This window comes from Oncorhynchus mykiss, chromosome 5 (genome assembly GCF_057628025.1).
Source record: "Oncorhynchus mykiss isolate SJ-2025 chromosome 5, ASM5762802v1, whole genome shotgun sequence".
In the NCBI taxonomy this organism is placed as follows: Eukaryota; Metazoa; Chordata; class Actinopteri; order Salmoniformes; family Salmonidae; genus Oncorhynchus; species Oncorhynchus mykiss.
In genome coordinates, this window is record NC_143026.1 from 12,209,635 (window position 1) to 12,497,992 (window position 288,358).

Consider the following 288,358-nt stretch of genomic DNA (forward strand, 5'->3'; position numbering starts at 1 on the left):
GCCCTCAGGGCCCTACACTACCACATAGCTAAGCGTGTGCCCTCCACTACCGCATATCTACAACACAAAATCCATGTGTACGTTTACATATGTAATCATGTGTGTGTATGCATGTGTCTGTGTCTATGTTTTGTTGCTGAACAGTCCCTGCAGTTCCATAAGGTGTATTTGTATCTGTTTTTTAAATATAATTTTACTGCTTGCATGAGTTACTTTATGTGGAATAGAGTTCCATGTAGTCATGGATCTATGTAGTCCTGTGCTCCTCCCTTAGTCTGTTCTGGACTTGGGGACTGTGAAAATACCTCTGGTGACATGTCTTGTGGGGTATGCATGGGTGTCTGAGCTGTGTGGTAGTCGTTAAAACAGACAGCTCCGTGCTTTCAACATGTAACAACCTCTAACAAATACAAGTAGTGATGAAGTCAATCTCTCCACTTTAAGCCAGGAGAGATTGACATGCATATTATTAATGTTTGCTCTCTGTGTACATCCAAGGGCCAGCTGTGATGTCCTGTTCTGAGCCAATTTAAATTTTTCTAAGTCCCTCTTTGTGGCACCTGACCACACGACTGAACAGTAGTCTAGGTACGACAAAACTAAAGCCTGTAGGACCTGCCTTGTTGATAGTGCTGTTAAGAAGGTAGAGCTGCACTTTATTATGAACAGACTTCCCCCAATCTTAGCCATTGTTAAATCAATATGTTTTGACCATGACAGTTTACAATCCAGGGTTACTCCAAGCAATTTAGTCTGCCCAAATCGCTCAATTTCCACATTATTTATTACAAGATTTTGTTGAGGTTTAGGGTTGAGTGAATGTCCCAAATACAATGCTTTTAGTTTTAATAATATTTAGGACTAACTTATTCCTTGTCACCCATTCTGAAACGAACTGCAGGTCTTTGTTAAGTGTAGCAGTCATTTCAGTCGCTGTAGTAGCTGACGTGTATAGTGTTGAGTAATCCGCATACATAGACACACTGGCTTTACTCAAAGCCAGCGTTATGTCATTAGAAAAGATTGAAAAAAGTAAGGGGCCTAGACTGCTGCCCTGGGGAATTCCGGATTCTACATGGATTATGTTGGAGAGGCTTCCATTAAAGAACACCCTCTGTGTTCTGTTAGACAGGTAACTCTACCTTCAAACTCAGTGTCTGGTTGCTTGATATGGGAAAATCAAAAGAAATCAGTCAAGACCTCAGAAATAAAATTGTAGGCCTCCACAAGTGTGGTTCATCCTTGGGAACAATTTCCAAATGCCTGAAGGTACCACGTTCATCTGTACAAACAATAGTACGCAAGTATAAACACCATGGGACCACGCAGCCATCAAACCGCTCAGGAAGGAGACATGTTCTGTCTCCTAGAGATGAACGTACTTTGGTCCGAAAAGTGCAAATCAATCCCTGAACAACAGCAAAGGACCCTGTGAAGATGCTGGAGGAAACGGGTACAAAAGTAGCTATATCCACAGTAAAACAAGTCCTATATCGACATAACCTGAAAGGCCGCTCAACAAGGAAGAAGCCACTGCTCCAAAACCTCCATATAAAAGCCAGACTATGGTTTGCAACTGCACATGGGGACGAAAATCATACTTTTTGGTGAAATGTCCTCTGGTCTGATGAAACAAAAATAGAACTGTTTGGCCATAATGACCGTTGTTTTTGTTTGGAGGAAAAAGGGGGATGCTTGCAAGCCGAAGAACACCCTCCCAACCGTGAAGCACAGGCTGGCAGCATCATGTTGTGGGGGTGCTTTGCTGCAGTAGGGACTGGTGCACTTCACAAAATAGATGGCATCATGAGGTAGGAAAATGATGTGGATATATTGAGCAACATCTCAAGACATCAGTCAGGAAGTTAAAGCTTGGTCGCAAATGGGTCTTCCAAATGGACAATGACCCCAAGTATACTTCCAAAGTTGTGGCAAAATGGCTCAAGGACAACAAAGTCAAGGTATTGGAGTGGCCATCAGAAAGCCCTGACCTCAATCCCGTAGAAAATGTGTGGGCAGAACTGAAAAAGAGTGTGTGAGCAAGGAAGCCTACAAACCTGACTCAGTTACACCGGCTCTGTCAGGAGGAATGGGCCAGAATTCATCCAACTTATTGTGGGAAACTTGTGGAAGGCGACCCAAAACGTTTGACCCAAGTTAAACAATTTAAAGGCAAGCTACCAAATATTAATTGAGTGTATATAAACTTCTGACCCACGGGGAATGTGATGAAATAAATAAAAGCTGAAATACAGTGATTGCGAAAGTATTCGGCCCCCTTGAACTTTGCGACATTTCAGGCTTCAAACATAAAGATATAAAACTGTATTTTTTTGTGAAGAATCAACAACAAGTGGGACACAATCATGAAGTGGAACGACATTTATTGGATATTTCAAAATATTTAACAAATCAAAAACTGAAAAATTGGGCGTGCAAAATTATTCAGCCCCCTTAAGTTAATACTTTGTAGCGCCACCTTTTGCTGCGATTACAGCTGTAAGTCGCTTGGGGTATGTCTCTATCAGTTTTGCACATCGAGAGACTGACATTTTTTCCCATTCCTCCTTGCAAAACAGCTCGAGCTCAGTGAGGTTGGATGGAGAGCATTTGTGAACAGCAGTTTTCAGTTCTGGCAAAAGGTCGCAAAGTTCAAGGGGGCCGAATACTTTCGCAAGGCACTGTAAATCATTCTCTCTGCTACTATTCTGACATTTCACATTCTTAAAATAAAGTGGTGATCCTAAATGACCTAAGACAGGGAATTTTTACTAGAATTAAATGTCAAGAAGTGTGAAACTGAGTTTAAATGTATTCGGCTAAGGTGTATGTAAACTTCTGACTTCAACTGTTGTTTCTGCCCTCTGAGGAGGAGGGGGGGGGGCTGGATGTGCCAACAATTAGTTTTTTTAAATGAAAGGGTAACATGTTTATATGACGTGCTGAAGTTGAGGTCAGGGACTGGGACTGGACACATGCTGAAACTCTTAAGACAGGAACAGTAGCTTGTCTTATCAATAACACTTCCTGTATTATTTGTGTTATAGTCCAGATGGAATGTCATTTTTCTGTTGTGAGATTCTGAATTCTAATCTGTGTTTTCTGTTGCGTCTTCAGGTGCTTATCGTGTGTCTGTGAAGACAGGAGACTCCATCACCATCCCATGTCCCTATCATCATTATTATATCAAACATTCTAAATACTTATGTAAAGGAGATCATTTTGATAGTTGCTCCCATGTTGTACACGCTAAACCTCCTAAGGGCACAGCTAAGGCCTCAGTCTTTGATGACATCAACCAGCTAACCATGATCGTGACCATGACTGATCTGGAGCCAGGGGACTCTGCACGTTACTATTGTGCTGTGGAGGTCAATGGTGGAATAAATGTCAGGGCAGAATGGTTCCACCTATCTGTCATTCCAGGTAAGATCTCTGCAACTCTTCCATATGATCACATGACTGGTGTTCTGGTTTTATTTACTGGTATCACTATTATTGTTCAAGTTGACATGAGGAATGTTGGTATATGTCTACTTTCTGTTCTCTATCCATCATATCATCATTATGATATTTGTGGTCAGTTGTTACAAAACACACTTGATCACTCAGGAACTTTGGTGTCTGTACCTCTGTTCAGGTACTCCAGAACTCTATGTGGACCAACAGGAGGTGACAGGAGTTGAAAGAGGGAGTGTCATTGTAAATTGTTACTATAGTAACACTGAAAATAGGAAGGGGTGGTGCAGGATTGGTGGCAGTAGTGGCTGCTGTGTGGGGGTGGATTCTGGGACAATAAACGGAACATCAGTGACTCTACAGCAGGCCACCAGAAGAAACGTCTTAATGGTGACTATGAGTGGACTGAAGATGGAGAACACTGGCTGGTACAGGTGTGGAGTGGGAGACCTTATAATGCCTGTTCACATCACTGTCAGACAACAAACTACCACACACAGTACCACCACTATGACCAGTGAGTAGAGAACAATCAGATGCACAGAATTAAGTATTAACCTGGTTTTATCCAGTTTTGCCACTGAACAATCCTCTTTCTCTCCAGCTGCTGAGCCTGTTCAGACTGACAACACAGTCCAAGGACCTGAGGGGGGCAAGGAGAACGACTCCATGAGGTAATTATCACTCATTCAGCTGTATTTCACACTTACTCTTCCAAATGGATGACAATAGAAATAGGAAAAAAGTTAACATTTTCTGGTTTTGACACGAGCGTTTAGGTCACAAAAAGACCCTCCTTATATGTTTTCACACCGTGTATAGGCCAAGACACTGTTATAGACATTTACCACTTCCTCAGGTTTGTAGAACTAGCAGCATTCTATTATTGGATGTAAAAGGTGTGAAGGTGTGAAGGGCTGAACACATGTTTCCATGTTCTCTTAGCAGTAGAAAAAACATCATATAATTGTGTTCTAATCTATTTATCTTTGATGTTTTATGGACTGTATTTTACACTAAACATAGTCTTGCACCTTCATATATATATATTTAAAAAATCTGTTTCATGGACTGTACAATAAACACAGTATCACTATCAGTTCAATAGATCTAAATGTCCTACTGATTCATCTGGGCATGTTGGTGGTGGTGATAGCTGGGGTCCCAGTCACATGGAAGATAAACACAGTATCACTATCAGTTCCATAGATCTAAATGTCCTACTGATTCCTCTGGGCATGTTGGTGGTGGTGATAGCTGGGGTCCCAGTCACATGGAAGATGTGGAGAAAGTATAGTAAGTATTCATTCTATAATTACTATCATGAAAAAGTGATAAGTTTGATTCTGGAGATTTTTTCAACAACTGTATTAGCATATGTTATAACCAATATATCTTAACATAAGTGGAGGAGACTCAAAAGTATTACTCTATGATGAATGTATTCAGTATTATTCAAGTATATCTTAGGTCTCTAATACTGCATATGTCTTTATTCTAGAGGACAATAAGGCCATGGACCAGACAACAAACACCTCAGTGGTAGGCTACACTCATGTTCCTCTCATCTGACTCAAGGTCTTGTGAGAATAAAAGCCTCTCTATGGCCATAGAGAGGCTTTTATTCTCTCTTTTATTCTCTATTTTGGTTAGGCCAGGGTGTGATTAGGGTGGGCATTCTAGTTTCTTTATTTCTATGTTTTCTATTTCTTTGTGTTTGGCCGGGTGTGGTTCTCAATCAGAGGCAGCTGTCTATTGTTGTCTCTGATTGAGAATCATACTTAGGTAGCCTTTTTCCCCACCTGGGTTTGTGGGTAGTTGTTTTCTGTATAGTTTTAGTTACCTTACAGAACTGTTTGTTTCTTGCGTTGTTATTTTTTGTTCTAGTGGTCAGATTTAAATAAATATCATGAACACGCGCTGCGCTTTGGTCCTTCTTCATCAGACGAGCGTTACAGGACATGAACATCAGATGGACTTAAATCACACATTAGCTCTTCAGCTACAGCTTCATGTCCATTGTAACTGTACAATTTAAACATGTTATCTCTATTTTTACAGTCAATGCTACATACCGAGGACTGTTGAGACAGTGTGATGTCAGTTTGTCAAATTGGTTTGCAATGTAGAGATAATAATAGGATCTGTTGAACAGTCACTGGTTAAATTACCACTCCAGATATTTCTGAACTAATACAATTGAAAAAGGATAGTCCAAGCTTAAATACACATACTTAAAGTTTTAAAAAAACATGTTCTAAGTAAAATAGTATTTTGTATTAGTTTTCTGAACTGTTCTGAGGAAATAAACTTGTGCAGGACCCATTTCCTGCCAATGGTGATGATGTGACATACAGCACTGTTGTCCCCAAGAGGAGGAACCAGCTAAACGTACAGACCAAGGTAACGCTGCTATTCTGATCACTATGATGTTAATAGATGAAGTTGTAGCTGTGTTGTACTGTCGGCTATGTAGCAGACTGGTGCATGAGGATAAATTATAGATTAAGTCACATTTGTCAGACAATTTAAATGTCTTACACTGTAAACATTTTGGAGTTTTAATGTCTTTATCAAATCCAATTTTATAGGCCGCAAACATAATTAGCAGATGTAGCATAATGCTTGTGTTTCTAGCTCCAACAGTGCAGTGGAATCTAACAATTCACAACAATACACACAGATCTAAAAGTAAAATAATGGAATTAAGAAATATAAAAACATTAGGACGAGCAATGTTGGAATTCGGAGTATAAATACGTGTGTGTGTGATGTATAGACATTATGACTAGTATACTAAATATTCTATCCACATATCTGTAGGATAGAAGTGTGTGTGTGTGAGAGATATATATATTAGTTGAATAGGATGACATTGACTAGAATACAGCATATACATTTAAAATGAGTAAAACAGTAAGTAAACATTAAAGGGACCAGTGATTCTATGTTCATAGAGCAGCAGCCTTTAAGGTGCAGGGTTGAGTAACCGGGTTGTAGCCGCGAGTGACGGAAACTAAGTTCAGGGCACTGGGTGGATTTCACCCAGTGATGGCTATTTAAGAGTCTGACGGCCTTGTGTTCGAAGCTGTTTTTCAGTCTCTCCTTCTGGATGATAGCGGGGTGAACAGGCCATGGCTCGGGTGGTTGATGTCCTTTTATCGTTTTGGTCTTCCTATGACATCAGGTGCTGTAGGTGTCATGGAGGGCAGGCAGTGGTGTGCCCCCGGTGATGCGTTGGGCAGACTGAAACACCCTCTGGAGAGCCCTGCGCTTGCAGTTGCCATACCAGGTGCTGATACAGGATGCTCTCGAGGGTCTTAGGGGCCAAGCTAAATTTCTTCAGTGTCCTTAGGTTGAAGAGGCACTGTTGTGCCTTATTCACTACATCGTCTGTGTGGGTAGTACATATCAGATTGTCAGTGACGTGTACACCAAGGAATGAGAAGCTGTTAACTTTCTCCACTGCGGCCCTGTGGATGGGGGCATGCTCCCTCTGCAGTCTCCTGAAGTCCACAATCCGCTCCTTAGTTTTTTTTAAGGGAGAGGTTATCTACCTGGCATCACTTTGCCAGGGCCTTCACCTCCTCCCTGTAGACTGTCTCGTCTGCCATTTTTGGCAATCAGGCTACTATTGTTGTCATCTGCAAACTTGATGATTGAGTTGGAGGCGTGCGTGGCCACACAGTACTGGGTGAACAGAGAGTACAGGAGAGGGCTGAGCACACACTGTGGTGGGCCCCTGTGTTGAGGATCAGCTTAGTGGAGGTGTTTCCTACCTTCACCACCTGGGGGCGGCCCGTCAGGAAGTCCAGGACCCATTTGCACAGGGCGGAGTTTAGACCCAGAGCTAAATGATGAGCTTGGAGGGTACTATGGTGTTGAAGGCTGAGCTGTAGTCAATGAACAGCATTCTTACATTGGTATTCCTGTTGTCCAGATGGGTTAGGGCAGTGCTACGGCAATTGAGTTGTCTGTGGATCTATAGGGGCGGTATGAAATTGAGCTGGGTTTAGGGTGTCAGGTAAGGTGGTGATATGATCCTTAACTAGCCTCTCAAAGCATTTCATTATGAGAGAATTGCGTGCTACAGGGCAATGGTCATTTAGTTCTGTTTCCTTCGCTTTCTTGGGTACAGGAACAATGGTGGACAACTTGAAGCTAGTGGGGACAGCAGATAGGGGGAGATTGAATATGTCTGTAAACACCAGCCAGCTGATCTGCGCATGCTCTGAAGACGTGGCTAGGGATGCTGTGTGGGCCGGCAGCCTTGCGATTCTTTATGTCCCTATTCCAGTGTGTTTCCAAGCTGTAGTCTATATTCCATTGTCCCTCTTCACCTCTCTACCTGTGTGTGCCGCTCCTCTCTTATAGGCAGAACCAGATGATAATGTGGTCTACAGCTCTCTCATCCTACAGCTGAAGCCATTTCCTGCCAATGGTGATGATGTGACGTACAGCACTGTTGTCCCCAAGCGAAGGAACCAGCTAAATGTACAGACCAAGGTAACGTTGCTTTTCTGATCACTTTGATATTAATAGATGAAGTTGTATCTGTGTTGTACTGTCAGCTATGTGGCAGACAGGTGGGGTTATAGATGAAGTTGTATCTGTGTTGTACTGTCAGCTATGTGGCAGACCGGTGGGGTTATAGATGAAGTTGTACCTGTGTTGTGCTGTCAGCTATGTGGCTGACCGGTGGGGTTATGTGCTGTCAGCTATGTGGCAGACCGGTGGGGTTATAGATGAAGTTGTATCTGTGTTGTACTGTCAGCTATGTGGCTGACCGGTGGGGTTATAGATGAAGTTGTATCTGTGTTGTGCTGTCAGCTATGTGGCTGACCGTGGGGTTATAGATGAAGTTGTACCTGTGTTGTGCTGTCAGCTATGTGGCTGACCGTGGGGTTATATATGAAGTTGTATCTGTGTTGTGCTGTCAGCTATGTGGCAGACCGGTGGGGTTATAGATGAAGTCACATATCAGAATCAGGTTTATTGTCCGATAAGAGGAACATCAGGAAACAAACAGTCAGACATATATAGTACCTGTCACAAAAATTACCGAGGGTGACTCCCCTTCTGGTTCGGGTGGCGCTCGGCGCTCGTCGTCGCCGGTCTACTAGTTGCCACCGATCCATTGTTCTGTGTTCGTTTGGTTTTGTCTAATTGGTTTCACCTGTTTCTTGTTTGGTTGTTAGGGTGGGGTTATTTAAGTAAGTTCAGCCCGCTTCTGTTTGTGCAGGCTTGTTCATCTGTATTTGTTAGAGTGGTTTGTGTTTTGCATTTTCAGTTTTTTTTCACTGTCCTTTATTTTCTTCACATGTGGTGTTCGCCTGATTTTTGTTTGTGTGATTTTCTGGACATTAAAGCGTGTTTTTCCCGTATCCTTTGCTCTCTGCGCCTGACTCCACACCTATTCACTCATTTACCGTTACAGTACCACCCACCTGCCCATAGGAGGAAGATACAAGGAACTGTTTATAATTGTGATGGTCCCTGGGATGAAACTCCTCCTGAAGCCTGCAGTGAGATATTTAATAGTCTGATATCTCTGACCTGATGGGAGAAGATCAAAGCAGTGGTGTAGGGAGGTGGTCTGGACTGGAGATCATGTGGTGGGCTTTATGCTGGATAGCTCCTTCATTAAGGAACTGTTTTGGAGTGTAGAGTCCAATCCGTTTAGATGCCGTGTCGTGGATCCTTAATAGTTTATTGTGGTGTGAGACGGTGAGCATGTTGTGGTAGCGGATACGTTGCTGGGACTTCTGTGTTATTTCAGTGGTCTGTTGATCAAAAGTGAGCTTGTGGTCAACTGTAACTCAAACTCATTTAAATTAAGGAACCATTTCAACACCCTCTGAGGACAGGGACATCACAGGTGGGGTCTTTGGGAAAGTCCGTGTTTTTTTTGTTTTGTTTAGGAGAAGTTGAGATCCTGGTAATTATTGTAGCATCAGTCACTGAATTAGGAAATTGATTGATATTGCTGGGGGGTGGGGGGGTCGTCATCAGAATACTTGAAAAGGAGGGTTTTGTGGTCTGTGCTTTGTCAGTCATTGGTGTATAAGTTGAAGACACTGAAAATGTGTTATGCTGTAAACATTTCTGAGTTTTAATGTTTTTATGTGTCTCTTCCCTGTCAGCTATTCTGCAACAAATGGTTGAAGTGTTTCCAAGCAGTTGCCTAAATTGTCCCTCTTCTCCTCTCTACCTGTGTGTCCCTCCTCTCTTCTAGACAGAACCAGATGATAATGTGGTCTACAGCTCACTAGTCCCACACCGCAGGTCAGTGTTGACTTATCTTCTCTCTCAGATGATGCTAATCTCTTAACAAAGAAACAAACAGACAATACCATAAATTACTACTGTATGTGTACAATGCATCACTCTTTAGCCTCTCACTTTGTTATCCTTATCATATAGAGAAGCTGACTACATTGTTATCATTTCTGTAGCATGCCTGTATTGTGCACCAATCTACTTTCTGTCCAGCAGAGGGCAGCAACACAGCAGTGACTGACTGAGTGAAGATCTTGGTCCAAAAGAACCGTCATCCTGGAAGGATAGCCCACTCCCCTCCTGTGTCAAAACATGAGTCATGACCATCTACCTGCCTCCAATATGCTTCTGCCCACACCTTCTAACCCACCTGTCTCCTTGTTGTGTCCATAAACTACTGAAGACAGTCTGCTGTGCTTGTTTTGATTATCACCATATACACAATAGTATGTGGACACCCCTTCAAATTTCTGGATTTCAGCCACACCCGTTACTGACAGGTGTATAACATTGAGCACACAGCCATGCAATCTCATTACACAAACACTGGCAGTAGAATCGCCTGACCTCACTAATGGTTTTGTGGCTGAATGTTCCAGCATCTAGGTGAAAGCCTTCCCAGAAGAGTGGAGGCTGTTTATAGCAGCAAAGGGTGGACCAACTCCATATTAATGCCCATTATTTTAGAATGAGATGTTTGACGAGCAGGTGTCCACATACACTACATGACCTAAAGTATCTGTTATATTTGTCATGTCCCGCCCACCTACAGTACTCCAATGCCCTTGTCACTTTTTAATCTTACTGATATCATGTATCTAGTCAAATAACTGATTATGATCAAATATGTATATTAAATGAACAAAATAAAAGGCTAATGCTGAATGCAAAATGGATTGTTATTTGTATTAGTTTTTTAAAGGTTGTTAGCAATTACTATATAATGGGGACTAGTTATCTGCCACTGAGCGGGGCATATACAGTCAAACAGATGCAAGAAGAGAGAAGACAAACATGTCAGTGATTCTCTCATTAGCACAGGTGTGAGTGTTGACGAGGACAAGGCTGGAGATCACTCTGTCATGCTGATTGAGTTCGAATAACAGACTGGAAGCTTCAAAAGGAAAGGTGGTGCTTGGAATCATTGTTCTTCCTCCGTCATCCATCGTTATGTGCAAGGAAACACTTGCCATCATTGCTTTGCACAAAAAGGATATTGCTGCCAGTAAGATTGAACCTAAATCAACCATTTATCGGATCATCAAGAACTTCAAAGAGAACGGTTCAATTATTGTGAAGAAGGCTTCAGGGCGCCCAGCAAGTGCCAGGACCTAAAGTTGATTCAGCTGCGGGATCGGGGCACCACCAGTACAGAGCATGCTCAGGAATCGTAGCAGGCAGGTGTAAGTGCATCTGCATGCACAGTGAGGTGAAGACTTTTGGAGGATGGCCTGGTGTCAAGAAGGGTAGCAAAGAAGCCACTTCTCTCCAGGAAAAACATAAGGGACCGACTGATATTCTGCAAAGGGTACAGGGATTGGACTGCTGAGGACTGGGGTAAAGTAATTTTCTCTGATGAATCCCCTTTCCGATTGTTTGGGGCATCCGGAAAAAAAGCTTGTCCGGAAAAGACAAGGTGAGTGTTACCATCAGTCCTGTGTCATGCCAACAGTAAAGCATCCTGAGACCATTCATGTGTCAGGTTGTTTCTCAGCCAAGGGAGTGAGCTCACTCACAATTTTGCCTAAGAACACAGCCATGAATAAAGAATGGTACCAACATTCTTTATTCATCCTCCGAGAGCAACTTCTCCCAACCATCCAGGAACAGATTGGTGACGAACAATGCCTTTTCCAGCATGATGGAGCACCTTGCCATAAGGCAAAAGTGATAACTAAGTGGCTCGGGGAACAAAACATCTATATTTTCAGTCCATGGCCAGGAAACTCCCCAGACCTTTATCCCATTGAGAACTTGTGGTCAATCCTCAAGAGGTGGGTGGACAAACAAAAACACACAAATTCTGACAAACTCCAAGCATTGATTATGCAAGAATGGGCTGCCATCAGTCAGGATGTGGCCCAGAAGTTAATTGACAGCATGCCAGGGTGGATTGCAGAGGTCTTGAAAAAGAAGGGTCAACACTGCAAATATTGACTCTTTGTATCAACTTCATGTAATTGTCAATAAAAGCCTTTGACACCTTTGACACATGAAATGCTTGTAATTATACTTCAGTATTCCACAGTAACATCTGACAAAAATATCTAAAGACACTGAAGCAGCAAACTTTGTGAAAATTAATATTTGTGTAATTCTCAAAAGTTTTGGCCACGACTCTGGATAATAAAGTTGATGAGCTCAAGGCGAGAGTTGCTTTTCAGAGAGACACCAGGGATTGTAACATACTCTGCTTCATGGAAACATGGCTCTATCGAGATATACTGTCTGACTCTGTAAAGCCAGTTGGGTTCTCAGTATATCATGCCGACAGGAACAAACATCTCTCCGGGAAACAGAAGGTTGGAGGTATGTTTTATGATTAATGACTTATGGTGTAACTGTGATAACATACAGGAACTCAAGTTCTTCTGTTCACCGACCTAGAATATCTCACAAACAAATGCCGACCGTAATATCTTCAGAGATAATTTTCGTCAATAATAGCCACAGGGGTCTATGTCCCCCCTCAAGCTGATACCACGGCGGCCCTCAAAGACTCTTCACTGGACTTTATGCAAACTGGAAACCACATATCCTGAGGCAGCATTTACTGTCGCTGGGGATTTTAACAAAGCAAATTTGAGGAAAAGGGTCCTGAAATTCTATCAACATATTAATTGTTGTACTCGCGCTGCTAAAACTCTTGATCATTGTTATATTACCTTCCAGAATGCACATAAGGCCGTCCCCCACCCTCCATTCGGCAAATCGGACCACAATTCCATCTTGCTCCTCCCTTCCTATAGGCAGATACTCAAACAGGAAGAACCCGTGGTAAGGTCTAGTCAACGCTGATCTGACCAATCTGAATCCACGCTTCAAGATTGTTTTCACGTGTGATATGTTCAGAGTAGGATCAAAAATAATATTAACATATAAACCGACACGGTGAATGAGTTTATCAGGAAGTGCATAGGAGATGTTGCACCCACTGTGACTATTAAAACCTAACCAAACCAGTTACCGTGGATAGATTGGTCGCACAAAACAGAAATCGCAAGACACCGAATTTAACCAGGGCAAGAAGACCGGGAATATGTAAGAATACAAACAGTGTAGTTATTCGCTTTGAGGTTAATAGAGTGTTACTGACGCAGCCCGCTATCAAGGAATATGGGCTTTCCTTCTCTGTGGCCGAAATGAGTAAGACATTTAAGCATGTTAACCTTCGCAAGGCTGCCAGCCCAGATGGTATCCCTAGCAGCGTCCTCAGAGCATGCGCAAACCAGCTGGCTGGTGTATTTACAGATCTATTCAATCTCTCCCTATCCCAGTCTGTTGTCCCCACGTGCTTCAAGAAGGCCACCATTGTCCCTGAACCTAAGAAAGCAAAGGTAATTGAACTAAATAACTATAGCCCCGTGGCACTCACCTTTGTCATCATGAAGTGCTTTGAAAGACTAGTCAAGGATCATATCACCTCCAACTTACCTGCCACCCTAGACCCACTTCAATTTGCTTACCGACCCAATAGCTCCACAGACGATGCAATCGCCACCATACTGCACACTGCCCTATCCCATCTGAACAAGAGGCATACCTATGTCAGAATGCTGTTCATTGACTATATCTCAGCATTCAACACCATAGTACCCTCCAAGCTCATCATCAAGCTTGAGGCCCTGGGTCTGAACCCCGCCCTGTGCAACTGGTCCTGGACTCCCTAACGGGTTACCCCCAGGTGGAGAAGGTAGGAAACAACACCTCCTCTTCGCTGATACTCAACAAATAAAATCAAGTGAAATGCTTACTTACAAGCCCTTAACCAACAATGCAGTTTTAAGAAAATAGCAACAAAAAAAGTAAGAGATAGGAACTACAAATAATTAAAGAGCAGCAGTAAATAACAATAGCGGGGCTATATACAAGGGGTACCGGTACAGAGTCAATGGTCGGGGGAATCAGTGTCGAGGTAATTGAAGTAATATGTACATGTAGGCAGAGTTATTAAAGTGACTATGCATAGATAATAACAGAGAGTAGCAGCAGCATAGAAGTGGGGGTCAGTCTCCTGAGGGGGAATAGGTTTTGTCGTGCCCTCTTCACGACTGTCTTGGTGTGCTTGGACCATGTTAGTTTGTTGTTGATGTGGACGCCAAGGAACTTGAAGCTCTCAACCTGCTCCACTACAGCCCCGTCGTTGAGAATGGGGGCGTGCTTGGTTCTCCTTTTCCTGTAGTCAACAATAATCTCCTTTGTCTTGATTACATTAAGGGAGAGGTTGTTGTCCTTGCACCACAATGTCAGGTCTCTGACCTCCTTCCTATAGGCTGTCTTATCGTTGTCGGTGATCAGGCCTACAACTGTTCTGTCATCAACAAACTTAATGATGGTGTTGGAGTCGTGCCTGGCCATGCAGTCATGAGAGAACAGGGAGTACAGGAGGGGACAGAGCACGCACCCCTGACAGGACCCGTGTGGAGGATCAGCGTGGTGGATGTGTTGTTGCCTACCCTCACCACCTGGGGGCGGCCCACCAGGAAGTCCAGGATCAAGTTGCAGAGGGAGGTGTTTAGTCATTTAGGAAGTCATTTAGGCAGGTTACCTTAGTGTTCTTGTGACTATGCTGGTCTGCTTGAAACATGTTGGTATTACTGACTCAGACAGAGAGAGGTTGAAAATGTCAGTGAAAACCTTTGCCAGTTGCTCAGCTCATGCTTGGAGTACACATCCTGGTAATCCGTCTGGCCTTGTGGCCTTGTGAATGTTGACCTGCTTAAAGGTCTTACACACATCGGATGCGGAGAGCATGATCACACAGTCGTCCGGAACAGCTGATGCTCTCATGCATGTTTCAGTGTTACTTGCCTTGATGCGAGCATATAAGTTATTTAGCTCATCTGGTAGGCTCGTGTCACTGGGCACCTCTTGACTGTGCTTCCCTTTGTAGTCTGTAATAGTTTGCAAGCCCTGCCACATCTGATGAGCGTCGGAGCCGGTGTAGTATGATTCAATCTTAGTCCTGTATTGACACTCTGCTTGTTTGATGGTTCGTCGGAGGGCATAGCAGGATTTCTTATAAGCTTCCGGGTTAGAGTCCCACTCCTTGAAAGCGGCAGCCTTACCCTTTAGCTCAGTGCGAATGTTGCCTGTAATCCATGGTGTCTGGTTGGGGTATGTACGTACAGTCACTGTGGGGACGACGTCCTCACTTATTGATAACGGCAGTGACTGATGTGGTGTACTCCTCAATGCCATCAAAAGAATCCCAGAACATATTCCAGTCTGTGCTAGCAAAACAGTCCTGTAGTTTAGCATCTGCTTCATCTGACCACTTTTTTATTGATCTAGTCACTGGTGCTTTCTGATTTAATTTTTGTTGTAAGCAGGAATCAGGAGGATAGAATTTTGGTAAGATTTGCCAAATGGAGGGCGAGGGAGAGCTTTGTATGCATCTCTGTGTGTGGAGTGTAGGTGGTCCAGAGTTATTTTTCCTCTGGTTGCACATTTAACATGCTGATAGAAATGAGGTGGAACTGATTTAAGTTTCCCCGCATTAAACTTCCCGGCCACTAGGAGCACCGCCCCTGGATGAGCTTTGTCCTGTTTGCTTATGGCGGAATACAGCTCATTAAATTGTGAAAAAAACAAACAAAATAGCACAGTTTGTTGAAAGCCAATAAAACAGCAGCCCTCCACACCGGGTGCCATTTTTTTAAACACTGGAGTCCCATACGGGTGCATGCTCAGCCCCTCATGTTCTCCCAGTTCACCCGTGACTGCATGGCCAAGCACGCTTCCAACTCAATCATCAAGTTTGCAGGCGACACAACAGTAGTAGGCTTGATTACCAACAACGATAAGACAGCCTACAGGGAGAAGGTGAGGGCTCTGGGTATGTGGTGCCAGGAAAATAACCTCTCACTCAACATAAACAAAACTGAGGAGATGATTGTGGATTTCAGGAAACAGTAGAGGGAGCACCCCCCTATCCACATCGATGGGACCGCAGTGGAGAAGTTCCTCGGCGTACACATCATCGACAAACTGAAATGGTCCACCCACACAGACAATGTGGTGAAGAAGGCGCAGCAGCGCCTCTTCAACCTCAGGAGGCTAAAGAAATTTGACTTAACACCTAAAACCCTCACAAACTTTTATAGATGCACAATTGATGCACAATCACCGCCTGGTACGGCAACTGTACCGCCCACAACCTCAAAGCTCTCCAGAGAGTGGTGCGGTCTGCCCAAAGCATTATCGGGGGAAAACTTCCTGCCCTCCTGGACACCTACAGCACCCAATGCCATAGGAAGGCCAAAAAGATCATCAAGGGCATCAACCACCCGAGCCACTGCCTGTTCACCCCGCTATCATCTAGAAGGCAAGGTCAGTACAGGTGCATCAAAGCTGGGACCGAGAGATTGAAAAACAGCTTCTATCTCAAGGCCATCAGACTCTTCAACAGCCATCACTAGCACATCAGAGGCGGCTGCTTATAGACATAGATTAGGAATCACTGGCCACTTTAAGGAAATGAAACAGTAGCCACTTTAATAATGTCTCCGTATCTTGCATTACTCACCTCATCTGTGTAAACTGTACTCTATACTCTACGGTATCTCTGTACTCTACAGTATCTTAGTCACTTTAATTGTGTGTAAATATTGCATCATCCATCTCATATGTATGTACTGTATTCTATACTATGCCACTGTATCTTAGTCCAATGCCACTCTGACATATATGTATATTTTGTTAATCCATTCCTTACTTAGATTTACGTGTATTTTGGGATATTACTGCATACTTTGCAAGTATTTAGTATCTTAGCTAAACCTAACCTTACCCCTTTTATCTAAACATAAATCTCACCTTAACACTTTAACCTTAATCATAACCTAACCTTAACCACTAACCCTAACCCCTAGGCTAAATAAAGTTATTGCTAACGGTAACGAAATGTTGATTAATTTGCGCTGTCCCTCAACTCAAATGTTAGCCACCTAGCTGACATTAGCCTCAACAAATTGGAATTCGTAACACATTATACGTTTTACAAATTCATATCATATTGTACGATTTGTAATTCGTAACATATCATACGTAATGGTTGATGAACATCCACAAAATAATACATACCATACCATACTAAATGGAGTGTCTTGTATTTACTTACAGAATCATATGTATGAGGTATGTTATGCCAGCAGCATACCACGCAGCATACCACCCTGCATACCATTGCTGGCTTGCTTCTGAAGCTAAGCAGGGTTGGTACTGGTCAGTCCCTGGATGGGAGACCAGATGCTGCTGGAAGTTGTTTTGGAGGGCCAGTAGGAGGCACTCTTTCCTCTGGTCTAGAAACAAATGTATCCCAATGCCCCAGGGCAGGGATTGGGGACACTGCCCTGTGAAGGGTGCCTTCTTTTGAATGGGATGTTAAACGGGTGTCCTGACTCTCTGAGGTCATTAAAGATTCCATGGCACTTATCGTAAGAGTAGGGGTTTTAACCCCGGTGTCCTGGCTAAATTCCCAATCTGTCCCTCATACCATCACGGTCACCTAATAATCCCCAGTTTACAATTGGCTCATTCATCCCCCTCCTCTCCCCTGTAACTATTCCCCAGGTTGTTGCTGCAAATGAGAATGTGTTCTCAGTCAACTTACCTGGTAAAATAACGGATAAATAATATGAAATCATACAAAATGCTGACATGGTTGCATCTCTCCCTCATCTTCTCCAGACTCAGGTAAGTGCACCATGTTTCTATGATGGAATTCAGTCATGGTTCAGTTCACTGCTGTTTGAAGACAGGGTTTGGGTAAATGCTGAAACTCTGAAGACAGGACAGGATTATTGTCTGTTGTCATGTGTGTCCATTTATTTATTTTTTGTATCTTTGTATAATTTTTTGTGCTTTCTGGTTTTCAATCACATTTGTCCTTTAAACATTAAAAGTACCCTTTAGTCAATAGGGGGGACAAAAACACTGCAGGTGCAATGTGATTTCTCTGTATTGTGTATTTTCTTAAATTCCAGTCAATACTGTGTCTGTTTTTTGTGTCTGCAGGTACTGGTGGTCAAACTTGTGTGTCTGTACAGACAGGAGGCAACATCACCATCCTATGATAGTGATGGAGCTGGTCGAGAGTTTCAAGTTCCTTGGTGTCCACATCACCAACAAACTATCATGGTCCTAACACACCAAGACAGCTGTGAAGAAGGCACGACAACACCTTTTCTCCCTCAGGAGACTGAAAAGATTTGGCATCAAAAAGTTCTACAGCTGCACCAAGAACACCCTGACCGGTTGCTTCACCGCCTGGTGTGGCAACTGCTCTACATCCGATCGTACGGTGCTACAGAGGGTAGTGCGTATGGCCCAGAACATCACTGGGGCCAAGCTTCCTGCCATCCAGGATCAGTGTCAGATGAAGGCCCAAAAAATTGTCAAACACTCCAGTCACCCAAGTCATAGACTGTTCTCTCTGCTACCTCATGGCACGTGATACTGGAGTGCCAAGTTTTGGTCCAAAAGGCTCCTAAACAGCTTCTACCCCCAAGCCATAAGACTGCTGAACAATTAATAAATGGCCATACGGACTATTTACATTGACCCTCCACACTTTACCCTTACCTACATGTACAAATTACCTTGACTAACCTGTAACCCCACACATTGACTCGGTACCGGTACCGCCTGTATATAGCCTCGTTATTGTAATTTTATTGTGTTACTTTTTAGGTTCGTTTTTACTTTAGTTTATTTAGTAAATATTTTCTTAAAGCTATTTATTGTACTGCATCGTTGGTTAGGGGCTCATAAGTAAGCATATTTGGGCATGTCACAAATCAAATTTGATTTGATGTCCCTATCATCAGGATTACATAAAAAACGTGAAATACTTGTGTCAAGGATATTACCAGGATATGTGCTCTTATGTAGTGAGCACTGATCATCCCAAAAGCCCTGATAAGGCCTCAATCTCTCATGACATCAACCAGAGTACCTTCTCTGTTACCGTGAAGAGTCTACAACAAAGTGAGTTCATAGTTTATTCATATACCAAAAAGATGACCTGCACTTTTAAATAAATTATATATTTTTTGCACCTGAACCTCTGACTCCATCTCAACTGTTGCTGCTCAACACCAACTAAATAGGCTGCCGGGTCATCCATCTTTATTAACATTATAAGTGATTTTATTTGATGTAAAAATGTGCTAATAAAATACAAATATCAATTGTAGAGCCTTAGAGCCTTCTGTTACGACTAGTTGATATAATGTAATGGTGTTTATCTGCCACTGAGGGGGCATAGACACTCAAACAGAAGCAGGAAGAGAGTTAAAGACAGCTATAACTATTAGGAAGTTCAGTCATTCTCTTTGGTGTCTTGGTCCTTGACACACACATTGTACATTGGTACCATATAACATACAGAGACACACACCCAGAAATGGATTCTCATCTCTCCCTCTCCATCGTATTCCTCATCTTCTCCAGACTCTCAGGTAGGGGTAACAAGTTCTTTAGGGGAAAAATTATGTGGCGAGTGGCAGTGTGGTAGACTCATATAGCTTGTCCCATGAATTAATCGTAAAATTGAGAATTATCTGATAACTTGAAAACAAACATTCTGGATAATGTAGAGAACCTTCAACTATTTATTGATCAACACTTTGATCAACACATCGAAGCGAACAAGAGCAGAACTCTCCTTGAGTGAAACTGAAGGGAAGCCACCATCTAAGCTTCCAAATGTAACAATGGAAGAAGAGGTTTTTATAACAATGGATTACAGCAATAATGGATTTACAGCAATAAAACTATGGAAGAAATACGAGCTGAAAATAAGTTATTGAAAACCACCGTGGACTCTCTAAAAGCCACTACGGCAAGGATCATCAACTAGATCCAGCTGCGGGCTGATCTTTTCTTGAGTGGATGGTCAGGGGGCCGGAACATAATTACAAATAATTTATAGACTGCAAATTGACCGCAAGATGCCGAAACAGAGGACTAAAACATAATCACTTCAAACCTTGCTTACATGTGTGTACAATCATATATATCTCTATTATGCATGGTAATACTATTGAACAGATATCCAAAATTAAAAACACTTTGAGCTGATTTGCTGGTCTCTTTACAGTCTCTAAATACATTTTGTTCAAAAAAAATTGGGTGGCAAAATAAAATCAACTGCGGGTCAAATTTGGCTCGTAGGCCACCAGTTGCGGAACACTGCACTACGGAGAAGCAATGGTATGTTAATAACACAATTTAAAAAATAATGACTTAATCTGAAGTGTAGAAGTATGAAGACTAATATAGTAATACTGGCAATAAATGAGGATAAAAACGATTAGGCAACTGAGAAATAAGTCAAGGTTTTCATTAAACAATCTCAAGATGAAGGACGAACAGGTGGACACAAATTATTTTCAAAGGGCTCACAGTTTGGGTGGCAGAGGGGAGGGAAGGCACCGTCCTACTGTCAGATATTAGCTTGGCTAACTCAATACAAAATGAATAGGCTAACTCACTTCAAAATTAAGATTGCCTTGCTACAACTGGGTAGGGAGCTGAAGAACACACCGTTCTCTATTAATGAGAAATTTCCCCATGAAATAGTGGAGAGATGATGTGCCCTACCCACTCTCAAAAGGCTCCGAGCAGATACAATGCATTCGGAAAGTATTTTTCCACAATTTGTTACACTACAGTCCTATTCAAAAATGTATTAAATAAATACAAATCCTCATCAATCTACATACAATACCCCATAATGACAAAGTGAAAACAGGTTTTAAACATTTGTGTAAATGTATTGAAAACATAAAACAGAAATGCCTTATTTTCTTAAGTATTCAGACCGTTTGCTGTGAGACTCGAAATTGGCTGTTTTACTGTGCTGTCCTTTTGGCCGATGTGAATCGTAACAAATAGAATTTAAGATAAAATAATATTGACAGCTCTGTGGGACTACAGTAGGATAGGATAAAGTTTTGATAGAGGAAGAGGGTTAATAACCTGTCTAGATTCTCTACTGGAGTGGGATTATGTGATCCTATAACAATTTGTATCACTATCTTTTTAACACCATGTAAACAATAAATCTCAATCTCAAACATTCAAAGGAAATATTATTGTACCGATACACACCGGCAATTTGGGTTGGGTGTGTCAACGGGTTCTGTTAACTCTGCTAACGCACGGCTGGCTGGTTAACACTGCGTTAAATGTTACAGCCTTGTTCTAAAATGGATTCAATAAATGTTTTTCCTCATCAATCTTCACACAACATCCCATAATGACGAAGCAAAAACAGGTTCTTAGAAAATGTTGCAAATGTGTTAAAAATAAAAACATACGTTTGCTATGAGACTGGAAATTGAGCTCAGGTACATTCTGTTTCCATTGATCATCCTTGATGTTACTACAACTTGATTGGGGCCCACCAGTGACCAGTTCAATTGATTAGACATGATTTGGAAAGGCACAACTTCTGACGGTGAAATATATTTCTGGCATAGCAAAAGAAACTCACCAGGGGTGATGACATTAAATAATAACAATTTATTAAAACAGTCTTCAGCTTCAGTGTTGTTATCCAAAATCCATAGCACATTGAATTAAAAAGGTGTTGTTGGATATTATTCAATCTGATCAGACAGGTTTTTTACATTGACGATACATTGGAGATTGTATAAGAACAGTACTCGAAACAATAGAACACAAAATATAGGAAGCTTTTAATAGAGTATGACTAGAATTTATATTAACATGCCAGGACTATTTAAATGTTGGAGAATATGTTATACAATGGGTTAGAGTTATGTATAGTAAGTAACCTTAGGTGTAAAATAATAAATAATGGCTACTTCTCAAAAAGTATTAGGCTGTCAAGAGGACTTAAACAAGGTTGTCCACTGCTGGTGTATCTATTTATTATGGCCATCAAAATGTTAGCTATTAAAATCAGATCCAATAATAATATAGAGGGGCTAGTAATCCAGGGCTTAAAAACAAAGATGTCATTGTACGCTGATGACTCATGTTTCCTCTTCAATCTGCATTCTGGATCCCTGCACAGCCTCATAGAGAATATAGATAATTTTTCTAGCCTCTCTGGATTACAATGATAACTAAGCATTGGACCCCCCAAAAATAGTGCTTTTACATTACCGTGTAGTTTACCAATAACATTGTCTGACTTGAAGTTGACATACTCAGTATTCATATCCCTAAAGAAATACATTAAATCCCTAAAACAAATTTCAATATGAAGTTACAAAAAATAGACAAGATCTTGCTAGCATGGATAGGTAAATACCTGTATTTGTGGAACAATCACCCTGATTCATTATTTAGTCGTATCCCAGTTTATGAACCTGCCTATGCTGAATGATTTGTTTTTCAAATTATATGAGCAAAAAACATTTCACTATATTTGGAATGGCAAGCCATACAAATTTAAAATGGCAAATGGCAAATTATTATTTACAATGACGGCCTACCCGATAGGTGGGATGGACTGAGAGCAGCTGAGGGGTGGGATTAGAAGCCCATGATCTATAATAGTTCTTACTGAAAACACTATATATACAGTTGAAGTCAAAGTTTACATACACCGTAGCCAAATACATTTAAACTCAGTTTTTCACAATTCCTGACATTTTATCGTCGTAAAAATTCCCTGTCTTAGGTCATTTAGGATCACCACTTTGTTTTAAGAATGTGAAATGTCAGAATAATAGCAGAGAGAATGATTTATTTAATCTTTTATTTATTTCATCACATTCCCAGTGGGTCAGAAGTTTATATACACTCACTTAGCATTTGGTAGCATTGCTTTTAAATTGTTTAACTTGGGTCAAACGTTTTGGCCCATTCCTCCTGACAGAACTGGTGTAACTGAGTCAGGTTTGTAGGCCTCCTTGCTCGCACACGAGTTCTGCCCACACATTTTCTATAGGATTGAGGTCAGGGCTGTGTGATGGCCACTCCAATAATTTGACTTTGTTGTCCTTAAGCCATTTTGCCACAACTTTGGATGTATGCTTAGGGTCATTGTCCATTTGGAAGACCCATTTGCGACCAAGCTTTAACTTCCTGACTGATGTCTTGAGATGTTACTTCAATATATCCACATCATTTTCCTCCATCATGATGCCATCTATTTTGTTTAGTGCACCAGTCCCTACTGCAGCAAAGCACCCCCACAACATGATGCTGCCACCCAGTGCTTCACGGTTAGGATGGTGTTTATCGGCTTGCAAGCCTCCCCCTTTTTCCTCAAACATAATGATGGTCATTATGTCCAAACAATTATATTTTTGTTTCATCAGACCAGAGGACATCTCTCCAAAAACTACGATCTTTGTCCCCATGTGCAGTTGCAAACCCTAGTCTTGCTTTTTTATGGCGGTTTTGGAACAGTGGCTTCTTCCTTGCTGAGCGGCCTTTCAGGTTATGTTGATATAGGACTCGTTTTACTGTGGATATAGATATTTTTGCACCTATTTCCTCCAGCATCTTCACAAGGATCTTTGCTGTTGTTCTGGGCTTGATTTGCACTTTTCGCACCAAAGTACGTTCATCTCTAGGAGACAGAACGCGTCTCCTTCCTGAGCGGTATGACTGCTGCGTGGTCCCATGGTGTTTATACTTGCATACTATTTATTGTTAGTACAGATGAACGTGGTACCTTCAGGCGTTTGGAAATTGCTCCCAAAGATGAACCAAACTTGTGGAGGTCTCCAATTTTTTTTCTGAGGTCTTGGTTGATTTCTTTTGATTTTCCCATGATGTCAAGCAAAGAGGCACTGTGAAGGTAGGCCTTGAAATACATCCACAGGTCCAACTCCAATTGACTCAAATGATGTCAATTAACCTATCAGAAGCTTCTAAAGCCATGATATCATTTTCTGGAATTTTCCAAGCATTTTCCAAGGCACAGTCAACTTAGTGTATGTAAACTTCTGACCTACTGGAATTGTGATACAGTGAATTATAAGTGAAATAATCTGCCTGTAAACAATTGTTGTTAAAATGACTTGTGTCATGCACAAAGTAGATGTCCTAACCGACTTGCCAAAACTATAGTTTGTTAACAAGAAATTTGTGGAGTCAATGAAAAACAAGTTTTAATGACTCCAACCTAAGTGTATGTAAACTTCCAACTGTCACGCCCTGACCTTAGTTATCTTTGTTTTCTTTATTATTTTGGTTTGGTCAGGGTGCGACAAGGGGTGGTTTGTTGTGTTTTTTCCCTTTCTAGGGTTTTTGTTTGTTTATGGGGTTGTTTACTAGTCTAGGTGTTTTGTATGTCTATGGTTATCTAGATTGGTTCTCAATTAGAGGCAGCTGTTTATCGTTGTCTCTGATTGGGAACCATATTTAGACAGCCATATTCCTTGAGTATTTCGTGGGTGATTGTCTATGTTTAGTTCCCTGTGTCAGCACTATTATTATAATATAGCGTCACAGTGTTTTTTGTAAGGTTACGTTTCTTCATTTCATTAAAGATGTATTCTCATCGCTATAATGGACGTGACACCAACTTCAACTGTAGGTCTAGAATGTGAAAGTAACGGGAAAAAGCTGCACAACAAAGTTATTTTTGGATAGGCCAACAACAACAAATAACGTAACATGTTTCTATGAAGTGCTGAAGTTGATGTCAGGTACTGGGACTGGACACATGCTGAAACTCTGAAGACAAGACAAGCTACTGCTCCTATCAATAACACTTCCTGTATTATGTGTTCTAGATTACATATCATTATCATGCTGTGAGAATTTGCTTGAATTCCAATCTAAGGTGTTTTCTGTTGTCTACAGGTGCTTATCGTGTGTCTGTGAAGACAGGAGGCTCCATCACCATCCCATGTCGCTATGATCTGAGATACAAAACACATGTGAAATACTTGTGTGAAGTAGATTATTTTCAAAGATGCTCCCCTGATGTACATTCTAAGAGCATAAATAAGGCCTCAATATCTCATTACATCAACAAACAAACCTTCACTGTGACCATGACTGATCTGAGGACAGAGGACTCTGGACGTTACCGATGTGCTGTGGAGATCAATGGTGGATCAGATGTCATTATAAAAAGATTCCACCTATCTGTCACTCCAGGTAAGATGTCTGCAACTCTTCCATATGATCACATGACTGGTGTTCTGGTTTCATTTACTTGTATCACTATGAGGAATGTTGGTATGTCTACTTTCTATTCTTTAACCATCATATCATCATTATGATATTTGTGGTCAGTTGTTACAAAAAACACTTGATCACTCAGGACCTTCTTTGGTGTCTGTACCTCTGTGTTCAGGTACTCCAGAACTCTATGTGGACCAACAGGATGTGACTGGAGTTGAAGGAGGGAGTGTCATTGTAAATTGTTACTATAGTGACACTGTAAATATTAAGTGGTGCAGGATTGGTGTCAGTGTCTCCTGTATGGATGGGAATTCTGGGACTTTAAGTAAAACATCAGTGACTCTACAGCAGACCACTGATGCCACCAGAAGAAATGTCTTAACGGTGACTATGAGTGGACTGAAGACGGAGAACACTGGCTGGTACAGGTGTGGAGTGGGAGACCTTATGATGCCTGTTCACATCACTGTCAGACAACAAACTACCACACACAGTACCACCACTATGACCAGTGAGTAGAGAACAATCAGATACTGTAGAATTAAGTATTAACCTGGTTTATCCTGGCTTGTCATCTGAAACAAATTGGATTGCAACCTGATTTAAAACTTTTCGATGTACTTATTGGTGCTAATACTAAGTTAAAATCCACATATTGGGGTAAATGAAATAAGCTGGACAAGGTCATAGCTTAGCCACTGTCTTGTTACAGTTCAGTCTACCCTGTGTCTCTCTGGTACACCAGTCATAATGACATTGTTGTTTTTACCTCACAGCAACCCAAGCTCAAACTACTGAACGATCAGCTTTCTCTCCAACTGCTGAGCCTGTTCAGACTGACAACACAGTCCAAGGACCTGAGGGGGGCAAGGAGAAGGTCACCATGAGGTAATTATCACTCAGACAGCTGTATTTCACACTTACTCTTCCAAATGGATGACAATAGAAATATGCAGAAAGTTAACATGTTCTGTTTTTCACACTAGAATTTAGGTCACATAAGGCCAAGATTGTTAGATGCATATACCACTTCCTCCCACCTCTGTGGTTTGTAGAAGTAGCAGCCTTCTATTCTTGTATGGCCAAGTTTCACACATAAAAGGTGTGAAGAGCTGAAAAAATGTTTCCATTTTGTCATAGCAGGAGAAATATATATATATATATATATATATATATATATATATATATATATATATATATATATATATATATATATATAAACGGTTTCATGGACTGTACAATAAACACAGTATCACTATCAGTTCTATAGATCTAACAGTCCTACTGGTTCCTCTGGGCATGTTGGTGGTGGTGATAGCTGGGGTCCCAGTCACATGGAAGATGTGGAGAAAGTATAGTAAGTATTCATTCTATAATAACTGTAAAGAAAAAGTAATGTTTGATTTTGGAGATTTTTTCAGGAGACAAATATTTCCTTGATGACAACTGTTAGCCTATGTTATAAACAATGAATCTTGACATATGAGGAGACTAAAGTATAACTCTTCTATGGTGAATTTATTCAGTATTGTTCTAGTGTATCTCAGAGGTCTCTAATAATGTATATTTCTTTATTCCAGAGGACAATAAGGCCATAGACCAGACAACAAACACCTCAGTGGTAGGCTACACTCATGTTCCTCACATCTGTCTCAAGGCCTTGTGGGTAACCCACTGTCTGTGAAAAATGCAGGACATGACCATGGACAGGACAATAACATCAGATGGACTTAAATCACAAATTAGTTATTCAGCTATAGCTTCATGTCCATTGTAACTGTACAATCTATAAACGTTAACTCTATATTTACAGTCAAAAATACCAAGAACTGTAGAGACGGTGTGATTTGAGTTTCGCAAAGTAGATTGCAGTGTTGAGCTAATAATCTGATCTGTAGCGAGCAGCAGTTAAGGTGTTGTGATTTCCTGTTTGGCTTTGCAGACACAGTAGGCCTAAGTTGCTTCACTGTGCTGTTCCTATTTAACCTGACTGATACCGTGCTGTTCCTATTTAACCTGACTGACACGGTGCTGTTCCTATTTAATCTGACTGATACCGTGCTGTTCCTATTTGACCTGACTGACACGGTGCTGTTCCTATTTAACCTGACTGATACTGTGCTGTTCCTACTTGACCTGACTGATACGGTGCTGTGCCTATTTAACCTGACTGATACTGTGCTGTGCCTATTTGACCTGACTGACACGGTGCTGTGCCTATTTAACCTGACTGACACGGTGCTGTTCCTATTTAACCTGACTGATATATATATATTTCTCCTGCTATGACAATGGAAACATTTTTTCAGCTCTTCACACCTTTTATGTGTGAAACTTGGCCATACAAGAATAGAAGGCTGCTACTTCTACAAACCATGTCAGTCAGGTCAAGTAGGCACAGCACCGTGTCTGTCAGGTCAAGTAGGAACAGCACCGTGTGTTCCTACTTGACCTGACTGACACGGTGCTGTTCCTATTTAACCTGACTGACACGGTGCTGTTTGAGAGTAAGAAAGGTCATATCTCAATGTTGTTAAAACAAATACATGCTTTATATTGTGGATTATGTAAATGTACAAATATATCTCATACATGTAGACTGATGATGAGTTATCATCAACCCCCTTTGTCTGTCTCTACCAGCAGGACCCATTTCCTGACAGTGGTGATGATGTGACATACAGCACTGTTGTCCCCAAGAGGAGGAACCAGCTAAATGTACAGACCAAGGTAAGGCTGCAATTCTGATCATAGACTGTTCTCTCTACCTCTGCATGGCAAGCGGTACCAGAGCACCAAGTCTCGGACCAAAAGGCTTCTCAAAAGCTTTCACCCCCAAGCCATAAGACTCCTGAACAGGTAATAAAATGGCTACCCGGACTATCTGCATTGTGTTTGTGTCCCCCCCCAAACCCCTCTTTTACGCTGCTGTTACTCTGTTTATCATATCTGCTTTAACTTTAACCACTTTAACCATATCTACATGTACATACTACCTCAATTAGAACAACTAACTGGTGCCTTTTATATAGCCTCGCTACTGTTATTTTTCACTGTCTATTTACTGTTTTATTTCTTTACTTATCTATTCACCTAATACCTTTAAAAAAAAAAAAAAAAAAATTTACTTATAAATTGCAGTGTTGGTTATGGCCTGTAAGTAAGCATTTCACTAAGGTCGGCACCTGTTGTAATCGGCGCACGTAACAAACTTTGATTTGATGTTAATAAACTGAACAAGATTATAAATGCCTTATTTACAGTTCATATAAGGAAATCAGTCTCTAGGAAATGTGTACAGATCCTTGCGACATGGGGTTGTGCATTAACATGCTGAAACATGAGGTGACAGGTGAATGGCATGACAATGGGACTCGGGATCGCGTCGTATCTCTGTACATTCAAATTGCCATCGATAAAATGCAATTGCGTTTGATGTCCGTAGCTTATGCCTTCCCGTACCATAAACCCACCGCCACCATGGGGCACTCTGTTCACAACTCTGACATCAGCAAATCGCACGCCGCCATGCACATGGTCTGCGGTTGTGAGGCCGGTTGAACGTCCTGCCAAATTATTTAAAATGTAATTGGACGTGGCTTATAGTAGAGAAATTCAAGTATATGGAAAGAGCTCGGCTGGACATTCCTGCAGTCAGCATGCCAATTGCACACTCCCTCAAAATATGAGACATCTGTGGCATTGTGTTGTGACACAACTGCACATTTTAGAGTGACCGTTTATTATTCCCAGCACAAGGTGCTCTGAACTTTTTGTTGGTAAGAAACATTTCTGGGATCTTTTATATTAGCTCATGAAACATGGGACCAACACTTTAAATGTTGCATTTATATTTTTCTTCACTGGAGATTAAATTGTATCTGTCTCGTGCTTCTACACCTGCATTGCTTGCTGTTTGGGGTTTTAGGCTGGGTTTCTGTACAGCACTTTGAGATATCAGCTGATGTACGAAGGGCTATATAAATACATTTGATTTGTACTGTCAGCTATGTGGCTGACCGGTGGGGTTATAGATGAAGTCACATATCAGAATCAGGTTTATTGTCCGATAAGAGGAACATCAGGAAACAAACAACAGTCAGACATAAATAGTACCACCCACCTGCCCATAGGAGGAAGATACATGGAACTGTTTATAATTGTGATGGTCCCTGGGATGAAACTCCTCCTGAAGCCTGCAGTGAGATATTTAATAGTCTGATATCTCTGAGAAGATCAAAGCAGTGGTGTAGGGAGGTGGTCTGGACTGGAGATCATGTGGTGGGCTTTATGCTGGATAGCTCCTTCATTAAGGAACTTTGAGTGTAGAGTCCAATCCGTTTAGATGCTGTGTCGTGGATCCTTAATAGTTTATTGTGGTGTGAGCATGTGGTAGCAGACACATTGCAGACATTGCTGGGACGTCTGTGTTCTTTCAGTGGTGTGTTGATCAAAGGTGAGCTTGTGGTCGACTGTAATTCTGAGGTATTTAAATGAAGGAACCATTTCAACAGCCTCTGAGGACAGGGCCACAGGTGGGGTTTTTGGGAAAGTCTATGGTTATTTATTTGTTTAGGAGAAATTTAGATGACTTAAGGGTTTTGTGGTCCATGCTTTGTCAATCATTGGTGTATAGGTTTTATACACTGAAAATGTGTTATGCAGTAAACAGTGATAATGTCTTAATGTATCTCATTCCCATTTCAGCTATTCTGCAACAAATGGTTAGTGTTTCCAAGCTGTAGCCTACACTCCATCACATTGTCCTTCACCTCTCTGCCTGTGTCCCTCCTCTCTTCTAGGGAGAACCATATGATGTGGTCTACAGCTCACTAGTCCTACACCCCACAGGTCAGTGATGTATCTTCTCTCTCATTTACCTACACAGATGATGCTAATCTCTTACCAAAGAAACAGACAACACCATACATTACTACTGTATGTGTACAATGCATCACTCTTTAGTAACACTTTTTTTTAATCCTCATCATACAGAGAGGCTGACTACATTGTTATCATTATTTCTATAACATGCCTGTATTGTGCAACAAACTACTTTCTGTCCAGAGGGCAGCAACACAGCAGTGACTGACTGAGTGAAGATCTTGGTCCTAAAGAGCCCTTATCCTGGAAGGACAGACCACTCCCCTTCCTGTGTCATGACCATCTATCTGCCTCCAATATGCTACTGCCCACACCTCCTAACCCACCTGTCTCCTTGTGTCCATAATCTACTGAAGACAGTCTACTGTGCTCGTTTTGATGAGCCCTTTTCAATGCCCTTTTCCCTTGTAACTGATCATGATCAAATGTGTATATTAAATGTAGAAAATAAATAGCTGTTGCTGAATGCAAAATGGATTGAAGTTCGTATTGGTATGTTAAAAGTAGGCTTGAACAAGTCCATAAAATGTAATAGTTTCTATTTGTTATTGTATCTATTTTTATTTCACCTTTATTTAACCAAGTAGGTCAGTTAAGAACAAGTTCTCATTTACAACTGCGACCTGGCCAAGATGAAGCATAGCAGTGCGACAACAGAGTTACACATAAACAAACGTACAGTCAATAACACAAAGGAAAAGAAAAATGGAAAAATCTATGTACAGTGTGTGTAAATGTAGGGAGGTAGGCAATAAATAGGCCATAGAGGCAACATTTCAACTTAGCAGTAATACTGGAGTGATATATGTGCAAGTAGAGATACCGTGGTGCAAGAGGTAAGTAATATGGGGATGAGGTGTGCTTTTTACAGATTGGCTGTGTACAGTGATCGGGAAAGATGCTCTGACAGCTGACACTTAAATTTAGAGAGGGAGATATAAGACTCCAGCTTCAGAGATTTTTGCAATTTGTTCCTGTCATTGGCAGCAGAGAACTGGAAGGAAAGGCGGCCAAATGAAGTGTTGGCTTTGGGGATGACAAGTGCAATATATCTGCTGGAACGCGTGCTACGGGTGGGTGTTGCTATGGTGACCAGTGAACTGAGATAAAGCGGGGCTTACCTAGCAAAGACTTATAGATGACCTGGAGCTAGTGGGTTTGGCCAAGGATATATCGTGAGGGCCAGCCAATGAGAGCATAGAGGTCGCAGTGGTGGGTAGTATACAGGGCTTTGGTGATTAAATGGATGGCACTGTGATAGACTACATCCAGTTTGCTGAGTAGAGTTTTGGGGGCTATTTTGTAAATGACATCGCCAAAGTCCAGAATCGGTAGGATAGTCAGTTTTACGAGGGTATGTTTAGCGACGTGAGTGAAGGAGCCTTTGTTGCTTAATAGGAAGCCGATTCTAGATTTAATATTGGATTGGAGATGCTTAATGTGAGTCTGGAAGGAGAGTTTACACATATTCTAGGTCAGAACCGTCCAGAGTAGTGATGCTATTCGGGCAGGCGGGTAGCAATCGGTTGAAGAGCATGCACTTAGTTTTACTAGCATTTAAAAGCAGTTGGAGGCCCTGGAAGGAGTGTTGTATGGCGTTGAAGCTCATTTGGAGGTTTGTTAACAGTGTCCAAAGAAGGGCCAGATTTATACAGAATGGTGTCGTCTGCATAGAGGTGGATCAGAGAATCACCATCAGCAAGAGTGACATCATTGATATATACAGAGAAAAGAGTTGGCCTGAGAATTGAGCCCTGTGGCACCCCCATAGAGTCTGCCAGAGTTCTGGACAACAGGCCCTCCAATTTGACACACTGAACTCTATCTGAGAAGTAGTTGGTGAGGCAGTCATTTGAGAAACCAAGGCTATTGAGTCTGCTGATAAGAATGTGGTGATTGACAGAGTCGAAAGCCTTGGCCAGGTCGATGAAGATGGCTGCACCGTCTTTTATCGATGACGGTTATGATATCGTTTAGGACCTTGAGCGTGGCTGAGGTGCACCCATGACCAGCTCTGAAACTAGATTGCATAGTGGAGATGCTATGGTGGGATTCAAAATGGTCGGTGATCTGTTTTATTAACTTGGCTTTCAATGATTTTAGAATGGCAGGATGGATATAGGTCTACAACAGTTTGGGTCTAAGGTGTCTCCCCCTTTGAAGACAGGGATGACCGCGGCAGCATTTTGATCTTTGGGGATCTCAGATGATATGAGAGGTTGAATAGACTAATTTCATAAAGAGAGGGTCCAGATTGTCTTGCCCAGCTGATTTGAAGGGTGAAGGAGGGTGGGTGAAGGAGAAGCGGGGGAGGTTTGGTCAAGTTGCTGCAGGGGGGCTGAGGTGTTGGCCGGGGTAGGACTAGCCAGGTGGAAAGCATGGCCAGCCATGGACAAATGCTTCTTGAAATTATCGATTATCGTAGATTTATCAGTGGTGACAGTGTTTCCTATCCTCAGTGCAGTGGGCAGCTGGGAGAAGGTGCTCTTATTCTCCATGGACTTTACAGTGTCCCAAAACGTTTTGTAATTAGTGCAACAGGAAGCAAATTTCTGGTCAAGGGCAGTCAAGTCTGGGGTGAACCAAAGGCTATATCTGTTCTTAGTTCTACATTTTTTGAATGGGGCATCCTTATTTAAGATGGAAAGGAAAGCACTTTTGAAGAGCAACCAGGCATCCTCTACTGACGGGATGAGGTCAATATCCTTCCAGTATACCCGGGCCAGGTCGGCTAGAAAGGCCTGCTCATAGAAGTGTTATAGGGAGTGTTTTACAATGAGGAGGGGTGGTCGTTTGACCACGGACCCATGACACACGCAGGCAATGAGGCAGTGATTGCTGAGATCCTGGTTGAAAACAGCAGAGGTGTATTTAGAGGGCCAGTTGGTCAGGATGATATCTAAGAGGGTGCCCATGGTTACGGATTTGAGGTTGTACCTGGTAGGTTCCTTGATAATTTGTGTGAGATTGAGGGCATCAAGTTTAGATTGTACGACGGCCGGGGTGTAAAGCATATCCCAGTTTAGGTCACCTAACAGTATGAACTCTGAAGATAGATAGGGGGCAATCAATTCACATATGGTGTCCAGGGCACAGGTGGGGGCTGAAGGGGGTCTATAACAAGCTGCAACGTTAAGAGACTTGTTTCTGGAAAGTTGGATTTTTAAAAGAAGAAGTTTGAATTGTTTGGGCACAGACCTGGACAGTATGACAGGACTCTGAAGGCTGTCTCTGCAGTAAATTACAACTCCGCCTCCTTTGGCAGTTCTATCTTGTCGGAAAATGTTATAGTTAGGGATGGAAATGTCAGGATTTTTGGTGGCCTTCCTAAGCCAGGATTCAGACACGGCTAGGACATCCGAGTTGGTGTGCTAAAGTGTGCTAAAACTAAAGCAGTGAATAAAACAAACTTAGGGAGGAGGCTTCTAATGTTAACATGCATGGAACCAATGCTTTTACGGTTACAAAAGTCAACAAATGAGAGCGCCTGGGGAATGGGAATGATGCAGGGGGCTGCAGGGCCTGGGTTAACCTCTACATAACCAGAGGAACAAAGGAGGAGTAGGATAAGAGTACAGCTAAAGGCTTAAAGAACTGGTTGTCTAGTGCGTTCAGATCAGAGGGTATTGGGGGCAGGTTTCTGGGCACGGATGGATAGATTCAAGGCATAATGTACAGACAAGGGTATGGTAGGATGGGAGTACAGTGGAGGTAAGCCTAGGCATTGAGTGAGGTTTTGTCTCTAGAAGCACCATTTAAGCCAGGTGCGGTCACCAGATGTGTGGGGGGTGGAACAACAGGACTAGCTAAAGCATATTGAGCAGGGCTGGAGGCTCTACAGTGAAATAAGACAAACATTTCTAACAAAAACAGCAATAGACAAGACATTAGGGAGAGGCATGTGTGGCAGAGTAATCATAGGCTCCAGTGAGTAGCTAGGCAAGCTGGAGGCACGGATATTCAGACAGCTAGCAGGCCGGGGCTAGCAGATGCGCCTCATGGGGACGTCGCAACGCCTGTTGAAACTGCCTCGGACGGTTACATCAACAGACCAGTCGTGATGGATCGGTGGGGCTCCGTGTCGGCAGCAACGTGTCCAGGCCAATTGGCAAAGAGGTCATTGAAGCCCAGGAATTCTTGATAGATCTATCTATCTATCGCGCTGTGCAGGCTGGCAGGAGTTGACCGGGCTGAAGCTGGCAGATGTCCCAGTTAACGGTAATGGCCAACTAGCATTGGCTAACTGACTACTAGCTAGTAGCTGGCTAGCTTGAAGGGGGTTAAGATTCTAAAGTATAAAAAAATAGCAGATCCATACCGCATTGGGTGAGGCGGGTTGCAGGAGAGTATGTTCATTCCGTAGATGGAAAAATTAGATTACAAATATATACGAAGGAAGAAACAATATATACAAGGGACGGGACAAGACAATCAAAACATCTCACTGCTACGCCATCTTGGAATGCCTAGATTATTATAATTGGCGATGTATTCTCTCAGGTGAGACCTGATATTGGGAGGTCATTGTTTGCGGATGATGAAGTGCTGTGGAAGAGAGGGAGAAATATTACCCATACAGCCAGAAGAGTTCAAGAAGCGATTAGTGAAGTAGAGTAGTGGTCCCTCAGGTGGGGCTTCAAGTTTTCAGTTGAGAAAACACAGACTGTGTTTTTTTCTAGAGGGAAGGTTGGGGATGAAATATACTTGAAGTTGAATGGAAGGAATCTGGAGAGGGTGGGCGGGGTATAGGTTCCTGGGAGTCTGGTTTGTCACTCGAATGACATAGGTGGAGCATGGGTGGGCACGTCAGTCATCCGAACTTCCAAATACTGCCCCCTAGCCTGAAGATGTTAACAGAGGAGTTGTCAAAGGAAAGAAAATATTGAATGTGATTTGTTGCTTGTCAGGAATGGAGTGGGGGGCAGATAGAATGGTGTTGAAAAGTATATATATAGCGCTGTTAAGGTCATCAATGGATTATGGAAGTATAGCATATGGATCAGCAGCTCAGACATCTTTAAAAAAGCTAGATGTAATCCAGGCCCACGCCCCTAAGAACATATTATGGAGCATCATGGCCATATTATCGTATGGCCAAGTTTCACACATAAAAGGCGTAAAGAGTTGAACAAATATTTCCATTTAGTCATAGCAGCACAAAAAGGATCTTAAAAAATCTTTATATCTTAGATGTGTTATGGACAATATTTTACAATAAACAGTCTTTCACCGTCTGTTACAAAGATCTAACAGTCCTATTGATTCCTCTGGGCAGGTTGGTGGAGGTGATAGTTGGTGTCCTAGTCACACGGAAGATGCCTACACTACCACCTTCAATGATTCACACTCATTAAATACCTTGAGTGGTCAAAATCATCACCGCTGAAGCAAACTGTTAAATATTCAATTCCTCTAGATACAGAAAGAATTTCCTTTACAATTCCCTTTAAAAAAATGTAATTGTATTGCACCAATTTACAGAGGAACATGTTCTAAATGTTTTAATACTTCTACAGATGGGAGAAAACTTTCTTCTACCTGCCAAACATTGGTAAAGCAGTGCTCTTCATCCTATGCACCATTATTGATTTTGTGAAGTTCATGGCAAACTGACTCTGTGGTGAAATACAAAATGAGTAGAAACCAGACAGGTCTCTCTGGTGAGACCAAGACACAGATTTACTTCTTGCACCTGCTTTTTCAAGGATAAAACACAAAATAAGAAACTGTTCATCTGTGGTTCATTTGACCTATATGTCTTTGACCTAATTTGTAGCCACCATATGATTAGTTTCATAGTTGATCTTATTGTAATATTCCGTCTGCTTTATATGTTTAAAAAAAATGCATGCTTTGTTAATAAACTTTACAATCTATTAAGATATTCTTAGGAAGTTGTGTGTCTGCCCAAATACAATGTGTATGAGTTGTGTGTGCTTGTAAACACCATATATGTTTAACTGTTCATGATATAGAATAATAAGTGTCAACTAACAATTCAATACACATAATTTGGAAATTAGCGTGTGTTCAGCCCCTGCTAAAGGGTGGAGACCCTTCAGATGTGAATAACTATTGCCTATTTCGAAGCTACCTATCCTGGACAAAGTCTTTCAAGCCCTAATGAACTCTCAGCTAAATAAATTGCTATTTGAGAACAACTTCCTGTGTGTGGTTCAGTCTGGTTGTAGTTGACCACAATCTGTTGCTAGCCAGACTCAATAACGTTGGTCTCATTGAGGGGGCTGTCATATCTCACAGAGACAATACACAATGCATCTATGCTTAGAATCACGAGTCTATCTTCATTTTCATTTTAAATTACTAGAGCTGTACACCAGGGCTCAATTTTAGCTCCATTAAAAAGGTGTAATCTTACAAATACCTAGGTAAATGGTTGGGCAAGAAGCTGTAATACCAAGTTAATATGGATAATATTTTGAGGAAACTTAAACTGAAATTGGGTTTTAATTTATTTGCAACAAGGCTTTTCTTTCAGTAATTGATTATATTGACTTAATGTACATGCATGAAGCCTCCTCTGTGCTCCAGAGTCTCAGTCTATCATGCATCCTTGTGCTTTGTTACAAATGCCAAGTCACTCACCAACCATTGCACTTTGTATCAAATGGGGGGCTGGACCTTGCTTTAAATGCGCAGAGAGCTACATTGGTATGTGTTCATGTACAAAGCCCTTCTCGGTAAACTCCCCCACTACCTCTGTAGCCTGTTCTCCTTCACCACTAACAGTTACCAGACACGGTCTACTAGGTGGTTGCTACATAAAGTCCCCAGGGTCGTTACCCAGTTAGACAATACTGCCTTTTTCTATTGTGCACCAGAGACATGGAATAGTCTGCCAAAGTCTGGTTCACCTGGAGGTTCTAGTGCCCCTCAGTGAGTTTATAACTCTGTTCAGTAGTAGTGTAATTGTGTCCTGTAAGCAGTTTTGCTTTGGTCCTCGATTTGAGGTTATATTTAGCTATTGGCCAAGTAAGTGTATTATTTTTCAAAGTTAACAATTTTTCATAATTTTTGTAATCTATACATTTTTATAAATAAAACCTCTGGACCCTGTCTTCATCACCTGCGCTGTAAAATAAATATATATATATTTTTGAACCTGAACCTCTGACTCCAACCTCTGAACAGGTTGCTGGGTCATCCATCTTTTGAAATAAGATATACAAATGTGCTAATTAAATAAAGTAAGTTGTTTATTGGAACAGAAACACTAAACAAAATAACAAAGCGAGTGAAACGAAAAACGAAACAGTCCTGTAAGGTGCAGCAACACAAAACAACTACCCACCAATCATAGTGGGAAAACAGGCTGCCTAAGTATGGTTCTCAATCAGAGACAACGATTGACAGCTGCCTCTGATTGAGAACCATACCAGGCCAAACACATAGAAATATAAACACAAGAACAAAACATAGAATGCCCACCCCAACTCACGCCCTGACCAAACTAAAATAGAGACATAAAAAAGGAACCAAGGTCAGGATGTGACAATAAGAGAAACATCAGGAAACAAACAACAGTCAGACATAAATAGCACCACCCACCTGCCCATAGGAGGAAGATCCATGGAACTGTTTATAATTGTGATGGTCCCTGGGATGAAACTCCTCCTGAAGCTTGCAGTGAGCTATTTAATAGTCTGATATCTCTGACCTGATGGGAGAAGATCAAAGCAGTGGTGGAGTTGGTGGTCTGGACTGGAGATCATGTGGTGGGCTTTATGCTGGATAGCTCCTTCATTAAGGAACCGTTTTGGAGTGTAGAGTCCAATCAGTTTAGATGCTGTGTCGTGGATCCTTAATAGTTTATTGTGCTGTGAGACGGTGAGCATGTTGTGGTAGCAGGCCATTCAGGAGGAACAGAATGGCTGTGTCATCAGAATACTTGAAAAGGAGGGTTTTGTGGTCTGTGCTTTGTCAGTCATTGGTGTATAAGTTGTAGACACTGAAAATGTGTTATGCTGTAAACATTTCTGAGTTTTAATGTTTTTATGTGTCTCTTCCCTGTCGGCTATTCTGCAACAAATGGTTGAAGTGTTTCCTAGCAGTTGCCTAAATTCCATCATCACAAATTGTCCCTCTTCTCCTCTCTACCTCTGTGTCCCTGTAAACAAAAAAAAGAACTCAAAACTCAAATGTTAGGTACCCAACAAATTGTAATTCGTAACACATTATACGTGTTGCAAATTCATAACATATTGTACAATTTGTAATATGGACATCCACAAATGAATACATACCATACGAAGCATAACATATCATACTAAATGGAATGTCTCATATTTACCTACACAATCATACGACATCATACGAAATGCTGACAAGGTTGCATCTCTCCCTCATCTTCTCCAGACTCAGGTAAGGGCATCATGTTTCTATGATGGAATTCAATCATGGTTCAGTTCACTGCTGTTTGAAGTCAGGGTCTGAGTAAATGCTGAAACTCTGAACACAGGATTACTGTCTGTTTGTTGTCATGTGTGTCCTTTTTATTTATTTTTTGTATCTGTGTTTTGAGCGAGGACTTTCTGGTTTTCACTCACACACATCACTCACATTCTTCCTCTAAAAAAATAAAAAGTATTCTTTAATCATTTGGGGGGGGGGGGGGGGGGGACACTGTAGGTGCAATGGGATTTATCTGTTTTGTGTATTTTCTTAAATTCCAGTTAACAATATGTGTTTTATGTGTCTGCAGGTACTGGTGGTCTAACTCTGTGTCTGTACAGACAGGAGGCTCCATCACTGTCCCATGATAGGGATGGAGCTGGTCGAGAATTTCAAGTTAATTGGTGTCCACATCACCTACAAACTAACATGGTCCAAACACACCAAGATAGCCGTGAAGAGGGCACGACAACACCATTTCCCTCTCAGGAGACTGAAAAGATTTGGCATGGGTCTCCAGATCCTCAAAACATTCTTCAGCTGCATCTAAAGCATCTAAAGGTTGCTTCAGCGCCTGGTGTGGCAACTGCTAAGCATCCGACCATACGGAGCTACAGAGAGTAGTGCGTGTGGCCCAGTACATAACTGGGACCAAGTTTCCTGCCTTCCAGGACCTACATGCTAGCTGGTGTTAGAGGAAGGCCCAAAAAATGGTCAAAGACTGCAGCCACCCAAGTAATATACTGTTCTCTCTGCTACGGCATGCGTTACCGGAGTGCCAAGTCTAGGTCCAAAAGGCTCCTTAACAGCTTCTAAACTCAAGCCATAGACTGCTGAACAATTAATTAAATAACCACCCAGACTATTTACATTGACCCCCCGCACTTTCCATGTACAAATGACCTCGACTAACCTGTACCCCCACACATTGACTTGGTACCGGTACCTCCTGTATATAGCCTCCACATTGACTTGGTACCGGTACCTCCTGTATATAGCCTCCACATTGACTTGGTACCGGTACCTCCTGTATATAGCCTCCACATTGACTTGGTACCGGTACCTCCTGTATATAGTCTCCACACTGACTCTGTACCGGTACCCCCTGTATATAGCCTCCACATTGACTTGGTACCGGTACCTCCTGTATATAGCCTCCACATTGACTTGGTACCGGTACCTCCTGTATATAGTCTCCACACTGACTCTGTACCGGTACCCCCTGTATATAGCCTCCACATTGACTCGGTACCGGTACCTCCTGTATATAGCCTCCACATTGACTTGGTACCGGTACCTCCTGTATATAGTCTCCACATTGACTCGGTACCGGTACCTCCTGTATATAGCCTTCTTATTGACTTGGTACCGGTACCTCCTGTATATAGTCTCCACACTGACTCTGTACCGGTACCCCCTGTATATAGCCTCCACACTGACTTGGTACCGGTACCTCCTGTATATAGCCTCCACATTGACTTGGTACCGGTACCTCCTGTATATAGCCTCGTTATTGTTATTTTATTGTGCTCATCTTTAGTTTAGTTTTTACTTTCGTTTATTTGGTAAATATTTTCTTAACTCTTATTTCTTGAACTGCATTGTTGGTTAAAGGCTTGTAAGTAAGCATCTCACAGTAAGGTCTACTACACCTGTTGAATTCGGTGCATTTTACAAATCAAATTTGATTTGATGTCCCTATCATCAGGATTACATAAAAAACGTGAAATACTTGTGTCAAGGATATTACCAGGATATGTGCTCTTATGTAGTGGGCACTGATCATCCCAAGAGCCCTGATAAGGCCTCAATCTCTCATGACATCAACCAGAGTACCTTCTCTGTTACCGTGAAGAGTCTACAACAAAGTGAGTTCATAGTTTATTCTTATACCAAAAAGATGACCTGCACTTTTAAATAAATTATATATTTTTTGCACCTGAACCTCTGACTCCATCTCAACTGTTGCTGCTCAACACCAACTAAATAGGCTGCCGGGTCATCCATCTTTATTAACATTATAAGTGATTTTATTTGATGTAAAAATGTGCTAATAAAATACAAATATCAATTGTAGAGCCTTAGAGCCTTCTGTTACAACTAGTTGATATAATGTAATGGTGTTTATCTGCCACTGAGGGGGGCATAGACACTCAGAAGCAGGAAGAGAGTTAAAGACAGCTATAACTATTAGGAAGTTCAGTCATTCTCTTTGGTGTCTTGGTCCTTGACACACACATTGCACATTGGTAGCATATGACATACAGAGACACACACCCAGAAATGGATTCTCATCTCTCCCTCTCCCTCTCCCTCCTCCTCATCTTCTCCAGACTTTCAGGTTAGGGTAACATGTTTCTATGAAGTGCTGAAGTTGAGGTCAGGGACTGAGACTGGACACATGCTGAAACTCTGAAGACAGAAGCAGTAGCTTGTCTGACCAATAACACTTCCTGTATTATGTGTGTTAGAATTTGCTTGAATTCCAATCTAATGTGTTTTCTGTTGTTGTGTCTACAGGTGCTTATCGTGTGTCTGTACAGACAGGAGGCTCCACCACCATCCCATGTCACTATGGTCAGAAATACAAAACACGTGAAATACTGGTGTATAGGATATTATTTACATAGTTGCTCCCGTTATACGCACTGACTCTACTAAGAGCACAGATAAGGCCTCCATCTCTGATGACATCAACCAGCTAACCATCACTGTGACCATGACTGATCTGGGGACAGAGGACTCTGGACGTTACTGGTGTGCTGTGGAGATAAATGGTGGACCAGATGTCAGGACAGGATTGTTCCACCTATCTGTCACTCCAGGTAAGATCCCTGCAACTCTTCCATATGATTGGTGTTCTGGTTTCATTTACTGGTATCACTATTATTGTTCAAGTTGACATGAGGAATGTTGGTATAAGTCTACTTTCTGTTCTCTATCCATCATATCATCATTATGATATTTGTGGTCAGTTGTTCCAAAAAAACACTTGATCACTCAGGACCTTCCTTGGATGTTAGTTTTTAAATGTAATTTTTACTTTTATTTATTCATGGGAACCCATTGAGACCAGGGTCTCATTTACGATGGTGCCCCGAGGACAACAACTCAACAAATTAAAAATGATATCTAAAAATAAACTTCAAATGACAGAATCAACACCACAGGTTCAAACACCACAAATACAGTTATTTACATTCAATCTAAACATTTGCAATTCTCAAAAAATGAATTCAACATTAAAGTCCTAAACTGCCCTAGAGGCACCCGAGTCAAGTTGTAGGGAGTTCTGCAGGATATTCCCAAAATTAAAGGCACTAAAACTGAAGGCGGATTTACCTAGATTGGTGCGTACTAGTGGAACCTTGAGAGTTAACCATCTGTGTAAATGGTTTCTCATTTTAGAATATTTTAACAGTGAAGTGAGGTAGGTTGGACCCTTGTGTAGTAGATATTTGTAAACAAAATGGGAGTAGTGAAGTGATCTACAGGACCTTAATGAGGACCAGATAACCTTTTAATACAGGATGTGGTGATGCATATCTAAACTGTCACCTGTGACAAAGCGAAGGGAGCGAAGGTAGACGACATCCAAAGGTTGAAGAGTAGTGACTGCTGCATTCCGATAAATCGTGTCACCATAGTCAAGAACTGTCAGGAAGGTTGACTGTAGAATCTGCTTCCTGCTGTTTAGGGAGAGGCAAAATCTATTTCTGTAAACTTTAAATCTCAGCTTCTTAATAACTAGCTCATCAGTATGTTTTTAAAAATGTTAATTTATTGTCAATCTAAAAGCTCAGATTCATCTGTGTTCAGGTACTCCAGAACTTTATGTGGACCAACAGGAAGTGACTGGAGATGAAGGGGGGATTGTCATTGTAAATTGTTACTATAGTAACACTGGAAATATGAACTGGTGTAGGATTGGCAGTGTCTCCTGTGTGTGGACAATTTCTGGGACTCCAGATGGAACATCAGTGAACCTACAGCAGACCACTGATGTCACCAGAAGAAATGTCTTAACGGTGACTATGAGTGGACTGAAGACGGAGAACACTGGCTGGTACAGGTGTGGAGTGGGAGACCTTACAATGCCTGTTCACATCACTGTCAGACAACAAACTACCACACACAGTACCACCACTATGACCAGTGAGTAGAGAACAATCAGATACTGTCAAATTAAGTATTAAGTTGGTTTTATCCAGTCTTGCTGGTTTATCATCTAAAACAAATTGGACTGTAACCTTATTAAAAGCTTTTGGGAATAATTAGCGGTCCTACCATTGGTTTGAACTCAACAAAATAAAAAGTCAAAATTCATACATTGGGTAAATTAAATAAGCTGGACAAGAAGGTCTTAGCTTAGCCACAATGTGTTGTTACACCAGTCATAATACCACTGTTGTTTTCACCTCACAGTAACCCAAGCTCCAACCACTGAACAATCCTCTTTCTCTCCAACTGCTGAGCCTGTTCAGACTGACAACACAGTCCAAGGACCTGAGGGGGGCAAGGAGAAGGACACCATGAGGTAATTATCACTCATTCAGCTGTATTTAACACTTACTGTTCCAACTGGAAGACAATACAAATATGAAGGTAACATTTCACACTACAGTTTAGGGAGCAAAATAACCCTCCTTATATGTTTTCACACCGTGTATAGGCCAAGACACTTATAGAGACATTTACCACTTCCTCATATCTCTGTGGTTTGCTGAAGTAGCAGCATTATTGTCAAGTTTCACACATAAAAGGTGTGAAGAGCTGAACAAATGTTTCCATTTCGTCATAGCAGCACAAACAAATAAATGTATCTGTGATGTTGTCAGAGAATTCATTTGACATTATACAGACTTTCTGTCACGATGTTCATAATAATGATGGTCAGACCAAGGTGCAGTGTATGTTGAGTTCCACATAATTTTAATTAATAAAGTGAAACTTAAGCTAAGACAAAACAAATAAAGAATAAACAAACCATGACAACAATGCAGTGCTAACAGGCAACTAAATATAAACAATATCCTATAACCCACAGGTGGAAAAAATGCTACTTAAGTATGATCCCCAATTAGAGACAACGATAACCAGCTGCCTCTAATTGGGAATCATACAAATCACCAACAGAGAAAATGAACCTAGAACCCCACATAGAAAATATAAACTAGAACAACCCCCCAGTCACACCCTGACCTACTCTACCATAGAAAATAAACACTTTCTATGGTCAGGACGTGACACTTTCACTGTCTGTTCCATAGATCTAAAAGTCCTACTGATTCCTCGGAGCATGTTGGTGGTGGTGATAGCTGGTGTCCTACTGTTAAATATACACGGGGTGGTTTGAGCCTTGAATGTTGATTTGTTGACAGCCGTGGTATAGCAGACCGCATACCACTGGTATGACAAAACATTTATTTTTACTGCTCTGGTAACCAGTTTATAATAGCAATAAGGCACCTCAGGGGTTTGTGGTATATGGTTAATAATACCATGGCTAAGGGCTGTGTCCTAAGAACAGTCCTTAGCTGTGGTATATTGGCCATATGTCACACCCCCTCGGGCCTTATTGCCTAAATATATACTGCCTTTAGAAAAGGGAAATCTTCCCTTTACAATTCCCCTTAAAAAATATAATTATATTGTAGCAATTTACAGAGGAACATGTTCTAAATCTTTTAAATCTTCTACAGATGGGAAACAACATTTTTCTACCTGCCAAAAATTGGTAATGCTGTGCTTTTCCTCCTGTGTACCATCATTGCTGTTGTGAAGTTCAGAGTAAACTGAATCTGTGTTGAAACTAAAGATGAGTAGAAAACAGATAGGTCTCTTTGGTGAGACCAAGGGACAGATTTACTTTGTTTCATTGTTAATCTTACATACTGAATCATAGTCTTACTGTACTATTCTGTCTGTTTTATATGTTAAAATGCATGCGTTGTTAATAAACTATAAAAATCTATCAGGATATTGCTAGAAAGTTGTGTCTCTGCCCAACTACATTGTTTCTGTGTTGTGTGCTTGAAAACACCATATACGCTTCAACTGTTAATGATTGTTACGAATCCCTTTGGCCCTGCAGTCTAGAAACAAGACATAAATAAATAATGAATATCCAAAAAACCCTAAGCTATTCTAACCTGCTTCAAGCACAGCTAGCTAACTAACCAATAAAATACAGTGGGTGGTCTGCCCAGTTCTAACTAGGGTACTTAGACAAAGTCTTCCTACGGGTAACGTATGCCCAGGGGCGACTTGGCTTTGTACCCCCTTTTCCCACCAACAAACAAACAGTCATGAACCACAACAATACATAATCATATAATTACGGAGAGAGAGAGAGAGAGAGAGAGAGAGAGAGAGAGAGAGAGAGAGAGAGAGAGAGAGAGAGAGAGAGAGAGAGAGAGAGAGAGAGAGAGAGAATACTTAAATAAGACAGGAGAAATACTCCAGATGTAACAGACTGACTCTAGGCCCCGACACATAAACTACTGCAGCAGTCTTCAGTGGCGACTGATTGGCGACACCTGTGACTAGGGCAGAAGGAGAGAAAACAAATACACAGACAGGATACTTGTATCCGTAACACTCCCACCCTTTCGTTTTTGGCTAAAAACTGTTTGTTATTTTTCACGAAAATGTAACAAATGTCAGGCTAACTATGCAACCATCGAACAAGAAGCTATAGCTTTGTTGTTAGCTCTGCAATACTTTGAAGTATATATTGGTTCTAGTGCTCTACCAGTGATAGTATATAGTGACCATAACCCCTTAGTGTTTCTCCACTGTATGTACAACCAGAACTAGCGCCTTATGCGTTGGGCGCTTATTGTGGAGATCCGCCACAAAAAGGGTTCTGAAAATGTATTGGCAGATGCTTTGTCTCATGTTCAAAAATGTATGATTTTTGTATGCCTTGTTAGGTTGCCTTTGCTTGTTAAACTTGTTAGTATTCATTGTAAATACTTTGGTCGCAATCCTTATAGGGTTGCTCTTTTAACTTCTTGACGCTACCCATCCCTTAAGCGGGATAATTGTCATCAGAAACCGCTGAATAGCATAGCGCCACAGTCAAATAATATGACTAAAAATATTCATATTCATGAAATCACAAGTGCAATATTGCAAAACACAGCTTAGCCTTTCGTTAATCCACCTGTCGTCTCAGATTTTGAAATTATGCTTTACAGCGAAAGCAATCCAAGCGTTTGTGTAAGTTTATCGATTGCATGACAAAACATTAGTATCAGGTAGCTTGGTCACGAAAATCAGAAAAGCAACACGTTTGTGCGAGTAGGAACATCATTAAAGAGACATGGAAAACTGTGTGGTAGCCTCACAATATCGTCGTCCTGTCCGTCAGATAAATGAACCAGACTGGAGAGTCAGCAGCATTTCTGAGTTGGGGAATCTAACGCACTGCTGCTTAGTATTGCGCAACTCTAATCCATCTCTATCAACATCATTAATATGACAGCCCACTATCATAGCAGCAGAAGCAGAGGAGACAGCAGTACCTGCCTGTCAGAGTGTGCTCAAATGGTTGAAGGAAGTCAAGTGCAGGAGAGCAGAGATGAGTGAACAGGCACACTTTATTTAGGCAGAGGAAAACAGCCGGATGCAACTGCATCACAACACTCCGGCCCAAGGAAAAAAGCGAGCGCACAAATACACAAATAGGTACAAGTAACAAAACCACTGATTACAAACAATACCCGGCGCAAAACCAGCTTGTAGCAACACACATGTAACGAAACTAACAATACCACACACAGACATGGGGGGAACAGAGGATACTATACACGTAGAGTAATGAGGGGATGTAAACCAGGTGTGCGGAAAAACAAGACAAAACAAATGGAAAATGAAAGGTGGAGCGGCGATGGCTAGAAGACCGGTGACTTTGAGTGCTGAACGATGCCCGAACAAGGAGAGGGACCAACTTTGGCGGGAGTCGTGACACTGACGCTGTTTTTGAACTAACTTTTGATCTAACTGGGTGATGTTTCGGGTGTGGTATGCTTTCAACATGTTAATGTGGCACACACGAGATTGGCGTTTTCTATCAGGAGTTTAAAGCACATAATCAGTTTCACTTCATTTATTTTCCATTAAATAAGGACCAGAGAAACAAGCTGACAGTGAAGATCCTGGAACAGGCAATAACACCAATACTTGGTCACCTTGTAACGGAATTCCTCTTCTTCTTCAGAGGAGTAGCAAGGATCAGACCAATGTGCAGCGTGGTAAGTGTCCATAATGATATATTTGATAAATCAACAGAACACTGAACAAAATAACAAAAGTACAAACAAACAACCAAAACAGTATGGTGAAAACACTAACACAGGACACAACCACCCACAAAACACAATAGAAAACAGGCTACCTAAACATGGTTCTCAATCAGGGACAACGATTGACAGCTGCCTCTGATTGAGAACCATACCAGCCCAAACACAGAAAACCAAATCATAGAAAAACGAACATAGACAACCCACCCAACTCACGCCCTGACCATACTAAAACAAATACATAACAAAAGAACTAAGGTCAGAACGTGACACACCCGGCAGTAGTGGACGAGAAACAGCTTGTTTATCATTGTGTCTTTTCATACTCCTCTGTGAGGAAGACATAGCTTCCTTTGCGAGAGCACAGGCTTGGTGTAGGAGCTCACGAAAGCGACTAACGTAGTCCAACACATTCTCATCTCACAACTCTTGGGACAAAAACTGTTCTTTAAGGACTTTCATTGGTCCTCTCACTGTGTGACCAAACACTAGTTCAGCCGGGCTGAACCCTAGAGACTCCTGTACAGTTTCATGAGCAGCAAACAAAACTAGAGGAACTCCCTCATCCCAATCTTTCTCAGATTTCAAACAATATTTACGTAGCATAGACTTCAGTGTCTGATGCCAACTTTCAAGCACACCCTGAGACTCTGGGTGATATGCGCTTGCCACACGGTGCATAATTGACAAGGATTTTAACACCTGCTTGAAAAGCTTGGATAGGAAATTGGTACCCTGATCAGTTTGTACCACCTTAGGTAACCCAAATGTCTTGAAGAATTTAATCAAGGCTTTACTCACTACCGCAGCTGTAATCCTTCGCAGAGGAATGGCCTCGGGTATCTTGTTGCCATACACATAACCGTTAACAGAAACTGGTTACCCGATTATGTCTTCGGTAACGGTCCAACACAATCAACCACCTCATGTTCGAATGGTTCACCTATGACAGGTATTGGACAAAGAGGAGCGGGAGGAATAACCTGATTGGGTTTTCCATTTATCTGACATGTGTGGCAGAACCTACAGAACTGAGCCAAATCTTGTTTTAAACCTGGCCAAAAGAAATGTCGAAGGACCCAATCATAAGTCTTGGTGATTCCTAAATGACCGGACCACTGGTGATCATGGGCAAGGGATAACACATTTTGCCGAAAGGCTGTAGGAATCACAATTTGGTAAACAAATAGTGGGCCCTGTTATTAACCAGGTTCAATTTCACCATCTCCTACCGCCCAGGGTCCAAAAATGTGAATCTGGATGCCCTTTCCCGCATGTACAATTCCGCTGCCACACCCTCTGGATCAGAGACCATCCCTTCCTGCCTCATGTTTGGTAGCTTCGGTTGTCTGGGGTACTGAGGCTCCGGTCCGCAAAGCACAACGCTCCCAACCGGACCCTGGGGGGGCCCAGCTGACAGGATGTTTGTTATTGATTTGGCCCGGCCTCAAGTCCTGGAATGGGCTCACTGCTACAGGCTTACTTGTCATCCTGGTGCTCGTCGTACCATGGCTCCTTATGTCTCGGCCTTCATCGCCGGATGCATGGTGTGTGTAAAATATTACAAATTAGATCCATAATATCGACAGAAACATGGCAAACGTTTTTTATAATCAATCCTCAAGGTGTTTTTCAAATATCTATTCGATAATATATCAACTGGGACAGTTGGCTTCTTAGTAGGAGCGAGAGAAACAGTTCTGTTATACTCACAGACAATATTTTTACAGTTTTGGAAACTTTAGAGTGTTTTCCATCCTAAGCTGTCAATTATATGCATATTCTATCATCTTGTCCTGACAAAATAGCCTGTTTACTTTGGGAACATTATTTTTCCAAAAATGAAAATAGTGCCCGCTAGTTTCAAGAGATTAACCAGGTAGGCTAGTTGAGAACAAGTTCCCATTTACAACTGCGACCTGGCCAAGATAAAGCATAGCAGTGTGAACAGACAGCAACACAGAGTTACACACGGAGTAAACAATAAACAAGTCAATAACACAGTAGAAAAAAAGAAAAAATATACATTGTGTGCAAAAGGCGAGAGGAGGTAGGCGAATAAATACAATTTTAGCAGATTAACACTGGAGTGATAAATGATCAGATGGTCATGTGCAGGTAGAGATACTGGTGTGCAAAAGAGCAGAAAAGTAAATAAATAAAAACAGTATGGGGATGAGGTAGGTAAATTGGGTGGGCTATTTACCGATGGACTGTGTACAGCTGCAGCGATCAGTTAGCTGCTCAGATAGCAGATGTTTAAAGTTGGTGAGGGAGATAAAAGTCTCCAACTTCAACGATTTTTGCAATTCGTTCCAGTCACAGGCAGCAGAGAACTGGAAGGAAAGGCGGCCAAATGAGGTGTTGGCTTTAGGGATGATCAGTGAGATACACCTGCTGGAGCGCGTGCTACGGGTGGGTGTTGCCATCGTGACCAGTGAACTGAGATAAGGCGGAGCTTTACCTAGCATGGACTTGTAGATGACCTGGAGCCAGTGGGTCTGGCGACGAATATGTAGCGAGAGCCAGGTCGCAGTGGTGGGTGGTATACGGTGCTTTAGTAACAAAGCGGATGGCACTGTGATAAACTGCATCCAGTTTGCTGAGTAGAGTATTGGAAGCCATTTTGTAGATGACATCGCCAAAGTCAAGGATTGGTAGGATAGTCAGTTTTGCTAGGGTAAGTTTGGCGGCGTGAGTGAAGGAGGCTTTGTTGCGAAATAGAAAGCCGATTCTAGATTTGATTTTGGATTGGAGATGTTTGATATGAGTCTGGAAGGAGAGTTTACAGTCTAGCCAGACACCTAGGTACTTATAGATGTCCACATATTCTAGGTCGGAACCATCCAGGGTGGTGATGCTAATCGGGCGTGCGGATGCAGGCAGCGAACGGTTGAAAAGCATGCATTTGGTTTTACTAGCGTTTAAGAGCAGTTGGAGGCCACAGAAGGAGTGCTGTATGGCGTTGAAGCTCGTTTGGAGGTTAGATAGCACAGTGTCCAAGGAAGGGCCAGAAGTATACAGAATGGTGTCGTCTGCGTAGAGGTTGATCAGGGCATCACCCGCAGAAAGAGCAACATCATTGATATATACAGAGAAAAGAGTCGGCCCGAGAATTGAACCCTGTGGCACTCCCATAGAGACTGCCAGAGGACCGGACAACATGCCCTCCGATTTGACACACTGAACTCTGTCTGCAAAGTAGTTGGTGAACCAGGCAAGGCAGTCATTAGAAAAACCGAGGCTACTGAGTCTGCCGATAAGAATATGGTGATTGACAGAGTCGAAAGCCTTGGCCAGGTCGATGAAGACGGCTGCACATTACTGTCTTTTATCAATGGTGGTTATGATATCGTTTAGTACCTTAAGTGTGGCTGAGGTGCACCCGTGACCGGCTCGGAAACCAGATTGCACAGCGGAGAAGGTACGGTGGGATTCGAGATGGTCAGTGATCTCTTTTTTGACTTGGCTTTCGAAGATCTTAGATAGGCAGGGCAGGATGGATATAGGTCTGTAACAGTTTGGGTCCAGGGGGTCTCCCCCTTTGAAGAGGGGGATGACCGCGCAGCTTTCCAGTCCTTGGGGATCTCAGACGATATGAAAGAGAGGTTGAACAGGCTGGTAATAGGGGTTGCGACAATGGCGGCGGATAGTTTCAGAAATAGAGGGTCCAGATGGTCAAGCCCAGCTGATCTGTACGGGTCCAGGTGTGGCACTTTCAGAACATCTGCTATCTGGATTTGGGTAAAGGAGAAGCTGGGGAGGCTTGGGCGAGTAGTTGCGGGGGGGGGGGGGGGGCTGTTGGCCGAGGTTGGAGTAGCCAGGAGGAAGGCATGGCCAGCCGTTGAGAAATGCTCATTGAAGTTTTCAATTATTATGGATTTATCGGTGGTGACCGTATTACCTAGCCTCAGTGCAGTGGGCAGCTGGGAGGAGGTGCTCTTGTTCTCCATGGACTTTACAGTATCCCAGAACGTTTTGGAGCTAGAGCTGCAGGATGCAAATTTCTGCTTGAAAAAGCTGGTCTTTGTTTTCCTGGCGTGTATTGTTTCCAGACTTTCCTGAACAGCTGCATATCGCGGGGACTATTCGCGGGGACTATTCTGCCACAGAATGTTTTTGTGCTGGTCGAGGGCAGTCAGGTCTGGAGTGAACCAGGGGCTATATCTGTTCTTAGTTCTGCATTTTTTGAACGGAGCATGCTTATCTAAGATGGTGAGGAAGTTACTTTTAAAGAATTACCAGGCATCCTCAACTGATGGGATGAGGTCAATATCCTTCCAGGATACCCGGGCCAGGTCGATTAGAAAGGCCTGCTCGCAGAAGTGTTTTAGGGAGCGTTTGACAGTGATTAAGGGTGGTCGTTTGACTGCGGACCCGTAGAGGATACAGGCAATGAGGCAGTGATCGCTGAGATCCTGATTGAAGACAGCGGAGGTGTATTTGGAGGGCCAGTTGGTCAGGATAACGTCTATGAGGGTTCCCTTGTTTACAGATTTAGGGTTGTACCTGGTGGGTTCCTTAATGATTTGTGTGAGATTGAGGGTATCTAGCTTAGATTGTAGGACTGCCGGGGTGTTAAATTAAGCATATCCCAGTTAAGATCACCTAACAGAACAAACTCTGAAGTTAGATGGGGGGCGATCAATTCACAAATGGTGTCCAGGGCACAGCTGGGAGCTGAAAGGGGCGGTAGCTGGCGGCAACAGTGAGAGACTTAATGCTCCATGGTGTATCAGCCTCCGCTCTTCCCCGAGCAAGAAGTTGAGGTCAACATACCTTCAGCCCAGATGTTCGTCTGCCGCTGTCGGCGTACCTGGAAAAGAGCTCGGGCGGCACTTCTCAAGACCAGGTATTGTCAAGAAGATCACCACCGGACTCCGACTCCCCGCTATCATATCGGGCAGAGGGTATTGTTGTTCCTCGGGACCTGCCCCTCCAGGTGAAATCCCACAAACTCTCCTCCCATTTCATTGGTCCTTTCCCCATGGCGTGTCTTTGGCTATGCCGGATTAAGTGATATGACATGCTATTCTATAAAATAATTTCTCCGTAATTAATATTACCTGATTGAGCTAATCATGTAAATGTAATTAACTAGAGAGTCGGGGCACCACAAAATAATATTTATAGAGCTGTTATCTTCTGAATAAACTCTTAAAGACCTAGTAATATTTTACATCAATTGCAGTCAATATTAATCGTCATCTTAATTCAGTCTCATCTGAAAGTTGTAAATTCTTGGTTATCTGCACGAACCCTGGCTCACAAGTTGAATCAGCAATACAAAATTAGGTTTAATTATTCATTTACTAAATACCTAACTAATCACACAGAATTACACATACACATAATTAAATCATAACTTGATTACAAATTACGTCATAAAGGAAAACGTCCCTAGCGGGCGGAACAGATACGACAGCTTGTTACACAAAAGAAAAGGGTCTGGGTTTGAGTGAAAGAGTGGGAAGACTGAGGAACAATGGGAAGAAGCTGTGCTATCGTAAATACAGTATCTTATACATTCTAAATTACCGCCCATTTGGAAAAGGAAAATGCAATAAATATTTACTCTGAGCTGCGCTTCGGTAGGTTGGTGGTAGATGGAAGGCCGTGTTGCCCAACCGAGTCCTTTGAAGAATGTCTCTGCTGGTAAATTGGATACGTTGTAGTAATGTAGTTGTGTGTAAGTGGAATACTCTGTCTGTTCCTTCCTAACCTGCGTTTGCAGCTGCGGTTGCTAACTCAACGGCTAGGAGGTATCACTTCTGTAGTGAATAACAGTTCAAAGTTCATACCATTCGCAACCAAAGCTCACGCTGATGTTGGCTTCGTTCTGTAGTTATTATCTGAACCATTCTGACATAGGACTGTCGTCCTCACGTCCTCGGAACAGGAGGTTATATTGTCGTCAAGGGCTTATATAGGGAGGGAGAGGAGGGTGTGTTTGAAACGTTATATAGCCCATGTCCCTTCACAGGTTGATTGAGCAGAGCCCTATCTTATGAAAACCCAAATCTCACATTTTAGAAGCTAAAATCACATTTCATCCCATCACGAATAATTTCATATTCAAACATTTCAATTGAACAACAATTCCATGTGAATCCGATAACTCTGATGTGTAGACTTTCCACTGTAGAGTTTATGTCATCTTATCATTGATGAGAATGTCTCAGATGACAACTGAACTGACATCATATTCATTAAGCACCACCGCATACCGTTCGATTGGTCGGATTACCAGAATATGGTTAATTTCCCCTCGCCTTCTGATGTTCTCAGAATCTCTATGTTAACCAAGGGTTTTGCAAATGTAACCTCAGTAGGGTAGAGAGAAGAAAAAAGGGGAGAAAAGGTATTTATGACTGTCATAAACCTACCCCCAGGCCAACGTCATGACACCCATTTCTAGAGTCCTTAGTCCCACTGCTGTCCGCCTGCTGTTGCCCCGTACCCTCCGTGTTCGCCCTAATTTTCATGTGTCCAGAATTAAGCCCTTGTCTCACAGTCCTCTGACTTCTGTGTCTAAGCCCATCCCCCATCCCTCCCCCCGTGTCATCGATACCTCAGCTCCATGGGCACTGGAGCAGTGGTGCTGGGAGAGGGAACAGACAGAGCCCTCTCTGAATGTCCGCTGGTGGCCAGTAGGACAGGTCCATCAGCTGGTCAAAGGTGAGGGTGATATCCCTGCAGGCCATCTCCTGACGGACATCCTTGCGCAGGCTGCAGCGATAGTGGTCGATAAGGGCCCTGTCGTTCCATCCTGCTCCGGCGGCCAGGGTCCGAAAGTCCAGGGTGAACTCCTGGGCGCTCCTCATCCCCTGCCTCAGGGGGAAGAGACGTTCACTCGCCTCTCTACCCTCGTGCGGGTTGTCAAAGACTGCCCAGAAACGTTATATGTACAGTTGCTTTGATTGGACTGATCATGTCAACATCTTAGCTAGTAGTAATCATCATGAATCAACTCGACAATCTACTGGGAAATCATTTGTAATCCTTGTCATATGAAGATAAATAATAAAGAGAATTTATAGATAAAACATATCGGTGCTCATCGGCCATTGGACATAAACAACAAGTTGTAAATCTCTAATTCAACAATGAGTGGTTTGGAAGGAATCAGTGACAGTGGCTAACTGCAAGCATTGAAAAGCAATCACTAGCCTGCTATTCAGTGGAGTTTACCGTGTGGTCCCAAATCTGGGTATAAGGGGCCCTTTTCCAAGTTTAAAATGATAAACATTCAAGATTGGCCACGCTGTCAATGAAGCATGATTTGTGCCGCGCTCAAAACAACTGTTAACTCTGAACTGCGAAAACTTGACTTCAGTGAGTTCAATACAACTGGGAAGTCTGGAATAAATGAGATCCGAATGGGAAAATATGTTTTGAACAGTCATCCAACGCGGAATTGTAAATCCGGCCTCTTTCTAGAGCGACGACCTGAAGATCAGTCACATCATCATGATTCGACCTTGTTGTTTTGAAAGCGTCATAAATTCAGAGAATGACAGACTTTGATGACAAAATTTGCCCACCAAGGACCGCCGCGCCACCTTCCTGTTCAAGTGAGCACAGCACAAGGTGAGTCCAAAAATGTATTGTATGCTGCTGCGTAAATGATGCAATATGCCAGGGAGATATCTACTGTATACCGTAGCTAAGAAAGTAATACTAAGTGTATGTTGTGTAGTAAGATGTTAGTAGCCCATGTGTCTCACCCTAATAATTTGGTATATTACCCCTCTTAATTTTGCCTACTGTTCTGACTTGGTGGTGCATATGTAGCCTATAACCTGTTTTAGAGAAATGTAATCAAAATCAAATCAAATTTATTTGTCACATGAGCCAAATACAACAAGTGTACACCTTCCCGTGAAATTATTACCTACAAGCCCTTAACCAACAGTTATTCAGGTATTTCTCGCACTATCCATTCCGTCTCTGGGAAATACTGGTGGTCCACCTTTTGGTCCTGCCGTACATACCTACACATACGCTACGGTCACAAGACGCAAGCCTCCTAACTGTCCCTAGAACTTCTAAGCAAACAGCTGGAGGCAAGGCTTTCTCCTACAGAGCTAAATTTTTATGGAATGGTCTGCCTACCCATGTGAGAGACGCAGACTCTGTCTCAACCTTTAAGTCTTCATTGAAGACGCATCTCTTCAATAGGTCCTATGATTGAGTGTAGTCTGGCTCAGGAGTGTGAAGGTGAACAGAAAGGCACTGGAGCAACTAACCGCCCTTGCCATCTCTGCCTGGCCGGTTCCCCTCTCTCCACTGGGATTCTCTGACTCTAACCCTATTACAGGGGCTGAGTTACTGGTTCACTGGTGCTCTTCCATGCCGTCTCTAGGAGGGGTGCATCACTTGAGTGGGCTGAGTCACTGACGTGATCTTCCTGTCTTTGTGGGCTATACTCAGCCTTGTCTCAGGATGGTAAGTTGGTGGTTGAAGATATGCTTTGGCAAAGTGGATGGGGTTATTCCAGCCTGTTTGGCCCTGTTCGGGGGTGTCGTTGGATGTGGCCACAGTGTCTCCGACCCCTCCTGACTCAGCCTCCAGTATTTATGCTGCAGTAGTTTATGTGTCGGGGCCTAGGGTCCGTCTGTTACACCTGGAGTACTTCTCCTGTCTTATCCGGTGTCCTGTGTGAATTTAAGTATTCTCTCTCTCTCTCTCTCTCTCTCTCTCTCTCTCTCTCTCTCTCTCTCTCTCTCTCTCTCTCTCTCTCTCTCGCATATGTTTTGGTGCCTACATCTCACTTTGTCCATGATTATGTATTGTTGTGTGTTATGACTGTTTGTTTGTTGGTGGGAATAGGGGGTACAAAGCGAAGTCGCCCCTGGGCATACATTACCCATAGGAATACTTTGTCTAAGTACCCTAGTTAGAACTGGGCGGACCACCCACTGTATTTTATTTTCAACTGTATTGACTCCTTTCTGTCCCCAGTCCACCTGGCCGTGCTGCTGCTCCAGTTTCAACTGTTCTGCCTGCGGCTATGGAATCCTGACCTGTTCACCCGGACGTACTACCTTCCCCAGACCTGCTGTTTTCAACTCTCTAGAGACAGCAGGAGCGGTAGAGATACTCTAAATGATCGGCTATGAAAAGTCAACTGACATTTACTCCTGACGTGCTGACCTGTTGCACCCTCGACAACCACTGTGATTATTATTATTTGACCCTGCTGGTCATCTATGAACATTTTAACATCTTGGCCATGTTCTGTTATAATCTCCACCTTGCACAGCCAGAAGAGGACTGGCCACCCTTCATAGCCTGGTTCCTCTCTAGGTTTCTTCCTAGGTTCTGGCCTTTCTAGGGAGTTTTTCCTAGCCACCGTGCTTCTACACTTGCATTGCTTACTGTTTGCGGTTTTAGGCTGGGTTTCTGTACAGCACTTATATAGCACAATAATTTTGTACTAAATATTGATGGAAATAAATGCAATAAAAATAGGGTTTTGTAAATCCTTGTGGATTATAGGTAGGATATTGAAAGAAATACATAGGCCTACATGTTATTTGTTAAATTCACAAAAAACATATGTAGTTAGTCATAGAACATCAGCATTCAGTGGACCACAGGAAACTGTGCAGCACAAACTGCAATTAGCTAACACAGACAAAACAATACCACTAAGAGCCAATACACAGAGCAAGCAATCCAGATATCATTCATTTAAAAAACAGTAATTTATTATTCTGTAGTTTACTGCATTTTAAAGGAAGTTAAATTTTGTAAGGGTATCCTGTATTATTGTGCAGGTTTATCTTACATGCTGGTAGCCTAGAACAAACAGTATGGAAGTGAATGTGCACTTTTCAATTGGGTGGACTGTAACTACAAAAAAACACTGCCATAGCCTATAGCGAAAGCATTTATAGAACTGGATATCCTCTAAATTAGGGACCATCTCTGATAGCTATAGTACCGCAGAGACGGTCACAAATTGTAGCTTTTAATGACCTAGAAAATTCGATGACTTGGAGGTGAAATATATATTTCTTTGTTTTTAAAATTGGTATTTCATCACATGCCTGAAAACATAATTGTGCCGGATAAGTTGAAGTGGACTCTGCACAAGTACCATTAGCCAGAGCCAAGAGTAATATGATACTGCTGGATTAGGGAAGAGCTCGGCCCGGATGAAGCCCCCTCCCCCCGAGTCCGAGTCTATGCCAAGAGAAATAGACTCGTGCCCAGTGTGTTGACTGGGTACAGTACGCCACGAGACTCTAACCCGCTACTGGGTACAGTACGCCACGAGACTCTAACCCGCTACTGGGTACAGTACGCCACGAGACTCTAACCCGCTACTGGGTACAGTACGCCACGAGACTCTAACCCGCTACTGGGTACAGTACGCCACGAGACTCTAACCCGCTACTGGGTACAGTAACCACGAGACTCGAACCCGCTACTGGGTACAGTACGCCACGAGACTCTAACCCGCTACTGGGTACAGTACGCCACGAGACTCTAACCCGCTACTGGGTACAGTACGCCACGAGACTCTAACCCGCTACTGGGTACAGTACGCCACGAGACTCTAACCCGCTACTGGGTACAGTACGCCACGAGACTCTAACCCGCTACTGGGTACAGTACGCCATGAGACTCTAACCCGCTACTGGGTACAGTATGCCACGAGACTCTAACACACTACTGGGTACAGTACGCCACAAGACTCTAACCCGCTACTGGGTACAGTACGCCACGAGACTCTAACCCGCTACTGGGTACAGTACGCCACGAGACTCTAACCCGCTACTGGGTACAGTACGCCACGAGACTCTAACCCGCTACTGGGTACAGTACGCCACGAGACTCTAACCCGCTACTGGGTACAGTACGCCACGAGACCCTAACCCGCTACTGGGTACAGTACGCCACGAGACTCTAACCCGCTACTGGGTACAGTACGCCACGAGACTCTAACCCGCTACTGGGTACAGTATGCTACGAGACTCTAACCCGCTACTGGGTACAGTACGCCACGAGACTCTAACCCGCTACTGGGTACAGTACGCCACGAGACTCTAACCCGCTACTGGGTACAGTACGCCACGAGACTCTAACCCGCTACTGGGTACAGTACGCCACGAGACCCTAACCCGCTTTGGAGTGCTCTGCCATCTGTTGTTTGCCAAGTGTGCTCAGCTGAATCAAACCCTGTTGGAAAAGAACATTACTCCTATTGTTGTAATTGTAATGGTTCTAGTGTCTTATATGCAATGGGTGCATGGCCCACAAACACTATGGACATGTTTATGTACTGTAGATTGGTTTCTATTAATTAAACAGTATTTAGATAACTGGTCAGTACTTTAATCAGATTTCAACCAAAATCCAGATATCAACCAAAATAAGACATATTTTCATGACATCAAAAAGACATCATGAAGAGGTCTTCTTAATCTGGATGTAATATGGTTATATGGTTATATGACGTACCGACCTAATTTCAACCAGTAAAAGACATCTTTATCATGTCATATGCCCACTGGGAAGACGTACTGCTTGATGCATTGGAGCTGTCCACCACATTGCTTTCAACTTGCAACATACCTTGTGTCAATTGAAGCTTATCCTCAATACTGATAAAACTAATGGTGTTTTCTAAAGCAAGAAATAGATCTCTGAACCTTTCGCCTATTACTATCTGCCAGGGCAATGAGATTGAGACTGTAACCTCATATAAATATCTTGGAATATTAATTGATGATGACCTCTCTTTTATTAAATTGCATATTAAACAACTTACAATTTTTTTTTTTAACTGAAGTTGGGATTTTCTTTTAGGAATAAGGCCTGTTTTTCTTTTGAAGCCAGAAGGAGGCTAGTATCAGCTACATTTATGCCTTTACTAGACTATTTTCTTTTACCTTTATTTAACTAGGCAAGTCAGTTGAGAACAAATTCTTATTTTTGATGACTGTCTAGGAACAGTGGGTTAACTGCCTTGTTAAGGGACAGAACAACATATTTTTACCTTGTCATCTCAGGGAGTCGATCTTGCAACCTTTTGGTTACTAGTCCAACGCTCTAACCACTAACCACTTGGCTACCTGCCACCCCAGGTATGTGGATATTGGGGATATTTTATATATGAATCCTTCTGCTCAGTGTTTGAGATCAATTGACACCCTTTACCATGGCGCATTGAGGTTTATTTTAAACTGCAAAACCCTTACGTACCACTGCACTTTGTATACCAGGGTTGGCTGGCCTTCTCTAGTCACTCATAGGCTCAGTCACAGGTATACTTTTATTTACAAAGCCATTTTGGGTTTACTACCATTTTACTTGGGCATTTTTGTTCAGAAATGTGGTGGGTACTCTCTTCGTTCGCAGGACTTTATCCTGCTAACTGTTCCAAATGTCCGAACTGAATTTGGTAAAAGGGATTTTATGTACTCTGTGCCATTGGCTTGGAACGCCTTACAAAATACTTTTAAACTGGAAGAACTTGTCTCGATTGGTGTTTTTAATTCACCGACAAAGGATTTTGAGACTGATTCCCTGACCTGTCAATGTTTTTAATTTGCTGTTTTATGATTTTGTTATACTCTTGTGAATTCTATGTTTTTTTGACTAGATTACTTGTAATTTTTCATGTTGTCTGTCTGTAATTGTGTAATGACTTGGTGCTGCCTATCTTGGCCAGGACATTCTGAGTACTTCCTGGTTAAATAAAGGTTAGATAAATAAATGAATGAATTAATTGTAGCCTAATGGGCCTACACAGCAAACTACTCTATTGCAGGGGTGAGTTCTGACCTCTAATAATATATTCCTTCTTCTGAAGTGTACACTTTTGCCATCCTTTGTATCAAGAGCATGGACCATAGGCTTGGCCATGCTGTACAGTAATTCCACGTGATACACAACATTCACCGCTAGATGACACCAGAGATGTTGAAAAATTATCCAACGTAAACCTAGGCCTATAATACTGTATGCTCCTTTCATTGGCTCATTGGAGAGTGTTACGCAGATTGCAAAGCACATTTTAGATAAATACATATTTTCCCATGTATTTAATTGAACATTTTTACATTCAGTAAACTAATTTTTCACATCTATGTTCATATTGAAACGATCCAAAATAATGGTATCTTTTTTTCTTTCAACAGCAAAAACAAAATTTCCAGTTGCCACAAAAAAAGTGTCGAGCCCTTTTTACAAGTCTCCTTGCATCCCTTACCGTCCTGATTGGCTGACGCCGCGGTGAGGTCATCACAAGAGTGGTGCCAGTGTTTTTGACATTCGGGATAACTTTCTCACTGTCCGACGGCTGTTGGGATGTACAGTAAATGAGCCAAACCAAAGCATTTTCGCAATTCTAACAATTAAACCACGTTTGTATAATTGGACGCGTACTGTAGGTCTCGTTTCCTATTTCAGTGGAAAACGTTTTGTTTCACCATCCACCGGATAAACTTATTTTCGTCAACCTGCAGTTTTTGGATCATTCATCATTCACTAGTGAGGACCATTCAATTGTGAGGAGCGAAACATTTAAAGGATCCATGAGCCCGAATAGGACGAAAACCCTCGCATAGAATAGGTATGTTTTGCATTAATTATTTCGTTCCTTGGTGTGTAGCCTATTGGGCAATATCGGGTCTATCTAGCCTGCAGTGTACGTTTGTATTAAACATAAAATAGTGTTTAGTTGAACATGTTCGAACAATCCTAATAAGAACCTAACTTTCTTTAAAGTTCTTCTGATTTTAAGAAGCCCATCTTTTATAAAGCCCATCTTTTTTTCTGATTAAAATATGCACTGCTTTTCAATTAGGTTACTTAAACATTATACAACGTAAGATGATGTAGGCATAAACTCAAGGAGAGTTGATTGATCTCATATTCATGTATTTGAATTAGATGTATCATGTTATGCAATAATCTTGCCACTTAGCATGAGTGACAGGTCTTAAAAAGTGTTGTTTTGGTTCTGGGTTCTGAATGGTGCGCTGCGACGCGGTGATACGAGACAACCATCGGAAACAATTTCAGTGTCTATTCACGAAGGTAAATAGCAACAGCTAGAGCCCTGTCTCTATTCTCATTGTAGTTTTTTTATTACCTCCACGAACATTGGGAACCAGTGAGTTTAGAGTCATTGTGGTTCTGCGTTATCCCGTAACTCCGCATGTATTGAGCAGCAGCTGGACGTTTGCTATTTATGAGGTCTGGTAGTTTAGCCAAATATTATACATAGGGTCCTCTTTTCCCCCACTGTAAGTGCCAGTGTAACCGCCGGTGCCAGGGTTCGACCCAGCATCTCCTGTGCGCCAGCACATTACCCAGCTAAGCCAAAGTTTAGGCATTGACTCGGGGGCCAATGCCACTGTTCAGGTCACTAGCAAGGTTGCCCATTGTGTGCTCTGGGATTTCTAATGTTAATTTGCAACTTCTGAGTGAGCTTGATATTGAATTGTGTGTGTCTTGATACTAGTAGCTTGCACAAGGCCTTTATCCACATTTTGTTACATTATAGCTGTATTCTAATATTGATTACATTGTTTTCCCCCCTCATCAATCTACACACAATAGTCTATAATGACAAAGCAAAAAATAGTTTTTTGAATTTTTTGTAAATGTATTAAAAATAAACAACTGAAATATAACATTTACATAAGTATTCAGACCCTCTACTCAGTACTTTCTTGAAGCACCTTGGCAGCGATTACAGCCTGGAGTCTTCTTGTATATGATGCTACAAGCTTGGCACACCAGTATTTGGGATCCTCTCGAGCTCTGTTTGGTTGGATGGGGAGCGTTGCTGCACAGCTGTTTTCAGGTCTCTCCAGAGATGTTCGATTGGGTTCAAGTCTCTGTCTGGGCCACTCAAGGACATTCAGAGACATGTCCCGAAGCTGTGTTGTCTTGGCTGTGTGCTTAGAGTTGTTGTCCTGTTGGAAGGTGAACCTTCACCCCAGTCTGAGGTCTTGAGCGCTCTGGAGCAGGTTTTCATCAAGGATCTCTCTGTACTTTGCTCCGTTCACCTTTGCCTTGATCCTGACTAGTCTCCCAGTCCCTGCCGCTGAAAAACATCCCCACAACATGATGCTGCCACCACCATGTTTCACCGTAGGGTTGGTGCCAGGTTTCCTCCAGACATGACGCTTGTCCTACAGGCCAAAGAGTTCAGTCTTGGTTTCATCAGGCCAGAGAATCTTGTTTCTCATGGTCTGAGAGTCCTTTAGGTGCCGTTTGGCAAACTCCAAGTAGGCTGTCATGTGCCTTTTACTGAGGAGTGGCCTTCTTCTATTGAAGAATGATGGAGGCCACTGTATTTTTGGGTACCTTCAATGCTGCAGAAATGTTTTGGTACCCTTCCCTAGATCTGTGCCTAGACACAATCCTGTCTCTGAGCTCTACTGACAATTCCTTTGACCTCATGGCTTGGTTTTTGCTCTGACATGCACTGTCAACTGTGGGACCTTTATATAGACTGGTGTGTGCCTTTCCAAATCATGTCCAATCAATTTAATTTACCACAGGTGGACTCCTATTAAGTTGTAGAAACATCTCAAGGATGATCAATTGAAATAGGGATGCACCTTAGCTCAATTTCAAGTCTCATAGCAAAGGGTCTGAATACTTATGTAAATAAGGTATTTCTGTTTTTTGTATTTAATACATTTGCAAAAATGTCTAAAAAACTGTTTTGTCTTTGTTATTATGGGGTGTTTTGTGTGGATTGCTGAGGATATTTTATTTATTTATTCAATTTTAGAATAAGGCTGTAACGTAGCAAAATGTGGAAAAGTGAAGGGGTCTGGATACTTTCAGAAGACACTGTATGTAAACTGAGTGTACAAAACATTAGGAACACCTGCTCTTTACATGACATAGACTGACTAGGGGAATCCAGGTAAAAGCTATGATCCCTTATTGATGTCACCTTGATAATTTAGACATGGATTGTGTCTGTCATTCAGAGGGTGAATGTGCTAGACAAACTATTGAACGAACTGCATTGGAATGGGGGTATGGTTTGAGTGTCGATAACTGCTACACTGCTGGGTTTCTTACGCTCAACAGTTTCCTGTGTGTATCAAGAATGGTCCACCTTCCAAATGACATCCAGTCAACTTGACACAACTGTGGGAAGCATTGGAGTCAACATGGGCCAGCATCCCTGTGGAATACCTTCGAAACCTTGTAGAGTCCATGCCCCAACGAATTGAGGCTGTTCTGAGGGCAAAATGTGGTGCAACTCAATATTCGTAAGATGTTCCTAATGTTTTGTACCATGTTGGCGCTTGTGCACACATCTGCATGTGTTTCATGGGACCTGAGTTTCCCTTGTTACACGTGCATGTGTCTCTCTGCCCATATTCTATTCTTATGTCTCTGTGTGTGTGTGTGTGTGTGTGTGTGTGTGTGTGTGTGTGTGTGTGTGTGTGTGTGTGTGTGTGTGTGTGTGTGTGTGTGTGTGTGTTTGAGTGCCTTAAAATGCCTTTGTCACATCATCCATCCCCCTTCATATTTTCAAAGCGACACAGACTCTGAATAGAAAGCTTCCAATGAGTTAACAAGAAGAATGTGTGTACCAAACCATTGAATTAAGCCCATGCCAGTAAGTGCCACAGGGTGGAACTATTTTAGTTGGAGAAATCTTGCCGCCTAGTGTCCCGGGGGCAGTGACGAGCGGAGCGCGAGGCTCCTGCAGTATGGTGATCATTGTCTCGCTGCCACAGTCATGTGACCTGCTGTGAATGGAAGAAAAGGGCACAAAGTGTCCGGAGAGAGACTCACACTGGTATACAATGATGTTACACTGTTTTATACCACAGCATTGTTGAATATTAGTTTCTGATTGGCTAGGAGGGAATTCTAGAATGTACATTAAAACCAGATAACGGGACAGTTCCTTACATACGCTCTTTCATGTAACAAGATGAGAGAGATGACCACAAGTGTAAACTTGGGTCAAATATTGACTATGTCAGGTGAATAGACAGTGGAGAAGAGTGTCAGCATCTAGACTAGACATGACAGTTTGTCCAAGCTATAGTTGTGTGGTGTGTTGATTATTGCTTTCTTGTGTAGTATGTGACAAACAGGGGTTCGAAACTGTGTTTCCTGCATGCCATAAGACTGTGTTAGCCTGCTGAGTTAAAGCTTACCCACTGGGCAAAAACTGGTTGAATCAAAGTTGTTTCCGCGTAAGGGCATTTAAAAAAATCCAATGACACTGAACTTTTTTGTAGTTGATTTCACGTTGAATTCACGTTAATTGACAACTCAACCAAATGTATGTCAAAACTAGACTTTGAACTGACGTCTGTGCCCAGTGGGTAGGCATTATCTTAGGGAGCCGACGCCAAGTCTTCAAGGCCAAATCAAGGTTGCTCCACTTACTCCCTAACACTGCTAGTAAAGAACAGAAGTACAGGCCGTTGCTAACACAGTTAGTCTACCAATAAGTTGAATGGGGGTGGGCGCGGGAAAGAAAGTCCGGAGCATGATCATAGTAGGCTAATCCGTTTACCACGACTGTATCATTATGATAATATAACAAGCTCAGTTTGTTTTTGGGAGTGGCAAGCTCCTCCAGCTGCTAGCAATAAAAACAACATTATTCCTTTTTATAATTAAAGGGTTCAGCCATGGACACAGACTCCCTAGGACAGATAAAAATAAGCAAGGCTGTTACAGATGCTTCCACATTTTTGCTGGTTTCCTATTCTTATTTGTGTAAATGCCTAGCTAGCCATATTATTTTCTCCAAACTTGATGATGTATGTAAAACATACATTGATGATGCCGAGATTGGACACAATCAGGACTAGGAAGATCATGAGATTTGGTCAGAGTGATATTCAATGTTACTGCAGTACAATGAGTGATACATCCAATACACAGTATGGTGTATTTCATGGTTCCAAAGAGCCTACGGCTGGAAATTCAATCAATTACATGCTGTGACATCCACAATGTGAAATACCAGATTGTTATGCATCATAGTGTGGAAAATATTGAGAAAATGTTTACTGGCTGTCATAAAACAAAACAAAGATGTTCTATATGAAATTATGTGATTTTGCAGTACAGAATAGTGACTTTGTCCACATTACAGGTTTGATTAAATACCAGCCTCTGCACTCTTTAACATTAGAGTTGTAATAATTCATGAATAATTAAACACTTTAAATGAATGTGAGATATCTGGGGGAGAGAACAGAGTGTAAGGGGAGGACAAATGGAGATGTGCCATGACTGACAGGAACACATGTCCGTGTGTACTGGACAGCTATAAGAAGGGGGCAGAAGTTCTTTAGCCTCACAAAGAAATAAATGTGAGGGAGCCCACCCTAGTTACTCCTAAAACACTCTTTCATTTTTCTGAGACAGAATCATTCTGGACCTGTCAACGGAACATACTCTTATTCTTAAGTGAGGGGGAAGTTCTGGGTGCTCCTTATGGTGTCTCTAAGGGGCAAAGTACTGTGGCTTTTCATCAAGAATGTATTTCTCCCACCTTGAAACTCACCTTTTGAGTTGAACTGAGCTCATATTTGATAAAGCCCAATCCCTCTCCACTATAACAAAACTTATTTGGTTGTTTGTTTAAAACTCCAATCTAGTATTACAATGGCATGACAAATCTCAGTAGACATGCAGAGCTAGACTGCCGGCCTCAATGTCTCCCACTTCCAAAAATCTACAACAATTGTTGACAAAGCCGACTGTAAAATGAACCCGTCTTTCATGCGGTCTGAGTTACCTTTACAAATCCAAACCACAGTTGCAACAATGAAAAGTTCTCATGGTATATTCATTCAGGATGTGTACCCTATATAATTTTTTTATATATAAATGTGATACAGGATTAAAATCATGTTTGGGTTTATTGCAGGTCAGTTGTTTTTTTTTCCTTCCCCGGGTGGTACTGTATTACATATCTGAATTGAATGATATAGATGCAAATGTATTGTATAGTAGATCACATAGTAACATACTGTATGTGCAATTGGATTGAGATCCGATTTTGTTTTGCACTCGGCAGTGATCTGCTGGTGGCAGGTAGCCTAGCGGTTAGCCTAGCGGTTAGAGTGTTGGGCCAATATCCCCAAGGTTGCTAGTTTGAATCCTCGAGCTGAGAAGGTGAAAAATCAGTTGATGTGCCCTTGAGCAAGGCACTTAACCCTAATTACTCCAGGGTTGCCGTTGATAATGGTAGACGCTGGCCACGACCCCACTCTTTGAGGGTGTCTCAGGGAGAATTGACATTTGCAAGAAAATAAAATGTCCTATTCGAACATGTGTATAATACACACTTGGACAAATATAAGCACCCACCAAATAATTACATTACTGATCTTCATTCATTTATAAACTGGGTGGTTCGAGTCCTGAAGGCTGATTGGCTGACAGCCGTGGTATCATATACCACAGGTATGACAAAACATGTATTTTTACTGCACTAATTACCTTGGTAACCATTTGATAATAGCAGTAAGGCACCTCTGGGGTTTGTGGTATATGGCCAATATACCACGGCTAAGGGCTGTATTCAGGCACTCCGCGTTGCGTTGTGCAAAAGAACAGTCCTTAGCCGTGGTATATTGGCCATATACCACACCCCCTCGGGCCTTATTGCTTAATTATACACCCTATCCCACGTAGCATACTCTGACTCCTACATAGTAATGTGATGTTTCGGATGTAATGTTGTTGGGTTTTACACTTTAGAATATGGAATAATTAGAAGAAGAACTTAAATGGTTTAGCATTTCTATCTTAATTTAGATTAATTACGGTAATTAAGAGCAAGCAGAAGAAGAAACACATTGGCTAGGAAAAACTCCCTAGAAGGAAGAAACCTAGAGGAAACCATCTTAAAGGGAAAGCATATCCCGGCTATCTTCTTGGTTACACCCATGTTCTAGCTAGCTAACGTTGGATTCTCCCATGTTTTAATCCAGCTAAATTTGGTTTTGCCCATGTTCTAGCTAAACTTAGTCTCACCCATGTTCTAGCTAGTTTAAGTAGATTTCACCCATGTTATAGCTAGCTCAACTTGTTTTTCCCATGTTTTAGCTAGCTAATGTTGGTTTCACCCATGTTCTAGCTAGCTAACATTGGTTTCACTCATGTTCTAATCCAGCTATATTTGGTTTTGCCCATGTTCTAGCTAAACTTAGTCTCACCCATGTTCTACCTAGCTAAAGTCAATTTCACCGATGTTCTAGGTAGCTAAAGTTGGTTTCGCCCATGTTCTAATCAAGTTAAATGTAGTTTTGCCCATGTTCTAGCTAGCTAAACATGGCTAAATGGATGAGGATGGCATGAAGAGGTAGCCTATCCCCATCACATTCACAGTTCACTCTCTATAGGAAGTATCACAGACGTAGACCCAGCAAATGTAATCTACACTTTATTTGAGCAAGTTCTGATAATTGGAAATTCTTCTCTTATGACAACATTACTTTTCTCTAAAAGTCAAAGAGGGCACACGCTTAACTTCAAAGAGCATTGCAGACCTCTGCATTAGATATCAGGGTATAGAGCCAACCCGTAAACCCTAGAAGGGACAGATTATTCAATCAGGAATCATACTGGTATACAGTATGTTTTCAGATTAAGTGTCTATTTGAGATCAGTCTTGTTAAAGACGCTCTAACATTGTTGGCAGCAGTAGTACAATTTGATCCTAAGTCCCAAATTTGGCAGCTTGATCAGCGTAACAGAGGTCAATTGCCGGGCAACAGGGATGATTGTACAGTGGAACATTTGCACTAAGGTCTGAATCAAGTGAGCTGTTTTCAGGGTCAATGGCTCAACGGTACCCAGGACTTGAAACCAGGTTGCACGTTTTGTCACAATATTGTTTTGAACGTTCATTTTAGGACTGATGCCCAACTGAACATTATACTCAATGCATTCCCAATGGGCGTTGATGAAGAGTTCATCTAAAGTGCATTACTGTGTCTTGGAAACGATGAGATTTAAATAGGAGGCAAATAATTAGTAGGAAAACCTTTTGTCATCATTGTGATGTCACCAGATTGACTTTAGTTGCAGTGTAACTTTAGCTAGCCACCTAAGATTGAGGGGACAGCACTGAATTTTAGCTAGCTAATATTAGCATTGCTAGATATTTTTTTTTACAAATTTTACTACCTAATGGCAACATTGCCATCTCTCTAAAGTAAACTTGCCCTGCATCATAAGGATGGCAAAGTTGTTTCCGACTAATTATTTGCCTACTTTAGTAATCATATTTCCAAGCCACTTTAGTGTAATTTAGACAAAACAGTCATTTGCCCCCGTTCAGAAAGACTGGGCATTAGTCAGCAGAATGTCGATAACAATGGCAACGATGTCACCGAGTGACAGAGGAGTTACCCATTAGCATACTTTCCCTAATGCACATCTTTTTTAACTGCACAATGGCATAACATTCTATAATACAATTTGTCATAAGATAACATCGTTTTGGCGTTATGACTAAGGCTTTCACGGTTGGCGCCTACCAACATATCCCTCTGATATCTCTCTCTGCTGTTTGGGTCTGGGTCCTCAGGGCAGCAAAGTGTGTAACTCTATATTTTCACTCCAGGCCTCTCGTATCCAAGTCCACTGCCTGGAAGCCGCCATAAACGGGCGACTTTACTGTCATTTCCTGCTCTCTTGTCTCTGGTGGCAGCCACACTTCCCATCCTTACTGTCTGACCCTCCTCATCCCCTGATGTCTGACTGTCTGGAACCAACAACCTCCTTTGGTTCTAATCCCACTTCTGATTATGAAAACTAGAGCGTTAGGTGAAATGATATGCGGACACTGGCCAGACCTGGGCTCAAGTAGTATTTAAAGTCTTTCAAATAATTTGCGCGTTTGCTCAAGTCGGCTTGGAGTACCGGATAGACGGGGCTGGACAGTTTTGAGACAGGAAAGCTCAATCAATCACAGCTAACGCAGGTGGGGCATCAAATGGACCAAGTTACCTTTTTTGGGGTTATGGGATGAGCAAAAATGCTGTATCCTCTCAACATCTGTCAACATACATGTTTATGAGTATATCCTAATGTTTTTTGTTTCCCCAAACACGTTTGACCATTAGTGGAATCCCCCTTTAAAGTGCGATGCTTTATTGGGTTGTGTGAGCTTATGTGTTGTGCAGGGATCACTTGGCATTTAAAAAATAAAAAACATTATTTAACCTTTATTTAACTAGGCAAGTCAATGAAGAACACATTTTTATTTACAACGACGGCCTACCAGGCAAAAGGCCTCCTGCTGGGATTGGATTAAAAATACAAATATAAATAAAATATAAATATAGGACAAAACTCACATCACGACAAGAGAGACAACACAACACTACATAAAGAGATACCTAAAGTCAACAACATACAGAGGCAGTAACACATGACAACACAGCATGGTAGCAACACAACGTGACAACAACATGGTAGCACCGCAACATGATAGCAGCACGAAACATGGTACAAACATTATTGGGCACAGACAACAACACAAAGGGCAAGAAGGTAGAGACAACAATACATCTCGCAAAGCAGCCACAACTGTCAGTAAGAGTGTCCATGATTGAGTCTATGAATGAAGAGATTGAGATAAAACTGTTCAGTTTGAGTGTTTGTTGCAGCTCATTCCAGTCACTAGCTGCAGCGAACTGAAAAGAGGAGCGACCCAGGGATGTGTGTGCTTTGGGCACCTTTAACAGAATGTGACTGGCAGAATGGGTGTTGTATGTGGATGAAGAGGGCTGCAGTAGATATCTCAGATAGGGGAATTGTACAGCTTTTCTGAATGCACCACCTGTCCCAATAAACAGTAGCAAGGGGCTGCTTAGAGAAAGACCATTTGAACACCGTGAGCTTTGGAGACATTAGTGAGCATGGTAAGTGGCAACCGACACACACACACACACACACACACACACACACACACACACACACACACACACACACACACACACACACTCTTAATTAGGCTGTGCCTCTCACTGCTTGTGCCTGGTACTTCACTGAACAGTGTCTTACTGTAGTAGTTCACATACAGTAGTTGACATTTTCTAGACATTTGTTTAGTTCTGTTATTTAGCTAAGTGGGTTCCAATGTATTTCCTGATGTGAAATGAAATAGAATTTTCCCCAATTCTGCTCTACATCTTCTATAGCAAATACATTGAACCCAGTGATGCAGTGGAGGGTAAAGTTTACCAACCTTTTGGGAAAAAATGCATTGAAAGTATAGCGAACCTAATTCTTTGCACCGTGACTGCCAATCAAAGTTTACCCACCAATTTTTCTAGCTCTACATTACTGATTGAAACGCCATGTCTTAAAGCATTGGATTTCCATACCTTCATACAGTTTCTGTACCATAACAGGGTATACGGTATTACCGGCAGAGAGGCAATTTTTTTTGATTATTTCTTATACTAACAAAATACTAACTAACAAAATACTAGCGAATTCCTTTAGCTGACGCTAGCTATATGCTAATAAGCACAAGCGAACATAAACCAAATGCAAGGACAGACAACCTGGCTCATAAAGTTATACTATCTATATACTATCTATATATTATAGATAGTATTATATATTATATATATACTATATATTATACTATCTATCTCAAAAGGCTACTCACACTTGATCCAGAAGGGGATTGATTGTCTTTGCTGTAACCAAGCAGCTTGATATTGCAAGCTAGACACCTAATGTTATAGCTAGCAAGTTAGCAAACCAAAATGCATAGCTGGAGCTCTGAGCTGGAGAAAATGTACTTGGCACATCTTAGATAGTTAACTTAGCTGGCAAACATTAGTTGTGAATTCCTTGTGTAACTTGATCGCCTCTCTTGTGCTGCTCAACAGTGGATCGTCACGTCACATTTGCTAAGCCCCATGCGCTCTTTGTAAACGAACAATCACATTTTTTGGGGACGGTATTGAAAATCATACCGTCAGTACTTCAAAATACCCTTTTATACCGTGTATACGGTATACCACCCAAGCCTATTAGGTAGGGAGATAAGTAGTTGGTAGAGGACTATGGGACCCCATACTGGAGCAGTTTCCCAGGCAAAGTGTGTTTAAAAGAAAGGCAGGTTGTCCTGGTATACAGCTGAGTGGGTCAAGTGAAAGGCAGGTTGTCCTGGTATACAGCTGAGTGGGTCAAGTGAAAGGCAGACGACACACCACAGATGACAAGAGACACAGCAGCTGCGTTTGTTCTCTCTCTCTCTCTCTCTCTCTCTCTCTCTCAATGCTCAGATCATGCAAAGACAAACTAACCATATCAATTTGAATCAATCTAGATAAAGACAACTTTAAAGCTTCACTAAGAACATAGACCTACTCACTCATTCTCTCTCTACCGGTAAAAGTTTCCAACTCCGAAGCTTCACGTTCACACTAGCCGAAGGTTCATTGAATTACAGTTTTTCTCAATTGCTAAAACACAATTTCTGAAACCCTGCTCCATTTCCTGAAAACATTAAACACAAAACCTCATCTTCAAGCACTATTTACAAAACCTCTGACTCCTCTTGCAAAATGAAACATTCGCCTCAAAACAGTTTTACCTGTGTTCAAAATCAAACACTGCTCTCAAATCATAAACCAAGTGATCAAAATGATATACACTCTCAAGCAATCAGTAAACAATACACCGAAAAATAGAAAACACATTGTTCAAAACATACCATTTTCAGGGAGAAGTACATTTTTAATCTAAAAAAATATTCATATTTTTCCATCATTGTCTTTTGATGAACGAAAACATGTTCTATCATAGTAGCTCAAAATTGATCAGAAATTACTACTCTGCTTTGCTCTTTGCAATTTTGTTTTTTGTTCTTCCTCCTCCTTGTACCCATATTTTTACAGTACTGTACCCTGCATTTCACAAACTTGTCCTTTGTCTCTGTGATACTGTAATTCTTGTTCTTTGTTGATATGAACCTGCAACCAGTCAAAATCTATTGAGCAGTCAGTACTGTTAATACAGTTTTATCCAACTGCTTACACACAAAATCTTTTCATGTCACACGATTTTTGAAACCTCTCACTTAAAGTGCTGAACTACACACCAAATATCCCAAACCATAAGCTATTTCTCAGCCTTTGACTCAGTTGTCAATTGCATAAAACACTTTTTTCAAAACACTACACACAATTCTCTACCTAAAACACAAAAATCTAACAGGAAGGGACTTGCTTTCCTTTTCCAAACACAACCAATCAAAATGTGACACTTTATTCACCACACACACTCCTCACATGTGCAAACATGTGCAAACACTAATAGCTTAACTGATCACTAACAAATCACTGCTTTACTGTAGTATAGGCCTATAAATAGGTCATAGGTCAGATAACCTGTTTTGAACAATGGATGCCAACAATGGACAGAGAGCAAAAGGAGTAGGAGGGAGAGGAGGATGAAGAAGAGGACGAGGGCAAAGAAGAGAAGGAAGGAGAGCCATCTCTGATGAGATTAGGGCAACACTTGTTGATCATGTGATCAACCACAGTTTGACCATGAGAGAGGCTGGACTGAGAGTCAAAGACATCATGGAGGACGAGGACGCTTGTTTACAGATGTACAAGAGACTGCAATTATAAATATGGTCTATGTGGGGACATAGAGGTTGCCTCTGTCCAAGGTTGGATACGCCATGCTAGGAGATACAGTGCCTTGCGAAAGTATTCGGCCCTTGTATTCGGCCCCCTGCGACCTTTTGTCACATTTCAGGCTTCAAACATAAAGATATAAAACTGTATTTTTTTGAATCAACAACAAGTGGGACACAATCATGAAGTGGAATGACATTTATTGGATATTTCAAACTTTTTTAACAAATCAAAAACTGAAAAATTGGGCGTGCAAAATTATTCAGCCCCCTTAAGTTAATACTTTGTAGCGCCACCTTTTGCTGTGATTACAGCTGTAAGTCGCTTGGGGTATGTCTCTATCAGTTTTGCACATCGAGAGACTGACACTTTTTCCCATTCCTCCTTGCAAAACAGCTCGAGCTCAGTGAGGTTGGATGGAGAGCATTTGTGAACAGCAGTTTTCAGTTCTTTCCACAGATTCTCGATTGGATTCAGGTCTGGACTTTGACTTGGCCATTCTAACACCTGGATATGTTTATTTTTGAACCATTCCATTGTAGATTTTGCTTTATGTTTTGGATCATTGTCTTGTTGGAAGACAAATCTCCGTCCCAGTCTCAGGTCTTTTGCAGAATCAGGTTTTCTTCCAGAATGGTCCTGTATTTGGCTCCATCCATCTTCCCATCAATTTTAACCATCTTCCCTGTCCCTGCTGAAGAAAAGCAGGCCCAAACCATGATGCTGCCACCACCATGTTTGACAGTGGGGATGGTGTGTTCAGCTGTGTTGCTTTTACGCCAAACATAACGTTTTGCATTGTTGCCAAAAAGTTCAATTTTGGTTTCATCTGACCAGAGCACCTTCTTCCACATGTTTGGTGTGTCTCCCAGATGGCTTGTGGCAAACTTTAAACGACACTTTTTATGGATATCTTTAAGAAATGGCTTTCTTCTTGCCACTCTTCCATAAAGGCCAGATTTGTGCAATATACGACTGATTGTTGTCCTATGGACAGAGTCTCCCACCTCAGCTGTAGATCTCTGCAGTTCATCCAGAGTGATCATGGGCCTCTTGGCTGCATCTCTGATCAGTCTTCTCCTTGTATGAACTGAAAGTTTAGAGGGACGGTCAGGCCTTGGTAGATTTGCAGTGGTCTGATACTCCTTCCATTTCAATATTATCGCTTGCACAGTGCTCCTTGGGATGTTTAAAGCTTGGGAAATCTTTTTGTATCCAAATCCGGCTTTAAACTTCTTCACAACAGTATCTCGGACCTGCCTGGTGTGTTCCTTGTTCTTCATGATGCTCTCTGCGCTTTTAACGGACCTCTGAGACTATCACAGTGCAGGTGCATTTATACGGAGACTTGATTACACACAGGTGGATTGTATTTATCATCATTAGTCATTTAGGTCAACATTGGATCATTCAGAGATCCTCACTGAACTTGTGGAGAGAGTTTGCTGCACTGAAAGTAAAGGGGCTGAATAATTTTGCACGCCCAATTTTTCAGTTTTTGATTTGTTAAAAAAGTTTGAAATATCCAATAAATGTCATTCCACTTCATGATCGTGTCCCACTTGTTGTTGATTCTTCACAAAAAAATACAGTTTTATATCTTTATGTTTGAAGCCTGAAATGTGGCAAAAGGTCGCAAAGTTCAAGGGGGCTGAATACTTTTGTAAGGCACTGTACTTCCCCCGATGTTTGGCAAGAGAAAACGTATCCTGTGATGTGGACGAAGTATTGTGGCCAGACTCAGGCCGGAGAAGAGATGAAGCGTAGCTTAGCACTGGTGATTCCCCCCCTACCAATTCCTGGACTGACCCCCCGGGACCCCACACACACAATTGTGTTCTTTACTGTATTCTAAAGAATATACTTTTGGTTTACATATGTTTATGGTTTTGTTGTATGCTACTGTATACAACAGTAATGTTTGGCCTAATAAATATTTTCTGTTTCTACATTGCATTGGTGTTTACAGTGTACTTGTTACCCCTCTCAGCAGATTACGTTCACTGTAGAACATTGTATTGAAATGTAGATATAAGCCTATGAAAGACCAAAGAGCTTTAGATTTAGAACAACAGTGTTTACATGGTATATCCAAAAATATACTATTATGAAAGCAGTGTTTGCCATTTGATGCAAATGCTTCATTCTGACATGTAATTTTGAATGCAGTGTTACATTTTGAAGGAGATGTGAGGCATTTTGCATTTTGTGTGTGCAGTTTTGGGAATTGTGTGTAGAGTTTTGAAAAAAAGGAGACAGTTTAGAAAACTTGTGTAAGCAGTTGGAAAAAACTGTAAATGGAAAGCACAATGTTCAGGGCCATACAATCTGTCCATTGTACAGTATACAGCCTACAATGCACTGTACTACAGTATCCATTCTCAGACTTTCTCCTTCCCACCTTCAACAACCTGTTTGCTCTCTGAATTGGCTTATATTGGTTGTGTCGCATCATTTGAAACAGGTTAAATCAATTTTGAGTGGTTGTGTTCAATCAATGACATGTGTTCTCTATTTGTATTTGATTGTTGCCACTTGTGTTTACCAGTATGGATGACATGTGCATTAGAGTGCAGAATGTGTTTTGAGAATGAGAATGTTTTTAGAGTTTTGCTGAAAAGTCTAAGTGAGATCTGCAAATTGTGTTTTACCATGTGAAATGGTTTAAGGTATTGACAACAGACTGCATAATTAGCTAAATGAGTCCAGGCAACTGAGAACTTTGTTCAGCCAATGGGTTTTAGTGTTTTAGCAATTGAGAAAAACTGTAACCAGATAAGGACATTTGTGATAAGGTGTTTGGAGTCCTGCCCCACCACTGTGACATACACGCACCCACACAAACGCACACACAGCACAGGGTCATTCATGTTCCTCCTGAATGTAAAGGAAATGGGAAGTGCTAGATTATTTTTGATTATCTAGTAAAGGAAACTGTCTGTCCTGTCGAGGTATTCCTACTGCAAGTCCAATCAAAACTCATGAACTAACTCACTTGATTTATAAAGCAGATGTCACAGGAAGAGATCATGTCACAGGATGAGATCATGGCACTGTCAATTTAGCAATTTAGCTAAATACATCCTCTGGGTCATTTACATGCTAATGTGGGCTGACAAATGACAGATCTGACATTCAAACTTTTTAAGAATTCAATTCGCCTTCTAAGAATAAATAATTGAACGTTTTAGATTTAAAGTATCAAAAGATGGCAAGATGTTTTGTTCTGTGTTGTAGGATTTGTCAGGTGAAAACTCAACCTCCTATAAGACTCTTAGTTATTCACACTTGTACATGTAGTTGATAAACTCAAGGTTCAAACCCTGCCAAAGCCCTGCCATAGTCTAGCGTCCTGTCCAGGGTGTGTACTTGTACATGAAGCTGCTCCTATGAGCCTCTTGCTAGGCTACTACCCAGCTAGCACATTTTGTTCCTTGGAAGTTGTGGGACCATACTTTTGTGGTTTCCCATTGTTTCTGGGAACGAAGCCATACGTTTCCTGACTGGTAAAACTGCATTTTTAAGTTTTGAGAACGGAGGTGAGATTTTTGCCTGTTCTGGTAACGTTCATTTTAAGTTGCAGGGAGGTTCTGAGAACGTTTTACTACGGTTCCCTGAAAGTTTTCCTGAGAGGTTTTATTAACATTCTGAGAATAAAAAATCATAGGTTATTTGAAGGTAATTAAATAACGTTTGAGAACATGTTTCAATAAGAATTCTAATAACACTGCTAGCTTAATTTATCCTTTTTGAACTCCATGCACAGATGAAAATCCATTTGCTTAGGCATTAATTATGCAAACACATTTATTTTTTATTGTGGCGTGGCGTCAGTGCGATTCAAACCAATGATCTACGGTCCTCTAACCATGGAATTAGTCCCCTGCACCACCAATACATTCAGAACAGATTTCACAATGTATTAACTGTGTGACCTCAGGCCCCTACTCTACTACCACATATCTATAACACAAAATACATGTGTACGTGTGAGTATGGTGCGTATGTTATCGTGTGTTTGTATTCATGTGTCTATGTTTGTGTCGCTTCACAGTCCCTGCTATTCCATAAGATGTATTTGTATCTGTTTTTCAAATCTAATTTTACTGCTTGCATGAGTTACTTTATGTGGAATAGAGTTCCATGTAGTCATGGCTCTATGTAGTACTGTGCGCCTCCCATTATCTATTCTGGACTTGGGGACTGAACAGTAGTCCAGGTGCAACAAAACTAGGGCCTGTAGGACCTGCCTTGTTGATTGTGCTGTTAAGAGTGCAGAGCAGTGCTTTTTTTATAGACAGACTTCTCCCCATCCTAGCTACTGTTATATCAATATGTTTTGACCATGACAGTTTACAATCCAGGGTTACTCCAAGAAGTTTAGTCTCCTCGACTTGCTAAATTTCCACATTATTCATTACAATATTTAGTTGAGGTTTAGGGTTTAGTGAGTGTTTTGTCCCAAATATAGTGCTTTTAGTTTTTGAAATATTTAGGACTAACTTATTCCTTGCCACCCATTTGGAAACTAACCACGCTCTCAACAAGCTCTAAGAAACATATGGTTCTCAGAACGTTATGTGCTAGCTGGGTACTTATCGTCCCCAATCACCCAAAACTGTTGCACCCTATGCACCAATTGGCTATTGCCTGTTTACCACTCTTCAGTATCTGACTCTACTGCTGTCATAACTGACAACTCCACTAACCAGCATACACGGTGTAAAACAGCTTGTCATTTCGTCATCTCAATTCTGAATAGTTCTCTAGTGAACTAACTTTGGACGGCTAAGCCCCACGTTGGCAGAAGTGCCTAAAGAAGACAGCATGTTTTGGCAAATGAATACTTTGTGCACGGACTCAGTCCGTCCTCTGTTTGTGCTTGAATGAACTTCCCCGGGGCATCCGATACTGGACTGCTATGCACAGCATATCAAAGCCCTGTTGGCCCCCTAAGCCCTGCATCAGGAGTGGTGTGTATAGTGTGTGTAGGGTTCTTTCACACGCACAGCAACACCCTTGTTTGTGAACTGCTGCAGTTGTCCCGGGGAGGGGGTTTGGGGTTTTGCGGGTTGGGTGCAGCTGTGCCCGTTAGCTCAGTGAAACCAGAGAGCGAGCCCCTGGTGCTCCCGTTAACCGCCCGCATAGACACACTGTCATCAGCGAGAGGACGCAGAAGCCCGTCTTCTCGTAGACTTCCACCGTCCTCTTTCTACCGGGGTTTCGGGAGGTTAGCCTGAGGCAGAGATGCAGCCCTGGTGGTTAGCCTTTTATTTGGTTAGCTAGCTAGCACAGAGAGATGTGGAGAGCAGCTGTAGAAGCAATGTGGTCAGATCGTATGCATGAAGTTGCATCCACCAGGGGTGTCTTTCTATCACCACAAGCTTCAATCCTGGCAGGAAGCCCAACCTGCCACACTAACACTGTTTGATTTGTAGACTATGTTGCATATTAACTAGTCTTACACTACACACAATGGGATTCTTTTTATTTGAACGCCTCTGACAAATTCTGAAAGTTCTTTGAGAGAACTATCCCTTCAAGCTGTGAACAAAATATTGCACGCAAAGATTCAACGTTTAGAAATCATCAAAGAAACATTACACTATTTGGAGCCAGTGCTGCATTTTTACTTTGTTTTTGACTTGTTTATGTGCTGCCATAGACTTCTACCATGTACAGTTGCCTGTGATGTGACATGACTGTTGATGCCAGGGATGATTTGTCTAAGCAGTGTACTATCAGACAGGAGGTATAGAAAATAGAGACAGAGAGAGAGCAAGAGACAGAGAAAGAGAGAGCAAACTGGTTCCAACATGGCCATTAGCGAAAGGAGGCTTTGGATTCCTCTGAGACTAAACACTGCTAGGGCCTTGATGGCACAGGGATGGGCTTGCACCAATGGCATGCATTGTTGGCTTGGGTTCTTACCCCTCCCTTTTTGCAGTCTTGCCTGTAAAATACTGGATGGGGAAGCTGAAGCGGGGGAGAGGGGGATTTCTGCACAAAGTAGTGCAATATTCAAATGACCTGCTTTGGGTCTCAAGGACTTTGCACCCGACACCCTTCCACCCTCTGTGAGTCAGGCAGGAAGTGGTGACTCAGTGGGCAGTGGACAGGGCCAGTTTGGACCTGTTTTAATACTTTAAGAATGCATCCTTCCCTCCTACTGCCCTCAAAAGAGTCCCGAGAAGGTTTCTGAGATTTGATAGGGCTCATTCGTATCAAAGCATGTCAGATCAGTGACATTTGTGTTTTCAATGTGTGACGCTGATCCGGCCTTTCCACACGCACAGGTTCTTCTGTATCTCCGATGTGATTATTGTGGTATATTTAGCTTGTTGTAATGGTGTGCACAGGGGTGGAATTTAAATGAAAATCTAGTGAAAATGAATTACAGAAATATCTCATTTACGTAAGCGTTCACACTCCTGAGTCAATACATGTTAGAATCACCGTTGGCAACGATTACAGATGTGAGTCTTTCTGGCTAAGTCTTTGCATACCTAGATTGAACAATATTCACACATTATTCTTTAAAAAATTCTTTAAGCTCTGTCAAGTTGGTTGTTGATCATTGCTAGACAACCATTTTCAATTTTGCCATAGATTGTTAAGCCGATTTATGTCAGAAATGTAACTAGGCCACTCAGGGACATTCAATGTCATCTTATTAAGCAACTCCACTGTATATTTGACCCTGTGTTTTAGGTTATTGTCCTACTGAAAGGTGTATTTGTCTCCCAGTGTCTGTTGTAAAGCAGACTGAACCAGGTTTTCCTCTAGAAATGTGCCTGTGCTCAGCTCTATTCTATTTCTATGTACCCTAAAAACCTCCCTAGTCCTTGCCGATGATAAGCATACCCATAACATGATGCAGCCACCACAATGATGAGTGGTACTCAGTGATGTGTTGTGTTGGATTTGCCCCAGACATAACGCTTTATATTCAGGACATAAAGATAATTCCTCTGCCACATTTTTTGCAGTTTTACTTTAGTGCCTTATTGCAAACAGGATACATGTTTTGGAATATTTTTATTCTATACAGACTTCTTTCTTTTCCCTCTGTCACTTAGGTTAGTATTGTGGAGTAACTGCATTGTAATTGATCCATCCTCAGATTTCTTATATCTCAGCTATTAAACTCTGTAACTGTTTTAAAGTCACCATTGGCCTCATGGTGAACTCCCTGAGCGGTTTCCTTCCTCTACAGCAACTGATTTAGGAAGGACGCCTGTATCTTTGTAGTGACTGGGTGTATTGATACAGCATCCAAAGTGTAATTAATAACTTTATCATGCTGAAAGGGATAGTCAATGTCAGCTTTTTTTTATTTTTACCCATCTACCAATAGGTGCCCTTCTTTGCGAGGCATTGGAAAACCTCCCTGATTTTTGTGGTTGAATCTGTGTTTGAAATGCACAGCTCGACAGAGGGTCCTTACAGATAATTGTATGTGTGAGGTACAGAGATGAGGTATTCATTCATGCAACTTATTATGTGACATGTTAAAGCACATGTTTACTCCTTAACTTATTAAGGCTTTCCATAAGGGGTTGAATACTTATTGACTCAATACATTTCAGCTTTTCAGTTTTAATTAATTGTCAAATAAATCCTAAAAACATAATTTCACTTTGACATTATGGGGTATTGTGTGTAGGCCAGTGACACAAAATCTCACAAAATGCATTTTAAATGAAGGCTTTAACACAACAAAATGTGAAAAGAGTCAAGGGGCGTGAATACTTTCTGAAGACACTGTAATGTGCACTTGAGGATCTTTCACGTAGAACGTAGTTATGTCTGTCCTGAATATTTCCATCCAATGTACGGTACCAGGTCTTGTCATAAATAGCCATTCAGCTTCATTCTGGAGATATACTGTGCATCTAGTTAAAGCTTCTTAAATGTTCTGAAAACTGTACTGGGAAAATGAATATTTATCTTAGAAGACTTCAAATGAAACAATAGACAGTAAACGATGTTGAATGAAGCTCAATAATTATATGTGGGGAAACAGTCAGTTGTTTGGGGGTTTGCCACACAGATGCCCCACCAAGGAGAAATTCAGAATGGATGAGAAACAGACTCCAAATCAATGGGAACTGTACCACAGGAGGAAACGTCAGTGGAGTCAGGGGAGTCCAGAGCTTGTCTTCAATTTGGTCCCCTCAGAATGGAAACGATGCCATAACAACCATTAACAGGGAATTTGTTGTTGTTGCGGCCACTTCTATTTGCTGGTGTATATTGATTTATGGTTGAAATATGGTTGAAACACTGTTGACTACTATAAAGATTATATTTTTTTTAATTATGTGCAAAGGTAATATCTTCTGAATGGTTACTTTTGACCACTTTCTTGACATAAAGGATACGCCTGGGGCTTGTGACTCTCCCTTATCATTATTGGTGGCTTGGGATCACAAATAGCAACAACGGTTTTGGAACCAACAATCTGTTGGCTGAATCCTGTCATTCTGGTAAACTATGAAACAAATGCCATAGTGTTTGAGGGAGACGCTTACGTTTTGGGGTTAAATGAGTCAAAATGCTACAGAAATAGAACTTTGGATGATTTGGCATAAGATGTGAAGTCTTGGAGAATGGACATGTCATGGTTTTAGTAAGTTATACTTGAAAACTAAAGTCACTCTTCATATTCTGTAAGTAACATCATGAAGATACGTCAACGTCAGTATGTCTCTGTTATGAAACAATTAAACAGAGTGGCATAACCTACTGTTTGATCTTACCACATCGCACCATGTCGAATCATGACATATTTTTAGGCTACAATGATGAATAGTTTGAGAACTTTTCTTGTGACATTATTTCATAACTCAATGAAGCCACTGACAAAGGCCTTGAGGCCGATATGTAAAGCTTATTTCAAGAGCAGTGATGCTAGCAAAAGCAGTGTGCGGGTGTCTTATGTTTTCATGCACCTGCAAAAAAGATCGCTCAGATGGGCGAGTGCTTTTCGAATTTTGAATAACTCAATGAACAAAAGCATCAATAGTATTTCACGGTCCGAATTACAGGGCTCTGTGTTGTCATCCTCCTCACCGCTCTGACTTTCTCTGTTCTCTGACCCCACCGTGAGGGCATACAAGGTCATTCTTTGGGGTTTGGGTGCTCAACATCATGTCAACTCGGGGCCTCTTAAAACCTCTTTTACAAGGTCATTCTCTGGAATATGTTTGCAATGACTAAAACTAACAAACCACATGGATCCAATGGGTGTTGATGGAAAGCAAATGGTTAGTGAGGATTTTTTTGTGCCGCAGTGTCAATTCATGCTGCGAGTGGATTTATTCGCATACTGTATATTTCTGAAAATATTTTTTGGTGCTACGCATATGGGAATGTTTATGTGGTTTGTATATTTTTATGTTAGTGTGAAGGCAGTGCACTGTGAAGTGCATTTTTAACCTCTGAACTATGGGTTCTGAATTATGAAGGGCCCTCCGAAGGGACTTTGAGTACAGTAGTTAGAGTAGGGTGCCATGAAAGTAAGCTTAATATTAAGCCTGACGGGTGAAATTGAACTTCTAGAAGTATTGACAGTGGAACTTTTTGTAAGGTTACTAAGAACTGCACTTTGAAGAACACTCAAATGGACTCTTTAAGGGAACGTTGTGGGGAACTCCATTGGAAGGTACAGTACCTTCAGAAAGTATTCACACTGCTTTTTCCACATTTTGTTGTGTTACATACAGCCTGAATTTAAAACGGATTCAATTGAGATGTTGTGTCACTGATCAACACACAATACCCTACAATTGTAACGGGGTGAGTGACTGGTTGCCGGGAAGTCAGGCGCAGGAGAGCAGAGATGGGTGATAACAGGATAACTTTAATATACACCCTGGCCCAAAGGCATAGGCGAGACAGCACAAAGCACAACCACGGTAACTTGAACCGGATTAAACAAAACAAACAAACCTAGGTTAGAAACAAACCTAGCGCAAGCCAGCCTGTAGCGTAACACCCTACCCAAAGAACAATTCCACACACAGACATGGGGGAAACAGTGGGTAATATACATTTAGTCTGATGAGGGAATGTCAACCAGGTGTGCGGGAAAACAAGACAAAGCAAATGGAAAATGAAAGGTGGAGCGGCGATGGCTAGAAGACCGGTGACGTCGACCGCCGAACACCGCCCGAACAAGGAGAGGGACCGACTTCGGTGGAAGTCGTGACAGTACCCCCTCTCCCTTGACGCGCGGCTCCAGCAGCGTGCCGACACCGGCCTCGGAGACAGCGATCCGGACGAATACGGTTGAACTTCCGCAGCATAGAAGGGTCCAAACATCCTCCACCAGGACCCAGCACCCAGCATCTCTTCTGGACCGTACCCCTCCCAGTCCACGAGGTACTGAAAGCCCCTCGCCCAACGCCTCGAATCCAGTATGGAGCGAATGGAGTACGCCGGGGCCTCCTCGATGTCCAAAGGGGGCGGAGGAACCTCCCGCACCTCAGACTCCTGGAGCGGGCCAGCCACCACCGGCCTGAGGAGAGGCAAATGGAACGAGGGGTTAATACAGTAATCAGGGGGAAGCTGTAACCGGTAACTAACCTCGTTCAGTCTCCTCAGGACTTTAAATGGCGTGCGGACACCGGGGCCTCACTGCGGTGATGGCCTGCGCTGGCCTTCTATTATTATTATTATTTACCTTTATTTAACTAGGCAAGTCAGTTAAGAACAAATTCTTATTTTCAATGACGGCCTAGGAACAGTGGGTTAACTGCCTGTTCAGGGGCAGAACGACAGATTTGTACCTTGTCGGGATTTGAACTTGCAACCTTCCGGTTACTAGTCCAACGCTCTAACCACTAGGCTACCCTGGCGCAGCACGGCCCGCTGGAGGTGAACATGGGCGGCGTCCCAGGTCTCCTCCGCACGCCTGAACCAGTTGTCCACCTCAGGAGCCTCGGTCTGACTCTGATGCCACGGTGCCAGAAGCGGCTGGTACCCCAGTACGCACTGGAAGGGCGAGAGGTTAGTGGAGGAGTGGCGGAGTGGCGGAGCGAGTTCTGAGCCATCTCTGCCCAGGGCACAAACGCCGCCCACTCCCCCGGCCGGTCCTGACAATAAGACCGCAGAAACCTACCCACATCCTGATTCACTCTCTCCACCTGCCCATTACTCTCAGGGTGAAAACACGAGGTAAGGCTGATCGAGACCCCCAGACATTCCATGAACGCCCTCCAGACCCTCGAAGTGAACTGGGGACCCCGATCAGACACTATATCCTCAGTTACCCCGTAATGCCGGAAGACGTGTGTAAACAAGGCCTCCGCAGTCTGTAGGGCTGTAGGGAGACCGGGCAGAGGGACTTGGAAAAATGATCCACAGCGACCAGGATTATGATCGTATGAGGATTCAGTCTCCTCGCTGCCCGGATGTACTCCAGGTTGCGGTGGTCAGTCCAGATGAGAAAAGGGTATTGAGCCCCCTCAATCCAATGTCTCCACGCCTTCAATGCCTTCACCACAGCCAACAGCTCCCGGTCTCCCACATCATAGTTTTGCTCCGCCGGGCTGAGCTTCTTTGAGAAGAAGCGTACCCGAGCACTGAGAAAGCACGGCTCCTATCCCAGCCTCGGACGAGTCCACCTCCACCGTGAACGCCAAAGAGGGATCTGGATGCGCCAGCACGGGATCCGAGGTAAAAAGAACACTTAGGTGACCAAAAGCCCTGTCCGCCTCAACCGACCACTGCAAACGCACCGGGCCCCCCTTCAGCAGTGAGGTAATGGGAGCCGCTACCTGACCAAAACCCCGGATAAACCTCCGGTAGTAATTGGCAAACCCTAAAAAACGCTGCACCTCCTTTACCGTAGTAGGAGTCGGCCAATTACGCACAGCTGAAATGTGGTCACTCTCCATCTCCACCCCTGAGATGGAAATGCGGTATCCTAGGAAGGAGACGGACTGCTGGAAGAACAGGCATTTCTCAGCCTTGACATACAGGTCATGCACCAAGGTCATGCAGTGGAGTATATCAGAATGTCATCGATATACACCACTACACCCTGCTTGGAAGACTGACGGAGCATTCATCAACCCGTACGGCATGACGAGGTACTCATAATGCCCTGAGGTGGTACTGAATGCTGTCTTCCACTCGTCTCCCTCCCGGATAACCACCAGGTTGTAAGCGCTCCTGAGATCTAGTTTAGTGAAGAAGCGCGCCCGATCGCTGTGGCTATGAGAGGTAGCGGGTAACTGTACTTCACAGTGATCTGGTTAAGGGCTCGATAGTCAATACACAGGCTCCCTCCTTCTTCTTCACAGAAAATAAACTCGAGGAGGCAGGTGAAGTGGAGGACCGAATGTACCCCTGATGCAGAGATTCGGGGACATATGTCTCCATAGCCACCCTCTCCGCCTGTGACAGGGGATACACGTGACTCCTAGGAAGTGCGGCGTCTACCTGAAAGTTTATCGCACAATCCCCTCGACGATGGGGTGGTAATTGAGTCGCCTTCTTCTTAGAGAAGGCGAGAGCCAAATCGGCCGAACACCGCCCGAACAAGGAGAGGGACCGACTTTGGCGGAAGTCGTGACAATAATGCCGAAGTGGAATTTTGTTTTTAGAATTTTTTACAAATTAATAAAATATGAAAAATTGAAATGTCTTGAGTCAATAAATAGTCGACCCCTTTGTTATGGCAAGCCTAAATCTGTTCAGGAGTAAAAATGTGCTTAACAAATCACAAATCACATAAGAAGTTGCATGGACTCATTCTGTGTTCATTAATAGTCGTTAACATTATTTTTTATGACTACCCCATCTCTGTACCCCACACATACAATTATCTATAAGGTCCCTCAATCGATTAATGAATTTCAAGCACAGATAAATTAATAAATGAAACTTTGGATGATGTATCAATATACCCAGTCACTACAAAGATACAGGTGTCCTTCCGAGGAGGTAGGAAATCGCTCAGTGATTTCACCACAAGGCCGATGGTGATTTTAAAACAGAGTTACAGAGTTTTATGGTTGTAATATGAGAAAACTGAGGATGTATCAACAACATTGTAGCTACTCCACAATACTAACCTAAATGAAAGAGTGAAAAGAAGGAAGCTTGTACTGAATAAAAAATCTTCCAAAACACGCATCCTTTTTGCAATAAGTCTGCTTTCCAACAGACACTGGGAGACGAATTCACCAGCAGCACAATACCCTAAATCACAAGGCCAAATCTGCACTAGAGTTGTTAACCAAGGCAATAATTATTGTTCCTGAGTAACCTAGTAACAGTTTTGACTTAAACCGGCACGAAAATCTATGGCAAGACTTGAAAATGGCTATCTAGCAATTATCAAAAACCAACTTGACAGAGCTTGAAATTCTTTTGAATTTTGTACAATCTAGATGTGCAAAGCTCTTAGAGACTTACCCAAAAAGACTCACAGCTGTAATCGATGCCAAAGGTGTTTCTAACATGTATTGACTCAAGGGGTTGAATACTTATCTAATTACGATATATTAGTGTTTTATTTTTCATTAAGTTGTAATAAATGTTCAAATGTTTCTTCCACTTTGACATTGCAGAGTATTTTGTGTAGATCGATGACAAAAAATACAATGAAATCAATTTTAATCCCACTTTGTAACACAACAAAATGTGGAAAAAGTCAAGCGGAGGGAATACTTACTGAAGGCACTGTAAGTGTGTCATTCCCATGGAGTGGCCACTGGGCCACGTTTACACAGACGCTGTACTAATTGTCTAACAGTGAGGAGCTCTGTGGGGGAATAGACTCACCATCCTGTCCCCACACAACAAGCTGTCACTGTGACCGTAGGCATTCTGACGGCGAGAAGAAGTCAAGTACCAGTTTTGTGTTTTTCCCGGTTGTTTTTGCACACACATATACACAGACCCTCACCCCTCACACACACACACACACACACACACACACACACACACACACACACACACACACACACACACACACACACAAATCACTCACACAACAATAGATATAGAAGGCTTGCGTTTCTTCACCAAGTTACCTATTCAAATGTGTTTATAACAACCGACTACGGGAAAGACAGGACACCAACTCATGAGCAGCTGGATTCTCATTTCTGTCTGCTGTCATCTCCAAGGTGTAGCTTCCACCCAAGATGGCCGCCTCCTCCTTCCTGTGGCACTACGCGACTATCCTGCTGGCGGTGATGTGCTGCTTCTTGCCCCGCTCCACCTCCTCCCTCAATCTGGAGGACCCCAACGTCTGCAGCCACTGGGAGAGGTAGGCCAGACACACCCACAGGGGCAGACACACCCACAGGGGCCAGACACACCCACAAGCCAGACACACCCACATACAGGGACACACCTTCTCACAGGTGTGCATTATTTAACACCACCACAGCCTTAGAGTTACACCCTAGAGTTAAGTTAAAGTCTGCGTTGAGTTAAGTTAAAGTCTGCGTTGAGTTAAGTTAAAGTCTGAGTTGAGTTAAGTTCAAGTCTGAGTTGAGTTAAGTTAAAGTCTGAGTTGAGTTAAGTTAAAGTCTGCGTTGAGTTAAGTTAAAGTCTGAGTTGAGTTAAGTTAAAGTCTGCGTTGAGTTAAGTTAAAGTCTGCGTTGAGTTAAGTTCAAGTCTGAGTTGAGTTAAGTTAAAGTCTGAGTTGAGTTAAGTTAAAGTCTGCGTTGAGTTAAGTTAAAGTCTGAGTTGAGTTAAGTTAAAGTCTGAGTTGAGTTAAGTTAAAGTCTGCGTTGAGTTAAGTTAAAGTCTGCGTTGAGTTAAGTTAAAGTCTGCGTTGAGTTAAGTTAAAGTCTGCGTTGAGTTAAGTTAAAGTCTGCGTTGAGTTAAGTTCAAGTCGGAGTTGAGTTAAGTTAAAGTCTGAGTTGAGTTTAAGTTAAAGTCTGCATTGAGTTAAGTTCAAGTCTGCGTTGAGTTAAGTTAAAGTCTGCGTTGAGTTAAGTTAAAGTCTGAGTTGAGTTAAGTTAAAGTCTGCGTTGAGTTAAGTTAAAGTCTGCGTTGAGTTAAGTTAAAGTCTGAGTTGAGTTTAAGTTAAAGTCTGCGTTGAGTTAAGTTCAAGTCTGAGTTGAGTTAAGTTCAAGTCTGCGTTGAGTTAAGTTCAAGTCTGAGTTGAGTTAAGTTAAAGTCTGCGTTGAGTTAAGTTAAAGTCTGCGTTAAGTTAAGTTAAAGTCTGCGTTGAGTTAAGTTCAAGTCTGAGTTGAGTTAAGTTAAAGTCTGCGTTGAGTTAAGTTAAAGTCTGAGTTGAGTTAAGTTAAAGTCTGCGTTGAGTTAAGTTAAAGTCTGCGTTGAGTTAAGTTAAAGTCTGCGTTGAGTTAAGTTAAAGTCTGCGTTGAGTTAAGTTCAAGTCTGAGTTGAGTTAAGTTAAAGTCTGCGTTGAGTTAAGTTAAAGTCTGCGTTGAGTTAAGTTAAAGTCTGAGTTGAGTTAAGTTAAAGTCTGCGTTGAGTTAAGTTAAAGTCTGCGTTGAGTTAAGTTAAAGTCTGCGTTGAGTTAAGTTAAAGTCTGAGTTGAGTTAAGTTAAAGTCTGCGTTGAGTTAAGTTCAAGTCTGAGTTGAGTTAAGTTAAAGTCTGCGTTGAGTTAAGTTCAAGTCTGAGTTGAGTTAAGTTAAAGTCTGCGTTGAGTTAAGTTCAAGTCTGAGTTGAGTTAAGTTCAGTTCATGAATCGCAAACGGATCATTATTGTCACTGTGGACCTTTCCATTCATGAATCGTAATTCAATTAATGGGAATGGAGTTGACCCAAACCCAGATTTAAGTACTTAGCAAGACTCACATTTCTCAACATTGTTTTAGAACAACTTGTTTTTGTTCAGTGCTAATCTCATATCTGTTACATTTTCCAGAGAACCAAATCCATCAAATGTTATTTTTCACATGCTTCATAAAAAAACAGCTATAACATTGAAATTGTTATTTTATGGGCGCTTTCCAACATTACAGAGAGAAAAATAGAAAAATATTTAAAAAATAATAGCACAAGGAATAAATGTGAGCTGTTTCAGGATACTAGGTGTATGTCGCATGTCACTACTTCACAGGAGAGCCATTTAAACGTGAACTTTAGTTTTTTATCAAAATGCATTTAGTTATTTTTTTACCCCCTTTTTCTCCCCAACTTTCAATCTTATCTCATCGCTGCAACTCTCCAATGGAGAGGCGAAGGTGGAGTCATGTGTCCTCCTTAACACCCTTCAGATTAACCCGGAAGCCAGCCACACCAATGTGTCAGAGGAAACACCGTTCAACTGGCATCCGCGGTCAGCCCGCAGGCACCCGCCTCCCACAAAAGCCCCACAGGCCAAACCCTCCCCTAACCTGGACGACACTGGGCCAATTGTGCGCCGTCCTATGGGACTCCCGGGTCTGGGACTCCCGGGTCTGTGGTAATGCCTCTAGCACTGCAATGCGGTGCCTTAGACCGCTGCACCACTCGGGAGGCCCAAAAATGCTAACATTAGCTGGCTCGCTCGTGTATTCTCTGTATGATCTGTGTAGTAATATTATTTCATTTGCATTGCTAGTTATAGCCTAATGTTAGCTAGCTAATGTTGAACCTGGTTGGTTAGCTACCTGCAGATTCATGCAGGGTAGTAACATCATGAGTTGGGAATATGGTTCATTGTTTAGCTAGCTAGCTACATGCCTGAACAAAAGATTCCACTATGCATGTAACCATTTAAATAGAATGTTCATTATGTCACTGTGACAACTGTCGATAGACGTAGCTGGTAAAATAACTAACGAATTTACAAACGCTCAACACCCATTGTATATGGCCGGTGTCAGTAAACATTGGCAAAAAAAAAGCGTAATTCAATTGTTGCCAGCAACACAGTTGCAGACACCAACGCTCTGGATAACATGAAACAGCCTAACCAGCTCTGCTAGGGTGAGTAAATACCGATTAATCAGACGATTTTTTAAAATGTATTTGTAATAATGACAATTACAACAATACTGAATGAACACTTATTTTAACTTAATATAATACATCAATAAAATCAATTTAGACTCAAATAAATAATGAAACATGTTCAATTTGATTTAAATAATGCAAAAACAAAGTGTTGGAGAAGAAAGTAAAAGTGCAATATGTGCCATGTAAGAAAGCTAACGTTTAAGTTCCTTGCTCAGAACATGAGAAAATATGAAAGCTGGTGGTTCCTTTTAACATTAGTCTTCAATATTCCCAGGTAATAAGTTTTAGGTTGTAGTTATTATAGGAATTATAGGTCTATTTCCCTCTATACCATTTGTATTTCATTAACATTTGACTATTGGATGTTCTTATAGGCACTTTAGGATTGCCAGTGTAACAGTATAGCTTCCGTCCCTCTCCCCACTCCTCTCTGGGCTCGAACCAGGAACACAACGACAACAGCCACCCTCAGAGCAGCGTTACCCATGCAGAGCAAAGGGAACAACCACTCCATGTCTCAGAGCAAATGACGTTTGAAACTCTATTAGCGCGCACCCCGCTAACTAGCTAGCCATTTCCCTTCAGTTACACCAGCCTCATCTCGGGAGTTGATAGGCTTGAAGTCATAAACAGCGCAATGCTTGACGCACAACTAAGAGCTGCTGGCAAAACGCACGAAAGTGCTGTTTGAATGAATGCTTACGAGCCTGCTGCTGCCTACCACCGCTCAGTCAGATACTTGTATGCTTGTATGCTCAGTCAGATTATATAAAATAGTAATATCCTCAACCATTTTTTTTAAATAATAATTTTAAATCGGCCAAATCAATGTCCAAAAATACCGATTTCCGATTGTTATGAAAACTTGAAATCGGCCCTAATTAATCGGCCATTCCGATTAATCAGTCGACCTCTAATCAGGACGATAGAGTTACGGTTATATTTGCCAAAGGGAGGGTGAGGGAGGGCCTTGTATGCGTGTATGCGTTTCTGTGTGTAGAGTTAAGGTGATCAAGAGTTTTGTTGCCTTTAGTTGCAAAGGTGACATTGTGGTAAAAATAAAGTCAAACAGATTTCAGTTTCCCTGCATTAAAATCACTGGCCAGAGAAGGGCTGCCTCTAGATGTGCATTTTCTTGTTTTCTTATGGCCCTATACAGTTTGTTGAGTGCAGTCTTGGTGCCAGCATTAGTTTGTGGTGGTAAATAGACAGCTGCGAAAAATATGAATTAAATCTCTCTTAGTAAATACTATGGTCTGCAGTTTATCATGAGGTATTCTAACTCAGGCGAGTAAAAACTTGAGACTTCCTTAACATTAAAGATTGCACACCAGCTGTTGTTAACAAAGCGACACACACCTCATCTTACCCGAGACTGCCAACCCGGTCTAGACGATGTATGGAAAAACCAGTGAGATGTATATTATCCATGTCCTTGTTCCGAGAAAAAATAATATTACAGTTCTTCAGGTCCGTTGATAGGGTAGTCTCGAGAGGAGCTTGTCCAGTTTGTTATCTAGTGATTGATTGTACGTTCGCCAATGGAACGGAGGGTAAAGGCGGTTTATTTGCTCACCAACGTAGTCTTGTCAGGATGCCGGCTTGTTTGCTTCTCTTGCTCCATTGTTCATTCTTTCAGTTCCCAGAGATTATGGCTTGGTCCGGAGAAAGCAGAACGTCCAGAGATTAGGGCCTGTTCTAGAGAAAGCAGAACGTCCAGAGATTAGGGCCTGTTCCAGAGAAAGCAGAACGTCCAGAGATTAGGGCCTGTTCCAGAGAAAGCAGAACGTCCAGAGATTAGGGTCTGTTCCAGAGAAAGCAGAACGTCCAGAGATTAGGGTCTGTTCCAGAGAAAGCAGAACGTCCAGAGATTAGGGCCTGTTCCAGAGAAAGCAGAACGTCCAGAGATTAGGGTCTGTTCCAGAGAAAGCAGAACGTCCAGAGATTAGGGTCTGTTCCAGAGAAAGCAGAACGTCCAGAGATTAGGGTCTGTTCCAAAGAAAGCAGAACATCCAGAGATTAGGGCCTGTTCCAGAGAAAGCAGAACGTCCAGAGATTAGGGTCTGTTCCAAAGAAAGCAGAACGTCCAGAGATTAGGGTCTGTTCCAGAGAAAGCAGAACGTCCAGAGATGCCAACTCGTTGAAGTAGAAATTGTCATCCAAATCAAGGTTAGTGATAGCGGTTCTGATATCCAGAAGCTGTTTTCGGTTATAGGAAATGATGGCAGAGACATTATGTACAAAACATTTTTATATCAGCGAAAAAAAACACAAAATGGCAGAATTGGTTTGATTTGATTTGATATCATATTAATTTTGCAATTCGTGTGATATGCTACGAATCCAATTTGTGCAACATGTTACGAATTTGTTGTGCTTAAGATCCCGGAGTCCATCTTTGAGGGAAATCCATTAAAACAGATTGAAAAGAACAAAGGTGGAGGCAGCTTTCCCAGCTAGATTCACTTTCACTGGCTAATCTGGAGCAACAGCTGCAGCCTTTCAGGAGCTGAGGGGGAGAGGAGAGAGAGAGGTTGCAGAACAGCTCCCACAGACTGTTGGGGCAAGTGTGTGTGTGTGTGTGTGTGTGTGTGTGTGTGTGTGTGTGTGTGTGTGTGTGTGTGTGTGTGTGTGTGTGTGTGTGTGTGTGTGTGTGTATGTGTGCGTGCGTGCGTGCGTGCGTGTGTGTGTGCGCGCGTGTTTTAGAGCTGGGACGATAAACCCAAAATTATCGACACCGATCACTTATCGCAGGCATCGTTCATTATGATAAGTAGCCTATAGTCGAGAAATGTTCATTAATGTTATAAAGCTATTGTTCTATTTATCGCTATTGCATCAATTCAATTGTTGTCTTAGGTCTCTCTTTATGTGTTTTGTCCTATATTTCTATATATATATATATATATATATATATATATAAAAATATCCCATCCTTTGGCCTTTTGCCTTTTGGTAGGCCGTCATTGTAAATAAGAATTTGTTCTTAACTGACTTGCCTAGTTAAATAAAGGTTAAATAAAATGTATTTTTGGGATATGGATATGGATTTTTTTCTGTAGTGTGTATATGTCTGTGTGCCTGTGTGTGTGAGTGACCATGCAATTCACCTGTCTCCTCACATCCATTTCCTGTCTGATTCAAATTGAATCAAAAGGCCAGTCATGTTTGCACTTTCTCGATCAATTGCACGTTTTATTCAATGTTATTGATGTTCTCATTTTGGGTACCATCTTTTTATTTCCTCTGAGAAGTAAGTAACCCAAGCGTTCCTTAAAATCAACACGTGGCTGGGAATCTTGTGTCATTTTGGTGCTGTCTTATGGACTGTATACCCCTAAATTAAAGACCTTCTTTTTTAAGGCCTCATATCAGGGGAACTGTAAGTGGCTAACTTATGCAATTATTGGGCACTAGGAATGTATGTTCAGACAGTCACATAGTATATAGTAAGTTTTCCAAGAAATAAAGGAAAAGTGAACGCTAAAGTGTTAAGTACTCTTTAACTCAGGGGTGGGCAGCTCCAGTCCTCAGGCGCCTGATTGGAGTCACAGTTTTTCCCCAGTCCCAGCTAACACACCTGACTCCAATAATCACCTAATCATGATCTTCAGTTTAGAATACAATTGAATTAATCAGCTGTGTTTACTAGGGATGGAGAAAAAGTGTGACACCAATCAGGCCCCCTGCGTAACTGCACGTGGTAGTTATTTTTCTACATAGGTCATCCCAACGCTTTACTCTGGTTAAAGGCCTATCTGAAAAGAGGTGTGGCTTTGTCAAGTTGCACTTTCTTGAAATAGTGCACTTTAAGTTGATGTTTCTCAAATTTGTGAACTTTAACGATGGAACAGAACTAAACAATTTAACGTTCTTAAAAGGCACTAAAAGGAAACATCCTTAAGGTTTTGGGCAGCCAACTCTCATTTCATACGACTCTTCCATTCCTACATTGCGTGTCTTCCAAAAAGGCCTGCGGTCACAATTGCTCACATGCATGTCATAAGGGAGCCATTGTCACAGCCAACAGTTTTCTTCTATGCGAAACATTCTATAATCCTATTTGTAAAACCCTGTTATAAATCTGTACACTGGAAGAGTCGTGACAAAATACGAGGCCACACACAGCACAGGGGCTGTTTGACCCGCTATACCCACCGCTGAGTCGGTGAAAGATGTTTGATACTTAATCCCAGTCAGATACACAAGCAGCCTAATGGTGCCGTTATTAAACCACTTAGTGTTTAGCCTAGTGCTTAGCCTAGTGGTAGCGGGACCATAAGTTATGGGACCACACGCAAGACATGTTGGGTCCGTGGTGAGCGCTCGTGTGTGTTTGTAACTCCCCCCCTTCTCTCTTCCTTTCTAACGGACCCCCCCTCCCTCTTTTTTCTTGCTCTTCCTCTATTCCACTCTTTTAGCTACTCAGTCACCGTCCAGGAGTCGTACGCCCACCCCTTTGATCAGATTTATTACACCAGCTGCTCCGACATCCTCAACTGGTTCAAGTGCACGCGGCACAGGTGAGGATGGAGTGGTCAATGGAGGGATGGAGTGTGTGTGCGTGCATGCATGCGTGTGTGTGTGTACATGTGCACGTGTGTGTGTGTGTGTGTGTGTGTGTGTGTGTGTGTGTGTGTGTCACTGAGAATGATAATAGGTTAAACCAAGTCAACAGCAATGATTTCCATAACAATGTATTTTGTTAATAAGTACTGTAAGCTCCATAAAGAAATAGTATGTTTGTAATTAGCCAACTTGTGCACCATTAGTAGATGTCTATTCACATTTCTACCTTAGGAAACACAGTGGAGACGATAAACTATATTCCCCATACTGACCATTAAGTGTCTGTGTGTCTTAAGGGTGAGCTATCGGACGGCCTACCGCAGAGGAGAGAAGACTATGTACCGCCGCAAGTCTCAGTGTTGCCCCGGATTCTACGAGAGCAGGGAGATGTGTGTCCGTACGTATCCCTCCACCCTATCTGCTGCCATTGAACACATCACTCTATTCCTATCTGCTACCATTGAATAGAACCCTCCTCTCTATCTGCTACCATTGAACATACCCCTCCTCCCTATCTGCTACCATTAAATGTATACCTCCTCATCCACAACAATTTAACGTATACGTCCACTCTATCTGCTGCCATTGAAGTTATAACTCCTCCCTATCCACAACATTGAAAGTATCACTCCTCCCTATCCACAACAGTGAACAGTATGTAAAGGAGTGCGTAACTAGCTGTAGGGAAGTCAGGCGCAGAAGAGCAGACATGGGTGGCAAACGGAACCCTTTATTGAGGCGAACCAAACATGGTACTAAGAAAACTAAGTCACTAAGTCATGGCAGCACCTCCCCTTGATGCGCAGCTCCAGTAGCATGCCGACACCGGCTTCGGGGATGACCCGGAGGGCGAGGCGCAGGGCGATCCGGCTGGAGACGGTGGAACTCCCGCAGCATTGAAGGGTCCAATACGTCCCCCACCGGGGAAAATTTTTGTCCACGAAGGCTTGGAAGACTGATGGAGCATTCATCAACCCGTACAGCATGACGAGGTACTCATAATGCCTGAGGTGGTACTAAATGCTGTCTTCCACTCATTTCCCTCCCGGATACGCACCAGGTTCTAAGCGTTCCTGAGATCTAGTTTCGTGAAGAAGCTGAGTGCATTGACTCAATCGCTGTGGCTATGAGAGGTAGCGGATAACTGTACTTCACAGTGATCTGGTTTAGGGCTCAATAGTCAATACATAGGCGCACCTTCTCCTTCACAAAAAAATTTACTTGAGGATCGGGTGATGTGGAGGACCGAATGTACCCCTGATGCAGAGATTCGGAGAATGGTGCCGGCTCACCTGGGGTGACGCCAGAGTGCCCTGCCTGCTGCCTTGACCCCAGAGGAACCAACCCGACACCGACCGACAGTGTGACCTCTGCGGCCACAGATGGTGCATGTGAAGTAACCTCCTCTGGTCTCCCTGAGTGCAGCACCTCCAAGCTCCATGGGTATCGGAGTGGTGGTGCTGGGGGATGGAACTGACAGATCTCGATCTGGACGTCCGCGGGTAGCCAGCAGCTTATCCAGCCGAATGGACAGGTCCACCAGCTGGTCAAAGGTGAAGGTGGTGTCCCTGCAGGCCAACTACCGATGGACGTCCTCGCGCAAGCTGCAGCAATAGTGGTCGATCAGGGCCCTGTCGTTCCATCCAGCACCGGTGGCCAGGGTCCGAAAGTTCATCCTCGAAGTGGTCCAGTGCCGCGTCTCCTTCTCCCCACATAGCGTTGGCCCACTCCAGAGCTTTCCCCGATAGGCCCGAGACGAGGGCGGACACCCTCTCACGGCCCGAGGGAGCTCAGGTGAACGGTCGCCAGGTATAAATCCAGCTGCAGCAGGAAACACTGGCAGCGTGCGGCCATCCAATCGTACTCCCTGGGAAGTGTGAGACGAATCCCACTGGAACCGTGTGTGGAGGGGGTGAGTATTGGAGACCCCTGTTGTGCTGGTGGGGGCGCTGTAGGGACTCTCTATCTCTCCATGAGGGTGGCCACCTAAGTCCTAGTAGATGGTTGACCCTATGTATTATGACGTGACTCAAACTGCTTGCTCACCAGAGTCATACAGTATATGATATGGATATCGGTCATCTGTTGACGGTCATCTGTTAATCTCTGTGTGGTTGAGTAGTAACATCTCAAAACTCCTATTAGAGCCGAAGGTTGTGGTTTTGCAACCCACCTTGGGGAAAAACAACATAGAGGAAACACTGATGACTGTTGTGTCCGCATGTGGCGGGCAACCGACCAATCGCCACCCAGAAGCAGAGCTTGTGTCTCAGGAGTCAGGAACAACAGGTGCGTAGCAGATATACAGAGGGGCCCCAGAGGTCGAGACAAAAACAACAACTGACACAGCAACAGGAGAAAGCCATAAAAACAAACCTACATTTCAACAACCGCCTCACAACAAACCCTCTGTCTGTGTAGAGAAAACGCTTGCCATCACATTGTGAGCAGTTGTACAACTGACACTACTAGAGGAGTAGTTATTGTCGGATTTATTTGAACTTCTTTGATTTTGTGCCCGGTAAGTGTGGTTATTAAGCAGTTGGATTGAGTCAAAAGGATTAAGTCAAAGTGATGTTAAGCAATGATAAGCTATGAGGCTAAAAGTTGGACTGATAGTCACTTCCCTTTATCGTTGGTGAATCAGCTTTTGACTCGACAGAGTGGATGTGAGAATGTGACCGCTCGGGGCTCAAAGGGAACTTTAGTCCGGGCTCTATAGAGGTACTGTTGTGTGGTGAATACAGTAAACCACAATCACATGCTGCCCTCTGATTTCCCCAGTTTCCTCCTCCATCAATAGACTTACAGTCTCCCCGGGTGGAAGCCATTTAGTGTCAAATATCAGCTGAAATACATGGTACGTAATAAATGAGGACGTAAATGTAAATGAAGACAGATGGATACAGATGTTAAGATGTAACAACATCAGCTTTGTTAGAATACATTTATGAGTTAAGTTAATATCATGTAATGTTATTTTTAGATTTTAATAAGATTGAGTACAACCGAGTTTCATTTTTAAATATGGGAATCTTTTATCTAGTCCAGTGGTCTGAAAAATGTGCCCCCGGGGAGCCATTTTCTGGCCCGCCATCTGAATTAACGTGGCCCCAATCTGTGCTACCATCACTTGCCTCTCAGATGATGTGGTCCTTGGTAGTTTAGTTGGTAGAGCATGGCACTTCTATCACCACGGTTGTGGGTGCAATTCCCAAGAGGGAGTAGTATGAAAAAAATATATGAAAATGCATCCACTCACTACTCTAAGTTGCTTTGGATAAGAGCATCTGCTAAGTTACTCAAATGTATTTGAAAATATATTATGTTGGGGAAATAAGAACTCAAATTCATACACAAAATCAGTTAATTCATTGTTAGCACTATTTAGTCAATTAATCAATTGCTGTAGTGTGTGAATGTAAAAAAATGTTTGATGGCGTCATTGTTTTTGACTGCTCGTCACTCATGACCTCAGTCATGAAACCTTTTACAAACACAGACTGTTTCAATGACATCACCTATGGAATCTTTAACAACCACTGTTTCAATGACATCACCTATGGAATCTTTAACGACCACTGTTTCAGTGACATCACCCATGGAACCTTTAACCCCCACTGTTTCAGTCACATCACTCATGGAACCTTTAACCCCCACTGTTTCAGTCACATCACTCATGGAACCTTTGACCCCCACTGTTTCAGTGACATCACTCATGGAACCTTTAACCCACACTGTTTCTATGACATCACCCATGGAACCTTTAACCCCACTGTTTCAATGACATCACCCGTCGGTCTGACGTTACGTTCGTGTACATGTTTTTTTGAACGTTGTGGACCAATCATGTCCAGCCTGAAGTCTCTGTCCCTAATGAATTGGATCCCATTCTCCCTGAAATTCTGATTGTCTATTCGGAACATGGGTTTAATTGTAATAGTTTTCTTTCAAATACTTTAGCTGCGCTTGATTGAGTTTGCCCTGTTTAATGGAACCAAATTGCATAGTCCCAGAAGTGCAAACCACGCCCATCTCACGCTCCAGACAAGCTCAATCAAACCCTTCTTATGATATTGTTGTTATCGGTTCAGGAATCTGTATTCCTTTGATGTAAATCTACATGGTTTTCCTGGGAGTAGCAATGTGTTCTAAAAGCCACTAAAATCTGACCTTTCTTTCCTCTTGTTTTTCCCTCTCTCTCCTCATCCCTCCCTTCTATTTCCCTGCTCCTCCTCATCACTCTCTCCAGCCCACTGTGCCGAGAAGTGTGTTCATGGCCGTTGTGTAGCCCCCAGCACCTGCCAGTGTGAGCCCGGCTGGGGGGGCCCCGACTGCTCCAGTGGTGAGACTCTACAGCTGTGTCTGTCAGTCTATTTGTCTGCCTGTCCGTCTGTCTGTCTGTCCGCCTCGGCCTGCCTACACACACACACACACACACACACACACACACACACACACACACACACACACACACACACACACACACACACACACACACACACACACACACACACACACACACACAGGCACAAAGACAAACACACACACAGAGAAAGAGAGAGAGTAACACACAAGCAGGCACAAAGACAAACACACACACAGAGAGATAGAGAGTAACACACACGCAGGCACAAAGACAAACACACACACACAGAGAAAGAGAGAGAGAGAGACAGAGAGATAAACACACACACACACTAACAGGCGTTTTGTCTCTCAGCTCGCACATAGTGTGACTCTCTCAGACCCTACTGCCAATACACACTTCCTCCCTCACACACACCAGGCTCGTCCACCCCTCTGATTTAATTTGGGCACACTTGGGTTTGCTTTTATCTTGAACGTCCGTATTTGTTACGACGTGAATGTGACATGGGTGAAGTCACCCTATTTTTGTTAGTCTGGAACCGCTTTGATGTATAAATATGGACGTGACACCCCTTCAGCCACGTTGTTTGTACCCTGATCCACAGCTGCAGACAAAGTGGGGACACCGTGTGTGTCAGCATCCCAAATGGCACCCTATTTCCTATGTAGTGCACTACTTTTGACCAGGGGCCTATGGGCTTTTTGCTAGGTAGTGCACTACATAGTGAACAGGGGGCCATTTGGGACACTTGCCTGTGAGTTGTGAGATTGCCAGGTCTTCTTCTATGTGCTCTGTCTGAATGGCGTCACACTTCAAGGCCTTTGTCTTTGTTAGCCAAACGGCAGGGCAGAACTTCCACTCACTGCCTTCTCTTTCAAGATGGCCAGCATGACTGCCCTTGGAGTTATAGCATGCAATTAGCGACACCTATCTCCTTATAAATATAGCTTATTTTAGATTGTCATTTGAGGAACTTTGGGATAAAGTTTAGATTATGAAATGTTTGGGTTTTTAGACTTGTTTTCTTGATCTAGAATGAATGTAGAGCAAATTGTGTAGGGGGGGATAGTGATGTTATCAGATTAAAAAGTCTCCTCTTTCAGTCTCTATTGAAACAGGTGTAAGGAGTCTATGAGCCCTGTGTGTGTCTGTGTCTGCGTGCATAATGCGTGGGCGTGTGTAAGTGTGTATGCGACTGTGCGTGCGTGAGCCTCCACACATGTGTGCGTCTGTGATTATATTAGGTGCTCAAGCATTGCTCCCCCGCTGTCTCCAGTGTCCATCGTTTAATAAAGGGGCTTATTGTTGTGTCTGGAGGCTGGGACCTTATTGTTGTGTCTGGAGCCTGGGAATCCCTAAGGACCTGAACAGGCCTGACTAATCTGTCTGATGGTGGGGAACCAGATCCTAATATCACTAGTCTGGGATCTGACTGGCTAACTGGACCAATGGTAAAAGGTAAGGAGATATGGCCATAGATAGGCTTGTAGCGCTATATCACTTAAAACCACTTGTGCCTTACCTAATGGGATCAAAGTGCACACATTTCTCCAAAGTTGCCCTGTTAGATGAAAATGAAAATGTTATTGTTACTGCTAGGCTATTCCTAGGCTATTCCTGGGCTATTCCTGGGCTATTCCTAGACTATTCCTGGGCTATTCCTAGGCTATTCCTAGACTATTCATAGGCTATTCCTAGGCTATTCCTGGGCTATTCCTAGGCTATTCCTAGGCTATTCCTAGGCTATTCCTAGGCTATTCCTAGGCTATTCATAGGCTATTCATAGGCTATTCCTAGACTATTCCTAGGCTATTCCTGGGCTATTCCTAGGCTATTCATAGGCTATTCCTATGCTATTCCTAGGCTATTCCTGGGCTATTCCTAGGCTATTCATAGGCTATTCCTAGGCTATTCATAGGCTATCCCTGGGCTATTCCTGGGCTATTCCTGGGCTATTCCTAGGCTATTCCTGGGCTATTCCTGGGCTATTCCTAGGCTATTCCTGGGCTATTCCTAGGCTATTCCTGGGCTATTCCTGGGCTATTCATAGGCTATTCATAGGCTATTCCTGGGCTATTCCTAGGCTATTCCAGGAACTACATTTTTACACTTTACCTTTATTTACATTTAAGTAATTTAGCAGATGCTCTTATGCAGAGCAAACATATATTTATATTTTCATACTTTTTTTTCCTGTACTGGTGCCCCGTGGGAATCAAACCCACAATCCTGGCATTGCAAGCACCATGCTGTACCAACTGTAATTTTTGTAAAGTTATGTTTTGTTAGGATTTGGAATTATTTTGACAGTATGAGAATGATATCATTCCGTGAGTATTACACAGCCACGGTGAGGGGTCCTACTGGCCGTTGGTCTGCGCCTGGGGCCACCACACGTGCTCCTATGATTACTGTAACTAATCTGTATTGACTGCTTGGTTCATGGATCAATAAGAGTAGCCAAGGATAGCCCCTCAGGCCCACCCCTGGTGGGTGTGTTTGTTAACAGCTGATTAGCTCAAAGTCTGTTTTCACCCAAACCATCCAATGAGTCAACTTGTTTTATTAGATCGATGGACATGGGAGAGACTGATGAGGAATGTTTTCAGTTATTTGTTGTCTGTGAAAACACAGTAACATCTCTATTTGGAATGCAGTATATTTTGTTTTGCTGTGTTACAGGCTACATATTCTTCTAAAAGCATGCTGTTTCAGGATATAGTCGCTTTGTACGATAAATAATATAGCAAGATACAATAATTGTGGTGTAATCTACCCAAATATCCATCTTACTGCTTTGAGATCAGAGTCAACTCATTGAGTGGAACGGTCTAAGGCTAAGCCAACCAGTCGTGTTGAGAATGAATATCAATTTCCTTTTTAAAACCAGGTCTTAGCTGCATTCAGTCTCTGTTTTGGGGGCCCCCCTTGAGCCAGACTCTCAAAGGGGGTGTGGGTCCCGTGCAGTATCCTAGTACCCTATTCAATATCCCCCTAAGTAAAATGACTTTTCATTTCCTCTTGAGCCTTAAAAGCCAGACTTATTGTTGCCTTATTGTTGCCTCTAGTTTACGGATCGACGGACCCCAACAATATGTCTGAGGCTTGTTTTTGCTGTGTGGGGTTCAAGAACAAGAGGAAAAGGGAGTACGCTAAATCTCTTTCTTAGATTAAAAAGGAAGTGTGGGAAGAATGAAAGAGAGAAATTGTAAGGATGGTAATGTAGGAAATAACCCGAGGGTCTAGCTCTTGTGATTTCACAGTAGACACATGACATCAACAACCCAACAACCCAAGATACTCAGGAGGGACTGTTTCATTTTGTCCATGACTCTTGACTTGTCTCTTATCTATTCACTGGTTTTAACATAAAACCTGTCAAAAGACCTTAACTCAATGACCCCCTCAGAAAATGAAGCGATGCTAACCACTACTTAGCACCACTACATAGCGCTCAACGCCCTCAGAAGATTTGTATCAAATGTATGAAAACAATCTAACCTTTAAATGAAGCACTAATACCCAGCTGTTTTCGAATATCCCCTTTCAATTCCAAGACCCCACAATTCACAGAAACCTCCCTGTCTCTTGGAAAATAAAAGGTATTAATACCTTGCGCTGAAACTCCATATCCACACAACGGCTTGGTCATAAAGTGTCAGGCTTTTGTTTACGAGACAGGAGAGAGTTAGTTAGTTAGCTCAGAGGAGCCTGTTTGGCTGGTGTGGATTATATGCTGTATTAGGATCATCTAGGGCAGTCTGGGCACACACAGTGAGGAACAATCAGACACACACAGCTGAAGCCATTAGTCTGGAAACAGTGTGTCAGGTGTTAGGTTTATGTGGGTTGGCTTTTAACATGGAGATGGAGGTTGTGTTCCAAATGGCACCCTATTTCCTATTTCACTACTTTTGACTACAACCCTATGGGCCCTGGTCAAAAGTAGTGCACTGAATAGGGTGCCATATGGGATGCACTGTAGCCTATTGTGGCTCCTCTTTACATTGAACTGTACTTCACTTGGGAAATGATAAGCCTGCAATAGGGAATTTACATTAGCTGTCGGTCTCCTCTTATACTTTCATACTTGATATATGCCTGATTTAACAGGTGTTGTTTTAAGTTATTACTTTACAGCAATGGTTGAATATATATTTCTATATTTTCTGTATTGAACTTGGCTTGAGTGGCTTAGAGTTTGGACACCTAAACCCAAAAAATGTGCAGGAAAGAATTTGGTTCAATCTGGTTAAATCAACATTGTTTCCATGTCATTTCAACAACAAAAAGTCTGTGTGATGATTTTGAATAAATGTGGAAAACTAATTGGATTGGCAAAAAGTCATCAATGTAAAGGAATTTCATCTTTTTTTTCCACCACTTTTAACCAAAATGTAATTTACATGGTGATTTTTTGTTGTTGTTAAATTCACTTTGAATTCACGTTACTTAACAACTCAACCAAATTGAAATCTAAGAGACTGTAACGTTAGAGCATCCCAGTAGTAAGTGTGTTTACTGTACAACTTCAACAGTTCACTTGATATACAGTGAGTGTACAAAACATTAGGAACACCCTCCTAATATTGCGCCTGGCACCTACTACCATACCCGTTCAAAGGCACTTCGATCTTTTGTCTTGCCCATTCACCCTCTGGATGGCACACATACACAATCCATGTCTCTATTGTCTCAAGGCTTAAAAATCATTCTTTAACCTGTCTCCTCCACTTCATCTACACTGATTGAAGTGGATTTAACAAGTGACATCAATAAGGGATCATAGCTTTCACCTGGATTCACCTGGTCAGTCTATGTCATGGAAAGAGCAGGTGTTCCATTTGGTACACTCAGTGTATATAATGACATAAACATAGTACTAGCCCTAGGACATCTATCCAGCCATGTACCCAGGCTGTACCCAAACCGAGGGAGACAAATAACTTCAAATGCCTTGCCGATGCCATTTCTGAGCTGTCCAGCTTGAGTATCTCACTGGAGTATCCCACGGAAGTTAATTGTCATGGTCGAATCCTTGGAAACACACACACACACACAGAGTGAGAGAGGGGTCAGAGGGAGAGAGGGTGAGTGTTTAAGAGAAAGAAAGGGGGAGGGGAGAGAAAGAAAACATAATATATCCTCTTTAACTCACTCACACAATAATGTGGAAATGTTGAGGAATTGTACAGATGTCGTCTCTTAGCTGGGATTCCTCTGTATGACTGTTCCCATGAGCCTTGTGGGCTGACACACTGTGCAGGGCTCTGCATGGAAGACTGGGCGATCTTAGAGGCATGGAAAAACACTCCCTCTCTCTCTTTTTCTGTCTTTCTTTCTCCCTCTTTCTCTCCCTCCCTCCTTCCATCCCTCCCTTCTTCCGTCCCTCACTCTTGGTCTGGGGCAAAGTCTGGGCCAACTCTCGACAAATAGCATGTCAAATTACTGGGCAATGGTTTTTTCTCTGTAACTGACACTTTTTCAAGAGGATTGCTCTGTCTCTTAGAAGCTCTCTGGATTATTTTTAGATTGGGTTGTAAACTTGAGTTTGTTTTTGACAGGATCATTTGGTCTGATTTCCATAGGTAGAGGAGAAATGACTTTTAATAAAGAATAGTAAAGATAAGTAAAGTAAAGAGGTTGATTATAGGAGTTCCTGCCGCCTGTTGCCGACCCCTGGCCTAGATTTTGTCCATTGCATGTGGTCTGTATGTATTGCCAATCACTGATTGCTTGTGTTTTCTAAGCAATTAACATAATATATGTCAATAACAGAACATCTTGATCCAATTTCTGGAACAAACAACCTCATGACCAAACCCCCAATGCTTAGTGTGTCTCTTGTCTTTGGGTCATATGTGCTGAGTCTTGAATAAAAGGGAACAGTTTGTCCCAAGGCTCGACAATGAGGAGCCCTTCAGGTTTTCTAGTGGGACATTTCTATCTAGGTCAGGTTGAACCATAACCCTTTCTATCTAGGTCAGGTTGAACCCTAACCCTTTCTATCTAGATTAGGTTGCACAAAGATACCGGAGTCCCACAGTAAATGCGAGAGGAGGTTTCTCTGCAAAATTGACTTTTTCTCTATTTCTCTCTACCTTGCTCTTGCTCTCTTATTTCTTTCTTAATCTCTCCCTCGTTCTCTCTGTCTCTCTTTCTCTCTTTCCATCCCTCTCTCTCTCCGCACCCACTGCCCACACTGTGTGATACTGTGTAAAACACAGCACTTTAGCCCGCAGCTAAGCAGTGCACTTTTCACCAGCAGGCCAAAATGGAAAGAGGCTAATGCAGGAGCCAATATGGCAGCCGTTAAGCGGTTGAGCCAAGAAGACTCCTGGTTTCCTGGTTTTAGCTGTGTCAGAGAGAAACTGTGGTTGAGGTACAGCATAGTTCTTGTTTGGCGCATGTCCAGCGCCACATGAGGGTCATGCTGTTTGGCTCAGCTTGGCTCAGTGTTAAAGGATACTCTTCCTGTCGCTCCATAGTGAAGGATGAGGTTGCATGAAATGGGTGTGAAATTCCAACTATGGTAATATATGATACATTGACTTTGGTTATAAAATGCTTAAAAGTTAGTGGTTGGTGGCAGTGGCTTGGTAAAGTAAGTAATTTAGCAATTTGGATGAACTATCACTGTAAGTGGTGACTTCAGGGCGGTGTGTATTTCTTTCCTTTTTATGGGTAAGGGTAGGATAGAGAAAGGATTCTACATCTGAATTTAATTGTACCTTGAGCAGTTCTCAATCTTGTCTGGTATCAGTCTAACCTTATTGTCACTGTTGAGCAATATGACTGGTCTCCAGTTGACTCGTTATGGTGTATGGATTACTGTACATTCAGACAGCTCAATGTTTGGCCAGATGTTTGTCTGGAACTCTGGACAGGACATTTTCCATCATCTCCGGAAATGTTACAGGTAGTAAAGGATCATCTACAGAAGACCCAGAACTCCTACAATGATATTGTAGACGCATAAGCTGAATTTCAGTCAGTGACGCATTTTTAGGTCAGATGGCTGTCGAAGGCTTGTTTGACTTTGAAAGTGCATACTTCCTATAAATTGGAGAAAAATATTTGTGGAAATATCCGATGTTAAGAGGACTGATTCACGAGGAACTGCTCTGGAAATAGCTTGAGATAAACAGCTGGTTGGTTTTATAGGGTCAGTCCAGCTTGTGTAACTGTGTAGCAGTGGAGGAAGGATAGGGTGGGTGAATCGAACTATGAAGAAGAACTGATTTTAAGTGGTTTCGCCGACTCATACACATTTTCGAGTCATACTATAATTAATGCATTCTAATTCTATGGTCATACTATGACTATGGGGACTTTCCTTGTGAAAAGGGGGAGGGGTGTGAGCACAACACACCTATTGATTACTCCATCACCATCACACACACACACATACCCTTCAACCTCCACACACACCCAGTCAACGATGTCATCGTTCACCCAAACAGTACATTTTACGGCCCATTTTAAGGCATGAGGCTTCCACTCGCATCCTCTCATCAGACCTCTTCATGCTTTAATCAGGGCAGCCATAACACGTGTGGCTGGGGAGGTCGGCCTCAATCTAATACCACACCACACATGGGAAAGGGAAGGTCTTTACTGTTTATGTGCCTGGTTGGCAGACACCCTTCAACCACACTCTAGTTTCTGACGTCGTGGGTAAAGACGTCAGAACATCTATTCAACATTCAACAGAACAACATTCAACATCTATTCCACGTTGGTTCAACATAATTTAATTGAAATGATGTGGAAACAACGCTGATTCAACCAGTGTGTGCCCAGTGGGAGGTATCCAAAACAAGTGTCGAAATTAACCTGATGAAGCTACAGGCAACTGCCAAAATAAAGGAAACACCGAGATAAAGTGTCTTAATAGGGTGTTGAGCCACAATGAGCCAGAACAGCTTCAATGCACCTTGGCATAGATTCTACAAGTGTCTGGTACACTGTTGGAGGGATGCGACGCCATTATTCCATAACATATTCCATAATTTGGTGTTTTGTTGATGGTGGTGGAAAGGCGTCGCTCCAGAATCTCCAGTGTACAGTTGGGTTGAGCTCTGATGACTAAGACATGGAATATGGTTTAAATAATTTTCATGATCATCAAACACTTCAGTGAAACACTCGTTCCCTGCGGATGGGGGCATTGTCATCCTATGGGGCATAGCCATGGTGTCCAAAATGATGGCCTGCCCAGCATTTTTATACATGACCCTAAGTATGATGGGATGTTAATTAATTGCTTAATTAACTCAGGAATCACAGCTGTGTGGAAGTACCTGCTTTCAATATACTTTGTATCCTTAATTCAATTGAGTGTTTCCATTATTTTGGCAATTACCTGTACTGTACATGTGTTGTTCCTTTATGCACCTTACAATGAAATAAATGAAATAGAATGAAGCTAAGGCTGGTTGTCTTCTTTAGTGTGATGTTCTTTACTTTACACCTAGTTGGATACCTAGTTGGATACCTAGTTAGATACCTAGTTGGATACCTAGTTGGATAGATAGTTGGATAGATAGTTGGATAGATAGTTGGATACCTAGTTGGATACCTAGTTAGATACCTAGTTGGATAGATAGTTGGATAGACAGTTGCATACCTAGTTAGATACCTAGTTGGATACCTAGTTGGATAGATAGTTGGATACTTAGTTGGATACTTAGTTGGACACCTAGTTGGATACTTTGTTGGATACCTAGTTGGATATCTAGTTGGATAGATAGTTGGATACTTAGTTGGATACTTAGTTGGATACCTAGTTGGATACCTAGTTGGATACTTTGTTGGATACCTAGTTGGATACCTAGTTGGATACCTAGTTGGATAGATAGTTGGATACGTAGTTGGATAGATAGTTGGATACCTAGTTGGATACCTAGTTGGATACCTAGTTGGATAAATAATTGGATACCTAGTTGGATAGATAGTTGGATACCTAGTTGGATACTTTGTTGGATACCTAGTTGGATAGATAGTTGGATACTTAGTTGGATACTTAGTTGGATACCTAGTTGGATACCTAGTTGGATACTTTGTTGGATACCTAGTTGGATACCTAGTTGGATAGATAATTGGATACCTAGTTGGATAGATAATTGGATACCTAGTTAGATAGATAATTGGATACCTAGCTGGATAGATAGTTGGATACCTAGCTGGATAGATAGTTGGATACCTAGTTGGATAGATAGTTGGATACCTAGTTGGATAGATAGTTGGATACCTAACTGAATAGATAGTTGGATACCTAGTTGGATAGATAATTGGATACCTAGCTGGATAGATAGTTGGATACTTAGTTGGATAGATAGTTGGATACTTAGTTAGATACCTAGTTGGATAGATAGTTGGATAGATAGTTGGATACTTAGTTGGATAGATAGTTGGATACTTAGTTAGATACCTAGTTGGATACCTAGTTGGATGGATAGTTGGATACTTAGTTGGATACTTAGTTGGACACCTAGTTGGATACTTTGTTGGATACCTAGTTGGATATCTAGTTGGATAGATAGTTGGATACTTAGTTGGATACCTAGTTGGATACCTAGTTGGATACTTTGTTGGATACCTAGTTGGATACCTAGTTGGATACCTAGTTGGATAGATAGTTGGATACGTAGTTGGATAGATAGTTGGATACCTAGTTGGATACCTAGTTGGATACCTAGTTGGATAAATAATTGGATACCTAGTTGGATAGATAGTTGGATACCTAGTTGGATACTTTGTTGGATACCTAGTTGGATACCTAGTTGGATAGATAGTTGGATACTTAGTTGGATACTTAGTTGGATACCTAGTTGGATACCTAGTTGGATACTTTGTTGGATACTTAGTTGGATACCTAGTTGGATACCTAGTTGGATACTTTGTTGGATACCTAGTTGGATACCTAGTTGGATAGATAATTGGATACCTAGTTGGATAGATAATTGGATACCTAGTTAGATAGATAATTGGATACCTAGCTGGATAGATAGTTGGATACCTAGCTGGATAGATAGTTGGATACCTAGTTGGATAGATAGTTGGATACCTAGTTGGATAGATAGTTGGATACCTAACTGAATAGATAGTTGGATACCTAGTTGGATAGATAATTGGATACCAAGCTGGATAGATAGTTGGATACTTAGTTGGATAGATAGTTGGATACTTAGTTAGATACCTAGTTGGATAGATAGTTGGATAGATAGTTGGATACTTAGTTGGATAGATAGTTGGATACTTAGTTAGATACCTAGTTGGATACCTAGTTGGATGGATAGTTGGATACTTAGTTGGATACTTAGTTGGACACCTAGTTGGATACTTTGTTGGATACCTAGTTGGATATCTAGTTGGATAGATAGTTGGATACTTAGTTGGATACCTAGTTGGATACCTAGTTGGATACTTTGTTGGATACCTAGTTGGATACCTAGTTGGATACCTAGTTGGATAGATAGTTGGATACGTAGTTGGATAGATAGTTGGATACCTAGTTGCATACCTAGTTGGATACCTAGTTGGATAAATAATTGGATACCTAGTTGGATAGATAGTTGGATACCTAGTTGGATACTTTGTTGGATACCTAGTTGGATACCTAGTTGGATAGATAGTTGGATACCTAGTTGGATAGATAGTTGGATACTTAGTTGGATACTTAGTTGGATACCTAGTTGGATACCTAGTTGGATACTTTGTTGGATACCTAGTTGGATACCTAGTTGGATAGATAGTTGGATACGTAGTTGGATACCTAGTTGGATAGATAATTGGATACCTAGTTGGATAGATAATTGGATACCTAGTTGGATAGATAATTGGATACCTAGCTGGATAGATAGTTGGATACCTAACTGAATAGATAGTTGGATACTTAGTTAGATACCTAGTTGGATAGATAGTTGGATAGATAGTTGGATACTTAGTTGGATAGATAGTTGGATACTTAGTTAGATACCTAGTTGGATACCTAGTTGGATAGATAGTTGGATACTTAGTTGGATACTTAGTTGGACACCTAGTTGGATACTTTGTTGGATACCTAGTTGGATATCTAGTTGGATACCTAGTTGGATACTTAGTTGGATACTTAGTTGGATACCTAGTTGGATACCTAGTTGGATACTTTGTTGGATACCTAGTTGGATACCTAGTTGGATACCTAGTTGGATAGATAGTTGGATACGTAGTTGGATAGATAGTTGGATACCTAGTTGGATACCTAGTTGGATACCTAGTTGGATAAATAATTGGATACCTAGTTGGATAGATAGTTGGATACCTAGTTGGATACTTTGTTGGATACCTAGTTGGATACCTAGTTGGATAGATAGTTGGATACTTAGTTGGATACTTAGTTGGATACCTAGTTGGATACCTAGTTGGATACTTTGTTGGATACCTAGTTGGATAGATAGTTGGATATGTAGTTGGATACCTAGTTGGATAGATAATTGGATACCTAGTTGGATAGATAATTGGATACCTAGTTGGATAGATAATTGGATACCTAGCTGGATAGATAGTTGGATACCTAGTTGGATAGATAATTGGATACCTAGTTGGATAGATAATTGGATACCTAGCTGGATAGATAGTTGGATACCTAGTTGGATAGATAATTGGATACCTAGCTGGATAGATAGTTGGATACCTAGTTGGATAGATAGTTGGATACCTAGTTTGATACCTAGTTGGATAGATAGTTGCATATCTAGTTTTATAGATAGTTGGATACATAGTTGGATAGATATTTGGAAAAGAGTTGGATAGATAGTTGGATACCTAGTTGGATACTTAGTTGGATTGATAGTTGGATACCTGGTTGGATACTTAGTTGGATACCGAGTTGGATACCGAGTTGGATACTGAGTTGGATACTGAGTTGGATACTGAGTTGGATAGCGAGTTGGATACTTAGTTAGATACATCATTGGATACCTAGTTGGATACATAATTGATTAACTAGTTGGATAGATAGTTGTATACTTATTTTGATACCTAGTTGGATACCTAGTTTGATAGATAGTTGGATAGATTGTTGGAAACCTAATTGGATAGATAGTTGGATACCTAGCTGGATAGATAGTTGGATAGATAGTTGGATACGTAGTTGGATATATAGTTGGATACCTAGTTGGATAGATAGTTGGATACCTAGCTGGAAAGATAATTGGATACCTAGCTGGATAGATAGTTGGATACCTAGTTGGATAGATAGTTGGATACCTAGTTGGATAGATAGTTGGATACCTAACTGAATAGATAGTTGGATACCTAGTTGGATAGATAGTTGGATACCTAGTTGGATAGATAGTTGGATACCTAGTTGGATAGATAGTTGGATACATGGTTAGATACCTAGTTGGATCTCTAGTTGGATAAATAATTAGATACAGTGGGGCAAAAAAGTATTTAGTCAGCCACCAATTATGCAAGTTCTCCCACTTAAAAAGATGAGAGAGGCCTGTAATTTTCTTCATAGGTACACTTCACCTATGACAGACAAAATGAGAAAGAAAATCCAGAAAATCATATTGTAGGATTATTAATGAATTTATTAGCAAATTATGGTGGAAAATAAGTATTTGGTCACCTACAAACAAGCAAGATTTCTGTCTCTCACAGACCTGTAACTTCTTCTTTAAGAGGCTCCTCTGTCCTCCACTCGTTACCTGTAGTAATGGCACCTGTTTGAACTTGTTATCAGTATAAAAGACACCTGTCCACAACCTCAAACAGTCACACTCCAAACTCCACTATGGCCAAGACCAAAGAGCTGTCAAAGGACACAGAAACAAAATTGTAGACCTGCACCAGGCTGGGAAGACTGAATCTGTAATAGGTAAGCAGCTTGGTTTGAAGAAATCAACTGTGGGAGCAATTATTAGGTAATGGAAGACACACAAGACCACTGATAATCTCCCTCGATCTGGGGCTCCACGCAAGATCTCACCCTGTGGGGTCAAAATGATCACAAGAACGGTGAGCAAAAATCCCAGAACCACACGGGGGGACCTAGTGAATGATCTGCAGAGAGCTGGGACCAAAGTAACAAAGCCTACCATCAGTAACACACTACGCCGCCAGGGACTCAAATCCTGCAGTGCCAGACATGTCCCCCTGCTTAAGCCAGTACATGTCCAGGCCCGTCTGAAGTTTGTGTCACACCCTGGTCAAAGTATTTTGTGTTTATCTTTATTTATTTGGTCAGGCCAGGGTGTGGCATGGGTTTGTGTATGTGGTGTTATGTATGGGGATTGTAGCTAGTGGGGTGTTCTAGCTAAGTCTATGGCTGTCTGAAGTGGTTCTCAATCAGAGGCAGGTGTTTATCGTTGTCTCTGATTGGGAACCATATTTAGGCAGCCATATTCTTTGAGTTTGTCGTGGGTGATTGTCCTTAGTGTCCTGATGTCATTGTTCTGTGTTAGGTTACACGAGTATAGGCTGTTTCGGTTTTCGTTAAGTTTATTGTTTTGATAGTGTTTGTGTTTAGTGTGTTACTTCATTAAACATGGATTGCAATAGACACGCCGCATTTTGGTCCGACTCTCCTTCTCACCAAGAAAACCGTTACAGAATCACCCACCACAAAGGGACCAAGCAGCGTGTCAACAGGCAGGAACAGCCCAAAGTGGAGTACAGTATGGACTATACTTCTTGGGAGGAGATAGACAGGTGGGCGGTCGACCCAGGGAGAGTGCCGGAGCCCGCCTGGGATTCGATGGAGCAGTGCGCGGAAGGATATAGGAGAATGGAGTTTGCGAAGCAAGCAAGGCGGCGTGGACGGAGGCCCCATAGTCAGCCCCAAAAATTTCTTGGGGGGGGGCTCAGGGAGAGTGTGGCAGAGTCAGGAGCCAGACCTGAGCCAACTCTCCCTGTTTATCGTGAGGAGCCAAGGAGGAGACCAGAACCAGAGCCGGTGTTGGAGGTGAGCGAAACAGAGACTGTGAAGGAGTTAATGGGGAAATTGGAGGAGAGAGAAATGAGGGAGTTGCTGTGTTGGTGTTTTAAACATGGAATTCGCCCGACGGAGCGTGTCGGGGATTTGATGGCACCTGGGTCAGCGCTCCATACTCGTCCTGAGGTGCGTGTTAGTCGGCTGGTGAAGATGGTGCCAGTCTCACGTACCAGGCCTCCTGTGCACCTCCCTAGCCTTGCACGTCCTGTGCCAGCACCGCTCTCAAGATCTCCAGTACGCCTTCACGGTCTAACCCATCCTGTGCCACCTCCACACCCCAGCCCTCCGGTAGCAGCTCCCCGCACCAGGCTTCCTGTGCGTGTCCTCGGCCCAGTACCACCAGTGCCAGCACCACGCATCAGGCCTACAGTGCGCCTCGCCTGTCCAGCGCTGTCGGAGCCCTCCTCCTCTCCAGCGCTGTCGGAGTCTCCCGCCTGTTTAGCGCTGTTAGAGCCTTCCTTCTCTACAGCGCTGCCGGAGTCTCCCGCCTGTTCAGAACTGCCAGTTAGCATAGAGCTGCCAGTTAGCATAGAGCTGCCAGTTAGCATAGAGCTGCCAGTTAGCATAGAGCTGCCAGTTAGCATAGAGCTGCCAGTTAGCATAGAGCTGCCAGTTAGCATAGAGCTGCCAGTTAGCATAGAGCTGCCAGTCTGCAAGGAGCCGCCAGAGCTGCCTGTCTGCAGGATGCCGCCAAAGCTGCCAGTCTGCAAGGAGCCGCCAGAGCTGCCAGTCTGCAAGGAGCCGCCAGAGCTGCCAGTCTGCAAGGAGCCGCCAGAGCTGCCAGTCTGCAAGGAGCCGCCAGGGCCGCCAGTCAGCATGGCGCAGCCAGGGCCGCCAGTCAGCATGGAGCAGCCAGGGCCGCCAGTCAGCATGGAGCAGCCAGGGCCGCCAGTCAGCATGGAGCAGCCAGGACCGCCAGTCAGCATGGAGCAGCCAGTCAGCATGGAGCAGCCAGAGCAGCCAGTCAGCATGGAGCAGCCAGAGCTGCCAGTCAGCATGGAGCAGCCAGTCAGCATGGAGCAGCCAGAGCTGCCAGTCAGCATGGAGCAGCCAGTCAGCATGGAGCAGCCAGAGCTGCCAGTCAGCATGGAGCAGCCAGAGCTGCCAGTCGACCAGACTCTTCCAGATCTGCCAGTCGACCAGACTCTCCCAGATCTGCCAGTCGACCAGACTCTTCCAGATCTGCCAGTCGACCAGACTCTTCCAGATCTGCCAGTCGACCAGACTCTTCCAGATCTGCCAGTCGACCAGACTCTTCCAGATCTGCCAGTCGACCAGACTCTTCCAGATCTGCCAGTCAGCCAGGATCTGCCAGTCAGCCAGGATCTGCCAGTCAGCCAGGATCTGCCAGTCAGCCAGGATCTGCCGAAACCACCAGCCAGCCAGGATCTGGTAGATTCATCAACCTGCCTGAGCTTCCTCTCACTCCTGAGCTTCCTCTCACTCCTGAGCTTCCTCTCACTCCTGAGCTTCCCCTCAGTCCTGAGCTGCCTCAGTCCCGAGCTGCCCCTCAGTCCCGATCTGCTCCTCAGTCCAGTGGGGTTCTGGGTGAGGACTACTAGGCCATGGTCGGCGGCGAGGGTGGACTATCCAGGGACGCGAGGAGAAGGGACTAAGACATTGATTGAGTGGGGTCCACGTCCCGCGCCGGAGCCGCCACCATGGACAGACGCCCACCCGGACCCTCCCTATTGTTTTGAGGTGCGTTCGGGAGTCCGCACCTTAGGGGGGGGGTTCTGTCACACCCTGGTCAAAGTATTTTGTGTTTATCTTTATTTATTTGGTCAGGCCAGGGTGTGGCATGGGTTTGTGTATGTGGTGTTATGTATGGGGATTGTAGCTAGTGGGGTGTTCTAGCTAAGTCTATGGCTGTCTGAAGTGGTTCTCAATCAGAGGCAGGTGTTTATCGTTGTCTCTGATTGGGAACCATATTTAGGCAGCCATATTCTTTGAGTTTGTCGTGGGTGATTGTCCTTAGTGTCCTGATGTCATTGTTCTGTGTTAGGTTACACGAGTATAGGCTGTTTCGGTTTTCGTTAAGTTTATTGTTTTGATAGTGTTTGTGTTTAGTGTGTTACTTCATTAAACATGGATTGCAATAGACACGCCGCATTTTGGTCCGACTCTCCTTCTCACCAAGAAAACCGTTACAGTTTGCTAGAGAGCATTTTGGATGATCCAGAAGAAGATTGGGAGAATGTCATATGGTCAGATGAAACCAAAATATAACTTTTTGGTAAAAACTCAACTCGTCGTGTTTGGAGGACAAAGAATGCTGAGTTGCATCCAAAGAACACCATACCTACTGTGAAGCATGGGGGTGGAAACATCATGCTTTGGGGCTTTTTTCTGCAAAGGGACCAGGACGACTGATCCGTGTAAAGGAAAGAATGAATGGGGCCATGTATCGTGAGATTTTGAGTGAAAACCGAAAGAGTGGCTTCGTAAGAAGCATTTCAAGGTCCTGGAGTGGCCTAGCCAGTCTCCAGATCTCAACCCCATAGAAAATCTTTGGAGGGAGTTGAAAGTCCGTGTTGCCCAGCAACAGCCCCAAAACATCACTGCTCTAGAGGAGATCAGCATGGAGGAATGGGCCAAAATACCAGCAACAGTGTGTGAAAACCTTGTGAAGACTTTCAGAAAACGTTTGACCTCTGTCAATGCCAACAAAGGGTATATAACAAAGTATTGAGATAAACTTTTGTTATTGACCAAATACTTAATACTACAATTTGATTTTCTGGATTTTTTTTTCTCATTTTGTCTGTCATAGTTGAAGTGTACCTATGATGAAAATTACAGGCCTCTCTTATCTTTTTAAGTGGGAGAACTTGCACAATTGGTGGCTGACTAAATACTTTTTTGCCTCACTGTACCTAGTTGGATACCAAGTTCGTTATGTAGTTGGACACCTAGTTGGATAACACGTTGGATAGATAGGAGTTTTTTTTGCCAGCACCAGCACCTGGATCTAGACACACTGCTGTACATTGAGTTTTTACTTAGTTTTTGCACTGTGATTTAAAGATTTTAATGACAGGAGTAACTACTGACCACTTGCTGTCTATCTTTGTTTGGGCTTACTAGTACTGATGCCTGTCTTTAAGATTGTCCCGCTCTCAACTCTAAACTCTGTCGGTCTCCACACCGCTAAAGAGAGGCCTCTTTCTCTGAGACTAAGTTCTGAGTTTATACAGTGCATTTCTAATGAAGGGTTTGCCAGTGAAAGTAAACCTGTGTTCTCTCATATTTCCCCCAAGTCATTACCAGACCCCTTAGGGCAACCATGAGGGCAGTACCCTAACATTAACCCAACCATGAGAGCAGTACCATAACCCTAACCCAACCATGAGTGCAGTACCCTAACCCTAACCCTACCATAAGGGAAGTTCCCTTACGAGTACTGCCGTAATCGTAGAAACATAGAAACGTGTTTCACAGAAGATGAAAGACAACTAGAATAAACATGTGGTTACAGAGAGAATGTGAGTTTCCTCCAGTTCAGCAGAGAACCTACGTTTGAGAGGCGTGTTCATTTGGCACCAAACAGAAGAAAACAGACTGAAACAGGGAGGCATTACCTGGACTTGTCCAATGAGAAATTATTATTTTTGTTTTCTGTTGCTATGGTGCTCGCTAATGAACAGGACCCTGTTGAAACAGATAAAAGGAGTGCCGGGTCCACGCTAAAGATGTGTGACTCCACTCAGCTACTCAGATTTTTAATAGGAGTGGTCTTGAGTGTGGAAGGCTGGTAGGATCCCCCTTCCCCACAGATGGTTAACTTCCTGGGTTAATAGTGAAACACGACCTAAAGTTAGCAACCTCAACACTCATTTGGAGACAGTATGTTTGTTTTGGTCAAGTGACTTAACGTAGAGACATCGATGAAGCGCAGGGTTTCGTTTGACCCAGATGTTTACAATAGCTTTGGCTGAGGTGATTGTTGGTGAAGTGCTCCTCCAGCACAGCTGCCTGTCCAAAACTGAAAACAGGTGTGTGCCTGAAATAAATCGTAGTAATGCACAACTGGCAAGGAGAGATGATTGACCTCAATGTGAGGTAATAAATCAAAACAAGCTCTGATTAAATCAGCTTGAGGAACAGGTTGTGGATGGCTGGTGGTTTCTGGCTTTGTTTTGTGGTCTCTTAGCAGTCAACTCATTTTCGATGTATTTGAATACCTCAATAACCTGGATATTAGGAGCTTTTGGAGATTTTAAAGTCCTATATTTACAGTATGTTCTGAGCATTCTTCTAAAATACATACTTACAAACTATCATACTCACTTACTGAATACAACGCTAAAATCAGCCCTTTTTTATATCTCCTAGTTTAAATCTTACATTCTCTCTCTTATTTCTCTCTCAGCGTGTGACAGCAACCACTGGGGTCCCCACTGCAGTAACCGCTGCCAGTGTCAGAACAGTGCACTGTGTAACCCCATCACGGGCGCCTGTATCTGCCAGCCCGGGTACAGGGGCTGGCGCTGCGAAGCGGTCTGCGAGGCGGGCACCTATGGCAACGGGTGCCAACAGAAGTGCCTGTGCCAAAATGGAGCAGCGTGCCACCACGTGACCGGGGAGTGCAAGTGTTCACCCGGATACACCGGTGCCTTGTGAGTCATCAGAGACACGCACACATGCACGCACTCGGAAATATTAAAAAAACACAAACACACACTATGTACACTACCAGTCAAAAGGGTTTTTCTTTATTTGTACTATTTTCTACATTGTAGAAATCAAAACTATGAAATAACACATATGGAATTATGTAGTAACCAAAAAAGTGTATATAATATTTTATATTTGAGATTCTTCAAATAGCCACAGTCTTGAAGGAGTTCCCACATATGCTGAGCACTTTTTGGCTGCTTTTCCTTCACTCTGCGGTCTGACTCATCCCAAACCATCTCGATTTGGTTGAGGTCGGGGGATTGCGTAGGCCAGGTCATCTGATGCAGCACTCCATCACTCTCCTTGGTCAAATAGCCTTTACACAGCCTAAAGGCCTGAGTCACAGTCTCCTCTGAACAGTTGATGTTCAGATGTGTCTGTTACTTGAACTCTGTAAAGCAATTATTTGGGCTGCAATTTCTGAGGCTGGTAACTCTAATGAACTTATCCTCTGCAGCAGAGGTCTTCCTTTCCTGTGGCGGTCCTCATGAGAGAGAGTTTCATCATAGCGCTTGATGGTTTTTGTGACTGCACTTAAAGGAAATTTCAGAGAGTGGACTGGCATTTCTCTTTGCTTATTCTCTTTGCCATCATATGGATTTGGTATTTTACCAAATAGGGCTATCTTCTGTATACCACCACCCCACCCCCCTTGTCACAAGACATTTGATTGTCTCAAACGCATTAAGAAGGAAAGAATCTCCACAAATTAACTTTTAAGAAATGTTAATTGAAATGCATTCCAGGTGACTACCTCATGAAGATGGTTGAGAGAATGCCAAGAGGATGCAAAGCTGTCACCAAGGCAAAGGGTGGCTATTTGTGTAACGCTCGTCGTCGGTGGAAGGAAGAGTGGCCCAAAGCTCAGCGTGGAAAGTGTTCATGATATTTATTTACAAGAAACACTCAAACAAAAATAACACATCCGAAAGCGAACAGTTCCGTCAGGCACAGACACTAAACAGAAAATAACACCCCACAAAACCCAAAGGGAAAATCACAACTTATATATGATCCCCAATCAGAGACAACGATAGACAGCTGCCTCTGATTGGGAACCACACTCGGCAAAACAACAAAGAAATAGAAAACATAGATTTTCCCACCCGAGTCACACCCTGACCTAACCAAACATAGAGAATAAATAAGGGTCTCTAAGGTCAGGGTGTGACAATTTGAACAATCTCAAATATATGTTTAACACTTTTTGGTTACTACATGATTCCATTTGTGTTATTTCAAAGTGAAAACATCAAAACTATTAGTCTACAATGTAGAAAATAGTAAAAATAAAGAAAAACCCTTGAATGAGTAGGTGTTCTAAAACTTATGACCGGTAGGGTACGTGAACCTGCTAGTTTCTGACAACGGTGGCTAGGGTGCTTCAAGACAAAAAAGGGTTTGAAAGAGATGTTCTTGTGAAAGACATAATTTCAGAATTTGTATTATAATTAATTAATCAGTCCCTTTTTGTTTCTGACTCTGTCATTTCTTTAAGTCTGTAAGGATAGATTTCATGTTTCTCCTCTTGTCCTATAGTTGTGAGGACCTGTGCCCACCAGGGAAGCATGGACAGCAGTGTGAGGAGAGATGCCCTTGCCAGAATGGAGGAGTGTGCCACCATGTCACTGGAGAGTGCTCCTGCCCCGCTGGATGGATGGTAATACACACACATAAATTATGTTTGATAGTCTCATGCATTACTGTATGTTATCATATTGACATTTACAGTAATATAACGTCATAATATAATGGTACTGCAAGGAGTCGATAGCTACGACACCATGTACATCACAGGAGGTTGGTGGCAAATGAATTGGGGAGGACGGCTCATAATAATGGCTGGAGCAGAATCAGTGGAATGGTATCAAATACATAAAAAACATGGTTTCTATGTGTTTTATTCCATTCGCTCCGTTCCAGCCATTATTATGAGCCGTCCTCCCCTCAGCTGCCTCCACATTGTGCATATCCTCTTTTTGCATCATATGTATTGATATGTGTTATGGGATATTGATATAATGGCCTACATATTGTATTTACTCTGGGATGTTGATATTGTGCTGACACATTCAATGTTCTGTGTGTGTTTAGGGTACAGTGTGTGGCCAGCCGTGTCCGGAGGGGCGCTTCGGGAGGAACTGTTCCCAGGAGTGTCAGTGTCACAACGGGGGGATGTGTGTATCCTCCAGCGGACAGTGTCTGTGCAGTCCAGGCTACACCGGAGAACGGTAAGACAGGCTGGACCAGGCCAAACCAAACTGAGCCATGCCAAACTATGACATGACAGGCTTTTTTTTCTTGATTTCTTGATTTCTTATTTTATTTCACATTGTAAGAAAGTTAAGGTAAAATAACAAACACAAACCCTGGATTGAGAAATCACCCTCCCCTTCACCTCCCCCAAAAGGCAAGAAATAGAATAAACATTCTTTTGACATGACATTACACTAAATGGCTCCAATTCAGTCAAACTCAGTAAAACAGTTTGTCTAGGATCCACTCTTTTGCCAGGTCAGTGTCATTCTAGTCGAGTCCTGTGGTCAAGAAAAACTCCTAACCCTAGCCTAGTCCATGGATATCTGTTCATGCCTATTTCCCAATTTTTGCAAAGCAGAATATACTTGAAATTCAGGCAACAGGCTATCACATACAACTATAATGTCATAAACAAACACTGCAGAAGTAATCCCTTGGTTGTATACATTAGTCAGCGATGGCTGAATTGGAATTCAATGGTGAGTGTCATCTTTGACCTATATTAAGTCTATATATGTTAGTGGGACTATAGCATACCATCTGTTGCTACTGTAGCGGTCCCATTGATCCCTCCAGACCAATAACAAGGTCAGGGAGAGAGAGAGAGCGAGACGGAGAGAGAGAGAGCAGCAGGCAAGGCCAAGCAATTAACTAGTGATGCCAACTGTACCTAATAGGGCTTGGAAAAATCTAAATACCCACTGGACAAATGTGGTGCACATGTTATCCCAGCAACCTAACAGTAATATTGTCCGTCTTTAGCAATTAGGGTCAAATCAAGTACAAACAGTATGACATGAAGGAATAAAGTAGTCTAGGTTGCTCTTATCTCAAACATACCTGTGATGTAATGTAATTTGATATTGGATCATCAGATATGATACATTTATTATCAGGACTTCCAATTTTATATATTAACCTGATACATGAGATTTAAAAATAATAATATACACTACCGTTCAAAAGTTTGGGGTCACTTCGAAATGTCCTTGTTTTCGGGAAGAAAATCTCATTTTGTTGTCCATTAAAATAACATCAAATTGAACAGAAATACAGTGCAAACATTGTTAATGTTGTAAATGACTATTGTAGCTGGAAACGGCTGATTTTGTTATTGAATGTCTACATAGGCGTACAGAGGCCCATTATCAGCAACCATCACTCCTGTGTTCCAATGGCACGTTGTGTTAGCTAATCGAAGTTTATAATTTTAAAAGGCTAATTGGTCATTAGAAAACCCTTTTGCAATTATGTTAGCACAGCTGAAAACTGTTGTCTGATTAAAGAATAAATAAAAAACTGGCCTTCTTTAGACTAGTTGAGTATCTGGAGCATCAGCATTTGTGGGTTCGATTACAGGCTCAAAATGGCCAGAAACAAAGAACTTTCACCTGAAACTTGTCAGTCTATTCTTGTTCTGAGAAATTAAGGCTATTCCATGTGAGAAATTGCCAAGAAACTGAAGATCTCGTACAACGCTGTGTACTACTCCCTTCACAGAACAGTGCAAAATGGCACTAACCAGAATAGAAAGAGGAGTGGGAGGCCCCGGTGCACAACTGAGCAAGAGGACAAGTACATTAGAGTGTCTAGTTTGAGAAACAGACGCCTCACAAGTCCTCAACTGGCAGCTTCACAAAACAACCCACAAAACACCAGTCTCAAAGTCAACAGTGAAGAGGTGACTCCGTGATGGTGGCCTTCTAGGCAAAGATGCAAAGAAAAAGGCATATCTCAGACTGGCCAATAAAAGAAAAGATTAAGATGGGCAAAATAACACATACACTGGACAGTGGATGGACAGATACATTTAAGTTTGAGGTGTTCGGATAACAAAGAAGAACATTTGTGAGACGCAGAAAAAATGAAGGAGCAGCTTGACCGTATGGGGAGGTGAAATTTCTTCAGATTACCTCAACAAATTGACAACTAGAATGCCAAAGGTATGCAAGGCTGTAATTGCTGCAAATGGAGGATTCTTTGACGAAAGCCAAGTTTGAAGGATACAATTATTATTTCAATTAAGAATCATTATTTATAACCTTGTCAACGTCTTGACTGTATTTCCTATTAATTTTGCAACTCATTTCATGTATGTTTTCATGGTAAACAAGTACATTTCTAAGTGACCCCAAACTTTTGAACGGTAGTGTATATACTGTATATATGCACTAATCCATATCAAGTGGGGATTCTGTGTGGCTCAGTTGGTAGAGCAAGAAGCTTGAAATTCCAGCATTGTGGGTTCAATTCACATTGGGGACCAGTACAGTAAAAATTTTACAAAAAAAGCCACCCAATACTGTAAGTATGTATGTATTCGATAGTTTTTTTCCTCATCAATCTACACACAATACCCCAAAGTGATGAAGCAAATACAGATTTTTATAAATGTAAAAAATGTTTTAAAAAAAATTAAAAACTTGAAATGTCACATTTACATAAGTTTTCAGGCCCTTTTCTCAGTACTTTGTTGAAGCACCTTTGGCAGCGATTACAGCCACGAGTCTTCTTGGGTATTACGCTACAAGCTTGTCACACCTGTATTTGGGGAATTTCTCCCATTCATGGGGAGCGTCGCTGCACAGCCATTTTCAGATATTCGATTGGGTTCAAGGCCAGACTCTGGCTGGGCCACATTCAGAGACTTGTCCCAAAGCCACTCCGGGTTGTCTTGGCTGTGAGCTTAGGGTCGTTATCCTGTTGGAAGGTGAACCTTCGCCCCATTTTGAGGTCCTGAGTGCATTGGAGCAGGTTTTCATCAAGAATCTCTTCATCTTTCCCTCGATCATGCCTAGTCTCCCATTCCCTGCTGCTGACACCACCATGCTTCATCATACAGATGGTGCCAGGTTTTCTCCAGACATGACGCTTGGCATTCAGGCCAAAGAGTTAAATCTTGGTTTCATCAGACCAGAGAATCTTGTTTCTCATGGTCAGAGAGTTCTCCAAGCAGGTTGTCATGTGGTTGTCATGTGCATTTTACTGAGGAGTGGCTTCCGTCTGGCCGCTCTACCATAAAGGCCTGATTGGTGGAGTGCTGCAGAGATGGTTGTCCTTCTAGAAGGTTATCCAATCTCACAGAAGAACTCTGGAGCACTGTCAGAGTGACCATCGGGTTCTTGGTCACCTCCCTGTCCAAAGGTCATTCTCCCCCGATTGCTCAGTCTGGCCGGGAGGCCAGCTCTAGGAAGAGTCTTGGTGGTTCCAAACTTCTTCCATTTCGGAATGATATCGGCGTGATATCGGTGTTCTTGGGGACCTTCAATACTGCAAAACTGTTTTGGTACCCTTCCCCAGATCTGTGCCTCGACACAATCCTGTCTGGGAGCTCTAAGGACAATTCCTACAATCTCATGGCTTGTTTTTGCTCTGACATGCACTGACAACTGTGGGACCTTATATAGACAGGTGGGTGCCTTTCCAAATCATGTCCAATCAATTGAATTTAGCACAGGTGGACTCCGATCAAGTTGTAGATACATCTTAAGGATGATCAATGGAAACAGGATGCACTTGAGCTCAATTTTGAGTCTTATTGTCATGTATTGTCATGTTGTGTCTTGTTTCTGTCCTTTCCCTTCACCCTGTCTCCCTCTGCTGGTCGTTATTAGGTTACCTTTTCTCCCCCTCTTTCCCCCAGCTGTTCCTTGTCTCCTCCTAACTACCTCGTCACCCCTTTTCCCACCTGTTCCCTTTTTCCCTCTGATTAGTCCTCTATATCTCTCTCTGTTTTTGTTCCTGTCTTTGTCGGATTCTCGTTTGTGTTACTCATGCCTGAACCAGACTATCGTCGTGTTTGCTGCAACCTTGTCCTGTCCTGTCGGAATCTGCCTGTTCATCTAACCTTGTCCTGTCCTGTCGGAATCTGCCTGTCCATCTGAGCCTACGTGTGTTTCGTCATTAAAGTAACTCTGTTTTGTTAATTCGCTTTTGGGTCCTCATTCACGCACCTTAACAGAAGAATCCGACCAAGAATGGACCCAGCGACTTCGGATCCTCTCCACTCTGCCGTCGAGATCCAGGGAGCGATGCTAGGCAGACACGAGCAGGAATTGTCTGCTGCTCGACATGCCGTTGAGACCCTGGCCACCCAAGTCTCCAACCTCACAGAACAGGTTCACCATCTCCGCCTCGATCCACCGGCCACTTCCAGGGCTTTCGAATCTCCGGAGCCCAGAATCAATAACCCGCCGTGTTACTCTGGGGAGCCCACTGAATGCCGCTCGTTCCTCACCCAGTGTGATATTGTGTTTTCTCTCCAGCCCAACACTTACTCCAGGAGCACTGCTCGTGTCGCCTACGTCATATCTCTCCTTACTGGACGGGCTCGTGAGTGGGGCACGGCAATCTGGGAGGCAAGGGCTGAGTGTACTAACCAGTATCAGGACTTTAAGGAGGAGATGATACGGGTTTTTGATCGATCTGTTTTTGGGGAGGAGGCTTCCAGGGCCCTGTCTTCCCTATGTCAAGGTAATCAATCCATAACAGACTACTCTATTGAGTTTCGCACTCTTGCTGCCTCCAGTGGCTGGAACGAGCCGGCTTTGCTCGCTCGTTTTCTGGAGGGTCTCCGCGCAGAGGTAAAGGATGAGATTCTCTCCCGGGAGGTTCCTTCCAGCGTGGATTCCTTGATTGAACTCGCTATTCGCATTGAGCGACGGGTTGATCTTCGTCACCGAGCTCGTGGAAAGGAGCTCGCGTTCTCCGTTGCCCCCCTCTCCGCATCACTACCATCTTCCTCTGCCGGCTCGGGTGCTGAGCCTATGCAGCTGGGAGGTATCCGCATCTCGACTAAGGAGAGGGAACGGAGAATCACCAACCGCCTCTGTCTCTATTGCGGTTCTGCTGGTCATTTTGTCACTTCATGTCCAGTAAAAGCCAGAGCTCATCAGTAAGCGGAGGGCTACTGGTGAGCGCTACTACTCCTGTCTCTCCTTCAAGATCCTGCACTACCTTGTCGGTCCATCTACGCTGGACCGGTTCGTCAGCTTCCTGCAGTGCCTTAATAGACTCTGGGGCGGAGGGCTGTTTTATGGACGAGACCTGGGCTCGGGAACATGACATTCCTCTCAGACAGTTAAGGGAGCCCACGGCCTTGTTCGCCTTGGATGGTAGTCCTCTCCCCAGGATTCAGCGTGAGACGCTACCTTTAACCCTCACTGTCTCTGGTAATCATAGCGAAACCATTTCTTTTTTAATTTTTCGTTCACCTTTTACACCTGTTGTTTTGGGCCATCCCTGGCTAGTTTGTCATAATCCTTCTATTAATTGGTCTAGTAATTCTATCCTCTCCTGGAACGTCTCTTGTCATGTGAAATGTTTAATGTCTGCTATCCCTCCTGTTTCCTCTGTCTCTTCTTCACAGGAGGAGCCTGGTGATTTGACAGGGGTGCCGGAGGAATATCACGATCTGCGCACGGTGTTCAGTCGGTCCAGGGCCACCTCTCTTCCTCCACACCGGTCGTATGATTGTAGTATTGATCTCCTTCCGGGAACCACTCCCCCCCGGGGTAGACTATACTCTCTGTCGGCTCCCGAACGTAAGGCTCTCGAAGATTATTTGTCTGTAGCTCTTGCCGCCGGTACCATAGTCCCCTCCTCCTCTCCCGCCGGAGCGGGGTTTTTTTTTGTTAAGAAGAAGGACGGGTCCCTGCGCCCCTGCATAGATTATCGAGGGCTGAATGACATAACAGTGAAGAATCGTTATCCGCTTCCTCTTATGTCTTCAGCCTTCGAGATCCTGCAGGGAGCCAGGTTTTTCACTAAGTTGGACCTTCGTAACGCTTACCATCTCGTGCGCATCAGGGAGGGGGACGAGTGGAAGACGGCGTTTAACACTCCGTTAGGGCACTTTGAATACCGGGTTCTTCCTTTCGGCCTCGCTAACGCTCCAGCTGTCTTTCAGGCATTAGTCAATGATGTCCTGAGAGACATGCTGAACATCTTTGTTTTCGTTTACCTTGACGATATCCTGATTTTTTCACCGTCACTCCAGATTCATGTTCAGCACGTTCGACGTGTCCTCCAGCGCCTTTTAGAGAATTGTCTTTTTGTGAAGGCTGAGAAGTGCACTTTTCATGCCTCCTCCGTCACATTTCTCGGTTCTGTTATTTCCGCTGAAGGCATTAAGATGGATCCCGCTAAGGTCCAGGCTGTCATTGATTGGCCCGTCCCTAAGTCACGCGTCGAGCTGCAGCGCTTTCTCGGCTTCGCGAACTTCTATCGTCGTTTCATCCGTAATTTCGGTCAGGTGGCAGCTCCTCTCACAGCCCTTACTTCTGTCAAGACGTGCTTTAAGTGGTCCGTTTCCGCCCAGGGAGCTTTTGATCTCCTCAAGAATCGTTTTACATCCGCTCCTATCCTTGTTACACCTGACGTCTCTAGACAGTTCGTGGTCGAGGTTGACGCGTCAGAGGTGGGCGTGGGAGCCATTCTTTCTCAGCGCTCCCTCTCTGACGACAAGGTCCACCCTTGCGCGTATTTTTCTCATCGCCTGTCGCCGTCGGAACGTAACTATGATGTGGGAAACCGCGAACTGCTCGCCATCCGCTTAGCCCTAGGCGAATGGCGACAGTGGTTGGAGGGGGCGACCGTTCCTTTTGTCGTTTGGACTGACCATAGGAACCTTGAGTACATCCGTTCTGCCAAACGACTTAATGCGCGTCAGGCGCGCTGGGCGCTGTTTTTCGCTCGTTTCGAGTTCGTGATTTCTTATCGTCCGGGCTCTAAGAACACCAAGCCTGATGCTTTATCTCGTCTCTTCAGTTCTTCAGTAGCCTCCACTGACCCCGAGGGGATTCTCCCTGAGGGGCGTGTTGTCGGGTTGACTGTCTGGGGAATTGAGAGGCAGGTAAAGCAAGCACTCACTCAAACTCCGTCGCCGCGCGCTTGTCCCAGGAACCTTCTTTTCGTTCCCGTTCCTACTCGTCTGGCCGTTCTTCAGTGGGCTCACTCTGCCAAGTTAGCCGGCCACCCTGGCGTTCGGGGTACGCTTGCTTCCATTCGCCAGCGTTTTTGGTGGCCCACCCGGGAGCATGACACGCGTCGCTTCGTGGCTGCTTGTTCGGTCTGCGCGCAGACTAAGTCCGGTAACTCCCCTCCTGCCGGCCGTCTCAGGCCGCTTCCCATTCCCTCTCGACCGTGGTCTCACATCGCCTTAGATTTTGTCACCGGACTGCCTTCGTCAGCGGGGAAGACTGTTATTCTTACGGTTGTCGACAGGTTCTCTAAGGCGGCTCATTTTATTCCCCTTGCTAAGCTTCCTTCTGCTAAAGAGACGGCACAAATCATCATCGAGAATGTTTTCAGAATTCATGGCCTTCCGTCAGACGTCGTTTCGGACAGAGGTCCGCAATTCACGTCTCAATTTTGGAGGGAGTTTTGCCGTTTGATTGGGGCTTCCCTCAGTCTCTCTTCCGGCTTTCACCCCCAGTCTAACGGTCAAGCAGAACGGGCCAATCAGACTATTGGTCGCATCTTACGCAGTCTTTCTTTTCGCAACCATGCGTCTCGGTCAGAACAGCTCCCCTGGGCAGAATACGCCCACAACTCGCTTCCTTCGTCTGCGACCGGGCTATCTCCTTTTCAGAGTAGCCTCGGGTACCAGCCTCCGCTGTTCTCATCTCAGTTCGCCGAGTCCAGCGTTCCCTCCGCTCAGGCTTTTGTCCAACGTTGCGAGCGCACCTGGAAGAGGGTCAGGTCTGCACTTTGCCGTTATAGGGCGCAGACTGTGAGGGCTGCTAATAAGCGTAGAACTAAGAGTCCTAGATATTGTCGCGGTCAGAGAGTTTGGCTCTCCACTCAGAACCTTCCCCTTAAGACCGCTTCTCGCAAGTTGACCCCGCGGTTCATTGGTCCGTTCCGTATTTCCCAGATCATCAATCCTGTCGCAGTTCGACTTCTTCTTCCGCGATATCTTCGTCGCGTCCACCCGGTCTTCCATGTCTCCTGTGTCAAGCCCGTTCTTCGCGCCCCCGCTCGTCTTCCCCCCCCCCCCCCCCATCCTTGTCGAGGGCGCACCCATCTACATGGTCCGTAGGATTTTGGACATGCGTCCTCGGGGCCGTGGTCATCAGTACCTAGTAGATTGGGAGGGGTACGGTCCTGAGGAGAGGAGTTGGGTTCCCTCTCGGGACGTGCTGGACCGTGCGCTGATCGATGATTTCCTCCGTTGCCGCCAGGTTTCCTCCTCGAGTGCGCCAGGAGGCGCTCGGTGAGTGGGGGGGTACTGTCATGTATTGTCATGTTGTGTCTTGTTTCTGTCCTTTCCCTTCACCCTGTCTCCCTCTGCTGGTCGTTATTAGGTTACCTTTTCTCCCCCTCTTTCCCCCAGCTGTTCCTTGTCTCCTCCTAACTACCTCGTCACCCCTTTTCCCACCTGTTCCCTTTTTCCCTCTGATTAGTCCTCTATATCTCTCTCTGTTTTTGTTCCTGTCTTTGTCGGATTCTCGTTTGTGTTACTCATGCCTGAACCAGACTATCGTCGTGTTTGCTGCAACCTTGTCCTGTCCTGTCGGAATCTGCCTGTTCATCTAACCTTGTCCTGTCCTGTCGGAATCTGCCTGTCCATCTGAGCCTACGTGTGTTTCGTCATTAAAGTAACTCTGTTTTGTTAATTCGCTTTTGGGTCCTCATTCACGCACCTTAACACTTATAGCAAAGAGTCTGAATAGTTTTGTAAATAAGGTATTTCTGTTATTTATTTTTAATACATTTGCAAAAAATTCTAGAAACCTATTTTTGCTTTGTCATTATGGGGTATTTTGTGTGAGGGAAAACAAAATAATTTAATCAATTTAATCCAATAAGGCTGTAACGTAACAAAATGTGAAAAAAGTCAAGGGGTCTGAATATTTTCGGAATATGATTTTTGTTGTGTGTGCATTGCAAGTTTTAGCTAATAAAACAACCCTTATGACCAAAATAAAAATGTGGAAAAACTTTCTAGCCTTATCCCAGTTCCATCTCCCTGTCCCCATCTCCCTGTCCTCCTCTTATCCCAGATCTAAACCCCCTCTCCCTGTCCCCCTTTTTACAGTGTTTTATGTCCAACAATAAAAACATATTTTTTTTGCACAGAAAACTTGGGGGGCCAAATAAAATTATCTGTGGGCCGAAAGGTGGGGAACCCTGACATAGGTGTGTGTGTGTGTGTGTGTGGTGTGTGTGTGTGTGTGGACAGTCTGGTTGCGGGGAGGATGTAAGGAGTGGAAGGAAGTGAATGGGAATTTGTGTGTGTGCGCCCATGTGTGTCTGTGTGTGTGTGTGATCACAGGGGTGTGGATCTCTTCCAGACCAGTATGATGCGTGTGGTCTGTCTGCTTCTTGTCAGGCTGCAGCCAGTGACCTGGGATGCCTGAGGAAGCTGTGGGGGAGAGACCATAGAAATATAATTCATAGAAAGAGAGACCCTCCCATGCACTACTGCCGCTTGAGGCTTCTGTCGGCTCCTCCTAAGAGGATGAAGCGCTGGTCATGCGTCCCAAATGGCATATTATTCCCTTTATAGTGCACTACTTTTGACCGGGGCTTCAATTGGGTTCACTATATAGGGAACAGGGTGCCATTCGAGACGCATCCTGGGAGTAATTTAGAGTGGGAAACTTTCTTTGTTATTCAGTTTCTTCCTTAGAGAGACCCTCCCATTGCTCTGCCAGAGCTGGACTTGAGCCAAACCGTCTAGGACAGTAAATCTTCCTTGTATCCTCTTTTCCTTGAAAGCACTATGAGGAAAGTGTGCTTAGCTAGTACTTTCACAACAACTATACATGTTTGTATTGACACAATCAAACACGCAACTGTGACCTCAGAAGACCTGGGTTGAAATTGTACTTGTTTTCTTTAAAATGCTTTGAGCGTTTGATCGAGTCTGTTTGGAGTTCCAGAGGGTTGGCTGTGGATTGTACTTTTGGGAATATTCCATTGCTCCCATTGTACCAGGCAAGCTCAATCAAGCTACACTCTTAGAAAAAAAAGGGTTCCAAAACAGTTCTTCGCCTGTCCCCATAGGAGAACCAATTTTGGTTCCAGGGAGAACCCTTTTTGGTTCCACGTAGAATCTTCTGTAGAAAGGGTCCTACATGGAACCCAAAAGTGTTCTTCAAAGGGTTCTCCCATAGAGACGTACAAAGAATCATTTTACATTCTAGATAGCATGGTTTTTTCTAAGTGTACAGTTCAAAGTTTAGAGCAATGAATCATGCTCCAATCAGAGGCTTTTGGTTCCTGCAACAGAGTAGGACTTTGTCCATATAATTAACATTATCAGAGAGGGACGCACCATATACTTAGCCAGCCCAGTGAACCTACAGGAATAGCACTGCAAGTGAGCTTTTATGAGTTAATAAGGGTTTGAGGGAAACCAGACGTCATGGCAAAACCTCGGTACTGTATACCATGCCATTGCCTGTGGTTCTGCCTGCCTAGCCACACCCTGCTGGAAACCCAGTCTAGGCCATGCTAGTTCAATGATGTAGGGATGGAAACCCAGTCTAGGCCATGCTAGTTCAATGTTGGAGGGATGGAAACCCAGTCTAGGCCATGCTAGTTAATTGATGCAGGGATGGAAACCCAGACTAGGCCATGCTAGTTAATTGATGCAGGGATGGAAACCCAGTCTAGGCCATGCTAGTTCAATGATGGAGGGATGGAAACCCAGACTAGGCCATGCCAGTTCAATGAAGGATGGCTGGAAACCCAGATTACGCCAGTTCAATGATGGAGGGATGGAAACCCAGACTAGGCCATGCTAGTTAATTGATGGAGGGATGGAAACCCAGTCTAGACCATGCTAGTTAATTGATGGAGGGATGGAAACCCAGACTAGACCATGCTAGTTAATTGATGGAGGGATGGACACCCAGACTAGGCCACTCTAGTTCAATGATGGAGGGATGGACACCCAGACTAGACCACGCTAGCTCAATGATGGAGGGATGGACACCCAGACTAGACCACGCTAGTTCAATGATGGAGAGATGGAAACCCAGACTAGGCCATGCTAGTTCAATGATGGAGGGATGGAAACCCAGACTAGGCCACACTAGTTCAATGATGGAGGGATGGACACCCAGACTAGACCACGCTAGTTCAATGATGGAGGGATGGAAACCCAGACTAGGCCTCACTAGTTCAATGATGGAGGGATGGACACCCAGACTAGACCACGCTAGTTCAATGATGGAGGGATGGACACCCAGACTAGACCACGCTTGTTCAATGATGGAGGGATGGAAACCCAGACTAGGCCATGCTAGTTAATTGATGGAGGGATGGAAACCCAGACCAGGCCACACTAGTTCAATGATGGAGGGATGGACACCCAGACTAGACCACGCTAGTTCAATGATGGAGGGATGGAAACCCAGACTAGACCATGCTAGTTAATTGATGGAGGGTTGGAAACCCAGACTAGGCCACTCTAGTTCAATGATGGAGGGATGGAAACCCAGACTAGACCATGCTAGTTAATTGATAGAGGGATGGACACCCAGACTAGGCCACTCTAGTTCAATGATGGAGGGATGGACACCCAGACTAGACCACGCTAGTTCAATGATGGAGGGATGGACACCCAGACTAGACCACGCTAGTTCAATGTTGGAGAGATGGAAACCCAGACTAGGCCATGCTAGTTCAATGATGGAGGGATGGAAACCCAGACTAGGCCTCACTAGTTCAATGATGGAGGGATGGACACCCAGACTAGACCACGCTAGTTCAATGATGGAGGGATGGACACCCAGACTAGACCACGCTTGTTCAATGATGGAGGGATGGAAACCCAGACTAGGCCATGCTAGTTAATTGATGGAGGGATGGACACCCAGACCAGGCCACACTAGTTCAATGATGGAGGGATGGTCACCCAGACTAGACCACGCTAGTTCAATGATGGAGGGATGGACACCCAGACTAGACCACGCTAGTTAATTGATGGAGGGATGGAAACCCAGTCTAAGCCATGCTAGTTAATTGATGGAGGGATGGACACCCAGACTAGGCCATGCTAGTTCAATGATGGAGGGATGGAAACCCAGACTAGACCATGCTAGTTAATTGATAGAGGGATGGACACCCAGACTAGGCCACTCTAGTTCAATGATGGAGGGATGGACACCCAGACTAGACCACGCTAGTTCAATGATGGAGGGATGGACACCCAGACTAGACCACGCTAGTTCAATGTTGGAGAGATGGAAACCCAGACTAGGCCATGCTAGTTCAATGATGGAGGGATGGAAACCCAGACTAGGCCTCACTAGTTCAATGATGGAGGGATGGACACCCAGACTAGACCACGCTAGTTCAATGATGGAGGGATGGACACCCAGACTAGACCACGCTAGTTCAATGATGGAGGGATGGAAACCCAGACTAGGCCATGCTAGTTAATTGATGGAGGGATGGACACCCAGACCAGGCCACACTAGTTCAATGATGGAGGGATGGACACCCAGACTAGACCACGCTAGTTCAATGATGGAGGGATGGACACCCAGACTAGACCACGCTAGTTAATTGATGGAGGGATGGAAACCCAGTCTAAGCCATGCTAGTTAATTGATGGAGGGATGGGGTGTGTGTGTGTGTGTGTGTGTGTGTGTGTGTGTGTGTGTGTGTGTGTGTGTGTGTGTGTGTGTGTGTGTGTGTGTGTGTGTGTGTGTGTGTGTGTGTGTGTGTTTGTCAACTCAGGAGGGCTCTACACACATCTGGCTAGGGTATCTTAAGATCAATAAACTAACTGTAAGTCGTTCTGGAGGAGAGCATCTGCTAAAAAACTCAGATGTCAATGTAATGTTAATGGTTGGGTGGGGAGGGAGGTAGGGAGGGATGAGGCGATGTGTGTTATTTTGTGGAGTTAAGTGAGTGGGTGTAGTGACTCGACAGGTCCACTGTCAATTTATTGCAATAGTAAATAGTAAATTCCATTAAGTATACAGTCGTGGCCAAAAGTTTTGAGAATGACACAAATATACATTTTCACAAAGTCTGCTGCCTCAGTTTGTATGATGGCAATTTGAATATACTCCAGATGTTACGAAGAGTGATCAGATTAATCAATGAATCAATTAATTGCAAAGTCCCTCTTTGCCATGCAAATGAACTGAATCCCCCCCCCAAAAAAATTCCACTGCATTTCAGCCCTGCCACAAAAGGACCAGCGGACATCATGTCAGTGATTCTCTCGTTAACACAGGTGTGAGTGTTGACGAGGACAAGGCTGGAGATCACTCTGTCATGCTAATTGAGTTCGAATAACAGACTGGAAGCTTCAAAAGGAGGGTGGTGCTTGGAATCATTGTTCTTCCTCTGTCAACCATGTTTACCTGGAAGGAAACACGTGCCGTCATCAAAAAGAGCTTCACAGGCAAGGATATTGCTGCCAGTAAGACTGCACCTAAATCAACCATTTATCAGATCATCAAGAACTTCAAGGAGAGCAGTTCAATTGTTGTGAAGAAGGCTTCAGGGCACCCAAGAAAGTCCAGCAAGCGCCAGGACCGTCTCCTAAAGTTGATTCAACTGCGGGATCGGGGCACCGCCAGTACAGAGCTTGCCCAGGAATGGCAGCAGGCAGGTGTGAGTGCATCTGCACGCACAGTGAGGCGAAGACTTTTGGAGTATGGCCTGGTGTCAAGAAGGGCAGCAAAGAAGCCACTTTTCTCCAGGAAAAACATCAGGGACAGACTGATATTCTGCAAAAGGTACAGGGATTGGACTGCTGAGGACTGGGGTAAAGTCATTTTCTCTGATGCATCCCCATTCCGATTGTTTGGGGCATCCGGAAAAAGCTTGTCCGGAGAAGACAAGGTGAGCGCTACCATCAGTCCTGCGTCATGCCAACAGTAAAGCATCCTGAGACCATTCATGTGTGGGGTTGCTTCTCAGCCAAGGGAGTGGGCTCACTCACAATTTTGCCTAAGAACAAAGCCATGAATGAAGAATGGTACCAACACATCCTCCGAGAGCAACTTCTCCCAACCATCCAGTAACAGTTTGGTGACGAACAATGCCTTTTCCAGCATGATGGAGCACCTAGCCATAAGGCAAAAGTGATAACTAAGTGGCTCGGGGAACAAAACGTTGATATTTTGGGTCCATGGCCAGGAAACTCCCCAGACCTTAATCCCATTGAGAACTTGTGGTCAATCCTCAAGAGGACAAACAAAAACCCACAAAATCTGACAAACTCCAAACATTGATTATGAAAGAATGGGCTGCCATCAGTCAGGATGTGGCCCAGAAGTCAATTGACAGCATGCCAGGGCCGATTGCAGAGGTCTTGAAAAAGAAGGGTCAACACTGCAAATATTAACTCTATGCATCAACTTCATGTAATTGTCAACAAAAGCCTTTGACACTTATGAAATGCTTGTAATTATACTTCAGTATTCCATAGTAACATCTGACAAAAATATCTGAAGACACTGAGGCAGCAGACTTTGTGAAAATTAATATTTGTGTCATTCGCAAAACCTTTGGCCATGACTGTAAGCTCCTATACTTTTATCAAATTTCAGCACAGCAATCGCGCTACATCCATTCAGCTGTGTAGGACAGTGGTGGTTGTTGGGCGGAGAAATCAGAGGACATGCTCATCGTAATGGCTGTGTTGGAATAAATGGAAAGATATCAAATGCATGGAAACATGCAGACCATGGAAACCATGTGTAGACCATGGAAACCATGTAGACCATGGAAACCATGTAGACCATGGAAATCATGTGTAGACAATGGAAACCATGGAAATCATGTAGACCAAGGAAACAATGTGTAGACCATGGAAACTATGGAAACCATGCAGACCATGGAAACCTTGTGTAGAGCATGGAAACTATGGAAACCATGTGTAGACCATGGAAACTATGGAAACTATGTAGACCATGGAAACTATGGAAACCATGTAGACCATGGAAACTATGGAAACCATGTATAGACCATGGAAACTATGGAAACCATGCAGACCATGGAAACCTTGTGTAGACCATGGAAACCATGTTTAGACCATGGAGACCATGTGTGGACAATGGGAACCATATTGACCATGGAAACCATGTAGACCATGGAAACCATGTTTAGACCATGGAAACCATGTAGACCAATGAAACCATGTAGACCATGGAAACCATGTGTAGACAATGGAAACATGTAGATAATGGAAACCATGGAAACCATGTGTAGACCATGGAAACCATGTTTAGACCATGGAGACCATGTGTGGACAATGGGAACCATATTGACCATGGAAACCATGTAGACCATGGAAACCATGTTTAGACCATGGAAACCATGTAGACCAATGGAAACATGTAGATAATGGAAACCATGGAAACCATGTGTAGACCATGGAAACCATGTGTAAACCATGGAAACCATGTAGACCATGGAAACCATGGAAGCTATGTAGACCATGGAAACCATTTAGACCATGGAAACCATGTGTATACCATGGAAATCATGTGTAGACAATGGAAACATGTAGATAATGGAAACCATGGAAACCATGTGTAGACCATGGAAACCATGTGTAGACCATGGAAACCATGTAGATAATGGAAACCATGGAAATCATGTAGACCATTGAAACCATGTAGACCATGGAAACCATGTGTAGACAATGGAAACATGTAGATAATGGAAACCATGGAAACCATGTGTAGACCATGGAAACCATGTGTAGACCATGGAAACCATGTAGACCATGGAAACCATGGAAGCTATGTAGACCATGGAAACCATGTGTCTACCATGGAAATCATGTGTAGACAATGGAAACATGTAGATAATGGAAACCATGGAACCATGTGTAGACCATGGAAACCATGTGTAGACCATGGAAACCATGTAGATAATGGAAACCATGGAAATCATGTAGACCATGGAAACCATGTGTAGACCATGGAAACTATATGGAAACCATGCAGACCATGGAAACCTTGTGTAGAGCATGGAAACTATGGAAACCATGTAGACCATGGAAACTATGGAAACCATGTGTAGACCATGGAAACTATGGAAACCATGTAGACCATGGAAACTATGGAAACCATGTATAGACCATGGAAACTATGTAGATAATGGAAACCATGGAAACCATGTAGACCATGAATACCATGTAGACCATGGAAACCATGTGTAATCCATGGAAACCATGTGTAGACCATGGAAACCATGTGTAGACAATGGAAACCATGTGTAGATAATGGGAACCATGTGTAGACCATGGAAACCATGTAGATAATGGAAACCATGGAAACCATGTAGACTGTGGAAACAATGTGTAGACAATGGAAACCATGTAGACCATGGAATCATGTAGACCATGGAAAACATATAGACCATGGAAACCATGGAAAACAGGGAAACGTGATTGATACCTTAGCATCTAGTCCATCCCAGCCGTTACTATGAGCGTTTCCTTCTATATCTCCGCCCACCAGCCCCCTCTGGTGTGGGAGGGTAACGTTTACCACGTCTCACATTAATTGACCCCATATAGCCCCTTATTCCCAACAGTACAGTATACACTTGATTAACTTACAGTATATACGACACAGGGTGCATTGCATTGTTTGGTATATCCTGTAGTATAGCACAAACAGGACACTTCATCTAAAGTGAACAGTTAGTTAACTTAGTTCCCAAGTCTCACTAGAACATTGTTGATGGTCACAGGTAAATAACAGGTGTAGTGCTTACTGATGGGTCCTTTTCCAACAACGCAGAGTTAAAGATACAGTGCCTTGCGAAAGTATTCGGCCCCCTTGAACTTTGCGACCTTTTGCCACATTTCAGGCTTCAAACATAAAGATATAAAACTGTATTTTTTTGTGAAGAATCAACAACAAGTGGGACACAATCATGAAGTGGAACGACATTTATTGGATATTTCAAACTTTTTTAACAAATCAAAAACTGAAAAATTGGGCGTGCAAAATTATTCAGCCCCCTTAAGTTAATACTTTGTAGCGCCACCTTTTGCTGCAATTACAGCTGTAAGTCGCTTGGGGTATGTCTCTATCAGTTTTGCACATCGAGAGACTGACATTTTTTCCCATTCATCCTTGCAAAACAGCTCGAGCTCAGTGAGGTTGGATGGAGAGCATTTGTGAACAGCAGTTTTCAGTTCTTTCCACATATTCTCGATTGGATTCAGGTCTGGACTTTGACTTGGCCATTCTAACACCTGGATATGTTTATTTTTGAACCATTCCATTGTAGATTTTGCTTTATGTTTTGTATCATTGTCTTGTTGGAAGACAAATCTCCGTCCCAGTCTCAGGTCTTTTGCAGACTCCATCAGGTTTTCTTCCAGAATGGTCCTGTATTTGGCTCCATCCATCTTCCCATCAATTTTAACCATCTTCCCTGTCCCTGCTGAAGAAAAGCAGGCCCAAACCATGATGCTGCCACCACCATGTTTGACAGTGGGGATGGTGTGTTCAGCTGTGTTGCTTTTACGCCAAACAAAACGTTTTGCATTGTTGCCAAAAAGTTCAATTTTGGTTTCATCTGACCAGAGCACCTTCTTCCACATGTTTGGTGTGTCTCCCAGGTGGCTTGTGGCAAACTATAAACAACACTTTTTATGGATATCTTTAAGAAATGGCTTTCTTCTTGCCACTTTTCCATAAAGGCCAGATTTGTGCAATATACGACTGATTGTTGTCCTATGGACAGAGTCTCCCACCTCAGCTGTAGATCTCTGCAGTTCATCCAGAGTGATCATGGGCCTCTTGGCTGCATCTCTGATCAGTCTTCTCCTTGTATGAGCTGAAAGTTTAGAGGGACGGCCAGGTCTTGGTAGATTTGCAGTGGTCTGATACTCCTTCCATTTCAATATTATCGCTTGCACAGTGCTCCTTGGGATGTTTAAAGCTTGGGAAATCTTTTTGTATCCAAATCCGGCTTTAAACTTCTTCACAACAGTATCTCGGACCTGCCTGGTGTGTTCCTTGTTCTTCATGATGCTCTCTGCGCTTTTAACGGACCTCTGAGACTATCACAGTGCAGGTGCATTTATACGGAGACTTGATTACACACAGGTGGATTGTATTTATCATCATTAGTCATTTAGGTCAACATTGGATCATTCAGAGATCCTCACTGAACTTCTGGAGAGAGATTGCTGCACTGAAAGTAAAGGGGCTGAATAATTTTGCACGCCCAATTTTTCAGTTTTTGATTTGTTAAAAAAGTTTGAAATATCCAATAAATGTCGTTCCACTTCATGATTGTGTCCCACTTGTTGTTGATTCTTCACAAAAAAATCCAGTTTTATATCTTTATGTTTGAAGCCTGAAATGTGGCAAAAGGTCGCAAAGTTCAAGGGGGCCGAATACTTTCGCAAGGCACTGTATTATGCACTTATACAGTATATTCTACTAATACCAGGGTGCTTTCTTGGGTTTACCCTGTAGCATACCATCAACAGGACACTTCATGTAAAGTTAAGTTAGTTCCCATGTGTCTTCCACACAATCCTCTCAGCTGCCCCTAGTGTTGTACAGTAGTTGCTGTTGCTTTGTGACTTCATGTCTTTGACACACGCCATCTGTCGGGCAAATGAATGAGCGTGTCCTATCGGCATGCTTTGAATCCTGTTTAATGTGACAGCTCCATGCATTATGAGTGGTCGGGGCGATGCTAACACTACTAAGACCATTAAGGCTGCTAGCACTAGAGAATGCTAACTTTGCTAAGATTGCCCCTTAGCTTCCCTGAGTGAGATAGATAGGGTTGAGAGGGTATAGTGTAGTACCCAGTCCCCTAGGGAGATAGAGGGATATCAACAACTGAAAATGAAGGAGACCAGTGCTCAGTCTGCTCACTTAGCCAATGGTGATGGAATGTGGGAATGATATTATGGATATGACTTGGGAATGGAAGGAAATTTGGGGATTTTGTTCGGCAAGCTGGTGTCCTCTGTGTTGTAAAAGGAATTTTCAGTATATTACAGTGTTACCTGGGTTTTGGGGCTGTGTGTGCGTGCATGTGAATGTGTGTTTATGTGTGTGTGTGTTTGCGTGTGTGTGTATGTGTGTGTGTGTGTGTGTGTGTGTGTGTGTGTGTGTCTGTGTGTGTGTGTGTGTGTGTGTGTGTGTGTGTGTGTGTGTGTGTGTGTGTGTGTGTGTGTGTGTGTGTGTGTGTGTGTGTGCTTGTGTGTGTGTAAACAGCTTCGGTCTTGGTCTGACTCACAAAAACAACACACGCACAAATCATGCTTAAATAATGAATGAAATAAGGAGAGAGAGAGAGAGAGAGAGAGAGAGAGATAGAGAGAGAGAGAGAAAATAATTAAAATAAGTATAAAAATATATAGTATGCAGTGGTCCCTTTAGAATAATCTGGAAAGTAAGACAGAAGTAGTGCTGTTAGTGGGATTCATGTGTCACATTCCATATGAATTCAACTGTCAAAAACAATTCCGTTCAGTTGTTCTCAGCTGGTTTCCATGTGTGTCCTTTCTGACCTTGATAATATCCATTCTCCTCTCCCTGATATTGTGCTATTGCAACATGCTTTCAGCATACCTGCCGGCCACCTATGTCATAAACAAAGCTTGATTTTTTATAATCAGTGATAGGTACCAGATACCTATGACATTGAATTTTAAACAGTGTGTTTACAAATCACCTGCTTTTCATAGCAATTAGGCCCAATTGCTGAACACTGTTGCTCTTGTAATGACTCTGTTCTTCCTGGAAAGTTGAAGCGTATTTAGAAATATGAGAACAATGTGTCTTACTGTGTAGTTTCTCTATTTTTTGTATTTTCCCCCTTTTTTCTCTCCAATTTGGATCTTGTCTCATCGCTGCAACTCCTCAACGGGCTCGCGAGAGGCAAAGGTGGAGTCATGCGTCCTTGAAGCATGACCCGCCTAACCGGGATCTTTAACACCCCCCTGAGCTTAACCTGGAAGCCAGCCGTACCAATGTGTCTGAGGAAACACCGTTCAACTGGCGACAGCCTGCAGGCACCCGGCTAGAGTGTGATGAGCCAAGTAAAGCTCCCCAGGCCAAGCACTCCCCTAACCCGGACGACGCTGGGACAATTGTGCTCCATCCTATGGGACTCCCGGCCACAGCCGGTTGTGGCACAGCCCGGGGCTATGCAGGAAAATTCTCAGCAACAAAATAGTGATCAAATTACGATCATACATCTGTATGGGCTTGAACACACCAAAATAGCGTTTGCCTGCAGCGAGTAGTTGCAAACCAGTTTTACATGTAGAATGGCGTGAAAATGTCATACTGAAGGATCAGTAGACGAACGAGAGATCCACATTCGGTGCAATGTGTCACAGTATTAGTCACATTTTGTCCCCACTTGCAGTGTGTTGCAGTATGTACAGAGACACTATCCTTAAACCTGGCCTTGAGCAGTAGTCAAGAAATTCCCTCACAGGAAAAATAAAGTTATTTGAAATGAATTGAATTGATCCATCGCCCTTCTCCCCAGGTGCCAGGAAGAGTGTCCGGTGGGTACATTTGGCGTGTCCTGTCGCCAGACGTGTCGCTGTGAGAACGGAGCCAAGTGCTACCACATCAGTGGCGCGTGTCTGTGTGAACCGGGCTACACGGGGGAGATGTGCGAGGTGCGCCTCTGTCCCGAGGGACACTATGGCCTCAAGTGTGACAAGAGGTGTCCCTGCCACGCCGAGAACACACGCAGGTAATACCCACTCATTGGCACATATGATACGATATACGTTGCAGTACATACAACACAATACAGTATATTACATTATCCCGGAGCTCATTCTAGAATGAACATTATAAACTGGGTGGTTCGAACATTTCTTTTTACTGCTCTAATTACCTTGGTAACCAGTTTATAATAGCAATATGGCACCTCAGGGTTTTGTGGTATATGGGCAATATACGAAGGCTAAGGGCTGTATCCACGCACTCCGCGTTGTGTCCCTCGAAAGAATAGCCCTTAGCCATATTGGTCATATACCACACCCCTCTGGGCCTTATTGCTTAATTCTAGAAGCATGCTCTAATCTATAATGGAGACCATCCTATAAGGATAATGTGATTATCCCTGAGATCATTCTAGAATGGACATTCTATAATCATGCTCTAATCTATAATGGAGATCATCCTATAAGGATAATGTAATTATCCCTGAGATCATTCTAGAATGGACATTCTATAAGCATGCTCTAATCTATAATGGAGATCATCCTATAAGGATAATGTAGTTATCCCTGAGATCATTCTAGAATGGACATTCTATAATCATGCTCTAATCTATAATGGAGATCATCCTATAAGGATAATGTGATTATCCCTGAGATCATTCTAGAATGGACATTCTATAATCATGCTCTAATCTATAATGGAGATCATCCTATAAGGATAATGTGTTTATCCCTGAGATCATTCTAGAATGGACATTCTATAATCATGCTCTAATCTATAATGGCGATCATCCTATAAGGATAATGTAGTTATCCCTGAGATCATTCTAGAATGGATATTCTATAATCATGCTCTAATCTATAATGGAGATCATCCTATAAGGATAATGTAGTTATCCCTGAGATCATTCTAGAATGGACATTCTATAATCATGCTCTAATCTATAATGGTGATCATCCTATGAGGATAATGTAATTGTCCTTGCACTAATTACACTACTCATAACCATTATCATGCTACACCAATTGAGCCACCCGAATTAAGAATCTATCATTGAATTGTTTTATTCAGCCCTACACCTCTCACAGTACATTGATTGTACTACAGTAACATTAATGATTCAAAGTTTAACAAGACTGTTGGAAGTCATTCAAAGTGTGTCTGGGTTTGTGTGTGTGTGTGTGTGTGTGTGTGTGTGTGTGTGTGTGTGTGTGTGTGTGTGTGTGTGTGTGTGTGTGTGTGTGTGTGTGTGTGTGTGTGTGTGGCGGGTAGCTGGGTGGGTCGGAGGGGAGTCAGACAGTTCTCCATTGTGCCACTGCCTGTGTATTAGACAAACTGGCACAGCTGGCAGACTCCATGTGTTGTGAGGGGGACAGCTGCTCTGCTCTGTCTCAATGGGGCTGCTGTGTCAGGTAGGAGCAGCTGCTACTCAAACAGGTACCACGGCAACAACGGTATTGTGCCACATGTGCATGCAGCAAACCTGCCCCGGCTGTTACATTGTTTAATCCCGCCTCCTGTGAGGGCATTTGGAGAAAGTTCTGGAGATGTTCTGTTTAATTAGTGTTGTGTTAAGTACTAAAATAAATGTTTGAACCAATGACTGTATGGTTTGAACTTGATCTCTGAAGAATTGATTCATTTGGAGAGAAGAAAAAAATATTGACACAATTACCTACAGTATATGCAAAGCTGGAACGTTTTAGAGACTGTGTCATTACTGTTCAGTACCAGTAGAAATGTTTAAACCAATTACTTTATGGGTTGAACCATAGAGGTACAAAGAGGACTTACTTTGTATCTGTGCTATAGTGGCTTCTGTGACAGCATGGACGGTGCCATTGAGGGCTAGCTCCATTTTAAAGTAGTACATTTTCTTCCTCTTTTATGTTTGAAAAAGTGGTGATTTCACCAATATTAGCCAAGTCTTGTGTGTCATTAATTTATTGTGGCCACCCAATTGATGGCACCAATAAAGCTTAAAGCCATTATCAAACCATTGGTAACCCAATTTGAAGAAGTAGACAATGCTCTGATCATTGGCTGATCCCTCCCAACCCATAGGAATACCCATCCAGTAGACTACTTTAAAATGGTGGAAGCCCTCAATGGCAATATCCATGTTAAAACGGGTTTTATTCATCCAGAGCCCTCTTTCTAGCTCTATGGTTTTAAATCTGTATCCGAAAAGCTGATTCATTCATGAGAACTTTATTGACACACTTACATATATGACATACAGAGCTTTTCCATATGTTTTTTTATTTGAACATGGGGGTAAAGTGAGCGGTATAGATGTAATGAACGTATTTCTATGCCTTGGTTTCCTTATATTACACATTTAAGGCACTTTGCACTTTACGTTCTCTCTTTAGTTTGTTTAGTTGTTTCAACCCAGTATACAGCGTATATTTGATTTGATATACAGAGGTTTCATGTGAAAAGTCAAACGGTCATTGACTGTTTTCTGTTATTACAATGATACGGTATTGTTACATTTTCCCATGCTCTATAGGGTACTTCTATTTTCCTTAGATCTTTACAGTCAAAGTAGTGCTTGCCAAAGATCAACATTGGAACACATATAATCTTATAATGTAATAAACTACAGGCAAGCCGCCTGGCTGTGACTCAAGAGATCATTCATTTCACATGAGATTTGATCAACCATGCAGAACAGTCAGATAGGTGTCAGCCAAGCACCTCATTAAGGTAATGAAATGAAATGGTAGAGAATTGTAGGGCAAGATAATACATTACCTTACCAAGCGTAAACACAACCCAAATAAATAAGACACTATGAAAGTAATTTGGCAAAACAAACATAAAAAAATGTCTTATACATTATTAATATGCTAGTCGTTTATTAGCTAGATTCACATTTGAGTGTTGGCGTACTTGGTGTCCAGACAAGATGTCACAACAGAGTTATCCGATGATATCAATGACAGTCCATTGTCCTCTTTTGTCCCCCTGTTTTGTGCCCAGCTGCCACCCGATGTCTGGCGAGTGCTCGTGCCAGCCTGGCTGGTCGGGGACCTACTGTAATGAGACATGTACACCCGGCTTCTTCGGCGAGTCATGCCAGCAAGTGTGCCAATGCCAGAATGGTGCCGACTGCCACAGCGTGACCGGGGAGTGCATCTGCGCTCCTGGCTTCAAGGTAAAGCCGCTATGAGGGGTCTAGGAAGGCTCTGTGAAAGGTTATGAAGGCTAATGAGTGGTAATATACTCCATGTCCAGTCTAATAATGCTACAGTAGCCTAAATCATTCATAACATTATTGATTATACATTGTTTACTGAAGAAGTAACAGTTGACTTTATTAAGGTGGTGTATACTTGGAATTGTAAGAAGGTCCAAGGATTGGACTGACTTAGTCTTGAGCATTCTAACAGACTGTCTAACAGACAGTATTCACTCGTAATTCCATTGTGATGTTACCTGGGTCATGTTCAATAAGGAGAAAATGTTATGAAATGTTTTCTACGGTATGCCTCCCTGAACACGACCCACTTACCACGTATCATGAATAACACAAAATCAACTAAACTATAGTACAGGAATGCTAACAGTATTTCCATTGCAGGGGTCCGACTGTTCTACAGCCTGCCCATCAGGGACCCACGGGATCAACTGCTCTGCCACGTGTGGCTGTAAGAACGGGGCACAGTGCTCTTCAGTGGATGGAGCCTGCTCCTGTAAAGCAGGTAGGCTGCTTACACCAGGGAACTCTGTGTGTGTAAGGCTAGCCCATTCAAGGAGCACATACAGTAGAAATACAGTAGAAATACAATAGAATACAGTAGAAATACAGAAGAAATGCAGTAGAAATACAGCAGAATATAGTAGAAATACAGTACAATTAAGTAAAAAAGCAGTAGAAATGCAGTAGAATACAGTAGAATATAGTAGAAATACAGTAGAATAAAGTAAAAAAGCAGTAGAAATGCAGTAGAATACAGTAGAATATAGTAGAAATACGGTAGAATAAAGTAAAAAAGCAGTAGAAATGCAGTAGAATACAGTAGAATATAGTAAAAATACGGTAGAATAAAGTAAAAAAGCAGTAGAAATGCAGTAGAATACAGTAGAATATAGTAGAAATACAGTAGAATAAAGTAAAAAAGCAGTAGAAATGCAGTAGAATACAGTAGAATATAGTAAAAATACAGTAGAATAAAGTAAAAAAGCAGTAGAAATGCAGTAGAATACAGTAGAATATAGTAAAAATACAGTAGAACTGCAGTAATCTTAACTTACATATGAAAGCAAAACTTAATTTGTCATTTGTGGATCTGCTGGATCATTCTACTAATGCAGTGGCATTTGGTACGACTCTTTGGGGACCAAATAATATTCTCAATTAAAGATTTACAAACATAACTGTAGACACTATTTCATTATTTTTATTATTCTACTTTGCACATTCTCCCATTGCAAATCTACCATTCCAGTGCTTTACTTGCTATATTGTATTTACTTTGCCACCATGGCCTTTTTGCCTTTACCTCCCTTATCTCACCTCATTTGCTCACATCGTATATAGACTTGTTTATACTGTATTATTGACTGTATGTTTGTTTTACTCCATGTGTAACTCTGTGTCGTTGTATGTGTCGAACTGCTTTGCTTTATCTTGGCCAGGTCGCAATTGTAAATGAGAACTTGTTCTCAACTTGCCTACCTGGTTAAATAAAGGTGAAATAAAAAATTTGAGAGAAATTGACTACTCCGCTGTTAAACTATGTTGATGTTCAAAATGTCTTCTCCCCCTTCCAGGTTGGCACGGAGTGCACTGCTCCATTAACTGCCCCAGTGGTACATGGGGGCTGGGGTGTAACCTCACCTGTATGTGTGGTAACGGGGGCGCCTGCAACGCCCTCAACGGACAGTGCACCTGTGCCCCCGGCTGGAGGGGTGAGAGGTGTGACCTCCACTGCCAGGTGAGTGATGTTGTCCCCCCCACCCGCCCCTGTCGCACAGTGATGACATCATTATAGGTTATAACACTCCTATAATAATATGATGAATGTGTACAACGTAATAGGCATATATATTATTATCTCAACTTAATTTCAGTTGAGAAAAAGGTGGTGGAAGCTTTGATATGATCAAACCACAGAACACTCTAGATACATTGCGTACAATGCTGGCTTTGATAGGGATCTGTGAACTACAATATGCACAGTTAGATATACATCACATCAGTGCTTTATTTGAGCTTGATCCTGCCGGAACAGAATCTGGCACCTCTCCGTTTTGGAATGTTTTGTTCTAGTACCTATTTGGATCCTGTACCTCTCGTGGCATTTAAAATAATGTACTTTTTTTTACGTAAAAATTATAATTAAAGCGATCTAAGTTCATTTGAGTGTCCTCTTCGTTAATTCTCCTGCCCCCACAAAAAAACGTTATGGGGAAAAAGTAGATTTTCAGCCCGGGCCTAATATTCTAAGAGTTCGGGTTGGGCCGTACCGGGTTTATGGTTTTTCGCAACATTGTACCCAGTTTGAGACCAACGCTTGGCCGTGGCTGTGTGAGAAGTGCACCAGTATCTCACATAACTAGAATTATATTAACTTTATATGATCTCTCTCTCTTCTGATAGACATGAGCCTGCAACTCTCGTCTCTCCAACGTTGCACTTCATCCTTTATTTACTTATAGAAGCATAGCAACACGAAGGGTTCTGAAGGAACTGCAGCACCCCTGATAAATTGAAATACATTTGCCAAAGTTATAGAAATGCTGCTATCTGTTGATGAAATCATTCAGAATAGCCAACTACACCATGAGAATAACTATGATGTAGCCACAGATCAATAGCTTATGTTTTTAAATAGCCTAACTGTGGACTGCCAACAGTCGGGAACTTGCAGCAAATCTGCCAACAGTCGGGAACTCGCAGCAAATCTGCCAACAGTCGGGAACTCGCAGCAAATCTGCCAACAGTCGGGAACTCGCAGCAAATCTGTCAGTGAAAAAACATAATGCAGACAAAACAGCCCTTTCTCAATATTTCAAATACAATCGAGGGAAAACACAGGTTGGAAAACAAATGGCTCCTGCTGAAAAGCGAAGATTATACTGATTGATCAACTTCCAAATGTTGTTTTACTAAAGAGAGAGAGAGAGAGACAGGGGCTTTTGCCACAAAGCATCACCAGCAAGTGAGCTGCGCATCATTGGGTCAGTCAGTGAAACTGGAAGGCATTTTTAACTCCCTCCTCATATTGTAGCCTACAATATGTGTCTCCACACACCTAGAGATAGGCTATTGATGGATTCAAGGCAAGGTCATTTTCACTGATCTCAGATTCTTTGTTTGTCAGTGTCAAAGTAGCCTGTCATTTCCATCATTTCTGCTGTATTAAAAAAGATTCTGCTAAAGTCTCCAGTCATGTAAAATGACATAGAATTGAATGAAATGTGTTTAGAAAAGGCCACAATCTAGTCTACTTAAAATGTACCCAAAGTGTGCAACTTTTTCAAGTGCCTCTACTGTACTGCTCTATGTCACTATGCAAATACCATGAAATGTATTATAAAGGTGATTTTCTTCCAGTACCTCAGAACTCCCCAGGTCACTCCCCTCTTGCGCCAACTTTTTGTTTCCGACATCTCCCGATTTACAAATGAACAACTGCATCACACTGACTCTGACCTCCATAGAAGTTGAGCAGCATTCTTACAGCCAATTTGCATGTGAGAAACTTGGAAACTCGCAAATGTGAAACTTGTGAAAGTGTGTTTCGTGGCCAATTGCTCCCTTGAAGAAACTGCAGCTCTAGCACTTGCGGTGGAGTCTTGAGCAGTCACATGCTATGCTAAGCGCTAGTCCTTTGATCCACAGCTTTCCGTAATGATTTAGCAAATCCACCCTCTTCCAAGAGCTACTTGCCATTCAGGAAGTCAGGAGTTGGTGGATTAAGACTCTTTTCCCAATAGCTTGGCGTCGAGAAGCTCCAAATCTTGAGGATTTGTTCTTATATCTGCATACAAAGCCATATACCAGTTTAATGGTAGTTTCAAACAAGGTGGTGATGATGGAGGAGGTCAAATTAAGATTTAAATCAGATACAGTGAAATGTGGAATGAATCAAACATAACAAATATTTCACTCAGATGTTTAATGTTAGTGTCCCTTAATAGAACGCATCACAAGTACTCAGTACAGTGTGAAATACCATACAGTATAATTCATATAGGCAGTTTTGCCTTCCGAGGTCCATAGTTTCAGGAGTTTTCCAGGACACTGGTTTAATCTTGCGAGGATGAAAACAGTCTTTATTGAACACACATGAAATAAGCTTACCAAATCATGGGAGTACTCCTGGGTGAGCTAGTGTTTGCTTAAACGGATTTCAACACCATTAATTTTCTGCATAATTTCCAATCCCCTATATTTTTTCGTAAATATATATATTATATATACAGTACAAGTTAAAAGTTTGGACAGACCCTACTCATTTTTCTTTATTTTTACTATTTTCTACATTGTAGAATAATAGTGAAGACATCAAAGCTATGAAATAACACACATGGAATCATGTATTAACCAAAAAAAGTGTTAAACAAATCAAAATATATTTTAGATTTTAGATTCTTCAAAGTATCCACCCTTGGCCTTGATGACAGCTCTGCACACTCTTGGCATTATCTCAACCAGCTTCATGAGGTAGTCACCTGGAATGCATTTAAATTAACAGATGCGCCTTGAACAGCTCAAATAAGCAAAGAGAAATGATAGTCCATCATTACTTTAAATCAAATCAAATCAAATCAAATGTATTTATATAGCCCTTCGTACATCAGCTGATATCTCAAAGTGCTGTACAGAAACCCTACCTAAAACCCCAAACAGCAAGCAATGCAGGTGTAGAAGCACGGTGGCTAGGAAAAACTACCTAGAAAGCCCAAAACCTAGGAAGAAACCTAGAGAGGAACCAGGCTATGTGGGGTGGCCAGTCCTCTTCTGGCTGTGCCGGATGGAGATTATAACAGAACATGGCCAAGATGTTCAAATGTTCATAAATGACCAGCATGGTCGAATAATAATAAGGCAGAACAGTTGAAACTGGAGCAGCAGCACGGTCAGGTGGACTGGGGACAGCAAGGAGTCATCATATCAGGTAGTCCTGGGGCATGGTCATAGGGCTCAGGTCCTCTGAGAGAGAGAAAGAAAGAGAGAATTAGAGAGAGCATATGTGGGGTTGCCAGTCCTCTTCTGGCTGTGCCCGGTGGAGATTATAACAGAACATGGCCAAGATGTTCAAATGTTCATAAATGACCAGCATGGTCAAATAATAATAAGGCAGAACAGTTGAAACTGGAGCAGCAGCACGGCCAGGTGGACTGGGGACAGCAAGGAGTCATCATGTCAGGTAGTCCTGGGGCATGGTCCTAGGGCTCAGGTCCTCCGAGAGAGAGAAAGAAAGAGAGAAGGAGAGAATTAGAGAACGCACACTTAGATTCACACAGGACACCGAATAGGACAGGAGTACTCCAGGAGTACTCCAGATATAACAAACTGACCCCAGCCCCCCGACACATAAACTACTGCAGCATAAATACTGGAGGCTGAGACAGGAGGGGTCAGGAGACACTGTGGCCCCATCCGAGGACACCCCCGGACAGGGCCAAACAGGAAGACATTAACTTTAAGACATGAAGGTCAGTAAACCTGGAACATTTCAAGAACTTTGAAAGTTTCTTCAAGTGCAGTCGCAAAAGAGGGAGTGTTTGGCTGGCAGGGATGTTTCTGTCCCATTGCGCGCCAGTGACTCCGGCTGGCTTCCGGGTTAAGTGGTTGTTGTGTCAAGAAGCAGTGCGGCTTGGCTGGGTTGTGTTTCGGAGTACGCACGGTTCTCGACCTTCGCCTCTCCCGAGTCTGTACGGGAGTTACAGCGATGGGACAGGACTGTAACTACAGATGGGATACCATGAAAAAGGGGTCAAATAATATATAACATTGGTTGCAAGAATTATTGTATTATACATTTAATTGAAAAACTCAAACTTTTGAATCCAGCGTTGTTTTGTGTATCAGTTCATAAACCATGTGCCATGGAATTATCGAAAATCTCTTCCCAACTATTTTACAATCTAAGTTTTTTGGTCCTTAATTGAAACTGGCATACTTTTTTATTTATCACAATTTTTTCTTTAGCCAATTTTGGTTTTTAATGCAGACAAGTTCCTTACTTTCTCCCCTTTCCACTTGCCTCTTCCATTATTGTGGTAATGCTCAGAATAGTTGGTATTTTTGAGTAGAGCAGACATTTCAATATATGTTTGTTTCCTGCATGTGTGACATAACTCCACCTGTCCTATTTATGATATCATTTACAAAGATTATACCTTTTTTAAACATTTGTCCAAAAATATATATTTTTTAATCAATTAGTATATTTGAGTTTAACCATATCATTTGTTCTGTCTTTTCTGGTGGATTAAACTGAAATTGCAACCAAATTCTCTGGCTTGTTTTAAAAATAGTGATATTTTAGAGATCATTTCATTTTCAAATAACTGAAAGTTTAAGGTTGTAATCTGAATAAATGGGAAAAGGTCATTCTTGAACAAGGGGTGAAACATTCTTACTAATCTGCTAGAGAACCAGTTTGAATTTAAGTATAACTTTTGTATGACTGAAGCCTTTAGTGAGAGGTCTAATGCTTTAATATTTAATCATTTCTGCCCCAGAATTCATATTCATTATATAAATAGGCCTGTTTAATTTTGTCTGGCTTGCCATTTCAAATAAAATTTAATATTCTTTGCTCGTATAATTTAAAAAACAAGTCTCTGGGTGTAGGCAAGGCCATATGCAAATAGAGAAACTGGGATATGACTAAAGAGTTCATGAGAGTAATTTTGCCACAAATAGACAGGTATTTTCCTTTTCATGGTAGCAAGATCATATCTATTTTTGCCAACTTTCTATTAACTCAAAATAATGAAATTATCTCACTACAATACATACCAAGTATGCCCACTTCAACGTGAAGACCAACACGGTAATGTAAAAGTTGTATTTTTTAGTAATCCAATAAATAATATAGTACCCTTATCAGAATTTGGTCGTAATCCAGAGAGGTTAGAAAAAGTATCTAGATCCTCTATGAGGCTGTTGAGGGATCCAAATTGTAGATTTAAAAGAAAATATGAATCATCAGCGTACAATGACACCTTTGTTTTTAAACTCTGGATTTCTAGGTCCTTGATATTATTGTTGGATCTTATTTTAATAGCTAACGTTTTAGTCGCTAACGTAATAGCCATAATAAATAGATATGCCGATAGTGTTGATTGAAATGAATGAAAAGACATCAGGCTGCAAAACAAAAACTTGCGTAGACAAAGCACCTGAAGGACCAGACTGAGACTGAGACTGAGACTGGGACTAGGACTGGGAAAGGCTGCCTAATGTACATGCACAACGTTTACCAAATATACTGTGTGTTGACTATGCAGAATCTGTCAAAACATCAGTCGATGGCCTCCCGAGTGGTTCAGTGGTCTAAGGCTGTGCCACTAGAGGTCCTAGTTCGAGTCCAGGCTCGGTCGCAGCCGACCGCAACCGGGAGACCCATGGGGCGGCGCACAATTGGCCCAGCGTCGTCCGGATTAGGGGAGGGTTTGGCCGGTAGGGATGTTCTTGTACCATCGCGCTCTAGCAACTCCTGTGGCGGGCCGGGTGCAGTGCACGCTGACAGGATCGCCAGGTGTGCTGTGTTTCCTCCGACACATTTGTGCGGCTGGCTTCCGGGTTAAGCGGGAATTGTGTCAAGAAGCAGTGCGGAGGACGCACGGCTCTCAACCTTCTCCTCTCCCTAGTCTGTTCGGGAGTTGCAGCGATGGGACAAGACTGTATCTACCAATTGAATACCATGAAATTGGGGAGAAAAAGGGGTAAAAAAAAAAGTTACAATTAAAAAATAAACATCAGTCTAAACGGCATCTTTTGGGTTTTCTCCAGGATGGCACCTATGGCATGGACTGTAGGGAGCGCTGTGACTGTAGCCATGCCGACGGGTGCCACCCCTCCACGGGGTACTGTCGCTGCCTGGCTGGATGGACAGGTGAGTCTGGAGCCTTAACCTGTAGAACCCTCTAGCTTACAAGATTATCCATCCGTCCATTCTTCCTATCCACCCATCCATCCATCCACTCACCCATCCATCCAATCCAAATCCAAAATTACTGGGAATATTTATTGACTTTGCCTAAAATTTAAACCACTGTTAAAAGTAGTTGTACGACTGACTATACCACCTGCCTCTGGATGATTTGACCTGTAAGCATGGCCCAAAAACTGTGTCACCAGTAAGTCTCCTCTCTTTCCCTCTCTTCTCCCGTGTTTTGCTTAGGTCCATACCTACACAGCATACTGATGTCAGACCTTTAAAAACTGCCGCATTTCTTCCAAGCTACTTAGCCGGACATTTATCGCCAGCATTCCGCCATCGCCTAGCAACACGCACACAGCCCCTCAATGAGCCCTTTGTCCCCAGCCTGGGCACCGCACTCCATCACACTGTTGCCTATCACCCCCTGAGCATCAAAACATCCCAGAGAGAGAGGGAGAGAAAGTGAGGGGTGGGATGGAGGAAAAGGGGAGAGCATCAAAACAACCCAGAGAGAAAGAGATAGAGAGAGAAAAGGGAGAAAGAGAGGCGGGGAGGGAGGGAGAGAGAAAGTGAGGGGGAGAAAGTTAGAGAGAGAAAGAGGAAACAGAGGGAGATGAGAAAAGAGGGGTAAGGGAAACATAGAGGGGGAGAAAGCCTTTGACTCAGAGAGGGAAGGGTAAGAGGAAAAGAGTGAAGAGAGAGAGATGTGAGGGAGACGAAGAGAGAGGTGGCAAAAAGACGGAGAGAGGAAGAGAGAGGTGGCAGAGGGATTGAGAAAAAACAGAGTGAGTCAGGGAAGAGGAAGGAGGGGGAGAACTCCCTGGTTCTCAGATACGGTTCAATTTCCAACAGAAGAAAACAAGTTTTTTGTCACAGCTTGTCCTGCCAACTCCAAGTTAATATCTCTCTCATATTACATGCGTTTACACTTAAAAGTTTGAGAACTGTCTCTTTTTTCATAAACACGCTCAACATGCTTTGCCCATGCCTTTGTTGAAGTGATTCAGGGGGGAAGACAATGTAATTGGGAAACTCTATAGTGTCCAATCTCCCCATTGAAGCATTCTCTTTATCCACCAAGGGGCACAGTGCCCAGACAGTCATGTGTGCTGCTCTTGTATGGCCCATATTGTCATAGTCTGAAACCAATCCCCTTGGACAATGACAAAGAGCCGTATCGTTTGTCTCACCTTTCTATTTCATGTTCTCAGGAGGAAAAAGTTAACTTAGTGTCATTCCTGCTAAGTCCTAGAGATAAAAATCTTGTGTTTTTTTTTTTTGCTGCTTTAAAATGGCTTGCTCGATAGAGACAGAGAATGTGAGAAGCATTGTAATGCAGGTTAAAACGACTTGCGGACAAATTGCTGGCAAATTGAATCATATTACTCATTTGGCACAGGGCTGCTTCTGTGTCACCATCCAAAATAGAAAGTAATGTAGACCATCAAAAGAGTTTGAAATTTGATAGGGTACAAAGATGTCATGTTTTCTTGACAGGCTTAATGTTAATAAACCATTAGAGCAATTCACTTGTAGATGTTGTTCGGGAAATTGAACGACTGAGGTCTACTACATGTATGTGACCAAAACATTACACTTGAATTTCTATTTGCAAGTAGAGTGCACAGTGTGTGGGAGTCCCTTCAACCTTTCTACTTCAATTTTTGCTAAGCCTATGATTTAACGTTATTTCAGGTGTGCTACCTCTGTTTACTAAAAAACAATGAGACGTTACCAAGACTGGGCCTTATTATAGCCTACAACTAATGCCCAGATTATTTCCTTGTCAGGGCACTTGGTTGGGAAAGACCCGTCCCTACTACCAGCCACCCGTACTTAGACCAGGAGTTGAACAGCCCTCCCTCCTTCCGTATGTTTTTTGATGGCCTTACAATTTCTTAACAACACCTACGTCAGACCCAAATTCTTATAGTATATGAAGGCTTTATATATGTTCTCTGATTCAGAGTTGAGATAAACACAGGCAACTTGGACTTTCCCACAAATACAGCAAATCATTATTTTGTATTATTTATAATTTCGTAATATCCAATTGGTAGTTACAGTCTTGTCTCGTCACTGCAACTCCCATATGGACTCGGGAGAGGTAAAGGTCAAGAGCCATGTGTCCTCTGAAACATGATCCTACCAAGCCGCACTGCTTCTTAACCCGGAAGCCAGCCGCACCAATGTGTCAGAGGAAACACTGTTCCCCGGAAACACTGGCGACCGAAGTCAGTGTGCATGCGCCCGGGCCGCCACAAGGAGTCGCTAGAGCGTGGCGGGACAAGACCTCCTGGCCGGCCAAACCCTCCCCTAACCTTTGACAACACTGGGCCAATTGTGCGCCGCCTCATGGGTCTCCCCGCCGCCTCATGGATCTCCTCATGGGTCTCCCTGCTGCGACATAGCCTGGAATCAAACCCGGGTCTGTAGTGACGCCTCTAGCACTGCGATGCATTGGCTTGACGTCAATGGGAGACAGACCTGTGTGGACTTGTTTGCGTGAGCCCTACGTTGTTTGTGTTCCCAGGTATCCACTGTGACGGTGTGTGTGTTCCCAGGTATCCACTGTGAAAGTGTGTTCCCAGGTATCCACTGTGACGGTGTGTGTGTTCCCAGGTATCCACTGTGAAAGTGTGTTCCCAGGTATCCACTGTGACAGTGTGTGTGTTTCCAGGTATCCACTGTGACAGTGTGTGTGCCGAGGGCCGCTGGGGGCCAAACTGTTCCCTCCCTTGCAACTGTAAGAACGGGGCTTCCTGTTCTCCTGATGAGGGCACCTGTGAGTGTGCGCCTGGGTTTCGGGGAACCACCTGCCAGCGCAGTGAGTATTTCATATCTGACCAATTATTGTGTTAATGGCTCATATTGTATCTTATTGTGTTGGATTTATATAGAACGTTTCACAACTTATCAAAGGACAAGTTTGACCCTGGCCATGACCCCACTCTCAGAAGGTGTCTAAGGGGGAGTTGGAATATGCAAAAAAACAATTTACACATGGCTATATTACACACTTGTACAAGTCTGAAATTGAACAAATATAAGCCAAATTCTTAGTATTATTATTATAAACGTATAGTACCAGTCAGAAGTTTGGAGACACCTACTCATTTATTTATACCATTTTCTACATTGTAGAATAATAGTGAAGACATAAAAACTATGAAATAACACACATGGAATAATGTAGTAACCAAAAAAGTTTTAAATAAATCAAAATATATTTTAGATTCTTCAAAGTAGCTACCCTTTGCCTTGATGACAACGTTGCAACCAGCTTCATGAGGTAGTCACCTGAAATGCATTTCAGTTAACAGGTGTATTATTATGACAAGAACAGCTCAAATAAGCAAAGGAAACGACAGTCCATCCTTACTTTAAGACATGAAGGTCAGTCAATCTGGAAAATGTCAAGAACTTTGAAAGACCCAGAGTTACCTCTGCTGCAGAAGATAAGTTCATTAGAGTTAACTGCAACTCAGATTGCAGGCAAATAAATGCTTCACAGAGTTCAAGTAACATACACTGCGTGACTGTGTGAATCAGGCCTTCGTGGTCGAATTGCTGCAAAGAAACCACTACTAAAGGACACCATTAAGAAGAAGAGACTTGCTCGGGCCAAGAAACACGAAACCGGTGGAAATCTGTCCTTTGGTCTGATGAGTCCAAATTTGAGATTTTTGGTTCCAACCGCCATGCCTTTGTGAGACGCAGAGTAAGTGAACGTATGATCTCCGCATGTTTGGTTCCAACTGTGAAGTATAGAGGAGTTGGTGTGATTATTGGTTGGTATTATTCTACAATGTAGAAAATAGTTTTATTAATTAAGAAAAACCCTTGAATGTGTAGGTGTGTCCTAACTTTTGACTGGTACTGTATATACACTGAGTGCACAAAGCATTAGGAAAACATTGCTCTTTCCATGACATAGACTGACCAGGTGAATCCAGGTGAAAGCTATGATCCCTTATTGATGTCACTTGTTAAATCCACTTCAATCAGTGTAGATGAAGGAGAGGATATGGGTTATTTTTAAGGCTTGAGACATTTGAGACATGGATTGTGTATGTGTGCCATTCAGAGGGAGAATGGGCATGACAAATTATATAAGTGCCTTTAAACAGGGTATGGTAATAGGTGCCAGGCACACCAATTTGAGTGTGTCAAGAACTGCAGCGCTGCTTGGTTATTCATGCTCAACAGTTTCCCATGTGTATCAAGAATGGTCCACCACCCGAAGGACATTCAGCCAACTTGACACAACTGTGGGAAGCATTGGAGTCAGCATGGGCCAGCATCCCTGTAGAATGCTTGCCACACCTTGTAGAGTCCATGCCCCGGCAAATTGAGGCTGTTCTGAGGGCAAAAGGAGGTGCAACTCAATATTAGGAAGGTGTTCCTAATGTTTTGTACACTCAGTGTAAATATAGCACGTATAAATATGTTCCCAAAATGTCCAGGTTTTCCAGAAATGCCGGTTGGTGGATTCCTGGAGTTCCTGCTTATTTCTTCCATATTCTGGTAATCTTCCAACCGGGATTTCTGGAAAACCTGGGAATCTTGTGAAGTTACTGGAATTTTGCAACCCAATAGAGGGGTAACTCACCCTGTCCACCTGGCACCCAGCTTGGTGATATGCAGCAACCATTTTGTACTAGAAATGTCCTAAATCCTTCCATTGACATCAATGCGTGATTCATACTACAGTTACATACAGTATGTGAATATCTCAAGTCAGTATGTGTCTCACTCTTAAGTCTGACTCATTATTCTCAACCTGTCCTTCCAGTCTGTTCACCAGGCTACTATGGCCACCGCTGCAGCCAGGCCTGTCCCCAGTGTGTCCACAGCATTGGACCTTGCCACCATGTCTCTGGCCAGTGTGACTGCCTCCCAGGGTTCAAGGGAGCCCTCTGTAACGAAGGTGAGTGTTACCCGGTATGACACCCAAACATAATCTTGTATGACACCTTTTTCAGTACATGCTATACTGTGTCCGAGTGCTTTATCCAAGTAATTTCCATAAATTCGTTTTTTTATTAATTATTTCCTTCATAAGGCTACTTACCTGATAGACTGGGATAATGAATGTGTATTATAGTGACATGAAAACATTGCCACAAGAGTTATTCATGAATGTTATATGGCGTAACTCTCCGCTATGAAAAATACCATTGACCCTTCTTTGTCCAGTAAGGGTTGTTGGCTCACTTGTTGATTTAAAGGTTGTGTCTCACTCTCTCTTGCCCTCCTCCCCCAGTGTGTCCCAGTGGTAGGTTTGGGAAGAACTGTGTGTGGGGGTGCACCTGTACCAACAACGGAACCTGTAACCCCATCGACGGCTCGTGCCAGTGTTACCCCGGCTGGATTGGAAGCGACTGTTCACAACGTGAGAACTCTCAAATTACTTTTCACAGTATTGTGCCATTCTGAACCAAACTATGCTGGTTCACGTTTCCCCATAATGTCCTTTTAGCATTGTTGAAGAAACTATACAGGATGTGTAACCATCCATCACAGCTCGTTACAGCTTGGCTTGGCTCGGTTTCGGCACAGAAATGTCTTGTAAAAAGCCTGTGTGACCCTGTCTATCTGCAACCCCAGAGTGGTAGAGTTCATCTTATTTATTTAGGTCAATTCAGCAAATTAGTTGAAATTCAATTTTGGAGAGATGGAGAGATATCCTATTGTTTTCTTAGATTTAATATGGAACTGACATTAACTTGTTTCTTTTGTGGATTAGGTTTGTTTCTTAGGATTGGTAGAATATGTTGAACGTATTGTATACCCTATCCTTAGAATCTGGATAACATTCCATGCTAAAGAACACATCATAATCCAGTATTTCCCTGCTTTGTTCTACCAAGTCATGTCTGAAGTCCTGAAAGTCATAATCCAGTATTTCCCTGCTTTGTTCTACCAAGTCATGTCTGAAGTCCTGAAAGTCATAATCCAGTATTTCCCTGCTTTGTTCTACCAAGTCATGTCTGAAGTCCTGAAAGTCATAATCCAGTATTTCCCTGCTTTGTTCTACCAAGTCATGTCTGAAGTCCTGAAAGTCATAATCCAGTATTTCCCTGCTTTGTTCTACCAAGTCATGTCTGAAGTCCTGAAAGTCATAATCCAGTATTTCCCTGCTTTGTTCTACCAAGTCATGTCTGAAGTCCTGAAAGTCATAATCCAGTATTTCCCTGCTTTGTTCTACCAAGTCATGTCTGAAGTCCTGAAAGTCATAATCCAGTATTTCCCTGCTTTGTTCTACCAAGTCATGTCTGAAGTCCTGAAAGTCATAATCCAGTATTTCCCTGCTTTGTTCTACCAAGTCATGTCTGAAGTCCTGAAAGTCATAATCCAGTATTTCCCTGCTTTGTTCTACCAAGTCATGTCTGAAGTCCTGAAAGTCATAATCCAGTATTTCCCTGCTTTGTTCTACCAAGTCATGTCTGAAGTCCTGAAAGTCATAATCCAGTATTTCCCTGCTTTGTTCTACCAAGTCATGTCTGAAGTCCTGAAAGTCATAATCTTCTATAACAGAAAATGATTACATTTAGCAAAACAACTCAAATTACAAAACCATTAGATTAATTACACCAAAAACACTTTTAACACTTCCATTTTGTACACATTTACCATCTCTGCTAATCTACTTGACAATCCCCTCGCCAGCTTCACTAGTCTTCCTAGCTCCATTAATGCCCATTAAGACAGACCACAGGTGCTACTTACTGTGACCCTTGACTCTGAACGTGTTTTGAGCGAGACACTCTCCACATTAGATTTACCGGTCTCTGACACCATTATCTAAGGCGCTGACATTTGCTAGCCCCTCGGCCTGGCTCACGTTACTGCCAAGTGAGGAGACCTCCGTGACCCCTTTTGAACTCTCATGACCCCTATTGATCTCTGCATGACCCCCTAACTCATCACAATCTTAAAGGACCCTGAGATACACTGCATGGGCTGCCTCATCATCACAGATGTGTGGCGACATGCTTCGCATTCTGAGTGTCGAGTAGTATTGACGCCGACCTCTCGTGTAGCCCGATAACTTTCGCCCAGCATAATGTTACATCATGGACTTTCCAGGACGAATTCCTGGGAAGACATTCTGAGGGAGAACATTTTCTGTTTGTAATAGGGCACTATTGGGTGTAGTAGTGTGGCTAACAGTCTGGGGATTGATGTACTGTGGCTCCCTCTGGTGTTGGTTCATGATACATGGATTTTCAGCCCATTGAAATACTTCTGTGGTTAATTCCTAATCCTTACCCTATGAGCACAAGTTCAGGAGATGTCTTTTTGGTTCAGGAGATGTCTTTTTAATGCCTAGGGTCCGCTGGTTTTCTATTCGTCCTGGTTCTCCGTTGCTCAGTGGCTCAAATATTGTCATTGGTTAGCAAGACAGTTCACACTCCCTGGTTTGCCCAATTATAGATTAGTTACTGCATAAAGAGGAAGTAAAACCAGAAGTCTTGCTGCTTTCATTCCCCACTCTGTATAGTGTGTTCTGTAAACATCTTTTAGTGTACTGTAACATCGTCCCCAGGCTCATACTGTGGTTGTTGTCCTTGTCTTTCAGCTTGTCCCCCTGGTCAGTGGGGGCCCAACTGTATCCACACATGTAACTGTCACAACGGGGCCTACTGCAGTGCCTATGACGGGGAGTGCAAGTGTACCCCGGGCTGGACGGGCCTCTACTGTACACAACGTGAGTCACACACACACAAGTACACACCCCATCTAGCACTGCCCACCTCATCATGACACACTGTCATAAAACTTTGTATTTAGATCCTGTGTAAAAAATATATTTCATAACAGGCTGTATGTGACCACACTTCAATCAAATGCTGACCTAAGACTGATAGTATATGAATCCATTGCAGGCTGTCCATTGGGCTTCTATGGTAAGGACTGTTCCCAGACCTGCCAATGTAAGAACGGAGCCGACTGTGACCACATCTCTGGCCATTGTACCTGCCGGACCGGCTTCATGGGACGCCACTGTGAGCAAAGTGAGTTTACCCCACAGGATTATGTGTCATCAGAATAACTACAGAACACAGGATACACATGATAGGAATGAGAGCTGGGGTCAAAATCATGCTATTGAAATATACTCATAATGTAAATAGTTGTCTCTTAATGTTAAAATTATTCTCCTAAATTAACTGGCATTGTAGTGATGTTGACTCCAACTCAGAGAAGCATGACAAGTTCTCCTGTACAGTGTTGTACATCAGTAATGCATGTTTAAAGAATAAATGAGTAACGTTGATTGTAAAAATGCTTGTCGATTACCTTGCTTGCTCCCAGAATGCCCCCCTGGTTCCTATGGTTACGGCTGTCGTCAGGTTTGCGACTGTCTGAACAACTCCACCTGTGACCACATGACGGGTACTTGCTACTGCAACCCCGGCTGGAAGGGGGTGAGGTGTGACCAAGGTGAAGACTGTTACATATTAGAACAAACCTGGCACTGATAAGATGGTTTTGAATCCTACTGCTGACACCAATGTGGCGTTTATTTGGTGGTGCAAGGTCCCGAGGCGTGATTCAAACCTGGCACCTTTGGGATCAGACTCAGACACGTAATTGCTGCTCAAAGAACAATATCAATATACTGGCCCAATACCAAACTGATCCTTAGCCCCTACCACTAGGCCCTTGTTAGTGTCCCCTTGCAAATCTGTAAGAGTAAGATAAGTAGCATTAGGGCACCTGCACTCTAACAATAGCTTCTGAGGGGATAAATAAAGTTGAGTTAGTTGAATTGAATATGTCCTAGACCTAACTTAATCCTTCTTCCATAGCCGGGGTGGTGATCGTGGGAAACTCCAACAGCCTGACTAGCGCTGCAGTGCCTGTGGACTCCTACCAGATCGGCGTCATTGCGGGCATCATCATCCTGGTGTTGTTGGTGCTGTTCCTTCTCCTCCTCTTCATTGTATACAGGAAGAAGCAGAAGGGCAAGGAGACCACTATGCTTGCTGTCACCTACACACCCACCATCCGCGTCGCCGCCGACTACGCCATCGCCGGTAAGCATAGGCACCATTGCCCTAGTGATTTGGCGGTACTATAGCCTCATCTTTTATCTATATTTTAAATTCAGCTGCATATACTTTTATCCTGTGGTCAAGTTATATCACTATGACAGTACTGTGAAAATATGTTTTTGTCCCTGCTCAGTTCAGGAAATACATTTAAAATAGCCTTTTTTTTAATTATTCCTACTGCAGTTGCAACAGAAATGAATAAGCAGTCTATCTCTGTCTTTCAGATGCAGCGCACCCACAAACGAGTCAGACACCCAGACATCCCAACAGACATCCCAACAGCAACTACTTCTCTAACCCCAGTTACCACACTCTGACCCAGTGCACTAGTCCCCCACATGTCAACAACCTACCCTACGGAAAGGTAAGACCCCTTTTTAAATGGACTTGTGATAAAGAGCTTAGCTTGATGCTAAATTTGCCATTTAACTGTGTACTGAGTTTGCAAACCCTCCCTATTGAACTACATTTTCATGAGGTGTGAAAAGCGCTAGGTAAAAAATAATCGATTTTTGATGTTATTTGATGGAATCATAGAGATGATAGTTGTTTTTCCAACTTTTAAAACCTTTTGGTTGCTGTGGGCTGAATCAGGGCCACAGTCTTGGTACCTTAAACAAATCTACTATGAAACAAAAGTATATACTTCACACACATGGTTATGGGCTTAAGAAAAGAAAACACCTGTACCGTGTCAGATAGAGAGTTGAAATATATTCCATTTTGAGTTTGCATCCCAATATTACACTTTATATACATCACAGAAGACTGAAATATAACAAAACTGTTTGACATAGAAACACTGTATTTTCTTTGTTTAAAAAAAAATAGGTATATTTATTAATTATGAAAAAGATGAATAACATTTCACCCATGAGGCCAAAGAGATCACTTTTGGTCATTGACTACAGGAAAGGGCTACATAAGATACAGTATTACTGCATTGTTGAGAAAGAGCAAGTAAGACAGGCATTTCACTGTACTTCATATAAAAAACTGCACAGCACGTGACAATAAAAAATCTTGAAACTTGCATACTGATACTTATGGTACTGTATCTATGAAGGTACTGTACTTTGTCTAATAGCATTTTTCCACAACAAAAGCATACAGCTAACAATAATTATCAGTAATTCCATATAATGTGTTAAAAGCCTGGATCATTACCATAACCAGGGTATTCTGGGATGTACTTAAGGCTAAGAACAACCAGTTGTTTGTGAACCTGAGGAACGTGGACCAGAGGAAGAGGCTTCCCATAGCGGACCACACTGGAACCCTGCCTGCCGACTGGAAACAGGGGGGCTGCTTTAACGAGCTGGGTGAGATCAGACACACCAGGACACCATACACACTCACCAGGATACCATACACACACACATAGACAGACATAAACATATTTTACACTTATTTTAAAGTGAGTGGTTTTAATGCTCTACTTAGATATTTTTCATATCATTCTTTATTGTACCAGGAGCTTACGGAGTGGACCGACGACACATGGGGAAATCCCTGAGAGGTAGGCTCTTATTACTGTATATCATATACTGTATATAATAAAACACAGGTTGGTCAGTTTGAATTTCGTATCTGACTTTTTCTCTGTCACTCAGACCTGGTGAAGGGAACACCCTATCACGCCAGCTCCTGCTCCCTCAACAGCTCAGAGAATCCCTACGCCACCATCAAGGACCCACCCCTCCTGATGCCCAAAGTAGAGTGCGGCTACGTTGAGATGAAGTCACCCGCACGGCGAGACTCGCCCTATGCTGAAATCAACAACACCAGTCCCACAAATAAGAACGTCTACGAAGTCGGTGAGGAACAGTAGGATTTTTGTTTCTCTTATTTTTAGCCTCCATTATGACCATTGAAGGTCCTGTCTGGTAAAAAAAAAATGTGGGAGGGGGTGATACTGTTAGATAAATTCAAAATTGTGTCATTGCTATGTTGCTAACAGTATCTGAAAATGCTTGCATTTCAAGAACCCACTGTCAACGCCATCCACTCACCTGGGAACAGCAACGGTCACGGCCCCTTTGGCCAGGACCCGTACGACCTACCAAAAAACAGCCACATCCCCTGTCACTATGATCTCCTGCCCACGCGGGACAGCCCCCCGTCACCCCACAAGGAACTAGACAGCGAATGAGCTACCAGAGAATCCCGCCACTAGGAGTTGGACAAGCGAATGTGCTTCCAGAGACTCAACAAGGACCCCACCCCCTCTACCCATGGCTCAGCTAATGAATGCTCCTCATTTGCTGGCATACTGTATGCTCATTCGCTGCACCATTGTTTTCTTGCATTTGTTTTTTTATTATCACTATAATCATTCTTAATCACGGTTTTTTTCGGAGAGAGGAACTCTTATGTTGCCTCAAGTGTCACATTCACAATTTTCTTTATCAATGTAGACATGACTGTTATTTGTGAAAATTTTGGTATTTTGAGGTGTTTGAGTAATATTGATATAGGAAAATCTGTCAAAAGCTGTATATGAAGTGTTCAGTAAATCATTTCAATCACCGGGGACTCATCACCTGCCTTTTAAAATCTATAGTATACAAAACAAACCTCAATTTATTATTGTAACGATTAAAGTGAACTTTAACAGTATTAGGAATCCGCTAATTAACCAGTTACCAGTATTTTAGCCAATTTTTTCTTATTTTATTTTCCCCCTTTGTTTTTTGTTATTAGTACTGTACGATTGAGCATTGTTGTTTGTTTGTTAGACGATGTAACTGTTATTGTTGTTGACAAATCTTAATCTTTTTTTAGTCTGACATCAATACTAAAGTAACCAAAGGTTTAAGTGCCATAGTAAGTCATAGTAAAGCTTTTCTTTTAAGTTCCTTTTGCTCTATTAGTGGTGGATTATGAGCAAATAGTTGACTTGTGGCAAGCATTCAATCGCACAGTTTCAGGTCTATTACTATAAGCAGTTAGAGTTTTGTGTCAGTTACTGTTGTGAGAACAAGTTTAAATGTATTGCCATAATACTTTCATGACACTTCATAAGAATTACATAAAGCCTGTTATAACCTCCTGGAAGGTCATACAACTGACTGCAGAACACCGTAACATTCCATGTCAGCATTATGTCAATTCAATTGTGAAAAAGAGCGGGGTTTTATTCCTGGTTATGAAGGCATGTTGAAGGAGGACCACTAAAATATATCCAGATTATTAAATATCTCCAATATTAGATAATTAGATAGACTATGAGTTCATTGGCAATTACCTGTGAAATTGTGTTTAGACTTTTAATCAAATTTAGAACAGGAAAACTATTAATATGATGTACTCTGTTGTTAAAGTATGTAATAGTAATTGAACTTTTATGCAGTGCAATTAAAAGGGCTCAGTATCATTTAAAAAAAGAAAGAAATAAAAAATAATTTGTAGTAATAATGCATAAGCTGGACTTTTGCATCGCAATGAAATGAAAGACCTTATCAAAAAAACAATATAATGAGACAAATTCAAGATTCACATGAAATACTGTATAAGCCTACATTTCCAGAAAATACTGTATTTCCATAAATACTGGATTTGTTCAACATTAGATTTAGAACTCTTTGTGTATTCTGCATGTCTTTTCACGCATTATGAATGGCCTAAAAGACAGCCACAAGTCTTAAACTATTCTGAGCCAGATATGAAATGTATTTGTACAAAAATGATGTATATAGCTGTAATCACTTGAAAACGAGAAGTGATGTTTGGTGTTGATGTAAACAAATAAATCAACAACACACCATGCCTTCCTTTTTGTATGTTATTAATATATCACACCCTGTGCTCTGTTCTTCAAGGTCCAATCAGAATAGCATAAATATCAAACTGTAGATAAGACTATATTTCACTAAATTATTTTCATTACAAAGAATTCCATAATAATTAAATCCCTGTTCTCTTACAAATGACAAGTTTCACAAGGAAACAACATGACAGTTTGACAGTGGCTTGACATTGGTTTCTTGAAGGCTGACAAAACTCTAGTCACTTAAACAACATATTGTTTTTATACCATTAATTGTTTATAATGCGTTATAAATAACATGTCACTAAAAAAACATTACAATTCAGGATTAGTGTTATTGAAAATGTAGGCTATTGATATTTTTTCAGACAAATTGGACCCGTGTAAATCTAAATGTATATACACATATTTTTGCTTGTTTGTTTTCAATCACCCTATTCTACTTAGACTTTTCTAAGAGTTTCACACTTATTTTTCCTCCCCAAAGAAATCTCATGACAAGGATTTAATTTTAATACCACTTGTTATACATGCTCAATATTGCATTTTGTCTCTTTTTTTGTTTTAGGTTACATGTACTGTATTTGCAAATGCTTTTCAATAAAATGACAAAAATGTGACCTGCGTTCATGGCACATAAATGAATGATGCCTAGGCTAACAAAAAAAGTGAGAAGTGATGAAGATGTCATCACCTGGGGACACAGGACGCAATTACAGAGTTTCTAACCCAATATTGTACTGTCTTTGACACAATGTTTTGGAGCGGTCAGTGCTATCTGGGATCCTCGGGAGGTCCTAACCCTAACCTCTACCCGAGTCCCGATTTTCATGACTTGTGACTCTACTTGGACTCAACCATTGTTGACTTGGAGTTGCCTTCTCGTGACTTACATTTGCACTTGGACTGGATAGGTTACGGGGGGGGGGGGGGGGGGGGGGGGGGCAAGAGATGATTGTGGCAAGGCAGGCTATGTTCCGGCGCCGCCTCCGATCATAGCATACACTTCCCCGTAACCACCAGTCTCCAGGTTACTATTTTGCTTTGCCTGATTGAGAACAGAAACTTCTTTATGAAATTGAAAACAATATTAATATTGAGTTTAATAGTAAAGCAACAGTCTAGCTATTTGTCTCTCTCTCCCCTTAACTATAGAAAAGTAGTCTGTCTGAATTTCATCTTCCTCTATCCTCCCACTTTCCCTCCTGCATCCCATAGCCAGGATCTGACAAGTCAACCTTTAGTATTCAGTTTGCAATAAAAAAAAAACTACACAAATATCAGTAGGTGATTACAAATAAGTAGCTGAGAGTTTGACTTGTATGGTAAATACAATGAACAAACATTTAAAAGGCGACTTCAAAAAGGCTTTACGACGAAAGCACACCAAACGATTATGTTAGGTCTGCACCTAGTCACAGAAAAACACAATTTTTCCAGCCAAAGAGAGGAGTCACAAAAAGCAGAAGTAGAGATAAAAATTAATCACTAACCTTTGATGATCTTCATTAGATGACACTCATAGGACTTCATGTTACACAATACATGTATGTTTTTTTCGATAAAGTTCATATTTATATACAAAAATCTGAGTTATGTTTAGTAGTTCCAAAACATTTGGTGATTTTGCAGAGAGCAACATCAATTTACAGAAATACTCATAATAAACATTGATAAAAGACAACTATTATGCATGGAATTATAGATACACTTCTCCTTAATGCAACCGCTGTGTCAGATTTCAAAGAAGCTTTACCGAAAAAGCACACACTGCAATAATCTGAGTACAGCACTCAGACAACAAATCAAGCCATACAGATATCCACCATGTTGTGGAGCCAACAAAGTTTGAAATAACATTATAAATATTCACTTACCTTTGATGAATCCCAGTTCCACAATAAATGTTTGATTTATTCGATAAAGTCCATAATTTATGCCCAAAAACCTCCTTTTTGTTTGCGCGTTTAGCCCAGTAATCCAAATTCATGATGCGCAGGCCAGACGAAAAGTCAAAATGTTCCGTTACAGTCCGTAGAAACATGTCAAACGAAGTATAGAATCAATCTTTAGGATGTTTTTAACATAAATCTTCAATAATGTTCCAACCGGAGAATTCCTTTGTCTTCAGAAATGCAATGGAACTCAAGCTAACTCTCATGTGAACGCGCTTGACCAGCTCGTGGCACTCTGCCAGACTACTCACTCATTCAGCTCCAATTCCCCCCTCCTTCACAGTAGAAGCATCAAACAAGGTTCTAAAGACAGTTGACATCTAGTGGAAGCCTTAGGAAGTGTAATTTGACCCCATAGACACTGTATATTCGATAGGCAAAGAGTTGAAAAACTACAAACCTCAGATTTCCCACTTCATGGTTGGATTTTTCCCAGGTTTTTGCCTGCCATATGAGTTCTGTTATACTCACAGACATCATTCAAACAGTTTTAGAAACTTCAGAATGTTGTCTATCCAAATATACTAATAATATGCATATATTAGCAACTGGGCCTGAGTAGCAGGCAGTTTACTCTGAGCACCTTATTCATCCAAGCTACTCCATACTGCCCCCAGCCATAAGAAGTTTTAAGCAGTTTGGGATGCTCTGGCTCGATGTGTATGACAGTGTGTTCCAGTATCCAGCCAATATCCAGCAACTTCACAGAGCCTTTGAAGAGGTGTGGCACAACATTCCACAAGCCACAATCAACAGCCTGATCAACTGTATGTAAAGGAGATGTGTGGCGCTGCATGAGGCAAATGGATGTTTATACTGACTAGTTCTGATCCACGCCCCTACTTTTTTTTTTTTATATAAGGTATCTATGACCAACAGATGCATATCTGTATTATATTCCCAGTCATGTGAAATCCATAGATTAGGGCCTAATGAATTTATTTAAATTGACTGATTTCCTTATAAGAACTAAGTTTTTGCCTGTTGTGTTTATATTTTTGTTCAGTGTAAGTATTCAAGCACAGGTATTGAGTATAACTTGTGAGGTAGTGATGAATAGTAAGTTAGGTGAGATTTTTCATTAAGGAGTGGCGATATACTGCCATGGTGGTGACTAGAAACAATTGCATAATATAGACCTGTTCTAAATTGATGGACTCGTAACTCAATGGTCTTAGACTTGATTTCAGCCATAGGGACTAGTGACTCCACTCAAGCACAGGAGACTTGGGACTTGAGTTTAAGTGACTCGACCACAACACTGCTACCCTACCTTAACCCTAACCTTAACTTTTACTTAACCCCTTAAATGTCAACTTCAATGGAGTATGGACATCCCAAGATAGAGCAGACCGTTTTGGAACGTTCAGATAGAAATAGGCTATGTAGAACAAACATGTCTCTGACATGTAGAATAAGAAATCACTTCAGCTCTATTCATCACATTTCTATCTGCAACGTTCAAGAACGTTTGGCAACTGAACGTGGCCCTGGGCTAGTGCATGCATTTTACATCTTCAGGCTTGCAACTAATTTACCAAAATAAAATGGAAAACTAAATATGAATCAATTCTGCAGTTTTGTTTCCTGGGGCCAAACCTCACACAGGTAAGGCACTCACTAAACAATGCCTCTGCCACTGGTTAGTGGGGGCTATTGCTTTGGCCTACACAAGTAAGGGTCTTGAGTCTCCTGCCCACGGGCTCATTCCACTAGAGCAGTGGTTCCCAAACTTTTTAATAGTTCCGTACCCCTTCAAACATTCAACCTCCAGCTGCGTACCCCCTCTAGCACCAGGATCAGTGCACTCTCAAATGTTGTTTTTTGCCATCGTTATGAGCCAGCCACACACACACATTTATTAAACATAAGAATTAGTTTTTGTCACAACCCGGCTCGTGGGAAGTGACAAAGAGCTCTTATAGGACCAGGGCACAAATAATAATAATCAATAATTTTGCTCTTTATTTAACCATCTTACATATAAAACCTTATTTGTTTAATTGAAAATAGTTAATTACTTACCACAGGTTAATGAGGTGGGTATGCTTGAAAGGATGCACATAACTCTGCAATGTTGGGTTGTATTGGAGAAAGTCTCAGTCTTAAATAATTTTCCACACACAGTATGTGCCTGTATTTAGTTCTCATGCCAGTGAGGGACCGAGAATCCACTCTCACATAGGTTCATGCTTGCAAAGGGCATCTGTGTCTTAACAGCACGATTTTCCAAGGCAGGATACTCTGAGCGCAGCCCAATCCAGAAATCTGACAGTGGCTTCTGATTAAATTAAATTTTCACAGAACCGCTTGTTGCAATTTCGATGAGGCTCTCTTGTTCAGATATCGGTAAGCGGACTGGAGGCAGGGCATGGAAGGGATAACAAATCCAGTTGTTTGTGTCATCCATTTCGGGAAAGTACCTGCGTAATTGGGCATCCAACTCACTCAGGTGCTTCGCTATATCACATTTGACATTGTCTGTAAGCTTGAATTAATGTGCACACAAAAAAAATCATACAATTATGGAAAGACCTGTGTGTTGTCCTTGTTAATGCAGACGGAGAAGAGCTCCAACTTTTTAATCATAGCCTCAATTTAGTCCCGCACATTGAATATAGTTGCGGAGAGTCCCTGTAATTCTAGATTCAGATCATTCAGACAATAAAAAACATCACCCAGATAGGCCAGTCGTGTGAGAGACTCGTCATCATGCAAGCAGTCAGACAAGCGAAAATTATGGTCAGTAAAGAAACTTTAAGCTAGTCTCTCAATTCAAAAAAATGTGTCAATACTTTGCCCCTTGATAATCAGTGCACTTCTGTATGTTGTAAAAGCGTTACATGGTCGCTGCCCATATCGTTGCATAGTGCAGAAAATACACGAGTTCAGGGGCCATTTTCACTGTAGTGTCCAAAACGTCTTTCAAGTTGTCAGGCATTCCCTTAGCAGCAAGAGCCTCTCGGTGGATGCTGCAATGTACCCAAGTGGTGTTGGGAGCAACTATTTGCACGTGCGTTACCACTCCACTATGTCTCCCTGTCATGGCTTTTGCGCCATCAGTACAGATACCAACATGAACAGCAGCTACATTTGGCTACATACAAACCGTTAGTGGAATTCCAGCGAGAGAGTCACGGTTAATGTGATTGAATGTTAATCATTTGACTAGGCTACCTATATTTGACATGATTTTTGGCAGTGAAACGAGGCTCCTCAGGTGAGAAATAAACCTCACCCAAATGTATAGCCCCGTTGGAAAATATAAATTGAATGTTTGAAAATGTGAAGATTATTTTTTGTTACAAAAAAAATATAAAATTACATGGGAATCACATTTTTACTTGGCGTACCCCCGACGGCATCCAGTTTGGGAATACCTGGTCTAGGAAAAGGAGACAATTCAACAGTGTACTGATGTGTTTTCAGAACAGTGGACAGTGACTGCAATCCAAAGCGTGTTTGTTATGAAATAATATTTTTATTAGTGTTGCACCATTGTTCTTACATAATATAACCATATACATTTTCAGTACCACCTGTCCTTGAGTGATGGACCGACCCTGGAGTGATGGACCCCCTTGAGGGATGGACCCCCTTGAGTGATGGACCCCCTTGAGTGATGGACCCCCTTGAGTGATGGACCCCCTTGAGTGATGGACCCCCTTGAGTGATGGACCGACCCTGGAGGGTGCTGTTTTACGTGTAGGATCTTCTGAGGTGCAATGCCTATTTGTGTGATAGATAGAAAAGGGCAGTCGGTTGTCAGGATAAGCTTGTCTGGCAATACGGAAGTGAGTATATCCCATAGTGAAATACCAAAACAAATACTTGAAAGAGAACTATAGGTTACGACTGTAACCCCTGTTCTCTGATTGTATGAGTGAGATATTTCACCAGAACACCCTCCTTGGATGAGCGAGGAAGAGGTTTGGCTTATTCGTGAATGACTCAGAGAAGCTGCATAGGGTAGGAGGGACACCCTTCTCCGACGCACACATCTCGACGTCCAGCCAATCATGGCTGGCGTAGTGTAATAAGTCTTCTGAAGAATAAACTGGAGGCGTATCCCATAGTGAAATACCTCACTCATATTATCAGAGAACCGGTGTTAGAGTTTTAACCAATAGATCTGTCACTTTACTTCCTCCAGCGATTTTAGAACGTTTACTATTGAAAAGCGATATCCCAAGTATAAATACAGTAAAGTATACACAGTAAAGGGTACAAAAAAGGAAAACATTGGATTAGTAACACAGTAAGGGTACAAAAAATGAAAACATTGGATTAGTAACACGAGCCGACTGTTCATCCCACTTTAGTAATACGTGGCAATGCCTGACGTCATTAGAACGCGGCCATCTTTCCTCAGTTAGTGCGTTTGCTACTTCTCTTTTGGCTCAATACATTGGAAGTGATTGATTTTCCACCCACTCGTTTCTCTGGAATATCAAGATTTCAGGTAGGAATGTATGTACTTCTGTCAAGTGCAAAAAAGTCAGTCATTACATGAATGCCTTTGTCTTGCGGTAAATCAGTCTAGCTAGCATGAACCAGCATAACTAACGTTTGCTAGCTAACTTACACGTCTAGCTCTAGTTTGCTAACAGTAACTTAGTTATAAAACCTCAGTCTCGCAAACAACCTAAAAGTTACAAAATAATTGTACGTTTAGTTAGCTATAAAGTTATGTTGCAGTTGACAAGGTGATAACTAAAATAGGTAGCTAGCTGTTGCCTTAGTTAACTAGTTACATTTGTTTATTTTACAACGTTATATCAAAGGCGAACTATTATTGATGGCACAGCAGTCTACACTCCACAATTTCATGTAAAACACATGCATGCACACTGTCCATAAATGCACACTCGTGCGTCTCTGCATGATGAAGACGTGGCAACAGCTGACTGTTGGCTAACAACCGGCATTTTGCCAAAAGTTGTATTGGCACAGGCCAGGCAGTCACTATTTTATCTTTCTACAATTTAAAAAAACACTAGAATAATACAACTAGGTAATAATACAATGACCAAAAACAGTAACTACCAATATCATGTCAACATGTACCGTTACGCTTTTTATGAAAGTGCCACGTTCTGTGTGTACAAAGTGTCAGTGTGTGTGTATACAGAACTCACCTTTATCCCTAGCTCTCCAGTAGTTATCTTATTACCAGGATTACATCGGCTTCCTACGTTTCATTGGAATAAAGAATACCAACCTATCCAGAGAACTGACGAGTTACAGTGGAGAGGGGGCCATGAGCCAATGTGATATCAATAATCCAATCAGTTAGGAGCTTTAGCTTCCATGTTTTCTGACACCTGCCCATTCCAACTTAGTCTTGTGTAGAGACCATTAAACGTGCCTCAACTAAGAACTGCCTCTCATACTAAGAACTCAAGCCATGTTGTCTAATAATGTGTCCTTTCTTTGATGTGGCAGACCGAAGGCCGGGAAGATGATGGAAGAAAGTGGAATAGAGACCACCCCACCCGCCTCCCCTTTGCCTCCCCCTAGCATGGCAGCCGCAGTCAACCCCCCTCCCCTGACTATGGGTAAGTCATTCATTGATACAGTGGATGCACTGCTTCCAACCTACGTTGGTAGCTCCACCAACGGCACAAAATGCAGGCTATACGTCCAGCTTTGGTTCGGTACACTACCAAAAGCATGGAATTGCTACTACAAATCTGCTAGGTCTATATCCTAAGCCAAGGCACAAAATGCAGCCTTACATTTTAATGCTACATTTCTATCTTAAAACTGTTCAATCTTCTGGGCTGTATTTCATTCCATAAAGTTGTCCACTTCTTTTTGCCCTCATTCATTCTCCTTTACAGAGTAGTCTATTATCAAAAGCTCCACCTAGACTTCTCCATGTTGCTTTCAGCTATATTAATCCTTTCAGATCTCAAAGTAAGGAGGGCATACAATGAGAGCAGAGGGGAGAGAGTGTCATTCTGCAATGAAACACAGCCTCAGTTTCTAGCAGTATGTATCTCCGTAGTCACAACATCAAGCAAGAGAGAGGTCAACGGCTTGAGGTCATAGTTTGTCAGTTGTTGGAATGGGATGCAAAGCAGCGGAGGGGATTAGTGCTTGGAACATCGGCATGAGAGACTGTCTGTCCTTGAGTTTGTGTGGGACAAATGGACAAGGTCGGCTGTTAGGCAGAACCGTGCAAGTCAATTCTGATAATCACCTGCTCACTGTATAACTTTGCACTAACACAGCAATACTTATCACAGAAATAATTGGAGCCTTGGGTAAATTATGTTCTCTGAAGTTATAGTGCAATGGAAGCAGCCTGTCCATTGTATTTCTTACAATGGAAATGACATCCCGGCGATCCTCAGAATGTCGACGTAGGCCAGGCTGTACAACGAGCCATTCATTTCAGCCAATGCAGTAGTGCTTAGGGTATTATCAAGTCATTATGTTGGGTTTAAAGGAACAATAGCTAGTGATAGAGAATTGTTTTACACTCAAAGATATAGCTACGCTAAGATTTGATTCAGTGGGGTCTTTGCTCCAACTTTCATGTACATTGTAATTTGGGTGAATTACCCCTTTAAACATTCTCATACTTACCTTATTATTTGTTACTCAATAATACTCTCTTGTTCCCCTCCAGGCCTGTCCAGTCCCCTGTCCCTCCCCAGAACAACCGGCATATCCACCTTCGCCCCCGAGGGCTTCTCAACCCCCGTCCCTCTCGCTGTCTCCACCTCCATCCCCCCTATCCACTCCTCCGCGCCCCCTCCCTTCGGCAGCCCCATACCCACCATGTCCTTCCCTCCTCCGCCCATTGGGGGAGCACCTTACACCCCCAGCCCCATGGCCTTCTCCTCCCCCTATCCCTCTGCGCCCCTCCCTCCGACCGGTCCGGTGATGACGGCGCCACCGATGGGCCCGCCCACCACAGGCTTTACCATGAGTGCGGGCTATGACATCACGCGGGGACACGCCGGACGCACACCGCAGACGCCGCTCATGCCCAGTTTCTCCAGCGCCGCCCCGATGACAGGTAAGGCTGCCCACTGGCCGGAGCTAAAGAAGCCACGTGGTGTAGGCTATATTTGCCGATTTGAACTGATTGCAAAGGCCTCGGTATTATCAATAGCTTCTGGTCTGTTAGGTCATCCTGTTTTGATGAAAAGTGCCTGAGACTTCAGTCTGGGTATATCATTCCCAACACAAGAGTTGTAAAGTGGAAATTGAATGGCAGTCCATGTGTGTCCAAGGTGCTCTCTTCCTATGCCTTTTAGTGCTAAACTGAACTGTCATTGCAATGTATGGTGATGGGGAAAGGTGAACAATTTCAGGTGATAACCTTAAGATATTCTCTGACTTGGATCTCCTAGAATGCACATTCAAACATGGTCATCAGTCTGGCGCTTTTACTCTGCCGTGTGTGTGTGTGTGTGTGTGTGTGTGGGAAGGGGTCAGTGGGCTAAAGGGAAAGCTATTATCTGTGGTCAAGCAGAGAGGGAAATAAGCCCACCAATTTGAGCGGCTCAGTGGACTGCCAGGTTCCGGGTTGGCCCTCTCTAGGGCTTGACACAAAAACACACATGGAGAAGAGACACATGCAAACTACTCCACTAGTCCTACCCACTCTCCATATGGACATTTTATTTAGTCTGCCCACACCCCAATGGATAACTATTTTTGTCAGTTGTAAATATGTGTATACATTAAACAAAAATATAATTTTCCATATGCACAAAGAGCTTATTTCTCTCAAATGTTATGCGCAGATTTGTTTACATCTCTGTTAGTGAGCATTTGTGACCGACCGCCTCGATTCATTGAGTCTTATGCAGCAAAATTTGAAATTTGCATTTTTTACATTGGATAAAAGTATAGACTAGTATAGAAGTATAGAGCTAGAAAATGGTATATCATACACTGCAGTTGAAGAACAATGGGAAAGTAATTCTGCTTTGAAAGTTGAAACTTATAACCCCACTTTTGAGAAAATGTTTTGGTACACCTACTTTTATATTTCTCCTTTATTTAACCAGGTAGGCTAGTTGAGAACAAGTTCTCATTTACAACTGCGACCTGGCCAATAATAAATTCCAGTGGGTCCCAATTCCAGTGGGTCGCAGGTTTACATACACTGAGTTGACTGTGCCTTTAAACAGCTTGGAAAATTCCAGAAAATATCATGTCTTTAGAAGCTTCTGATAGGCTAATTGACATCATTTGAGTCAATTGGAGGTGTACCTTTTTTAAAAATGTATTAGATGCTTAATGTGAGTCTGGAAGGAGAGTTTACAGTCTAACCAGACACTTAGAATATGTAGACAACTACAAATACCTACATTAGAACCGTCCAGAGTAGTGATGCTGGACGGGCGGGCAGGTGCGGGCAGCGATCGGTTGAAGAGCATGCATTTAGTTTTACTTGCATTTAAGAGCAGTTGGAGGCAACGGAAGGAGAGTTGTATGGCATTGAAGCTCGTCTGGAGGTTAGTCAAGTGTCCAAAGAAGGGCCAAAAGTATACAGAATGGTGTCGTCTGCATAGAGGTGGATCAGAGAATAACCAGCAGCAAGAGCAACATCATTGATGTATACAGAGAAGAGAGTCAGCCTGAGAATTTAACCCTGTGGTACCCCCATAGACTGCCAGAGGTCCAGACAACAGGCCATCCGATTTGACACACTGAACTCTATCCGAGAAGTAGTTGGTGAACCAAGCGAGGCAGTCATTTGAAAAACCAAGGCTGTTTAGTCTGCTGATAAGAATGTGGTGATTGACAGAGTCGAAAGCCTTGGCCAGGTCGATGAATTCAGCTGCACAGTAATGTCTCTTATCGATGGCGGTTATGATATCTTAAGCCTTAGCCCCACCCACCTCTTTTAAGGCTTCACATGTGAGGATATTTGATAAACAGTGATTAGTTTAGTAAATAACCAAAGACTAAAAGTGGTGAAAGTTGCCTACTATAATGAAAAACTCCAGTTAAAAATCCACTTTATCTTGTCCTTGGCCTATATCCTAATCTGATTTTGGTGCAGGTCATGTTGTTCTTCACATTACTGTCTCTGGTAAACACACACACACTATATAAAATAAAAAGTTGATTTGTCACATGCACAGGATACAGAAGGTGTAAACTGTACATTGAAATGGTTACTTGCATAGTAGCAATAACAGAAAGTGCCCAGATAAAAATATTGTATAATTATTAGACAACGCTTACCTGACACACTTGTCTGAATTGATGGGTCATATGAAGGAAATGCTAGATCCAACCCCCAGCCACATCAGGCAAAGTGGATGGGATTTAATCATCTGGTGAAGTGTTCTGTTTAGACATGTAGCTAGCTAACTAAACAATGAACCAGCATAATCCAAACTCATACTACTACCAACCAATACAAATTATGTCATAGCTGTAGTATGACTCTGCAGGTAGTTAAAGATAACCAACCAGGTTCAATGTTAGCTAGCTAACATTAGGCTATAGCTAAGAATGCAAATAGTTCTGTGAATGGAATAATAGTACTACACAGTGAGCCAGCAAGCTAACGTTCACTAGCTAGCTAACAGTACGCTTTAACTTGCAATGAAAACAACTTTCTGACGAAGTTGGAAATGTATAATATCTGAAAATGTAGCTAGACTCTTATCCATATACATGGATGAACGCTTCACGGTAGACTGCAACCGTTTAACTCTGTTTTGTTTGTAGCTACATCTCGTTTTGCCAGCGTTGTAAAGTCCAGTGGAGGCTGGTGACTTGAAAAATTGAGGATGGAAGACCCATGGTATAGTCGCAGAACGAATGGCAAAGCGCATTTAAAAAATCATCAAAGAGCTATAATTTTAACCTAAAACTTTTAAAGACATTTATAATAAAATATTATGGGGAATGGGAATAAGAGGGCTACTTAGTGTTGGGAAGGGCAGCAGTGATTGAATGAGGGTATGAGGCATGAGCAGAGGTGTTCAGAGGCTTGACTTCAGTGCAGGACAGGGATGAGGCTTCAGTACAGAAAAAGGCTCATCATGGATTGTGTTGGAAAAGAGCCCAACTCCTCCACTAAGGACAGGATTTGACTGTGAAAACAAAACACATAGTTAGACTAAAGAGCTAAGAATGAGTTAGTCCAACCAAGGAGTGAAATCACATTGTGTATGTGATTGACTCTACATAGTAATTAAATAAAATGTATAGGGGTACTCGCAGTGCTTGGAGAGGAAATATTCAATGTGCCGGTGGATGAAAGGGAATATGGGGAATAACAGACAGCAGAGGACCAGGGCTGTTCAGTTCTTCAGAGGGCCATGGGTGGAGCATGGGGAAAAAACTGTTGAAAACAACATTTTAAATTAATATCAATTAATACAAAATTGGTAACAATTGTAAATGAAATTAAACTTAACTTTAAAATCACAATGTGCTATTACCTCTGCAAGCCCCCTGTCGTTGCCTTTGTTAGCATAACTTTCCCTCTCGACGTGTCCTCAAAGCTAATTCTTGCATGCCCAAAAATGCAGTGGTGTCGTTATATCCCAGTTTCATTTTACTTTCTCGTTGTGTTGCGCAGTTTGAATACGCAGACCTTCGTCCATTGCATGATCGATGTGGCTTTTTCCCAGAATCTTTAATCTGATGCAGGCATTTATATGCTCCCTGCTTTTGTGATTCCGTTTAGCTGAACCCACAATGTTCTTCAAGTCACAGTACCCCCCCCCCCCCCCCCCCCCCCCCCTTTTGATACCAATTGGTACTGAACGCCCTCACCTTTTCATCCTTCATGAAACTGATCTCAGTCAGAGATTGACTCACGGTTTTAATTTGCACCTTTTCCGTGTACCCCAGAGAATGAAAGGGGTTCTTCAACAAAAAGTCCAACATTTTCAGTAGCATTATTCATTCAGGCAGAGAACTGCATGCTCATTCTGCTAGCTAGCTAAATTGTGCAGCTACATTTTAAATAAGAATTTGTTCATAACTGACTTGCCTAGTTAAATAAAGGTTAAATGTAAACATAATCACTCTTAATCTCTAGCCAACAATGTCACCAAGCTTCTCAACACATATAACCTCCATAATGCTCTGTGGCACAATCCCAATGCAACACACTTGGTTCATTCTCTGATCCTAATCCTGTGATTGGATGAGCAATATGTCAGTTCATGCTGCGAAAGCTTTGATTGGTTTGAGGATGTTCTCCGGAAGTGGTCACAATTACTATGTACACCGTTACGTTTGGGGTGACTTAGAAATGTCCTTGTTTTCCATGAAAACATACATGAAATGAGTGGCAAAATGAATGGGAAATATAGTCAAGATTATAAATAATACTTTTTATTTGAAATAATTGTGTCCTTCAATCCTTGCTTTCGTCAAAGAATCCTCAATTTTCAGCAATTACAGCCTTGCAGACCTTTTGGCATTCTAGTTGTCAATTTGTTGAGGTAATCTGAAGAGATTTCACCCCATGCTTCCTGAAGCACCTCCCACAAGTTGGATTGGCTTGATGGGCAATTCTTACATACTATACGGTCAAGCTGCTCCCACAACAGCTCAGTAAAGGTTGAGATCCGGTGACTGTGCTGGCCACTCCATTATAGACAGAATACCAGCTGACTGCTTCTTCCCTAAATAGTTATTGCATAGTTTAGAGCTGTGCTTTGGGTAATTGTCCTGTTGTAGGAGGAAATTGGCTCCAATTAAGCGCCGTCCACAGGGGATGGCATGGCGTAGCAAAATTGACTGATGGCCTTCTTCAAGATCCCCTTTACCCTGTATACATCTCCCACTTTACCATCACCAAAGCACCCCCAGACCATCACATTGCCTCCACCATGCTTGACAGATGGTGTCAAGCATTCCTCCAGCATCTTCATTTTTTTCTGCGTCTCACAAATGTTCTTCTTTGTGATCCGAACATACAGTATTGCAAAACAGTGCATTTCTATCCATTACTTGGTGACATATTTAGAATAGTTTCACTATTTTTACTGGTCAAGTCACTCCGGTTCACACTGACCGTGGCTTGTGCAGAAAGTAGTAAATCAAGTTTTCCAACTCATCTGTCGATAGTACCTGCTAAATTCAGGGTATCAATGTTGTTGAGAAAAGTAGCAGAACTTTTGTAGTTCTGGCTAACATTATCTAACTGGCTAACATTATCTATTTCAAAAATGGCACGGTAGAAAGGACTATCACCACATACTGAGCAGCTCACGTTATAAACAGACGCATGCTACATGGCAGACCAATCCAAACTCATCTCTTGGCATGTCCAGCCCATCCATTATCTCAGCCAATCATGGCTAGCAGGAAGGTTCCTGGCTTTTTCTGTGGCTAAACCAACTACTCGTAATTTAACCATTTGCATTTACAGATGGAATACTAGTTTGTTATTAAGGCACATGAACGTTTTTGATAAAGGTATTTTTACATTCAAATGCCTCTCCTGTGAAGTAGTGACGTGAGACATACGCCTAGTTTCCTCAAACTAATCACATTTCTCCCTTGCCAAGGTAATCCATACACCTGACAGCATATCAAGTAGCTGATTTTTACCATGATTATTACACATTTGCATCTTGTGCTGGGGACAAAAAAATTGCAGTTTTGTTACATAAAGCAATGCCACAGATGTATCAAGTTGAGGGAGCATGCAATTGGCATGCTGACTCCAGAGCTGTTGCCAGAGAATTGAATGTTAATTTCTCAACAATAAGCCGCCTCATCGTCGTTTTGAACAGAGTGCCCCATGGTGGGGTTATGGTATGGGCAAGCCTAAGTTATGGACAACAAACACAATTAGCATTTTTATCGATGGCAATTTGAATGCACCGAGATATCGTGACGAAATCCTGACGCCCATTGTTGTGCCGTTCATCCACCGCCATTACCTCATGTTTCAGCATGATAATGCACGGCCTCATGTTGCAAGAATCTTTACACAATTCCTGATAGCTGAACATTTCCCAGTTCTTCCATGGCCTGCATCCTCACCAGACATGTCACCTGTTGATTTGATTTGAGCCTGTTTGGGATGCTCTGGTTCAACGTGTACGACAGCGTGTTCCAGTTCCCACCAATATCCAGAAACTTCGCAAAGTCATTAAAGAGGAGTGGGACAATCAACAGCCTGATCAACTCTATGTGAAGGAGATGTCATGCTACATGAGGCAAATGGTGGTTACACCAGATACTGACTGGTTTTCTGATCCACGCCCCTGTGACTAATTAAAAAAATACAAGCACTTTCACAGAGTGAGTAACATACTACCTCACAAAGAAATGGGGCAATGCGTACACACAATGGTTAAACATCACAACGGTGACACATTAAAATGGTTTAAATGTTTGTTTGAGCCAAGGTGTTTGTCTTTGAGGTGGGTGTGGTTTATGTATCCGTTTCTGCTGTTTACTTTGCATGGATAAATGTGTTTACCTAGTGTCTATTCTCTTGATTACATTATTTTGTTACTGTACAAGTCCACCTGTTTTTGGTTGTCATTCTGTATGCCTATTGGATACAGCATGGGTATTTAAATCCAGGCCTCAAGGTCTGCTTTTTAATTTATTTTCCTGACTGATTCCTGTCTTTAATTGGGCAGACCTTGGTGTCCAAGGTCTTAATCAGTCCCTGTTGAGAAGGAAAGGATGAGAACCTGCAGTGTTATTGTCCTCCAGGCCCTGATTTGAATACCACCAGTTTGGCCCCTTATGAACACAATTGTAAGAAAGCAGACCGCAACAGGGGACTGAATGTGTCTGATAAACGCATGTTTTCGTTTTCTGTTGTGAAAACATTTCCTTTTGGTGCCTAATGAACACAACCCTGGTATACAGTACGTTATGATGAGTGGTAACGGTATTCATGATGTCTCTTCCAGGGGTAGTATCCAACCCAATGGTGCAACAGCCAATGATGTCAGGGGGTCTAGACGCCGGCTCCCCAATCACCTTCCCTGAGGTCGAAAACGAGGACCCCCGCCTCGCCGTAGATGCCAACGCGGGGGGCGGCATTTGGGGTTTCTTCAAGGTACGTCTTTTTCAGTAATTTCGGTAGGGCAGTGGATGTTTTTACGCACCTGACACTCTCAAAGTAATGTGAACACACACACAGTAGTGGACATCCGCGTCGTGTTCATTAGGAGAACGTTTTTAAATGTTGTACAACGGAAATAGGCTTTTCTATTTCACAAGCCCAGGTTGGCCTTCCCTGTTTCAGTCCGTTTTCTTCGGTTTGATGTCTAATGAACACGACCCAGGCAACACAGCAGGGCTGCCTTTTTAAAAGCAGGAAACGCTCACTAAACTAAAAACAGGACTAATGCTGTGTTTACGTGGTACGAGGAAGATGGCAGGGGGTAAACCGGATTACATTGTTTTCAATGAGAGCACAACTGTAAATGCTGGCGGTGAATGCTGTCAGAAGCCACGATAGACGGGACTTGCCGCCAGAGTTAAAATATTTCAACTTTTGCCATCTGCCGTAGCTTCATTTTCTTCCTGATGTTGATTTGCACTGTTTGCTGAAATCACTGTAGCAACACATACTGTCGTGTTGACTTGCTTTTGCCGTTAGTCTGTCTTTTGTGTCCCTCGTCAAAACGCAGCATAAGTCAATAGTGCAAAGACGGGCGGTGTCAGAGGAAGGCCAGAAAAACTGTCAAGAAAGCCAGCCAGGGCCTCCCGGGTGGCGCAGTGGTTAAGGGCGCTGTACTGCAGCGCCAGCTGTGCCATCAGAGTCTCTGGGTTCGCGCCCAGGCTCTGTCGTAACCGGCCGCGACCGGGAGGTCCGTGAGGCGACGCACAATTGGCCTAGCGTCGTCCGGGTTAGAGAGGGCTTGGTCGGTAGGGATGTCCTTGTCTCATCGCGCACCAGCGACTCCTGTGGGGGGCCGGGCGCAGTGCGCGCTAACCAAGGTTACCAGGTGCACGGTGTAGCCTCCGACACATTGGTGCGGCTGGCTTCCGGGTTGGATGCGCGCTGTGTTAAGAAGCAGTGCGGCTGGTTGGGTTGTGTATCGGAGGACGCATGACTTTCAACCTTCGTCTCTCCCGAGCCCGTACGGGAGCTGTAGCGATGAGACAAGATAGTAGCTACTACAACAATTGGATACCATGAAATTGGGGAGAAAAAGGGGTAAAAAAAAATAAATATATATATATTTTTTTAAAGAAAGCCAGCCAGGTCATAGACTTTTCTCTCTACTACTGCACGGCAAGCAGTACCAGACTGCAAAGTATGGGACCAAAAGACTCCTAAACAGCTTCTACCCCCAAGCCATAATACTGCTGAAATATTTGTTTTATTTTTTATTAACCCATTCTCCACACCCCCTCTTTGGCGCACAAACATATATTATTTACAGCTTTTTTTTTCTACATATATTTTACATATCACACTTCATATATTTTACATACTGTGCCTGGTACAGCAATCGCATGACACAAAAGACAGACTAAATAACAACTTTGCTCGCTTTGAGGAAAATACAGTGCCACTGACATGGCCCGCTACCAAAACCTGCGAACTCTCCTTCATTGCAGCCGACGCGAGTAAAACATTTAAACGTGTTAACCCTCGCAAGGCTGCAGGCCCAGACGGCATCCCCAGCCACGTCCTCGGAGCATGCGCAGACCAGCTGGCTGGTGTGTTTACGGACATATTCAATCAATCCTTATCCCAGTCTGCTGTTCCTACATGCTTCAAGAGGGCCACCATTGTTCCTGTTCCCAAGAAAGTTAAGGAAACTGAGCTAAACGACTACCGCCCTGTAGCACTCACTTCCGTCATCATGAAATGCTTTGAGAGACTAGTCAAGGACCATATCACCTCCACCCTACCTGACACCCTAGACCCACTCCAATTTGCTTTCCGCCCCAATAGGTCCACAGACGCAATCGCAACCACACTGCACACTGCCCTAACCCATCTGGACAAGAGGAATACCTATGTAAGAATGCTTTTCATCGACTACAGCTCAGCATTTAACACCATAGTACCCTCCAAACTCGTCATCAAGCTCGAGACCCTTGGTCTCGACCCCGCCCTGTGCAACTAGGTACTGGACTTTCTGGCGGGCCGCCCCCAGGTGCTGAGGGTAGGTAAAAAACATCTCCACCCCGCTGATCCTCAACCCTGGGGCCCCACAAGGGTGCGTTTTGAGCCCTCTCCTGTACTCCCTGTTCACCCACGACTGCGTGGCCATGCACGCCTCCAACTCAATCATCAAGTTTGCAGACGAAACTACAGTGGTAGGCTTGATTACCAACAACAACGAGACGGCCTACAGGGAGGAGGTGAGGGCCCTCGGAATGTGGTGTCAGGAAAATAACCTCACACTCAACGTCAACAAAACAAAAGAGATGATCGTGGACTTCAGGAAACAGCAGAGGGAGCACCCCCCTATCTACATCGATGGGACAGTAGTGGCGAGGGTAGTAAGTTTTAGGTTCCTTGGCGTACACATCACGGACAAACTGAATTGGTCCACCCACACAGACAGCACTTCAACCTCAGGAGGCGGAAGAAATTCAGGCTTGTCACCAAAAGCACTCAAACTTTTACAGATGCACAATCGAGAGCATCCTGTCAAGGCTGTATCACCGCCTGGTACGGAAACTGCTTCGTCCTCAACCGTAAGGCTCTCCAGAGGGTAGTGAGGTCTACACAACGCATCACCAGGGGCAAACTACCTGCCCTCCAGGACACCTACACCACCCGATGTCACAGGAAGGCCATAAAGATCATCAAGGACAACAACAACCCGAGCCACTGCCTGTTCACCCCGCTATCATCCAGAAGGCGAGGTCAGTACAGGTGCATCAAAGCAGGGACCGAGAGACAGATGCTGATTTTCAATCTCAAGGCCATCAGACTGTTAAACAGCCATCACTAACATTGAGTGGCTGCTGCCAACATACTGACTCAACTCCAGCCACTTTAATAATGGAAAAATTCATGTAAAAAATGCATCACTAGCCACTTTAAACAATGCCACTTAATATAATGTTTACATACCCTACATTACTCATCTCATATGTATATGTATATACTGTACTCTATATCATCTACTGCATCTTTATGTAATACATGTATCACTAGCCACTTTAAACTATGTCACTTTGTTTACATACCCTACATTACTCATCTCATATGTATATACTGTACTCGATACCATCTACTGCATCTTCCCTATGCCGTTCTGTACCATCACTCATTCATATATCTTTATGTACATATTCTTCATCCCTTTACATGTGTGTGTATAACGTGGTTGTTGTGAAATTGTTAGGTTAGATTACTCGTTGGTTATTACTGCATTGTCAGAACTAGAAGCACAAGCATTTTGCTACACTCGCATTAACATCTGCCAACCATGTGTATGTGACAAATAAAATTTGATTTGAATATATTACCGAAGCGACTGCTGGAACAGTTAATCGAATGGCTACCCTGACTATTTGCACCGGCTCTATGCACACTCACTGGCCTCTACCTACACATACTACACTGACACTCCAACACACACCGACTTATGTTGACACCACTCACACATAAACACTCTTTCACTCTTCACATACGCTGCTGTTTATTATCAATCCTGACTGTCTAGACACTTTTATCCCTACCTACATGTACATATTACCTCAACTACCTCGTACCCCTGCACATTTGACTCAGTACCAGTACTCCTTGTATAAAGTCTCGTTATTGTTATTTTATTGTGTTACTATTTTCTTGTTCATTTTTGGCACATTTTTCTTACTTTTTAACTCTGCATTGTTGGTTAAGGGCTGGTAAGTAAGCATTTCACGGTAAAGTCTACACCTGTTGTATTCGGCGCATGTGACATGAGTTCTTTGCTCTTATAAAGCAGAATTGCATAGCGCGTTTCAACCTGATGTTTCAACCTATCAGGCATTCAGATCAATATGGCTTTGCACTGAGTTTCGTAAACACCTTTCCTGCATATTAAACAGTTCCTTGTCTCTTTGTTCTGTCACAAAAGAGAAAAAACAAGTGAACTTTCCCAGCCTGTTTCCCCAGACACTGACGCCTTTACAACAAATATCATGCTTTCTCGAATTTGAAATGAGTCGCGTACTAGGTATAATCTGTGTCCGAGGAAACCGACCCCTTGACATTTAACTAAATCTCTTTAAGTCCACTTTATAAAACACTCACGGTCCAAATGTAATTTAGGCTGCTTTTACACAGGCAGCCCAATTATTTTGCCTAATTAGATTTGCTATTTTGACAATAATTGGGCAAAAGATCAGAAGTGGGGCTGTCTGTGTTTGTGCCAAAATGGATGCGTTTACACGTCACAACCCCATTTTGTATGATAAACCTTCAGTCAATGTCCTGCCAGAACCGACTCTCCTGTCGCTCAATACGCAACAGCCTGTATTGGGGAAACACTTTCCTGGACGACACCCATAAATTGTCTGCTAATGCTATCAGTGTTGCGTTAGATGACCAGTACGTCTGGTAATATCCAGGGCTGCAGCCCAAAGGGCTCCTTATTCTCTATGGGCCCTGGCCAAATGAAGTGCCTTATTAAGGGAATTGGGTGCCATTTCAGGTCTTCTTCCTCCTATTCATCTGGCTGGCTGGCTGGCAAGGAGGACTGTGGTATGCCTCAGACAGTTAGGGAGACAGTTGGGATCAGGAGCACAGCTTGTCTGATAATAAGTCCTAATTGTATCCATCCAGTCTCTACTGGGAATAAGGCCGACTGGTATCTATCCAGCAGGGTTTCTGTTAGGAAAATGTTGCGCCGTACATTTGACCGGCAACGTTTTAATTTACCAGACATTTTGAGAAATCTGCCGGACCCATATGCATTGGGTGTGTAACCTGATTTTGGTATTCACCCACGGGGGGCTCAGAATGACAGATCACATTTAGATTATGGTAATTATATTAACAGAACATGCAAGTTGAGGGTGCAACTATTTGCAGTCCTTCAAGCCGAATTCTGATGTGCACTTTGAACATGTTTGAACTGTCCACGTTTACTTTTCCTCAGCCAACAAGATGAGAAACGAACAGCAATATATATATGTATATGTATGTATATGAATATGTATATACGTATGGTATGTATGTATGTATGTGTGTGTGTATATATATACACACACACACACACACACACACACACAGTGGGGAGAACAAGTATTTGATACACTGACGATTTTGCAGGTTTTCCTACTTACAAAGCATGTAGAGGTCGATTTATTTATCATAGGTACACTTCAACTGTGAGAGACGGAATCTAAAACAAAAATCCAGAAAATCACGTATGCTTTTTAAGTAATTAATTTGCATATTATTGCATGACACAAGTATTCAGTACTTTGTTGAAGCACCTTTGGCAGTGACTACAGCCTTGCGTCTTCTTGGGTATGATTCTACAAGCTTGGCACACCAGTGTTTGGGCAGTTTCTCAGGTTGGATGGGGAGCATCGCCACACAGCTATTTTCAAGTCTCTCCAGAGATGTTCAATCGGGTTCAAGTCTGGGCTCTGGCTGGGCCACTCAAGGACATTGAGACTTGTCCCGAAGTCACACCTGCGTTGTCTTGGCTGTGTGCTTAGGGTCGTTGTCCTGTTGGAAGGTGAACCTTCGCCCCTGTCTGAGCACTCTGGAGCAGGTTTTCGATCCTGACTAATCTCCCAGTCCCTGCTGCTGAAAAACATCCCCCACAGCATGATGCTGCCACCACCATACTTCACCGTAGGTATGGTATTGGCCAGGTGATGAGTGGTGCCTGGTTTCCTCCAGACGTGAAGCTTGGCATTCAGGCCAAAGAGTTCAATTTTGGTGTCATCAGACCAGAGAATCTTGTTTCCCATGTTCTGAGAGTCCTTTAGGTGCATTTTGGCAAACTCCAAGCGGGCTGTCACGTGCCTTACTGAGGAGTGGCTTCCGTCTGGCCGCTCTACCATAAAGGCCTGATTTGTTGAGTGCTGCAGAGATGGTTGTCATTCTGGAAGGTTCTCCCATCTTCACAGAGGAACTCTGGAGCTCTGTCAGAGTGACGGGTTGTTGGTCACCTCCCTGACCAAGGCCCTTCTCCCCTGATTGCTCAGTTTGGCCGGGCGGCCAGCTCTAGGAAGAGTCTTGGTGGTTCCAAACTTTTTCCATGTAAGAATGATTGAGGTAACTGTGTTCTTTGGGACTTTCAATGCTGCAGACATTTTTTTGGTACCTTTCCCCAGATCTGTGCCTCGACACAATCCTGTCAATGCTCTACGGACAATCCCTTTGACCTCATGGGTTGGTTTTTGCTCTGACCGGAACTGTCAACTGTTGGACCTTTTCATATAGACAGGTGTGTGCCTTTCCAAATCACGTCTAATCAATTGAATTTACCACAAGTGGAAACATCGATGAAAACAGGATGCACCTGAGCTCAAGTTCGAATCTCATAGCACAGGATCTGAATACCTATGTAAGTAAGGTATTTCAATTTTTTTATTTTGAATAATTATCAAAAATTTCTAAATCTGTTTTCGCTTTGTCCGTATGGGTTATTGTGTGCATAGGTTGAGGATTTTTTTTTAAATGTAATCCCTTTTAGAAAAAAGCTGTAACGTAACAAAATGTGTATAAAGTGAAGGGGTCTGAATACTTTACGAATGCACTGTATTGTACACACTCGCCAATTTAATTAAACAAAATTATACAAATGAACCTGTAGACCGATAAGCATGACCAGTCAAATGTGTTTACATCGACTGGTTTTTACATCAACTAATAGGCTAAAAAGCATTATCCCGGATAATTGGCCACTTCCAAATGTATCTGCTTTTTTTTATCGGCCAAATCCCCGGCTTTTACTGGCTAATGGAAACCCTGCCATCCAGTCTTGTTTGGGATTACATGCACATTGCGCACTGGCAGGTAGTCGGGCAGGCAGGCACAAACTGTTGGTTCAACAATTGGAACTGTTCAGGGTTCCCTCCACTTTGTTTTGTCCTGAAACCACCCCTGGTGTACGGACTCATGAGTTAGTGATGGTGTGTTTTTATTCAGTTACATTAGAATGCTTTTGAAACAATCTGAGATACAGAGTAAAGTTTTTTAAATAAGGTACTTTGAAACAGTCGCTTAGCCTAACTTAATTTCCTTCAAACATTGTACCACCTGTAGAAGTAATGAGCTATGACACTAATTAGCTTGGGTCATTAGCACATTCATTGTCACACAAATTAACATAACGTCTTATTTCAACCAGTCAGTTAAGGGATGCAAATGACATCCAGCTTTAGAACATGTTTTAACTGTGTGTGTCCATCCTCAGGGCGTGGCAGGTAACCACATGGTAAAGACGGTCCTGGATAAGACCAAGCACTCAGTGGAATCCATGATCACCACTCTGGACCCGGGCATGGCTCCATACATCAGTAAGTCAACACCAACACCATTTATCATTAATTTAACAGTGGTGGAACTAGGGTTGGGGTTAATCAATTCAGGAACTGAAATTCCAATTTAGTAAATTGAAAAAAAAAACTCCTTTTATCTTCCATGACTTCTCAATAAACCGAAAAGGAAAAGCTTTTTTTATTATTATTATTTTTTAAATCACTTCCTGAATTGAGACTTACATTTTAATTGAGCCCAACCCAGTTGAAAACACACTAGCTAGCTAATGCTTACATCAATCCCTTGCTTTGAAATCCATTACAGGAACTGTACAAGCGCACACTTTGGGGAGAAGGGTGGGGGATTGGGATTAAGCTTATCCATTATCGCCCTATATCTGCAAGCCAATGGGTGCGTCCCAAGTCACACCCTATTCCTATGGGCCCTGGACAAAAGTAGTGCACTATGTAGGGAATAGGGTGCCATTTGGGATGCAAACAATGTGTGCTGGTGCCAGAATGTTTTTTATTTAACTAGTCAAGTCAGTTAAGAACCAATTCTTATTTACAATGACATCCTACACCGGCCAAACCCCGATGCCGCTGGGCCAATTGTGCACCGTCCTATGGGACTCCCAATCACTGCCAGGTTAAAATCACAGAAATGCTCCTCCTCTAAATAAGAACTTGCCACTGACTTAAGTCTAAAAGTCTAAACGTTCCTACAGGATAAAATCGCTTGTTGAGTCTCTCGATTTTCAAACTCGTCTTGGGCTAGCATGCACTCTCCATCATGGATATAGCGAATCGATAATGGGTGACTGTTTTAAACTACATTTTCTTTCTTTTGACCTTGTACTACATTAAATATAAAACCTCAACTGTTTTTCTTTCAATCCTGGTGCTGTAAACCCAGTGGTGTGAATCACTTAAGCTAAAACACTTTAAAGTACTACTTAAGTAGTTTTTGGGGGGCATCTACTTTTACTATTTATATGTTTTACTACTTTTACTTTACCACATTCCTAAAGAAAATTAATGTACTTTTCACTCCATACATTTTCCCTGACACACAAAAGTTCTCGTTACATTTTGAATGCTTAGCAGGACAGGAAAATGGTCCAATTCTCACGTACTTGTCCCTGGTCATCCTGACTGCCTCCTATCTGGCGGACTCACTAAACAAACATGCTTTGTTTATAAATTATGTTTGAGTGTTGGTGTGTCCCTGGCTATCTGTAAAATAACTACAGTGGGGCAAAAAAGTATTTAATCAGCCACCAATTGTGCAAGTTCTCCCACTTAAAAAGATGAGAGGCCTATGACAGACAAAATGAGAAAAAAAAATCCAGAAAATCACATTGTAGGATTTATTTGCAAATTATGGTGGAAAATAAGTATTTGGTCAATAACAAAAGTTTCTCAATACTTTGTTATATACCCTTTGTTGGCAATGACAGAGGTCAAACGTTTTCTGTAAGTTTTCACACACTGTTTGGGAATTTTGGCCCATTCCTCCATGCAGATCTCCTCTAGAGCAGTGATGTTTTGGGGCTGTTGCTGGGCAACACGGACTTTCAACTCCCTCCAAAGATTTTCTATGGGGTTGAGATCTGGAGACTGGCTAGGCCACTCCAGGACCTTGAAATGGTTCTAACGAAGCCACTCCTTCGTTGCCCGGGCGGTGTGCTTGGGATCATTGTCATGCTGAAAGACCCAGCCACGTTTCATCTTCAATGCCCTTGCTGATGGAAGGAGGTTTTCACTCAAAATCTCACGATACATGGCCCCATTCATTCTTTCCTTTACACGGATCAGTCGTCCTGGTCCCTTTGCAGAAAAACAGCCCCAAAGCATGATGTTTCCACCCCCATGCTTCACAGTAGGTATGGTGTTCTTTGGATGCAACTCAGCATTCTTTGTCCTCCAAACACGACGAGTTGAGTTTTTACCAAAAAGTTATATTTTGGTTTCATCTGACCATATGACATTCTCCCAATCTTCTTCTGGATCATCCAAATGCTCTCTAGCAAACTTCAGATGGCCCTGGACATGTACTGGCTTAAGCAGGGGGACACGTCTGGCACTGCAGAATTTGAGTCCCTGGCGGCGTAGTGTGTTACTGATGGTAGGCTTTGTTACCATCTCTCTGCAGGTCATTCACTAGGTCCCTCCGTGTGGTTCTGGGATTTTTCACCGTTCTTGTGATCATTTTGACCCCATGGGGTGAGATCTTGCGTGGAGCCCCAGATCGAGGGAGATTATCAGTGGTCTTGTATGTCTTCCATTTCTAAATAATTGCTCCCACAGTTGATTTCTTCAAACCAAGCTGCTTACCTATTGCAGATTCAGTCTTCCCAGCCTGGTGCAGGTCTACAATTTTGTTTCTGGTGTCCTTTGACAGCTCTTTGGTCTTGGCCATAGTGGAGTTTGGAGTGTGACTGTTTGAGGTTGTGGACAGGTGTCTTTTATACTGATAACAAGTTCAAACAGGTGCCATTAATACAGGTAACGAGTGGAGGACAGAGGAGCCTCTTAAAGAAGAAGTTACAGGTCTGTGAGAGCCAGAAATCTTTCTTGTATGTAGGTGACCAAATACTTATTTTCCACCATAATTTGCTAATAAATTCATTAAAAATCCTACAATGTGATTTTCTGGATTTTTTTTCTTCTAATTTTGTCTGTCATAGTTGAAGTGTACCTATGATGAAAATTACAGGCCTCTCATCTTTTTAAGTGGGAGATCTTGCCCCACTGTAACTTTCCCTTCTGTTTGCTTTATGTAAGGAATTTGAAATGTTGTATACTTTTTACTTTTGATACTTAAGTACATTTTTGCAATTACATTTACTTTTGATACTTGCATATATTTAAAACCAAATACTTTTTGAATTTTACTCTAGTAGTATTTCACTTTTGCTTTAGTAATTTTCTATTAAGGTATCTTTTACTCTTACAATTGGGTACTTTTTCCACCACTGCTGTAAACCCACTGGGTGTGCAGTCCTTTTCTTTCCAGCTTTAACATTTCATTGTTAAATGTTATCATTTGTCAGGTTGTACCCACAGATGTAACCTTTTTAATATTATTATAGATAAAAATGCATCCTCCAATTGCAACATCTGCCTATGCCCACACATCTCAAGAAAATTGTTTATTTTTAATACCCTCAAACACAGTTGGGCATACGCTAACTAATTTCAAAATAGGCCATTATCACTGTCAATCGTGATTTTTTTATTTTTTTTTCCCTCATGTTTTTCCAGTCAAACTGCATGCAAACTATAAGCCTTTCTTAATTAAGTGTTTTCTGTTTGATGAGGAATTTTTTTTACTGTCCAGCTTCAGATAAGAAATGACTGAGGTGGTGTTTTTGGTTTATATAGGCCCTACTGTGCTACAGTAGGCCCTACTGTGCTCTAATCCTGGTGCTGTAAGGACCGCAACGTAACCAAGTGGTCATCGTTCTGGGTTCCACTGTATTTTATAATGAACATCAAGGCAGCCATAGTGAATTTGGATTCGGTTCATGTGATGGATCAGTTTGTCTGCATATGCAATAGAGGTGTTTCTGTAAGCTAAGCAATCGGACAGTAGGGCGGATTCAAGTACGTCGTACAAGAGTTCCAAGTCCGTAACAAACTGTTTTGAGGACAGCTGTTTGAGCAAACCTGATAGAGTTTTCTGTCTGTGGCTGTTCTGGTTACGTCTGCACACGCCTGTAGTTCTTCATCATTCACTCCACCACCAGAGTGAGAGAAGACAGGGAATAAACCACTATTTACCTCTAGGCTACTATAGCCTACATATGTATTTAGTTTGTCATTCTGTTGTTTTCATGGAAGGTTTGTGGTAATTATAATTTATCAAAATACATTTTCCAGAATTACACTATATATACAAAAGTATGTGGACACCCCTTCAAATGAGTAGATTTGGCTATTTCAGCCACACCCATTGCTGAGATGCGTGTAAAATCGAGCACAGTCATGCAATCTCCCTAGACAAATATTGGCAGTAAAATGGCCTCACTGAAGAACTCAGTGACTTATAAGTCAGTTCGTCAAATTTCTCCTCTGCTAGAGCTTCCCCGGTCAACTAAGTGCTGTTATTGTGAAATGGAAAAGTTAGGAGCAACACCGACTCAGACGCGAAGTAGTAGGCCACACAAGCTCACAGAACGGGACCTGCGAGGGCTGAAGCGTGTAGCATGTAAAAATGGTCTGTCCTTGGTTGCAACACTCACTATCAAGTTCCAAACGGCCTCTGGAAGCAACATCAGCACAATAACTGTTCATTGGGAGCTTCATGAAATGAATTTCCATGGCCGAGCAGCCGCACACAGGCCTAAGATCACCATGCGCAAAGCCAAGTGTCGGCAGGAGTGGTGTAAATTTCGGCGCCAATGGACTTTTATTTTTCATGGCTCTGGCTAGGCCCCTTAGTTCCAGTGAAGGGAAATCTGAACACTACAGCATACAATAACATTCTAGACGATACTGTGCTTCCAGCTTTGTGGCAACAGTTTGGGGAAGGCCCTTTACTGTTTCAGCATGACAATACCCTGTGCACAAAGCGAGGTCCATACAGAAATGGTTTGTCGATCGGTGTGGAAGAACTTGACTAGCCTGCACACAGCCTTGACCGCAACCCCATCGAACACCTTTTGGAATGAATTGGAATGCCAACTGCGAGCCAGGCCTAATCGCCCAACATCAGTGCTCGACCTCACTAATGCTCTTGTGGCTGAATGGAAGCAAATCCACACAGCAATGTTCCAACATCTAGTGGAAAGCCTTCCCTGAAGAGGGGAAGCTGTTATAGTAGAAAATGGGCGACCAACTCCATATTAATGTCCATGATTTTGAAATTATATGTTCGACAAGCAGGTGTCCACATACTTTTGGTCATGTTGTGCATTTTTACCATGCATCTCTGGGTAGTCTCAAATTGGGAAAAAAGTGAGGACCTCCTGCTGCGGCTGCATTACATCCATGGTTAACAGTTAAATCAGGTGGTGTTCATTCTGATGCACCAAAAGACCAAGTCTACACACTGAGTCTCCAGGTTCAGGATTGGATGAGCCCTGCCTTTAAAATGTACCAGCTCTCTTTTTCTATTGAGATGTCCTGGCAAACAGGCAGCGAGCGGTACAATGATCCGGGCAAGTCAACCTTGAGACACAAACAGGCATGATTTAACAATATAGGCTACACACATTGGCATCAGCGACTCAATTGCATTTTCCGCAGTTGAATACAGAGTGATAGAGTTCTCAGTGGAATGTCTGTCAATCTGATGGCAACATTTCTCTGGACTATCAATGGTTTCAGGGGTATAGGGCTCATAGAATATATAATGAATTAAAATGAATAAAAATAAAAGATTGGGAGGATTGACGTAGAGAAGTTAATGGAGGCAGGAATTTGTTGTACGGGGAAGGGTTAGGGGAAAGGTGTTGTGTTGGTAAATTAAAGTCTGGTCCACCACTTTGCACATTGTGGGCGGAAGTGTCTGGGAATGAGATTATTCCTGTATTAACTGTGTCTGTGTTTTTTTTTTTTTTTTTAGAGTCGGGCGGGGACTTGGACATCGTGGTGACATCAGACAAAGAGGTGAAGGTGGGGGCAGTGAGAGATGCCTTCCAAGAGGTGTTTGGCATGGCCATGGTGACCGGGGAGGCCGGCCAGTCTAACATCGCCCCGCAGCCCGTTGGCTACGCAGCCGGAGTCAAGGTCAGCTGTCTATCACGTTCCCAATATCTCAGAGACTGGTGTTCATTTATGTATTAGTGCTAAAGTATTCGGCCCCCTTGAACTTTGCGACCTTTTGCCACATTTCAGGCTTCAAACATAAAGATATAAAACTGTATTTTTTTGTGAAGAATCAACAACAAGTGGGACACAATCATGAAGTGGAATGACATTTATTGGATATTTCAAACTTTTTTAACAAATCAAAAACTGAAAAATTGGGCGTGCAAAATTATTCAGCCCCTTTACTTTCAGTGCAGCAAACTCTCTCCACAAGTTCAGTGAGGATCTCTGAATGATCCAATGTTGACCTAAATGACTAATGATGATAAATACAATCCACCTGTGTGTAATCAAGTCTCCGTATAAATGCACCTGCACTGTGATAGTCTCAGAGGTCCGTTAAAATCTCAGAGAGCATCATGAAGAACAAGGCACACACCAGGCAGGTCCGAGATACTGTTGTGAAGAAGTTTAAAGCCGGATTTGGATACAAAAAGATTTCCCAAGCTGTAAACATCCCAAAGAGCACTGTGCAAGCGATAATATTGAAATGGAAGGAGTATCAGACCACTGCAAATCTACCAAGACCTGGCCGACCTGGCCGTCCCTCTAAACTTTCAGCTCATACAAGGAGAAGACTGATCAGAGATGCAGCCAAGAGGCCCATGATCACTCTGGATGAACTGCAGAGATCTACAGCTGAGGTGGGAGACTCTGTCCATAGGACAACAATCAGTCGTATATTGCACAAATCTGGCCTTTATGGAAGAGTGGCAAGAAGAAAGCCATTTCTTAAAGATATCCATAAAAAGTGTTGTTTAAAGTTTGCCACAAGCCACCTGGGAGACACACCAAACATGTGGAAGAAGGTGCTCTGGTCAGATGAAACCAAATTTGGCAACAATGCAAGACGTTATGTTTGGCGTAAAAGCAACACAGCTGAACACATCATCCCCACTGTCAAACATGGTGGTGGCAGCATCATGGTTTGGGCCTGCTTTTCTTCAGCAGGGACAGGGAAGATGGTTAAAATTGATGGGAAGATGGATGGAGCCAAATACAGGACCATTCTGGAAGAAAACCTGATGGAGTCTGCAAAAGACCTGAGACTGGGACGGAGATTTGTCTTCCAACAAGACAATGATCCAAAACATAAAGCAAAATCTACAATGGAATGGTTCAAAAATAAACATATCCAGGTGTTAGAATGGCCAAGTCAAAGTCCAGACCTGAATCCAATTGAGAATCTGTGGAAAAAACTGAAAACTGCTGTTCACAAATGCTCTCCATCCAACCTCACTGAGCTCGAGCTGTTTTGCAAGGAGGAATGGGAAAAAAATTCAGTCTCTCGATGTGCAAAACTGATAGACACACCCCAAGCGACTTACAGCTGTAATCGCAGCAAAAGGTGGCACTACAAAGTATTAACTTAAGGGGGCTGAATAATTTTGCACGCCCAATTTTTCAGTTTTTAATTTGTTAAAAAAGTTTGAAATATCCAATAAATGTCGTTCCACTTCATGATTGTGTCCCACTTGTTGTTGATTCTTCACAAAAAAATACAGTTTTATATCTTTATGGTTGAAGCCTAAAATGTGGCAAAAGGTCGCAAAGTTCAAGGGGGCCGAATACTTTCGCAAGGCACTGTGTATATATAAAAGCCTTTATAGTTTGTGATCTGGGTATGTATTGCTGTTCCTTATACATTGTGTGTGTGTGCGCGCACATACAGTGTATGTAGACTATATTTAAAACATATGTTTTTGCTCTGGTTTTGTATTTTTATTTTTTATCCCTCTTCTGTCACACCTATTTACTGAAGTCATTAGTATTCAAATTCTAGCAACAATGTAGCAAATGTGTTCATGTAGAAATGATACCCTTAGACTGTGAATGTGCTGCCATGTAATAGGACACCAGTAGTCACTGACAGCGATAAGATTATATTCTGCTACAACTGGGGTCAGGCCATAAAATAAACGTTTTGGTCTACCAACCATTGTGGCAGGTAGATTTTAAAATCAGCAAAAATATTTTTCCCAGCTAAAATTAAACCAACAAAACACAAAAAAGGTGAGCATGCTTTGTAATGTTTCTATAAAACAAAATGTATTACTGAATTACTGGTAAGAAGTAATGTGGTATGCTGTAGTAACGTGACTAGTCATGTTTGTGCCTGTGGGATTTGAGTCTGACGAGTAGAAAGTGTTGTCTTCCCTAACAGTTGAATTCAAACATGGAAAAACAACCTAGCTTGTGAACAAAACTAAGTCTCCTTTGCTTCAAGTAAATTAGCACTTCTAAAACTGAATCTTTTCACTCAGCTCTTCACTCAGCCCCCAGGCAGGCGGTGTTGCTGCGTGAGGTACGATAGGCTATAGGATTCGTAGTTATTTGACTTGATGAGATACGTTTTACCAGCTATGAGACAAAAAACAGCAGAAATACTTTGAAAACAGCAGTTACACATTGGGATATTATTTTTTGGCTATCTTATCGCAAAATAATTTTTGCTCAAGTTGGCTGTACCTGCACCAAAAACTCCAGTATTTGTCAATCATAGCTTGTTCTCCATCTAGTTTTTAATTAGGAAGCCCATTTGTTTTCAGCCCTTATTTCAATGACTGATCAACTTTTCTCATGGCTCTCTCTTCTCCCTCTGCAGCAGACATATGGTGAGCAATATGTTTGGACCATGGAATCACAAGGAAATTAGTGTTGAATCGAAATAGAAATCGTATCTTGAGGTCCCTGGCAATTCCCAGCCCTAGTGTGTGTTTTAACAAAACAGGTAGCCATTGGTCTTAAAGGCTATCCTCACACACCTGTTCTCTATGGAAGCAGATGGTGTTTGTGTCCAATTCTATTTAGGCAGCAATGCATCATCCTCTCAGTGAAGAAAACTCTGGTTTTACGTACGGTGCCATGTAAAGCACCGCAGACTCAGACTGACAAAATGCTGTTATATTGCAGGAACAAGCTTTGTATTGAAAACGAGCTCATTCTACTGCATGCGGTAAACACTCGGATCAGTGTTAAGTCATCCAGAGAAGCGTTTTGTGTGTATGCGTGTGTTCAAGAGATGGTGTGTGTGTGCATTTCCTTTTGATTCTCGAATGTCTCACCACAAGAGATGTTAGGCACCAGGCTGGATGGTGGCGGGCAACGTGTGTGTGGTCTGACTTGCTCATATCCAGCGATGGGTGTCTTCCACTTGTTGGCGCAAAACCGTTTTGTTACAGCTTAATGCTATGTAAATGCTAGAGTTGAGTCGTGCTCTTCACTGCTAATTTTGCACATCTGTCCAGTAACCTCTTTACAAACCGCACAGAGGAGTAATTTACTGCTGGCTCATTATCTATAGGGCACTAAAAGCCTAGCCAGGCGGAAATCTAGTTTCCTCTGGTTAGGCTTTAAAGATCCTATCACACTATCTTAGACATATAGGCTGTGAGAACCGGCTAGAACCTGTTCTCATTTGTTTTCTTTTTCTAAGGAAATGGAGCCAATTACCCCTTATCTCTTTTATAAGCTTTCCTCCCCTTTTGGAGGGGTAAGCAGCTCTTTGTGTAGATGAAGTATGTAAAGACTGTGATTGTAAAATCTTAGAGATCCACTCCGGTATATCGTGAGAATTCCTTTTCTGTATGTCCTGGAAGTTACTCTCCGGGTTCTTCCTGAGGGAGTGATCTTCAAATAAACATCTTTATTATTGATAAATGAGTTCTGCCTGATTCTGAGGTGTGTCTGTCTCCACAGGGGGCCCAGGAGCGCATCGACAGCCTGCGGCGGGCGGGCGTCATCCACGAGAAGCAGCCCGTGGTCTCTGTGGAGAACTTCATCGCCGAGCTTTTCCCCGACAAGTAAGCACAGCAGGAGAAAAGACCACTTAAATCTCAAATCCCCTGTACACACACATTTCACACACATGCATTTCATACACTCACTTTCATACACCCTCATTCACGCACACATATATACACACACACACACACACACCCTCTCGCACTCACTCATTTCACTGTACACACTCACAGCATTCCACACACACACACACACACACACACACACACACACACACACACACACACACACACACACACACACATCACCAGCTGCCTCCTATGTAAGAACGTGTTCGAATAACCAAGTTATTATTTTTCTAATTTTACTCTCCCTTGTTACACACTTGTGCAACTCTCTCAAACAGCCTGCTTATCTCCCCTCATTATGTACCATTGGGTCCAAAAACCTCATCATAGATAATGAATGCTGTTTCGTAAGCTTTCCCATTATCCCTTTTAAAATGGATTATCATTTTGGAGTGGTTTGAAATGAATGTTTACGCCAAGGATTATAGCAATCGATGAGTAATGAGATGGAAATGATACATTTTTCATATGTGAATTTGAATATTCTATCTGTGTGCACATCCTAATAATTATTTACTTTATTAAGCTGTATTTGTTTATTTCTTTCTGAAATGCTGATTCTGACCTCTTCCAAAAACATTTCATTTGTTTAATTACAATATCAAAGATTATGTTTAAGGTGATAGATTTACAGAAAATGTGTGTGTGTGTGTATATATATATATATATATATATATATATATATATATATATATATATATATATATATATATATATATATATATATATATATATATATATATTTTAACCTTTATTTAAACAGGGAGTCACATTGAAATTAAACTATTTTACAAGAGAGCCTTGTATACGTTTACAAATAAAACCCAATACATAAATGAAGCACAACAGCCCTACATAATAATTCCAAATAAAACACACTATAAAAAACATAATACACAACAGTAAACAGATTTAAGAAATGCAATGTCATTCTGTAACATAAGTCTCCAATCAATCATTTTAAATGCCTGAAAGATCCACACATAAGGGGCAAAAATAAAAGCAGATTTTCCTAATTCTGTGGAGACTAAAGGGATCTCCGGAGTTATCCATCCCTGAGAACGGGTTTGGTCATTTGTACGTCTAAATTGAATCAATGACGTTACGTAGAGAGGAAGTTTCTGCAAGACTGCTTTGTAAATAAATAAGAGTACAGCTCTCTTCTTACAGAGGTCCATCCCACATGTTTGTAAATAAGACGATGGGTCCTAAAACTGTCCCCAGTGATAAAATGTATTACTGAATGGAATAGGCTACCGCATGCATATAATGTTACCATAGTCTACTACAGGGAGCAGCGTGGTTTAAACAGAGGCTGCCCCATGCATATAAAGTTACCATAGTCTACTACAGGAAGCAGCGTGGTTTAAACAGAGGCTGGATTTATTTCTATATAATTTTAAAAAAAAGTTAATAAATAGATTTCAGATTCTTTGTAAAGTTTTCAATATGTGTTTCAAAAGACAATTTATCATCATTCCAGATACCCAAGTACTTAGTGAGAAACTTGTTCCATTTGAAGTGCAAATACGCAACTCCTCAGGATCAACATTACGAGACCTAGAGAACAGAATAAACTTGGTTTTATTTGCAGTTAACAGTAATTTAAGCTCAGTAAGGGATTTTGGGGGGGGATTGAGTTGGAATCATGCTGAAGATCACGAATGGCCTGCTGCACTGAAGAGGCACAGGAATAAAAACTCATCTACGTAGAGATGAATTTTACAGGTGTTAACAGTATATTCAATGTAATTTATATACAACGTGAACAACAATGACCCTAAAGTCTAACACTGGGGTACCCCTTTAAGGACTAAGAAATGTGGCTTTAACTATCATAACAGCTTGTTGTCTATATAACAAAGCTGTCAGACTGCATTTGACAATTCCGTGTCATATCATATACGGTTACATTATGCTACGTATGTTTTGCAATTTTAAAAAAAATGTGTATCAATCTGAAACTTTTCTAATAATGCATTTTTCTTGAAACCCTTCTACCAATTTGTTTTTATTTTATTAAAATCGCAATTTTAAGATATAGACTATTGATTTCAGGCCAAAATCGGTCAACTGATTGTGACTTCAGTACCCAAGCTTCCCTTTTCTCTCGCCCCACATTTGGAAAATACTGCGCTAGGGTGTGGTGCACTCTGGCAGGGTTGAAGAGCATGAGCCTTCTTGACAGACTTTTTCAGAAATCAGATAAAAACAACCCAATGTCCCCAGAAGGCTCTACTAATCTAACATACCTCACCTCACCTTGCTACATGTGTCAAAACTCCCATTTTCCCATCAGAAAATCAACTGTGAGACCTGTGCAGTTAGACTGTTGATCTCCCCACAAGGCCAGTAATGTGCTTTAGGGCATTAAAACAGATGAGCTCTTCTGACCTCGACCTTGAATGCCTTTACCTTTATCACCAAGTAGCAGAGTGGCTCAACCTCCCAGAGGGCTTCCTCAAATGAACAGAATGTTGCATTCCAAGCCAAGTACCAGAATGTTGCGGGCCAAGCCCAGGATAAAATGGCTGTGTTTACGCAGGCAGCCAAATTCAGATATTTTGCCCAATTATTGGCAAAAGAGCTGATCTGATTGGTCGAAAGACCAATTAGTGGAAAAAGATCAGAATTGGGTTGCCTGTGTAAATGCAGCCTTTATAGCTTAGACCAGTTCCCAGTCGTTTTAGACTCCACTAGAGTAAGGGCCAATGAACCGAATAAGATTATCATCACAAGGGTAGAATACTATATGGAGGAGCCTGGACAGTTAGACCAGGGTTGTGTTCAGGTTGTCAGTCAAGCAGGTGAAGGTGAGGCTGTTAGTTGTATCAGGTATGTTATTGCTAGTCTGGAATATCCTCTCTAGCATCCAGTATTCGGTGCTGCTCACTGCTTTGCTTTATCAGAGGGTTGCAACTGATGGACCATAATATTTAGTTAATGGTTCCTCCTCCCTTCCCTACTACTTCCTGTCAACCTAAATCCAAAAGTATGATTTGCTCATTGTCTGCTTATTGGTTAGATTCACTCTTGTCATAATCTGTCTTGCCTGCATTGTGATGCATACTCCATGCTTCAAGGTGCTGTGTGCAGAAATTGCTCTACCATTTCCTGGTTGCAAGAATTCTAATAGTTTGTCTAATTTCAGTTTGTGACACAACAAGCAAGTAATAGTGTAGATTATCATTGTGCCATCTAAACCTCTGAAATATATTTTCAACTGTTTGAAGCTGGTGTAAAAGATGCAAAAACTTCACTGAAAAACAAAGTATAGAAATAATACACATACAGACTTGCTTTCAATGAGAATGACGGATCTACACTCAGTTTATTAGGTCCATCACCCCGTTCACACACATGGTTTGTTCTTACAGACAGTAAGTCGCGTGGCTTTGGCTTGCTATATAAAGCAGGCTGACAGGCATCCAGTTACTGTTCGATTGAACGTTAGGTCACTTTTGCCCATTCTAAGTGACTGAGCGTGGTATGATCGTCTGCTAGGCGCGCTGGTTCTGGTTTCATCAGAAAAACAAGTAGCGTCTCCAGTGGGCACGCGATCACCAACACTGGACAGTTGAGGTGTGGGAAAAACATTGCCTGGTCAGACGAATCCCGGGTTCCTGTTGCGTTGTGCTGATGGGAGTGTCAGGATTTGCCGTAAGCAGCATGAGACCATGGCCCCATCTTGCCTGGTGTCAATGGTACAGGCTAGTGGCAGTGGTGTTATGGTGTGTGGAATGTTCTCCTGGTACACGATAGCTCCCTTGATACCATTTGAGCAACGTTTTCATGCCCCAACGAATTCAGGCTGTTCTGAAGGCGAAGGGGGTTCTGACCCGGTACTAGATGGGTGTGCCTAATAAACTGTTGCCCAAAAAGTTGCATATTGCATCTTTAACAGTGCTGTTATTCTGTGACTTTCCAGATGGTTTGACATTGGCTGTCTAATCCTGGAGGATCCTGGAGCTGGCATTCACATTGAGACCTTTACTCAGGCTACGCCACTGGCCTTGGAGCACGTCCAGCAGGTAGGAGCTCACAGCTGCCACTACTGCACCCTCATGTTAACAGTACAGTTCGCCCCACAACACAATGATGCTCAATTAATTACATGCATTTACTGTATCTCTTAATGTGGTTGCATGTGTTATCAATGTTAGATTGCTGTTAGCACTCAATGTTAGCACATACCATACACTTGTCTATTGAAAAAGTAAAAATGGAACTTTGGGGGGAGTTTTAGTCTTTCCCTCTGGATGAAAAGCCATCAGTGTAATGACAGTCTGCCATTGTACCATAAGTGCCCCTTTTCAAAATTCGACCTGTCAAAGCTGTAGCTTGGCGTTGTATTGAAATAGAATTTCATAATGTAAACCTAATTGCCTTGATTTAAAACTCTGAAAATGAGTCTTTCGGTCAATGCTGTGTCACTGGGGAAATTGGAACATTGATTTAAAACTCTGTGAAAATGAGTCTTTCGGTCAATGCTGTGTCACTGGTGAAATTGGAACATTGATTTAAAACTCTGTGAAAATGAGTCTTTCGGTCAATGCTGTGTCACTGGTGAAATTGGAACATTGATTTAAAACTCTGTGAAAATGAGTCTTTCGGTCAATGCTGTGTCACTGGTGAAATTGGAACATTGATTTAAAACTCTGTGAAAATGAGTCTTTCGGTCAATGCTGTGTCACTGGGGAAATTGGAACATTGATTTAAAACTCTGTGAAAATGAGTCTTTCGGTCAATGCTGTGTCACTGGTGAAATTGGAACATTGATTTAAAACTCTGTGAAAATGAGTCTTTCGGTCAATGCTGTGTCACTGGTGAAATTGGAACATTGATTTAAAACTCTGTGAAAATGAGTCTTTCTGTCAATGCTGTGTCACTGGGGAAATTGGAACATTGATTTAAAACTCTGTGAAAATGAGTCTTTCGGTCAATGCTGTGTCACTGGTGAAATTGGAACATTGATTTAAAACTCTGTGAAAATGAGTCTTTCGGTCAATGCTGTGTCACTGGTGAAATTGGAACATTGATTTAAAACTCTGTGAAAATGAGTCTTTCGGTCAATGCTGTGTCACTGGTGAAATTGGAACATTGATTTAAAACTCTGTGAAAATGAGTCTTTCGGTCAATGCTGTGTCACTGGTGAAATTGGAACATTGATTTAAAGTAAAAGTGTGAAAGGGTTTGAAGGCAAATTGCTTTCCGAATTGTTATAATTTAAGCAGTCTTGAAACATGAAATATTAAATCATGTTTATTCATTAAATGTGAATTGAGTTGAGTGTAAATTGTTGTTAGTCTACAGAATATGGACTAGACAGTGTAAGGAGAGTGGTTGTATGAACAGGTGTTGGTGAAATGAATGCATGTAAATGTCAAGTGATAGGGACACTATCTTTCACCTGTCCCCAAAGGCCCAGTCCCTGACCCCGCCGGACTACAGCCTTCGCTGGTCGGGCCTACTGGTGACGGTGGGCGAGGTGCTGGAGCGCAACGTACCCAATGTGTTGCGGACGGACTGGCACCAGGCCTTCACGGGCATGTCCCGCCGCCAGATGATCCAGAGCGCTGCCAAGGCCCTGGCGGGCATGTACAAGCAGCAGCTTCCACCCAGGACAATGTGAGGTGGCACCATGTCTTTAAACTGACAACTAGGGGGAGGGAGAACCAGAGGAGGGAAAAGGGGGTTGGGCAGAAGCGGCAGCCGTTTCACCAAATGGGATTCCTACTCTGCTTCTAGCTGTCTGTCCTGATTGGGCAAAAAAGCCAAATGCAATTTTTTCATTATGTTTTATTATTTGTTTGTAGCAAGGTTTTATGGGTTGAAACAATCTGACGTGCCAACTGGATGGAGAGAATGACGGAAGTGGATTGTTCCTTCAAAAACAGGAAATATTCATTTATTTCTAAATCAACTTTTTTCCCCCAGCTAAGGCCTAGAAAGAAATGCCTTTTTAGAGATAGCGTAGCAAACTAGCTCATTAAAGTAATGATTGATTATTTGAATTTTGTCGATTGTCCCTCTTTTATTGAGAAAGTATTATTTGTGATCCTTGATGGTAAATATCTGAGATCTAATTAACTTAATGTGTTGTTCAACAAATTGTAGTCATGTAAATATGTAGAATGCGGTGTTGTATTACTTTTGGATGAACACGCAGGCGTTTTGGAAATGGGGAGCAATAGTGCTTTGTCTGTTTTTGGAGCAGGGAACTCATTTTGCCAGGTCCGGAGTTCGTCACTGAAAATTGGTTATATTTCCATTATAGGTCCATTATAATTTCTACACATTTTTGGTATTAGTCATTTTAAAGGTTATTGATTTTGTCAGTACAGCTTTTTTTTGCCAATATTTGGGCAAATATCAGAATTGGGCTTCCTGTATAAACACAGCCATTTACTCAAACCACCTGTGGGCCAGATTGGACCCCTGTATGTTTGACGCCCCTGTTGTTAGAGAGTATAGCCAGTGCTAGTTGGTGTAGTATGTCAACCACCAACCTTCCATTTCTTTCTCCCTACCACTTGGGGGGGATATTTTTTTCTGTATGAATTACCTGCAGGCTAAATGCTATCTTGAAATCATTGCATGTAACTTAACATTTATCATTGCATTTAGCGTATATTTATGCACATCTCTCATTGACGTCAACTTGGGATTTACGTAAAAGTCCATTCATTTCACACTTAGCCTATGTAACTCAATGGAGGCTTTGGACTGAATGAGCTATAATGTGTGCACCAAGATGTCAGGGCCTTAAAATCCATTAGTTGTAATGTTTTGTTCTTTTTTGTTGTTGTGTGTGTTAATGTAACAATTGTTGTCTGTACATTAACGCTACATAGGTTATTACATGTACACATACTTTACATGTTAGTGAGGGCCAATGATTTTCAAATGGAGAAGGGTGAAATTACATTCTTTGATCTACGAATTGGAATGATTCCTTGGAAGGTGTTTCCTGATTGAAAATGACTTGTCTATGTGATTTTATTGGAGCTCAGTTTATCGTAAGTCGATTCTTTAGTTTGTCCAACATTACCATTCTGTTCTATACTGTGTGAAGGCACCCCTTGCAAGAAAAACACTTTTTTGTATTTATTTTTACTCGAGTGATAACAGAAGAGTGCAACAAGAAAACACAAAGCTGTATATGACCTCTGAGGTTTTGTTTGGAAGGCAATCCATTTGTTATTCGTTGCTGCTGCCTGAGGCAGGAGTACATTCTGTTGTCCAAAACACGGAAGTCCCATGGTAGTGGGATGCAACACCACTAGATCAAGAGGTGAGTAAACAACTTTTGTCAGATAGTTATTCAACTATACCAGAGAAATACTAGGACTTTGTCTAAACTCTTTGCTTTTTAAATGGTTTTATGTACAAAACAGTGATTTTCTGTGTTGGGCTTTTCTTAACTCCTAAATGTGCCTTCATGGGGAGAGTAAATATCCATTTTTTTCATACTGATTTGTCTCTGGTTTGCATGGTTATTTGGCTTCGATAAGAACTGCCACCTAGTCAATGTCACTGTCAATATTTAAGAAACTGACACCACACATATCTGCCCGTCACAACCAGTGTATGCCTCAGGGTAAAGATATAAAGATATTGACAGCAACTCTGTGCTGAATCGGGCTCCAGAGACACAATTAACCTACGGATCGATGCACCATCGCTGGATTCGCTCTGCTTATTGTACAGGGTTGGCAAGGTCAAGAAAATCCTGTGAAAGTCATAGAATTTTTAAATTGTGTTTTCCAGGCCTGGAAAAGTTTTGGAAAATGATAAAAATCTGAAAAGTCATGGAAATAAAGTATTTTTTTAGTGTAATGTATTCAGGCACTGTTGTAAAATATTTTATCAACTAAATTAACATATCAGCCAGGATCGGGGTGACATCTGCGTTCGTGCGGATCACCTGCATGTGTGCGAGACGATTGGGCCGTTTCTCAATGAGAGAATCCCGACAAGAAAGAATCCAGCTTTTGTCAAATTGACGTTAGACTTGACTTTTCGTAGCAGGTCAGGAGAATTCAATTCAGGTCATGAAAAATATTATGGTTATAAACCCTGGTTGTTGTTAAAGCCCTTCGTTATGAACACTCTAAGACGTGTTTTCCACACTCCTCTCTGCTGCCTTGCTTAAGGCCCTTGTCATTATGTTTGAATTCTTGTCCCTATGTATGAAAAGCAACATTTAGAATTTTATGACTAAGAACATTCAATGTAGAACATAAGGTGGCCTTGGCATGAAGTAGCTAGCAGATCAGAAAGTAAATCATTTACAATAGTGCTAATAAGTTCAGTTAAATGTAATTTAATGATTCATTGAGAAATGCATATATTCAGCAATAGCATCACCAGGATACTAATATTGATATGGTACTACAGTACATATGTTAACTAATAAGGATCCAATTCTAAGACTTGCATTACACACCTCGAGACCGTTAAGAGTGCCTTTCAAAACGATAACTTTCACAATCTTTCAAAACACCAGCTGTATCTTAACTTCTCTTACACTTTCAATAAATGATTAGACATTTACACTCATTAGTTATTCACACTGCATAAATTTACGTTTCCCCTTAAAATGTAATTACTGAGAACAAGGTACGTCCCGGAGTGTCAGGAAACAGTGAAAACGTTCAGCTCTGTCATTAGCCTGGGGAGACAGTACAAGGTACTGGACAAAGACAATGAGGTTATGTCCTAAATAACACCATATTCTCTATTTAGTGCACTACTTATGACCAGCCCTGGTCAAAAGTAGTGCACTAAATAGGTGATCGGGTGCCATTTGGGACGTGGATGAAGAGACCGAACTATCAGGAAAGATGACCTCAGAGGGTAAACGCACAGAGGACAAAACGACAAGTCGAAAGGATAATTGCTTTATGAAAGCAAGTTTCCTGACTGTACTTGTTCGCAGTGATTTAGTGGTAGTGTGTTCACGTCCAATGAACTCTCGACTTACTGCTGAGGCCATGTCGTGTAGTGTTATTTTATGTCGGAGATTAAATAATGGTTCCAATGAAATGTTCTGTTTTGTATTATCCTGGCACGTGATATTATAAATTATAACCATAGGTTTTTAATGTGTCCAAGTAAATAGATGTACAGTTGAAGTTGGAAGTTTACATACACATAGAAATAGACCTCTGAACCTTTCACCTATTTCTACCTGTCAGGGCAAGGAGATTAAGGTTGTAACCTCATATACATATGTTGGAATTTTAATTGATGACGGGCTCTCTTTTAAATTGCATATTCAACAACTTACATAAATATTGAAGCTGAAATTGGGATTTTATTTTAGGAATAAGGCCTGTTTTTCTTTTGAAGCCAGAATGAGGCTAGTATCAGCTACATTTATGCCTAAACTAGACTATGGGGATGTTTTATATATGAATGCTTCTGCTCAGTGTTTGAGATCAATTGACACCCTTTACCATGGCACTTTGAGATTTATTTTAAACTGCAAAACCCTTACGTACCACTGCACTTTGTATACCAGGGTTGGCTGGCCTTCTCTAGTCACTCATAGGCTCAGTCACAGGTATACCTTTATTTACAAAGCCATTTTGGGTTTACTACCATTTTATTTGTGCATTTTTATTGTTCAGAAATGTGGTGGGTACTCTCTTCGTTCACTGGACTTTATCCTGCTAACTGTTCTAAATGTCCCAACTGAATTTGGTAAAAGAGCGCCTTACAAAATACTTTTAAACTGGAAGAACTTGTCCCGATGGGTATTTTTATATCACTGATGAATGATCTTGAGACTGATTCCCTGACCTGTCAATGTTTTTAATTTGCTGTTTTTGATTTTGTTATACTCTTGTGAATTCAATGGTTTTTACTAGATTACTTGTAGTTGTTCATGTTTGTCTGTAATTTTTGTAATGACTTGGTGCTGCCTATCTTGGCCAGGACGCTCTTGAAAAAGAGATTTTAAATCTCAATGAGCCCTTCCTGGTTAAATAAAGGTTAAATAAATAAACTTAGGTTGGAGTCATTAACTTGTTTTTCAACCACCCCACAAATTTCTTGTTAACAAACTATAGTTTTGGCAAGTCGGTTAGAACATCTACTTTGTGCACGACACAAATACTTTTTCCAAGAATTGTTTACAAACAGATTATTTCACTTATAATTAACTGTATCCCAATTCCAGTGGGTCAGAAGTTTACATACACTGAGTTGACTATATGCCTTTAAACAGCTTGGAAAATTCCACAAAATGATGTCATGGCATTAGAAGCTTCTGATAGGCTAATTGACATAATTTGAGTCAATTGGAGGTGTACCTTTTTTTAAACTTTTTTTTTTTCACGTTTATTTAACCAGGTGGGCTAGATGAGAACAAGTTCTCATTTGCAACTGCGACATGGCCAAGATAAAGCAAAGCAGTTCAACACATACAACAACACAGAGTTACACATGGAATTAACAAACATACAGTCAATACAGTAGAAAAGTCTATATACAGTGTGTGCAAATGAGGTAGGATAAGGGAGGTAAGGCAATAAATAGGCCATGGTGGCAAAGTAATTACAATATTGCAATTAAACACTGGAATGGTAGATGTGCAGAAGATGAATGTGCAAGTAGAGATACTGGGGTGCAAAGGAGCAAGGTAAATAAATAAATACAGTATGGGGGTGAGGTAGTTGGATTGGCTATTTACAGATGGGCTATGTACAGGTGCAGTGATATGTGAACTGCTCTGACAGCTGGTGCTTAATGCTAGTGAGGGAGATATGAGCCTCCAGCTTCAGTGATTTTTGCAGTTCGTTCCAGTCATTGGCAGCAGAGAACTGGAAGGAAAGGCGGCCAAAGGAAGAATTGGCTTTGGAGGTGACTAGTGAGATATACCTGCTGGAGCGCGTGCTACGGGTGGGTACTACTATGGTGACCCGTGAGCTGAGGGGGAGATTTACCTAGCAGAGACTTGTAGATGACCTGGAGCCAGTGGGTTTGGCGACGAATATGAAGCGAGGGCCAGCCAACGAGAGTGTACAGGTCACAGTGGTGGGTAGTATATGGGGCTTTGGTGACAAAACGGATGGCACGGTGATAGACTGCATCCAATTTGTTGTGTAGAGTGTTGGAGGCTATTTTGTAAATGACCGCCGAAGTGAAGGATGGTCAGTTTTACGAGGGTATGTTTGGCAGCATGAGTGAAAGAGGCTTTGTTGTGAAGTAGGAAGCCGATTCTAGATTTAATTTTGGATTGGAGATGCTTAATGTGAGTCTGGAAGGAGAGTTTACAGTCTAGACACCTAGGTATTTGTAGTTGTCCACATATTCTAAGTCAGAACCGTCCAGAGTAGTGATGCTGGATGGGCGGGCAGGTGCGGGCAGTGATCGGTTGAAAAGCATGCATTTAGTTTTCCTTGAATTTAAGAGCAGTTGGAGGCCACGGAAGGAGAGTTGTATGGCATTGAAGCTCGTCTGGAGTTTAGGTAACACAGTGTCCAAAGAAGGGCCAGAGGTATACAGAATGGTGTCGTCTGCGTAGAGGTGGATCAGAGAATCACCAGCAGCAAGAGCGACATCATTGATGTATACAGAGAAGAGAGTCAGCCCGAGAATTGAACCCTGTGGCGCCCCCATAGATACTGCCAGAGGTCCGGAGAACAGGCCCTCCGATTTGACACTGAACTCTATCAGAGAAGTAGTTGGTGAACCAGGCGAGACAATCACTTGAGAAACCAAGGCTGTTGAGTCTGCCAATAAGAATGTGGTGAATGACAGAGTCAAAAGCCTTGGCCAGGTCGATGAATACGGCTGCACAGTAATGTCTCTTATCGATGGCGGTTATGATATTGTTTAGGACCTTGAGCGTGGCTGAGGTGCACCCATGACCAGCTCTGAAACTAGATTGCATAGCGGAGAAGGTACGGTGGGATTTGAAATGGTCGATAATCTGTTTGTTAACTTGGCTTTCGAAGAACTTTAGAAAGTCAGGTTAGGATTGATATAGGTCTGTAGCAGTTTGGGTCTAGAGTGTCTCCCCCTTTTGAAGAGGGGGATGACCGCGGCAGCTTTCCAATCTTTGGGAATCTCAGACATTACAAAAGAGAGGTTGAACAGGCTAGTAAATAGGGGCCGCAACAATTTTGGCAGATCATTTTAGAAAGAGAGGGTCCCGATTGTCTAGCCTGGCTGATTTGTAGGGGTCCAGATTTTGCAGGTCTTTCAGAACATCAGCTATCTGGATTTGGGTGAAGGAGAAATGGGGAAGCTTGGGCGGGTTGCTGTGGGGGGTGGAGGGCTGTTGATCAGGGTATGAGTAGCCTGGTGGAAAGCATGACCAGCCGTAGAAAAATGCTTATTGAAATTCTCAATTATAGTGGATTTATCGGTGGTGACAGTTCTTCCTAGCCTCAGTGCAGTGGGCAGCTGGGAGAAGGTGCTCTTATTCTCTGGACTTTGGTGTCCCAGAACTTTTTTGAGTTTGTGCTACAGGATGCAAATTTCTGCTTGAAAAAGCTAGCCTTAGCTTTCATAACTGCCTGTGTATATTGGTTCCTAACTTCCCTGAAAGTTGCATATCATGGGGGCTATTCAATGCTAATGCAGAATGCCACAGGATGTTTTTGTGCTGGTCAAGGGCAGTCAGTTCTGGAGAGAACCACGGGCAATATCTGTTCCTGGTTCTAAATTTTTTTAATGGGGCATGCTTATTTAAGATGGTGAGGAACGCACTTTTAAAGAATAACCAGGCACCCTCTACCAACGGGATGAGATCAATATCCTTCCATGATACCCGGGCCAGGTCGATTAGAAAGGCCTGCTCCCTGAAGTGTTTTAGGGAGCGTTTGACTGATGAGGGGTGGTCGTTTGACCGCAGACCCATTACGGATGAGGGAAATTAGTCAGTGATCGCTGAGAACTTGGTTGAAAACAGCAGAGGTGTGTTTGGAGGGCAAATTGGGTAGGATGATATCTATGAGGGTGCCCATGTTTACGGATTTGGGGTTGTACCTGGTGGGTTCATTAATAATTCGTGTGAGATTGAGGGCATCAAGCTTAGATTGTAGGATGGCCGGGGTGTTAATTAAGCATGTCCCAGTATAGGTCACCTAGCAGCACGAGCTCTGAAGATAGATGGGGGGCAATCAATTCACATATGGTGTCCAGGGCACAGCTGGGGGCAGAGGGTGGTCTATAGCAAGCGGCAACAGTGAGAGACTTATTTCTGGAAAGGTGGATTTTTTTAAAGTAGAAGCTCGAATTGTTTGGGTACAGACCTGGATAATAAGACAGAACTCTTCAGGCTATCTCTGCAGTAGATTGCAACACCTCCCCCTTTGGCAGTTCTATCTTGTTGGAAAATGTTATAGTTAGGGATGGAAATTTCAGGGTTTTTGGTGGTCTTCCTAAACCAGGATTCGGACACGGCTAGGACATCCGGGTTGACAGAGTGTGCTAAAGCAGTGAATAAAACAAACTTAGGGAGGAGGCTTCTAATGTTAACATGTATGAAACCAAGGCTTTTACGGTTACAGAAGTCAACAAATGAGAGCACCTGGGGAGTTGGAGTGGAGGAGCTAGGCACTGCAGGGCCTGGATTAACCTCTACATCACCAGAGGAACAAATTAGGATAAGGGTACGACTAAAGGGTATCAAAACTGGTCATCTAGTACGTTCTGAACAGAGAGTTAAAGGAGCAGGTTTCTGGGCGTGATAGAATAGATTCAAGGCATAACGTACAGACAAAGGTATGGTAGGATGTGAGTACATTGGAGGTAAACCTAGGCATTGAGTGATGAGAGAGATATTGTCTCTAGAGACGTTTAAACCAGGTGATATCACCGCATATGTAGGAGGTGGAACTAAATGGTTGGTTAAGGCATATTGAGCAGGGCTAGAGGCTCTACAGTGAAATAAGGCAATAATCACTAACCAGGGCAGTAATGGACAAGGCATATTGATGTTAAGGAGAGGCATGCGTAGCCGGGTGATCAGAGGTATCCAGTGAGTGGTTGGACTGGCTGGAGAAATGGCGATTCAGACAGCTAGCAGGCCGGGGGTAGCAAGCTAGCAGAAGGGCCTTAGAGGGACTTCTCGACGGAGGAAAGTCTGTTTTAGCCTCCACGTGTGGTGACGTCGATAGACTAGTCGTGATGGATTAGTAGGGTCCCGAGTAGCAGAGGGGTCCAAGTCCAATTGGCAAAATAGGTATAGTGGCCCAAGAAATTGGCCGATGGATCTATTCAGCTACCAGTCCAATATGCTCTCAACAGCTGGCGGTCCGCGGCTAGCAGATGGGCATTCAGGGGACGTCACAATGTATGTGCCAGTTGAGTACCCCCTCGAGCAGATGACATCGTAGTCCAGTCGTGAAGGATCGGCGGGGTTCTGTGCCCTGTACCGGCAGTAGAAGCGGTCCGGGTATTGTAGCCCAGAGGTGGCTGATGGGCCTCTTCAGCTAGCCTGGAGAATGGGCCTAGCATGAGCTAGCTCCAGGATACTTGGTGCTTGCTTCAAGACAGACGTTAGCCAGGAGCAGTCACTCGGATAGCAGCTAGCTAGCTGCGATGATCCAGGTAAAAAGGTCCAGAGCTTGCGGTAGGAATCTGGGGATATGGAGAGAAAATAGGTCCAGTATGCTCTGGTTTGAGTCGCGTTGTACAAACTGGCGAGAGCTTTCCGAGCTAAAGTTTAGCTGATGACTGCTAGCAGTGGTTCGCTGACTACTAGCTAGTAGCTAGTGAGCTGGCTAGCTTCTGTTGGAGGATTCCGGTTCCGAGGTAAATAAATAATACTTTAGAAACAACAGATCCACACCACATTGGGTGAGGGCGGGTTGCAGGAGTGTATTTTGAAGTTGAGGTTTAGAAAAATATAAAAAAGATAATTTCATGGGACACAAGACAAAGGACAAAGACTGCTACACCATCTTGGTACCTGTTGATGTATTTCAAGGCCTACCTTCAAACTCAGTGCCTTTTTGCTTGACATCATTGGAAAATCAAAAAAAAAATCAGCAAAGACCTTCTGAATTTTTTTTTGTTGTAGATCTCCACAAGTCTGGTTCATCCTTGGGAGCAATTTCCAAACGCATGAAGGTACCACGCTCATCTGTACAAACAATAGTACACTAGTATAACCACCATGGGACCACGCAGTCATCATTCTGCTTCTGATCCACTGGGAATGTGATGAAAGAAATAAAAGCTGAAATAAATCACTCTCTGCTATTATTGACATTTCACATTCTTAAAAGGAAGTGGTGATCTTAACTGACCATAGACAGGTAATTTTTACTCTGATTAAGGAGGAATTGTGAAAAACTGAATTTAAATGTATTTGTCTAAGGTGTATGTTAACTTCTGCTTTCAATTGTGTACATGAATGCTACAAGTCTGGCCACTGGACTGGTGATTCCCTTCTTTATAGCTTTCTCTTCAGTGAGTTTGCTCTTATCTCTCCTTTGTTATAGTGCTACTAAGTTTCCACTTGGTGTGTAGAAGTTCTGTATTTGTTCCATACCAAGTCCCCACTTAGTGGATGACCCAGTGAGGCTACCCACTTCCTCGTGTTCCCATCCCGTCCACATTCAGTTAGGCCAGTTATTTGTCATGAGTTGGAGTGGTTTTGTATACACTGTCCACTGTAATTACATTCTACACCAGGTGTGTGATAGGATCGGCCTCTTAAAGATGTGGATGAAATATTAACATTTCACGAGTGGTGTGTGTGGCAGAGCATGGAGGGACCTGTGGTTAACATTTCCATGGCAACAAGCCAGAGTCTTTTGCACGTATTGCCAGTCATTGGCTCTGCAGTTCATAAGAATGAGATTCCACACTCAGCTCTCAACAGTGTATAACAGTCATACTGCAATATAATCCCTATTCAACTAAACCCCAGTGCAACACATTTCTTGTCTCAGTTTATGTTCTCTCAAGGTTGAATATATTAAGTATACTAAAGAAGTTGCAGAATAGAAGATCCCCCTTGTCTAAGGCAATGGGGATTCCTCACCTATTGTTGAGTGGTCTTAATTGCCTGGCTGATTTCAGTGTAGCTCCCGCTGTAAGACAGAAAACCAATTACTACACCATTGTGGAAGAAGGCATGTCAAATTAACTATTTCATTCCTCCTCCTTAAGCCCCTTATTGCTCCCCGAGTTTTATTTTTCAATATCCACTCAGGGAGTGCCAGCACTTGGAGGTATTACTTGGGCTCAAATAATTTGTTGTTAAAGTCTTTATGATGCAGTATATTTTTATCAGGGAGTTGTAATTATGCTGATACAGTATTACCTCTATTTCTTGACATCAACTCGGGGAGTTCCTTAGCAGCACTTGAAGACATTGGAGACAGTAATTTATAAAGTCTTTATGTAGCAGAATCTTTTCATCATGATATTATGCTCATGATGCTGTTACGATATTGTCCGGGGTAATTTAGGCCTATCATGTTGATGTGTAGACATTTTCCCTTTTATTTACTGAGATACCCTTCAAATGTTTCCCTGTGTGTCTGTTCAAGTGCCAGGACCTCAGAGATACAGTGACATTTAGCAATATTCCGAGCACGGAATATTGCAGGATACAGGCTCAGTAGAACCTGCTTGGGCCCTCCTGGAAGATTTATGTAACAGTCTACTGCAGCGAGGCCTCAACATTAAGCAAATACACACACACACCTCTCGCTGAACACACACTGTTAAAAATAAATAGATAACTTCTAACAGCCGAGCGGGAGTCTGAGTGAAAGCTGTGGAATAGGAATTGAAACCCAAGGTTGAATATATTAAGTATACTAAAGAAGTTGCAGAATAGAAGATCCCCCTTGTCTAAGGCAATGGGGATTCCTCACCTATTGTTGAGTGGTCTTAATTGCCTGGCTGATTTCAGTGTAGCTCCCGCTGTAAGACAGAAAACCAATTACTACACCATTGTGGAAGAAGGCATGTCAAATTAACTATTTCATTCCTCCTCCTTAAGCCCCTTATTGCTCCCCGAGTTTTATTTTTCAATATCCACTCAGGGAGTGCCAGCACTTGGAGGTATTACTTGGGCTCAAATAATTTGTTGTTAAAGTCTTTATGATGCAGTATATTTTTATCAGGGAGTTGTAATTATGCTGATACAGTATTACCTCTATTTCTTGACATCAACTCGGGGAGTTCCTTAGCAGCACTTGAAGACATTGGAGACAGTAATTTATAAAGTCTTTATGTAGCAGAATCTTTTCATCATGATATTATGCTCATGATGCTGTTACGATATTGTCCGGGGTAATTTAGGCCTATCATGTTGATGTGTAGACATTTTCCCTTTTATTTACTGAGATACCCTTCAAATGTTTCCCTGTGTGTCTGTTCAAGTGCCAGGACCTCAGAGATACAGTGACATTTAGCAATATTCCGAGCACGGAATATTGCAGGATACAGGCTCAGTAGAACCTGCTTGGGCCCTCCTGGAAGATTTATGTAACAGTCTACTGCAGCGAGGCCTCAACATTAAGCAAATACACACACACACCTCTCGCTGAACACACACTGTTAAAAATAAATAGATAACTTCTAACAGCCGAGCGGGAGTCTGAGTGAAAGCTGTGGAATAGGAATTGAAACCCAAGTGCAGATGTAAAACATGATGGGAAATTTACTTGCTGGTTTGAGACCAATGGGATGGGTTTTGTTAACAAGTGGGATAATCGATTCGATTTCAAAAGTTTTCTTCTCTTGAAAATGAATAAGTTCACTTTCTGGTTTGAGACCAATGGTAGTGGGTTTTGTTAAAGACCAGCTCAACCCCCCCAAAAAAAATTATCTGGTAAAATAAAATTTAAAAAATCATCGATATTAATCAGAAACATTGATTCTAGTGTAAAAGTTACACCACAAAGTGTAAATAGCATAATTTTGGTCATAAAGTCAGTATCTTCCAAAACAGAGATTTGCGAGACTTATGGAAGCTATTACGTTCCTAGATCTATTGGATATTTAAGAGTTTGGTTTTCATTTTGATCATGCCCACTAACACGGGATGGTAACACCTGGGGAGAACTTTCATGCATGGAGAAACAGCTGCACTGATTAGGCTCTTTCCAGTCGTACAGAGCTTATGGACTTTTTTACGTAAGACAAGTCGCCTATGTTATATTGAGATAACACCTTGCCCCTAAGCCCTTTATCAAGTGACCACTTGAGTCTGCCTGTTTTGGGAACAATTTGAATTGAGACGATGTGCACTTGCATCCCAACTGCCAACTGTCAATATTCCAAAATTCAAAACCCATTCGTTAGTATCTTGTGTCCATCCATGACTTGTTTTGTAACATGATCCACTCTGAAACACTGCCAGACACACACTCCACTAATAGATAGTCAGAAGGGTGTAAAAAGAAAACGTCACAGAATCACTTAGCCACTCGCCAGTGACTTGATAAGATGATTTAGCTAACGTGTCCTGCCTGCTCAACGTGCCTGCTAGCTACTAGCTTAATTGACAAACAGAGAAGGTGTACTAATTGAGAGGGTTGTGCTGATCTATTGGTCTATTGGGTTTCAAATGTCTTCTTCTCTTGAAAATGAATAACAAATGGAAGGTTACCTGTATTTGAGCAGAGCTTGAACAAAAGCCTGCACACCCACTTTCCAGACTGAGGGTTAACCACATGTTTTATGCAGTTGCCCGAACAGGTATTCTACTTTGTGGGGGGGTTAAGTGCCTAGCACAACAACAGGACATGGAACATGGGATCAGAGAGCAGCATCCCAGTGTCAATTACCACATTACGCATACTTTTTTATTCATGCATAACGACACTACTAATGGTTGGCCATGGAAATGTGGTTAAAAGTCATGGAAAAGTCATGAAATGACATGTGTCAAAATGTGTATGAACCATGTCCCTTATTTCCATTGCGGTCGCTAGATGTATGTAATGATCGGCTATGAAAAGCCAACTGACGTTTACTCCTGAGGTGCTGACCTGTTGCACCCTCGACAACCATTGTGATTATTATTATCTGACCATGCTGGTCATCTATGAACATTTGATCATCTTGCCCATGTTCTGTTATAATCTCCACCCGGCACAGCCAGAAGAGGACTGGTCACCCCTCAGAGCCTGGTTCCTCTCTAGGTTTCTTCCTAAGTTCCTGCCTTTCCAGGGAGTTTTTCCTACATCTGCATTGCTTGCTGTTTGGGGTTTTAGGCTGGGTTTCTGTACAGCACTTTGAGATATCAGCTGATGTAAGAAGGGCTTTATAAATACATTTGATTTGATTTTTATTTGATGTATTGCGCTCTGTAGCAGCCTTAATCAGAAGCAACCTCCTTTTTTTTCTTTCCCCTGTTTGAGGGAAAGATGGTTTTGTCCTTTGTCCTTTATCGATCACCTTCAAATGCTCAAAGATGGCCAGTGCAATAAGATAACAGGCACACAAGCGTATTAGGCTCTTTATCTTGTTCACTGAAACTATCAGTCGCCCAACAAAAGACACGTTATTCAGTGGATGGACAGCTTTAGTTGGCTGTCGACCTGTCAGGCAATTCATCCTTGTGGTGTTAATCTCATCGTTAGCCAACCTAGCTGTCCTCCAGACCTGGGTTGGGATTCATTGAGCTTGCCTGGTGCAATGGAACCAATAGAACAGCCACAGAACTGCAAACCCCTCCCATCTGGTGCGCCAAACAGGCTAAAGCAAAATGCTAAAAGTATTTGAAAGATTTGAAAAAGATTTTAACCCAGGTCTGTGCTCCACGTTCGTCCAACACTCAAAGCCAGTTTGTTACAGCTTTCTGTCAGGGCTATGACCTCTCTTGAGGCATACTGAAAGCCTCGCTCACTCTAGCTAGCAGATATAATGGTTCTGTTGCCATAATGGTCTATTCCTAAAGGAATCATTCTAACAAGGACCTGATTCAGAAGAACTTGATTCATGCATATGTAGTCCCTCTGTTGATGGTTCTGATTAGGTTGTACTTGAAAGTATCATGTTTGGGAAAAGCTAACCTTGTCTTCATCAAGATAGATGACTGACATAGGAGGTCCATTTGACTAATGGTACACTTTGATAACATGCTGAGGTGTCACGCACCAATAATCTTTGGAGGGACCACAGATGGCCAAATATTTTATTAATTCTGTGTAAAGGAAATGACATCCTATGCAGGGGTGCCATGCATCCCAAAAATCTGAGAGGGCACAAAGAACTTGAGGATGGCTGGGTGTGTTGTCCAAAGGTTGTAGAATTTAGAATTTTTCAAAAGCCTGAAAAAGCGTTTTCATGCAATCTAGAGGCATAATCATTATCCTTCATTTTATGTAAAAAAAAATATATGTATATTTTTCTGCATATCTAAGCATACCTCTTGAACTATCTGTGTTCTCCTGACCGGTTGGTTATTTTTTAAAGAAACTATACTGAACAAAAATATAAGTGCCCACCCGCTGGGGAGCCAGGCCCAGCCAATCAGAATGTGTTTTTCCCCACAAGAGGGCTTTATTACAGACAGAAATACTCCTCAGTTTCATCAGCTGTACGGGTGGCTGGTCTAAGACAATCCCGCAGGTGAAGAAGCCAGATGTGAGATCCTAGGCTGCGTGGTTACAAGTGGTTTGCAGTTGTGAAGCCGGTTGGACATACTGCCAAATTATCTAAAACTACTTTAGAGGCAGTTTATGCTATAACAAAACATTTTCTGTCAACAACTCTGGTGGACATTCCTGCAGTCAGCATGCCAATTGCACACTCCCTCAAAACTTGAAACATCTGTGGCATTGTGGTATGTGTCATAACTGCACATTTTAGAATGGCCATTTATTGTCCCCAGCACAAGGTTCACCTGTGTAATGATCATGCTGTTTAATCACCTTCTTGATATGCCACACCTGTCAGGTGGATGGATTATCTTGGCAAAGGAGAAATGCTCACTAACGGGAATGTTAACAAATGTGTGCACAAAATTTGAGAGAAAAAAGCTTTTTGTGCGTATGGAAACTTTCTGGTACCTTTTAATTCAGCTCATGAAAAATGGGGCCAACACTTTACATGTTGCGTATATATTTTTGTTTCTTTATAAATGCTTCTCTGCAAGGAATGTGTTTTATTCAGTACATTTAGTTATTGCTTGCTTTTCTAAAATCTACCAACATTCTAGCAGGCATGCCAATTAAGATAGACAAGCTAGCTACTCTAACTTGAGTGATAGCCTGAAATAGCTTCTTGGTAGCTAGTTATGAGGATGGGGGACTGGGAACCTAGCTAAGCTAGATAAAGAAAGCCTCCCGGGTGGCGCAGTGGTCTCTGGGTTCGAGCCCAGGCTCTGTCGTATGCGGCGACGCACAATCGGCCTAGCGTCATCCGGATTAGGAAGGGCTTGGCCGGTAAGGATTTCCTTGTCTCATCGCGCACTAGTGACTCCGACACATTGGTGCGGCTGGCTTCCGGGTTGGATTCGCGCTGTGTTAAGCAGCAGTGCTGCTTGGTTGGGTTGTGTTTCGGAGTACGCATGGCTTTCGACCTTCGTCTCTCCCGAGCCTGTACGGGAGTTGTAGCGATGAGACAAGGTAGTAACTACTAACAATTGGATACCACGAAATTGGGGAGAAAAAAATGCTAGATTAATAGTAGTATTACAGAGAAATAACAAGAACATGGGGAGAAAAAAATCCTCAAATATACATTATTAACAGGACAAATCTGAGGGTGCACATGCCCCTGTGCCCCCTATGGGCATGACGCCTCTGATCCAATGTCTTTTTTTTATTTGACAAGGGCGCACATCCTCTAAAAACATATCCAAAACTATAAATGGGCTATAGTCAGCAATCACCTTATTTAATACCACTGGTGTAAAAGTTACATAACAGCTCCTCTTTGCTGATACAGGAAAACTCAAAGCTCTGCCCATGTAGAGGGCCCTACCTAATCATTGGTGCAGAACTCTCTGAACAGGCGGTAGCCACAGTTCGTATGAATACATTGCATTATAATTCAAATCTCAATGGGAAAACAGTGATGTTGCTATTACTGGCTGATTCATGGCATAGTATACAGAAGAAGGTCTGTGTCCCAAAAGACATCCTATTCCTTACATAGTGCATTTCTTTTGACCAAAGCCCCTATGGGCCCTGGTCAAAAGTAGTGCACTATATGGGGTGCCATTGGGATGCAGACAAGATGATAGCAAGCTGTCTATGGTTTGGATCTCAGCACATTTAGATAGGACCCAGTCACTAATCACTTGATGCTCTGACCTTCAGATCAAGGGGGAGAAGGGTGGTCCAGGCTCTCCCACTGAATGTGACTCTGCAGTGACAATGAGTGGATTAGATTAGTTATTAATACTAATAACTCTGACTGGGTTGAAGGGTTCAGCAGAGTTTCACAAATTAGATGGAAGATTTCAATTGGTGATGAGTCAGAAAGGCCTTCAAATGGGGATTATTGCAATACACAATATATTGGGGATGTTGAGTATTGCTGTCTATTACCTCGTTTATCGTAATCTCTAAAATGCAGAGGTGAAATCTTTCTCCCATCCTTGAGCAGGTAATTACAACGACACCATGCAGCTTGTTAAAAAATGTAATTTAATGTTAACATGTAAATGTTTTCATGTAGGGTGGCTCACAGGGTAAATACACACAGTTTGCTGATTCAGTGTGTGTGTGTGTGTGTGTGTGTGTGCGCGCGCCATGCATTTGTGTGTGTGTGCGTCCCTGCACGTGTGAATGAGTGAGTGATAAGATATATGGGGAGTGTGTGTATTCAGATGGGTGGAGGCGTTATCACAAATAGAATAGCTGTCCTGACACTGATTAACATCTCCCAGGCTGTCTGAGGGCTTTTGAACTCCTGTACGTTCGCTCCTGAGGACACACAAGGTCACACATACACCCACCCCACTGCAGATAAGATCCATCCACCAGCTAAAAGGGATACTTGCAGATATTGACGCACTGCCTCTCACACTAGGGCTAACACACATCTAATGAAAAAGCCCACTGTGTGTGTCCCTCTGTCCCCCCAGACCCTGCTGTCCAACTCAGGCCACTATAGTTTTATGGGACATGAAACCTGATCTAGTAGGAAATATGTGCTTTCCCGGGGAAATTATTTCCTGTTCCGCTTTCGAGACATTTTTCGACCTGTTTTCAACTGATATTGACTGTTTTTGTTCTTTCGACGCTCTTCCTGTTTGGTTTTCCTGAGTTATTTTGTGTTACCGGTTGATGATGATGTCGGGGAGATAGACAAGGGTCTGTTTATATCTGGCTTATACCATCATTACCAAGGACTTGACTAGAATTTATTAATTTGTATCTAGCTTTTTTTAGACTTAGTTTTGTGACAAGGCGTGTGACTTGAATATAAGGGGTATTCTTGATTTGTTTTGCATGTCTTTGGTCTCTCTGTGTACTACTGCTGGTTTTGGAAAATGTATGCTACATCTGAAATTAAGAGTTTAATATATTACATTTTCTGGGCTTTTATGAAGCTATTCAAATTTCATAAGCCAACATTGAATTTAAGTAGCTAAAGCATTATGGTATGTTGGGCAACAGTAACAAAGGCAATCTAATCATTAATGTTCAAGTACTGTATTATCTAATCATCTGCTAAGTGAATGCAGACGTCTTGAGTTTCTCTTGAGTTTTGCTAAATCTAAGCCATATTCCCGCCCAAATCTTATTAGATTATTGATTAAAAATCTGAATTATGACTCATCCGGACCCCAAGTAAAGGCGTTTTTTAAATTGTTCACACTTAGTGCCTATTAACTGGCAGCAGTAGTGATTTCTACCCACGGATTACTCTTAGAGTACATTCTCATCGCAAATTAATTATCTGGCAATGCTAATTCATTTAGGCATTTTCACTCTCTTGGCTGGGGTAGTGTTGTTGCTTAGCAATATCACTGATGTATAATAAGAACTGGAGACCGCGCCCAAGATGTCTGCCTAGTTGTTTTCAAGGTAATCTACTCATGTTGCATACGCCGATTCATGGACTGTAACTGTCTGGGTTGCATCCGGTTTATACAGACCAACAGCACAGGGAGCAGCGGTAGCAGCGACGACGTCATCACATTATCCAAAAACATGGCAGACATCTGATGAATGTAAAATGTTGATATCTTCGTCTGTGATCGATGAAAACAAAAATCTATGGATGTTTTGTGCACAAAGGTGATGACTAAAGAGTCTATTAGGAATTTTCAAGTCCACTGGTGTAAAGTACTTAAGTAAAAATCATTTAAAGTACTACTTATAGTTTGGGGGGTATCTGTACTTTACTTTATTATTGATATTTTGACTACTTTTAATGTTACTTCACTACATTCCTAAAGAAAATAATGTACTTTTTACTCCATACATTTTCCCTGACACCCTAAAGTAGTCATTACATTTGGAATGATTAGCAGGACAAGAAAATTGTCCAATTCACACACTCATCAAGAGAACATCCCTAATCGTCCCTACTGCCTCTGATCTGGTGGACTCACTAAACACAAATGCTTCGTTTGTAAATGATGTCTGAATGTTGGAGTGTGGCCCCTGGCTATCCGTAAATAAAAACTAAAAACAATTGTACCGTCTGGTTTGCTTAATATAAGCAATTTGAAATTATTTATTCTTTTACTTTTGATACTTAAGTATATTTTTGCTATTACATTTACTTTTGATACTTAAGTGTATTTAAAACCAAATACTTTTAGACTTTTCTCATGTAGTATTTTACTGGGTGACTTTCACTTTAACTTGAGTAATTTTCTATCAAGGTTTCTTTACTTTTACTCAAGTATGACAATTGGGTACTTTTTTAACTATTGTTCAAATCTGATTTCTATATGTGGCCATGTATGAAAATGTTATTTCTGGACCAGGCGTCAGTTAAACTGCAATACCGAAGCAAAACTGTAGGACCAGTCGAAAGACGTGCTTCTGGACCGGAACCCTGGCCCCTTGAGCAATATCAACTATGAATGCAGAGATGCAGGGGAGCAGCACAGACGCTCCTCCACGCCCCTGGAATGAGTTCTGGAATTCGCACACGTTATGCATATCAACTATCGGGAAGCACTTGCTAATTTTCCCATGGCGTACCCCATCAATTCAGTATGCAGTGCCTCAGCACTTCGCTTGAGTGTCTCATAGATCAGGTTGAATAATTAATGTGTTATATTTAATATGTATTACTGCGAGTACAGTACACGGCAACCCACCAGTGGAGTGAGTGTAGGGGAAAGGTCTTTGATGCTCCTTTTATCTTGGGATGGTTGAACGATAGTGCTATGCTGCCAAGGCTCCACATGTTCAAAGACAGGCAGTAGAGAGAGCTGTGGAGAAGAGTTCCCTCAGTATCCCAAACCACTTTTTGTTCAATAGAATGGAGCATGAAATAGCAGCTTAATGCAGAACACGACCAAGACTGCCAATGAATCATGCTCACTTTATAACAAATGGACCATGAGGGGTATTTCTCATCAATGATTCACAAAGTGGCCAGAAGGAGAACGATATCGGGACCCCTTTGCGGATTTCTTAGAACCTGAGAACGTTCCCTGTCTTTCCATGTCCAAGACGTTGACCGAAGACGTCCCGAAGACTTCACGGGAGGGTAAACATCCAGGGAATGTCCCAAGACGGTTTGACAAACTACTGGATTCAGTTTCTTGCAGCCCTTAATTGAAGCGATCACGAGATCACGTCATAGTTTTCTTTCAGCGTGCTTGTCTTTGACTCACAGATTTTTTTAAACGATCTAAGAGCTACATTGAAGGGAATGTGTTTGGCATGTGTGATACACACTCCCTCCGTGTCGTCTGTGGGCAAAGATTGGCAAGGTTGCCAGGTACAACAGATGCCTGCATGGTGCAATGTGACTTCAAGCAAAAGCTCAGTCTCAGAATCACTGGATATGCTTCCGCCACAGATCAAAATATCAGATGCTAAGTGTTTAGTCTCAGTCTTCTATTGAGACAATTACACGGTGAATGATGAGGTGCTCAAAAGTTCAAGAGTTCTCCATTGGCCTTGACACAATGACGTTTAAAACCAAATGTATCCTCCGCAGCGATCTGAATTCTGAAACCAATCAACCTTGACCGTTTCTGATCTGTCTGTTCCTGTATAAAACTGCAGTAGGCCACAGACTGTCCTCTTCTCTTCATCAGACCGTACCAGGCCGCCCAATCTTCAGCCCTGAAACATCAACGCCTATTGATTGATCTGCCTTTGATGATTCATGTTTAATGCAAAGTAAATCTTATTCCAGGAATGGAAATTACATCAATTGTCTGGGCTGCATATGGGGATCACACGGGATACATTTCTCACCCCAATAGGTGTGTCCAGAGCCATATATTTAGAGAGAGAGACCAACTTTTAGAATGTTGGATATTGTTCTAATTTCAGATGTTCAGTTACATAGCATAGCATTGTTAGAATATTCCTCATGTCATGTTAATGGGGCGCTAACATGGCTGCCATAGAATGTTGAAGTGTCATGTAAATGCATTATAAACCAGAAACCTCAATGTCCCTACTCTCTAAATACATTGCTCTGGGTGTGTCTTATGCAGTGTTCCCCCTGGCACCAGACTCAATGGAAATGATTGAGACTGTTGCCCAGACACGATTGCTAAGTGTTAATCTAGGATCAGCTTCCAATTTAACATACCAACCAGAACAATTAGGAAGTAGAAAGACCAATGGACCTTACATTAGTTTACAGCCACATACAGTATACAGTGCATTTGGAAAGTATTCAGACCCCTTGACATTTTCTACATATTGTTACGCTACAGCCTTATTCTAAAATTGATTTAAAACATACTCATCAATCTACACACAATACCCCATAATGACAAAGCAAAAATAGGTTTTTAGATATTTGTGAAAATGTATTAAAATAAAAGCAGAAATACCTTATTTACATAAGTATTCAGACTGTTTGCTATTTTAATCGAAATTGAGCTCAGGTGCATCCTGTTTCCATTGATAATCTTTGAGAAAATTAACATTCAATTATCTGGCAAGAGCTCTGGTGGATATTCCTGCAGTCAGAATGCCAATTGCAAGCTCCCTCAACTTAAGACAGCTGTGGCATTGTGTTGTGTGACACAACTGCACATTTTAGAGTGACCTTTAATTATCCCCAGCACAAGGTGCACCTGTGTAATAATCATACTGTTTAACCCCTTTAGCGTTTAAGCCCTGTCTAAGCTGGGAGGGGGTGGGGTGGTTCTAAGCCGTTTTAAGATGGTCCTATCAGGGATAATTTAGCTATTTGATTTCAAATGTTAAGACCCCTTAACGTATAAAAAAATATATATATTAGATGAAACATTGAATTTGTCATTACTGATATTAGCCAATAGAAACACATTGAATTTGGCATTACTGATATTAGCCAATAGAAACACATTGAATTTGGCATTACTGATATTAGCCAATAGAAACACATTGAATTTGGCATTACTGATATTAGCCAATAGAAACACATTGAATTTGGCATTACTGATATTAGCCAATAGAAACACATTGAATTTGGCATTACTGATATTAGCCAATAGAAACACATTGAATTTGGCATTACTGATATTAGCCAATAGAAACACATTGAATTACATTCACTACATGGAATAATATCACAATGAAGTTTGTTTTTAAGTGTCTGTCCCATATCTGAGAGATATAAGAAAGATCAGGAAACTATATATATACATTTTCAAAAAAGTTTTAAAAAAATGTTTTTGCTTTGTCATTATGGGTTATTCTGTTCAGATTGATGAGGGGAGAAAAACAGTTGAATCCCATTTTAGAATAAGGCAGTAACGTAAGGTTATAGAGGGCCAACTGATTGTTGTGGAGCTTCCTTAGTTAATGGTCACTGTAGTGCAATTTCAGTAAAACTGTTGTTTTAACAGTAAAACAACCCTGCACGATCACTCTTCATTATGAGGACCAATGGAAAGCTCAGAGTGCCATTTAAGTCAAATATAAATATATTTCCATTGAAAAACATACCCTGCCATTATCAGAGTATGTTGAGAACCCTGTTTCTGTTTCATATGCTATTTTTTTACTCATAATGGATGGATAATTATACAGAGAGAAGGGGAATACGATATCTGGAGACTATTCTCATCTGCTTAGATATCTATATGAGAGGATTATTGCTTCTAAAGATTTTTATATCAAATCAGGAAATTGATTTGCTTCACCCACTCAATGTGAGAACATATGCTGATGACATAATCTCCCTGAGGATTTATTGTGTCCAGAAATGGTTTGAGTACAATAATACATTTAAGCCTCCGTTTTGTAGATTTGAAAATGCATGACTGTGTAATTTTTTTTTGACAGAGTGTTTTATCAATCGAAAAATATCCATAGACTGACATACTGTATTTTGAGAAAGCTGTGCGTAATTTCACTGACTCCGTCGTAGACATATATTTGATTGATTACCATCTTCCATGGATTTATAGGCTTATATCAGTAGAAGCCTATCAATGAGAAATATATAGTCCTAATCAAATACAAACCCCCCAAAATATTTATTCGCTATTTAAAAAATAGACCAATACTTTCCAATTGTTGCTCTAGAAAAATCTATTTAAAAAACGCATCACTGGCGCAAATTCAGTATGGGTGCCCCTCCCTTCCTAGCTGTATGATGGAGTGTGTATGGGGGGAACCCGGTGATTTCCTCTACCAGTTGAGTCCATAAACTCTAGCACACACAGCAGACGCGCAACGATGTGCGCCGAGCGGTTGGAGCCAGTCTCCCTGCATTGCCAATTTCATTGAACCGAGGACTGCATTGTTACCATTTTTGAAGACCCAAGTTAACCTTTTGTTCACAACATTTCTTCCTTTTCGTCCTTGTCTTGTCTTTTCAATATGTGCTGATATTGAAGGGGAGAGGGGAAGGTAGAATGGGCGAAACCCTCTGGTTCCCTGTGTAACTCTGGAAATGGATCCGACGTTCTCGCAGGGAGACAAAGGTATAAACTCAATGTTTTCACCTAAATAGTTGTGAATATTTTCTTATTTTTCCTGTTAATTTCTCAAAGATTTCGTTGTTTGTTTTGTGTATTGAGAAGATACTCTCCAGTAGTGTCTGATTGCCTGTGACAGGGTCGTCGGCATCGATATCGGCTTTTCACTTGTTGAGTGAATGAGCATATGCTTGAGGTGAGGTCACCTCAGTAGGTGGAACAGAAAATGGCTATAACTATAGGTTATTTTAGGCTGAAGGTTAAATCGCCACCTAAATTAATGTGTCGTTACATTTGATATTGTAGCCTACACCTGTGACTAGGCTACATGTTTTAAGTGTTACATTGGGTGTTAGCCTGTTTGTTGTGACTAACTTTTAAATTGTATTTTTTTAATATTTAATTCCAATATTCATTAGAAGCACCTTGATTTGATGAGGTCGCATTTCCATAGGCTACTGCATAAAATTCCAATTGTAAATCTAATTAACAGTAGCCTGTATATGTTAGCCCTCTTGACTTCTGAATGAATCTTCTGCATATTATAAATGTCATTATTTTTCGTCTGTTTTTAGATTTATGTACTCATAATTTGTATTTGATGGTCTATTGATGACCTGCATAAAGACAAGTATGTTGTATGACCAGGTGCAGAACATTTCAAGATACTGAATACCAGTAGGCTATTGTAGTATATATTTATATCTATCTATGTATTTTTATAGGTATGTCTGCTTTGATGACAGAAAACTGCAATGATTTAGATTTGAACATGTTATGGGCACACCTGGACGTGTATTTGGTCCAGCACTGAGGCAGAATCATATTTATAATTAAAACCTGTCACCACTCATGACATTAAGCTGTCTGGTAGAGTGGCCAGCTTTTTGTTCTACTCTAAATGCTACACAATGGCTAACATGGTTTACATTGTCTTCAGTGCATTCGGAAAGTATTCAGACCCCTTGATTTTTTCCACATTTTGTTATGTTACAGCCTTATTCTAAAATTGAATAAATAATTTTTTACCCTCATCAATCTACACACAATATCCCATAATGACAAAGGAAAAACTGTTTTTTTAGACATTTTTGCAAATGTATTAAAAATAGAAAACTGAAATAATACATGTACATAAGTATTCAGAACCTTTACTCAGTACTTTGTTGAAGCACCTTTGAAAGTGAATCTTGCCCCAGTCTGAGGTCCTGAGCGCTCTGAAGCTGGTTTTCATGAATGATCTCCGGGATGCTGGCCTTCTAGGCAGAGTTGCAAAGAGAAAGCCATATCTCAGACTGGCCAATAAAAAGAAAAGATTAAGATGGGCAAAAGAACACAGACACTGGACAGAGGAACTCTTCCTAGAAGGCTAGCATCCCGGAGTCACCTCTTCACTGTTGATGTTGAGACTGGTGTTTTGCGGGTACTATTTAATGAAGCTGCCAGTTGAGAACTTGTGAGGTGTCTGTTTCTCAAACGAGACACTCTAATGTACTTGTCCTCTTTCTCAGTTGTGCACCGGGGCCTCCCACTCCTCTTTCTATTCTGGTTAGAGCCAGTTTGCGCTGTTCTGTAAAGGGAGTAGTACACAGCATTGTACGAGATCTTCAGTTTCTTGGCAATTTCTCACCTGGAATAGTCTTCATTTCTCAGAACAAGAATAGACTGGCGTGTTTCAGAAGAAAGTGCTTTATTTCTGGCCATTGTGAGCCGTAATCAAACCCACAAATGCTGATGCTCCAGATACTCAACTAGTCTAAAGAAGGCCAGTTTTATTGCTTCTTTAATCAGAACAACAGTTTTCAGCTGTGCTAACATAATTGCAAAAGGGTTTCCTAATGATTAATTAGCCTTTTAAAATGAAAAACTTGGATTAACTAACACAACGTGCTGTTGGAACACAGGAGTGATGGTTGCTGATAATGGATAGATATTCCATTGAAATAATCAGCCGTTTCCAGCTACAATTGTCATTTACAACATTAACAATGTTTACACTGTATTTATAATCAATTTGATGTTATTTTAATGGACACAAAATGTGCTTTTCTTTCAAAAACAAGGACATTTCGAAGTGACCCCAAACTTTTGAACGGTGGTGTATTTTAAATCTACATTCATTTTCCATGTCAAAGATGATTGGGATAGTTGGGTAACAACTACTTTGTCCTGTAGAGAAGAGTATTCCGTAATATGTGTATGTGATGAGAGAGAAATATTGAAATGTTATGATAGATCTCTACAGCTTGTGAATCATAGCACTGAAAGACACTCCCACTCTGTTTATGTCCAAAACCTCTCACCGCCGCTATCTGCATCCACTTCGCAGTTCACAGGAAGGATTAAATAAATTAAAACATTGTGGCAAAATCCTGTGGTCAAAGTGAACCTTCACCACAAGCCAAATTTATTAAAATACATATCAGCAGAAATACATAGTTTCTATATATTACTGTATTGCAAATAGTCAGTATTCGGCAGCTCTACTGCACAAGTTATTCAAAGTCAACTGTTAAACATGAAAGAATGTTATGATCCCTGATTAACATTGCTCAGGTGCTGCTGGTGGCCACAAGGTCTGATTGATTATACTCAACATGTAAGCACAGTATTTCTTCATAAATCCTAAGTCACACAATCAATTACTGTTTGTTATGAAATTGAGTGGATCTTAAAGGTATTCAGATTCATGGTTAAATTATTGCTACATATAAACCACATACAATTTCCCCTTGAATTCATTCTTACAGTAAATGCAGTCAAAGCGATGCGTCAATTAGACAGGCAGCTTGGTGGATCCAGGGATCAATGATTGGGACATCGCTGGATCAGATACTGAGTTGGAATGCTTTCATTCGAGTAGTCTCACTGAGTATGTTAACATGCATTCAGTAATAGGATCGTTGTGAATACTCTGATTCATATAATAATTTGATTAAAACATTGTTATGATTTGCAAGAAGAAATAATTCCCTAAACATCCTGTTTACATGGTCAGCTGATAATAAGGGTGATGGGACTTAAAGAAATGTAGAAAATGACCAATACAAATTAAGGTCCTATCACAGCAATCATATCATTTTTTGGGAAGACTTTGACTTCGGAAATATAGAGTTTGTCTGTGAAACCTATTTCTTAGATGCATACTTTCAGATTATATGAATTCAATTCACATGCGCCAAAGAGGGAGGCTCGCGCTTATGATAGCACATGTGCAGATCAACTACACCGCAGGATCTCTGAATAAGGTATCCAAATAATTTAAAAGATTGCAAAAAAATATAGGTATTTTAGTCCGTTTATGCTTCGCTTTACGCCGATTAAGATAATCATGACTACTGCCAAACTCGCAGTACTGTCATAATCAGTATATCATCGATATGATCAGTTAATATAGAATTATTACTGTGCGTGTAAACATACTCACTGTGGAGATCGGTGGGCTACAGTACAGAGAAGGACACCATGACAAATCACCTCATTCACGTTGTCAAAATGATTGGCTTATGTGATCAGCAGCTCGTGGCTGTCTGAGAGTCCACAGCTGACTTTGTGCTCATTGAAGAGCTTGGCCAGGGACTCCATGTATAGGCCATGATAGTGGTCCACCTCCTCCTGAGTGGGAGAAGGCCTCTTTGGCACTGGGATAGGACTACCCACGACAATGGTGACAGGGCAGTGGTAAGGCATCCAGAACCAGCGTTCACCCATGAACAGACAAGGGGCAAAGCCCATGATCTTCTTACAGAGCTGCTGTAACCTCCAGCCCACACTGCCTTCTGAGAAGATCACCTGGCGGAACATATCGTTTTCCCCATACGAGTAGACGGGCACCAGGTCAGCCCCAAACTCCAGGGCCACCTTGACAAAGCCTTTCCTCTGCTTCATAACCACAGCGTTGACCCCAGGCACACTCAGCAGAGACTCAGCAGCGCCCCCTATAATAATCACCAGCGCGTTGCCTTTCCCACTTTTAGACAAAAGGTGCTTGAGACTGGGCTTGCTGACTGGACAACAACCTGTGGCCATGACATATTCCCTGTAGAGGGGGATCTTGAAGAGGCCACTCAGGATGCAGAGACAGGAGCGCACCCCAGGGAAGAGGTCCATAAAGCCACAGGCCTCCGTGGTGAAAGTAGTAAAAGCTCCGAGACTCAAGACCCCATGTGGATGACACCCTAAGATGTAGTTCTTGTTTGGGTTCAACTCCGCTGTCTTCACCAACTTCATTGGGAAGTAGTCCCTTACCAGCTTCCACACTTTCCAGTTTCTCACAAATGCAGTTCTCCTACCCCCTCTTTCAGGTGTGTGCCGGTCCTTTAACTGCCATATGAAGTAGAGAGTAGGCAGCAGCCACAGAGACGTAAACATAAGGTACACCATCAACCCAATACACGCCGGACCTAAGAGGGGGAGTGTCAGCACCGCTTGCAGAACACTGATATTCTCCAGGAAATCCTTCATCTGAGTCTTTTCTTGCTTCATCCCTTCAACCTTTTCTGTCCTTTTCCCAAAGTTGTTCACAACGTGACTGCGCGAACAAGTGCAACTTTCCTGAGAGCACCAGTGCCCTGTGTGAATGTACTTTGATCACAGTTCCAGTGAGGCTGCAGATAACAATCACTTCCACTCCCACAACACTTTGATAAACATGACAGAGTCCAAAGTCTTTAACCATTTACAGCGCACCAAGTTAATAGTTTTTTTTTTTTTTTTTTTTTTTACAGGGACAGTGCACATTAATCAACGTTTCAGTAAAAGTGCCGGTTTTAACCAGCCGTCTAATTTTCAACCACACAGACAGTACAAAAAGTAACAAGACAAAATCCATAAAAGCAACAAAGTGTTTCCGCACCTCACAAGCTACAGACAATAGACAACATGGAAAGCGGCAACACACAGCTAAGGACCATGTTCACAAATCTGATTGACCTTTAGCCATGTCTTCATTGGGTTTACTTGATAGCTACCTACCCAAATAGCTAGCTAGAACAAAGTGTTAATAAGATAAATTCATTTAAAAAGATTAAAAGCAATACAAATAAGTTATCCAGTAGGCATATTAACAATACTATTATCGTAACTCGAGATAATCTGTTTATGAGAACACATCTCGGAGCGGAAGATTATGTCCCTTGGTGAGTTCCCGGATCAGCAGTCAAATCAAAGCCTAGGTTTGAACTCCATAGACTGTCGAGTTACAGCTCACAGCAGGCAGACAATGCATGGACTGCTTGGCAAGTTTCGTAAATCATGTTAGTCAGTTGCAATATTTAAATCTCCAGTATATTTCATTGTAGACAAGCATTGAAATCTGACCTGATTGGCTGTGATTATGACATATTCTGCGTGGGCATACGCATATTACAAGATTATTATATTATGTTGATGTGGTTCATTAGGGGCCCCTGAGTGGCGTAGCAGTCTAAGGCGCTGCATCTCAGTGCTAGAGGCGTCACTACAGACCCTGGTTCGATTCCAGGCTGTATCACACCCGACGGGAAATGGGAGTCCCATATGGCGGCGCACAATTGGCCCAGCATCGTCCGGGTTAGGGTTTGGCCGGGGTAGGCCATCACTGGAAATAAGAATTTGTTCTTAACTGACTTGCCTAGTTAAATAAATAAAAATTGACGTCAAACGCTTATGCAGGCATTGAAAATATCAGATTTTTTGTGTGTGTTCTATTTCCTCCCCTCTGTATTCCTCAACCCCACCCCCAGGCATCACCACCCCGACCACAGCCCCACCCATCACCACCCCTACCCCAGCCCCACCCCAGCCCCACCCCACCCAACACCACCCCTACCCCAGCCCTACCCCAGCCCCACCCATCACCACCCTTACCCCAGCCCCACCCCAGCCCCACCCATCACCACCCCTACCCCAGCCCCACCCCAGCCCCACCCATCACCAGCCCCACCCAACACCAACCCTACCCCAGCCCCACCCATCACCACCCCGACCACAGCCCCACCCATCACAGCCCCACCCCACCCCAGCCCCACCCACACCCCAGCCCCATCACCACCACACCCCCACCCCAGCACCACCCCATTTTATCCCCACCCCCATCCCAGCTCCACCCCAGTAACACCCCCATCCCACACCCATACCCAGGTACAGACAGACAGACAGACACATAGAGACAGAAAGACAGACAGAGAGGTTACAGAGATGACATTGAATAGATTAATGTAGACAGACAGACAGGATACATTATGATATAGTCATGTAATAAAGGTTTTATAAAACAAATTATATTTAAAAAATAGTAATATAGAGTAATACAATCACATTTGATTTGATCAGTTTGCTCACATGGGTTTGGGAATGATTTGTTTAGTTAAACATTGTGATTAACGGATAATTAAAAAGGAGGAAGAAGAGAAACAAAAGAGTGTGTGTGATTGTGAGTCATGGAGTGGCTAGATATAGGTGTGTGTGTGTGTGTGTATGTGTGTGTGTGTGTGTGTGGCATTTGTTCACAGACAAGGAAAGGCAGGATATTTTAACCCATGAAACATCAATTACTTAATGCCGAAGTCTCCCCTCACGGTCCAAATGAATATTGATTTTAAAGGTTAAAATCGATGGAATGGATCTTTGCTGGCTTGGTTATTGCTGTAGTCAATTAACAATCATTCCCAGTCGAATCTATGTGATTAATAAGTGCACTTATGGTCAGTTGTGTAAGGTTTTTTCCTACACAAAGAGTAAAAAGAACAACAAGAACACTTCACTGTGCTCTTATTAAGTACCCTAGTGGTTAAGAGCATTGGACCAGTAACCAAAAGGTTGCTGGTTTGAATCCCCATGCTGAATAGGTGGAAAAAATCTGTTGTTGTGCCCTTGAGCAAGGTACTTAACCCAAATTGCTCTGGATTAGAGTGTCTGCTGAAATGTAAAAAACATATGATTTATGAACATACTTATTACCCCCTATACGAGACTATGAATATAACAATAAAACCATTTATAATATTTCTTATAGGAATTTGCTGACAAGAGTCATGACAATGCCCTCTAACAGGCAAAATGTACTACAAGAACACACATACCATTATTGCATTACTCTGACCGTACATATTGCATTAAGTCCCTCTCCAAGGTCTTTCAAGTTGTACTTTCGCTGCCCGTGTTCCCTTGTGATGTCTTGAGCAAATGTTCCTGCAGCAGGTCGGTCTGTCTCCAGGCGTATCCTTTTCACAGATCCCCTGTTGCATTTTAATAAGCATTTCGCTATGGACCCGATTCCAACCGGAGTTAAGCACGAGTAAATGGAACATAATTCCCTTTTAATGCGCTTTTCTCTCTCTGCGTATTCTGACCTTGAACTTAAGCGTGAGAATAGCATGCTATTCACCTGCTATTTCTTTTTGTGTGCAGGTCCAATAAATTAAGGTGTGGTGGAGGTGTGTCTACAGATACGCCTTATTCTGATCTTGACTTAATGTCCTAATAATTCCATCACCTTTACACGTGAGGGTAACATGAATAAGGTCTAGCAAACCTACCAGTTCCACGTGGAAATAGCGGCAACTACATTTTTTCCTATAGAAATTACACCATTCCCCATGCACTGTCCTTTCTAACTTGATAAGAGCTAGGTAAATGAGTAATCTGCTTAGATAAGGGAATTGTGTAATAAATTACACTTATTTTAGATCTATTTGACCTTATAATCGCTGGAGACAAATGTGAAACCAGTCATATGGCAGCACACTGAAGCAAATCAACATATCAACTTTCCCACAGTAGTTTATAAAACGCTGTACCATTGTGCAGAATTTAAATTGCACAGCCTTTTAACTTGCAGGGATGAGTACCCTTGAATGTCTTAATTATAGGTTACCGTGACTTTCTCTGTTTCCTGTTTCTATCATGTTAAATATTAGTCACTATCAGTATGGACCGTCAGTAGGCCTAATAACAAAACATATTCAATTTTCTGTTAGTTCCCTTTAGTTGGTATAGCCTACATTATAATTCCATTTAATTCCATTGTTTCGTTTACCTTCATTTGCTTCCTCTGTAAACGCAGTCACAGCCATGTGGTTGTTGCTGAGGGTAATATATAAAAAAAGACATGTAGGCTAATTCAATCATTATGAAGTGGAGCGCAGACCAAGCAGTTTGAACCTGACGCATGGCACAATACTTGACTGTGTCATCACACAGTTCCATGGTTAGTGCAGGCAATAGACGAGGGTAAAGCCTACTATTGTACACTATTCTCCCTATCATAATTCTACGTACACTAATCTTCCAATATTACCATGTGTTAAAGAACTGAATGTAGCAATTTTCAGAATGAATCAAAACACCATTTTCTTTCTTTTGTGCAAACACCATTTTCTTTCTTTTATATCCATAACCTAATACTTTCCTAGCCCTAAATAATCTACAAGATCAGAGTATTTTTCCATCTACCAATTGCTGCCGAAATAGAGACGAATATTTAAATGTTTCATTGATCCCTAATATTCTGAACCCATTCTCTCAATATTTTCTTTTAAGTCTGTAGACAAAATTCGAACTAAAAGGTACACTGTATTTAAAGGGAATTGAATGAAAACTCCACAAGAAAATATGTTGGCAGGCAAGTGGGAAGGTTTTCTCCTGATCAATTACATTTATTCAGTGTGCTCAAGGGAACCATGCCTGCAAAGCCCGTTACGCACCTTCATAAGGTAAGTCTGAATAGCAACTACTGAGAAGTGTGTAGGAAAGGCATGCTTAAGATAAGGCTTAATTTCGGAAATCTAAATCGGGCCCTATAGGAATATGTTATGGACATAAACTTATTTTGTGTGTCTCTAAGGCATTGTGGTTTCATAATAGTTTAACAGAGAAATTATTGTTAATCTTTGATATTACACCATTTTTCATTATTACCGTTCAGAACAGGGCAAATTTCAGGTCTGCTGAGCAAACTTGAATGTTGTGAAAATTCTGTGCCACTTCAAAGGCACATTTAATGCGAACACTGAGGCTGTACCGACTTTAAGTTACAGTTTTAACAATGACCAAGTAGGCTACTGTGGCTATTTGATCGTAATGTAGACCTTCTAGAGTGTCCTACCATCAAAAACAATGGAAAACATGCATCCCAATTGTAACATGGAAAGAGCTGTTCTATCATTCAGCCACAGCAGCAGCCAATGTGTGGTGTTCAATGTAGGCCTACATTCCATGAGAAAAAAACATGCAGGGCTTGACATTAACCTGTTTATCCACTATCCTCACACTTTTGTTGTGTTGTTTGATGCAAGTAACCACTGTACAAAATACAGTGCTTTATTATTCCCATACCATCATTACAGAGAATCAGACACATTATGCTACCCTCTGCCTATTGGCTACTAAGCTTATTCAAGCCTGCCTCAAAATACAACACTGTATTTTTACCTGACAAAGCTCTTTACCTGACTTGTTTTTCAAAGATGTCTAGAAATGTACACATTTTGTGCTCTTGTAGGAAGCAATCACTACCCTATTGCTGATCCTATTGGGTCGAGAGTGTGATGTCCACATCACCAATGAACTATCATGGTCCAAAAACACCACGACAGTCGTGAAGAGGGCACGACAACACCTTTTCCCCCTCAGGAGACTGAAATGATTTGGCATGGGTCCTCATATCCTCATCGAGAGCATCCTGACCGGTTGCATCACCACCTGGTGTGACAACTGCGCCGCATCTGAACGTAAGGCGCAACAGAGGGTAGTGCGTACGGCCCAGTACATCACTTTGGCCAAGCTTCCTGCAATCCAGGACCTATACACTAGGCGGTGTCATAGGGAGGCCCAAAAGATTGTCAAAGACTCCAGTCACCCAAGTCATAGACTATTCTCTGTGCTACCACACGGCAAGCGGTTCCGGAGCACCAAGTCTAGGTCCAAAAGGCTCCTTAACAGCTTATACCCCCAAGCCATAAGACTGATGAACAATTAATCAAATGGCCACCAGACTATTTACATTGACCCCCCCCCCCCCCCCCATTTTACACTGCTGCTACTCGCTGTTTATTATCTATGCCCCTACCTACATGTACATATTACCTTGACTAACCTGCAACCCTGCACATTGACTCTGTACCGGTACCGCCTGTATATAGCCTCCACATTGACTCGGTACCGGTACCTCCTGTATATAGCCTCCACATTGACTCGGTACCGGTACCCCCTGTATATAGCCTCCACATTGACTCAGTACCGGTACCTCCTGTATATAGCCTCCACATTGACTCGGTACCGGTACCTCCTGTATTAGCCTCCACATTGACTCGGTACCAGTACCTCCTGTATTAGCCTCCACATTGACTCGGTACCGGTACCTCCTGTATATAGCCTCCACATTGACTCGGTACCGGTACCTCCTGTATATAGCCTCCACATTGACTCGGTACCGGTACCTCCTGTATATAGCCTCCACATTGACTCTGTACCGTAATACCCTGTATATAGCCTCCACATTGACTCGGTACCGGTACCCCCTGTATATAGCCTCCACATTGACTCTGTACCGTAATACCCTGTATATAGCCTCCACATTGACTCTGTACCGGTACCTCCTGTATATAGCCTCCACATTGACTCGGTACCGGTACCTCCTGTATATAGCCTCCACATTGACTCGGTACCGGTACCCCCTGTATATAGCCTCCACATTGACTCTGTACCGTAATACCCTGTATATAGCCTCCACATTGACTCAGTACCGGTACCCCCTGTATATAGCCTCCACATTGACTCAGTACCGGTACCGCCTGTATATAGCCTCCACATTGACTCGGTACCGGTACCGCCTGTATATAGCCTCCACATTGACTCTGTACCGGTACCTCCTGTATATAGCCTCCACATTGACTCGGTACCGGTACCTCCTGTATATAGCCTCCACATTGACTCTGTACCGGTACCCCTGTATATAGCCTCCACATTGACTCTGTACCGGTACCCCTGTATATAGCCTCCACATTGACTCTGTACCGGTACCTCCTGTATATAGCCTCCACATTGACTCTGTACCGGTACCTCCTGTATATAGCCTCCACATTGACTCTGTACCGGTACCTCCTGTATATAGCCTCCACATTGACTCTGTACCGGTACCTCCTGTATATAGCCTCCACATTGACTCTGTACCGGTACCTCCTGTATATAGCCTCCACATTGACTTGGTACCGGTACCTCCTGTATATAGCCTCCACATTGACTCTGTACCGGTACCTCCTGTATATAGCCTCCACATTGACTCTGTACCGGTACCTCCTGTATATAGCCTCCACATTGACTCTGTACCGGTACCTCCTGTATATAGCCTCCACATTGACTTGGTACCGGTACCTCCTGTATATAGCCTCCACATTGACTCTGTACCGGTACCTCCTGTATATAGCCTCCACATTGACTCTGTACCGGTACCTCCTGTACATAGTCTCCACATTGACTCGGTACCGGTACCTCCTGTATATAGCCTCCACATTGACTCTGTACCGGTACCTCCTGTATATAGCCTCCACATTGACTCTGTACCGGTACCTCCTGTATATAGCCTCCACATTGACTCTGTACCGGTACCTCCTGTATATAGCCTCCACATTGACTCTGTACCGGTACCTCCTGTACATAGCCTCCACATTGACTCGGTACCGGTACCTCCTGTATATAGCCTCCACATTGACTCTGTACCGGTACCTCCTGTATATAGCCTCCACATTGACTCTGTACCGGTACCTCCTGTATATAGCCTCCACATTGACTCTGTACCGGTACCTCCTGTATATAGCCTCCACATTGACTCTGTACCGGTACCTCCTGTATATATTCTCCACATTGACTCTGTACCGGTACCCCTGTATATAGCCTCCACATTGACTCTGTACCGGTACCCCTGTATATAGCCTCCACATTGACTCTGTACCGGTACCTCCTGTATATAGCCTCCACATTGACTCTGTACCGGTACCTCCTGTATATAGCCTTCTTATTGTTATGTTATTATGTTACTTTTTCTAACATTTTTACTTGAGTTTATTTAGTAAATATTTTCTTAATCTATTTCTTGAACTGCATTGTTGGTTAAAGGCTTGTAAGTAAGCATTTCAAGGTAAGGTCTACTACACCTGTTGTATTCGGGAAGTACAATTTGATTTGATCTATAACTGGGCTAAGAACTCACTAACTAGCAAAGGATACAGTGCATTCGGAAAATATTCAGACCCCTTCCCTTTTTCAACATTTTTGTTACGTTACAGCCTTATTCAAAAATTATTTGAATTATTTTGTCTCCTTTTAATCAATCTACACACAATACCCCATAATTACAAAGCAAACATTTTTTTATATACGTTTTTACAAATGTATTAAAAATAAAATGTTATTTACATAAGTTTTCAGACCCTTTTCTATGAGACTCAAACTTGAGCTCAGGTGCATCCTGTTTCCATTGATCATCCCTTGAGATGTTTCTATAACTTGATTGGAGTCCATCCGTGGTAAATTCAATTGATTGGATATGATTTTAAAAGGCACACATCTGTCTATGTAAGGTCCCACAGTTGACACTGCATGTCAGAACAAAAAGCAAGCCATGAGGTCGAAGGAATGGTTCGCAGAGCTCAGTGACAGGATTGTGTCTGCAGCATTGAAGGTCCTCAAGAACGCAGTGGCCTCCATCATTCTTAATTGGAAGAAGTTTGAAACCACCAAGACTCTTCCTAGAGCTGGCCACCCAGCTCTGAGTAATTGGGGGAGGGCCTTGGTCAGGGAGGTGACCAAGAACCCAATGGTCACTCTGACAGAGCTCCAGAGTTCCTCTGTGGAGATGGGAGAACCTTCCAGAAGGTCATCAATCTCTGCAGCACTCCACCAATCAGGCCTTTATAGTAGAGAGGCCAGCCGGAAGCAACTCCTCAGTAAAAGGCATGTGACAACCCGCTTAGATTTTGCAGTACATCACTGGGGCCAATCTTCCTGCCATCCAGAACCTCTATACCAGGTGGTTTCAGAGGAAGGCTCTAAAAATTGTCAAAGACTCCAGAAACCCTAGTCATAGACTGTTCTCTTTGCCACCACACGGCAAGCGGTACCAGAGTGCCAAGTCTAGTTCCAAAAGACTTCTTAACAGCTTCTACCCCCAAGCTATAAGACTCCTGAACAGCTAATCAAATGTCACAGACACACAGCTGATCCCTGTCTGCCCACAATGGCGGCTGTATGACACCATGTCACCGTTTAAGAGCCCACTACTGTCACAGAGAAGAGAATCTTCCCACTGAGGCAGCAGAGGGCTGGGAGGAAGAATCTCAAGCAAACATAGAATGTTCTTAGAATGTTAAGTGATATTTCTCTTCAGCTTAAAATAAGGTTGAATTAAAGGTCACTGACTAACAGTACGGATTGTTTTGGAAATGCTTGGTTCGTATTGCAGGAACCATTCTTAAAGACCTATACCTTTTATAAGATACGTTGTAACAATCAAACTAACTTTGATACAGCATAGCCTGACCATCAAACAATGGTTGGTTTCAATAATGATCTGCCCAGGGGGAAAAAAAAAAAACAGGTTCTAAGAACAACACTTTGTTAGCGTTCCAAACACGGTGTCTGCAGACAGGGTCTAGCTGTGGTTTCTTGTTTTAGTTTGTAGGGGGAAGCTCATGGTTGGTTGAGCAAGATGGACAGGACAGACACAACCAGACCCCTGAGCCAGTCAAATCACTCTCTGACACTGACAGAGACAGTGCATACAACAAGGAGGGAAATGTGTTTAAGAAATTGGTTTCAATAGAGACTCTGACAATTCTGCTAGGAACATTGCTTTTTAGTGTGGAGTACTTGCAGCTTCCCTCTTATTCAATAGTGGATTAAAGGGTTTCCTCAACATTCCCATCCCTCTTTTGAGAGTTATATCCACAGAGAGCTGGTGGGAGGGCAGGCTTTGTTCCAGACAAGCGTCAACACATCCGATTTGACATACAACTAATCATTATCTTCAGTCAACAATTATGTCTTCCTGCTTGGCTGGAAGAAAAGCCTGCACCCACACCCGTACTCTGCAGATAAAACACCCCTGGCATAAGGAATATACGTACGTGCTCTCAGAACAGCAACCACATGTCTGTAGCTATCCTTGGAACCAATTCACTGTTTCCATTAAGATATGGTCTATAGTGTATATTAATTCCACTGCAGAGTGATATCTAGAAGCAGTTGTACTTCCCATGATGGGTCTGTTCATACTTTAAATGGTGTGCGACTGGTATTGTGCTTCCTGTAATGTGCTGTGTAATGCTTTATGCTCACTTGTTCTAATGTCAGAAAAGTCAGTTCTTGCTGATAAAGTGAATTGGATGGTGGACTTTAGAATTTCCCTTTTCTGCAAAGTGAGCGAGAGTGGAGAGAGAGAGAAATGAAGCAAGAAAGAGACTTGAATTTCAAGCCTCAGGTATTGTGAGTTGTACAGTAGTCTATACGACTCCTGATCTGAACGACAAAATCCTCAGCTACGGTACATCGACATTGACACCGGGCCGCTCAGAGGGACATCACTGAAGTAGCTCCATAAATTGAACTACCTGTCAAGGAATAGATATTCCACCGTTGTGTTCTAACGCTCTTTCTGACAGCTTTTCCCTGTTTCTGAAAGAATTGTGCTCTGTTTACTGCATTGCACCAGTACCTCAATGCCTGAGTATTTGTGTGTGTTTGTGGGTGCGAGTGTATGTGTGTGTATGTGTGTGTATGTGTGTGTGTGTGTTTGTGTTTGTGCGTGCGTGTGTGCGGGTGCGTGTGTGTGTTTGTGTGTGCGTGCGTGTGTGCGGGTGCGTGTACAAGTGCGTGTGTGTGTGTGTGCGAGTGCACAGGTGTGTGTGTGCAGGTGTGTGTACGGGAACGTGTACAGGTGTGTGTGTGTGTGTGTGTATGTAGGTTGAGTTCCAGTTGGGTCGACTTCTACTGTACAACAATGCTAGCATTGTTTTTCCCAGTGTGTGTCTAGGCTAATGTATAGCTCTGAATTTCTGCACCAGATGTTTCAAAGACTGGAGACTATCACCACTGACTGAATATTTCTAGAATCCCTGGCACACAGAAACCCTTCCGCAAGACTGCTTTATTAGTCATTCATTCATTCACCAAGGCATTGATATATACAGCTCTCTACCTCCAGCTCTGACTGAAAAATAGCTCTCCAAACAATCACCAATGCCGCACTAAACCAAAGCCAACAGATTGCTTTGCAACAGATCAAATCAAATGTTGGAAGCGCAAGTCTAATGCGACTGCCACAGACTCTTGTTTATCCCTCATCGTTACAGTCCTAAACTGTTTTGTTCCTCTGCAATACTGTTTGAACGGAGAATGAGACACATTTAATGGATCTGTTTATTGTATTTTCTTTCATTTGCAGCAGTGATTGTGAGTCAGTGTGTGTCCTCTTCAACAGAGAGAGAGAGAGAGAGAGAGACAGAGAGAGAGACAGACAGACAGACAGAGAGAGAGAGAGAGACAGACAGAGAGAGAGAGATAGTGCTTCAATAGAATGAAGATGATACATCAGCCGCCTCTCTCCTTTCCTCTCCCTCTTTATCTCTATCTCGCTCTCCTGTCTATCTCCTTCCCTTTATGTCTCCCTCTCTCTCCAGTCTCTCCGTTTTCTAATGTGTCCTGAGTTTGAACAAGCCTGAGCCCCTCAGTTTTAGGACTAAATATGTACCAGGCATTGATCTGCTTGGAGAAGGCTGCTGCCACATACCTGTCTTTGATTAGCGCCAAGCGCAAAGAACTCCCGCTGTATTTTATAATCCTGAATTTAAGAACGCACTCACTTAAAGTCCCCCACTCACTTCCTATTGGCTGCCATTTTAGAGACTGCATGATGAAGAATGTGAAATTAGTAATGTTTAAAATGTAGAGGCTTTTAGGGATGTTTTTTAGAGACTTTAGCCTTCCCAGGCTACCCAAACTACTTGCTCCGGCTAAACGCTACGTCATGCCCACAGACATTAGTTTCTTCTCCGCAATGAGTCTGGATCTGAGTACCTCCCCGGCGATTTCTAGAATGCAAACACATTGTAACCTTTCTGATTGGTCCCAGAAACAGATGGCTTGGGCCAGAGCCTGAACACACAGTACAGTGCTTTCAGAAAGTACTTGACTTTTTCCACTTTTTGTTGTGTTACTGCCTGAATTTAAAATTGATTCAATTGAGATTTTGTGTCACTCGCCTACACACAATACCCCATAATGTCAAAGTAGAATTATATTTTTTTGTCATTTTTACTAATTAAAATGAAAGGCTAAAATGTGTTGAGGCAGTAAGTATTCAACCCCTTTGTAATGGCAAGCCTAAATAAGTTTAGGGGTAAAATGTGCTTAACAGTCACATAATAAGTTGCTTGGACTCACTCTGTGTGCAATAATAGTGTTTAACATGATTTTTGAATGACTACCTCACCTCTGTACCCCACACATACAATTATCTGTAAGATCAGATTCAACCACAAAGACCAGAGAGGTTTTCCAATGCACCTATTGGTAGATGGGTAAAAATAAAAAAGCAGACATTGAATATCCCTTTCAGCTTTGGATGCTATATCAATACACCCAGTCACTACAAAGATACAGTCGTCCTTCCTAACTCAGTTGCCGGAGAGGAAGGACACCACTCAGGAATTTCACCATAAGGCCAATAGTGTCTTTAAAACAGTCACAGAGTTTAATGGCTGTAATAGGAGAACACTGAGGATGGATCACCAACATTGTAGTTACTCCACAATACTAACCTAAATGACAGAGTGAAAATAAATATTCCAAAACATGCATCCTGTTTGTAATAAGGCACTAAAGTAAAACTGCAACAAAAAAAAGCCCAAAAAATATTTTTATATCTGAATACAAAGCGTTGTGTTTGGGGAAACACAACACATCAATGAGTACCACTCTTCATATTTTCAAGCATGGTGGTGGCTGCATCATGTTATGGGTATGCTTGTCATCGGAAAGGTCTAGGGAGTTTTTTTAGGATAAAAATAAACCAACTAGAGGAAAACCTGGTTCAGTCTGCTTTCTAACCAACACTGGTAGACAAATTCACCTTTCAGCAGGACAATAACCTAAAACACAAGGCCAAATATAGACTGGAGTTTCTTATCAAGACAACATTGAATGTTCTTGAGTTGCCTAGTTACAGTTTGGCAAGATTTAAAAATGTCAGTCTATCAATGATCAACAACCAACTTGAGAGAGCTTGAAGAACTTTTAAAATAATAATGTACAAATATTGTACAATCCAGGTGTGGAAAGCTCTTAGAGACTTACCCAGAAAGACTCACAGCTGTAATCACTGCCCAAGGTGATTCTATTGACTCAGAAACTTGTGGAAGGCTACCCAAAATGTTTGACCAAAGTTAAACAATTTAAAGGCAATGCTACCAAATACTAATTAAGTGTATGTAAACTTCTGACCCACTAAGAATGTGATGAAATAAATAAAAGCTGAAATAAATCATTCTCTCTGCTATTATTTTTATTCTTAAAATAAAGTGGTGATCCTAACTGACCTAAGACAGGGAATTTTTACTAGGATTAAATGTCAGGAATTGTGAATTTGGCTAAGGTGTATGTAAACTTCCGATTTCAACTGTAACTACATGAGGTAGTCTGCACTCCTCGCAGCTCAATCCAAGCTGTGAATCAGTTGTGACAACTTACTGACACCCAAATCTGCACTTGCCAACTTGACTTTGGTCACATGTTAGAAGTGGCAGCACTGCATGGGGAACTGTGGACTTTTCAGACAGGATATATATTTGAGGAAAACAGCAGTTGACACTCACTCACGCTCACTGCAACTTCATATCTGGCAGGTGGCATTTGACAAATACATTTTTCAATCAAAATAACTTTTGTCGAAGAACTTTTGTAGACATACACTTTACAATTAAGCTTCCGTCAAATTACTTTCCTATGTCCTTGTGTTAATTCAATCAGTTCTAAAATAAACACCAAAGCTTGCAGTTTTCAAAGTTCGAAGGTGGCATTTAAATAAAGCAAAAATGAATTTAAAAAAATAAACTTGGATGTTTTGAGGCAGTTCTAAGGTGCTTGAAAGTTCTCATAGGACTTCTTCCATCAGGAATTTCCACGTCATTTTCTGTTAATTGAATCCGTATTTTGTTTTTTAAGCTTGTCTGTTTGATTTATTGCAGTATAAATCGTATCAGAGTGGATTGTGTCTTACTTCTTCTTTGTAGAGCCAGTCAAACCTATAAAAGGTGTCAGAAAAAGTGCAGTGCTTGACACTCGTATTTCAAACAAGTTCTTGACAGTTGATTTATCCTAGAATACCTTAAAGATACATTACTCAGCACAGCACAGAATATGGACTCACAGCGATTTTTTTAAGTTATTAAAATGAAAGCGAAAAGGGTAACTGGGGACACCTTGTCGCGTTCCCTTTTTTCCTTGTTTCAGATAAATCTAATAGAAACAGCAGCACAAGCAAAAAACTATTTCACGCTGTAGTTGGAATTTTGCTTGGAAAATTGTTTTTGTTTGTCTGTTCTTCAGATAAGCTGTACCATCCCTCAAATTTGGCCCATCATATTCGCGTTGAGTCAACATTTTTATGTTCAGGTGACGAATAACAAAATACTGTTCCCGTTCTGACTGTAATGGTTTTACTCCATGTGTAACTCTGTGTCGTTGTATGTGTCGAACTGCTTTGCTTTATCTTGGCCAGGTCGCAATTGTAAATGAGAACTTGTTCTCAACTTGCCTACCTGGTTAAATAAAGGTGAAATAAAAAATAAAAAAAACACAGATTCTGTCTCTGTCTGTCTATCTTTCTCTGAGCTCACTGCTGTCTGTCTTTTTGTCCTAACCTCTTTTCCCTGTCTGTCTCTTGTCCCCTATCTCCCCTTTTCTGTTCCCACCTCTCTTTCCCTCCATCTCCTCCCCCCTTCCCTCGCTCTCCCTCCCTCAATCCCCCTCTCCCCTCCCCACCCCTCCCTGCTCTGTCTCCCTGTTTTCACCCACCTCTTCCTCCCTCCCTCTCTCTCCCTCACCCCCTCCCCACCTCTCCCCCACTCTCTATTTCTGTCTAGACAATGAGGTCCGTCTGGAGGGGATGAGGGATGGGGCTGGCTTCATGAGGATGCCAGAGCACCCCCTGTGGGAGTCCCGTAGCCTAGCCGCCCAGCACCTCTCCTCCTGGATGACGGAGGGTGAGCCCTTCACCTCTCCTCTCTCCCTGCTGCACTCTGCCGGAGGACAGCGCCTCTCCTCGTCCTCTTCCTCATCAGTGGCCGCTACTGCCCTTGTCGCCGCCATGACCCTGGAGCAGAAGACCACCTTCGCCCTGGTCCTCTTCCTCTTCGGTGTCCTCCTCATCCTAATCGTGCGGTGCTTTCGCATCCTGCTGGACCCCTACCGCAGCATGCCCACCTCCACTTGGGCAGACGGCCTGGACGGGCTGGAGAAGGGCCAATTCGACTATACACTGGCATAGGGGGTTGGGCGTCCATGTACTGTATACTGTACACACACACACACACACACACACACACACACACACACACACACACACACACACACACACACACACACACACGAATATGCAGAATGGCTGCATTCACCTTGGCTGACGGTCTGGATGGGCTAGAGAGAATGGTCAGTTTGATCACACGCTGTGGTGTAAGGACACAGACCAACATGCATTGTATGTCATGAAATACACACACACAATACACACACACACATGTGGTTGTATCCTCCTGGATTCACAGTATGCATGGGCAAGAGAAGAGCCGGTTTAACCACACACACACACACACACACACACACACACACACACACACACACACTGCAGTGTGGTTGCATCCTTCTGGGTTCACTTTCTCCCACTTGTTTACACCGTAGACAGCTAATGTCACTCACACACACTGACACAAGAGGCCACCTGGGGCTCCTTCAGTGCCTCACTCCTACAGGGTAGTTCTCATCCTCCTCCGTGTCCTCCTCACCGTTCAAGTTGACAACAATGTCAGTGCTATTTCAACCCTCCTCCTCGTAATATCTCACCATCCGAGTCAAGAACTAAATAAACTATTTCAACCCTCCTCCTCGTAATACCTCACCATCCGAGTCAAGAACTAAATAAACTATTTCAACCCTCCTCCTCGTAATACCTCACCATCCGAGTCAAGAACTAAACTATTTCAACCCTCCTCCTCGTAATACCTCACCATCCGAGTCAAGAACTAAACTATTTCACCCTTCCTTCTCATAATACCGCACCATCCGAGTCAAGAACTAAACTATTTTACCCCTCCTTCTCATAATACCGCACCATCCGAGTCAAGAACTATGCCAACGCTATGTCAACCTGTGCTGTCGTAGGCTGCTAAGTTATTCAACCTTGTACTAAAGGAACATTTGAAATCTTCTACTGTCCATGAGGAGTGTTGTTGTTGATATATGTATGTCCCAGAAATGTGTGTTCAGAATGTTAAATGCTGAATGCTGACCTAACATATTATTATGGTGATCGTTTTGTCATTTTATAGTCATTGCTCATAATTGATTTATGTTAATCTATTATAGAAGGACGTATTTACACAATCAGGGAATTCGATTTAGGATGAGATTATTTTCAATGGCCAAAAACAAGCATTCCTCATCTTGTTTTTATAGCTCAATAATTTGATATTGTTGGTATAGATTGAGATAATAGCTGATATCATTTGACCCAGTCAGCAGATGGCTAGAAGGGAGACATAAATGTACATATTATATCTATCTATCTATCTATCTATCTATCTATCTATCTATCTATCTATCTATCTATCTATATCTAAGCACTTCAAGTCAACGCAATAATATATTAAAACTATCAGATGTGGTTTCTCCTATAGGAAACCTGGGTTCAGATCCTACCTGTGACACAAGTGTGTTCCTATCAATCAGATACCTGTTCCTAAAGATTACCTGCTGTCCCCACTGCAGATCCCCGTACGGTCCTCTTCTTTGTTTTCAGACCTCAAAAGTAGTCTAATATCAAGATGTGTACATGTGTTGTGTAAATTGTTTTTTCTTCAAATATCTGACTAACTTATATTTTTGAGTGGACTAACACTTTGACACTTTATAAAATGTGGGGATTATGTGTAAAATGTAATGAAATACTGTAGGTGGCAACAACAGTGTGTTTGGATAGGGCTCTACAGTTGAAGCTGTCACTTTCATTTATAATCAACTGCATGCAACTTAGTTGCTGAAAGTATGTTTAGTAAATGTAGTTGTTGGATCTTGCATGGGATTCAGAGCAGTTGACACTTGATAAATCAAAATGATAGATTGCTTAGAGTTTGAACATAGGGGACTATCCAAATAAAGTGTCACCAAGTAATTAAATCCTGGCCCGGTAGTCCACAAACCCAAGAATACGTTGTACAACAGATATTTGCTCTCTTGTGACATCCAGAGTATACTTGCTTCGAATCAAATGAATGTGTCGTTGGTAAAAAATCACTTCTGTTACAGAAGGCAGGCTATGTCCACTAACTGTGTCTCACCTGAGTGTGTTGCAGTGACCAGGGTACTGTTCAAATAACACTCACTCCTTTTTCAATACTGACATTGGAAGGAATGCCCTTTTCAATCTGTGAAGTATACCTCATAACTCAGTCACTAGATCAGCCTATGTAAAGTCTATGTAAATATGCAGGGTTATAGTGATGATTTTGCGGCAATTGCATGTAGTGGTCAGTCAGAATCTTGTGGAGCAACAGAACCTTTAAAATGTAAAAACAACCCCTTCCCATTCAATGTGATAGAATGGCGATGAATAAAGTGTTTCCAGATCACTTTCTCTGAAGATGTAGTTATTGACGTTTGGCTTATGGTTCAAAAAGTCAAGTGGAAAGATATTCTGTGAATATAAATGTCACACCCTGATCTGTTTCACCTGTCTTTGTGCTTGTCTCCACCCCCCTCCAGGTGTCACCCGTCTTCCCCATTATCCCCAGTGTATTTATACCTGTGTTCTCTGTTGCCAGTTCGTTTTGTCCGTCAAGCCTACCAGTGGTTTTCCGCTTTTTCCGTCTTTTTCTATAATTGATGTTTTCTAGTTTTGACTATACTGCCGGCCCCGACCCTGAGCCTGCCTGCCTGCCATTCTGTACCTTGTCACACCGCCCTGGACGCTGATCTGGATTATTGACCTCTGCCTGCCTTGACTTGTCGTTTTGCCTGCTCCTGTTCTAGTAATAAACTGTTGTTACTTCACCCCGCTGTCTGTAGGGCGGTGGGTATCCTAGTGGTTAGAGCGTTGGGCCAGTAACCGAACGGTTGCAAGATCAAATCCCCAAGCTGACAAGGTAAAGATCTGTCGTTCTTCCCCTGAACAAGGCAGTTAACCCACTGCTCCTAGGCCGTCATTGTAAATAATAATTTGTTTTTAACTGGCTTGCCTTAATAAATAATAAAATAGATTTGGGTCTTCCCTAAAATGTGATAATGAATGTCGACTTAGACAGTGCATGCTGCCATATACCGCTGTGAGAGTGTCACATACTGCTGTGAGAGTGCCATATACTGCTGTGAGAGTGTCACATACTGCTGTGAGAGTGCCATATACCGCTATGCTTCAAGCTGTTATAGCTTTCAAGACTGCTTGAATCTTTCTCAAAGAGTTATTGACGTCACGGATAGTTCAGTATGAAAAGAGTACCCTAATGTTACACTGCAGTAATGACACACACATTGACTTAGTAAATTAGCATCATATTACTTGTTTCAATTTCTCAGTAAAACACAATATTTCACAACAAAGAACAGTAACAGAATACAAATCTTCTTTAATGTATAATTCAATCAAATAGGTCACATACATATTTAGCAGATATTTTATTTTTTATGGTATCCAATTGGTGATTACAGTCACCCACCCGTAGCACGCACTCCAGCAGGTATATTTCACTGGTCATCCCCAAAGCCAACACCTCTTTTGGCCACCTTTCCTTCCAGTTCTCTGCTGCCAATGACTGGAATGAATTGCAAAAGACAATGAAGCTGGAGACTTACATTTCCCTCACTAACTATAAGCATCAGCTTACCGATCACTACCTGTACACAACCCATCTGTAAATAGCCCACCCAACTACCTCATCCCCATATTGTTATTTTAAAAAATTGCTCTTTGCACCCCAGTATTTCCACTAGCACATCATCATCTGCACATCTATCACTCCAGTATTAATGCTAAATTGTAATTATTTCGCCACTATGGCCTATTTATTGTCTTTCTACACTTGCACACACTGTATATAGATTTTTCTATTGTGTTATTGACTGTACGTTTTGTTTATTCCATGTGTAACTCTTTGTTATTGTTTTTGCCACACTGCTTTGCTTTATCTTGGCCAGGTAGCAGTTGTAAATGAGAACTTGTTCTCAACTAGCCTACCTAGTTAAATAAAGGTGTTCTCAACTGGCCTACCTGGTTAAATAAAGGTGTTCTCAACTGGCCTACCTGTTTAAATAAAGGTGTTCTCAACTAGCCTACCTGTTTAAATAAAGGTGTTCTCAACTAGCCTACCTGGTTAAATAAAGGTGTTCTCAACTAGCCTACCTGGTTAAATAAAGGTGTTCTCAACTAGCCTACCTGGTTAAATAAAGGTTAAAAATCAATTAAAAAATGACTTCATAGGACAGTGGGCCATTTGCTTGTCCTGGAATCTAAATCTGCAGCAATAGCAGTATTGACCTACTCCCTCCCTCAGTGACAGCTCGTCCACATGGACCGTTGGTCTGCTCCACTGTGTAATGTAACCGTAAGTCCGATCCAGACATATTTTTGTGGTGTGTGTCAGTGCATATGTATGTGTACGTATTTGTATGTGAACAAGCTTGCATGTTTGTATCTCTTATTATCTGGGTGGGTGTGCGTATGTTCGTGCATGTGTGCGACCACGTTAGTGTGCGTGTACTTGCATGCAGGTTTTTGTGTGTGTATGTGTTTTCAGGACTTGTAATCCTCTTCACCTTCCCTGCACAGCTGCAAAGCCCCCCACTCTATGCAAAGCATTCACTATGAATGGGCTCTACAGCTGAAAAATATTTTTCTGCCCAAATGGTCTTGCTCTCACAGACGAGAAAGGCATTTCAATCCATTTAATTGGTGGATCATTATTGTTTTTCTTTTATCTTTTCAGCTAGGTGGCTAATGATAACTCTCTCATGCATTGATCATGCTGTAGTTCTCATTCAAAATGTTAGACTACGACCCCAATCAAACTACCAAATTATCCTGCAATTATTTCCATTCACCCTAAAAGAGGTCAAATGTGAGCTCATTTCAAATTAGAAGAGGAAGATTACTGTATTGACGAACCATCTAAATCAGGAAATTATTATGAAAATCAAATACAATAAACAACATAATTCAGAATGACATCTCGACTGGCACACAAAGTACTTAATGTTAGCTGAATCCCTGTTCATCACGTCAACCCTTAGATACTCTGTGAGCTAGCCACAGGGTGTGCAGGCATGACTCTCTTTCAAAATAAACATCCAAACCAGCACTGAAACACCTGATTAATTTACTAGTTGAATCAGGTGTGTAGTGCAGGGCTGGAACAAAAGCCTGTAGCTCTCAAGGACCAAGGATTCTGACCACATAAATGCAGGAAGCTGCCAAAAGAAACAAAACACTTCAGTAAATGCTGGATACAAAGTATATTGAAAGCATTATTTTGGCTGCAAGGCTAGAAGAAGAGCGATCTCAGTGACTTTGAAAGAGGGGTTTCAAAGATGCATAGGGGATTTAGTGTGTGTGTGTGTGTGTGTGTGTGTGTGTGTGTGTGTGTGTGTGTGTGTGTGTGTGTGTGTGTGTGTGTGTGTGTGTGTGTGTCTCTCAGTCACCAGATCTCAACCCAATTGATTCAGGAGCAGCGCCTGAAACAGCGTTTTCCACGACCATCAACAAAACATCCAACAATGGAATTTAGTGTGGAAGAATGGTTTCACATCCCTGCAATTCCAGAATCTATGCCAAGGTGCATTGAAGCTGTTCTGGCAGAATGGTGTCGCATCCCTCCAATTGAGATCCAGACACTTGTAGAATCTATGCTAAGGTGCGTTGAAGCTGTTCTGGCAGCTCATTGTGGCCCAATGCCCTATCAATACACATTATGCTGGTGTTAACTTTATCTTGGCAGTTACCTGTAGAATGTACTGTATACAAATAGGCAATGTCTGAATGAATAGTAGAAATGTAATTCACCTATTTGTCAATAGGAGGCAGCAGACCCCAACCTTGATTTAAAATACAGTGCCCTTGAATCAAATCTTCTATACTAGGGGTAGGCAATTATTGTAGATTCAGCCGCGGGCCAATTTTTGATGGTTGATGGTCGGGGGGCCAAAACATAATTATAATAATTTGTACACTGCGAATTGACCACAACCAAGTCCAAAAAGAGATTGTATTTGAAAATAACATACTAATTTCATAACTTGATTATTAAAATTGTTTCACCTTTATTTAACCAGGTAGGCCAGATGAGAACAAGTTCTCATTTACAACTGCAACCTGGCCAAGATAAAGCAAAGCAGTGCGACACAAACAACAACATAGAGTTACACATGGAATAAACAAACATACAGTCAACAAAAACAATAGGAAAAAGTCTATATACAGTGTGTGCAAATGGAGTGAGGAGGTAAGGCAACAAATAGGCCATAGTAGTGAAGTAATAACAATTTAGCAAATTAACACTGGAGTGATAGATGTGCAAATGATGATGTGCAAGTAGAAATACTGGTGTGCAAAAGAGCAAAACATTTATATAAACAATATGGGGATGAGGTAGATTGGATGGGCTATTTATAGACGGGCTGTGTACAGGTGCAGTGATTGGTAAGCTGCTCAGATAGCTGATGTTTAAAGTTAGTGAGGGAGATATAAGTCTCCAACTTCAGCAATTTTTGCAATTCGTTCCAGTCATTGGCAGCAGAGAACTGGAAGGAAAGGCGGCCAAAGGGGGTGTTGGCTTTAGGGATGAGATTAACCTTCTGGAGCGCGTGCAACGTGCGGGTGTTGTTTTTGTGACCAGTGAGCTGAGATAAGGCAGAGCTTTACCTAACAAAGACTTTTAGCTGACCTGGAGCCAGTGGGTCTGGTGACGAATATGTAGCAAGGGCCAGCCGACGAGAGCATACAGGTCGCAGTGGTGGGTGGTATATGGGGCTTTGGTGACAAAATGGATGGCACTGTGATAGACTGCATCCAGTTTGCTGAGTAGAATGTTGGAGGCTATTTTGTAAAAGACATCGCCGAAGTCGAGGATTGGTAGGATAGTCAGTTTTATGAGGGTATGTATAGGAGCGTGAGTGAAGGAGGCTTTGTTGTGAAATAGGAAGCCGATTCTACATTTCATTTTGAATTGGAGATGTTTAATATGAGTCTGGAAGGAGAGTTTACAGTCTAGCCAGACACCTATGTATTTGTAGTTGTCCACATATTCTAAGTCAGAACCGTCCAGAGTAGTGATGCTAGGGAGGGTGGGTGTGGGCAGCGATCGATTGAAAAGCATGCATTTAGTTTTACTAGCGTTTAAGAGCAGTTGGAAGCCACGAAAGTATTGTTGTATGGCATTGAAGCTCGTTTGAAGGTTAGTTAACACAGTGTCCAAAGAAGGGCCAGATGTATACAGAATGGTGTCGTCTGCGTAGTGGTGGATCAGGGAATCATCTGCTGCAAGAGCGACATCGTTGATATATACAGAGAAAAGAGTCAGCCTGAGAATTGAACCCTGTGGTACCCCCATAGAGACTGCCAGAGGTCCGAACAACAGGCCCTCCAATTTGACACACGGAACTCTATCTGAGAAGTAGTTGGTGAACCAGGCGAGGCAGTCATTTGAGAAACCAAGGCTGTTGAGTCTGCCGATAAGAATACGATGGTTGACAGAGTCAAAAGCCTTGGCCAGGTCGATAAAGATGGCTGCACAATACTGTCTTTAATTGATGGCAGTTATGATATCATTTAGTACCTTGAGCGTGGCTGAGGTGCACCCGTGACCAGCTCGGAAACCGGATTGCACAGCAGAGAAGGAACGGTGGGATTCGAAATGGTCAGTGATCTGTTTGTTATTAACTTGGGTTTTGAAGACTTTAGAAAGGCAGGACAGGATGGATATAGGTCTATAACAGTTTGGGTCTAGAGTGTCACCCCCTTTGAAGAGGCTGATGACCGCAGCAGCTTTCCAATCTGAGACTTATTTCTGGAGAGATTCATTTTTAAAATTAGAAGCTCGAACTGTTGGGCATAGACCTGGAAAGTAAGACAGAACTTTGCAGGCTATCTCTGCAGTAGATTGCAACTCCTCCCCCTTTGGCAGTTCTATCTTGACGGAAAATGTTGTAGTTGGGGATGGAAATCTCAGAATCTTTGGTGGCCTTCCTAAGCCAGGACTACACTGAGACACGATCACATTTGCCTTTCTTTTTAATTGTGGGAATACATGGAAACACATTTTTAGCTTGTGAATTTATGGTATTTTTTTAACCAAAAACAAAAATGTGTCAATATGTTTAAGCAATAAGGCACGGGGGGGTGTGGTATATGGCCAATATACCATGCCTGAGGGCTGTTTGTTGCCTGGATACAGCCCTTAGCAGTGGTATATTGGCCCTATACCACAAAGCCCCGAGGTGCTATTGCTATTATTAACTGGTTACCAACGTAATTAGAGCAGTAAAAATAAATGTCTTGTCATATCCGTGACATACGGTCTGATATACCACGGCTGTCAACAAATCAGCATTCGGCGCTCGAACCACCCAGTTTATAAATATATAACTGTTAAGGGAATTTTTATCAATGATGACTAATTATGTATACATTTCAATCAGGACTGACTAATCCGAATACTATTATGTTACTGTATATGTACTAATCAGAATACTAAATGTTACTGTACATGTATGAGTTTTCTTTCTTGATCCCAGTACTGAAAATAATGTGTGTGTGAACGTGGGCAAAAGTTAGAACAATGACTGTCTGTTCCTTGGTACAAATGAATCAGACTGGCTATAGTGCTTATCTACACAAGAAAACCTTGACTCATAAATGATATTAAATTGGTAGGGAGACGGATGTGGGAAGGCTGGAGAGACAGCCTTTGTACTGGAACGGATATGGCATGGATTGGGGCTGGAACATTTAGAAAACGCTGACGTCATTTTCAGTTTATAACCTGTGGTAAAATGTGTATGTACTCAGTACTCTCTTGAATAAAGGCTGTTACTTGACTTTTAAGACCGGGCTCTGTCCATTCCTATAAAATAAGGGTCTTACAAATTCTTATGAATTGACAGAGTGTTTAATTTTAATTGGGAATTATAACAGAGGAATTAAATTCCTTCAACAATAACTCAGGTTGCCCCTGATCTATACCGTCCATCAGTTTGACTAGTATTATCTGCCTTATCAGAGCTTAAAAAATAACTCATCCACAACGTCATTGTCACTGACTCACTCATCCATCCATTATCTATCCACATTAAACCTATATTAATATAGTTATGGTGGCATTTCATTCAATTGAATTAAGTCCATGTATTTTTTGCCACATTCACCAACTTGTTTGAAGTTCGATATAATGCAATCTTATTACAACCAGAGGACAAAACTCCTCCAGAAGAACAGAGGTGCTCTGGTGGATATTAAGATGTAGTATGACATCATAATTTCCAAGCACATCCCCTCTTGTAAAAAATTGGGAACAAATTTACACCCTTGCCTTTCGTGAACTTTTTTCCCCCTACTAGCACTGACTTTGCTGATAGCTACTTTATTGAGGGAAATGTACCTACTATGACTGAGATATGTGGTTGTCCCACCTAGCTATCTTAAAATGATTACACTTTAAATCCAAACTACTACCTACTACCTAAAAGGCTGGTTTGCCAGACATAGATAAACCTAGTCTAGTTTAATCTGTGTCTGGTGAACCGGGCCAAAATAAAGCAGCGCTATTTTCCCCTACAGAAACGGTATTCTTTAATACTGCATCTATATGGTATAATATATGCAAAAACACTGGATAATTTCATCAACAGTGTGTCATATACTTCACTGTATCAACAGTGTGTCATATACTTCACTGTATCAACAGTGTGTCATATACTTCACTGTATCGTTCGCTGACAATTGGTTTTGATATACCTGGGTGAGAGAAAGTGGTCACTTCAAAATCTCAAGTCATTTTTACAGATGGTGAATTTATTCCTGTGTCACTGCTGGTTTTGACAGGATTCCCTATCAGGTAGCTACCATTTTCTGGACACAGGCTATATGCCCATTCAAGAGAGCAGATGCTTATCTCTGTTGATTTAGGGAGAAAGTGACATTATCGGACCTGGCTTCTGGCCATTGGGTTTGTGATCGAGGTGGAATATGCCTTCAGTGCCTTTGTTATTTGACATTTCCAAAGCATAAAAACCTGCCTACCTGAGGAGCACCATCAATATTGATACCCATAATGTTTACTTTAATTCAAAGTTCAGCCACTTGAGCAGCTAGCTCTTCATTGCTTCACTCTTGATATCCAAACCTAAATTCTGGGGGTTAAAATCTTTTGTCATGTCACAATGAACGCTGGTGGCCAAAAGGAAATTGGCAAAAATGTTATTTTCAACGTCCCATTCAAAATCAATCAACATCAAATCAAATGTTATTTGTCACATGCTTTGTAAACAACAGGTGTAGACTAACTTTGAAAACCATACTCACAGGGGTACTTTTCCAAAAGTAAAGAAAAAAATTACAAAAATGTAATCGCTCAAGGTGGGGTGAAACCTATGTACTGGTTTGTACACTGAGTATACAAAAAATGAAGAACATCTGCTAATTCAAATCAAATCAAATTCTATTAGTCACATCCACGTTTAGCAGATTTTTTTCCGGGTGTAGCGAAATGCTTGTGTTTCTAGCTCCAACAGTGCAGTAAAATCTAACAATTCCTAATAGAACTATTAGGACGAGCAATGTTGGAGTCCGGAGTATATACATGTATGGGATGTATAGACATTAGGAACAGTATGTGGATATGATATGTAGAATATCTGAAGAATATGTAGGATATAATAGTATATTATATATTATATAGTATATTATATTCAATATCATTTATTTTTAATGTGGTAATTACGTTGGTAACCAGTTTATAAAAGCAATAAGGCACCTCGGGGGTTTGTGGTATATGGCCAATATACCACGGCTAAGGGTTATATCCAGGCACCGCATTGCGTCGTGTTTAAGAACAGCCCTTAGCTGTGGTATATTGGCCATATACCACAAACCCCCGAAGTGCCTTATTGCTTAAATATACCATGGCTGTCAGCCAATCAGCATTCAGGGCTCGAATCACCCAGTTCAAACATTTATATAATCACTCGCAGTCTGGTGGCCCCTGTTCTACAACGTGCATCAGTTTGACTAATACTATCTGCCCTATCAGAGCTTAAACAACAACTCATCCAGAACATCATTGTCACTGCCTCACTCGGCCATCCACTATCAACATTTAACCATTATCCAAGTAGTTATAGTGACATTTTATTTGATTGAATTAAGTCAATGAAAGTCAATCATTTCATCAACTGTGTGTCATATACTTCACTGCATCATTTTGCAGTGACAGGTAAGAGGATTTGAGAATTTCCACTTCCCCAAAAGCCAATCCAACAGACTTGCCCTGCATCAAAATAAATGTATGACCTTCGCTGACAATTGGTTTTGATGTACCTGGGTGAGAGAAAGTGGTCACTTCAAAATCTCAAGTCATTGTCACAGATGGTCAATTTATTCCAGTGTCACTTTGTGGGTTTTGACAGGATTCCCTATCAGGTAGCTACCATTTTCTGGACACAGGCTATATGCCCATTCAAGAGAGAAGATGCTTATCTCTGTTGATTTAGGGAGAAAGTGACATTATCGGACCTGGCTTCTGGCCTTTAAAACAGAATCGATTGGCGCTAATGATGATGTGGTTTTCTAATTGTATCAGTTGCAACCTCCTAGGCAATTAATATGGCTATTGACTGAATGTGGCATCAGAGATGCTAATGCTATTGTTAGCATCTGTTGTGGTTGTCTTGGGGAAATACATTGGCTAGCTAGCTGTGTGTTCTGTCTCCATAGCCTACAGCCAGGTGGGTGTCCCTTTGAGGGAGGCAATAGGTTAAATAAGCTTACAGTTAGCTATGTATCAATCCACAGACTGTAATGGTTGAGTCACATCCCACTGGGCACAGAGGTCAATTCAACATCTATTCCACGTTGGTTCAACGTAATTTCATTGAAATGCCGTGAAAACAACATTGATTCAACCAGTGTGTGCCTCATCGTATAGCCCTGAGGTATTTTTGCAGCTAAACACGTAGACAGTCCACCTCAAAACCAATACATGGAGTCGTCTAAATTAGACTGTGTGTTGTGACTGTGCAGCACAGGATTTCATAACACCTTCCATTGCATCTCTTTCATTTGTTAGGGAGTGAGTGCCAAATTAACATGAATAATGTGAATAATAATGTCTGCAAACTAATGACAGAGTAAACATTGTTCAGGGATTAGAAGCATTATTCCAATCATTCTTATCTTAAAATCTCAGATTTTGAGCAATTTCCAACTATAAACACAGGACTGGAAATCTACTTTGGGACATGGTGTTGCCCCCTGCATTCTGAGCCCTATCCTGTACTCCCTGTTCACCCACGACTGCGTGGCCATGCACGTCTCCAACTCAATCATCAAGTTTGCGGACGACACTACAGTGGTAGGCTTGATTACCAACAGCGACGAGACGGCCTACAGGGAAGAGGTGAGGGCCCTCGGGGTGTGGTGTCAGGAAAATAACCTCACACTCAACGTCAACAAAACAAAGGAGATGATTATGGACTTCAGGAAACAGCAGAGGGAGCACCCCCCTAGCCACATCGACGGGACAGTAGTGGAGAGGGTAGTAAGTTTTAAGGTCCTCGGCGTACACATCACGGACAAACTGAATTGGTCCACCCACACAGACAGCGTCATGAAGAAGGCGCAGCACTCACAAACTTCTACAGATGCACAATCGAGAGCATCCTGTCTGGCTGTATCACCGCCTGGTACGGCAACTGCTCCGCCAACAACCGTAAGGCTCTCCAGAGGGTAGTGAGGTCTGCATAACGCATCAAACTACCTGCCCTCCAGGACAACTTCACCACCCGATGTCACAGGAAGGCCATAAAGATCATCAAGGACAACAACCACCCGAGCTACTGCCTGTTCACCCCGCTATCATCCAGAAGGCGATGTCAGCACAGGTGCATCAAAGCAGGGACCGAGAGACTGAAAAACAGCTTCTATCTCAAGGCCATCAGACTGTTAAACAGCCACCACTAACATTGAGTGGCTGCTGTCAACACACTGACTCAACTCCAGCCACTTTAATAATGGGATTGATGTAAAAATATATCATTAGCCACTTTAAACAATGCTACTTCATATAATGTTCACATACCCTACATTACTCATCTCATATATATATACTGTACTCTATACCATCTACTGCGTCTTTATGTAATACATGTATCACTAGCCACTTTAAACCATGCCACTTTGTTTACATACCCTACATTACTCATCTCATATGTATATACTGTACTCGATACCGTCTACTGCATCTTGCCTATGCCGTTCTGTACCATCACTCATTCATATATCTTTATCTACATATTCTTTATCCCTTTACACTTGTGTGTATAAGGTAGTAGTTTTGGAATTGTTAGGTTAGATTACTTGTTGGTTATTACTGCATTGTCGGAACTAGAAGCACAAGCATTTCGCTACACTCGCATTAACATCTGCTAACCATGTGTATATGACAAATAACATTTGATTTGATTTGATTTGAAATAGTGGTACAATGGTGGTCTTCTAAGTCTTATTACATACAACCGGGAAGAACTATTGGATATAAGAGCAGCGTCAACTTACCAACATTACGACCAGGAATACGACTTTCCCGAAGCAGATCCTCTGTTTGGACCACCACCCAGGACAATGGACCTAATCCCAGAAGCCGAACCAAAACAACAGTGCCTCAGAAGGGGCTGACGGAGCATCCTCCTGGTCAGGCTCTGTAGACGTGCACATCGCCCATCGCTCCCTAGTATATCGCCCAAGGGTTGCCTTCCAGAGAGACATCAGAGATTGTAACATCCTTTGTTTCACAGAAACATGGCTCTCTGGATATGTTGTCGGAATCGGTTCAGCCACCGGGTTTCTCCATGAATTGCGCCGACAGAGATAAACTCCTCTCTGGGAAGAGGAATGTCAGGGGTGTATGCTTCATGATTAACAACTCATGGTGTAATCATAACAACATACAGGAACTCAAGTCCTTCTACTCCCCCGACCTAGAGTTCCTTACAATCATATGCCTGTCATGACTTCCACCGAAGTCGGTCCCTCTCCTTGTTCGGGCTGCGTTTGGCGGTCGACGTCACCGGCCTTCTAGCCACCGCCGATCCACTTTTCATTTTCCATTTGCTTTGTCTTAGTCTTACACACCTGGTTTCACTCACCCAATTACCTGTTTATTATTTAACCCTCCATTCCCCAGGTTTGTTTGTGAGTGATTGTTCTTTGTAAAACGGTCCGTTATTGTGGGCTCGTTTATCTGCCTTGTATTTTTGTATTTTGAGTAAAGTACGTTGATTACTCAAATCAAATAAAATGTATTTATATAGCCCTTCGTACATCAGCTGATATCTCAAAGTGCTGTACAGAAACCCAGCCTATAACCCCAAACAGCAAGCAATGCAGGTGTAGAAGCAAGGTGGCTAGGAAAAACTCCCTAGAAAGGCCAAAACCTAGGAAGAAACCTAGAGAGGAACCAGGCTATGTGGGGTGGCCAGACCTCTTCTGGCTGTGCCGGGTGGAGATTATAACAGAACATGGCCAAGATGTTCAAATGTTCATAAATGACCAGCATGGTTAAATAATAATAATCACAGGCAGAACAGTTGAAACTGGAGCAGCAGCACGGCCAGGTGGACTGGGGACAGCAAGGAGTCATCATGTCAGGTAGTCCTGAGGCATGGTCCTAGGGCTCAGGTCCTCCGAGAGAGAGAAAGAAAGAAAGAGAGAAAGAGAGAATTAGAGAGAGCATACTTAAATTCACACAGGACACCGGATAGGACAGGAGAAGTACTCCAGATATAACAAACTGACCCTAGCCCCCCGACACATAAACTACTGCAGCATAAATACTGGAGGCTGAGACAGGAGGGGTCAGGAGACACTGTGGCCCCATCCGATGACACCCCGGACAGGGCCAAACAGGAAGGATATAACCCCACCCACTTTGCCAAAGCACAGCCCCCACACCACTAGAGGGATATCTTCAACCACCAACTTACCATCCTGAGACAAGGCCGAGTATAGCCCTCAAAGATCTCCGCCACGGCACAACCCAAGGGGGGGAGCCAACCCAGACAGGAAGATCACATCAGTGACTCAACCCACTCAAGTGACGCACCCCTCCTAGGGACGGTATGAAAGAGCCCTAGTAAGCCAGTGACTCAGCCCCTGTAATAGGGTTAGAGGCAGAGAATCCCAGTGGAAAGAGGGGAACAGGCCAGGCAGAGATGGCAAGGGCGGTTCGTTGCTCCAGAGCCTTTCCGTTCACCTTCACAATCCTGGGCCAGACTACACTCAATCATAGGAGCTACTGAAGAGATGAGTCTTCAATAAAGACTTAAAGGTTGAGACCGAGTCTGCGTCTCTCACATGGGTAGGCAGACCATTCCATAGAAATGGAGCTCTATAGGAGAAAGCCCTGCCTCCACCTGTTTGCTTAGAAATTCTAGGGACAATTAGGAAGCCTGCGTCTTGTGACCGTGTACGTGTAGGTACGAACGGCAGGACCAAATCGGAAAGATAGGTAGGAGCAAGCCCATGTAATGCTTTGTAGGTTAGCAGTAAAACCTTGGAATCAGCCCTTGCCTTAACAGGAAGCCAGTGTAGGGAGGCTAGCACTGGAGTAGTATGATCACATTTTTTGGTTCTAGTCAGGATTCTAGCAGCCGTATTTAGCACTAACTGAAGTTTATTTAGTGCTTTATCCGGGTAGCCAGAAAGTAGAGCAGTGCAGTCATCTAACCTAGAAGTGACAAAAGCATGGATGAATTTTTCTGCATCATTTTTGGACAGAACGTTTCTGATTTTTGCAATGTTACATAGATAGAAAAAAGCTGTCCTTGAAACAGTCTTGATATGTTTGTCAAAAGAGAGATCAGGGTCCAGAGTAACGCCGAGGTCCTTCACAGTTATATTTGAGGCGACTGTACAACCATCAAGATGAATTGTTAGATTCAACAGAAGATCTTTTTGTTTCTTGAGACCTAGAACAAGCATCTCTGTTTTGTCCGAGTATAAAAGTAGAACATTTGCAGCAATCCACTTCCTTGTGTCTGAAACACAGGCTTCCAGCGAGGGCAATTTTGGGGCTTCACCATGTTTCATTGAAATGTACAGCTGTCTGTCATCCGCATAGCAGTGAAAGTTAACATTATGTTTTCGAATGACATCCCCAAGAGGTCAAATATATAGTGAAAAAATAGTGGTCCTAAAACGGAACCTTGAGGAACATCGAAATGTACAGTTGATTTGTCAGAGAACAAACCATTCACAGAAACAAACTGATATCTTTCCGACAGATAAGATCTAAACCAGGCCAGAACTTGTCCGTGTAGACCAATTTGGGTTTCCAATCTCTCCAAAAGAATATGGTGATCGATGGTATCAAAAGCTGCACTAAGCTCTAGGAGCACGAGGACAGATGCAGAGCCTCAGTCTGATGCCATTAAATGGTAATTTACCACCTTCACAAGTGCAGTCTCAGTGCTATGATGGGGTCTAAAACCAGACTGAAACATTTTGTATACATTGTTTGTCTTCAGGAAGGCAGTGAGTTGCTGCGCAACAGCTTTTTCTAAAAATGTTTGAGAGGAATGGGATATTCGATATAGGCCGATTTTCTGGGTCAAGGTTTGGATTTTTCAAGAGAGGCTTTATTACTGCGCATTTTAGTGAGTTTGGTACACTTCCGGTGGATAGAGAGATGTTTATTATGTTCAACATAAGAGGGCCAAGCACAGGAAGCAGCTATTTCAGTAGTTTAGTTGGAATAGGGTCCAGTATGCACCTTGAAGGTTTAGAGGCCATGATTATTTTCACCATTGTGTCAAGAGATATAGTACTAAAACACTTGAGTGTCTCCCTTGATCCTAGGTCCTGGCAGAGTTGTGCAGACTCAGGACAACTGAGCTTTGGAGGAATATGCAGATTTAAAGAGGAATCCGTAATTTGCTTTCTAATGTCATGATCTATTCCTCAAAGAATTTCATGGATTTATTACTGCTGAAGTGAAAGCTATCCTCTCTGGAGGAATGCTGCTTTTTAGTTAGCTTTGCGACAGTATCAAAAATACATTTCAAATTGTTCTTATTTTGCTAAATTAAGTTGGAAAAATAGGATGATCGAGCAGCAGTGGGGGCTCTTCGATACTGCACGGCACTGTCTTTCCAAGCTAGTTGGAAGACTTCCAGTTTGGTGTGGAGCCATTTCCGTTCCAATTTTCTGGAAGCTTGCTTCAGAGCTCGGGTATTTTCTGTATACCAGGGAGCTAGTTTCTTATGACAAATGTTTTTTTGTTTTTAGCGGTGCAACTACATCTAGGGTATTGCGCAAGGTTAAATTGAGTTCCTCAGTTAGGTGGTTAACTGATTTTTGTCCTCTGACGTCCTTGGGTAGGCAGAGGGAGTCTGGAAGGGCATTAAGGAATTTTTGGATTGTCTGAGAATTTCTAGCATGACTTTTGATGCTCCTTGGTTGGGGTCTGAGCAGATTATTTGTTGCGATTGCAAAAGTAATAAAATGGTGGTCCGATAGTCCAGGATTATGAGGAAAAACTTTAAGATCCACAACATTTATTCCATGGGACAAAACTAGGTCCAGAGTATGTCTGTGGCAGTGAGTAGGTCCGGAGACATGTTGGATAAAACCCAACTGAGTTGATGATGGCCACGAAAGCCTTTTGGAGTGGGTCTGTGAAGTTTTTCATGTGAATATTAAAGTCACCAAAAATTAGAATATTATCTGCTATGACTACAAGGTCCGATAGGAATTCAGGGAACTCAATGAGGAACGCTGTATATGGCCCAGGAGGCCTGTAGCTATAAAAAGTGATTGAGTAGGCTGCATAGATTTCATGATTAGAAGCTCAAAAGACAAAAACGTCATATTTTTTTTGTAAATTGAAATTTGCTATCGTAAATGTTAGCAACACCTCCACCTTTGCGGGATGCACGGGGGATAACTAGTGTAGCCAGGAGGCGAGGCCTCATTTAACACAGTAAATTCATCAGGCTTAAGCCATGTTTCAGTCAGGCCAATCACATCAAGATTATGATCAGTGATTAGTTCATTAACTATAACTGCCTTTGAAGTGAGGGATCTAACATCAAGTAGCCCTATTTTGAGATGTGAGGTATCACGATCTCTTTCAATAATGGCAGGAATGGAGGAGGTCTTTATTCTAGTGAGATTGCTAAGGCGAACACCGCCATGTTTAGTTTTGCCCAACCTAGGTCGAGGCACAGACAAGGTCTCAATGGGGATAGCTGAACTGAGTAAACTGACTGTGCTAGTGGCAGATTCCACTAAGCTGGCAGGCTGGCTAACAACCTTCTGCCTGGCCTGCACCTTATTTCATTGTGGAGCTAGGAGAGTTCGAGCCCTGTCTATGTTCGTAGATAAGATGAGAGCACGCCTCCAGCTAGGATGGAGTCCGTCACTCCTCAACAGGCCAGGCTTGGTCCTGTTTGTGGGTGAGTCCCAGAAAGAGGGCCAATTATCTACAAATTCTATCTTTTGGGAGGGGCAGAATACAGTTTTCAACCAGCGATTGAGTTGAGACTCTGCTGTAGAGCTCATCACTCCCCCTTACTGGGAGGGGGCCAGAGACAATTACTTGATGCTGACACATCTTTCTAGCTGATTTACACGCAGAAGCTATGTTGCGCTTGGTGACCTCTGACTGTTTCATCCTAACATCGTTGGTGCCGACGTGAATAACAATATCTCTATACTCTCTACACTCGCCAGTTTTAGCTTTAGCCAGCACCATCTTCAGATTAGCCTTAACGTCCGTAGCCCTGCCCCCTGCTAAACAGTATATGATCGTTATCAGACTGCTAAACAGCAATCACTAACTCAGAGGATGCTGCTTACATTGAGACCCAATCACTAGTCACTTTAAACAATGCACTTTAAATAATGCCACTTTAATAATGTTTACATATCTTACATTACTCATATCATATCTATATACTGTATTTTATACTATCTATTGCACCTTGCCTATGCCACTCGGCAATTGCTCATCCATATATTTCTATGTACATATTCTCATTTACCCCTTTAGATTTGTGTGTATTAGGTAGTTGTTGGGAAATTGCTAGATAACTTGTTAGATATTACTGCACTGTCGGAACTAGAAGCACAAGCATTTCGCTACACTCACATTAACATCTGCTAACCATGTGTATGTGACCAATAACATTTGATTTGATTTATACTCTATATTGTCTTTGCTTATTTTATAGACCAGTAGGTGTAACCTAACATAGTATTGAAAAACTAAATAACAGTGAAAAACACTATTTTGCTTTCAATGATAGGATTCATATAGTATATTCCAGTAATATGGTATTCTATGGAATAAATGTCATAAACCTAATTTTCATTAATTGACTCATTTCAATAAGGCTGTAGTTGGGTTATTGGGTTTGTGATCAAGGTGGAATATGCCTTCAGTGCCTTTGTTATTTGACATTTCCAAAGCATAAAAACCTGCCTACCTGAGGAGCACCATCAATATTGATACCCATAATGTTTACTTTAATTCAAAGTTCAGCCACTTGAGCAGCTAGCTCTTCATTGCTTCACTCTTGACATCCAAACCTAAATTCTGGGGGTTAAAATCTTGTGTCATGTCACAATGAACGCTGGTGGCCAAAAGGGAAAAAATTTATTTTCAACGTCCCATTCAAAATCAATCAGCATCACATCAAATGTTATTTGTCACATGCTTTGTAAACAACAGGTGTAGACTAACTTTGAAAACCATACTCACAGGGGTACTTTTCCAAAAGTAAAGAAAAAAATTACAAAAATGTAATCGCTCAAGGTGGGGTGAAACCTATGTATTAGGTTTGTACACTGAGTATACAAAAATGAAGAACACCTGCTAGTTCAAATCAAATCAAATTCTATTAGTCACATACACGTTTAGCAGATTTTTTTCCGGGTGTAGCGAAATGCTTGTGTTTCTAGCTCCAACAGTGCAGTAAAATCTAACAATTCCTAATAGAACTATTAGGACGAGCAATGTTGGAGTCCGGAGTATATACATGTATGGGATGTATAGACATTATGAACAGTATGTGGATATAATATGTAGAATATCTGAAGAATATGTAGGATATAATAGTATATGTACATCAATAGTTCAATAGGATAGGCCTTGACTAGAATACAGTATATATAGCACTAGTCAAAAGTTTGGACACACCTACTCATTCAATAGGTTTTTCTTTATTTCTACTATTTTCTACATTGCAGAATAATAGTGAAGACATCACAACTATGAAATAACACATATGGAATCATATAGTAACCAAAAAAGTGTTAAACAAATCTAAATATATTTTATATTTGAGATTCTTCAAATAGCTAACCTTGCCTTAATGACAGCTTTACACACTTGGCATTCTCTCAACCAGCTTCACCTGGAATGATTTTCCAAAAGCCTTGAAGGAGTTCCCACATATGCTGAGTACTTGGCTGCTTTCCTTCACTCTGTGGTTTGACTCATCCCAAAACATTTCAATTTGGTTGAGGATCGCCATGCCCTGCCCTGCTCTTAGCTTTGGGAAATTATAATTGTGGGAAAATGGCATGGTAAGCCTCCACCATCCAGGTATTAGGTGTTAGCATGCTCACTGGCAGACTTACCATTAGACAGAAGAGGCCTCAGGCCTCACATCATCAAGGGGCCTCATGAGCTGGGCATTAAAATAAAAAAAATAAAAAATAATATATATAATATATATAATTTCTCCGCTTGACGCCCCCTTATGCTCTGATCAAGACGTAATGAATAAATAATTTTTAAAATCCCCATCAAAATGCATCTGTTTAAGCTAGAGATATCATGGGCTGCATCTCAATGTCAAAATAAATTCAACCACAACTTTGTTTCATCACAAAACCGGAGAGCAACCTCCACAAAGTCCACAAAGCGTATTGCATGTAAGAAAGAGTTACATGACCTACAACACGATCAAGCAAGTAATGTTTCCGAAATTTCCGGACCACTAAACAACCGCAAGTCGCGTGAAATAGTGGAGCTTCCTCCACTATTTCAACATCATCAAATCACCTATGCTAAAAAATACCAAAAACAATTTAATCAAATCAACGTCAGCTAAATAGGATGTGGCAGTCCATGGTCCGGATTTGTATGTGTGTGTGTGTGTGTGTGTGTGTGTGTGTGTGTGTGTGTGTGTGTGTGTGTGTGTGTGTGTGTGTGTGTGTGTGTGTGTGTGTGTGTGTGTGTCACCAGATCTCAACCCAATTGGTTCTGGCAGTGCCTAAGACAGCGTTTTCCACAACCATCAACAAAACACCGAAAATTAAATTTCTCGTGGAAGGATGGTATCACATCCCTCCAATAGAGTTCCAGAATCTACGCCAAGGTGCATTGAAGCTGTTCTGGCAAAATGGTGTCGCATCCCTCCAATTGAGATCCAGACACTTGTAGAATGCTAAGGTGCGTTGAAGCTGTTCTGGCAGCTCATTGTGGCCCAATGCCCTATCAATACACATTATGCTGGTGTTAACTTTATCTTGGCAGTTACCTGTACAATGCAGCATGGTTCCACGATGTCCTGTATATCAATTGGCAACATTAGAATGAATAGTAGATGTAATTCACCTATTCGTCAATAGGAGGCAACAGACCCCAACCTTGATTTAAATGACAGTGCCCTTGAATCAAAGCTTCTATACTAGGGGGGTAGGCAAATATTGTAGATTCAGCCGCATACTTTTTTCCGAGCTGATTGTCGGGGGAACATAATTCTAATAATTTGTATACTACAAATTGTCCACAATCAAGGCCAAAAAGAAAATGTATTTGAAAATGACTCGATTACATTGAGACGAAATCTCATTTGTCTCTCTTTTATTTGTGGAAATACATGGCAACACATTTTTTGCTTGTGATTTTACAGTCTTTTTTTAAACCAAAAACAGAAATTCTTAAATATATTTAAGCAATAAGGCATACGGCCAATATACCGTATGCCTTATTGTGGTATACGGCCAATATACCATGGCTGAGGGCTGTTCGTCGTGCCTGGATACAGCCCTATACCATAAACCCCAGAGGTGCCTTATTGCTATGGGTATATCAGACCGTATACCACGTGTATGACAAAACGTTTATTTTTACTGTGCTAATTACGTTGGTAACAAGTTTCTAAAAGCAATAAGGCACCTCGGGGTTTGTGGTATATGGCCAATATACCCCGGCTAAGGGTTGTATCCAGGCACTCTGTGTTGCATCGTGATTAAGAACAGCCCTTAACTGTGGTATATTGGCCATATACCACACCCCCTTGGGCCTTATTGCTTAAATATACCACGGCTGTCAGCCAATCAGCATTCAGGGCTCAAATCACCCAGTTTTATCAAATCACTTGCGGGCTGGTCGCCCATGTTCTACAACGTGCATCAGTTAGTATTAGTCAATCTGCCCTATCAGAGCTTAAACAACAACTTATCCAAAACATCACTGTCACTGCCTCACTCGCCCATCCACTATCTCTCCACATTTAACCATTATCCACGTAGTTATAGTGATATTTCATTTGATTGAATTAAGTCAATGTATTTTCTGCTTGCTTGAACTTCGATGTAATGCAATCTTATTACAACCAGAGGACAAAACTCCTCCATAAAGACAGAGGTGCTCTGGTGGATATTAAGATAAAGTATGACATCATAATTTCCAAGCACTTCCCCTCTTGTAAAAAATTGGGAACAAATTTACACCCTTGCCTTTCGCAATCTTTTTTCCCCCTACTAGCACTGACTTTGCTGGTAGCTACTTTATTGAGGGAAATGTACTTACTATGATTGAGATATGTGGTTGTACCACCGAGCTATCTTAAAATGAATGCACTTTAAATCGCTCTGGATAAGACTAAATTACTCAAATGTAAATGTACATAACCATCCATTAGCTGCCACAAGTCCTTTCCAAATCATGTAGGCTATACAATATTGTAGTACTACTGTTCTATGGAGACATTCTGAAAGGATGACTCATCAGTCCAAACTTCTACCTTAAAAGGCTGGTTTTCCAGACATAGATAAACCTAGTCTAGTTTAATCTGTGTCTGGTAAACCGGGCCAAAATAAAGCAGCGCTATTTTCCCCTACAGAAACGGTATTCTTTAATACTGCATCTATATGGTATAATATATGCAAAAACACTGGATAATTTCATCAACTGTTCCAATCAAATCTGTTGACTCCCACAAGAAAGGATAAACAAAGAAGGGGGTGAACGGGAAAGGAAAGAGAAAATATAGCTACATTTGGAGCGATTTGAGAAGTCAGATAAGCATTTGTAGAGAACATCAGGGCATCATCACTTTTTCTAAAGGAAACCATTTGAAGGACAAGCCACACATTAATCAAGCAAGTAATATTGTGCAACATTATCCACATTAACATACCGCCAATCAGGTCATAAGACTTGGATACCAGCTCAGATATAGCAACTACTTTTGGGCTCCCATTCTAAATAAACTTGTAAATCAAAATGTTTTTGTAGGAATTATAGTAATATATTCAAGTCATTATAGAGTCAATTTACAAGTTTATTTAGAAGAATGGAAGCCCTGTGGTAGATGTTGCTGTATATCTACACTGGTGTTCGAGTCTTTTGAGGAAAGACAGAACAACATTTGTCTTACTGAGTGAGAGTGTGTTTGCATTAATTTATCCAATGAAACTATACTTAGGTGTAACAAATACAACTCAATGGGTATTGATTCAAACAAACCGTTGTAATGCGGAGAGCGGTATGATGTCAAATCAAATCAAATCAAATTTGATTGGTCACATACACATGGTTAGCAGATGTTAATGCGAGTGTAGCGAAATGCTTGTGCTTCTAGTTCCGACAATGCAGTAATATCTAACAAGTAATCTAACAAATTCACAACAACTACCTTATACACACAAATGTAAAGGGATGAATAAGAATATGTACATGTAAATATATGGATGAGCGATGGCCGTGCGGCATAGGCAAGATGCAGTGGATGGTTTAGAATGCAGTACATACATATGAGATGAGTAATATGTAAACATTATTAAAGTGTCATTATTTAAAGTGACTAGTGATACCTTTATTAAGTCCATTTATTGAAGTGGCCAGAGATTTGAGTCAGTATGTTGGCAGCAGCCTCTCTATGTTAGTTTAACAGTCTGATGGCCTTGAGATAGAAGCTTTTTTTCAGTCTCTCGGTCCCTGCTTTGATGCATCTGTACTCACCTCGCCTTCTAGATGATAGTGTAATGAACAGGCAGTGGCTCGGGTGGTTGTTGTCCTTGATTATCTTTTTGGTCTTCCTGTGATATCGGGTGGTGTAGGTGTCCTGGAGGGGAGGTAGTTTGCCCCCGGTGATGCTTTGTGCAGACCGCACTACCCTCTGGAGAGCCTTGCTGTTGAGGGCGGTGCAGTTGCCGTACCAGGCGGTGATACAGCCCGACAGGATGCTCTTGATTGTGCAACTGTAAAAGTTTGTGAGTGTTTTAGGTGAAAAGCCAAATTTCTTCAGCCTCCTGAGGTTGAATAGGCGCTGTTGCGCCTTCTTCACCATGTTGTCTGTATGGGTGGACCATTTTGAGCCTTCTTCACCGTTTGTCCGTGATGTGTACGCCGAGGATGTTAAAGCTTTCCACATTCTCCACTACTGTCCCGATCATCTCCTTTGTTTTGTTCACATTGAATGAGAAGTTATTTTCCTGACACTACACTCCGAGGGCCCTCCCTGTAGGCTGTCTCGTCGTTGTTGGTAATCAAGCCTACCACTGTTGTGTCGTCTGGAAACTTGATGATTGAGTCGGAGGCGTGCATGGCAACGCAGTCATGGGTGAACAGGAGAGGGATGAGAACGCACCCTTGTGGGGCCCCAGTGTTAAGGATCAGCGGGGTGGAGATGTTGTTTCCTACCTTCACCACCTGGGGGCGTTGCGAAAGTCCAACACTCAGTTGCACAGGGCGGGGTCGAGACCCAGGGTCTCGAGCTTAATGATGAGTTTGGAGGGTACTATGGTGTTAGTCAATGAACAGTATTCTTTTTTTTTTCTTTTTTTTTTCTTTAAATTTTACCCCTTTTTCTCCCCAATTTCGTAGTATCCAATTGTTAGTAGCTACTATCTTGTCTCATCGCTACAACTCCCGTACGGGCTCGGGAGAGACGAAGGTTGAAAGTCATGCGTCCTCCGATACACAACCCAACCAAGCCGCACTGCTTCTTAACACAGCGCGCATCCAACCCGGAAGCCAGCCGCACCAATGTGTCGGAGGAAACACCGAGCACCTGGCAACCTTGGTTAGCATGCACTGCGCCCGGCCCGCCACAGGAGTCGCTGGTGCGCGATGAGACAAGGATATCGCTACCGGCCAAGCCCTCCCTAACCAGGCCAATTGTGCGTCGCCCCACGGACCTCCCGGTCGCGGCTGGTTACGACAGAGTCTCTGGTGGCACAGCTGGCGCTGCTGTACAGCGCCCTTAACCACTGCGCCACCCGGGAGTCAATGAACAGTATTCTTACATAGGTATTCCTCTTGCCCAGATGGGTTAGGGCAGTGTGCAGTGTGATGGCGATTGTATCGTCTGTGGACCTATTGGAGCGGTAAGCAAATTGGAGTGGGTCTTGGGTACCAGGTAGGGTGGAGGGGATATTATCCTTGACTATCACTCACTTCATGATGACATAAGTGAGTGCAATGGGGCGGTAGTCATTTAGTTCAGCTACCTTTGCTTTCTTGGGAACCGGAATAATGGTGGCCCTCTTGAAGCATGTGGGGACAGCAGACTGGGATAGGGATTGATTGAATATGTCTGTAAACACACCAGCCAGCTGGTCTGCGCATGCTCTGAGGATGCTGCTGGGGATGCCGTCTGGACCGAAGAAAGAGAGTCCACAGGCTTTGGTAGTGGGCCGTGTCAGTGACACTGTCAGTGGCTCCTCAAAGCGAGCAAATAAGTTGTTTAATTTGTCTGGGAGCAAGACATTGATGTCCGCAACCGGGCTGGTTTTCTTTTTGTAATCCGTGATTGACTGTGGACCCTGCCACATACGTCTTGTGTTTGAGCCGTTGAATTGTGACTCCACTTTGCCTCTATACTGACACTTTGCTTGTTTGATTGCCTTGCGGAGGGAATAGCTGCACTGTTTGTATTCAGTCATGTTTCTAGTCATCTTGCCATGATTAAAAGCGGTGGTTCGTGCTTTCAGTTTTGTGCGAATGCTGCCATCAATCCACTGTTTCTGGTTAGGAAAGGTTTTAATACTAGTGATGTTTTGGCTTACTTTGGTAAACTCATGGATACCAGTTTTGAATGAATAGGGCCCAAATACGGGCCCAAATACGGGCCCAAATACGCAAATACCATATACTTGTCATATACTTCACTGCATCATTTTGCAGTGAGAGGCAAGAGGACTTGAGTATTGTCCAACAGACTTGCCCTGCATCAAAATAAATGTATGACCTTCGCTGACAATTGGTTTTGATGTACCCGGGTGAGAGAAAGTGGTCACTTCAAAATCTCAAGTCATTGTTACAAACAGATGGTCAATTTATTCCAAATTAACATGAAATGTGAATAATAATGTCTGCAAACTAATGACAGAGAAAGCATTGTTCAGGGATTAGAAGCATTATTCCAATCATTCATATCTTAAAATCTCAGATCTGTTGAACTCATTTCCAACTTTAAACACTGGACTGGAAATTCTACTTTGGGACACTTTGTTGCCCCCTGCTACTGAAATAGTGGTACAATGGTGGTCTTCTATACTCTATATCGTCTTTGCTTATTTTATAGACCAGTAGGTGTACTATTACACCTACATAGTTTTGTCAATACATAGTATTGTCAAACTAAATCGTAGTGAAAAACACTATTTTGCTTTTCAATTAAAGGATGTATATAAAATAGTCCAGTAATATGGTAAAGAGACATCTGGTGTTCTATGGAATAAATGTCATAAACCTCATTTTCAATCATTGACTCATTTCAATAAGGCTGTAGTTGGGTTATTGGGTTTGTGATCGAGGTGGAATATGCCTTCAGTGCCTTTGTTATTTGACATTTCCGAAGCATAAAAACCTGCCTACCTGAGGAGCACCATCAATATTGATACCCATAATGTTTACTTTAATTCAAAGTTCAGCCACTTGAGCAGCTAGCTCTTCATTGCTTCACGCCTTATATCCAAATCTAAATTCTGGGGTTAAAACCTTGTGTCATGTCACAACAAACGCTGGTGGCCAAAGGGGAATTGGCAAAAACTTTCCGTTCAACGTCCCATTTAAAATCAATTAATATCAAATCAAATGTTATTTGCCACATGCTTCGTAAACAACAGGTGTAGACTAACTTTGAAAACCATACGTATGGTTACTTTTCCAACAGTTTAAAGTTCAAGATAAAAATGTAAGCGCTCAAAGTGGAGTGAAGCCTATGTACTGGGTTTCTACACTGAGTATACAAAAAAGGAAGATCACCTGATCATTCAAATCAAATCAAATCAAATTGTATCGGTCGCATACACATGTTTTGCTAATGATATTGCGGGTATGGCGAAATGCTTGTGTTCCTAGATCCAACAGTACAGTAATATCTAACAATACACAACAATGCACACAAATCTAAAAATAAAAGAATGGAATAAAGAAATATTGAAATATTAGGACGAGCAATGTCGGAGTCTGGAGTATATACAGTACTTGTCAAAAGTTTGGACATACCTACTCCTTCAATGGTTTTTCCTTTATTTTTACCATTTTCTACATTGTAGAATAATGGTGAAGACATCAAAACTATGAAATAACACATATGGAATGATGTAGTAACAAAAAAAGTGTTAAACAAATCAAAATATATATTTTATATTTGAGATTCTTGTCGCGACTTCCTTCGAAGTCGGTCCCTCTCCATGTTCGGGCGACATTCGGCGGTCGACGTTACCGGTCTTCTAGCCATCGCCAATCCACCTTTCATTTTCCATTTGTTTTGTCTTGTCTTCCCACACACCTGGTTTCAATCCCATCAATTACATGTTGTGTATTTAACCCTCTGTTCCCCACATGTCCTTGTCGGTATTGTTGATTGTAAGAGTTTGTGCACGGGCCTCCCGGGTGGCGCAGTGGTTAAGGGTGCTGTACTGCAGCACCAGCTGTGCCATCAGAGTCCCTGGGTTCGCGCCCAGGCTCTGTCGTAACCGGCCGCGACCGGGAGGTCCGTGGGGCGACGCACAATTGGCCTAGCGTCGTCCGGGTTAGGGAGGGCTTGTTCGGTAGGGATGTCTTTGTCTCATCGCAACCTTCGTCTCTCCCGAGCCCGTACGGGAGTTGTAGCGATGAGACAAGATAGTAGCTACTACAACACATATGTCAGAGTCAAGGCCCGCGGGCCACATCCGGCCCGCAAGAAGGTTTTTTACGGCCCCTGGGATGATCTTGATTTATTATTAGAACCGGCCCGCAGCAAGCCGGCAGCCCGCAGATCTTTTACACGCACCAATACTACATTTCCCACAATGCAAAGGTGACGCACCGAGCAGTAGGCTGCTTCATTTCAATATTTATTGGCACAGCAGTCGTCAGCATCACAGTAAAATTAACTTTCAGATACCCATCAAAAATGGCAAAACGGAAGGTGGATACTGAGAACCGGGGGTTTCAAACAAGGTGGGAGTCGGAGTATATGTTCACGAAGGTAGCTGGAAAACCTGTGTGTCTTCTGTGTGGAGAAAGTGTGGCGGTACTGAAAGAGTATAATCTGAGACGACATTATGAAACGAAACACGCGGACAAAAACAAGAATATGGACATGGAACAAAGGCTACAAAAGGCAGAGGAATTAAAACGAGGCCTCAAATCTCGACAGGCTCTGTTCAAAAAAGCCAAATCACAAGGCCAGGCTGCTGTCAAGGCCAGTTTTATTTTGGCAGAAGAGATCGCTAAATCAGCCCGGCCATTTACGGAGGGGGATTTCATCAAAAACTGCATGATTAAAGTTTGTGACGAAGTTTGCCCAGAAAAAAGGCAACTCTTTTTAAATGTGAGTCTGAGCAGAAACACCATTGCCGAGAGAGTAGACCAGTTGTCCATCAATCTAAAAGAGCAGCTTGTGAAAAAGGGAAAAGATTTTATTGCATATTCCTTGGCTGTGGATGAGAGCACCGACATTTCTGACATTGCCCAGTTGTCAATTTTCATCCGCGGAGTGGACTCCAACCTAAGCGTGACAGAGGAGTTTTTGGCTTTACGTCCTATGCATGGCACAACTACGGGGCATGATTTGTATGAAGAGGTGTCAAGATGTGTAAATGAGATGGAGCTGCCTTGGGAAAAACTCGTGGGTTTGACAACCGACGGAGCACCTGCGATGTGTGGACACAGGAGCGGACTGGTGGCGAAGATACGGGAAAAGATGCAAGAGGAAAACGCGACAGGTGAGCTGACAGCTTATCATTGTATCATACACCAGGAAGCGTTGTGCGGTAAAGCCTTGAAAATGGAGCATGTAATGAGCATCATCACGCGCACAGTTAACTTTATCAGAGCCAAAGGTTTGAATCACCGCCAGTTCAAGGCATTTCTGACGGAGTTAGAAACGGAGCATGGTGATTTGCCTTATCACACAGAGGTGCGATGGCTAAGCCAGGGAAAGGTGCTTCAAAGATGTTTCGAGCTTCGTGAGGAGATTTGTCTGTTCTTGGACAGCAAAGGGAAAGACACAACACAACTCCGAGACGAAATGTTTCTGTGTGAAATGGCTTTTCTGTGTGACATTACGAGTCATCTGAATGCAATAAACTTGCAGCTGCAGGGTCGGGATCGTGTCATCTCTGATATGTACAGTACAGTGAAGGCATTTAAAACCAAACTGACTCTGTGGGAGACGCAGATGCGGAAAGAAAATTTGAGCCACTTTCCCAGCTGCCAGACCATGAAAGAGAAGCTCTCTACCAGTGCGTTCCCGAGCACACAGTTGGCTGATAAAATAGGTATGCTTGCCGCTGACTTTCGACGCCGATTTGCTGACTTTGAAGCACAAAAAAGCAGGTTGGAACTGCTCGGTAACCCATTTGCTGTTGACGTGGAAAGCTCACCACCAAACCTCCAAATGGAGTTGATTGACCTCCAATGCAATGATGCACTGAGGGCAAAATATGCGGCAGTGGGTGCTGCGGAGTTCGCCCGTTTCCTCCCCGGCACAATGCCCCAGCTGCGCATCCAGGCTGCTCAAACGTTGTCTATGTTTGGCAGCACATACCTGTGTGAACAACTGTTTTCTTTGATGAACCTGAACAAAACATCACACAGAAGTCGACTTACTGCTGAACACCTCCACTCAATTCTGAGGATTTCTTCAGCTCAGAGCCTTACCCCGAACATTGATGAACTTGTGGAAAAGATGGGACACCACCAAGTATCACCCTCAACCTCAAACAAGTGAACATTACTGTGCAATCACATATTTAGAGTTTTTACTCAGTTCAAGTTTAAAAGTTAAAATTTAATATTTGTTTTCACTGCATGTTACTTCTCCTTAAACAAAGTGTTGTTTTTGATTAATAGATTTTTGCACTTTATTTTTTTGTATTTCAATCCAATTATATTTTAAAAATATTTCAGTTGAGTGGATGATAGAAAATTGCTATTATTGTTTTTTCTTTGAAGTAAATTTAGCCCACTTTTGCTAAAATAGAAAATATAGTCTACTGATGGTGCCTTGAATACCGGTTTCTTTCATTTAATGTTCATGTTATGGGGATATTTATATAAAGGAAATTTGTCTTTTGTGTCTGTTGAAAATTAAAGATTACTGACAGAGCCATAAGAAAATATTGCTTTATTTATCTGATCATATTGTAATATATTTGTTAGGTTTTCAGTAGGTTCAATTAGGTTCACTAGACTATATGCGTCATTTAAACATTTTTCAATGAACATTCGAACAGTCCGGCCCTCGTCTTGTAGCTGATTTTTTTATTTGGCCCTCCGTCCATTTGACTTTGACACCCCTGTACTACAACAATTGGATACTACGAAATTGGGGAGAAAAAGGGGTAAAAAAAATTTAAAAAGAAGGAAAAAAAAGAGTTTGTGCACGTTATGTCTGGCGTGCGAAGGGTTTCGTCCCATTGTATTTATTTATTGTTTTTGTTCACTGTGATTTTTTTATTATTAAACTGCACCGTTGTAACACAGTCTTTGCTCTCCTGCGCCTGACTTCTCTTCCGCCAGTACGCACGCATTACAATTCTTCGCCTTGACGACAAGTTTTGCACAAACTTTATTATTTAACTAGGCAAGTCAGTTAAGAACAAATTCTTATTTACAATGACGGCCTACCAAAACGCAAAAAGCCTCCTGCAGGGACAGGGCCCTGGGATTTAAAAATGTTAAAATAAACAGAATATAAATAAAGGAGATACACACATCACAACAAGAGAGACAACACAACAATACATAAAGAGAGAACTAAGACAACAACATAGCAAGTCAGCAACACATGACAACACAACACAACATAACAACAACATGGTAGCAAAACAACATGGTAGCAGCACAAAACATGGTACAAACATTGTTGGGCACAGACAACAGCCCAAAGGGAAGAAGGTAGAGACAACAATACATCACACAAGGCAGCCACAACTGTCAGTTATAGTGTCCATGATTGAGTCTTTAAATGAAGAGATTGAAATAAAACTGTCCAGTTTGCGTGTTTGTTGCAGCTCGTTCTAGTTGCTAGCTGCTGCAAACTGAAAAGAGGAGCGACCCACAGATGTGTGTGCTTTGGGGACCTTTAACAGAATGTGACTGACAGAACGGGTATTGCATGTAGAGGATGAGGGCTGAAGTAAATATCTCATATAGGGGGGAGTGAGACCTAAGAGGGTTTTATAAATAAGCATCAGCCAGTGGGTCTTGCGATGTGTATACAGAAATGACCAGTTTATAGAGGAGCATAGAGTGCAGTGATGTGTCCTATAAGGAGCATTGGTGGCAAATCTGATGGCCGAATGGTAAAGAGCATTTAGCCGCTCGAGAGCACCCTTACCTGCCGATCTATAAATGATGTCTCCGTAAACTAGCATGGGTAGGATGGTCATCTGAATCAGGGTTATTTCGGCAGCTGGGGTGAAAGAGGAGCGATTACAATAGAGGAAACCAAGTCTAGATTTAACTTTAGCTTGCAGCTTTGATATGTGCTGAGAGAAGGACAGTGTACTGTCTAGCCATACTCCCAAGTACTTGTATGAGGGGACTACCTCAAGCTCTAAACCCTCAGAGGTTGCCACACCTGTGGGAAGATGGGCATTCTTCTTACCAAACCACCTTTGTTTTGGAGGTGTTCAGAACAAGGTTAAGGGTCATTTAAGGGATACTGTGTGTAGATGGGTGAGAAAAAAATATTGAATCCATTTTGAATTCAGGCTGTAACACAAGAAAATGTGTAATAAGTCAAGGAATATGAATACTTTCTGAAGGCTCCGTATGTACTGTAGTCCTAGTATTGCAGGGGTCCCCAATTACATTCAGCCGTGAGCCAATTTTTCCTTGAGCGGGATTGTCTGGGGGCCCGAACCTGGTTATAAATAATTTATACACTGCAAATTGACCGCAAGAATACGAAATAGATTCATTTAAAAAATGTATTACATTGGAATGCGATCACATACAGTATGCCTCTCCATTTATGCGTGGGAATACTTGGGAGAATATTTCCTAAATTAAAATCACTTTGAGCTCATTTCCTGGTGCTTTTACAGTATTTTATGTCCAAAAACGAAGAAAAAAACATATCTAAAAAATGTCATCATCTTTAACCATGTCCTGCCCTTCTCTTTGGGAAAATGGCATGGCAAGCCTCCACCATCCAAGGAACGAGGTGTTAGTGTGCTCACTGGCAGACTCACCATTAGATGGAATAGGCAATTGCCTCAGCCCTCACATCATCAAGGGGCCTCATGTCTATTTACAGTTGAAGTCGGAAGATAAAATACACCTTAGCTAAATACATTTAAACTCGGATTTTCACAATTCCTGACATTTAATCCTCAAAATAATTCCCTGTCTTAGGTCAGTTAGGATCACCACTTTATTTTCAGAATAGGAAATATCAGAATAATAGTAGAGAGAATGATTTATTTCAGCTTTTATTTCTTTCATCACATTCCCAGTGGGTCAGAAGTTTACATACATTCAATTAGTATTTGGTAGCATTGCGTTTACATTTTTTAACTTGGGTCAAACGTTGAAGGTAGCCTTCCACAAGCTTCCCACAATAAGTTGGGTGAATATTGGCCCATTCCTCCTGACAGAGCTGGTGTAACTGAGTCAGGTTTGTAGGCATCCTAGCTCGCACATGCTTTTTCAGTTCTGCCTACAAATTTCCTATAGGTTTGAGGTCAGGGCTTTGTGATGGCCACCCCAATACCTTGACTTCCATTTGGAAGACCAATTTGCGACCAAGCTTTAACTTCCTGACTGATGTCTTGAGATGTTGCTTCAATATATCCACATAATTTTTCTGCCTCATGATGCCATCTATTTTGTGAAGTGCACCAGTCCGTCCTGCAGCAAAGCACCCCCATAACATGATGCTGCCACCCCCATGCTTTACGGTTGAGATGGTGTTCTTCGGCTTGCAAGTCTCCCCCTTTTCCTCCAAACATAACAATGGTCATTATGGCCAAACAATTCTATTTTTGTTTCATCAGACCAGAGGACATTTCTCCGACCTTTGTCCCCATGTGCAGTTGCAAACCGTAGTCTGGCTATTTTTTATGGAGGTTTGGAGCAGTGGCTTCTTCCTTGCTGAGGGCCTTTCATGTTATGTCGATATAGGACTCGTTTTACTGTGGATATAAATACTTTTGTACCCGTTTCCTCCAGCATCTTCACAAGGTCCTTTGCTGTTGTTCTGGGATTGATTTGCACTTTTCGCACCAAAGTACGTTCATCTCTAGGAAAAAAAACGAGTCTCCTTCCTGAGCGGTATGACGGCTGCGTGGTCCCATGGTGTTTATACTTGCCTACTATTGTTTGTACAGATGAACGTGGTACCTTCAGGCATTTGGAAATTGATCCCAAGGATGAACCAGACTTGTGGAGGTCTTGGCTGATTTCTTTTGATTTCCTCATGATGTCAAGCAAAGAGGCACTGAGTTTGAAGGTAGGCTTTTAAATACATCCACAGGTACACCTCCAATTGACTCAAATTATGTCAATTAGCCTATCAGAAGCTTCTAAAGCCATGACATAATTTTCTGGAATTTTCCAAGCTGTTTAAAGGCACAGTCAACTTAGTGTGTGTAAACTTCTGACACACTGAAATTGTGATACAGTGAGTTATAAGTGAAATAATCTGTCTGTAAACTATTGTTGGAAAAATTACTTGTGTCATGCACAAAGTAGATGTCCTAAGTGTATGTAAACTTATGACTTCAACTGTACCCTGCTGTTCAAAAGTTTGGGGTCACTTAGAAATGTCCTTGTTTTGAAAGAAAAGCTCATTTTTTTCTCCATGAAAATAACATAAAATTGATTAGAAATACAGTGTAGACATTGTTAATGTTGTAAATGACTATTGTAGCTGGAAACTGCAGATTTTTTATGGAATGTCTACATAGGTGTACAGAGGCCCATTATCAGCAACCATCACTCCTGTGTTCCAATGGCACGTTGTGTTAGCGAATCCAAGTTTTTCATTTTAAAAGGCTAATTAATCATTAGGAAACCCTTCTGCAATTATGTTAGCAGAGCTGAAAACTGTTGTACTGATTAATGAAACAGTAAAACTGGCCTTAGACTAGCTGAGTATCTGGAGCATCAACATTTGTGGGTTCGATTACAGGCTCAAAATGGCCAGAAACAAAGACCTTTCTGCTGAAACTCGTCAGTCTATTCTTGTTCTAAGAGATGAAGGCTATTCCATGCAAGAAATTGCCAAGAAACTGAAGATCTTGTACAACACTGTGTACTACTCCCTTCACAGAACAGAGCAAACTGGCTCTAACCAGAATAGAAAGAGGAGTGGGAGGCCCCGGTGCACAATTGAGCAAGAAGACAAGTACATTAGAGTGTCTGGTTTGAGAAACAGATGCCTCACAAATCCTCAACTTGCCATTTCATTAAATAGTACAGTCTACAGTCAACGTCTACAGTGAGAGGCAACTCCGGGACGTTCCAAAGAAAAAGCCATATCTCACACTGACCAATAAAAAGAAAAGATTAAGATGGGCAAAATAACACAGACACTGGACAGAGGAACTCTCCGTAGTTTGCACACTGCTCATCACTTTGTGAGAGTAAGGGCACACACAATAATACAGTAATTCATAAATCAGAACTGTATCAGTACAGTTGAACAATAGCAATTTATTCCCATTGGTATTGGGGATGGTCACAAAAGGTCTCCTCGCCCAATGGATTTGAAGCACATTAATGTTAGTTGCAGTTTGAACATACACTAGTCATTGTAGGATTCATCCAAATTTGAAGTTCTATCCATACACTGAAGTTCAATTCCTTTAGCCGGCAAATCCCCAGAGCCTCTTTCTTGAGTATAAATATTTTCACCTGCATCCTATCTGTAATGGAAACCCTCTTGCGGTGTTGTGTTTGGCAATACAGTATATTTTCTCCTCATTGGAAGAGAGCTAATACTAATCTAACACCCTTTAACTTTTCTCTTATTGTAAAGGGCATTTCCAAGTAAACAGAAAGGAGAGCAGTCGTTCATAATGTCAGTCAAAAATCTATTCTGTTTATTACAAGTTGCAACAGGGAGACAAATCCAGATAAAAAACAGAGAAAATGTCTAACAGGCCTGAGAAGGCCCTTATAAATTAACTATACAGCAACGACGGTTCTGTAAACACCAGCCCGAGAGGCTTGTAGGAAGTCACAACATCAGCTGCTACAGAATCACACAGTCACAGAAACACAAGCATTTCGCTACACCCCCAATAACATCTGCTAAGCATGTGTATGTGACCAATAACATTTTATTTTATTTTGACATTTTCAGTGTGTCCTCGGTTCAGCCTGGCATCAAACTTTAACCATTCAACACTGGCAGACATTTGATGCAGGCAGTTCAACTGGTTAAAGGTAGAAACATCAGTACCAGTGGCCGTTGGTGACGTTTAAGAGGAGTGAGCACGATCATTTCTATTCTTATTTCTATGACAGCATATTGGATGACTGCCATTTTGTATTCCATTCCCTCAGCTCAATGTAACATCGATAGGTTTAGGCTAATACATGATGTTCTAATTTCCCTATACCCATTATGAGGTTGCTACAACCTAGCTTTGGAATGAAAGCTTGGAGCGCACAGGTCAAGGGAAATATTTGAGTAATCAATGTGACAGACAGTGACACATTCAATACCGCCTTGCACACCCCTCCCTGCCTCTAGCTAATCTGGGGTGTAATCATTAGTCCAACAGATGCAAACAATAGTTTTTATTGGACAGATTCTGGTGTGTTATGCCCGTTTCCTTGAGTTTTCTTCCATGTAAGAAGCGTTTTTTCAATAGAATCGGCGGTATGATTATACCCATGATCACACGAAAACACAGTTCACTTTCATACCAGCCACATACAAACAGCATGAACATTTTGATCATTGTATAATTCCTTCTCGCATCTACACGCTCTCCTCCTCTCACCTTTTTCCTTTGCTTGTGGACTTCAGTGCACACCACATCAGCTGTCTGTGACCCAGGCGGAAAAAAAAAAATCTGTCTGTACACAGTTGTTGGAGAATTGACTTGTGTCATGCACAAAGTAAATGTCCTAACCGACTTGCCAAAACTATAGTTTGTTAACAAGACATTTGTGTAGTGGTTGAAAAACGAGTTTTAATGATTCCAACCTAAGTGTATGTAAACTTCTGACTTCAACTGTTTGTAAAAAAATAAAAAATGATGAATACAACCAGTCATGGTGTTTTCATCTGATTGTAAAACAAATCACTTCCAAACGTAGGTTACCTTCGCACGTTAGCATCCGATCGACTGAAACAGCGATCGGATGGAGCCCCGTTACAACAGAGATTACAATATGTAGCCCAATGTATCTGATGCGGTCTGGCAAAAAAGACAATGTCATACCATACTCTTTTGGTCCAGACAGCATCAGATACATGGTCTAGGCCCGCCCCAACGTACCCCCTGGCCCGCTGAAGCCCGCCCTGGCTGAGATCCCAGCCACTAGGTGCCACTGTAAAGGACGTCATGCTGCTTGCTTAGCGAGAACCACCTCCTCCTGATTCGGCTCACACTGAGGCTCGAACCCAGGGCCTCTGCTTTGCTAGCACACGTGACCACCCTCACAAAAAGTCTTATCAGTCACGTCGCATGGAGGCAGAAGTTTCACACATCCCCATGTGCTACACACGCACTAGAGTATGTAGCGTCCTGCCTAGCATATATTTTCTCTTTTTATAAATAAATTATGAAAGACAATCATTGTAATTTAGAATTCCATGAAGTGAGTATGGAAGACGTGAAAAATGATTGTTATCCATCAACAATGACAAGCCACCCGGGTCTGACAACTTGGATGGAAAATTACTGAGGATAATAGCGGACGATATTGCCACTCCTATTTGCCATATCTTCAATCAAAGCCTACTAGAAAGTGTGTGCCCTCACGAAGTAAAGCCAGTGTGGCTATGTATGCGGATGACGCAACACTATAGAAGTCAGCTACTGCCGAGAGTGAAATCACTGGAGGGTGCCTCCTACTCCTACAAAGAGATACAGTTAGTTTCAGAATGGGTAGCAAGGAATACATTTGTCCTAAATATGTAAAAAACTAGGAGCATTGTATTTGGGACACATCATTCACTAAACCCTAAACCTCAACTGAATCTTGTAATAAATCATGTGGAAATTGAGCAAGTTGATGTGAATAAACTGCTTGGAGTAACCCTGGATTGAAAACTGTCATGGTCAAACCATGTTGATACAACAGTAGCTAAGATGGGGAGAAGTCTGTTCATAATCAAGTGTTGCTCTGTGTTTTTAACAACACTATCAACAAGGCAGGTCATACAGGCTCTAGTTTTGTCTCGCCTGGACTACTGTTCAGTCATGTGGTCAAGTGCCACAAAGAGGGACCTCGGAAAATTACAATTGGCTCAGAACAGGGCAGCACGGCTGGCCCTCAGAACAGGGCAGCACGGCTGGCCCTCAGAACAGGGCAGCACGGCTGGCCCTTAAATGTACACGGAGAGCTAACGTTAATAATATGCATGTTTATTTGATTAATTTAACCCTTATTTTACCAGGTAAAATGACTGAGAACACATTCACAGCAATGACCTGGGGGATAGTTACAGGGGAGATGATTGAGCCAATTGTAAACTTGGGATGATTAGGTGACCATGATGGTATGAGGGCCTGATTGGGAATTTAGCCAGGACCCTAGCACACCCCTACTCTTAGGATAAGTGCCATGGGATCTTTTAGTGACCACCAAGAGTCAGGACACATCCGAAAGACAGCAACCTACACGGGGGAATGCCCTGGGGAATTGGGATATTTTATTTTAGACCAGAGGAAAGGGTACCTCCTACTCACCCTCCAACACCACTTCTAGCAGCATCTGGTCTCCTGTCCAGGGACTGACCAGGACCAACCCTGCTTAGCTTCAGAAGCAGCCAGCAGGCCGTGGGATGCAGGGTGATATGCTGCTGGTGATATGCTGCTGGTGGTATGCTGCTGGCATGTAAATCTCTCATGAGAGATTGACTTCATCATTACTTGTTTTTGTAAGAAGTGTTGACATGCCTTGCCTGGTCCAGTCATCTAGCCCCCTCCGCAAAATACAGCTGACAGATATTTTTATAAATAATTATGATTAAACATGGGCTTAAAAATTAAGTTTAGTAACTAAGAACTGGGAGCAGCACATTGGATGTCTTCCAAAGTAGCTATGTTATATTATATTGAAATGTTAGGTGGCCAACTGTAAGTATCAATTGCACTGGTACATTAAGGGAGTATCAGTTTGATTGGCTTATGGGACTTATCCTCATCATCCCCCTACTGAGTCATAATATAGTCCAGGTGGTTAATTGGAGAGAATAGTTATATCTTAACGGGACAAAATTAGGTTTGGAACGATTTGACAACTGAACATCAATCGCCTCGTGTTTCGCCCAGTATAAGGTTGAAATGTCAAGGCATAACTATGTTTCAAATTACATTGTTGGTCGTCATGGCATCCATTTCATACAGCTAATCCTGTATTACAACGTTGACCTTTCAACAACCTTTACTTCTAGGACAGATGTGTCCTAAACTAATCAATCTGTAAACCAGTCGTGTGTACATTGTGCAGAGCCACCAATTGGTTCCATTGAAGAATTATGTAAGCAATTTCTATTTTACTGAGAGAAACTAAAATCATCCTATACTGGGTTTTCCATGTCGGGAATCGGATCAATGACTGAACTGGTTTCAATTTGGAAGAGAGAATGGAAAAACTTTTCCACTTCTCACATCATTATATCAGACCACAAAACTTACTTTTCTGGCTCCATTTGGCTTCCAGTTTTCCTGGAAAAATCTCAACTCCTGATATTATTGGCTATGAAACAGGATGTGAGTAATATAGCTGCTATAAAGAATTTTAAAGCAATATTGAAGTTCTAATAATAGGCTACACATAAAGGAAGTCAATGATCCTAGCACTGAATTAATGAGATCATTGCCGATGACACAACAGTGGTAGACATCGACAACGACGAGACCTGGCCGTGTGGTGCCAGGACATCCATCTCTCCCTCAACGTGATCTAGACAAAGGAGATGATTGTGGACTACAGGAAAAAGAGGACTGAGCACGCCCCATTCTCATCGACCGGGCTTCAGTGGAGCAGGTTGAGAGCTTCACATTCCTTGGTGTCCACATCTCCAACAAACTAACATGGTCCAAGCACAACAAGACAGTCGTGAAGAGGGCAAGACAAAACCAATTCCCCCTCAGGAGACTGAAAAGATTTGGCATGGGTCATCAGATCCTCAAAAGTTTCTACAGCTGCACCATCGATAGAATGGTTGCATCACTGCTTGTGTCACAACTTCCGCCGAAGTCGGCTCCTCTCCTTGTTCGGGCGGCGTTCGGCGGCCGACGTCACTGGCTTTCTAGCCATCGCCGCTCCATTTTTCATTTATCTATTTGTTTTGTCTTGTTCCCTGCACACCTGGTTTTCATTCCCCAATCACACTACATGTATTTATTCCTCTGTTCCACCTCATGTCTTGTGAGATTGTTTGTGTTACGTGTCTATGTTGACGCGTTTTACTGGTATGCGTTTATTCCGTGTTTTATTTCACGAGGTATGTTATTGTGTTTACACAATATTATTGTGACTGTTTGCTCGTTTGCACTTTTGCATTGGCTGGAGGTTTCTATGCAGTGGCATCTGTCTGCCTGTGTAAAGTGTGTGCCTGTTCACAACTCTCTGTTCTCCTGCACCTGACTCCGCTCCCAGTACGCACGCCATTGACAGCCTGGTATGGCAACTGCTCGGCCTCCGACAACGCCATTGACAGCCTGGTATGGCAACTGCTCGGCCTCCGACAGCAAGGCACTACAGAGGGTAGTGCGAAAGGCCCAGTACAACACTGCTTCCTGCCATCCAGGACCCATATACCAGGCGGTGTCAGAGGAAGGCCCTAAAAATTGTCAAAGACTCCAGCCATCCTAGTCATAGACTGTTCTCTCTGCTACGCACGGCAAGCGGTACCTAAGCGCCAAGTCTAGGTCCAAGAGGCTTCTAAACAGCTTCTACCCCCAAGCCGTAAGACCCTTGAACAACTAATCTAATGGCTACCCAGACTATTTGCATTGCGCCCCCCAACCCCCTACTTTACACCGCTGCTACTCTCTGTTGTCATCATCTGTGCATAGTCACTTTAATAACTCTACCTACATGTACATATTTCCTCAACTAACCGGTACATCTGCACATTGACTCTGTACCGGTACCCCCTGTACATAGTCTCGCTATTGTTATTTTACTGCTGCTCTTTAATTAATTGTTACTTATATATTTTATTCTTATCCGTATGTTTTTTTAAACTGCATTGTTGTTTAGGGGCGCGAAAGTAAGCATTTCACTGTAAGGAATACCTGTTGTATTCGGTGCATGTGACTAGTAAAATGTGATTTGATAATTGAAAAAGCCTAAGCCATGCCTACGCATTCGAGTTGTTGCATTTGACTACACATCCTGCTGGTTCTGTGACCCAATCACAGTTAATGATGTGCTGTGGTGGTTCCAGGCTCTATTGGGAACTTATTGATGCTTTCAAGAGGTCTGGGAACTGAAAAAAATGAGGTCAAATCATGACTTCAGTGATCTTCAGGTCGGAAAGTCGGAGCTCTAGCAAGATGCCTGAGTTTCCGACTTGGAATTCCAATAAAGGATAACCTTTCAAAATTATTTTTCCAGTTCTCAGTTGTCCTGAAAGCACTGAAGTCGGAAGACGGAGATTCCCAGTTCCCAGTTGTTTTGAACGCAGCATATGACGCCATACGTTCATAGTCGAACGAGCCTGCTGTTCGTTAGTTATCGAGCCTGATAGTCTCTCATTGCGTCACCCTCTCAGGGGACTCTCGGGGGACCTGCGTCATGCAGCCCTTGTTTGTGTGCAGTGTCTCAGTCTTGCTCACTGGCTGCAGGGCTTACGTGGTTTAGGCTACCAGCAGCCTGCATGGCTGAATGTTACATTTAATGGGGCTGCACATAGACACTTATCTTGAAAAATCAATTAAGATGGGTTGTGTGGTTTATTTTTTGGGTACTGATAATCTTGAGATTAATGAGTCTATGTCGGTTTCAGTGTGGGCAGTAGACTACATTTAGAAATCTGGATCATATCCTTTGAAAAGGAATGGACACGATATTTGTGCAGTCAGTACTGAGAACTGCCAATTGGACATGCATACAACAGTTAGATCACTAACATTTTGGCAGACACTTTTTAACAACAATCTAGTGTCATGTTCTGACACCAGACACCTCAGAGGCCTCCGTCATCCTAGAATGCCACCACTGCTTCTGTCCTCCCGGATCTCTAGCCAAAACTCTCCTCTCGGATCTCTACCTAAAACTCTCCTCTCGGATCTCTACCTAAAACTCTCCTCCCGGATCTCTACCCAAAACTCTCCTCTCGGATCTCTACCTAAAACTCTCCTCCCGGCTCTCTACCCAAAACTCACCTCTCAGGTCTCTATCTAAAACTCTCCTCCCGGATCTCTACCCAAAACTCTACTCTCGGATCTCTACCTAAAACTCTCCTCCCGGCTCTCTACCCAAAACTCACCTCTCAGGTCTCTACCTAAAACTCTCCTCCCGGCTCTCTACCCAAAACTCACCTCTCAGGTCTCTACCTAAAAACTCTCTTCCCAGCTCTCTACTCAAAACTCACCTCTCAGCTCTCTACCCAAAACTCTCCTCCCGGCTCTCTACTCAAAACTCACCTCTCAGCTCTCTCCCTAAAACTCTCCTCTCGGCTCTCTCCCTAAAACTCACCTCCATTTACAAATTCAACACTGCCTGTGTCCTCCCGGCTCTATCCTTAAAATTCACCTCCATGTACGACAGGCAAGCCCGCTTGGTCGCTCAATTGGCTCCAAGGGCGTCAAACCATCACTGAAGCTGACCTGCAGATATGACACATTCCCTTGACTTTGCAGTGACTGTCCTAATAGATGTCATAGTAGAGGTTTTGGTGAGTTACAGGAAGTAGGGGCGGCAAACATTGGTCACATGTTCTATTAGGCGTTAAACCAGGGTAACTACAAATGTATAACTTATGTCATTATTACTTTCTATCGAAGTAGGCTTCTATCAAAGTAGGTACTTTCAGTTTAACTATATCGTTTTCCCACAATGCTAATTTCCCACACATTTTTTCAGGGAGGTTCACTATGAATGGAACACAATACAAGGAATACAAATATGCCATTTTAATCTTCTGAGAACACTTCATTAACTGTGACAAGTAGCTACCAGTATTTCTATAAACAT

General features: G+C 42.3%; 6 protein-coding genes across 12 annotated transcripts; 5 read left to right on the plus strand and 1 right to left on the minus strand.

Annotated features, from left to right (window-relative positions):
- Positions 1 to 3,426: 3,426 nt before the first annotated feature.
- LOC149983165 (uncharacterized) lies at positions 3,427 to 10,630 on the plus strand. Its single transcript, XM_090233728.1, has 6 exons — positions 3,427 to 4,755; positions 4,961 to 5,001; positions 5,779 to 5,862; positions 7,834 to 7,965; positions 9,695 to 9,744; positions 9,955 to 10,630. The coding sequence occupies exons 1-6, from the start codon at positions 4,632 to 4,634 to the stop codon at positions 9,977 to 9,979; spliced, it is 456 nt and encodes a 151-aa protein (XP_090089854.1). The 5' UTR covers positions 3,427 to 4,631; the 3' UTR covers positions 9,980 to 10,630.
- Positions 10,631 to 24,351: 13,721 nt separating this feature from the next.
- Positions 24,352 to 30,440, plus strand: LOC110523202 (uncharacterized). Of its 3 annotated transcripts, none has more exons than XM_090233729.1 (9): positions 24,352 to 24,599; positions 24,757 to 25,056; positions 25,256 to 25,594; positions 25,860 to 25,971; positions 26,346 to 26,440; positions 26,664 to 26,704; positions 27,727 to 27,813; positions 29,886 to 29,934; positions 30,151 to 30,440. In XM_090233729.1, exons 1-9 carry the CDS (start codon positions 24,593 to 24,595, stop codon positions 30,177 to 30,179), a joined length of 1,059 nt encoding a protein of 352 aa, XP_090089855.1. In that variant the 5' UTR covers positions 24,352 to 24,592; the 3' UTR covers positions 30,180 to 30,440. The 3 variants fall into 3 exon arrangements, with proteins under 3 accessions (XP_090089855.1, XP_090089856.1, XP_090089858.1); XM_090233730.1 differs by having other exon boundaries at positions 27,730 to 27,813; XM_090233732.1 differs by having other exon boundaries at positions 24,360 to 24,670.
- A 29,501-nt stretch (positions 30,441 to 59,941) lies between these two features.
- Positions 59,942 to 164,378, plus strand: megf10 (multiple EGF-like-domains 10). 4 transcript variants are annotated; one of them, XM_021601689.3, is made up of 25 exons: positions 59,942 to 60,273; positions 86,476 to 86,618; positions 93,693 to 93,794; positions 94,137 to 94,237; positions 98,093 to 98,185; positions 116,569 to 116,815; positions 118,416 to 118,536; positions 118,971 to 119,107; positions 139,602 to 139,814; positions 142,778 to 142,952; positions 143,379 to 143,499; positions 144,572 to 144,735; positions 150,774 to 150,876; positions 153,605 to 153,751; positions 155,720 to 155,854; positions 156,191 to 156,319; positions 158,510 to 158,638; positions 158,817 to 158,945; positions 159,247 to 159,375; positions 159,744 to 159,971; positions 160,214 to 160,353; positions 161,188 to 161,311; positions 161,464 to 161,508; positions 161,603 to 161,806; positions 161,975 to 164,378. In XM_021601689.3, the coding sequence occupies exons 2-25, from the start codon at positions 86,494 to 86,496 to the stop codon at positions 162,139 to 162,141; spliced, it is 3,408 nt and encodes a 1,135-aa protein (XP_021457364.3). In that variant the 5' UTR covers positions 59,942 to 60,273; positions 86,476 to 86,493; the 3' UTR covers positions 162,142 to 164,378. The 4 variants fall into 4 exon arrangements, with proteins under 4 accessions (XP_021457364.3, XP_036832683.1, XP_021457366.3 ...); XM_021601691.3 differs by having other exon boundaries at positions 59,974 to 60,273; positions 86,482 to 86,618; XM_090233733.1 differs by lacking the exon at positions 59,942 to 60,273 and adding an exon at positions 62,760 to 62,944.
- A 5,383-nt stretch (positions 164,379 to 169,761) lies between these two features.
- On the plus strand, positions 169,762 to 204,250 carry prrc1 (proline-rich coiled-coil 1). Of its 2 annotated transcripts, none has more exons than XM_021601692.3 (9): positions 169,762 to 170,175; positions 171,159 to 171,271; positions 172,351 to 172,743; positions 179,594 to 179,742; positions 187,022 to 187,124; positions 192,658 to 192,821; positions 196,602 to 196,705; positions 200,703 to 200,805; positions 202,197 to 204,250. In XM_021601692.3, the coding sequence occupies exons 2-9, from the start codon at positions 171,175 to 171,177 to the stop codon at positions 202,404 to 202,406; spliced, it is 1,323 nt and encodes a 440-aa protein (XP_021457367.3). In that variant the 5' UTR covers positions 169,762 to 170,175; positions 171,159 to 171,174; the 3' UTR covers positions 202,407 to 204,250. The 2 variants fall into 2 exon arrangements, with proteins under 2 accessions (XP_021457367.3, XP_036832685.2); XM_036976790.2 differs by having other exon boundaries at positions 170,045 to 170,183.
- A 21,238-nt stretch (positions 204,251 to 225,488) lies between these two features.
- Positions 225,489 to 247,652, plus strand: ctxn3 (cortexin 3). The gene is made up of 2 exons (XM_021601693.3): positions 225,489 to 225,782; positions 244,892 to 247,652. Exons 1-2 carry the CDS (start codon positions 225,752 to 225,754, stop codon positions 245,293 to 245,295), a joined length of 435 nt encoding a protein of 144 aa, XP_021457368.1. The 5' UTR covers positions 225,489 to 225,751; the 3' UTR covers positions 245,296 to 247,652.
- On the minus strand, positions 228,136 to 230,582 carry LOC110523205 (diacylglycerol O-acyltransferase 2). The gene has a single exon (XM_036976791.2). The coding sequence runs from the start codon at positions 230,259 to 230,261 to the stop codon at positions 229,281 to 229,283; it is 981 nt and encodes a 326-aa protein (XP_036832686.1). The 5' UTR covers positions 230,262 to 230,582; the 3' UTR covers positions 228,136 to 229,280.
- Positions 247,653 to 288,358: the final 40,706 nt, after the last annotated feature.

What these genes read in the sequence shown, in the direction of transcription:
- LOC149983165 (XM_090233728.1), top strand. Translation starts at nt 4,632, where the DNA reads ATGGAAGATAAACACAGTATCACTATCAGTTCCATAGATCTAAATGTC. An exon ending in GAAGATGTGGAGAAAGTATA is followed by an intron (nt 4,756 to 4,960) that starts GTAAGTATTCAT and finishes TCTTTATTCTAG; the next exon opens with AGGACAATAAGGCCATGGAC. An exon ending in AGACAACAAACACCTCAGTG is followed by an intron (nt 5,002 to 5,778) that starts GTAGGCTACACT and finishes AAACTTGTGCAG; the next exon opens with GACCCATTTCCTGCCAATGG.
- LOC110523202 (XM_090233729.1), top strand. An exon ending in CCACCTATCTGTCACTCCAG is followed by an intron (nt 25,057 to 25,255) that starts GTAAGATGTCTG and finishes CTCTGTGTTCAG; the next exon opens with GTACTCCAGAACTCTATGTG. An exon ending in AGACAACAAACACCTCAGTG is followed by an intron (nt 26,705 to 27,726) that starts GTAGGCTACACT and finishes TGTCTCTACCAG; the next exon opens with CAGGACCCATTTCCTGACAG.
- megf10 (XM_021601689.3), top strand. Translation starts at nt 86,494, where the DNA reads ATGGCCGCCTCCTCCTTCCTGTGGCACTACGCGACTATCCTGCTGGCG. An exon ending in CCAGGCTACACCGGAGAACG is followed by an intron (nt 119,108 to 139,601) that starts GTAAGACAGGCT and finishes CCTTCTCCCCAG; the next exon opens with GTGCCAGGAAGAGTGTCCGG. An exon ending in TCTGCGCTCCTGGCTTCAAG is followed by an intron (nt 142,953 to 143,378) that starts GTAAAGCCGCTA and finishes TTTCCATTGCAG; the next exon opens with GGGTCCGACTGTTCTACAGC.
- prrc1 (XM_021601692.3), top strand. Translation starts at nt 171,175, where the DNA reads ATGATGGAAGAAAGTGGAATAGAGACCACCCCACCCGCCTCCCCTTTG. An exon ending in CCCCCCTCCCCTGACTATGG is followed by an intron (nt 171,272 to 172,350) that starts GTAAGTCATTCA and finishes GTTCCCCTCCAG; the next exon opens with GCCTGTCCAGTCCCCTGTCC. An exon ending in CAGCGCCGCCCCGATGACAG is followed by an intron (nt 172,744 to 179,593) that starts GTAAGGCTGCCC and finishes TGTCTCTTCCAG; the next exon opens with GGGTAGTATCCAACCCAATG.
- ctxn3 (XM_021601693.3), top strand. Translation starts at nt 225,752, where the DNA reads ATGGATCCGACGTTCTCGCAGGGAGACAAAG. An exon ending in GTTCTCGCAGGGAGACAAAG is followed by an intron (nt 225,783 to 244,891) that starts GTATAAACTCAA and finishes ATTTCTGTCTAG; the next exon opens with ACAATGAGGTCCGTCTGGAG.
- LOC110523205 (XM_036976791.2), bottom strand. Translation starts at nt 230,261, where the DNA reads ATGAAGCAAGAAAAGACTCAGATGAAGGATTTCCTGGAGAATATCAGT.